This window comes from Colletotrichum destructivum, chromosome 4, assembly GCF_034447905.1.
Source record: "Colletotrichum destructivum chromosome 4, complete sequence".
Taxonomy (NCBI): Eukaryota; Fungi; Ascomycota; class Sordariomycetes; order Glomerellales; family Glomerellaceae; genus Colletotrichum; species Colletotrichum destructivum.
Window position 1 is genome coordinate 3,183,992 of NC_085899.1, and position 252,293 is coordinate 3,436,284.

At 56.1% G+C, this 252,293-nt stretch overlaps 77 protein-coding genes across 77 annotated transcripts in view; 33 read left to right on the plus strand and 44 right to left on the minus strand.

Annotated features, from left to right (window-relative positions):
• Nucleotides 1-9,838: 9,838 nt before the first annotated feature.
• CDEST_06889 (Putative Zinc finger C2H2-type) lies at nucleotides 9,839-16,193 on the plus strand. The gene is made up of 5 exons (XM_062923048.1): nucleotides 9,839-13,019; nucleotides 13,145-13,781; nucleotides 13,881-14,072; nucleotides 14,131-14,210; nucleotides 14,279-16,193. Exons 2-5 carry the CDS (start codon nucleotides 13,707-13,709, stop codon nucleotides 15,243-15,245), a joined length of 1,314 nt encoding a protein of 437 aa, XP_062779099.1. The 5' UTR covers nucleotides 9,839-13,019; nucleotides 13,145-13,706; the 3' UTR covers nucleotides 15,246-16,193.
• A 1-nt stretch (nucleotide 16,194) lies between these two features.
• Nucleotides 16,195-18,084, minus strand: CDEST_06890 (uncharacterized protein). The gene has a single exon (XM_062923049.1). It carries the CDS (start codon nucleotides 17,432-17,434, stop codon nucleotides 17,123-17,125), a length of 312 nt encoding a protein of 103 aa, XP_062779100.1. The 5' UTR covers nucleotides 17,435-18,084; the 3' UTR covers nucleotides 16,195-17,122.
• Nucleotides 18,085-18,416: 332 nt separating this feature from the next.
• Nucleotides 18,417-21,692, plus strand: CDEST_06891 (Putative peptidase M41, AAA+ ATPase domain, ATPase, AAA-type, core, AAA ATPase, AAA+ lid). Its single transcript, XM_062923050.1, has 2 exons — nucleotides 18,417-20,562; nucleotides 20,616-21,692. Exons 1-2 carry the CDS (start codon nucleotides 18,733-18,735, stop codon nucleotides 21,093-21,095), a joined length of 2,310 nt encoding a protein of 769 aa, XP_062779101.1. The 5' UTR covers nucleotides 18,417-18,732; the 3' UTR covers nucleotides 21,096-21,692.
• A 1,131-nt stretch (nucleotides 21,693-22,823) lies between these two features.
• CDEST_06892 (uncharacterized protein) lies at nucleotides 22,824-24,037 on the plus strand (the record flags this gene model as incomplete). Its single annotated transcript, XM_062923051.1, has 3 exons — nucleotides 22,824-23,037; nucleotides 23,102-23,194; nucleotides 23,274-24,037. 3 exons carry the CDS (start codon nucleotides 22,824-22,826, stop codon nucleotides 24,035-24,037), a joined length of 1,071 nt encoding a protein of 356 aa, XP_062779102.1.
• An 18-nt stretch (nucleotides 24,038-24,055) lies between these two features.
• Nucleotides 24,056-25,180, minus strand: CDEST_06893 (uncharacterized protein; the record flags this gene model as incomplete). The annotated part of the gene is made up of 2 exons (XM_062923052.1): nucleotides 24,548-25,180; nucleotides 24,056-24,475 (listed from the first exon to the last, which is right to left on the minus strand). Exons 1-2 carry the CDS (start codon nucleotides 24,872-24,874, stop codon nucleotides 24,056-24,058), a joined length of 747 nt encoding a protein of 248 aa, XP_062779103.1. The 5' UTR covers nucleotides 24,875-25,180.
• Nucleotides 25,181-25,883: 703 nt separating this feature from the next.
• Nucleotides 25,884-28,028, minus strand: CDEST_06894 (Putative NAD-dependent epimerase/dehydratase, NAD(P)-binding domain superfamily). Its single transcript, XM_062923053.1, has 2 exons — nucleotides 27,904-28,028; nucleotides 25,884-27,721 (listed from the first exon to the last, which is right to left on the minus strand). Exons 1-2 carry the CDS (start codon nucleotides 27,923-27,925, stop codon nucleotides 26,718-26,720), a joined length of 1,026 nt encoding a protein of 341 aa, XP_062779104.1. The 5' UTR covers nucleotides 27,926-28,028; the 3' UTR covers nucleotides 25,884-26,717.
• Nucleotides 28,029-29,265: 1,237 nt separating this feature from the next.
• On the minus strand, nucleotides 29,266-34,062 carry CDEST_06895 (Putative SPX domain, PLC-like phosphodiesterase, TIM beta/alpha-barrel domain superfamily). The gene is made up of 4 exons (XM_062923054.1): nucleotides 33,255-34,062; nucleotides 33,041-33,159; nucleotides 29,791-32,981; nucleotides 29,266-29,731 (listed from the first exon to the last, which is right to left on the minus strand). Exons 1-4 carry the CDS (start codon nucleotides 33,269-33,271, stop codon nucleotides 29,588-29,590), a joined length of 3,471 nt encoding a protein of 1,156 aa, XP_062779105.1. The 5' UTR covers nucleotides 33,272-34,062; the 3' UTR covers nucleotides 29,266-29,587.
• Nucleotides 34,063-36,536: 2,474 nt separating this feature from the next.
• On the minus strand, nucleotides 36,537-36,899 carry CDEST_06896 (uncharacterized protein; the record flags this gene model as incomplete). Its single annotated transcript, XM_062923055.1, has 1 exon — nucleotides 36,537-36,899. The coding sequence occupies one exon, from the start codon at nucleotides 36,897-36,899 to the stop codon at nucleotides 36,537-36,539; it is 363 nt and encodes a 120-aa protein (XP_062779106.1).
• Nucleotides 36,900-37,027: 128 nt separating this feature from the next.
• CDEST_06897 (Putative tetratricopeptide-like helical domain superfamily) lies at nucleotides 37,028-39,342 on the minus strand. Its single transcript, XM_062923056.1, has one exon. The coding sequence runs from the start codon at nucleotides 39,207-39,209 to the stop codon at nucleotides 37,188-37,190; it is 2,022 nt and encodes a 673-aa protein (XP_062779107.1). The 5' UTR covers nucleotides 39,210-39,342; the 3' UTR covers nucleotides 37,028-37,187.
• Nucleotides 39,343-39,517: 175 nt separating this feature from the next.
• CDEST_06898 (Putative CXXC motif containing zinc binding protein) lies at nucleotides 39,518-40,360 on the plus strand. Its single transcript, XM_062923057.1, has 3 exons — nucleotides 39,518-39,627; nucleotides 39,684-39,798; nucleotides 39,860-40,360. Exons 1-3 carry the CDS (start codon nucleotides 39,593-39,595, stop codon nucleotides 40,190-40,192), a joined length of 483 nt encoding a protein of 160 aa, XP_062779108.1. The 5' UTR covers nucleotides 39,518-39,592; the 3' UTR covers nucleotides 40,193-40,360.
• A 42-nt stretch (nucleotides 40,361-40,402) lies between these two features.
• Nucleotides 40,403-43,691, minus strand: CDEST_06899 (Putative serine/Threonine protein phosphatase PP2A; the record flags this gene model as incomplete). The annotated part of the gene is made up of 4 exons (XM_062923058.1): nucleotides 40,403-41,277; nucleotides 41,335-41,764; nucleotides 41,816-42,233; nucleotides 42,290-43,691. The coding sequence occupies 4 exons, from the start codon at nucleotides 43,689-43,691 to the stop codon at nucleotides 41,086-41,088; spliced, it is 2,442 nt and encodes an 813-aa protein (XP_062779109.1). The 3' UTR covers nucleotides 40,403-41,085.
• Nucleotides 43,692-43,919: 228 nt separating this feature from the next.
• Nucleotides 43,920-47,169, plus strand: CDEST_06900 (Putative nonsense-mediated mRNA decay protein). The gene is made up of 2 exons (XM_062923059.1): nucleotides 43,920-44,472; nucleotides 44,530-47,169. The coding sequence occupies exons 1-2, from the start codon at nucleotides 44,219-44,221 to the stop codon at nucleotides 46,247-46,249; spliced, it is 1,974 nt and encodes a 657-aa protein (XP_062779110.1). The 5' UTR covers nucleotides 43,920-44,218; the 3' UTR covers nucleotides 46,250-47,169.
• Nucleotide 47,170: 1 nt separating this feature from the next.
• CDEST_06901 (uncharacterized protein) lies at nucleotides 47,171-48,585 on the minus strand. The gene has a single exon (XM_062923060.1). The coding sequence runs from the start codon at nucleotides 48,034-48,036 to the stop codon at nucleotides 47,173-47,175; it is 864 nt and encodes a 287-aa protein (XP_062779111.1). The 5' UTR covers nucleotides 48,037-48,585; the 3' UTR covers nucleotides 47,171-47,172.
• Nucleotides 48,586-48,587: 2 nt separating this feature from the next.
• CDEST_06902 (uncharacterized protein) lies at nucleotides 48,588-50,190 on the minus strand. The gene has a single exon (XM_062923061.1). It carries the CDS (start codon nucleotides 49,586-49,588, stop codon nucleotides 48,653-48,655), a length of 936 nt encoding a protein of 311 aa, XP_062779112.1. The 5' UTR covers nucleotides 49,589-50,190; the 3' UTR covers nucleotides 48,588-48,652.
• Nucleotides 50,191-50,752: 562 nt separating this feature from the next.
• On the minus strand, nucleotides 50,753-52,650 carry CDEST_06903 (uncharacterized protein). The gene has a single exon (XM_062923062.1). The coding sequence runs from the start codon at nucleotides 51,142-51,144 to the stop codon at nucleotides 50,767-50,769; it is 378 nt and encodes a 125-aa protein (XP_062779113.1). The 5' UTR covers nucleotides 51,145-52,650; the 3' UTR covers nucleotides 50,753-50,766.
• On the minus strand, nucleotides 51,459-52,705 carry CDEST_06904 (uncharacterized protein; the record flags this gene model as incomplete). Its single annotated transcript, XM_062923063.1, has 3 exons — nucleotides 51,459-51,911; nucleotides 52,110-52,144; nucleotides 52,636-52,705. 3 exons carry the CDS (start codon nucleotides 52,703-52,705, stop codon nucleotides 51,459-51,461), a joined length of 558 nt encoding a protein of 185 aa, XP_062779114.1.
• Nucleotides 52,706-54,993: 2,288 nt separating this feature from the next.
• CDEST_06905 (uncharacterized protein) lies at nucleotides 54,994-56,705 on the minus strand. The gene is made up of 2 exons (XM_062923064.1): nucleotides 55,400-56,705; nucleotides 54,994-55,314 (listed from the first exon to the last, which is right to left on the minus strand). Exon 1 carries the CDS (start codon nucleotides 56,250-56,252, stop codon nucleotides 55,542-55,544), a length of 711 nt encoding a protein of 236 aa, XP_062779115.1. The 5' UTR covers nucleotides 56,253-56,705; the 3' UTR covers nucleotides 54,994-55,314; nucleotides 55,400-55,541.
• A 1-nt stretch (nucleotide 56,706) lies between these two features.
• CDEST_06906 (uncharacterized protein) lies at nucleotides 56,707-57,422 on the minus strand. Its single transcript, XM_062923065.1, has 2 exons — nucleotides 57,038-57,422; nucleotides 56,707-56,973 (listed from the first exon to the last, which is right to left on the minus strand). Exons 1-2 carry the CDS (start codon nucleotides 57,091-57,093, stop codon nucleotides 56,772-56,774), a joined length of 258 nt encoding a protein of 85 aa, XP_062779116.1. The 5' UTR covers nucleotides 57,094-57,422; the 3' UTR covers nucleotides 56,707-56,771.
• Nucleotides 57,423-57,598: 176 nt separating this feature from the next.
• On the plus strand, nucleotides 57,599-58,887 carry CDEST_06907 (uncharacterized protein). Its single transcript, XM_062923066.1, has 2 exons — nucleotides 57,599-58,361; nucleotides 58,408-58,887. The coding sequence occupies exons 1-2, from the start codon at nucleotides 58,132-58,134 to the stop codon at nucleotides 58,739-58,741; spliced, it is 564 nt and encodes a 187-aa protein (XP_062779117.1). The 5' UTR covers nucleotides 57,599-58,131; the 3' UTR covers nucleotides 58,742-58,887.
• Nucleotides 58,888-59,870: 983 nt separating this feature from the next.
• Nucleotides 59,871-62,876, minus strand: CDEST_06908 (Putative serine/threonine dehydratase, pyridoxal-phosphate-binding, threonine synthase). Its single transcript, XM_062923067.1, has 4 exons — nucleotides 62,492-62,876; nucleotides 61,986-62,358; nucleotides 61,682-61,887; nucleotides 59,871-61,615 (listed from the first exon to the last, which is right to left on the minus strand). The coding sequence occupies exons 1-4, from the start codon at nucleotides 62,621-62,623 to the stop codon at nucleotides 60,635-60,637; spliced, it is 1,692 nt and encodes a 563-aa protein (XP_062779118.1). The 5' UTR covers nucleotides 62,624-62,876; the 3' UTR covers nucleotides 59,871-60,634.
• A 786-nt stretch (nucleotides 62,877-63,662) lies between these two features.
• On the minus strand, nucleotides 63,663-64,449 carry CDEST_06909 (Putative formyl transferase; the record flags this gene model as incomplete). Its single annotated transcript, XM_062923068.1, has 3 exons — nucleotides 63,663-64,027; nucleotides 64,081-64,239; nucleotides 64,443-64,449. 3 exons carry the CDS (start codon nucleotides 64,447-64,449, stop codon nucleotides 63,663-63,665), a joined length of 531 nt encoding a protein of 176 aa, XP_062779119.1.
• Nucleotides 64,450-64,932: 483 nt separating this feature from the next.
• CDEST_06910 (Putative AT hook, DNA-binding protein) lies at nucleotides 64,933-67,283 on the minus strand. The gene has a single exon (XM_062923069.1). The coding sequence runs from the start codon at nucleotides 67,189-67,191 to the stop codon at nucleotides 65,095-65,097; it is 2,097 nt and encodes a 698-aa protein (XP_062779120.1). The 5' UTR covers nucleotides 67,192-67,283; the 3' UTR covers nucleotides 64,933-65,094.
• Nucleotides 67,284-67,515: 232 nt separating this feature from the next.
• Nucleotides 67,516-70,841, minus strand: CDEST_06911 (Putative RNA polymerase II assembly factor Rtp1 domain 2). Its single transcript, XM_062923070.1, has 3 exons — nucleotides 70,237-70,841; nucleotides 69,765-70,177; nucleotides 67,516-69,714 (listed from the first exon to the last, which is right to left on the minus strand). The coding sequence occupies exons 1-3, from the start codon at nucleotides 70,377-70,379 to the stop codon at nucleotides 67,574-67,576; spliced, it is 2,697 nt and encodes an 898-aa protein (XP_062779121.1). The 5' UTR covers nucleotides 70,380-70,841; the 3' UTR covers nucleotides 67,516-67,573.
• Nucleotides 70,842-72,893: 2,052 nt separating this feature from the next.
• CDEST_06912 (Putative phosphatidate phosphatase APP1, catalytic domain-containing protein) lies at nucleotides 72,894-75,291 on the plus strand. Its single transcript, XM_062923071.1, has 2 exons — nucleotides 72,894-73,436; nucleotides 73,496-75,291. The coding sequence occupies exons 1-2, from the start codon at nucleotides 73,126-73,128 to the stop codon at nucleotides 74,691-74,693; spliced, it is 1,509 nt and encodes a 502-aa protein (XP_062779122.1). The 5' UTR covers nucleotides 72,894-73,125; the 3' UTR covers nucleotides 74,694-75,291.
• A 3,367-nt stretch (nucleotides 75,292-78,658) lies between these two features.
• Nucleotides 78,659-79,230, minus strand: CDEST_06913 (uncharacterized protein). Its single transcript, XM_062923072.1, has 2 exons — nucleotides 79,028-79,230; nucleotides 78,659-78,964 (listed from the first exon to the last, which is right to left on the minus strand). The coding sequence occupies exons 1-2, from the start codon at nucleotides 79,113-79,115 to the stop codon at nucleotides 78,705-78,707; spliced, it is 348 nt and encodes a 115-aa protein (XP_062779123.1). The 5' UTR covers nucleotides 79,116-79,230; the 3' UTR covers nucleotides 78,659-78,704.
• Nucleotide 79,231: 1 nt separating this feature from the next.
• Nucleotides 79,232-84,247, plus strand: CDEST_06914 (uncharacterized protein). The gene is made up of 2 exons (XM_062923073.1): nucleotides 79,232-79,328; nucleotides 79,427-84,247. The coding sequence occupies exon 2, from the start codon at nucleotides 83,658-83,660 to the stop codon at nucleotides 84,240-84,242; it is 585 nt and encodes a 194-aa protein (XP_062779124.1). The 5' UTR covers nucleotides 79,232-79,328; nucleotides 79,427-83,657; the 3' UTR covers nucleotides 84,243-84,247.
• A 3,211-nt stretch (nucleotides 84,248-87,458) lies between these two features.
• On the minus strand, nucleotides 87,459-91,593 carry CDEST_06915 (Putative helicase, P-loop containing nucleoside triphosphate hydrolase). Its single transcript, XM_062923074.1, has 3 exons — nucleotides 90,964-91,593; nucleotides 89,012-90,881; nucleotides 87,459-88,806 (listed from the first exon to the last, which is right to left on the minus strand). Exons 1-3 carry the CDS (start codon nucleotides 91,578-91,580, stop codon nucleotides 88,690-88,692), a joined length of 2,604 nt encoding a protein of 867 aa, XP_062779125.1. The 5' UTR covers nucleotides 91,581-91,593; the 3' UTR covers nucleotides 87,459-88,689.
• Nucleotides 91,594-92,370: 777 nt separating this feature from the next.
• CDEST_06916 (Putative protein arginine N-methyltransferase, PRMT5 arginine-N-methyltransferase) lies at nucleotides 92,371-94,913 on the plus strand (the record flags this gene model as incomplete). Its single annotated transcript, XM_062923075.1, has 4 exons — nucleotides 92,371-92,484; nucleotides 92,553-93,135; nucleotides 93,208-94,646; nucleotides 94,734-94,913. 4 exons carry the CDS (start codon nucleotides 92,371-92,373, stop codon nucleotides 94,911-94,913), a joined length of 2,316 nt encoding a protein of 771 aa, XP_062779126.1.
• A 9-nt stretch (nucleotides 94,914-94,922) lies between these two features.
• On the minus strand, nucleotides 94,923-96,045 carry CDEST_06917 (Putative sm-like protein Lsm6/SmF). The gene is made up of 4 exons (XM_062923076.1): nucleotides 95,902-96,045; nucleotides 95,789-95,826; nucleotides 95,514-95,669; nucleotides 94,923-95,438 (listed from the first exon to the last, which is right to left on the minus strand). The coding sequence occupies exons 1-4, from the start codon at nucleotides 95,905-95,907 to the stop codon at nucleotides 95,372-95,374; spliced, it is 267 nt and encodes an 88-aa protein (XP_062779127.1). The 5' UTR covers nucleotides 95,908-96,045; the 3' UTR covers nucleotides 94,923-95,371.
• A 911-nt stretch (nucleotides 96,046-96,956) lies between these two features.
• CDEST_06918 (Putative alpha/beta hydrolase-1) lies at nucleotides 96,957-98,068 on the plus strand (the record flags this gene model as incomplete). Its single annotated transcript, XM_062923077.1, has 2 exons — nucleotides 96,957-97,462; nucleotides 97,519-98,068. The coding sequence occupies 2 exons, from the start codon at nucleotides 96,957-96,959 to the stop codon at nucleotides 98,066-98,068; spliced, it is 1,056 nt and encodes a 351-aa protein (XP_062779128.1).
• Nucleotides 98,069-98,453: 385 nt separating this feature from the next.
• CDEST_06919 (Putative calcineurin-like phosphoesterase domain, ApaH type, lariat debranching enzyme) lies at nucleotides 98,454-100,269 on the plus strand (the record flags this gene model as incomplete). Its single annotated transcript, XM_062923078.1, has 2 exons — nucleotides 98,454-98,507; nucleotides 98,569-100,269. 2 exons carry the CDS (start codon nucleotides 98,454-98,456, stop codon nucleotides 100,267-100,269), a joined length of 1,755 nt encoding a protein of 584 aa, XP_062779129.1.
• Nucleotides 100,270-100,891: 622 nt separating this feature from the next.
• On the minus strand, nucleotides 100,892-101,568 carry CDEST_06920 (Putative S-phase kinase-associated protein; the record flags this gene model as incomplete). The annotated part of the gene is made up of 3 exons (XM_062923079.1): nucleotides 100,892-100,914; nucleotides 101,003-101,142; nucleotides 101,393-101,568. 3 exons carry the CDS (start codon nucleotides 101,566-101,568, stop codon nucleotides 100,892-100,894), a joined length of 339 nt encoding a protein of 112 aa, XP_062779130.1.
• Nucleotides 101,569-102,116: 548 nt separating this feature from the next.
• Nucleotides 102,117-104,613, plus strand: CDEST_06921 (Putative small GTP-binding protein). Its single transcript, XM_062923080.1, has 3 exons — nucleotides 102,117-102,948; nucleotides 103,064-103,267; nucleotides 103,358-104,613. The coding sequence occupies exons 1-3, from the start codon at nucleotides 102,658-102,660 to the stop codon at nucleotides 103,727-103,729; spliced, it is 867 nt and encodes a 288-aa protein (XP_062779131.1). The 5' UTR covers nucleotides 102,117-102,657; the 3' UTR covers nucleotides 103,730-104,613.
• A 75-nt stretch (nucleotides 104,614-104,688) lies between these two features.
• CDEST_06922 (uncharacterized protein) lies at nucleotides 104,689-105,755 on the plus strand (the record flags this gene model as incomplete). The annotated part of the gene is made up of 1 exon (XM_062923081.1): nucleotides 104,689-105,755. The coding sequence occupies one exon, from the start codon at nucleotides 104,689-104,691 to the stop codon at nucleotides 105,751-105,753; it is 1,065 nt and encodes a 354-aa protein (XP_062779132.1). The 3' UTR covers nucleotides 105,754-105,755.
• A 203-nt stretch (nucleotides 105,756-105,958) lies between these two features.
• Nucleotides 105,959-106,409, minus strand: CDEST_06923 (Putative DASH complex subunit Dad1 protein; the record flags this gene model as incomplete). The annotated part of the gene is made up of 3 exons (XM_062923082.1): nucleotides 105,959-106,093; nucleotides 106,162-106,224; nucleotides 106,302-106,409. 3 exons carry the CDS (start codon nucleotides 106,407-106,409, stop codon nucleotides 105,959-105,961), a joined length of 306 nt encoding a protein of 101 aa, XP_062779133.1.
• A 977-nt stretch (nucleotides 106,410-107,386) lies between these two features.
• CDEST_06924 (uncharacterized protein) lies at nucleotides 107,387-110,045 on the plus strand (the record flags this gene model as incomplete). The annotated part of the gene is made up of 6 exons (XM_062923083.1): nucleotides 107,387-107,985; nucleotides 108,050-108,314; nucleotides 108,375-108,770; nucleotides 108,816-109,133; nucleotides 109,190-109,437; nucleotides 109,484-110,045. 6 exons carry the CDS (start codon nucleotides 107,387-107,389, stop codon nucleotides 110,043-110,045), a joined length of 2,388 nt encoding a protein of 795 aa, XP_062779134.1.
• Nucleotides 110,046-112,232: 2,187 nt separating this feature from the next.
• CDEST_06925 (Putative aldehyde dehydrogenase domain, aldehyde/histidinol dehydrogenase) lies at nucleotides 112,233-114,205 on the minus strand. The gene is made up of 4 exons (XM_062923084.1): nucleotides 114,033-114,205; nucleotides 113,565-113,964; nucleotides 112,562-113,450; nucleotides 112,233-112,481 (listed from the first exon to the last, which is right to left on the minus strand). The coding sequence occupies exons 1-4, from the start codon at nucleotides 114,092-114,094 to the stop codon at nucleotides 112,342-112,344; spliced, it is 1,491 nt and encodes a 496-aa protein (XP_062779135.1). The 5' UTR covers nucleotides 114,095-114,205; the 3' UTR covers nucleotides 112,233-112,341.
• Nucleotides 114,206-119,507: 5,302 nt separating this feature from the next.
• On the plus strand, nucleotides 119,508-122,441 carry CDEST_06926 (Putative SANT/Myb domain, Homeobox-like domain superfamily protein; the record flags this gene model as incomplete). Its single annotated transcript, XM_062923085.1, has 4 exons — nucleotides 119,508-119,580; nucleotides 119,709-120,097; nucleotides 120,154-120,736; nucleotides 120,793-122,441. 4 exons carry the CDS (start codon nucleotides 119,508-119,510, stop codon nucleotides 122,439-122,441), a joined length of 2,694 nt encoding a protein of 897 aa, XP_062779136.1.
• Nucleotides 122,442-122,583: 142 nt separating this feature from the next.
• On the minus strand, nucleotides 122,584-124,269 carry CDEST_06927 (uncharacterized protein; the record flags this gene model as incomplete). The annotated part of the gene is made up of 2 exons (XM_062923086.1): nucleotides 122,584-124,130; nucleotides 124,192-124,269. 2 exons carry the CDS (start codon nucleotides 124,267-124,269, stop codon nucleotides 123,387-123,389), a joined length of 822 nt encoding a protein of 273 aa, XP_062779137.1. The 3' UTR covers nucleotides 122,584-123,386.
• Nucleotides 124,270-124,748: 479 nt separating this feature from the next.
• CDEST_06928 (Putative Fido domain-containing protein) lies at nucleotides 124,749-126,184 on the minus strand. Its single transcript, XM_062923087.1, has 2 exons — nucleotides 125,817-126,184; nucleotides 124,749-125,741 (listed from the first exon to the last, which is right to left on the minus strand). The coding sequence occupies exons 1-2, from the start codon at nucleotides 126,087-126,089 to the stop codon at nucleotides 124,884-124,886; spliced, it is 1,131 nt and encodes a 376-aa protein (XP_062779138.1). The 5' UTR covers nucleotides 126,090-126,184; the 3' UTR covers nucleotides 124,749-124,883.
• A 420-nt stretch (nucleotides 126,185-126,604) lies between these two features.
• Nucleotides 126,605-131,166, minus strand: CDEST_06929 (Putative hydantoinase A/oxoprolinase, hydantoinase B/oxoprolinase, hydantoinase/oxoprolinase; the record flags this gene model as incomplete). Its single annotated transcript, XM_062923088.1, has 11 exons — nucleotides 126,605-127,614; nucleotides 127,694-127,976; nucleotides 128,039-128,145; nucleotides 128,201-128,291; nucleotides 128,380-129,391; nucleotides 129,471-129,848; nucleotides 129,914-130,385; nucleotides 130,453-130,669; nucleotides 130,729-130,820; nucleotides 130,886-131,048; nucleotides 131,098-131,166. 11 exons carry the CDS (start codon nucleotides 131,164-131,166, stop codon nucleotides 126,605-126,607), a joined length of 3,894 nt encoding a protein of 1,297 aa, XP_062779139.1.
• A 657-nt stretch (nucleotides 131,167-131,823) lies between these two features.
• Nucleotides 131,824-133,402, minus strand: CDEST_06930 (uncharacterized protein). Its single transcript, XM_062923089.1, has 3 exons — nucleotides 132,974-133,402; nucleotides 132,095-132,902; nucleotides 131,824-132,012 (listed from the first exon to the last, which is right to left on the minus strand). Exons 1-3 carry the CDS (start codon nucleotides 133,274-133,276, stop codon nucleotides 131,897-131,899), a joined length of 1,227 nt encoding a protein of 408 aa, XP_062779140.1. The 5' UTR covers nucleotides 133,277-133,402; the 3' UTR covers nucleotides 131,824-131,896.
• Nucleotides 133,403-133,836: 434 nt separating this feature from the next.
• CDEST_06931 (Putative aldolase-type TIM barrel) lies at nucleotides 133,837-134,838 on the plus strand (the record flags this gene model as incomplete). Its single annotated transcript, XM_062923090.1, has 1 exon — nucleotides 133,837-134,838. The coding sequence occupies one exon, from the start codon at nucleotides 133,837-133,839 to the stop codon at nucleotides 134,836-134,838; it is 1,002 nt and encodes a 333-aa protein (XP_062779141.1).
• Nucleotides 134,839-135,264: 426 nt separating this feature from the next.
• CDEST_06932 (Putative histidine phosphatase superfamily, clade-2) lies at nucleotides 135,265-138,279 on the plus strand. Its single transcript, XM_062923091.1, has 3 exons — nucleotides 135,265-135,292; nucleotides 135,356-136,701; nucleotides 136,778-138,279. The coding sequence occupies exons 2-3, from the start codon at nucleotides 136,184-136,186 to the stop codon at nucleotides 138,048-138,050; spliced, it is 1,791 nt and encodes a 596-aa protein (XP_062779142.1). The 5' UTR covers nucleotides 135,265-135,292; nucleotides 135,356-136,183; the 3' UTR covers nucleotides 138,051-138,279.
• Nucleotides 138,280-138,410: 131 nt separating this feature from the next.
• CDEST_06933 (Putative cytochrome P450) lies at nucleotides 138,411-140,075 on the minus strand (the record flags this gene model as incomplete). The annotated part of the gene is made up of 1 exon (XM_062923092.1): nucleotides 138,411-140,075. One exon carries the CDS (start codon nucleotides 140,073-140,075, stop codon nucleotides 138,411-138,413), a length of 1,665 nt encoding a protein of 554 aa, XP_062779143.1.
• Nucleotides 140,076-140,890: 815 nt separating this feature from the next.
• On the minus strand, nucleotides 140,891-142,776 carry CDEST_06934 (Putative berberine/berberine, FAD-binding domain, PCMH-type, FAD-binding, type PCMH, subdomain 1; the record flags this gene model as incomplete). The annotated part of the gene is made up of 5 exons (XM_062923093.1): nucleotides 140,891-141,167; nucleotides 141,249-141,646; nucleotides 141,785-142,176; nucleotides 142,298-142,565; nucleotides 142,642-142,776. 5 exons carry the CDS (start codon nucleotides 142,774-142,776, stop codon nucleotides 140,891-140,893), a joined length of 1,470 nt encoding a protein of 489 aa, XP_062779144.1.
• A 2,515-nt stretch (nucleotides 142,777-145,291) lies between these two features.
• On the plus strand, nucleotides 145,292-153,493 carry CDEST_06935 (Putative Acyl transferase domain superfamily, phosphopantetheine binding ACP domain, thiolase; the record flags this gene model as incomplete). The annotated part of the gene is made up of 8 exons (XM_062923094.1): nucleotides 145,292-145,512; nucleotides 145,579-145,712; nucleotides 145,769-145,882; nucleotides 145,951-146,105; nucleotides 146,204-146,651; nucleotides 146,749-146,842; nucleotides 146,902-152,593; nucleotides 152,681-153,493. 8 exons carry the CDS (start codon nucleotides 145,292-145,294, stop codon nucleotides 153,491-153,493), a joined length of 7,671 nt encoding a protein of 2,556 aa, XP_062779145.1.
• Nucleotides 153,494-154,505: 1,012 nt separating this feature from the next.
• CDEST_06936 (Putative glycoside hydrolase family 47, six-hairpin glycosidase-like superfamily) lies at nucleotides 154,506-156,321 on the plus strand (the record flags this gene model as incomplete). Its single annotated transcript, XM_062923095.1, has 2 exons — nucleotides 154,506-156,113; nucleotides 156,202-156,321. The coding sequence occupies 2 exons, from the start codon at nucleotides 154,506-154,508 to the stop codon at nucleotides 156,319-156,321; spliced, it is 1,728 nt and encodes a 575-aa protein (XP_062779146.1).
• A 1,444-nt stretch (nucleotides 156,322-157,765) lies between these two features.
• Nucleotides 157,766-159,820, plus strand: CDEST_06937 (Putative major facilitator superfamily, MFS transporter superfamily; the record flags this gene model as incomplete). Its single annotated transcript, XM_062923096.1, has 1 exon — nucleotides 157,766-159,820. One exon carries the CDS (start codon nucleotides 157,766-157,768, stop codon nucleotides 159,818-159,820), a length of 2,055 nt encoding a protein of 684 aa, XP_062779147.1.
• Nucleotides 159,821-162,284: 2,464 nt separating this feature from the next.
• On the plus strand, nucleotides 162,285-163,990 carry CDEST_06938 (Putative peptidase M35, deuterolysin, metallopeptidase, catalytic domain superfamily). The gene is made up of 5 exons (XM_062923097.1): nucleotides 162,285-162,558; nucleotides 162,624-162,964; nucleotides 163,121-163,455; nucleotides 163,523-163,656; nucleotides 163,721-163,990. The coding sequence occupies exons 1-5, from the start codon at nucleotides 162,333-162,335 to the stop codon at nucleotides 163,738-163,740; spliced, it is 1,056 nt and encodes a 351-aa protein (XP_062779148.1). The 5' UTR covers nucleotides 162,285-162,332; the 3' UTR covers nucleotides 163,741-163,990.
• Nucleotides 163,991-165,492: 1,502 nt separating this feature from the next.
• Nucleotides 165,493-167,474, plus strand: CDEST_06939 (Putative auxiliary Activity family 9). The gene is made up of 2 exons (XM_062923098.1): nucleotides 165,493-165,597; nucleotides 165,664-167,474. Exon 2 carries the CDS (start codon nucleotides 166,391-166,393, stop codon nucleotides 167,150-167,152), a length of 762 nt encoding a protein of 253 aa, XP_062779149.1. The 5' UTR covers nucleotides 165,493-165,597; nucleotides 165,664-166,390; the 3' UTR covers nucleotides 167,153-167,474.
• A 3,079-nt stretch (nucleotides 167,475-170,553) lies between these two features.
• Nucleotides 170,554-171,415, plus strand: CDEST_06940 (uncharacterized protein). Its single transcript, XM_062923099.1, has 3 exons — nucleotides 170,554-170,991; nucleotides 171,070-171,210; nucleotides 171,266-171,415. Exons 1-3 carry the CDS (start codon nucleotides 170,662-170,664, stop codon nucleotides 171,311-171,313), a joined length of 519 nt encoding a protein of 172 aa, XP_062779150.1. The 5' UTR covers nucleotides 170,554-170,661; the 3' UTR covers nucleotides 171,314-171,415.
• Nucleotides 171,416-177,774: 6,359 nt separating this feature from the next.
• CDEST_06941 (uncharacterized protein) lies at nucleotides 177,775-181,155 on the plus strand. Its single transcript, XM_062923100.1, has 6 exons — nucleotides 177,775-178,519; nucleotides 178,743-179,103; nucleotides 179,237-179,354; nucleotides 179,440-179,510; nucleotides 179,578-179,602; nucleotides 179,733-181,155. The coding sequence occupies exons 1-6, from the start codon at nucleotides 178,334-178,336 to the stop codon at nucleotides 180,274-180,276; spliced, it is 1,305 nt and encodes a 434-aa protein (XP_062779151.1). The 5' UTR covers nucleotides 177,775-178,333; the 3' UTR covers nucleotides 180,277-181,155.
• A 3,069-nt stretch (nucleotides 181,156-184,224) lies between these two features.
• Nucleotides 184,225-186,328, minus strand: CDEST_06942 (uncharacterized protein; the record flags this gene model as incomplete). The annotated part of the gene is made up of 5 exons (XM_062923101.1): nucleotides 185,919-186,328; nucleotides 185,792-185,871; nucleotides 185,209-185,724; nucleotides 184,855-185,135; nucleotides 184,225-184,748 (listed from the first exon to the last, which is right to left on the minus strand). The coding sequence occupies exons 1-5, from the start codon at nucleotides 186,165-186,167 to the stop codon at nucleotides 184,225-184,227; spliced, it is 1,650 nt and encodes a 549-aa protein (XP_062779152.1). The 5' UTR covers nucleotides 186,168-186,328.
• Nucleotides 186,329-187,260: 932 nt separating this feature from the next.
• On the minus strand, nucleotides 187,261-187,886 carry CDEST_06943 (uncharacterized protein; the record flags this gene model as incomplete). Its single annotated transcript, XM_062923102.1, has 2 exons — nucleotides 187,261-187,552; nucleotides 187,606-187,886. The coding sequence occupies 2 exons, from the start codon at nucleotides 187,884-187,886 to the stop codon at nucleotides 187,261-187,263; spliced, it is 573 nt and encodes a 190-aa protein (XP_062779153.1).
• A 3,180-nt stretch (nucleotides 187,887-191,066) lies between these two features.
• CDEST_06944 (Putative six-hairpin glycosidase superfamily, glycosyl hydrolase, family 88) lies at nucleotides 191,067-192,605 on the plus strand. Its single transcript, XM_062923103.1, has 2 exons — nucleotides 191,067-192,225; nucleotides 192,300-192,605. Exons 1-2 carry the CDS (start codon nucleotides 191,068-191,070, stop codon nucleotides 192,399-192,401), a joined length of 1,260 nt encoding a protein of 419 aa, XP_062779154.1. The 5' UTR covers nucleotide 191,067; the 3' UTR covers nucleotides 192,402-192,605.
• Nucleotides 192,606-193,107: 502 nt separating this feature from the next.
• On the plus strand, nucleotides 193,108-195,368 carry CDEST_06945 (Putative HNH nuclease). Its single transcript, XM_062923104.1, has 3 exons — nucleotides 193,108-193,763; nucleotides 193,832-193,980; nucleotides 194,041-195,368. Exons 1-3 carry the CDS (start codon nucleotides 193,220-193,222, stop codon nucleotides 194,893-194,895), a joined length of 1,548 nt encoding a protein of 515 aa, XP_062779155.1. The 5' UTR covers nucleotides 193,108-193,219; the 3' UTR covers nucleotides 194,896-195,368.
• Nucleotides 195,369-195,908: 540 nt separating this feature from the next.
• Nucleotides 195,909-197,657, minus strand: CDEST_06946 (Putative protein kinase). The gene is made up of 2 exons (XM_062923105.1): nucleotides 196,902-197,657; nucleotides 195,909-196,820 (listed from the first exon to the last, which is right to left on the minus strand). Exons 1-2 carry the CDS (start codon nucleotides 197,605-197,607, stop codon nucleotides 196,045-196,047), a joined length of 1,482 nt encoding a protein of 493 aa, XP_062779156.1. The 5' UTR covers nucleotides 197,608-197,657; the 3' UTR covers nucleotides 195,909-196,044.
• Nucleotides 197,658-198,023: 366 nt separating this feature from the next.
• On the plus strand, nucleotides 198,024-198,522 carry CDEST_06947 (uncharacterized protein; the record flags this gene model as incomplete). Its single annotated transcript, XM_062923106.1, has 2 exons — nucleotides 198,024-198,135; nucleotides 198,230-198,522. The coding sequence occupies 2 exons, from the start codon at nucleotides 198,024-198,026 to the stop codon at nucleotides 198,520-198,522; spliced, it is 405 nt and encodes a 134-aa protein (XP_062779157.1).
• A 759-nt stretch (nucleotides 198,523-199,281) lies between these two features.
• CDEST_06948 (Putative F-box domain-containing protein) lies at nucleotides 199,282-202,174 on the minus strand (the record flags this gene model as incomplete). The annotated part of the gene is made up of 5 exons (XM_062923107.1): nucleotides 199,282-199,335; nucleotides 199,412-199,612; nucleotides 199,713-200,276; nucleotides 200,375-200,527; nucleotides 200,582-202,174. 5 exons carry the CDS (start codon nucleotides 202,172-202,174, stop codon nucleotides 199,282-199,284), a joined length of 2,565 nt encoding a protein of 854 aa, XP_062779158.1.
• A 955-nt stretch (nucleotides 202,175-203,129) lies between these two features.
• On the minus strand, nucleotides 203,130-205,147 carry CDEST_06949 (Putative carboxylesterase, type B, alpha/Beta hydrolase). Its single transcript, XM_062923108.1, has 6 exons — nucleotides 204,973-205,147; nucleotides 204,806-204,913; nucleotides 204,518-204,734; nucleotides 204,380-204,452; nucleotides 203,587-204,313; nucleotides 203,130-203,517 (listed from the first exon to the last, which is right to left on the minus strand). Exons 1-6 carry the CDS (start codon nucleotides 205,129-205,131, stop codon nucleotides 203,242-203,244), a joined length of 1,560 nt encoding a protein of 519 aa, XP_062779159.1. The 5' UTR covers nucleotides 205,132-205,147; the 3' UTR covers nucleotides 203,130-203,241.
• A 1-nt stretch (nucleotide 205,148) lies between these two features.
• Nucleotides 205,149-205,443, minus strand: CDEST_06950 (uncharacterized protein). The gene has a single exon (XM_062923109.1). It carries the CDS (start codon nucleotides 205,375-205,377, stop codon nucleotides 205,150-205,152), a length of 228 nt encoding a protein of 75 aa, XP_062779160.1. The 5' UTR covers nucleotides 205,378-205,443; the 3' UTR covers nucleotide 205,149.
• Nucleotides 205,444-208,450: 3,007 nt separating this feature from the next.
• On the minus strand, nucleotides 208,451-209,974 carry CDEST_06951 (Putative hem oxygenase HugZ-like superfamily). The gene has a single exon (XM_062923110.1). It carries the CDS (start codon nucleotides 209,653-209,655, stop codon nucleotides 208,933-208,935), a length of 723 nt encoding a protein of 240 aa, XP_062779161.1. The 5' UTR covers nucleotides 209,656-209,974; the 3' UTR covers nucleotides 208,451-208,932.
• Nucleotides 209,975-210,144: 170 nt separating this feature from the next.
• On the plus strand, nucleotides 210,145-212,849 carry CDEST_06952 (Putative ketopantoate reductase ApbA/PanE, 6-phosphogluconate dehydrogenase-like domain superfamily). Its single transcript, XM_062923111.1, has 3 exons — nucleotides 210,145-211,255; nucleotides 211,336-212,003; nucleotides 212,079-212,849. The coding sequence occupies exons 1-3, from the start codon at nucleotides 211,063-211,065 to the stop codon at nucleotides 212,226-212,228; spliced, it is 1,011 nt and encodes a 336-aa protein (XP_062779162.1). The 5' UTR covers nucleotides 210,145-211,062; the 3' UTR covers nucleotides 212,229-212,849.
• A 1,807-nt stretch (nucleotides 212,850-214,656) lies between these two features.
• Nucleotides 214,657-216,597, minus strand: CDEST_06953 (Putative extracellular membrane protein, CFEM; the record flags this gene model as incomplete). The annotated part of the gene is made up of 5 exons (XM_062923112.1): nucleotides 214,657-215,711; nucleotides 215,782-215,849; nucleotides 215,914-216,198; nucleotides 216,267-216,405; nucleotides 216,502-216,597. 5 exons carry the CDS (start codon nucleotides 216,595-216,597, stop codon nucleotides 214,725-214,727), a joined length of 1,575 nt encoding a protein of 524 aa, XP_062779163.1. The 3' UTR covers nucleotides 214,657-214,724.
• A 3,368-nt stretch (nucleotides 216,598-219,965) lies between these two features.
• Nucleotides 219,966-221,239, minus strand: CDEST_06954 (Putative phosphoesterase, alkaline-phosphatase-like, core domain superfamily; the record flags this gene model as incomplete). The annotated part of the gene is made up of 3 exons (XM_062923113.1): nucleotides 219,966-220,686; nucleotides 220,743-221,056; nucleotides 221,132-221,239. The coding sequence occupies 3 exons, from the start codon at nucleotides 221,237-221,239 to the stop codon at nucleotides 219,966-219,968; spliced, it is 1,143 nt and encodes a 380-aa protein (XP_062779164.1).
• A 2,007-nt stretch (nucleotides 221,240-223,246) lies between these two features.
• On the plus strand, nucleotides 223,247-225,954 carry CDEST_06955 (uncharacterized protein; the record flags this gene model as incomplete). The annotated part of the gene is made up of 2 exons (XM_062923114.1): nucleotides 223,247-223,900; nucleotides 224,008-225,954. The coding sequence occupies 2 exons, from the start codon at nucleotides 223,247-223,249 to the stop codon at nucleotides 225,952-225,954; spliced, it is 2,601 nt and encodes an 866-aa protein (XP_062779165.1).
• A 762-nt stretch (nucleotides 225,955-226,716) lies between these two features.
• On the minus strand, nucleotides 226,717-226,983 carry CDEST_06956 (uncharacterized protein; the record flags this gene model as incomplete). Its single annotated transcript, XM_062923115.1, has 1 exon — nucleotides 226,717-226,983. One exon carries the CDS (start codon nucleotides 226,981-226,983, stop codon nucleotides 226,717-226,719), a length of 267 nt encoding a protein of 88 aa, XP_062779166.1.
• A 668-nt stretch (nucleotides 226,984-227,651) lies between these two features.
• On the plus strand, nucleotides 227,652-229,088 carry CDEST_06957 (Putative necrosis inducing protein). Its single transcript, XM_062923116.1, has 2 exons — nucleotides 227,652-228,277; nucleotides 228,359-229,088. Exons 1-2 carry the CDS (start codon nucleotides 228,048-228,050, stop codon nucleotides 228,846-228,848), a joined length of 720 nt encoding a protein of 239 aa, XP_062779167.1. The 5' UTR covers nucleotides 227,652-228,047; the 3' UTR covers nucleotides 228,849-229,088.
• A 1,729-nt stretch (nucleotides 229,089-230,817) lies between these two features.
• CDEST_06958 (Putative HeLo domain superfamily protein) lies at nucleotides 230,818-232,642 on the minus strand (the record flags this gene model as incomplete). Its single annotated transcript, XM_062923117.1, has 2 exons — nucleotides 230,818-232,206; nucleotides 232,256-232,642. 2 exons carry the CDS (start codon nucleotides 232,640-232,642, stop codon nucleotides 230,818-230,820), a joined length of 1,776 nt encoding a protein of 591 aa, XP_062779168.1.
• A 416-nt stretch (nucleotides 232,643-233,058) lies between these two features.
• CDEST_06959 (Putative Zinc finger C2H2-type) lies at nucleotides 233,059-235,569 on the plus strand (the record flags this gene model as incomplete). Its single annotated transcript, XM_062923118.1, has 4 exons — nucleotides 233,059-233,990; nucleotides 234,046-234,874; nucleotides 235,059-235,125; nucleotides 235,184-235,569. The coding sequence occupies 4 exons, from the start codon at nucleotides 233,059-233,061 to the stop codon at nucleotides 235,567-235,569; spliced, it is 2,214 nt and encodes a 737-aa protein (XP_062779169.1).
• Nucleotides 235,570-235,700: 131 nt separating this feature from the next.
• CDEST_06960 (Putative adaptor protein complex AP-2, alpha subunit) lies at nucleotides 235,701-240,303 on the minus strand. The gene is made up of 7 exons (XM_062923119.1): nucleotides 239,400-240,303; nucleotides 239,306-239,319; nucleotides 239,202-239,245; nucleotides 238,850-239,139; nucleotides 238,460-238,794; nucleotides 236,447-238,404; nucleotides 235,701-236,383 (listed from the first exon to the last, which is right to left on the minus strand). Exons 1-7 carry the CDS (start codon nucleotides 239,546-239,548, stop codon nucleotides 236,225-236,227), a joined length of 2,949 nt encoding a protein of 982 aa, XP_062779170.1. The 5' UTR covers nucleotides 239,549-240,303; the 3' UTR covers nucleotides 235,701-236,224.
• A 477-nt stretch (nucleotides 240,304-240,780) lies between these two features.
• On the plus strand, nucleotides 240,781-242,200 carry CDEST_06961 (Putative S-adenosyl-L-methionine-dependent methyltransferase superfamily). The gene is made up of 2 exons (XM_062923120.1): nucleotides 240,781-241,252; nucleotides 241,329-242,200. Exons 1-2 carry the CDS (start codon nucleotides 240,914-240,916, stop codon nucleotides 242,148-242,150), a joined length of 1,161 nt encoding a protein of 386 aa, XP_062779171.1. The 5' UTR covers nucleotides 240,781-240,913; the 3' UTR covers nucleotides 242,151-242,200.
• Nucleotide 242,201: 1 nt separating this feature from the next.
• Nucleotides 242,202-243,384, minus strand: CDEST_06962 (uncharacterized protein). The gene is made up of 2 exons (XM_062923121.1): nucleotides 242,866-243,384; nucleotides 242,202-242,744 (listed from the first exon to the last, which is right to left on the minus strand). Exons 1-2 carry the CDS (start codon nucleotides 243,118-243,120, stop codon nucleotides 242,391-242,393), a joined length of 609 nt encoding a protein of 202 aa, XP_062779172.1. The 5' UTR covers nucleotides 243,121-243,384; the 3' UTR covers nucleotides 242,202-242,390.
• Nucleotides 243,385-243,836: 452 nt separating this feature from the next.
• CDEST_06963 (Putative ATPase, F1/V1/A1 complex, alpha/beta subunit, nucleotide-binding domain-containing protein) lies at nucleotides 243,837-245,700 on the minus strand (the record flags this gene model as incomplete). The annotated part of the gene is made up of 7 exons (XM_062923122.1): nucleotides 243,837-244,629; nucleotides 244,686-245,011; nucleotides 245,067-245,228; nucleotides 245,283-245,318; nucleotides 245,373-245,392; nucleotides 245,451-245,535; nucleotides 245,605-245,700. 7 exons carry the CDS (start codon nucleotides 245,698-245,700, stop codon nucleotides 243,837-243,839), a joined length of 1,518 nt encoding a protein of 505 aa, XP_062779173.1.
• A 472-nt stretch (nucleotides 245,701-246,172) lies between these two features.
• Nucleotides 246,173-247,443, minus strand: CDEST_06964 (Putative pyruvate carboxyltransferase, aldolase-type TIM barrel, HMG-CoA lyase). The gene is made up of 2 exons (XM_062923123.1): nucleotides 247,126-247,443; nucleotides 246,173-247,054 (listed from the first exon to the last, which is right to left on the minus strand). Exons 1-2 carry the CDS (start codon nucleotides 247,396-247,398, stop codon nucleotides 246,227-246,229), a joined length of 1,101 nt encoding a protein of 366 aa, XP_062779174.1. The 5' UTR covers nucleotides 247,399-247,443; the 3' UTR covers nucleotides 246,173-246,226.
• A 3,527-nt stretch (nucleotides 247,444-250,970) lies between these two features.
• CDEST_06965 (Putative zn(2)Cys(6) fungal-type DNA-binding domain-containing protein) overlaps nucleotides 250,971-252,293 on the plus strand; it is a gene marked incomplete at both ends in the record, with an annotated part of 1,362 nt that continues 39 nt past the window's right edge. Inside the window, one exon of the mRNA XM_062923124.1 lies at nucleotides 250,971-252,293. This exon is cut by the window's right edge and continues 39 nt beyond it. Coding sequence (XP_062779175.1) covers nucleotides 250,971-252,293 — 1,323 coding nt within the window.

Below are 252,293 nucleotides of genomic sequence, written 5' to 3' on the forward strand. Positions count from 1 at the left end.
AACAATTGCCATGCGACGCAAAACAAGGAACTGACAGGCGGGTAACTCTAGCACCTGCAGTAACATTCATGGGATGTATGCCTTGTCGGGATACTATTGACACGCGAGAGGCACACCATCCAGGCTCAGCTGTCGGACTACTTCAAATTATGGTCTTAGACTGGCTTTCTTCAGTCTAGCCCCAGCCTGCCCCGCGAATATTTCGCTCGTTCCGACAGAAGAGGAACGCCCGCCCCTGTATCCGTATTGGGCAAGGAGCCCAATGTAGGCTGCACAGGGCGGATGATCGCTAGGGATTTAGGAGACTTTTCCCTTTCTCAGTTGTGACGAAATGACTCTGAATTACATCGACGGGCGTTGCATGCGGCCTGTCGTTTATCATATGTTTCCCTTCTCCCCGTTCATCGACAACCAAGATCCAGCTTTTGGGTACGAGTGATGACCGGGTCCAAGAGAAGTACGACCCCTACAGTGTGGTCGGCTGTGTGGGCAGAGGGAGCAATAGCGGGAGCAGCAGGGCCAGCACGAGGTTAGGTACGTCAGCCACGTCTTTTCAGCAGGATGGCGGCCGATCACGCATTACCTTATGTCGAGGTGGCCGTTCGAGTACCTGGGCCGAGAGGGCGCGACGACAACGACGCGGGTCTGTGCATGATGCAGAGGAGAGCCATCGACACGAATTCGTCGTGGCCGGGCTGGAGGCACAATCGGACTGCCCCATGACTGAATAGCCATACATGGCCTGAGGCCAAGAGAGGGGAGGAAAGCTGCCATCAGTGCGTTTGCAGATGGCGGCATCTCATCAAGTGGCTCCTCCGGCCGTGGTGGAGTTGACGAGCAGTAAGAAGCAGTGATGGGGTGATAGGCTCGGTCACGAGCCACGAGCCACGGGCACAGGACCAGGGGCAAGTGGGTAGGGAACCAAGGGGAGACACAGTCTGGTTGAGAAGCTCGACTATCTGTATCTGGACTGGAGGAAATTAGAACTTCCTAGAGGGGACGGACGATTTGACCCGACGAAGGGGGCAAAGTGTACCGACAGCCGTAAAGAGGATCGGCGTTTGGGTCGGCGCGATGAGGATGGGCTGATTCACACTCGTGCAGCAAAAGCTCAGGGACGGTCTCGGAAAAGTCATGTTGAAGAGCAAAAAAAGAAAGAGTACAAGAAATCTTTCAACACAAGCCGCATGTTTCGAACCAGATTTTGGCAGAGTATGGTTCACAGCTATGGATGTAAGTACTGTGATACAGCCAGATGGAGCTGCATAGGACTGCTGCTGCTGCACCTGAAGATGATGTGGGGTCGGGTCGCGAATGCTTATTGGCTTCGCAAGCCTTTTGGAGGTTCCGGCACCCCTCCAAGCGTTCCTGGAAGGTTAGGGTTGCGCGAGGGCGGTGAAGGAAGAAGGCAGAGAGTCCAGAGTCTCACGGGGAGGAAGGAGAGAGTGAAGAAAACTCGCAGGACATGTGGAGCATGAGGTACCGGCAGGGTGGGCACGGCTCAGTCGCAGGTCACTGCGGGGAAATGGGGTTATCACAATCCTCGCAATGCGTAAATGCAGGCAAGAACTGCGGTGCTGCTTGGACCTGCCCCGTGTCTGCGCTTCTGCAGGAGATGTGGAAGAGGGGCGGAGTGGCGGAGGAACAGAGGAAGGAGCAGTGATACGGGTAAATAGGTTGGGAAGAAGGAGGAGGAAAGTGTAGTCCCACCGACATTTCCATGCTAAAAGAAAATTCAAAAATTCAAAAAATCGTGGTGAACGTGTGCGGCTCAGATGCAGGTTCACTAGCAGCTATCTGGTACTGCCTCATCCTTCATCTGCGTTCCAGTTCCAGTTCCAGTGTGCTGAACGTTGCAAGGCCGCGCTCAACAACGTCTATGACTGACATTAAACCTGCCAAATTGGCCATATCGTGTCCTTCTCTCCCTATCCGTCTGAGCGGGGAGGGAGGGTATGGCGTGAGGAGGGAGACAGACTCTAGGACTGAAGGAGCGAAGAGCGACGGCGGTGATGCCTGCTTTTGCCTCTATTACCATGTTTTCTCTTCCCCCGACCAACACTGCCGACCACCATTCCCTGCTTTCTTGCCTGTCCGTCACAGTCACCAGCATCAGCAGATGTCCCCTCGATGTGCTGCGGGATACTGCACCTACATACTGAGATGCTCAGCACTGCAGTAGCACTGCATTTCGCTTCTTTAACTCGAAGTCGACCGGCATACTTGCTTGCCTTCGGCGATAACTTCCCCCCAAGACATAGTATCTACGCCGGGTCACCAACAAATGACAACAAGATCATCCGTTTCTGCCACCCACAAGCTGTCCGCAGCTAGGTCTGAGTGGCTTTGCCTTGGACACAAGATACAAGATACACTGCCTTGTCCTGCAAGAAGCTCTCTCGCGACGGAGCCGCCGGCATCTGTTAACGAAATTAAGCCGCTTCTCGCCTTACGTACACCTGATTTCATGGTCCATCCCATACTTGCAGCTGCGGATGCGTTCGGAAACTCACGGTACACCAGCCCTTCGTCTCTGTACGTCTATCTGTCTGTTCTGTCTGTTTTTTCCCCATCTCTTTCCCCCCTCCTCCCTCCCTCTCTCTGTCTCTCTCTCTCTCTCTTTCGCTCGCTCGCACCGTCCCTCGCCGCCGAACAGTTGGCCTACCGGATCGACTTCGACTGACGTGCATGGAAACACTCGCCGGCCTAATTTTGGTCAAGGTTCTCTCAGCTCTCTCCACCTGACGCCGTCAACATCCCCGGCTCCGAAGTGTGGTTCCCGGCATCTCGTCGTCGAATCCCGCATTGCGCTATCATCCCTGTCTGCTGGGATCTGCCTGCTTCCCGATTTCTCGATTTCACCACTTCTGGACTTGTTGGAGGACCGCTCAACAAGGAGCTGCCAATAGGCTCCATCGGAACGAGCCCTTAGCACGCCACAGGCTCCTGTCAGCAAGGACCGCCATGTACACTAGTAGCCAGGGTTGATGGAGCATGCCGCCGCTGCGGACTTCATTGGCGAATGGCTCATACCCTGCGACCAATCACGGTCTTCCGTCTCACACCGTACCTCGCAGCAAACGGACTGTCGAGAGTCATAGGCAAGCAGGCAAGCCATCCAACGCAACGAAAGGAACGAGAGGAACAGTCCCTTCTTAAAACGCTATATCTGCCAGCACAAACACCTACGTTGCCCAGCGGGTAGACGCAGTACTTCGGTTCTGTTTGGGTGGTTCTGGTACGCTTCGATGACTCCAGAGGCTTGCGCTGCCTCCATCGATCGAAAACCCGCCCAAGGCGCCATGTCCCCCCCCTCGAAAACAGCCTCCTAAAGCTATGAGATGCACTGGGGTAGTTCATAGGGCGCCGTATGTGCATGCAACCTTAATGGCGGAGGGGCGGGACAAGACCGAGCCGTGGTAGATAGTCTCTAATAGGAACAGTTTGCTCGGCAGAGGCTGGAAAAAGCAATAATAAGCTTGGGATGGCCGCAGGAAAACCTCAACTAGAAATTATCCACTAACCAACAGGACTACCCGCCCATGGACCATCGTCTCAACGAAGTCTCTGGGTGCAAGGCAATCAATTCAGTGGAAGCCGACCCTATTGCAACTGAGACAAACAGTGGCGTACCCGGACTGTTGAGTCGGCTTCAAACTCCATGCATTCTATAGAGGTAGCTTCCAAGCCCAGTAATTACGGCTTGCATTTGATCCTCCATGAGGTAAAATCCAATTACAACGAAGTGAGTAGACCGTCTTTTGTCAAGTCGTTCCAAGCGGGTCGCTAGCCAAATCACTCCATATTGACATCTTCGCAGCGTGCGAAGTGTGCGCAGCCAGCGTCCCGAATAGCAGCGTGGGTCACTGATGGCCCGTCACTAGTCAAGTCCTGTAAGAGAAACAGACGGGGAAGTTTTGGGTATCGAGCCGCTATGCTCACAACCCCTTGTTTTCGCTGCAAGTGGATAGAGGACAGGCCTACAGTGACCACCGAGAGTGATTGACAAATAACATGGTTACCCTTGCTTCAAATTGTTGAAGAATTTCCCAAGAGGGTAGACAGCTGTACTCGCTTGTGTTGTTTATCTGATCCCCGAATTCATGCTACCTTTACTGCGATTTCGCAGGTGGTGGGGAACAACGACGCTGGTTGAAAAGTCACCAGCCAGCGTCTCCTGCAGGAAAGGGAGGCCACAGCGAACCTGGGAACCAGAAACGCCACTCGGGGCTTTTGCACGAATCGAGTGGTTTTCCGGCCAGTGGTGTTAGAGGTCTATTCGAGACGGAGTGGTTGGCCAGAAAGATTCCTGAATCAACAATCACCGCACCTAACACTACCTACAAGCTACAACAACCCCACCAAGACAATCCGAAGACCTTTCTTTAGCTCCCCCTCATTAAATGAAGGATAGGGAAGGATAAGAAAGAAGGAAAAAAGTCCAATCGGAGTGTGGGCTGCAGATTCAGCGATGTGCCGATGGGGGACTGGGTCTATGATAGAGCACCGATCCCCCATATACCCATTTTTCTTGCACCCAGGACCTATCGCTGTGGAGGAACGATTACAGTTGAATTTTGGAGCGCCATTGGGAGACCGTCATCGACTTGCTGAATCGCCCAGTTCAAGACCCGGTTCGTCGCAGCCCGGCCCTTGCTTGCCCCGACCCGTTCAGAAAATTTCATTTCACGACAATGCTGCGATGACTTGCTTTGGGGAAACGGAACCTTTTCATTCCGATTCGTAAACCAGACATTGCGGGCATCATGGACAAAAGGGGGGACATTGGGTTGAGGGTGTCAACGGAAGAAGAAGGGGGGGGAGGGGTGCGCGATACATCCATCCTAAGACGGGTTTGCTGCCCTGCTAGAGGAGACAGGAACAGCCAATGAATTGGCGCTGAGTGAGAGGCAGGTTGGGTAGCAAAGATTGGGAACAACTCAAGTCATTGCACTGTTATGGACGAAGGGCAGAACCACAGGATGCAGGAACAAGACTGGCGCAGCCGAAGCTGCACTCTTGAAACAATGGGCCCTCCTAGTAGCAGGCAGACCAGCAGCATCTCCTCGGTGTTTGGTGGTGCAGTGCTAGCCGCAGTTACTTTGCGGTTGACCGTCTCGCAGTTGGTTTGACGTGCCCGAATGCGACGACCTACGGGACATGGAGGTGGCCAGCCTCCGACTATCGAGGCTGACGGCAACGGAACTTGCCAGCTCCAGACGGAGTTCATACCAAAGGGGCTCTCAAAGGGGGCGGGAATACAGAGACTCGCAAGCTGATGAGTTGCGAGCGGGGTTTTCCCTCTCGCCTTCTTGCTTCTTTCTCCTTCTCTCCCTTTATCTCTCTCTATTATTCTCTCTCTGCAACCGCAGATATATTTCAGGGACCAGGCTTCTCCATATCTGGGAATGTGGGCGCAGGCATGCCGGTCACCACCAGCAACCTGGATGCTTGTTTGCTGGATACAAGGGCTGCCAGCGCTAATTTGCACGATTTGCTCGTCCAGTTAGACTTCTATCAACGTTAAACGCCCTTTGAGTGGCATTGTCGCGCAAAAGCGGCATGGTCTTTCTCATTGTTGCTTGTTTTTGGCATGTTGCTGGCTGTAAGCTTGTTGCCGTTGCACACTGAAATACGCGCCACTTACCACCACCACCACCACCATATGCTAGACAAAATGCAAGCAGGATTCGTGTCCTTGTTCAACCGTGGTCGGTCTTCCCCGTCGAGTAGCGTTGCTTGCCCAGCCTCCAGTCACATCAGCGGGTGGTGGAGGGTTGAAGCCGTCGACGTGACGCTGCCAAACCTATGCAGGTTCCTGGTCAAAACTCTAAACACCACTACCATCGCCACCACCATCAGCGAGGGTGGGGGAGGTGGATGAGATGAGCCACCTGTGTGTGAGGTAAGCACCGGGACTGTGGCGGTTCGGGCCCGGGGCGTGTACATGACACGCAGACGACACTGGCACATCGGAAGAGCTCCAAGAGGTAGGCGTACATCGTACAGACCCATGAAGTCCATCTCATTGCTCCCTCAAAGCCAGTGTGAGTGAGTGAGGGTAAGAGGGATTTCGGGAGGGGTGTGTAGTGACTCAAAGCAAAGGATCCATCTCCTTCATGCCATTGCGTTCTCGCTTTGGAGCTTGAACCTCGCGTCATCCCACCCAACCGGGGCCGAATCTTGGTGCTACACACCGTTCTGCGACCCGAGTTTGTGCGACCGTAGTCAAGTACAGATGACATAGGACCTCTCATCTGTCTCACACGCACACTTGGTCCCGCGTCGAAATCGCGGGGAGGGGGGGGGCAAAGCGAGACACCCATTTCTCATGGACATGACTGAGGCGCACAACGTCAGTTGCGAAGCTTACAACATGTCATCCATCCATCCATCCATATATACACACATACTTCCATTACTGTAGCGCACAATGGAGCTTTCGGTCAAACTATGGCATCCGAACAAGACTGGAGCAAGATTGGGAGGATGGGCCGGAGCGGGAGAGACAGCGAGAGAGAGAGCATCGAGTCGTTTCATGCAGCATGACACAGCATCCCTCGACAGCGGCCCCCACCACCATCGCTACCTGTCACTGCGGCTTCCCATGCCGTCCCCATTCTCTGTGATACCCTACGCAATGCCTCATCCTTGACCTGGAAGGGACCGGACCGGCAGGAGGGACCGGTCGGCATCGCTGAGCAGACAATCGTCGGCAAGCCCTGATGACCAGGGCTGTGGCAGAAGGAACGGATGGGGTCTTTTTTCAGTCCTTCTCTATCCGCAGTGGGGCAGAGATACACTTCAACTGCAATGAGAGTGATGGAAGAGATGTGTGTGCCCCAGAAGCAGTCGGCTCGGACATGGTGCCAGGGGAGGGGGAACCCCCAGTGGCCACGGGGGGGCCTGTACTGCTGTAGTAGGCCTTGCATCCCCTTTTTTTTTCCCTCTCTTCCTTTTTCTTTTCTTTTTTCTTCTTCTTTTTTTCTCTCTTGCCTTCGGCTGCGGATGCTCTCCCACCCCCTGCTGGCGTTCTCCCCTTGGCAGGAGAGACCATGTCTTGCTCGATCGGGCCCCTGTCCCTGAAGGTGATGGCTTTTACTAGTAATGACCCTGCAGACAGCAGGCTCTGGTTGTTTTGGGCCTCTCTAGCCGTAGCGTACGGAGCACGGAGAAAGCTCTGTTGCCTGTATCCGCACTAGCTAGCTCGTGAAGAGAGCGTTTCTCTCTCCCCTTCTCGTCAGTGTCCGAACAGCGAGCGGACTACCTTACGTATGCCGTGGGCAGAATGATCGGGTTCGGGCAAGGTCAGGAGCAGGGAAGAGGGAGTCGGACTTGGCTCCGAGGCTGGGGAACAGCAGACCTTCTCGCTGATCTCTCTATCCATCTCTCTCGTCTCCTTTGCCGGGTTTTGGTTTCTCTCGAGCAATAGCAACAGCAAGCAACAGCCAGAGATTTGAAGCCGGCACAATGGTTTCTGCTTGGCTGGACAACCCGACAACTCGACAACCCCCCTTTGATTTACTCTCCGGTTCTCCTTTCGGATGAAGGATGGAGGAGATTGGCAATGCTTCTTGCCCTTCTCGGACTCGATTGAGGAGGGGAGGGGAGGGGAGAGGAGGGGAAACGGTCAAAGTTAGTTAGTTGACGGCCGACTCTTTCGGTATGCAATTTCACTTTCTCCCACATTTGGTGCGTTCCAATGCGCCGATGTCTATCAAGTTCTTGTCGGGCTTAACTTCGTTTTGAGGGCGAGGGAGTAGTGCATGAGTGAGTGAGTGAAAGTACTACTTTAAGAAAGTGAGAGATGCGCGGCGTTGCTGCCAATGGGAAACGACGAGTCATTGTGGATTCGATGGTGGATCAGCGAGAGAATAAGATGGGTACGTACTGCATGCGGCCCTTGATCCTGTCGAGTAGGTACGTATCCTTTCTATCTCCCCCCTTCCTCCCCCCCCCCTCTCTCCCTTTCCGCCCCTGGCCCCTGGATTCGGGACCCGCTGTTGTAGGTGGGTGTCCTGATGTACCTTTTGGACGTTGCTCACTGTACGTACCGTACCCTGTACTGTCTTGCCCAGTCGCCTACCCTTGAGAAGGGGGGGAGGGGAGGGGATGGGAGGGGGAGGCCTGGCCCTGTCGAGCAGCCGAGGGGGGAACTGACAGGACAGGACGTTACAGGAGAGGCGACGCACGCCGCGAGGGACGGATGGAGAAGTCAGAAGTGAGTTATCAGTTTCGGCCCCCATTCGGCGCAAGTCGAACGAAGATGACGGCCTTGGACAGTGAGTGTAAGCATGAGGGCAAGTGCTAGTGCCAATTGCACCTGTAACAACATCTGCTGATACTCACTCGCCGGTGGACGACTCAAAGGGCCATCGATCGAATGTAAAATCTGGTGGGAGATGTACTTACTTCGGCGGTAAGTGTAGTCCCCGAGTGCGGCGAACCAACCTCACACACACGCAACCTACATTCAATCTTGCTCTCATGTTCTACCAGACAGCCACGTCGTTCGATTAGTGCAAATGGCTGTTTTTTTTCCCCCTCCTGCTCCCGCGTGCATCTCCCCCGACGAACGGTGACCGGGGAACCACAACGGCGGACTGCATACATGACTGACGGATGGGCCGGACGACGGGGCTACTTCGTACTGTTGAAGACTCGTTCTGGTCTGGGTGTATCTTAGCAACGCGATACAAACACCACCCGACCCTGCTGCTTACTCGTCACCACTTACACCGTCGCTTCGCCTGCTTGGACCGGCCGGCTGGCTGGCCGTTGCCATTGTGATGTCTGTCCCTTTGCCGTCGCGCCCGAGATAGTCTAGCTCTTGGCTGGATCAAAGGGCGCCGGCCGTCTCCCTTTTGGTGGCCTCCTTGCTCCCACCATCTCGCCGTTGCTGTTTCTGCTGGTGCTGCTGGTTGGTGGTGGTGGTGCTGCTCCTCCACATCAGCAGAACTGCGACGACTAGTGCTCCCTCCCATCCCCCACCAATGCCACTAACTACTTACCTTACCTAGGTATCTCGGCATCAACAAAACACACCAAGACTAACATACTGATATCGACATCAACAACAATAACAACAACAACCTCAAACAAACAAAGAAGAGGAAAACTTGAAAGAAACCCCCCAAAACAGGACCGGTGGCTTCAGAGTTCCTCGCGCGACGAACCCAACCCGCTGGCTGCCCGCGCAACGGTAACGGTAACCGGTAACCGCAGCAGCCTCAACCGCCCCATCTATTACACCATAAACCGTAACTGCACGTCTCTCTCGCTCGCACTCTCACCCTTACCCTCACTCTCAGTTTCTCTCCTCTCTCAACACCCCCTGCTGCTATCGTCGTCGTCTTTTCCAACAATCCCATCACACTCGTTTTCTGGTTTTTGTGTGGTTTTGGCGGCGCTACGACTCTGCCTCTGCACTGCACCTGCAACGGTCCTTCCTGCCAGGGGCATTTCGGTCGGCCCGTCTTTCTCTCTCTCCCCATCGTTCTTGTGGTTCCTGCACTCAGCCATCACATAACACAATAACGCCCGCCGGTAGCCTTCAGACCTGTCTCCCATCCATCCCCATCGTCTGTGTGCATCGCATCTACACATACACCTGCGCACCACACCACACCACGCCACACCACACCAAACCACACCACCACCACCGCACGACAGGCAACCTTACTTCTCTATCCCCCCTCTTCCCACACGACAACCTTGTTCGGAATCTTGAACCCGGCCCTGGCTGGAGCCTCTTCTTGTGAGATCTCGGCCCCCTCCGCGATTTTATTCCACCTTAGTTTCCACAAGCCCTTTTTTTTTTTTTTACACGTACTGCCTGGTATCTTGACCTCTCTGTATTCTGTGTGTGCGCGCGCGCGTGTGTGTAAGGGTGTGGGCGTACTACTCTTCTCTTCACGAGGGGCCATCCCCGACTTGTCCATTCCCAAAAGGCTGCGTTGCGGCGTTTACCAAATAGTCGTGTACGAATACGCTGTTGTCTGTTATACCCTACATGCACCACGGCCTGGCATTAGCAGCAGAAGCAGCAAGAAACGTCGTGGAAAAAGAAACGCTCCTCACATCTCATCTTCAACGCCGCTCGTCCTTGCCTCACAGACACGCTCCCTAACCGTCACATTCAGCCCTGCTCGTTCTCCATCCAAACCAGCACATCCTTTCTCTCTCTCTCTCTCTCTCTCTCTCTCTCTCTCTCTCTCTCTCTCTCTCTCTCTCTCTCTCTCTCTCTCTCTCTCTCTCTCTCTCTCTCTCTCTCTCTCTCTCTCTCGCTCGCTCGCTCGCTTTCCATCTCTCATCCTTCGAAACTAGTCACCAACAGCAGCGCTCTTGCTTGTTTTTTCCGATTAGTCTCTTGTCTTTTTTGATCAGATCTCTGTTCCTTATTGCAACGTAAAGCAAACTCATCATCAACCCCCTCCCCTCCCAGGCATAAGCACACACTCGCACATACGAGAAAGGAGACAGAAGCCCTTGCTACCCGGCTTTTCAGAACCCGTCATCATTTTCTCTGCTGCATCTTTCGACTCGTCACATCGGGACCTTGCTTTTCTTCCGGTTGCCTGTCTTCTGAACTTTACCTTTCCCTCTCTCTTTCTCTTTCTTTCTCTTACTGCGTGAAGGGGGTGCTATTGGTCGACAGACATCACTCAAGGCTCGTCTTCCGTTCTCCCCGCCTCCTCCCTAATACGGAGCGTCCTGTCCCTGCTCTGCTCGGGTGCGTGGTTCGTGCGTGCGTCTTGCTTCCCCAACGTGCCAGCATACGACGAGCGGCCAGCCAGCAGTCACAGAGAGGCATTCGACCTGCGGGTGAGTGTTTGTGCGCTTGCAGCTTCTCTCACTCCAGTCCCTTGCCCTCTCCCCCTCATTTCCAGCTTGAAATCTGGTTCGCCCAATACAAGGCCGGTAACGACAACGGCCTGTCGTTCCCGATATCAACTCCATCCATTGACAGCTCCCACACTCGCCTTCACACTCAAGCTCCCACTTGCACTCCCAAAACATACAACATATATATTTATATCGAGGCTACTCCGTTTCGAACGCCCGGCGACCTGACGCACAGAACTGCTACACTACCTCACACCCCCGTCCTAAAGATCGCCACGCCCACCGGTCCATCCACCATCTAGGCCTGGCGTGTAGTGTAGTCTCTGCCCTCGGTTGACCTAATCAATTTCCGTAGCAAAATCCAGGCCTGCCCTTACCTGGCCTGCCAGCGCTCGAGCGTTTTCCACACCAGGGCCGCCGCCGAACGAGGACGACCGACGGTTACGGTTACGGTACATGCCAAAAGTCACTCGACAGACTAGTAAGCAATACCTTTCTCTATCTGTCTTCGTGTCCGTCCGTCTGCTTGCCTGTGTCCGTCGTTTACTCTCCCCTTTCGCGGGCTACACGTTTGCTCTTCTCTCCCGCTACCCATACCTCCTTACCTCGCTCTCTATCTCTCTCTCCCCCTCTCACACAACACACACACTCTCTTTCACTCACTCACTCTCTCTCCCTCCCACTATCCCTCCTACATATGACCCGTCTGCGCCATTGAAAATAAGAAAGGGCCCCAGCCTGTACTACCCAAGGTACCCAAGGTAGCAACTCACTCCACGCCTCCACAGCTCTCCCCTTACCCCCCTGTCCATATACCCATCCCCTGCTTCCAGGGGCCCCTGGGAAAGCTACATACCCGCTCCAGCAGAGTGAAAAGCACCACTTCTTTTCGAATACAATGCTTATTGCTTGCTGATAATATATTACCTTCAAGACGCCTCATGTTCCTCCCCCTCATATAGCAACGCCTCCACGTTAAACCAACCCAATTGGACTGGTCTGCGGTCGTCTGCTTTCCCTCGCTACCTCGCACTACTCTTTCTCACACTCTCTCTGTCTCCTGTAGTATAACACAACCCACACCACACGACACACAAACCACGCACGCAACTGCAGCTCGTCTCAACCTTCTCTCCCCTTGTTTCGTTTCCTCGGCCAACACTTGTGTTGCTTGCGTTTGGTCTCGTCTTGTCCCGGGCATATCCTCCTCGCTCTCGTTTGTCCTCTGGATAACTCGATTTTTGGCTGCACCGTCGTCATTGTCGTTGTCGTCGTCGTCGTCGTCGTCATCGCACATAAAAACCAATACACTTGAGAAATAACAACAACGAAACGTCTTCTCCGTCACGACGCGCTACTCGACCCTCACCGATCCCACACACACACACACACACACACTCTCTCTCTCTCTCTGTCTCTCTCTCTGTCTCCAAGGTTTCTCCATCTTCGGCTCACCGTCATCAACGCTGGCAACATCCTAGTATCGCCCGAAGTAGCCTTCCTCATCACGAGAATAGGACTAGAGCCTCAGACGTCCTTCCTGGTCTTCCTTCGGCCCCCCACTTGGGTGATTCTCGCGGTCCGTCTGTCTAGAGCGTCTTCTCAGTGGATCCCTCTCTTCACCTTCAGAAACCACCTGGAGCTCCGTGCACAGCTGCTTTCTGCGCGAGTCGTCGAAGAGAACGAGACGAGTAGACAAGAAAAGAACAGGAGCAAGGAAGCTACCGGTAGAAGAATCGAGTTTGTTTCCTTGTCATCGAGACACACCCCCCTCGACCAGAGGTACACACACCAAAGAAAGACGACGCCAGTCTCTCCATCCTTCCCACCCCCAAAGATCCGCTTGGTCTCCCGTACCTGAGCGCTCAGAGGTTCGACGATCGCATTGTTCCTGGTAGACCCCCCATTATGCTTCTAGTCTCGGAAACTTAACACACGCCGGCCCTCGACACTTGGACTTCGAAACAAAATACACGGCAAGCCAGCCCGAACTTGGTTCACCCTTCTTATCTCATCCGCCGCCCGAAGAAGGGATTGTCCTGCAAGCAACATCAGCACTTCCCACCAGTTTGCGCTCGACCACTCGCAACAGATCCTCCAGTCAGGTGGCCAATCTTCCACGAGAGAGACGGAGAATTTTAGTGCCTGTGCACCCAGGACCCTCTCTCCTCCTGGTACGTCCACGCTTGTGGCTGTCTTAAGAAGGCTACTTCCCACCCGCTATGAACTTCATTCTACTCCCTGGCCCTCATCAGTTCGTCGTACCTTGGGTTATCTTGAGCTGATCGTTTCCTACCAGCTTCATACTCACTTCCGTTGCTCTCCCTCATCCCCTTACCATCCCTCTTCTGCACACACACCATTCTCGCCCTCCTCACATTCACTCACCCACTTTCATCCTAGTCTGCAGCAGCCATAGAGGAGTGTTAGCCTTCCTCGTCACCGCCACCTACGCCTGATTAATACCAACACCCCCAGCAGAGCTCAGGCCCCCTCGACTACTTCTTCTTCTCACTCTCTTCTCCTTCTCTCTTCCATATCATCCTTCCATCTCCCGCTCCCCTTTTCCAACGTTCGACTTGAACGCACCGTCGTCTCCAACGCTTCGAACACTGCTCAACTTCGGCAACCTTGCGCTGGACGCCGCACCGTTCTTGTCTCATATCATCGACCTCCTGTCTATCGGGCCTAATTCTCCACCTCTGCCTGCCCTGTCCTTGCTGTCCCTACTCGTGCTTCCTTGAACGACGAATTCAGGGCAATCTCCTAGTATCCTCCGACGCGGAACTTTAAGTAGTACAGTTACTACACCGGTCTGCTTCTTGGTAATTCCAACAATACACAAAACGACACCCAGAGATATGGAACTCATGGAACTCGTCGAGAACGAGCCTACCGCTCGCCCCTTCCAGTGCGACTGGCAGTCGTGCAACAAGGTGAGCTTTCCGAGCTACGGCGTGTCACTCGACCACGGGCTGCTGCCGCCGCCGCCGCCGCAATCATCTAGGCAGATCTAACGTTGAGATTTCCTGCAGAGCTTCAACAGAAAGTCTGATTTGCAGAGACACTACCGCATCCACACCAACGAGCGCCCCTACTCTTGCACGACGCCCGGCTGTGGCAAGAGCTTCATCCAAAGGAGCGCTCTCACTGTCCACATCCGAACCCATACAGGAGAGAAGCCTCACCAATGCCAGCACATTGGCTGCGGCAAGCGATTCTCTGATGTATGACCGACCCTCTTTTTCTCTTTTGTTGTGCACTGGCACGTACTGATTGCAGCAGTCTTCGAGTCTGGCCAGGCATCGCCGCATCCACACCGGCAAACGCCCGTACAAGTGCGCCCACGATGGATGCCTCAAGAGGTAGATTTCGAGCCCACTAAGGCCCTTCTCGTCCACCGCAAAAAGCTTGATACTGACCAAGCAAACAGCTTCTGCCGCAAGACGACCATGGTCAAGCACCAAAGACGTTCTCACCAAAGGGGGCACGTCGGCGACATGTTGGACGACTGCACCTCGGATTCGGACAGCGGCGAGTCGCCCTCAACCCCGAAGCACGCCAATATGCAATGGCCTCCTCATCCCCAAGGCGTCATGGCCATGAACCACCCCCCCGGAATGGGCCACGCCATGAGCCGAGCCGCGTCTTTCAACGAATACGGCCAGCACATGAACGGATATCAGATGCAGCAGCAGCAGCAACAGCAATACGGCGCGCATCGCCACAGCCTCTCGGGCGGCCCGCACGAATTCCACGGCCAGTCTGTCCACGAGCAGCAGCACTCTGCCGTCATGCTGCAGCGAACGGCCAGCATGCCCCAGCCGCCGTACTTTGTGACGGAGCAGGGCAACCCGGGCGTCGCTACCATGAACACGAACATGTACGCGCAAGTGCCCCGGCAGCAACAGCAGCAGGTCGATATTCCGTACTCTGCACCTGGTATGAACCAGTCCATCCAAAGCAGCCCGAGCAGCTTCTCGGCAGCATCGGGTAGGAGCCCATCCACTCAGGAAGGGTTTTATACTCACCAGCCAACCCAAGCAGCAACGTATGCCCTGCATCACGCCTCCCCCGTCGTCGAGCAGCAACCGGGCATGGTCCCCTACCAGCACCAGCAGATGCAACAGCAGATTCATACCCCGCAGCCGATCCCGACGCAGGCACCGCAGCCTCCTCCCCAGCAGCAGCAGCAGGTCAGCCAGTACGCCTCACCGACGCCCCAGGGGCAGCCCGAGGAGTACTGGAACAGCGTTCCGTACCAGGCGCCGGTCGAGGTCGCCACCATCGGCCAGCTTCCCACCTACGGCTCAAGCGTCTACGATCCCTGGGGAGGCCCCAAGATCGAGTTCGAAGACCCTTCGATGCAGCTGCCTTCGGCACGGATCGAGAACCTATAGAGAGGCCCAACATGAAGAGCCACTCGACCATGGCTCGCGAAAGCGGCCCTTCCACACAGTCCCTCCGATACGTGTGTCTATCCATCAACTCTTCCATCGGTGCCCGGCTTCGGGTCATCGCCTGTACCACCAGCATCAGAAAATCATTGACGGCGATTTGATTTTCATATTCCCCCACGTTTTTTTTTTTGAGAGAAAGAGAAGGAAATACCATACGGGCTCCACAGAACCGAGCTGTCGATTGTGCTGCGAACAGAGGGAGTGCAATTCCCAAACCCGGACGCCTCCCAGAAACACCCCAAAGCCACACCAAGACATCTGTCATTCATTCTTTCCATGTTGGCAGTTGACCCGGGAGAGAGAACAAGAAAAACAGGAGACAACCGGTGCAAACTAAACCCCAAAAGTATACAATCATTGGTGGTAATTTGTCCTTTCATACGCGCGTCTGGGTTTCAAGATTTCGTACCCAGCAACCACACATAACCCACCACACATTATCCGACACATCTTCCACATTGCTGTGTCATCGTCAAATGTGTCAAGAGCTCGTCAAAAAAGAAGAAGGGCCAAATCCCAGCACATCTCGTGCCGTGTGGTCCTCCCCGGGTTCCTAGACCCTGTCGTCGCGATCATCCTCGACTTTTGCTTCGAGGCTCCCTGCCTTCAGGCACTTTTTTTTTTCTTTGTCCAGCACATATGATTACCCCCGCTTGAGGTCGAATATGCGCGTTGTTCTCGTTCTATTTTTCAGGAACGTACTATCCGGGAATGCCCACCCTCGTCCTTTTTCGAAGTTAATATTGTCCTTGTCCTCGCTCATCGGTCTGGATGTACTGCTCGTGGAACACTGTGCTTTCCTGGGAGCTTGGCTCGGCATCGACGGCGGTTTTGCTGATTTACCTAATATTCTCTTTTTTCGTATTTTACTCGCTCTTTTCCTACCTTTTATCATGACGAGCACAGGTGCCTTGAGTGTCGACCATGTCGGCACAGGGAACCTTACTCGCTGACACGATGCAACGAAAGCATAACAATCAGAGCTGGGCGGGCCGATGGGGAGCAGGGACGGGAAGAAAGGGGGATCATTTAACGATATCCCAACACTGATGGCTCCTTTTACGACCTTGGGAGGAGGGAAAGAGACGAAGGTGGCGAGAGGCGATAATGAGAGCGGTGAAAGGAACGGAACAGGAGCAAAAAGGGACCGTCAGCGACACGATGCCTGATATACGATAGGCTCGGTCGTGGATTTGTTTTGGGAGATGGAAGGGGCAAGCAGCTCATGTCTGTTTTTTCTTTTCTTTTTTCAGTATTGTTTCCCCCCCGCCATTGCCTCGCGGCGTTGGAGAAAGCCAAACAATACTTCCGTGTAACAACAGTACGATGTCGACGATTTCTCTGTCAGGAGGCGGCGTATTCCCCTAGACCGGTGTATTCCTCGGTACGGCGGATGATGATGGAGCAATAGCCAAAAAGGGAGGTAGGTGAGGAAAACAGAGGGCGAGAAAGATAGTGTGAGCGGAAGACAGAAAGGGTCCGCTGTGTATATGTAATTTTAGTGTCCCTTTTTGTCTGTATTATGCGCGGGATTTCTGCAATGGCTTATGGGATAACAGTTGGAGGGGGGATAGTTTAGGAAACCGATACCTTGTCAGTCAGAAAGGAAAATAAAGAAACTTTTTGTTAAAGATTTAAAGTCAAGGCTGAGACCAGCAACTGGGGAACTACCCAAGTTTGGGGAGAGCGAGGATAACGAATGGAACAGTGTGAGGTTCCATCAGTCCTAATGGACATGGATACCGGCTAAGACGCGGCGCGTGACGAGGAGCTGGATTTCAGCATGGGTGGCGATGAGTCGTCGGTTTGGCTGTCGATCATAGCCAAGTCTGTTTTGTAGCGTAAGCATTTGGGTTCTGCTTAATGTACGCATGGTCTGTTTGTTTCCGGCAAAGAAATGTAGGGTTTCGTGGGTGGTCGAATGAAGTTGGTGGTTGTTGTTCGCGATACCTGCATGAATTTGGCGATAGGCAAGGAATACGGGTATGGATGTTCGGGACGGCTGTATACGGTAACGCGGTGACTTGCCGCTTTCCGGTGGTCATTGTTGCCTTCAAGCTAATCGTAGAGGTTAAGCGTGTCTCGGCTGGCCCATTTGTCGACCTGTGCTGCTCACGATCTGAAGGCATCGGGGGGGGGGCCGCCGAAGTGGTGACGATGGCAGGAGAGTAGGTCAGAGGTTCGTTGTTCGCTTACGGGAACGGATGAGCCTCTCGGGCATTCAAACGTCACGAGACTTGTCGTCTAGAGGGGCTTGCGGTGAGTTTAGAGCCGGTCCTGTGAGCGTTGAAGGCCGACATTGATGTGAGTGACACGGTGGATGAGATATTTGATGGAACAGGAGGTTGAAGAATAGACTTATGCGAGGGCGTGAGAGAGAGAGAGAGAGAGAGAGAGAGAGAGAGAGAGAGAGAGAGAGAGAGAGAAAGAGAGAAAGAGAGAAAGAGAGAGAGAATAAGGCAAATGGCTGAGAGAGGGGAGGGAGCGTTGGGAACAACGTCTTCGACGCGGGCGGGTAATTAAACTGAGAGGACCCAAGTGATTTGGGTCTGTCTGAAAGCGGAGGAATGCAGCCATTTCATTCCCCTCGTCCCTTTGGTGATGCTGCAAGAGGTGTGCAGACAGGTGGAGTGGCGGATGCAATTTTGTGATTGGTTGGAATTATGGCCAATCAGACACCTCACTAACGACATCTTCGGGATATTGCCTGCGGACGTGAGAAGACTCTAGGTAAGAACTGACCAAAAGCGGAAAGCCGAAACAGAGACTGAACAGACAATTGGATTTCCAACCCGTTTTGTCCATCTTGGGTCACTCCCGTGAGCGGTTCGTCAAAACCTCGAAATGAGACTTAATCTGGGCTGACGAAAGAATATCAGCCAATGGGATGAGGCCAGACGGACACCCCCTTGTCGACAGGCCCCTGTCGTCATTCGCCGGATCGGTCTTTCCTTACAGCCGGGGGGATATTCTAGAATCAAGCTGGGCAGCGCTGGACACGTACCTTTGCCTGTCACGTGATTCCGTGCAGCGCTGCTCCTGTCTCCTTCCCGGTCGCGGCCCATTCGGAGCAGGGAAAAACTCGGAAGGCAGCACCACCTGTCGTGGGCATTTGAGTTAACGTCAACTAGCGCATTTTGCCTCAACGTAAGCCAGATCCACCCGTCGCCCCGGTTCGCCGCCTCCCAACAAGAAGACGACGAGCATCCGCCCGTGGACCATGACATCTTCATCCAAACCACAATCACGACGTCGACAGTAGCTGAAGAAGCCTCTTCTTCTTTTCTTTCGGAAGGGGATTCCCCTACACGAACTTTGTTCCCCCCCCTTCTCCCGCAATCTAATACATACAGCACCAGCCAACGGTCGAAGAAGAAGCGTCCACTCTAACGACACGCGCCCCTCGTCCGGCCACCCCAAAGGCAACATGGCCTTACGCCCGGCAGCGCTGGCGCTGAGCGCGACCAGCCCACTCCTCCGGCGGGCGGTAATGCAGCCCGCGACGATGCAATCCGTCTTCCGGCTTGCCTCTGCATCCGCCTTGTCTGCTCGCCCCGTAGCCGTCCCCTTCGCGAGAGCTCCCGGTCTGGGACTTGCGCTCCTCCAGCAACGCCAACAACGCCTCTTCGGAACGAACCACCCCATCTCGCGCAACCTCCTCGCCAGCCGTGAAGCAGCCGCGAACAGGAATCCCGGCAGCGCCACCGCCCAGAACGCCTTTTACCAGCTTCTCCTCAAGGCCAACATGCCTGCCATCGTCATCGAGCGCTACAACTCTGGTCGGTTCGCGAGGAACGAGGCTGTGGATCAGGCATACGCCCAGGCACTCGGCATGCAGAGGACCGCCGCTGTCGGAGGTCTCGGGGGGCACGACCATCTGCCCTCCGCCTTTGGCAATGTCGGCGCTGTTCCCGGTCAGGAACCAAGCCAGCAGGCTCCCGGCAACCTGTCCCAGGCGCAGCTACAGGCTGTCGGCCAGGCGCTCGCCGCGAGATCGCGCGACTCCAACATGGCCACCGCCAAGGTGCAGGGCAGCGGTCAGACCGGTCCGCTCCATGTTATTGTCGATGAGTCGTTCGGTGGCATCGTCTTCCGCTGGGTCAAGTTTCTCCTCTGGTTCTGCCTCTTCACCTATTTTAGCTTGGTTGCCGTCACGATGCTGGTCGAGGGTCTCAACCTCTTCAAGCGACCCGGCGGCAAGGTCGACAGCGAGGCCAAGGCCGAGAACCAGACCACCCGCTTTGCCGACGTTCACGGCGCCGACGAGGCCAAAGACGAACTCCAGGAGCTGGTCGATTTCCTGCGCAACCCCGAAAAGTTCTCCACGCTCGGCGGAAAGCTCCCCAAGGGTATTCTCATGGTCGGACCCCCCGGTACCGGTAAAACTCTGTTGGCCCGCGCCGTCGCAGGCGAGGCCGGCGTCCCGTTCTTCTACATGTCCGGCAGCGAGTTCGACGAGGTCTACGTCGGTGTCGGTGCCAAGCGTGTCCGCGATCTCTTTGCGTCGGCCAAGTCCAAGTCTCCCGCCATCATCTTCATTGACGAGCTTGACGCCATTGGCGGACGTCGCAATACCAGGGATGCCGCTTACCACAAGCAGACGCTGAACCAGCTGCTGACGGAACTCGACGGTTTCGAGCAGAACAGTGGCGTTGTCATCATCGCTGCGACCAACTTTCCCGAACTTCTCGACAAGGCCTTGACCCGACCCGGACGTTTCGACCGCCACGTCACGGTCCCTCTGCCCGACGTCCGCGGCCGCATCGCAATCCTCAAGTACCACGCCAAGAAGATCAAGGCTGCCCCCGGAATCAACTTCGAGGCCATCGCCTCCAGCACCGGCGGCCTTTCCGGTGCCGAGCTCGAGAACATTGTCAACCAGGCTGCCGTCCGAGCCAGTAGGCTCAAGGCCGCCGCCGTCAGCATGACGGATTTCGAGTGGGCCAAGGACAAGGTCATCATGGGAGCCGAGCGCAAGAGCATGGTCATTGGCGAGAAGGAGAAGGAGATGACGGCCTACCACGAGGCCGGCCACGCCCTTGTGTCATTCTACCACGAGAGCGGCCCTAACAAGCTCTACAAGGTCACCATTCTACCTCGTGGCCAGAGTCTGGGACACACGGCCCATCTCCCCGAGATGGATAAGTATTCTTACACGACCAGGGATATGAAGAGTCTCATTGAGACTTCGCTTGGTGGAAAGCTTGCTGAGGAGCTGGTCTACGGCACCGACAAAGTGACAACGGGTGTCTCGAGTGTAAGTTGACCCTGTTGTCTGCGGATTGTTTTCACATTTCTAACATTGCCCAGGACCTCAAAAACGCTACCAACCTGGCCTACCAGATGGTTGCTCTTTACGGCATGTCGGCCAGACTTGGCCCCGTGGAGTATGGCGAGCGTTACGACCAGCTCAGCGGAGAGACCAAGGCCATCATCGAGTCGGAGGTGCAGCGTACTCTGACCGAGTCTTATGAGAAGGTGCGCGTGCTGCTCACGGAGAAGCGCAAGGAGCTTGACCTCCTGGCCAAGGCTCTTGTCGAGTACGAGACCCTAGACAAGAACGAGGTGGAGAAGGTCATCCGCGGCGAGAAGCTCGTCGGTCGTACGCCCATGCCCAAGGGCCCGATGAAGGTACCTGCCAGTGCGGCCGCCAATATCGGCCAGACGATACCGCCTCCGTTCCCTTCGCCTCCCGGACCCAACGGAGGCTCTGCGGCGCCGCCGCCTCCTTCGCCGCCACCGCCTGCCTCGACGGAAGGCATAGTTCCTGGACCAAACCAGAAGTCATGATCTGGAGCCGCCCTGGGTGACATGGACAAGAAACCACCTCATACACATATTCCCTTTATCAGCAGCATGCAGGAGTGCGAGAGCCGAGTCGCGGCCCGGGTAGAGATTCACTCTCATACGTCTTGTATCATTTCATCGGTACAGCATGGCAGGCGTTTTCAGCGGTTCGAGGAAGGTGCAAATTTTCATCTGCTTTGGACAAAAGTAGGGCAGGCTTAGGCGGAGCAGGTTCAGTCAGGTTCAGGTGCGAGTTCTGGGCGACACTCCTTGGGCCAATCCAACAAATCAAGTAGAAGGGTTCAACAGACGACTACCCGCACACAACACTCTCCCCTCACCTAATTCAGGGGCTTTGAGACGCCCTGCGAATAGGGCGTTGACACTTGGCATATATTGGCTGGCTGTTGAGTATCTCGGTATGGAGGGTTTTTGGATACCTACGAAAGGCGAGAACCCGGACACAGCGGGCGATAGCGCTCGGTTCCCTCAGCGAGTTGACAGCGCCTGGACTCGACGACGAGTCGAAGTTAAACTCGAATGAGTGTATTATTTCGTTTGTAGGAATAAGTTACTGATGCATGCGCGCCCGTTTGTTATGTCGTGCAGTAAAGAAAGTCCTTGAAGCGGTTTGAGGGAGGGTGTCATCATGGTGAAGAACCAGTACTGAACCGAGAAAAGCATGCAAAATCGAATGAGGCTATTGAAGACGCCTAGGCATATTATGAGTAGTCCAATACGACCCATCGGTGAGCCCACCAGCTGGAAGTCGACAGTAGGCTGTTCTATATGGTTAATCCACCTACTTACCCTTCGTCGCTGTAGGAGGAGAGAGAAGAGAAGGAGAAGTGCTCGACACGACAGATGCCCGAACACGCGAGGATACCGCCGTCTTTCTTCCACCTGTTGCTGTAGCACAGTGCTCTGTTTTCTCGTGTTCCCCCCCCTCCATCCTCAGCTGTCATCGTCCTCCACCAGCCCAAGGATTTCCTGCATGTCACACCCCTCCCCCCCCCCCCCCCCCCCCCCCTCTTGTCATCTCGATACAAAGGCGAACATAGTAGTAATGTCTCATAGTTTCCCCGAACTTGCTTGGCTGTTGAAACCGGAGGCCGGGTATCGACATGCTGCATACAACCATTGTGCGCCACACCGCTCCTCAGTAGCATAGCAACATGACGAAGCACGCGTTACATCACCCAGATACCTCGTCATACCTACTCAACAGACATGCTGTTGTTGTTGTTTCTCCTCCTCCCAACCCTTTTTACGCCACGAGAGCTAATCGCCCACCGAGAGAGAGCGAGAGAGAGAGAGAGAGAGAGAGCGCCCACCCGAGTCTCGGCCGGTGCCTCCACATGAACAGTCCTTCTTCGTCCCACCTCGGAGAACTGCTCTCTCTCACGTCGCCCAGGCTTTGTGGTCTACCGTTGGTTGTCACTCACATTCTGCAAGCACAAGTCTGCTACGCAGAGCCGCCTTGGTCCGCCTTGTAGTTGTCTGCTCACCGACTCCTTTCCCTGACCCCCCGCCCACTGTACGTTCACAAAACCAGGCTTCTTCCCCCTTCCCCTCAGCGCAGTCCTTCACCTCGAACGAAGCTGGCTTCATTCACCATCATCGACTCATAGACAACCCACTCGGCTCCTTTTCTTTCTTTCTCGATCGTTTTGTTGATTGGAGCCTACCAAAATCCTACTTCGTAAACGACCGCGGAACCGGGATCCAAACATGAGCAAGAGGTATTACATGTCGCCCCAGGAGCTGGACAGCCTCTGCAGGTACACGACGCCCATGGGCCGCTGCCCCAAAAACAGAGTCACGTTGAAGAAGGGCGACGACCGTTATGAGTCTCGCTTCTGCAGTCTTCACTGTTGTAGAAGGGTGGAGGGCAACTCCGCGTGCAAGAACTTGCGAGCCACTAACAAGGGATTCTGCCATCATCGTACGCGGCCCCTGAGAAGGCCCCCCCCCCCTATCATCCTCTCTTGTTCACTTTTCGTCTCTAGATCTCCTATGCACGGGCTCGGTCAACGACCAGCGATGTACCAACTACGTCAAAAACAACGATCCGAAAGATTTCCAGTTCTGTTCGCAGTATCGTACGTTCACTTGAGCCCCCTATCTCGCACCTCGAGACATCGATGTATCCCCATCTTTCTATTGCTGACACCTCCCAAGACAACTGCCTCGAGCCGGGCTGCGCCAACGAGCGTAACCACCCCAACGGCCTCGACTACAAATACTGCCCCGGCCACCGCTGCGACCACATCGACTGCCCGAACCGCAAGGCCGACCCGTCCCCGTTCTGCGCCTCGCACACGTGCGCGTCACCGGCATGCCTCGCCCGCTGCCCCGGCGCCTCGGGCGACCCCAACGACCCGTCCCGGTACTGCGACCGCCACAGCATGTGCGCGACGGCCGGCTGCCGGCGCTTCGCCCATCTCGACGAGCAGGGGGTGCCCTCGCGCCACTGCGGCGTGCACTTCTGCCGCTTCGAGGGCGGCTGCGACGCCGAGAAGGCGCCCGGTACCGAGGAAGTCTGCGCCGCGCACGTGTGCGAGGAGGCCGGCTGCATGCGGGCCCGCACCAACCGCACCGAGCGGTCGCGGTACTGCAAGAACCACGAGTGCGACGTGCGCGACTGCTGGAACCGGAACTGGCTGGGCGAGTTCTGTCCCCGGCATCAGTGTGCGAGGCTCGGCTGCGAGCTGAAGGGCGAGTTTGAGCACTACTGCGCCAGGCACCGCGCCTGCGCGTCGCCTGGGTGCGATCGGTTTCGGGTGGTGGACGGGGAGAATGTCAAGGAGATGTGCGAGGAGCGTAAGTGTGCCCCTTTTGGAATCAGTCCGAATACACTCTTGTTCATCTCTCGACAGCCCCCTATTCTTTCGGCCCGGTATCTTCTCCTTTCCCACCTCGATCTGCTACCGAGAATACAATAATGAATCGAAAGACATTATCTAACACGGCATCCAGACCTGCAGACCCGTTGTCGCCGGCCCGACTGCGACGCCCCCGTCGTCGATGGAACCTCGCTCTGCGTGGGCCACATCTGCTCGCACCGCGCCTGCAACAATGAGCGCCACCAGTTCAGCGAGCACTGCGCGGACCACAAGTGCGCCGTCGCGGGCTGCCCGCAGCTGCGCGTGCGCATGGCGCTCTCGCAGACGATGCTGATGCTCGGCGTCCACTTGCCGCTCTCGCCGTATTGCCGGGCCCACGCCTGCGGCGAGGAGGGTTGCAGCGAGAGGTCCGCCGAGAATGCCGGGGGCTTCTGCCGTTCCCACGCCAAGTGCGGACGGCCGGGCTGCGCCGAGGGGCCCGTCGACAACTCCTCGGGCTTTTGCCGGGCCCACGCGAGGTGTCGGCGACTTGGGTGCCTCGATGGGCCCATCGACAACTCAGACTTCTGCTGGGCCCATGCGAGATGCCGACGGCCGGGCTGCCACGACGCGTCCGTCGAGAACTCGGACTTTTGTCGAAATCACGCGAGGTGCCGACGATCGGGCTGCCCCGAGAGGTCCGACCCCCGCGCCCCGGACCCGACGCGGTGCGCGCAGCATAACGTCGAGGATTTCGAAGATACCATGCCGCGGGTCCTGTGGAGACCTCGAAATTTGGCCTTGGGGTACGAGCCCCCTCGTAGTTTTGCCAGTCTCCATACTTACGATGACTACGACGATCACGGCGTCCGTGAGGGTCACGATTCTCGCCGTGGTCGCGGTGGCTACGGTAACCGCGACGGCCGTGATGGCCGTGATGGCCGCAGTGGTCGACATGATCTGGGGGCCTGGGGTTTGAATGCTGCTTTGTAGACGCACTTGACAGTGCTGGAGGCTTCCTGAATGGGGGGGAAATTTTCTTGATCATTTGGCAAGGGATTTCTATCGTGGCTGGTACGAGTCTTTGAGCTAGTTAGACCTCAATGTCTCAAGGGCAGTTAGCAAGTGGCGTTGCCGCAAAGTGGCAGCTGTCTCGCTACATTTCCAGTCCAACCAGGCTCCCCGAGGAATAAGTGTTCCGTAGTCAATAGATAGGATGTGTTGCTGCGTCGCCCTTCTTCCGGACTGTAGGAAATTCGATGGTGGTATCTTTGGCCTTTGCCCCAAGTGCTTTAGTGATCTCATATGTGTAAGTTATCTCGGCGCACCCTCTAGACCCGGCTTATAACGGCCGATGATGAACATGATGCAGCTTTGGATCTACCTCTACAGCTACAATTGTCAGAGGACGATCCATAGCTCTCCCAGCCAGTAAAGTAGACAAGGACGTTTATCATGAGGGTGTGCTACGAATCAGACCTGGCTATGCCACGTCATTTGAGGTCGTACGACTTGACTTCCCCGACGTTGCATTGGGTATATTCCAAAGAGCCAACCGATCTGCAGCTGGCCCTACTGTGTTTTCCCATGGATTACAAACACTGTAAACCAATAGTGAATCAAAAACAACATGCCGCCGGCCTAAAAGAGGGTGGTGAGAATGCAGCCATGTTCAGAGCGTGTTGTGCCCGTTGGTCCAAACCAGGCTGCCGTGATCTAGAAGACGCAGACGTTTAATGGAAGAAGTCCGTCTGGTCTGGTATCTCGGCGCAGAAGCCTAAACTCGAAGGTCTTTCACCTGCCTCTATATCCATCCCTAGGTGATATCACTCATACTTACACACCTCTCAAGTAAGCCTGCCACCAAAGTTGTGTGGATGGCACGACAACAGCAAGCTGGCCTTTCAGAGCAGAATGTGCAACAACCTCTTTCTCCTCCCCCCCCCCCCCCCCTCCCAAGTCCCCCGGAGACCACACCATAAACATCGTCAAGCACCGCCTATCCTTGTCCCGTTTACGGTCTGCACACCGCCACGACGGCCATTCTTCCAGCACTGAGCCCAGCGTCCCATGTCAACCATGACGGGAAGGACGAAATCCCATCTTTAAGTCAGAAGGGTTTACCTGTTGCTCTCGGCTTAAAATCCCTCGTTAAACGTTTGCCCGATGGTGACGTTGTCAAGATGGCCGAGTCGGTCCTCTTTGGCCTGGGTCTGACGATCCACAACATCCTGGTGGGCAGGGCTCCCTCTCTCACGAGTTCCAAAGTGAAGAAGTGGTACGGAGATACTCCAGCCACGCTTTTCTCAATCTGAACGGCGTCTTTTTTGTCGAGACAATCCAGAGATTCTGGTCCCAGGAATGTGAGGCGGTGGATGAATTGGTTGCTTTATTAGAAGCCTGAAGCGGACGGAGCGGGCTTGAGGACCGTTTCATCCTTCTCCCCCATCCCAAACAGACATAGATTTCAGAGCCGAAACAGCCAGGTGTGTCGCTGCCGTCACGGTAGAGAAGAATCGTGCGAATCGTTCAAGGGCCCTCTCGGCGGAAGTGTTCTTGCAGTCCGGTGATAGCATGGCGAGGCCAGGATAGTCGCCTTTCTTCAAAAATGTCGCACATAGGTTCCTACAGTTCGCTCCTTCGCACCGGCCACATCCAGAGGAGCCCGTCTTCGTAACAAGGGATTAATGAAGAAAAGCAAAAAAACCCCTCGTCGGCTAAGAATTGCTGGTAAGGCTTAACTCGTGCCCGAGTCATCTATCTTCACTACCACCCGGAGACCATCACTCATCCCCGCCCCTTAGATACCAAACCCCTTGATGTCCTTGACCAGGTCCGTGATGCTCTCCTCCAGCGTCCGCCACTTGATGCCCAGGATCTTGGCCGTCTCGCTGTCGTCGTACCCGTACACCTTGTCCTTGGGCGGCAGCTCGCCGCCCTTGGTCCCCTCGGCCGGCAGCCGGTCCTTCAGCTCAGGGAAGTTCTTCCTCACGACGGCCGCGATCTCGGCGTTGCTGAACCACCCGGCCGTCGTGAACAGCCTGCGGCCGCCGGCCTCGGCCTTCTCGAGCGCCAGCACGTGGGCCAGCGCAAGGTCCCGCACGTCGATCCACAGGTACGCGGCGCCCGTCGGCGCGACGGCGTCCTTCCACTTCCCCTTGACCAGGTCGACGACGCGCTCGTTGGACGTGTTGATGCTGCCGAGGTCCGCGAAGTGGTGCACGACGGGGCCCAGCACCAGCGGCGGCGTCACCGTCACGAGGTCGAAGCCCGGCTTCTCCTGCTCGACAAAGTCCCAAGCGGCCTTCTCGGCGAGCTTCTTGGACGCGCGGTACGCCGTCGCGGGGCTGCGGCCGATGTCCTCGAGGGTGACGGGGTTCCAGTGCTTCTCAGTGAAGACGGTGGCCGGGTCCTCGAGCTTGGCCTCGTCGATGATGGAGGCGAAGGACGACGTCACGACGACACGCTTGACGCCGGGGGCGTCCCTCTTGAGGGCGCGCAGGATGGCCGTCGTGCCGACGACAGCCGGGTCGACGAGCTCCTTTTTGGCGTCGGTCCAGTTGAAGTGGAAGGGGCTGGCCGTGTGCAGCACGGCCTCGAGGCCGGGCGTCTTGACGACCTCGTCGAAGGCGTCCTCGCGCGCAATGTCCGGGACGATGGCGACGGCGAGGCGCGAAGCGTCGAGGTCCTTGTGGGCGTCGCGGATCTTCTGGGCCTTGTCTTCGGAGCGAACGGTCGTGACGACCGAGTGCCCGCGCGCCAGGAGCTGCTCGAGGATGTGCGCGGCGATGAAGCCGGAGCCGCCTGTGTGCAGTGTTAGTCTTTTGTGTCTCGGGAGAGCGTGTTTAACTGTATCGTCTAGTGGATGAGATTGTTGGATTCCCATGTCTGCCACCAGCGGCACGAAGAGTTCAAAAAACTTAAATCATGGAATACAAAAAAAAAAAAAAAAAAAAAAAGAACGTTGGGTTGTAGACGACACTCACCTGTCAGCAGAATCTTGGTCATATTGACGTTCGGTGTGTGTGTCCTTGCAATGGTTCTAAGTTGAGGTAATTCCCAATGTTCGAGTCTTGGCCTGTTTCAATGGGCTTTGATAGGTGATGTGTCGTGAACGACTGAGTAGAAAGTCAAAGTCTCACCCTTTTTATCACGGCTCGACCCCTCCACGCCCTCCGCGACCCCAACACGCCGTCACTTTACCCCTCCATTGCATGATGATTAACAAGAGCTTCCCCCGCACCATTCAGAGTCGGGCCCCAATGTGGGCTGCGTGGGAGTCCCCGCCCACACCAACCAACCGGCGGCATGACGCCATTCCAGCCATTCATGTGCTATCAATCCACCTGGTGTCCATACCCATCCCTCGGCTCTTCGTCCCGCCGAGGTCGGAACCGGTTTCCGCTCCACGGCGTTGGGGGAGCCCGGGGAATCGTGCATCTATGGTGAGCCGGCGGCTGACATGGCCGGGCGGGCAACTGGAAATCGCAGGGGATATGCCGTGCAAGAACAGACTGTTGCTTCGCCGGGATGATCGATCTGCTGTCCATAGACCGTCCTTTGAATGATTTACACCGTGCCTAAGCTCGTTCGGGGATTTTACAACAGCGATGACAGTTACACGCCAATGGATCTTCATCGCCCAGTACAAGCACACTGTAGGCCAGTTCTGCTGTCGTCCTTCCTCTCCTACAAGCCAGCTCGGAGCCCCCAAGCCAATCTCGGCAACACCTGTCTCCCCCCTTCCCCGTCCTCCGTCCCCGGCACCGGGCGCCCGACCGGCCCCACCAAGATCCACCTCAAAACACCAAAACAACACAACCCCGGTCGAAATGCGCGATATAATCCTCTTTGCAGTGTACATCATCCAACGACCCACGATCTGGAAACTTGTCGAGGTCTCAAACATTAATGCCTAGCGCCGATGGTTTAGTGGTAAAATTCTCCGTTGCCATCAAGCAGCGTCGGGGAGCCGGGGGTTCGATTCCCCTCGGCGCAACTCTTTTGCTTCTGGGTAGGTCGTGCGCGCGCGTATGTGATGTGCCGTGAGCGAGGAGGCATGAAGGATTTTTTTCTTCTCTTTCTTTCTATTTTCTCTCTTTTTGTTGGTAATGGAAGGAGGAAGGAGGTCGGCAACTTTGAGAGGGTTTCTTTCACTTATCTTTCCCTTATGGAATGAGCATCACCCGCCATTCATCATAATCTACATGTCGCCATAAGGCTTCGTAATCCACCAAGCGAATAGGTGCAAGACAGCAATTGCGGATCGCGTCAGACGAACTGGTGGTTGGGCAAGGGGGCGGTAGGTGGAGCTAGCATAACGTCCACCTTCCCAGATGCATCATGCGGTCACATTCGATGGCATTTTCAACAGCACTCTAGGGGCCGGAATCATCATGTACGTGGAGTAGATGCTCATCCCAACGACCATCCAACCACAAAGTCCCCGGATCCCAGGACGGACCTCCCGGATTGAATCTGTCACTGCATCGCAGACGCGTGCTTAAGCTTCTTGCTCTCCCTCCCTGTGATACGTGTTGAAAGCCGGTCGGAAACTCTACACGACCGGTTGTATATGCCATTTCTCCCTTCCTGTTACGCTATGCCATGCAAAGTCATTTGTTCTTTTCCCCGTGCTGTGGAGCCGTAGATGGTTTCCCCCTCTTGTTTCTAAACCGAGTCGCCAGTCTCCGATCCCTCCTCCGAGGTCTCGACCTCGCCGTTGAGAACCTCAGCCTCGGTGGTCGTGAGACCCTTTCTGATGGCGAGGACGTTGTCTACGATGACCGCGTCGATACCCTCTTTCACTTGACGCTGCGAAACGGTCAGCACTGGTTGTTGTCGAGGAACGGAAAAGACGACCGGTAACTTACTTGAACCATGATGGGGTTGTTGTTCAACGTTCCATAACTGACGCAGAGGAGGCCGCTCTCCTTGACGACCTTGACCAGTCGGGGGCTGTTGATGAGAGGCTCGGCGGCGCTAACGATTCCAATCAAGTTCCAGCGACTGGCGAACCGGATGGCCTCCTGCAGCGAAGAGGCTCTGATGTCACCGACGGGGCAGGTGCCTGCATCGGTCAAGAACATGATGGGGATCGACGGCTGCTTGAAGCTCAAGCAAAGACAGATGTCGGGATTGAAGGAGCTGAAGATGATGTGTCGGTTGCCCGCCAGGTCGTACACCTTTGACAAGACCGTGTCGCAGAAGGAGTTCAGCTCGACGGCGTACGTGTCCATCTCCTGCTCCTCGCTCTCGTGGAGCATGGGGTACTTCATCTCGATGTTGAAGCCAATGTGCTCGGGGAGCTGGCGGAAAAGGTCTTCCAACGTGGCAAACGGCGCCTGGATGAAGTTGCCACGCGAGTTGGCCTTGTAGCCCTTGTTCTTGAAGTCCCGCGTGTGCTTCATGCGCTCCTCGAGGCCGCCCCCGTTGAGACTGTCGCCGGCGTAGCCCATGGACAAAGACCGTTGCCTGGGACCCGGCGCATTGTTTCGAACCTTCTCGATTCTCTCATTGACTGCGTTGACACCGTTTGTGCGGTTTGAGTCGGGGTTGATGTGCAAGAACTGCTCCAGGGTCAGGGTGTGAACCGGGGCATCAATACCAGTCTCGCTGACAAGGAAGTCATGGTAGATAACTGGCACGTGGTCCTTGGTGAGCTGCACATCGAACTCAACGTACTGGGCGCCAAGGTTGGCCGCCGCAATGAAAGAAGGCACCGTGTTCTCTCCCAGTTGGAGAGACTTGTTGCTCGTCATGTTCTTACCCATACCGCGGTGACCAATGACCATCGTCGTGGCTAGCTTCTTCCAGTACGTCTGCTGGGAGTTGATCTCCATGTTGGGATGCGAGAAGGGTGTGACGACCAAAAAGTTGAAGTTGACGGTACCAATGACATCCAAGTTGTTCGCCAAGATCGGCACACAGACATCGCCTTGGAGATTCATCCGTTTCGTGCCCAAAGTGGGCTTGATGGAGGAGAGGAGGGCCACACCGCGTCCGATCTTGTTCTTCTCATTTCCAGAGTAAGTCGGGACAATGTCGAACATCAGCTTGACCTGAGAGGGGTCGGCCGCCGTGAACACGATTGGCTCGGTGGAAACGGTCTCATGGACCGGCAAGTCAACAATGGTAGGCTCGCCTTGGGCACCGCTGGCCGAGACAACAATGGACAAAGCCGTGTCAAGCTCGGTCAGATGGGCTTCGGTCAAGGGCACGCGGTCAAGCTTGACGGCCTCGAGGTTCTTGCGCATGTCCATCGATCCAAGGCTGACAAGGACCATGCTCTTGTCGGTGAGATAGCGATGGCCAAAGGTCTTGACCGGCTCCACAGGACGGACGTAGCCGTCGGATTTGCGACCGTCGATCGACGACGTGTTCTCGGGAGACGACGAGCGGGGAGAGCTCTCGTTGGAGATTTTGAGGCTGCTCGTAGGCTGGACGATCTCGGACTCGGCTTGGTTCGCGAGGAGCCTGGCGATGTCCAGATGGCCACGCAGCGCAGCGTGTTCCTTGGCGGTCCAGCCAGAAGAATCGGCCTTGGCGACGACTGCGCCCGAGTCGACGAGCAACTGGACCACCGAGAGGTGACCGTCGACGGCAGCCACGTGAAGTGGCGTCCAGGCGTACGTGTTCTCCGCGATCTCGAGATCGGCCTTTTGCTCATCAGTGCCCTTGATCAGCGACTTGGCGATCTCATCGTGACCGAGGCGCGCGGCAAGGTGCAGTGCGGTTTCACCCGTCTTGTCCTGCCAGTTGATGTCAACCCCAGCGTCGACGAGCATCTCCACGATGACCTTGTAGTTGGATTTGGTGGCCATGGCGAGAACAGCGCCGGATTTGGACACGGTTCGTCTCATTTCTGCCTTCTTGACGCTAACACCCTGCCAGTTCTCTCCTTGGAGAAGAGCCTTGGTCGTCAGGGGGTGTCCGCCCACGACGCTCAAATGCAGCGGGGCGTAGCCGTCGTTGTCCTGCCATTCGGGGGCATCGATGCCGTTCTCGACGTTGAACTGGCCCCACTCCTGCATCTTGGCCATGATGATCTGGCAGACGACCACGAAGCCGAATCGGGCGGCGTAGTGGAGCGGCAGTCGCCCAAACGAGTCCCTCGCACTGAGTGCTTCTCTGTGCTCGGGCTTCAGATTATCGAGGAGATACATGAGAATCTGGACCGCCTCGTCGTCCTTGCCGAGCAGCTTCGCCTCGTTCTGGTTGAGCGCCCGGGGGGTGACGACTTGGGAGACTGCTGGCTGCAGGTCGTGAGAAGTAAACTGCGTGCCAATGGGGAAAGGGTACGATTTGGGCTCGTTGTCAGGGTCGGAAGACTTGGTGCGGCCGATGTGAATGACGAGTCTGTGAACACAGTTTCGCTCGTTGATATCATCGGGCTCGTGGATGGACGGCAGCTGGTCGATTAGATAGGCAATGCAAGCCTTGGACCTCGCAGCAATGGAGCGCTGCAGCATGTTCAGAAGCAGGCCCTGAGATGCCTGCTCACCGGACACGTTGCCGTCCTTCAAGCCGGTCTTCAACGACTCGACATCGTCATTGCGAATGGCCTGCTCCAGGGTGTCGAGTAGGGTTTGCGACAGCGTTAACATGGCCTTGGAGGAGACGCGGCCGAGCGACCGCACTGACCTGTCGGATCTGGCGTCGTCGACGTTGCGAGCTTCACCCAGCGCAGAGATCCATTTGTTGATTTCCGCGAGGAGGCGCGTGCCGGTGGTGTCCTTGGCAAAAGGCAGCGGGTCGACCTTGGTCGAGATGTAGCGGTGCTGAGAGACCGTGTCAGGGAGCTTCTTGTCGAGCTTCTTTGTAATCTTGACGAAGCCCCTGCGATTGATTTCAGCGAACCAGTTAAGGTTCCTCAGCATGATGCGCATCTCGTAGAGAGCGCCCATGAGCTCCTCGGTCTCATCCTCGTCGAGGTTGGAAACGAGGTCGTGGACGCGGCCATAGCGGTCGCGCAGCAGATTGAGACGGCGGACGGCCTCACTAAGCTTGCGGTTGTAGAAGCTGTCGACATCTTCGAGATTGCGGTCCAGGGCGAAGAAGAATTCTGCAGCATGCGGTCAGGGGATGGGCTACGCCCTCACGATCCGGTCCAAGTCCGCCCACCTGCAAGATCCACCTTCTCTCCATCCTTGGCCGATTGCGCAGCCGCCTTGATCAGCTTCTTCAGGCCTTTGTAGTTGATGTAGAAGGCCGCCCACTCGGGGACTTGGTTGCGGGGGAGGCTGGGATTCGAGTCAGCGTCCGTCACACAGAATAACGAGAGAATCCCGATGTGTTGAGAACTTCGAGTTTCCAAGGGGGAAGGGGGCGCGCGCACTTCCTGCCGAACTTCATGATGAAGGATGTCTTATCCTTCGGGGTATCAAAAAGGGGGGTGTGACGTTGTGGCGCTTTGCCGTGACGATAATTGTCTAGGCGATACGACTAAAATGTGTGCTGCGACAGCAAACAAGATGCTGATGAGAGAACAACGGGAGGTGGAGAGAACGAAAAGCGAGAGCTGCTGCTTTAGAGGCAGATGAGGCCGAGACCACGATCAATCATTTTCTGCTGTTCTCGTGGGTTTTTTGTTTTCTTCTGGTGGTGAGTTTGGTGAGTTCAGTGAGTTCGGTGTTGTGTGTGTGTGTGTGTGTGTTTAATGATAAGTTGTGTAGTAGGGTGTTGGGTAGTATAGGAGCGAAGCGTGAGTGAAAACAACAAGAGGTTATCGAACCGGCTCCGGGATGCAGGTCCAGGAAATTGACAGCTTTTCCCTTTGTTGCGTCAAAGTGATCCAGAATCAAGGGCGGTCGAGTCACGAGAAACCCGTCGATTTTTCCAGGACGGAGAAGCTCCACATCCAGCTGTCTACTACTGACAACTGTGGTGAATTGACCGAGAGGCGGAGTGTGAGACGATAGGCAAGAGATGAGAGGCGAGCAACTGATCACTCAATAGCCGACCTGCTTTTCCTAGTAGCCAAAGTAGGTAAACAAAAGAAGACGAGAAAAAAAAGTATCTGGGCCCCTCGAGCATCCGTCGGTGGGCTGGAGGGGGATTTTGAATGAACCAGGAAATTCAGACCAACGCAACGAGCAACCCCCAGCGGTGAATTGACAAGTGACGGAAGCATGCAACGGGAATAGAATAAAGACACACAGTGAGCGAGAGACAGACAGAGAGAGAGAGAGAGAGCAAAGCAGAGAGAGGTGTGAGCTCATCTCACATCCACACGCCGCGCGCCGCAGTGAGAGGTACAGTACAGAGTAGGCATCAAGGTATCTGGAGTCTTGGCACCATGTCTCTCAGGGCCGGTCGGCAAGTATCCCAACACGCATATTCACGCGTGGAAGGAACTCCCAGGTGCCGGGTTGACGACTCGAGACGCGGTCGCGGGGTACCTGAGACAGGACGCACCCACCCACCACCCTGAAAGTTGAACGCCAGTGCCAGCGCCAGCGCCAGTCCCTTCTGAACGTGACGGTGGGGCCGCTCAGCGCTCGCAGAGGAGGAGTGACTTCCCTCGCCAGTTTGGATGCTCGAGGGGTGCTCGAGGTGTGGCGGTATCCGGTCGATGAATCTAGCCACTCAGAAGCCTCCGTTGGCCGCCCGTGGGGCGCTGGCGACTCGTGATTCGCAGTGTCATGGGATGGCTGCCCCACCGCGGCTTCAGCTGGCCGGCCTGTCCATGGTCACCCCGCCGTTGATGTAGCACGGATTGCTAGCTATCCATCCCGTCTGTCCTTTTCTTTCTTTGCTACCTACCAACTATACCTGCCTGCGTATCTACTTTTCTGCGCGCTGTGGTTCCCTTTCACGAGCAAAGTTCGGTTCATAATTACCATCGACTGCCATCGCCATTGCCATCGCCGCGAATAACACGTGGATCCGTCCGTCCTGGTGCCAATCCGCCTGGCCGCACGCGGATTCCACAATCGCCTCGCGGTTGCCGTATCTACTGACCACCTACCGCCGACGAGGCGCCCTTGTCCTTCACTTGCAAAGCTGGGGCCGAGTCCCGGACATATCTCACAGACTCACTTACTCCAACACGCCGGGTCAGATGGGTATGCAAAAATTCCAGACCGCCTCGCCGCTTGTCAGTCACGTCGTCCTCATGACCACCCAGGGGCGGGAAGGACCCTGGAAGCCCCCCGGACAGTCGAGGCCCTTTTGCTATTGTTCACTTTGACTATTGACTATTGACTGTGATTAAATGAAGAAGTCGAGAAAAAAAAACCCACCTCCTTCCATGTTCTCCGCGTTTCGTAAGTCCGATTTCAGCAAATGCCCTACACCAGGAATGACCTATACTTAGGTGTACTGTCTAAACCCCCACTTAAGATCTGGTTCCGTGATGCATGTTCCAAGTTTTAGAGTCTTAAGGGTCCTGTCAGCTGACCAGGCCGAAAACCTCGGCATCCCGGTTCCCTTGACGAAGACACATACGATGTACTACGCAAAAATGGGGGGGCGCTTGGGGGAATGCTTCGGCATCTACGGAGAGGCTCTTTTTCTGGCTGACCAAACTGACTTGCCAATGACGCTGGCGATGAAAGGATGGCCGGTCGACGCGGTGGGCCGTGAAAACCTGGATGGAACACGAGTGACGATATCAGGGTCCAACGGCGACCCACGGCAGTGGTACACTACAACCAGCCGTTGATTGTGAACTTACGTAGGGGTATGGGGGGGGGGGGGGGGGGGGGGACAAGAGTCAGCATCTTGTCAAGCCGTTGCCGCTGTGGCCAAATGGAGACCTCACTCATCATACATCACAGTTTAGCCTTTGCAGTTCCTGAACTCTTCAAACTGGGGTATCTCCTATTAACGTTGTATGTACAGAGTGCATGTTGTGCAAAGTACAAATCAACCTTTTGCTACAGCATGACTTTTACTTGCTCAACTACTTGTGTGTGTATATGCGGATACCTGCGCAGCCATTCGGGAGCTGCCCGCCCCTGATTAAGCTCCCGGTTGATACGCAACCCCAAAGACTGATCCAATTCCCCGTTCGAATCGCAACACGCGCCCGTCCAAACCACGACCGCGTAGGTTTTTCCACTCGAGGGTTGCTTTTCCTCAGCTGTCAACTCAAGTCGCACACCATACACATACGGCCCGCGCCCTCCAAGGCATCCCCCCCTCCTCTCTCAACCCCACAGACGTCGTCACAAACGCAATGATATCACACCCAAGCTACAGGCGCGCGCGCGCAACCCAAGCAAACATGATATCCCTGCTGTTGCCGGAAACGCTTTGGGACCGCCCGGATTCCTTCTGAACTTCTCCCACAACACTGCAACTATAATGGTTGGATCGTATGCCTTGGCACTCGCCGCCTCTCTCTCATCGACGGCGTCCGTTTGAGCCAAGGGAAAAGATCGCCCCCAAACCATGGGTTCTGGGCAGTCCGTCACCCACACCTTTGCTTCCTTTCCTCTTCCTCAATCCTCTACTCCCCCCTCCATCCATTTTACCCTGCCCAAGACATGCAGCCAAGGCGGTCCCTCTTGATGTCGCACAATTACCCAACCAGACATGCAGTCTCGTCAGCTGGTATGGATGCGACCCTGCAGATGCAGACCACAGCCTAGGCCTTGGGCCTCTGCGGCGGCTGTCAACCACGCCGGATAGCAGTGCTCCCTCCCCGCGAATCGATTGTGTGCGTCTGCGTCGGCTGAGGTGACGCCGTCACTGGGTTAAGCATCGCCGGACACATTTGCCGCCTCGTCTTCTTGACGCCCTTGACGCCCTTGACTATCCTCTTGATCCGGCCCTGTAGCGCCTCCGCCAGTCGGCCCGTCGCGGCGCCGTCTGCGTTCTCGACGAGGCTCTGCCGCGCGCGGGCAACGTCAGTCTGCAGGACCTGCCGCTTGACGCTGTTCGTCACGGCGTCACCTCCTGCGGGAAGACACATCCCGCCCCAAAGCTTGGTGAGTTGGCCCAGAAAGGGAACGGCCATGTGACAAACACGGAGCATTCACTGAGGCGGGCGGGTTAAAAGCTGTCAAGATCAAACTGCGTAACGAAGCCTCGATTTCGAAGAGGCCTCGATGCGTCGCATACGCAACGCATATATTCTATAGTTTATAATGTATAATACAGGCCTTCTGACGCGGCTGGCCTTCGTGTGCTAGGGGCATGCATGGATCATTTTGAGAGCATGTGCGCATAGTTTGTGCGGCATAGAGGCCCTCGTCCCTAGCCTCCTAGATGGCAACAGGTATACTACATATGTACAATGTCCTCACCACTCAGAACACTACACTCAAAAACCTGCCGCAGCTTCCAAATTTCCATGAGCCGGTTTACTTCTCGCTGGCTCGAAATGATCTTTAAAGCCAGCCCAGGCGTCGTCGGCTTTGTCCCGGCTATCCGTCGTCTTGTCGTTGTTGGAGATAGTTACCGTCTCTCGCACCTCTTCACTCGTTTCGAGCCCTTTGGCTACTTCGATGTTGCCAAGGTTGGGCGCCGCCGCAATCGCGGCCTTGGTCAAACGTCTCCGGGGCCGCAAATGCGAGCCAGACGGTGTTGGTGATTTGTCGCCCGACTGACAATCGGCCAAAAATCTTAGTATGACGGCCAGTGAAGATCTGAAAAATTCCAACTTGATCTCCGACTCGTCAACTGCCCGAGTAATGCGGGCGATATTTAAGCCCCTTTTGTGCCTTTCGGACAGTAACATTGAAGCAGGAACAGCCTCTACGCTTGGGACCACAGTGGCCGGCGTTATTCCGAACATGCCGCAAATATACAGCAAGCTCTGAACCCGTCGTGCGATATACGCCCGATGGGATTCTTTCGAGAACCTTGCCTCGATAAGACTGGGCCTGGACGCGAATGCTTTCAGAATGACTATCGCGGGCTTGGGATCCAGCTCAAGAACGCAAGCATTGAGGACTGTCCTTATCGCCTGCATGCTGAACACAAATCCAAGATTGAAACCCAGCGCCATTGTGTCCGCGGCATACCTCAGGTAGCCAAACCTCAGCATGCCTTCGATGATGGCAGTCAAAACTCGAACGTCGAACCAAGCCCTCTCAATCACGTAGTCTCGATTGACGGCGATATCTTTCGTCATTGCCCATTTATGCAGCGAGTCGGTCGCGTGCACTTGTTCAACAAACTTTCTCCGAATGTTGATACCCCGGCGGTCTTTGCCAGTCATGCGCTCGATGATTTTGTAGAACCCTTCCCTGTCATTTGCCTCCTTGAAGTGATTCAGGAGACAAACGAGTGTGCTCTGCGTCGGCTCAACCGTGGATCTCAGAAAAGCCTTGACCACACGCGAGGCTAGGAAATGAAGGCCGGCGGAACTGAAGCCGTTTATCAGAGTGTTGTATGTGTGAATAGTAGGTGGCTGTGACGCGACGAGAAGGTTGTAGCACACCTTCAAAATCGTCGGCTGGATATCTGAAGGCTGCGCCTCCTCAAAGATGTCTCTCAAGGACCTGTTTAAATCGGCACTGCATCTGCTGACAGTATTGGGATCCAGGTCCACGTCGTAGTGCGGGTGCTCGCTCTTACACAAGTCGTCCATCACTCGTCGTAAGGCTTTCGAGTCGCACTTTTCGGACCTTGCCTCGTCGTGTGTTTTTCTAGCTTCGCCTGCACGGAGTAAACTGGTTACCAACTGCCGCATTTTTCTCTCCGCGACCTCCAGTTGCTGTGATGTTGTTGGAATGCGGTGCTGAATCCGGGTCATTATCTCCTCCGATCTGATGAAACGGGCGAGCAACTTATAGTCGGTATCCACAACAGTGTATGACCGATTCATTTGGGGTTCGAGTCGGTATTGATGCCATATATCTTTCACCTGCCTAGACCTTGGCGAGACCCGGGGCCATTTAGGCGTAGGCCCCAAAGAGTCGAAGAACTCAGCAATCTCCTCTGGCTGTTTCTTATACCTCCGCAATGCGCCTTTATATCGGTTGGTAATGCTTCCAGCAGGTGCCCGTTCGAGAAGGAGGTGGGACGGCGCAATGCATGCATCCGGCACCCGTTCGCGAGGAAGGTGGGATGGTGCATTTTCCACGAGCATCCTGAACTCTGCCCTCGCCTCCTCGAGCTGTCGGTCGAGCTCCTTCCGCCTTTCGTCTTTCTTCTGGGCGTCCAGGACCGCCGCCGTTCCCATGATGGAGGTATAGCACGCCGTGAACACCTCGCTGAATGTCGGTTTCCGCCGCGTCGCTCGTGTCGCCGACTGTCGCATCATACCTCCGGCGGCATTGAAGCAGGCTTTGCAGCCGCAATGGTGCGCCTGGCCCGCTCTGGACCAAAGTGCCTGCATCCCGACGGCATTCCGGCTGCGTTGGCAGCCCCAGTGAGTCGAATTGGTGGGCTGGGCGGGATCGATGTCGTTGGGCTGTTAGGACGTCCAGGTTTTATCACCTGGGAATTATGGTACGATGGAGCCGAAAGCGCACGTACGCGCTGGACCGAGTTGTCAAATTGCAAGGGCGTGGACTCAGTGTAGTATGCAGAATGCAATTAGACAATTATGTATCCCCAAGAAATAATGCATCTATGCAGCATATCCACTTAGGAAAGTGACGCAACTGCCCCTCCAAGGGTACCCCACGATGACTTTGATATGAGCTTTGAAAGGCACGTCGGCTACAGTGACTAGGTAGACAGAGGAAGACAAAATAATCATACCAAATACCTACGAAAATGTTCGCCCTTGCACTGACAGCCGAGCTCAACGGGTAAGCCCCCCCAATCCATGGTCTTTAGAGATATGCCACTCATCTCGCAACCTCAGGGTTACGAACCTCCGCCCCGATGACAGCGAAGGCAACCCCTTCTGGTACACGTTCAAGGTGCAGTGCACGTCATGCCGCGAAGTCCACGACAAACCCGTCGGTGTCAGCCGCTTTGTAAGCCGAGATTGCCCCGGACCTCATCACCACTGAACGTGTATTGACGCCCGGCGCCCAGGACAACAACGACATGAGCGGCAGCAGAGGCGAGGCCAACTTCGTCTGGAAGTGCAAGAACTGCAAGCGCGAGTCCTCCGCTACCATCAAGGCCGCTCCTGCATCCTACGCGCAAGGCGAGCCCGCGAAGCAGCAGAAGCTTCTCGAGTTTGACTGCCGTGGTCTCGAGTTCACCGAGTTCATCCCCGAAGGCGAATGGCTCGCCGAGGGCCTCGATTCAGGCAGCAAGTTCTCCGCCATCGACCTCACCGAAGGCGAGTGGTACGATTATGACGAGAAGGCCGGAGAGGAAGTGAGCATCAAGGATCTGAAATGGGAGATCAAGCGGGCTTGATTAGCCACTTAGGTATTATTGGGATCCCAGGAGTCAGTATCGGATGGAGTTTGGTGTGAGGTGGCGATGCAGTGTGGCGTGTTGTTGATCAAAATACCGGCCTGTTCCTTGGCGTTTCTTTGTACTTTGTGTCGTGATGATGGCATGCCACGTTCACACATCAACGTTGGAATTCACAAGTGACTATAACATCCATGGAAATGGGCTCTCGTGTCAGCATGTATGGGTATTGAACCACTCTAAAGTAACCTAATTCTACAAGAAGGTCTTCCCCGCCCTCTATTCCATGCATCAAATCGTCACATACGTCCCAGAGCCATCCAACCCATCCTTTCTCTTCCACTCTATCTCAATGAGAGAGAGAGAGAGCTAAAGTTGGGACTCCCGTCTCCAAACCCTCCGTGATCGTTCCGAGCAAACGAGCGAGTGACTCCTTTCAAAATTGACTGAACCGAGCCGGAGGGCAAGTGGCAGTCAGTGGAATCCTCAGTGCTCATGCCCAGAAATCGCGAATATGATTCAATCGAGCCCTCTCGTGGACTCGTATCAAGTCCATAATGCTGCGTGAAAACCGCAGACCGTTTAGAGCAAAAGTTTTCGGTCTGCAGCAAAAAGTAAAACCATCTCTCGTCATCATGCGTCATGCTGAGCTGCACAACATGCTGCTTCGCTCCTTTTCAGGATCTGTGGTTGTTATCATGTCGGTTCTGTATACTCAGACAAACGTGAGGCGTGCCGTCTCTATCCAGAGCTTGGCCGCTTCGTTTCAGCGGTCGATGGAAATGTGTATGGTATCACGCAAGACAAGGAGCCTCTGGACGCGAATTCCAGTGCTTCAGTGTACTACTGATTCACATTCATGTCCCCAGAATTCGGAAAAGTAAAAAGACTCTTCAGAGGAAGTAGTCACCAGGTCCCCGACGGTTGGCGGGGACATGACGCTGGTCGTCAGGAACAGCGGAGAAGATGCTGAACTTCGGGTTCATGTCCTTGTCGACTGTCATGATAGATGCGACGTTGCCGCAACGGTAGCAGTAGTTGGGAGCAGACCAAACGGTGACGACCGAGTTTTGAGGGAAGTGATACTAAACCGACGTTAGCGACAAAATAGAGGGAGAAGATTGAAGGTGTGCATCACGAACCTTGTAGCCCTCGTTGACGAGCTGATGGGCTCTGGCAATCAGCTTGAGGCCGTTAACATGGTTGAACTCGGTTGCAACCTTGTCGCCAAAGAGCCAACCGGCGCCGCGGGGGCTGATAGCCCAGGTCTCGACGTCCTCCGGGTCAGACCAAACGAGGTCGCAGAAAGCACCCTCGTGGGGAATCTCCTGGGCGCGGGCAACAACCCGAATCTGGTCAATGGTACGAATCTCGGGGCTCAAGCCGCCGTGAACGCAAAGAAGCTCGCCGTCGACAATGGCGGCGAGGACCAGAAAGTCAAAGACGTGGCAGCAAGCCTTCCAAACGGACGCGTTTCCGTACTTTTGCTGGCACTCCTCGTAGAATCCATAGACCTGGGTGATCTGACGAGACTCGTGGTTGCCGCGGACAAGAACAATTCGGTCGGGGTACCTGGGAGGCATTAGTATCGAAAATGCAGCAGCTGGCTTCACCCGTGCTTACTTGGCCTTTAAGCACATGAGAAGAGTGAATGTCTCGAGGCTGAAGTAGCCGCGGTCGACGAAGTCACCCAAGAAAACGAAGCGGGTCTCGGCAGACTGAGAGGTGGCGGAAACCTCGACGGCAGAATCGGCTCGGGAAGTAGCGCTGGTGTCGGCGGCGACAGCATCGTCCTCATCGTCCTCATCGGCAGGAGGGCTTCCGGCATTCTTGACCTTTCTCTTGAGCTTGGGGTTCGTGATCTCGGTAGGAGGCTCGATGTCTTCGGGGCTGATGACAGTGGTCGCAGTCTTGGGCGCCTCCACTCTGGTTTCGCCGGGCATTCCACCCGCGACGCGGAACAGCTCGAGGAGGTCGTAGAACTGGCCGTGGATATCGCCGCAAATCGTAACCGGGGTGCTCACCGGCTGGATGTTCGATTCTGGGGTTCGCTGGTCAGTGCATGTGAAGCTAAATCACTAGAGTCAGGTGCCTTACCCTCCATAAGAACCTCCTTGACGAGCTCGCAAAGCTCTTTCATGGCGCGCTCAGGCAAGTAATGGCACTGCTTGGCTTCCTCCAGCCACTCATCCAAACCTGCGTTTGGCGAGAGGTTGGCCGGGCCGGGCCGGGGAATGTGGCTCGCCATCTTGTTGAGAATCTGAGTGCGGACTTTGGAATTTGCCTCAACTTCGTAGGGATCGAACTCGTAAGAGACGTCTGGGTTGAACTCGTCGGTCGGCTGGTCCAGATCGTACTCAAGATCGTCGGACTCGTAGTAATCCGGGTCGAAGCCGTCGAGCTCGTCGGCAAAATCCTCGTAGTCCAAGCTCCCACCACGGAGAGAAACGTCGGATGAGTATTTGGCGGGGTCGTCGGATGGTCGAACAAGCCGGACGGTTTGTGCGGTGCGAACCTCGGGTTCCTCAGCGGGGTCGAGCTCGTCGGCTTCTGCGCACGGCTCCTCTATGATGGGTTCGGGGATGGATCGATTGCCAGTCGGTCCCGGAAAGACGAATGGAGGGGGGTTGGAGGGACTTGTCAGCGATGCAGACCGGGAACGGCGACGTGAGATCGCTGGAAAGGGCTCCTGGCGGTTGAAAGCGACCGGGTTCGACTGTAGAGGCGAAGGGTGCGGTGGAGCAGTGTCGTGCTGCTGAGTGGGGGGAGGGGCTTGAAAAGCACGGTCGTGTGCGACAGCTGCTGTGCGGGTGCTGCTACTGCTAGCAGTGGGCGGCTCGGGCAACGGTCGGGGGCTTGGGCGCTGCTGAATCGCCCGACGACGAGACTCTTCCAGGAAAGCCTCGAGTGTTAATCTGTCCGCGGTTTTACGTCGCAAGACTCTCTGGCGATGCTCTTCAAGAGGATTGTCGTAGCCTCCAACGACGATAGGTCGCGTTTGGCCGACGTTGAGAGCGTGGGGACGTTCAGTGCTTAAAGGGGGGAGAGTGGGGATGTAACCCGACCTGCCTGGAACTGAGATGCCTCGACCTCGGCCGGAATGAGGACTCGGCGCGACGGTGGCAGGGGAGCTGGTCGGCAGCGCGGTTGCGAAAGGAGCCGGCCGTTGTGCTTGGGGCTGGTGGTTGGGATGCGCAGAAGGGAGCTGGAATGATACCTCGGCGCTCCTCTGTCGGCCACCGCTTGCTCCGGGTCTGCGACGAGGTCCGTTTGTGACGGGATGGTTCTGGTACTGATTGGCGCGTCGTATCGCCGCTTGGATTTCTTCCTCACTGGGCGGCTGGTAACCTGATTTCGTCGCGACCTCGGACTTCGGGCTTCCTTCGCTTAACGCAGAGGTTGACGGTATTTTCGCCTGATTGAAATCCGGAAAAGTTTCCGGGTAGACGTCGACAGAGACGCTGTCTTTGTCCTCGGAGGACTCGACTTCCTGATCCATCTTGAGCCTCTGGTGGTGGGTGAACTTCGGCTAAAGGTGGCTTCGGACTATTGTTTAGCCGAAAGGAGGGATTGTGAGTGGTGAAGTTTTTCCGAGGTTTCTCCAGGGTGCAAAGAAGAACAAAAGCCCCCACCCCCACCCAGAGGCAGCTTCACCACCTACCTATCCAAGATAGGCTAGACTACTGTTTATCTGATAAGGCCCTACTAGAGAGCAGCCGTTTGTGCACCATTCTTTCAGGTCCAGTGTCGATGTGAACCCCAAAAGCCCCGCGTCGCTACCCTGCCATCACATCAGCCTCAACATCTCAGAACTCAGAAGCCACCCTTGTTGTCCTGGACATAGCACTTTTTCTTACCTGCTTAGCGTTTCTCACATAGGATCCCATGTTGTGCACATTCCTTGCTCTCACACCTCTAGACAGGAAACAATAACCAGATAAGGCAGCACATCTCCCTCATTGTCAAGGGAGCCAAAGGAATCTCAAAACAATTCTATTCTGCCCTTACTCGATCTTCCGTCCGGCGATGGCAACTTCCGGCGCCCAGGGGACATCGCGTAAGACGAATGGGGTCCTTCCAGTCTCTGGCCAGCAACCTGCTGCAGATGCGCCAAAGCCCAACAAGAGCCGGACTCCTGTCGAAGGCGACAAAGTAATAATTCGAAGACTCCCGCCTGGCATGACGGAACAAGAACTATGGAACAATCTCGGCGACGAGTGGAAGGCCGGAAATGGTCTTGTCAGTTGGCACAACTTCGCTCAGGGAAAGATCTCACAGGAGTACGTGTTCACTTTCCCGGCGTGGAGAACTTCGGACTGACGCTTTGGTGCGCATAGCCCTGCGAAACCCTCAAGGCCGGGGCGAGTCTATCTCCACGTCCTCAAGCGCGAGAGTCTCAACACTCTGTCAACGTTAATTCAAGCCAAATCGTGGGAGGACGCCAAGATGACCTCCAACAGCCCGTCTCTGGTTGGCCCTCCGGTTCTCGAGTTTGCGATTTACAACAAGGTCCCGGGCGGTAAGAAACGCACCGACCCTAGACAGGGAACGATCGACCAAGACCCTGAGTTTATGTCTTTCCTTCTATCCTTGACGAATCCCGAGATGGACAAGGAAAACGAGGGCAACGAGAGCAAGGATGCGGAGGAGTCGAAGCCCGAGGCCAAAGTCACGACGACGCCTCTGATCGAATACATCAAGGAGAAGAAGGCGAACAAGCAAAAGGAAGCGGCTGCCGCTAAGAGCGCCAAGCAGGCTCGGCAGGAATCGAATACGAAAGGCAAGGCGCCGGCATCGACGGCGGACGATTCGAAGAAGGGCAAGAAGGACACCAAAGGCGAGAAGTCGGCCGACAAGCCCAAAGAGACGGTCAAGATTCTCACCAAGAAGGCCAACGCCGAAGCTGTCAAGGCTGCTGAAGTTGCCGCTAGCCAGATCGCCCAGGCGTCTTCATCATCTCAGGACGCGCCCAAGAGCCGGCGAGCTGGCATCGCGGCGGCCGCTCGCATCCTGCAAAGAGATCTTGGCATCAGTCCTGGAAGTGCTCATAGGAGGGCACGACTCGACGCTGCCAAGGCTGAGGCGGAAGCGAAGACGACGACGACGGCGGCGACAGCTACGACCAAAGAACCAGCGCAACCCGCCGCTGAACCCGCAGCACCTGCTCCGACACCTGTAGCCGCACCAGCTCAACCATCTTCGGCGGCTTCTCAGGCATCGGAGCGGAGCACAACGCCCACCGCGGCCAAATCAGGTCGTTCTCGCAGAGGCGGTGGCGGCAAGAACGCGGGAGCCAGCGAGTCCAAGGGCAAGTCGACCGAGGCCAGCTCCAACGCACCAGCACCACCCGCCAAGGCTCCTGTTGTATTGCTCAAGAAGAAGGATGAGGAGAGGAACAAGGAGAAGGCTACAAAGGCCGAAAAGGCCGACAAGGCTGACAAAGATGTATCCGGTTCGGCATCACAGACCGCCGCGCCGTCAACGAACGCCAAATCCAACCCCCCGGCGGCCCCAAAGTCCTCGGGCAAGGGAGGCAACTCCAAGAAGAGCTCCGCCGCCGTTACCCCCGGTGTGACACGAGGCTTTGTCAAGCACGCGAACCCCTCGCAGGGCGTTACTGAGGCGCTCCTGAAACAGGCGATGGAGGTCTTTGGCACTGTCACGTTTGTCGAGATCGACAAGCGCAAGGGTTTCGCCTACGTCGATTTCTCCGACCACGCAAGCCTTGTCAGGGCGGTCGCCGCGAGTCCTGTGCAGGTTGCCCAGGGCACCGTTCAGGTTCTCGAGCGCAAGGAGAAGAAGGCCGCGGCGCCCAACTCGAACACGAAGGCGGAGTCTGGCGGTGCTAACGCCGAGTCTAGCGCCGCTGCGACGAGGTCCAACTCAGCCGCGCCGTCGGCGTCCGGTTCCGCCAAGAACGCGACGCCGTCGGAGAAGCCCGAGAAGCCGGAGCACCACAAGCGCACCAGACGCGGTCGCGGTGGCGGCAAGGCCGCGGCGAACGCGTCGGGCAGCAACAGCGGCAACAAGGATGCCTCAGCTGCAGGTACAGGATGATTTCAAGCCAGAGGAATTCCATCTTTTCTTTTCTGTCCTATGCATAATCGACGGCCGCTCTGCACGTACAATGGGGGTATTCCACGTGTGCATATTCCCGCGGCGGCGCATGGCAGGGGTGGAGCGGCAGAGCAGGGGGAGGGGGTTCGCAGAGAGCTGTGCGCGCTCGCATTTCTGCCCAAGGGAAACCCAACGGAGGCCCGCCACAAAGATGCGATGGCCAGGGAGGGTTTGGAAGGCATCGCTTATCCTGGTTCCCTGAGCTGTTTGCAAGCCTCTCCCACCTGTCCATTTCCCACCTTGCCTGTCGAACAGACCCAATGCGGAAGATCAGCTAGGAAACTAAGTTAGTGAGTACATTGCAGCGGTAGCGGCGGATGCATCCTGCGCAGAGGGGAGTGGTAATGGTGGTGCCTCAGATGGCGGAAGGGGGGGTTAGGCGCAGGGGCAGTCCGGATGGGAATGGCGAGCCACGACTGGATGATTTAGCAGATGAATGCCCAAAAGGGGAATCAAAGCAAGTGTTGCCATGTTGAGTCATCGATCCGGAGGTGCCAGCCACGGACATGCACGTATCACCGGTCACAAGGGGGGAGCATAGGTCAAGAGCGTTTGTCAAAATATCACTTCTGGTTGATGCCGGAGGAAAACAGAAATTTAGATCGAGAAAGTAGCAATTCCTCCATTTTTTCTATTACCAGCTCACAAGAAACACCCACACTCCCTCATCCCTTACAGCTTTTGCACTCTCGATAACTCCCGATGGGGGTGGGGGGGTCCGGAGACAAAGACAGGGCAAACATCAAAACAAATAAAAACGATCATCTGTTCAAAGAAGAAACAAAATGAACTCGGACATATCGTTGCTGTTCCCGCCTCTCCGAGCTAGCTGAGCTGGTCCGCACCAAGCATACAAACAAAAATCAATTTGGCCAAATCGGGCTCCGGGGCGCCGTCGCGCGCGCCCACCATGCCGCGCCCCAGACCGCAGCGTAGTAAACGAAAACCGTGAGAAACACGCCCAGGAGCACCCCGTTCGTCTCGCGCACCGCGCGGCCGAGGGCCGCCTTGACGTCGGCCACCCAGAGCGTCTCGCCGGCGTCCCTGCGCGCGGCCCTAAGCCCGGGAAGACCGTCGATGGAGGCCCGGTTGGTCTCGGCCTGGTACTTGTTGACCGTGTTGTTGTCGACGCGCTTCTTCCAGTAAAAGTCGAGGGTGGGACGCTCTTCAAAGACGGAGAGCTCGCCCTGTTTGTCGTCTCGTTCCTTGACCTGGGTGGCGGCGGCGGCGGCGACGGCGGCATCGCTGCCGTCTTCAGAGGCGGGCGACGCGTAAAGCTCCTTGCGGATCATCGGGACGCCGTACCCACAGCTCGTCTGCACCTCCCAGACATCACCAACGACAACGGCCCTCGCACCGTCGTACGAGATCCTGCCCGTCTCGCCCTGCGGGACGATGCGCTTCATCCACGAGTCGAAATCCGGATGGTCCCACTCGATGATCCGGCTCTTGCAGAAGAGGCGGAGAATGCGAGGCGACGGGCCAAAGGACATGAACATGAGCGTCAGGCGCCCATTCTCATAGCTGTGGGCAATGGTCTCGCAGCCGGAGCCAGTCCGGTCGATGTAGGCGACCAGGTTCGGCGAGAGGACGGCGAAGTGGGCGGAGAGGCCCTTGGGCGAGACGTTGATATGAGGAAGGTGGGTGGGTGCCGAGGCCGTGAAGAAGACGGGTTGGCGGGCAGCCCAGTCTGCGAGGTCGGGGCTGATGGAGGGATAGAGCTTCATTTTCGTTTTCTCCTTTGTTTTATTCAAAACTTTTGTTCATTTGAAATGCAGGTCTACCAACGTCGTTGACGGAGCTAGATAAATATAATAACAAACAAAAGGCCAAGGGCTAAATAAGGTATATCGTTGAAAAAACGTGACAAGAGGTATTGGGTATCGGGTATCGTATCGTTCGAAGAACAGGAAGCCGGCTGGTACAGGATTTGATACAGGGAACAGGAAACAGGAAACAGGAAAAAAGAACTACCAAAAAAATGCGGCATGCGTCTCTTGAAATAAACACATCGGCCCGGTGAACGGACAAGTTTGCCGGGCCTTCGTAACGAGGATGAGTCAATTGGATGGCGTCAACCAGTTGCGTCTCATCCTGTCACTCAAATCGGTCAGAATGCCCGCCCCCGGACGCTGCGGGGGTAGGTAAGGCCTTCTCATGCCCCGCACCGCTTAGCGGATGCGTGCCTGTAATGAAGAGTTTCTCTGTGGCTGAATGCAGAGAGCTGTAAACGTATTTTCCACAGCAACGAAGAAGAAAAAAAAAAGCCCAGCTACCTGTGGTGATGCGTCACACAGGTCTTTTTTTGGTTTCTTTTTTCTCCCTTTCTTGCTTGTCGGCTTTTTACCGGTGCGATCTCCCGCGTGGTGGGTCGACCGGCAGAGGGTGAAAGTGATAACCGCCGTCCTCTTGAACGTATTGTGAAGTAGCATCAGGATAGTAATCGGCGTCGTAGTCCTGGTATGCTGAGCTGTGTGGCAAGGCGCCGTAAGCGGGCTCGGCAATGGTGGTTGTCGTGTAGACGGCTGGCCTGATGGAGTTGTGGTGTGAGTGACGGGGACGGCCCGCCTGCTCCACGGCGGGAACGGGTCGGGAGGCAGCAGGACCCAAGGGCTCCATGTAGCCGCCGCTCTGTTTGCTGCGGCCCGAACTGGTGCTGGAGGCGACGCTCTTGTCGTCCTTGTGGTCGAAACGGCCCCGGAGACGCTCCTTGTCCTGCTTGACGCGCTTCTCGAGCTCCTTCTCTTCGGTATTCTTCCGAGGTTTGCTCTCGCTGCGGCGGTGCTTAGACTCGCTGCGGTGGTGCTTGGATTCGCTGCGGCGCGAGCTCTTGTGCTCCTTGTGCTCTTTGTGCTCCTTGGGAGAAGACGGGTGGGGTGGGAGGGCACCCGACATCATCTTAGTCGATTCCCGGGGTGGGCTTGAGCGAGACTTGCGGATGTCATCGCGAAGGGCCTCGACCTCTGTGCGCAGGTTGCGCTTCTCGCGATCCAGGGCCTTGTTGTCGTTCTCCAAGACCTCGACGGTATTCTCCATGGCGCTTAACCGGGCATTAGCCTCCTGGAGCTGGGCTTCGGCTTCTTTGAGCTTGTTCCTCGTTGCCAGGAATTCCTCCTTCAGCTTGATGTGGTTCCTCTCGAGGTCGAAGTACTCCTGGGGCGTGGGGCTCGAGCTGAAGTCGGATCCCACGCTCGAGTCGCTCGTCTGGTGACGGTGGCTCTTGGAGGCTGGGATGGTCTGGAAGGAGACGCGCTGCTCCTTTCTGTTGGCCGAAGACATGATAGCTGGCTGTTGGCGCCTGGGCGCGCGAGGGTTGCCGATCAAAGTGTAAGTCGATTCGGTGAAGCAGTTCGAGGCGCAGATGCCTTTTCGCCTTGTACAGGCACAAAAATGAAGGTGTCTATCGTATTGTATGCGCAGTGTCCTGTTCGGTCTTTGTAAAGATGAAATTTAATTTTCAAAATTCGATGTGGGTGGTGTGGTGTGGTGTGGTAGGCGCGCGCGCGGGTTAATACAAGTCGTGGCCTTGTCAAGATGAGTCAAGTCGGGTATATAAGGGGGTGAATGCTGCCCAAGATGGGGACAGAGTTCTTTTTTTGGCTTGGGAGAAGGGATAGGACAGCGGCGAGTGTGATGAAAGAAGAGAGCAGATGTGAGTTGGATGGAACGGGAGAGAACGAAGAAGACGCGACGCATCGGGACATTTTATTTATTCAGACACAGCCCATTGCAGCCTTCGCGGAGGTGTGTGAGATAGCAAGCAAGTCGCAGTCGGAGGGAGAGAAAATGTGTGTGTGTGTGTGTGCGCGCATGTGTGAGTGTGTGTGTGCGTGTGTGTGTGAGTGAGTGGGCGAGTGAGTGGGCGAATGAGTGAGAAGTGGTGGTGTGGATAGTGGATTGCTGCCTCCGGCGCAACTTTGCTCTGCAATGTAGCGATGCGAAGGGAGAGCGGATGCAGCACAGGGGAGCACCGGACGACAACGAAAAGGGTACCTGGAACACGCTCCGAGTCCCAAGGAAATTAACAACATTCCAGAAGTATCGCATCGGTAGTGGCCATGTAGGGCTGGGCTGTTGAAGCCGGCTGCCTCTTGGCGCAGTTGAGCAGTGGATGGTGGATAGAGTCATCGCTCGTCTTCGTGAGTATGTACTCCGTACTGTAGGTACTAAGTCCAGGCAGGAAACATTATTCACATGAACTTGCATGCGGTTCGTTAGGCAGGACGGGCGGCGGAATCGGGGGTTCGTCCTTGACCAGGGATGGGATGGGTGGAGTGGATGGAAGTCCCATGGCTCCATGATGGCCCATGGGATGACGGGATGGAGGGGATAGGGTGCTGCTCCTGCTGCTCCTTGATGCCGTGGACAAGGGTGGAAGCGGGACGGGAGGACTCCGTACGCAAAGGGGGGAAGGCAGAATGCCAGAAGGGAAAGTGGAAAAAGGCCATTGCCAGGAATCAACTCCCATATCTGCTGACTGATCCGAATCTTGCCGCATCCAGCCATCCAGCCATACGTACAGAAGGGAGAGGAGGCACTGCTTCACTCGATTTGGATTTCTCGGTGGCAGGCCATGTCCCCATTGGCGCAGTGCTCCGAGTCGCCGAGGCGGTGCAGGGCCAGCGAAGCCAACAAGGCAGAAACAAACTCGTTTCCTGTCCGGTTGCCTTAATCCGAATTTTCAGCCTGGACGCCTTAATTCGATTGGTGTGCTGCGTGTACTGTCGCGTGTGTGTGTCTGAGAAAATGGTTCGCCGAAGTGGTTTGAGTACCCGAGAGACTGGTTCGCCCAACTCTGGCTCACAAGTAGATTGACACTGCGCGCGCTTTTGCATCTGCCACTATGCGTATTCGCAAACGGAGGAGGGGGGAAGACGAAGAGGAGCAGGAGGGGCGAAGCGCTCAATTGCGTGCGTGGCTGTCTGCTCGCTCCTCCAGAGGCTGTCTGCAGAGGATGTCTGCAGAGGACGAATCGCGAGTCGCGATCTGATCGAGACTCGAGAGACGGTATTTGGAGAGTCCGACGAGACTCGACGGGGTTCTGCTTGGCGCTGTGCGGTCCTTTCCTGCAGCCCCTTCCTCTCTGCCTCACTCGATGCGTTGCCTCAAACCTGTTCTTGCAAGTTGCACCTGCCCACGATCTCAGGGATCATCGCAAAATGCGTCGCATGGGTGGTTCTGCGGTCCGGAGCCAATGGCCTGCGACGATGCCGGCCGAGATGGTCTTGCAGCCTAGCAGAGGCCGCCGCAGGACGAGACCACCCACCCACCCCCTCTTCGACGGCGGAGGTCTTGGCCCCTCGTCGTGAGTCACTCCCCAGTACGTGTCTGGACCCCGCGACAGAACGCGCTTTGTTCGTGACGACGACGATGGTGATGGTGATGGGCGCTGGAGACCAAGGGCGTCGTGGTCCAGATCCCGATTCATGCTCTCTCTCAATGCAGGGTCCGGGGACGTCGTTTTCTGGCCGTTGGTAGGCGTGATCGCGCCCCTTGTATTGCGTTCCCCCGACACCGCCAATGAAGGAACCGCACTTGGATCGGTCACTTTTCCGACTCGGATGGGAGGAGCGTCGCGAGCCGCATTGCCATGGCGATCAGGCTACGAGTGGTGGTGATGGTGATGATGGTGACGGTGGATTGGATGTCATTGCGGATTGAGAGCTGCTGCGGACTAAACTACATACATACCTACATAGATACCTAGGTACCTCGGTACCTCCCCAATGTACGGTACCTACTTACCTTAGGAATAGGTGTGGGCACAGACTAAAAGACTCCGCCCCACAGGCCAACGCACCAGGCAGTCTCCCTGCAAGGTGAGTCTTGACAGGCCTGTCAAGTCCGACTTCCCGTCTACTCCAACTCAGGTTCGGACGATAACCACTGAGCGCCTTGCCATCTGCCTCGGACTATCTCGCTACCCAGGTACTTTGAAGTAAGGAAGGAGAAAAAAAAAAAGGTCTGCATGAGTCCAGGGCCTCATTCAACACTCCCTCCGTCCACATCTGCGAGGGCCAGACACCACGCGCACCTAACTCACTGGAGGCGGCCGGCATATATCCGTAATCCGAGCACGAGAAAGAAAGAAAAAGAAAAGGAGAAAAGAAAGAAAAAAAACATAAAAAGCAACGAAAAAATGGATTACACAACGCAGTTGTTCCCTTTCCGCTGGAGACTCAGGCATTCATCATAGTCTCCAATTCTTTAGGGCTGGCAGGGTCCATTTCCCATGCTTGCAGAATCGAGACAGAGTACTTGCATTCCTCAGCTCGAAACCCGCAAGGCCATTCGGAGCGCATCGTGACTAAACCTCTCTCGCGTACACTCCGCACCCTTGGCGTTGCCGCCGCTGACCAGGGGAAGGAAGGATGAAAGCTGCATGGGCATGGGCATTATGGCGTAATTTATACACTTTGGACTTTGGCAAGAAAAAAAACCCACCACCCATACCCCGTCCGCACATCCAAGAAGGCAGGTGCCAGCCATGGTTCGTCTCACGATGGCTACTACACCTATAGATCCGCGAACCGCGTCTGGATGGAAGACAAACCTTGGCCAGTCATCGTCTCCCAGGTATCGAAAGTGGGTCGGCCCTGGCTATCTATGTCGCCGGCGAGCAAGCGTGCCCTCAGACTGCAGCCCTGAGTTGACGCAGACACCCCCGGCCCCAAGCCAGCGGCCGACCATCTCCGGTCCAAGCCCGCGAAGGATCCTCCGCGTCCGTCGGCGCACGCCCTATAGCGCGCGGACGTCCCTTCCGCCATTAATTTGCACCACAGTCGCCTCTAGAAGCTGCCAGAAGCATCAATGAAGAAGAGGGAAACCCTCCTCCCGCTACGGAAAGTGTACACTAGATACCCGTGGGACAGCATGTGCCAGCAAGTCCGAAGAGCTAGGGCCCGGGCGCAGCTCCACTTCCGCCGGCTCGGCATTCGCCCACCCATCTTGTCCATCACCCAGGAACTTCCTCACCAGTGATATCACTTCCAGTCTGGACTTGATCCATCTTGATTGTAGCGGCGGTCCCTGAAAACCCTCAGGCCTAGGATGGAAATCCCACACCCAGTCCTTGGGTGTTTAGCCTCTTTTGCGAGCCTGGTTTACCGCAACTTTGCACCTGGCACTCGCGTGGGCGCAGTGGGGTGCAATGCAAACAGAGGGGCGAGAAAAGGTGTAAGTTGATTTGTTAGAAGGGGAAAGAAAGAACGGCCCTCTGACGGACCACCCTGACAGTGCTTGTCCGCCTCTACCTAGGTACCTTAGGTACAGAAGCACGAGGATGGTGGGTACGTACCACAGACACCGCCGCCCCCAGTGGGAAAACTGTTGGATGGTCTGCAACAGCGTTTGTTGCATTCCTATTCATTGTTCCAAACCACATAAGAATGTAGAATAATAATAGAACTAAAACTAGGAGACAGGTGACGGGAAAAGGGTTCGTTACAAAGCCAACCCCAATCGAGCCACGACATCGCCATCCCGAGAGGCAACCAAGCCTGACCCAGACCACGTCGCCGCGCGGCAACAGTGTAATGCACCCAATAACGGTAGGTAGGTAAAGGGGGAGGGGGGCCTAGATCGCGAGCCATATCGGTGAAGACAAGACGTCGAGATGCCGCAGTCCTCAGCCGCGGACCGTTTTGGATGCTCGTCTCACGCACTTTCAATAATAGTCTACCTCCTCCTTTCGACATGCATAACAACCTCTCGAAATCCGGTTCTGAGGTGCGGCTGAGTCTGCATCTGTTTGTCCGGTGCCTTGATCCTTCGCCAGGGGTTGAAGAGGGCAGGAGAGGGTCGCTCACCTCGGTGTCAGCACTCTGGTCGAGGTGTGAGACTGAGATACCTCTTTCGACGCTGCAGGTTCGCATTGAGGGTCCCGAGGGGAGGATTGTGAAATCGTCACCTGACGAGCTGCATCTCCCGCCCCTGCTGGTTTTCTCCCCCCCCCCCCCCCCCCCCCCCCCCCCCCTTTTTTTTAAAAAAAAAAAAACCCAAATCCTTCCTTAGATACCGGTATTGCGCCGACGTGAGTTCGCGCAAACGATAGCATGAACATGAGGGAGGGGGAAAAGTATTGCGCGTTCGCGCGCTCGCGCACTAGCGCGCCTGCGAGGGTTGCCTCTGGTTCTGGGCCAAGGAGCTGCCCGCATGCAGCCTTATGCTGCACACCATCACGGCGGGGCTTGGCTGTGGTGTCAGGGGTGCTCGAATATTTGCTAGGGAAGTCTCTCTCGAAGAGAACATAATAGACGCGCCAGCGCTCGTCTTATCATATTTGGCAATTTGTCAATCTGGGATCATCGGTCTGCCAGTAAGTGGAGAGTACATTGAAGGGGGGAAGGGGATCAACAGCGGGATGGCGTCATGGGGTTGTTCATGTCTCGGTTCGGGAACACCTGACTACGACGTCCGGTGCCGACCTCGAGTCGCTTTCCCAACAGCATTAACCCGGCAAAGTTGTTCTGTTCCATTGGCAATGTATTCGCCGCCACCCTCACTCGATGCCAGGTATCCCCAATACCAATATCCATTTAGTCGCTTGAATCCTGAGGCAGGTTACTAGGGATAAATAGACAAAAGTATCGGAAGCTTGGCTGACACCACTTCGAGCACTTGGTGAGCCAATACAATATGTATGAAGTGAAATAAAAGCAGGTTTGCAACGTTGAAACTGCTGCAGTCGGCGATATATCTAGAATTGTTCTACAGGAAAGGACGAGCGGCGTAAACATCCTTCGTCTTCGAGCCCTGCCATCAAAGACACATGCACCATCGTATAGAGTTCGTGTTACGCAGAAGGAGCCGAAGCAATGGCGGTAATGTACAAAAGAAAGAAAGGCCGTCGCAGGCGAAGGGCAGACGTTGATGCCTCATCCGACGACTCATCAGAGGACCTGCGCGCCCTTGCCGATAAGCCTCCGATGAAGCCCAGTAAGCCAAAGTCTATCTGCAAATTCGAAAGCGAATGAAAACGAAGCCTGCAAATTTCCAACCAATACCTATAACAAACCGGACTGTCAGAAATGTGCTCTATTCACATAAGCAGGGGAGACGAAACAAGAATAGACAAGAATATAAACTTACCCAAGGAACTTGGTCAAACAAATGCCCAGCCAGACATCCTTCCTGTCAAAGACAGCAGTAGCCCCTCAACGGTGTCTTCAGCCAATGCGCCCAGGTCTGTAATATAAACAACGAAACGTATATCCTCCCTTACCTCGCCCCATCAGTCGCATCGGATGAAGCCGTGACGACGGAGAACCCGCTCGTACAGCCGGATCTTCACCTCCTGGTCCGCAATGAAGCACCTCTGCGCCTCGAGGTCCCGCCGTAGCCTCTTGTTGTGATCGTCCACAGCGTCAAACTTCCGCTCCCACGCGAGCGCCAGCCGCTTCAGCTCCTCGATGCGCTCCAACAGGCCGTGCTGCGCGTGGCGCGAGAGCTCCCTCACGCGCGCCAACAGCCCGTCCCGTTCCTTCTCGACCTTGGACAGCTTGTGTTTCAGCCGCTCGTTTTCGCGAAGGTACTTGGCCGCGTTGTCGCTCGAGCTGTCGATGGAGCAGCGCAATGATGCAATCTCTTCGCGCAGGAGCTGGTTCTCGGCCTGCAGTGCCGTGACGAGGCCGCTGAGGCGCTGACCCTCGTTGTTGGAGGCTTGGAGGTTGCACTTGAGCGAGTAGTTCTCGCGGGCGAGACCGTCGTTGACCTCGCGGAGCTTGCGCTCGCGCTCGACAAGGTCATTCCACTCCTCTCGGGTAACGTGTGCGCAGTCATCACGGCAGCAGCGGTGAGGTGGCGGCGGCGACGGAGACGGCGGCTGAGGGTCATGGTGGTGGTGGTGGCGACGGTCGTAGTGATGAGAGCGGGAGCGCTTCAGCGAGACGAACTGGTATCGGCCGTCCGGAGAGGTCTCGAGGTACCACCGGCGGGTGGCCATGCGATCGTTGCCGCGACGATGCGGAGGGGGCTTGCTCAACGGGATGCCCAGCGTGGTCTCGGGGGTGACAAGACTGCGAGTTGCGGTCTAATACACGTTGGCTAAAGGGCCCTTGGATGCGGATCAAGAGCTTTCGGAAATGAGTGCTCAACCTAAGTCTGACGGCAATAGGAAAGACGGCAGGCGGTAGGCAGAGGACGAAGAGGAATCAGCGCCTTGATATGGGTATCTGGAGCAAAGGCAGCAGCAGACCACACGGAACAGTGTGATATGCAGGTGATCAGGGCAGGAGACTGAGGGTCTGAGAACGGACGAGGATTGGTGAGACGACTGCATGACGGAACGGGAACGGGTAAGGCTTGATCTTTTAAGGGTCCTCCTGTCAGAGAAAGGCAGTGCCCTGACATAGGACTGGAACCAGAGTTCTGGAAAGCTATCGTCACTAGACTGGACCTCCTAAGGACGGCGTACAGAAGGGCTGCAAGTCATCGGAGGTGGTGTGCAAGGAGGAAGAGGCAACTAGACCACGAGGCACAAGCGCGTGGGCGGGAGAGGCATGGGCGCCGGTTCGGTGGCTGATGCGCCCGTCGAGGGGTGGAACTGGGCGGGAAGAAGGTTGGATGCGAACTGGTCTCCAAAGAAGAGGAAGGGTTTGCGTTGGATGAAGACGCCGTTCTCCAGGCGAGACCACCCGACGATGAGGTTGTCGGGTGCCAGGTCGCTGACCTAGGTGAGACTGAGCCGGGCTCAGGAGGTGATGGCGGCAGTCATGTAGACGGCCTCACAAGTTGTGCGTGGTGAGACTCGGGTGGTCGGTTGGTCGGGGGCGCATGAGTGGCATGTCTCACGCGCGAAGGGGGGGTCATTCGGGGCCGGTTCCTGGGATGAGCCTCGACGAGCCATGACCGGTTTTGGCCCGCCAAAGGGGACGAACGTCTCTAGGCAGGCATGAAACGGAAGAATGGCGAAATAGTCAGGGCTTCGTGCGATTTAGCAAGCGTTTACCGGAGCGTCCGCATCCATGGTTCGAAAACGCAAGCGCGTTCTTCATGGGCCATGGCGCAAGCCAAGTTTTGGTGGATGATGGTTAGCGGAGAGATGCGATGCGATGCATTGCTGTAGTTGGAGAATTGGAGACCCTACCTTACCTACCTGCATAGACGGCGGACGCCCTCAACACGTGGCGGCGCTTTGCGATAAGAACTAAGGTACGCGATAAGGACGGGATAAAAGGGTGGGGTCCCATAGAGCAAAGCACAGTGCCCCGACACACCTTTATTGCGTGTAACTTGGCGACTGTCCAACTGTACGGCCCCTGTCAATCATCGCGGCTGCGCTTGGGCTGCCTCTACGATGTACATCCACATCCACATCCACATCCCACGCCTGTCAGCTGTCAAATGCGGTACGTACCTGTGCTTCTCATTTCAACCGTCAACCACTTCACTCACTTTGATTCCACGCTCCTCTGCACCTCCACCATCGTCACCCTGCATCAACTACGAGTAACCGTCAGCACAGCCCCGATGAGGCTGCCACGCAGAAACTGCCCGTGGGGTCAGGCACACCCGAATCCAGACATAGCCTGGCCCTTAACTCCTCTAGAATTGTACACTTTGCAATCCGGCCCTGCCCTCTTTCACCGCGTCTTTCGGTCGTCCCGCGTTGCCTGATCTAAACAGGATGTCGTTTCTACGACGAGGAAGCCTCCCTGGGCTTGGAGGTCACCGCCGCCGCTTGACGAAGTGGTCAGGTGCCGGCGCCGTTGTCCACGACGCCAGGCCTCGAGAGTAGCCTCTCTCTCTCCGTCGAACTCTGCTGCCTGACGACGAGGATCTGCTATTTTGGTGGTAAGTATGTGGTGGCAAACTCACCTGGGATGGGAAGCCGTTCGTGGGGGCCGTTGAAGGCTGAAGACGGTCGACCTGAGCACGGCCACGTCTGGAACCCTGCGCAGACGAAGCTGTTGTCTTTGCTGCCTTTCCAAGGGCCAACAACACTGGAGCCGACCCGAGCCCCCGCCGTACAGGAGGCCAGAGGACTTGTCGTTCATTTCACACTTATTTACGCTGGTTTTCAACCGGAGCCCGAGACCTACGTTTGTGCTGTGTAAGCGGCCTCAGTCTGGCGCACGATGGCCTTGGCCACATGTAAGTCGAATAATACCTATCCCCAATTTCTTCTACATTGGACTCTGGGTGTCGAGACGACAGGCGTGGGACATTTTCGGTCAATTACCGCTGCTCAACCAACTGGCCTTCGAGGTTGCGCGGACCCAGTTAGCTCCAGTCCCTTTGGAGCAAAGCGTTTCTACACATGGAGGTTTCCCAAACGCTGGCACGAGTGGTCCTTCCGTAGCACGATCTAGGAGTGTACTTGTGCATCACGGAGAAAGCATGCGTCGTGGCAATGTCAGTATCTTACCAGAGAAGCTGCCCCGTTGTAGCGACTTGTTGCAGTATCGGCTCTGTCTGGATCCGGTGCCGTAACATTGCCGCCCCTGGATAACTTGTCGCGGAGGCTGAAATGGCCGAATCTTGTTCCAAATCACATGCACATGCCTCCGCGGCGTTTGGTTCTTGGCGAAAGAGCGTATATTAGCCATGTCAGACTCCTAGTCCATTTGGCTTCTTCCCGAAAAACGACGAAGCTGATGGACACTTGTTGATTACAATACCTGCATCGTTGCTCGTGCTAGGTGTTCACTGCTCAATCTCAATTTCACTTGGAGGTCACTTGCCCTCTCCCAAGAGTCCCCCTTGTTCAAGATTGAAGTCTCATCTGCCTCGGCTTGACCCCCCCCCCCTCTAGACAGCATCATCACACAGAGAAGGCGCGAGAAACCCAAAAAGCTCGAGCCGAAAGCCGCAACCTCCATTGTTATTCACCCAAACGATCTCCATTTCTCTGATCTAGGTAGGCCTACCCAAGATTAAACGAGTGACACGAAAGCAAGAACAACCTCCCCGTCCCCCCTGGCGACGACGACTCCGTCTACTCTCCTCTATCTCTGCCGACTGGTACTTGTGCTAGTAGCCTACTTCCTCTGGCCGCCCTGTCCATCCTGCTGCTGCTGTCCGCCGGCGTTGGCGTTGCGGTCGGCCGCGCCCTGGGCTCTGGCCGCGAAGCCGCCGGACGACATGTCCTTGCCGCCCTGGGCCTGGTTGTTTGAGGTTTCATGTTAGCTAACCATCTTCCCAAGGCTTTAGGGACAGGAGGGGGACGGGAGGGGGCGGTAATGGACGAACCTGGGTGCTCTGGATGCGAGACTTGTCGGCCTGAGTCATCTTTCCGGACATCTTGACGGTTTGCCGGGTGGGTGGATGTTTTCTAAGGTCGGTTGTTGGTAGAAGGATTGGTTTCTTGCAGTGTTGAGTGATCTGAAGCTTGAGGGTTGGCTGAGTGTCCGCGTGTGTATGTGTGATGAAGGGGATCAGACCGATGGGGGAGGGGGAAAGAAGCCGGCTTTATATCATCATCTCGACTGCCTCAATCACACCCCATCACACACGACCATACACACAGGAACCCTCCCCCCTATCCCAGGCCACAACACTACGAAGGTTCGCGGCCCCTCACCGCGTGCGGCCGGCATATTCATCTCACCCGTCCTCCCGCATAAGCTTCCCGCCCAAGCAATACCTACCCACATGGATGCTTTCCCACCAAAACCTGTGAGGGGGGGAAACCCAACAATGTCTGCGGCAACACGCCATGCCCGTCCCCGCCAAACGGTGTCAATGGCACATGCGTACGTATGTCCGCGTCTCCCTCTTGCCAAACCGGCGGCTGTCGACATCTTGGGACCGCAGCTTCATTCCTCTCCACGCACTCTATCTGACATCATCCGTCACAAGCACGCAGTCGGTGAGGAGAGTTGTGTTTCCCAGGCTTCGAAATCGTGTATCATTCGCGTGGTCTTCCGCTCTGCATGAAGCGCCTGCTTGTTTGTTTGCGTGTGTATGTGTGTGTGTTTGTGTGTGCTGGGTAATAAGAGAATTTCAATAGCACACACTGGCCAAAGACCGCGACCCCTTCCCCATGCAATGCAAATGCGCCCACCAAGACCTATCCTCCCATCATTTTGGCGCCCCCTCTCTTTGTCCTCCGCTGGCACAATCTTGTTGGTTTGGTGATCTATTGGGCATGATCAAATGGGTAAACCAAACACGTTTGATGCAGTGCTGGTATGCCAATTGCAGCCAGACTACCCGCAGTGGAAACGCGCCCAACCAAACGACATGTGCCTCTTGTTCTTTGTCTTTGTTTTTCTCCTCTCTGCTCCGTTGCGCTTCTGGGGGAATAAAACAAAGCGAAACTAAACTCCGCGGCAGGTGGCTTGTATGTTTTCATGCTCCTTATGTGTTATGACGACCCAAAACTCAGCTCTCGGCGGCAGCCTTGAGCTCCTCGTCGACCTGAGCCCTGACAGCCTCACGAACCTTCTGCCAGTCGTTGGCGATCTCGGTTACCCTCCTCTCCTTCTCCTCCAGGCCGACGAACTCGGAGGGCAGGACCTTCTCCTGGAAGTTGAATCCGGGCTCTTCCTTGAGAGCCAGGTCGACCGCACCAGCAAATTTGGCCGGGTGAGCCGTCGAGAGCGAGATGTGCGGCACGTCGGCTCCGGCGCGGCTGATGGATCGCTCTGAGGCGGACACACCAATGGCAGAGTGGGGGTCCAGGACGTATCCGATCTTGTTGTAGTAACCCTTGATGGTCTCAACGGTCTGAGAGTCGCTGACGCGCTCGCTCTCGAAATCACGACGAGCAGAGTTGAGAACGTCCTGGTAGACCGGGCCAAAGCCGCCCTTGGTCTTGAGGTCCTTGAGCCAAGCTGAGACCTCCTGGCCGGCCTGCCTCTTGTTCCACTCATCGTCCATGCCAGCGCTGGAGGCGAATTCGTAGGCCAGGAACCACAGCAGACGCTCAAAGTTACTTGAGACGAGAATGTCCATGGCCGGGCTGAGTGTTTCCTTGACACCGTCCTCGTGCGCCTTGACACCATCCTGGGCGAGGCCACCGGTGGCCTCAGAGGGAGGAGCGGGCTGTTTCTCGTACTTGCCCGTCGTCCAGAAGCGGTGCAGGATATCGTTCTCGTTGGTCGCGATGACGAGCTTGTCGACGGGGAGACCCATGCGGAAGGCGAAGTAGCCGGCGAGGATGTCGCCAAAGTTACCCGTTGGCACGACGAAGCGGACCTTGTCGCCAAGCTTGAAGGAATCAGAGGACTTGGCGAGGGAGAAGTAGGAGTGGAAGTAGTAAACGATCTGGGCAAGGATGCGGGCCCAGTTGATGGAGTTGACCGCGCCGAGGTTGTGGGTCGAGTTGATATCGGGGTCGGCGAACAGGGCCTTGACGATGTCCTAGATGGTGATTGGGGTTAGGAGACGACGTTGAGAAATGCATTTCTGTCTCGGCGCGCGGCTTACTTGGCAATCGTCAAAGGTGCCGGTAACGGCAAGGTTGTGGACATTGTTGTCCAGGACGGTAGTCATTTGGGCCTCCTGGATGGGGCTCACGCGGCCCTTGGGGTGGAGGATGAAGACGGAGACATCCTTCTTGCCTCGCAGGCCGTAGATGGCGGCGGAGCCGGTGTCGCCGCTCGTGGCACCGACGACGGTCAAATGATGCCTGTCTGCAAGACGGGTTAGTTCGACACGATGAGTAGGGAGGGGCCAGAACCCTCGCAGGTGCGGGCTGGGTTGGCTTGCTCGCGGCATAGTGCATACATACCCGTTCCAGTCTTGCCCTCGTTCTTGCGCACGAGGAAGTATTCAAACAGGTTGCCGAGGAACTGCAGGGCGACGTCCTTGAAGGCAAAGGTTGGGCCGTGGAATAGCTCGAGGAGGTGGAGATTGTCGTGGAGGTGACGAAGCGGGGTGGTCTCGGGAGCTCTGAAGGTGGAGTAACTTCGGTCGATGATGCCCTTGAGGTCGGCGGAGGGGATCTCAGAGGGGGAGATGTACAGAGACAGGATCTTGTGGGCCAAGTCAGGGAAGGACAGGTCCTTCCAGGACTGCCAATCGTCGACTTGGGGGATGTGCTCGGGGATGAACAGGCCGCCGTCAGTAGCGAGGCCCTTGAGAACGACCTCCTCGAAGGAGAACTGGGGATGCGATCAGCATTTGCGGCTCAAAGATTCGAGGATATCCATCTGTCTGGTGGCACCACGTGCGGAGGAGGCGGCGACGACGGGATAGGATGAAAGATAGACACATTCGGGAGGGGGGGAATCATACGCCGCTGTCTTCTCCGCGAGTGCTCAGATAGCGCTGCGACGGGGTATGGGTGGTGTCGACGGGTGCCGGGGCGGCGGCGGCGGCGGCAGCATTTGCGCCGGTTTCGCCATTGGTGGTACCGTTGGTGGCCATGATGATGTCTCTTGCGCAATTAGGGGAGGGGAAGAGGGGGCCAAAAAAGAGGCAAGGAGGGGGGCGAATGAAGCAAAGAACGGAGCAACGAGGAGCGAGGAAGATGCGCGAGACCTCGTCTCTTTTTGCAAAGGTGCAAGAGGAAGGAAGGTCGTAGCAAAAAGAGGAAGGCGGCGGGTTTGTGAGTAACACACGATCGATCGGAATGGGAAGGGGAAAAGAAGAAGGAGAAAATAAAATAAAAACAAAAAACCCAAACCGAGTCACACCAAAAAGCACGTCAAGAGGCCGAAAGTCGGTCTTGTTGAGATGGGTCGGGGTTTGAGTAGTAGGTAGGTAGGTACCTTACAACAGGTACTGCCCCCGCCAATCACCCCTCCAATTGTCCCAGTTAACCCCTCAGACGATGCAAAATTTGCCCCGCACTCAGGACACTCGCTGATCACCTTGGATAACTACTGGCGGCGGTACCTACCCAGGTAGTCGGCCACACCCACTTTGCCGAACAGAGTATCCCAACTGGGTTAGTCGGCACCGCCGCTCTTGCTCACCGTCCTCGCCAGTGTCCACTGTGGTTTACCTACATACCTAAGACTTACACCACCTCCGCCCCCTTCGACAGGACGCACACCAACTGTCCTTGAAGTCAGCGTAAAGAGGGAATTGCTAATTCCACTGCCCGTAAGACGTCCACAGATAAGGTGCCACAAAATTACCAATGTACTTTGCGTTTCTGCAACGACGTTGATCCTCGCATCAACACGGATGTACAGAGCAACATCTCAGACTGTGCTTTCCTTCAAGCAAAATGATTTCTGAACGAAGGTTGTCGCAGCAGACATTCACCTATAGCTCAAGAGTGTTGGGACGTCTCGGGGCTTGCGCTCCTCTGCCCTCAACTATCTCCTGCATCACCTTTGCCGCTGCCTCCATGATCAGCTGGTGCTCATGGACGAGCATCCTCTGCTTCAACTCTTCCAGCTCCTCCCCCTTCCACTCAATCTCCTTGACCACGATAGGAGATCCCCTATCCGCCTCATTAATCACCTAGTGGGCCATGACACCCATTCGCGTTATACGGCCAGCCTTGAGCTCTCTTCGAAAGCTCACTCGATCGCCATAGCTCCATCAAACTCCCCTGTGCAGGTTGTGTTGTAGTGCGGGGTGGAAGTTGATTATCCGCACCCCTGCCCTTTCGATAGATGCATTCTAGGAAAGCACTCGAGAAGGCATACATCCAACCAGCGAGAATAATCAACTCAGGTTTTTCCTTTCCTGCTGATAGAACTCTCGCGGCCCATGCAGAGTCATACTTGTGACGGCTTTCTGCCACTTTGTATTCGTCTGTTTTCCCATTCCGCAAAAACCCGTTACTGATTGAGTTGAGGTAGTCCCAAGGAATGCCTGGCCGTGAATTTAGTTACATGCTGTATACTTGCACAGGGGATAGCCCCTACAAGCTTCATCCGCTCCAACGATTGCGTGTGCATTTCTCCGATTCGTGATGAGGGAGATGATGCGACTATTTGGAAGCCGACTCGTAGATATAGCAACTGTGAGAGCTTGGAAGTTGGAGCTGAAGCCAGAGACCTTGACCAGGATCCGGCATGGCGAGTCTTCCAACCCGGTCGTTTTGGAGAATGTGACGATGAAATGGGATGCAGTTCAAACAGGTACGTATACATGAGTCACTGCTTCAGGTGCAACAGCTTCCATCTCTTGGAAGGTTTTCCCACCCCCAGAGAGCGTCACGTGTCATGCGATGGATGGATTTCATATAGATTAAATAGAGAAAAAAAAGTCAGGTTAGAGCGGCTACACCTCATGCCCGCACACATAAGGGGTTGAGGGGCCATCCGTCATGAGAAGTACTCCCTTTCTTGAAAGAGATGGAATTGCTCTTGGGAGCTGTGTTACATCGATTTTCTCCCAACCACGTGCTGCGACCCCAATCCTCATTTTTCAGCTCGTCATGTCTTCAGTATAGACCACGGTGCTCCCAAGTATCCAATGCCATCAGGGACACACCACACTTGTCCACACTCCATGCAGCATACAACAGGCAACATGCATTAGCGCTCCGCTGACAGCGAATGTCTACCCCTCCATTTACCCCTCCATCACCCTCTCGCCCTCGTTGGAATCAATATCGACACGATGCACCTGACCTGACTCTATTCGGAGGCTACTGCATGTGGCTGATGCTGCCTTCAGCTGCCCTGGACCGTTGCACCATGTTGTCAAATTTCACTCAACTAAGCATCGGCGCTAGCTGCTACTGCATGTCAAATCCGTAGCCAATGATTATCACGCTATCCATCTTCATTTGTTATTGTCGTGCTGGGTATCTTGAAATAGAAAGAAAACAAGAAAGAAAACAAGAAAAAAAAGACGGGAAAAGCAAAGCATTTCGTCTCCGGTATCTGCTCCAGAAACTCCAACGCTTATGCCGCTCCAATCATCGAGATCTGTCACTTTCTGAGCGACTTCAGAAGCGGCGCGATCCTCGATTTCTTGCTGAGCCCAACTCGGTATATCGGTTTTCCTGCCGAAGACGCGGGCGCCATCGAGCTCTTCTTTCCATCAGCTTTCCCCAACACCTGCTCCGTCTTGCTCTCGCCTTTGCCGATGAGCGCACAATTAGCCGCCGCTTTCTGCTCTGTTGCCGCGCTTTGTGGATCCGGTCCGCCGGAACCGGGCTTGGAATCTACATTGGGTGTCACGGGCTGCAGCACTAGATCCTCGCCCCTCACTTGGGAGCCATCGGTCGTTGGCGACGTCCCTGCCACACCTGCTGTCGTGGAACCTGGCTTTTGGCCGCCTTTTTTGCCCCTGCCGCGTTTGACTGGCTCGCGTGCCTGCATGCCCTTCGTGGGCGTCTCGTCCATTTCGGCGTCCATGTGCTTGCTAGTGTGGGAGCTTTCCACCTCTGCTGGGGACTGTTCATCCGCTCCCTGCCTCCCGCTTGCTATCGCGCTCTTATCCGCCTTTCTTGGTCGACCACGCTTCTTCTTGGTATGCAGTGTAGCTGCTCCTGCAGCTCCCGCTTCCACCCCTGCAGATTCCTTAGCGATATCATCGGATTCAGTGGCTTGTGGCGGGACCGGTGCCTCGATGGCGACGGTGGAGGCGACCGCGGCCACCTCTGATTTCCTCGGACGTCCCCTCTTCTTCGCCTTCGGCGGGCTGGCCAACGCGGACTCCCCGGTGGGACTCTGCGCGGCTGCGCCCATGTCAGGCGCGGGAACATTGGTCTCTTCTCGGTGCTCCGTCTGATCCTGCCAGCAACCATCGCCAGCCCCTTTTCGGCTGGTGCGAGGCCTATATGTTTCGCAATGGAATCCAGTGCCGTCTGAATCCCAGCTGGCATTAGCCTGATGGGTTTCTACCGTTTTGTACGCTTTGTCGTCCACTCTGCCCCTCTTCCGGCGAGCTGGGGCTGCAGCTATAATATCGGGGGATGACGGAATCTCCACGGTCGCCCCTAGATCCAGTGCTACTTTGGAAGTCTCTTGTGTCCGTTCCGGAACTGTATCTAGGGCCGTGTGGTCCGCAAAAGTCGCCAGTGGCCGACCAACCACACGTGTCTGGCTCGGCGTAGAATATGCTATTGTTGTCGCCCCACTCGAACGAGCCGTAGCTGGCAGGGCAGGAAATGGCTGAGTCGGTACAGGGGCTTGATCCTCCTGAGACGGGTCAACCGAGTGGTACTTGTACTCCTGTCGTTGACTTGCGCTCAGGGTCTGGGGGGGCTCGATGCACAGAGAGATGGGCTTCTGGCCTGATACTAGGTCTCTGAACGAGGGCACATCGGCAACATCGAGGGGCACCACCATGTCGACGTCATCTTCGGCCGGTAACGACGATTCGGGGTTCCCAAGCCTCCATCGTTTGGTTTCGTGGACGGAGCCAGCATTCGTCCTTGTGGCCGGTGTGGCATCAAAAGGCTGCGTCGAGCCCTGAGAAGGCATTACAGTGGCCAACGGTGAAGTAGCCTCCATCTTGTCTCCTCGTTTCCTCTTCTTGTTGCTGCAGGGGGTCCTGACTTTTGAAGAAGTAGGAAAAACAGATGCCGCTTGGTCGCTCGCAGGGCTGCTGGGAACATCCCACATATCTCTCGGCGTCGCATTGTTACTCCTGCCCGGTGTAATAACCTGCGTAAGATCTACGACCACTCTGGTCTTCTCGGCCTTCTTTGCACGGTGGGAGCCCATCACAGGATCGGGAATAGAGGGGAGCGACGACGACGACGTCGTCGTCGTCGTCGTCGTTGTCGTCGAGTCTTTTTTTGTCTGTGGCTTCGCGGGAGCTGCAAGGGAACTGGGGTCGTCGGACGTGGATGATCGATCGTGATTCGATAGTGCCTCGTTAGCAGCCGCGCGCTGTTGTTCCGCGTAAATCGCTTGGAAGAACTTGGGGTCGGTTGAACCGGTTGCGACACTCGTGGAGTCAGAGGAATGATCCCCACTGGGTATCTTGGAAGTAGGAGGTTTCATCGGACTATCGTCTCCCAGATCAAAGTCGTCGTCCGAGTCATCCGAGTCAGCTATGACCCGGGGCGGCGCCATTGTCGCGAGGTGGCGAAGGAACCGCGAGGTGGAGTGGTTCGAGGCATGCAAACCTGGCTTGGGGGGCGAATCGATACGTAACGGCACGTATTACTAGGTAGTAAACATCCATACTACAGGTGGCTTTGACGCGACTCGGGATTGATTATTTACGCGCTGTCACATGTACCATCACGTGACTCCGATGCAAATTGCTTAGGTAGGCGAGATCCTTTGTTTATAATCCCACTTATCCTGTTGAGTCGGAGCCGGCACAGCAGGTTAGTCGCCGAACGATCGGCTCCGGATCGAGCGCCGTCAATGTCTTTTATTTTACACAACTCTGTTTCAGGATGATTGGCTTTGAAGTACCATCTGGGACGATTCCACCTATCCATTCGAATTACTCGATCTCTTCTATCCTAGGTCGTTTGGTGTTGACAGACGAGAATGACCGATCTTGGTCGATGGTCAAGCCCTCTAATCTGCCGATGCCTGGCTCCATGGCTGAACTTCCCAAAGACATCATCGATGAAAGCTGCCAGGCCTCCAAGCTTTCAATAACATCTCGGGCATGCTGCTGCACCAAGCCGTCATTGTCTGTAACGGCAACGTATTTTAGGGTCCTCGTGATGTCCTCCCGACTCTGATCTGTCAATCCAAAACCGAGCCTCCGTCCTGACTGTTTCGCGGCATCGAGCGCCTTGACGAATCCCAGAACAACCAAGATGGCTGCGCGACGAATGATACCCTTCTCGATTTCCCGTTCCAACGCAAGAACATTGATGCAGAGATCCACGGCGATTGAGACTAGATCAGGCCCAATACCGGCGATGTTTGTCTCGAGGCCAGTAGAGAAAACGGATAAGGCGGATGCTCGCATGCGGACGTCCTCGCTGCCCCTTTTGCTTTCCCAGCCTTCGACGATTTGAGTCAGTATTTCATTCTTGGCTTGCTCCTCCTCGGTCAGGTCGTCACCGAGGTCAGGAACGTCTCCTCCCCACGCATCTTCTGCCTGTTTCTTCTTCATGTCCTGGAGCCGTTGCTCACGAGCCTGTCTGGCTTCTGTTTTTGGTCGGTGCCCCCGCCTTCCAGCAATTGACAACAACGTCTCGGAGATACGCTTTGCGACATCGCCGGCGAATGTCTCCCCGAGGCGCTCGATCACTTGAACTAAAGCCTCTCCAAACCGTAAGCGCACGTCCGTCGATGATGTCTCCTTCGCATCCAAATAGTGTTCGAGAAGTTCTTGCGTGGTTGCTTTGGGATGTTTGTTGGCCAGTTGTGTGAAGAGCTTCACGACGCGAAGATTAATGAAATCTTCGCCGTCTTGAAGCAGAGACGAAAGGAGAACTAGGGTAGCCTGCACATCCAAAACAGTGCTGTTGGAGGCCACTAGGCCAGAAATCAGGTTGAGGCCTTCCGAGCGGATAGGTGGAGGATTGTCTGCCTGCGTAATATATTCCAAGGCAAGTTTGTACGTCCTCCTTTCCTCGATCTGCCTATTGGTCGGCACAAAGGCATCTTCTTCTGCAGGATCGATCGCTTCGCGATATCGAAGTAGGAGCTGAAGATTCTTTGCTGTTGGAGACACCTCTGGTCGCCCTGCTTGGCTAAGAAACTTTAGCGACGCTTCAAGATTTTGCAAAACCTCAGCTTTGAGGTTGGACCTTTTGAAATTCGGGGCCGTGATGACCAGGTTGAGCAAGCTCAAGGCCACCGCGATGATGTCATCCGGCTGGTCCCGGAGGCCGCTGGGGTCTAGAATTTGACAAGCAAGCTCATAGACTTGCGTGACGCGGCTGACTAACTTGTCTGGAATCTGTTCCAGCATTTTCTGCAGTACTGCAATCTCCAAAAGTTGTGTGATTTCATTGCCAGATTGGTCGTCTTCTGGCCGAAGTAGTACCTCCGTCTTTCCTGCCGAGGTGGTCGACTGAAGCCACCGGGCAAGGAGTTCCAAGAAGAAGGAAGATATCTCCTCTGGCGTGCAGCTAGCTGTCATGAGTCGTATGAGAGCCTCGGAGCGAATCTGTATTTCGTTCCAGTCCAATTCTGGTAACTGAGGCCCTTGGCCGAGGGGGGTGGCAGATATTTGGAGGCAACCGTCGGAAGTTGTCTGGTACCGCCATCGGGGCGTTGCCATCAACTCCCCTTCGTAAAGTAGGTTCTCGATAACCAAGTGTAGCTTAGACACCGAGACGCTCAATTTGAGAAAGGTGTGCAGCAATGACCTTGCTGGTTTTGAGTAGCGCTCCTCAGTTTTCTGGTCCCCCCTGCTCTGACATGATATCGCCCACAACTGAGGAAGGACCGGGTCGAGCATTCTTTTTGTTTGTGCTGGGTAAGGTGTGGAGTTGATCAACGAAGACATGCGCCGAAGCGTTGCGAAGAGGTCGTCCGCCGTGGTGAGGACAGCCTTGTCACTCAGGTCCACAACGTCGTGTTCCCCTGGGCCATCGCGGGCTGTAACACCGGTGCCTTTTCGGGAAGGGTTCAGACTGTGCAATAAAGGCTCGACGAAAACGTTCCAGCCGGGGGATCCTAATCTCACATTAGCATGGCGACTAGTACAACAGGGGCGGTATTGTTACCAGGTGCGCCGAACTGTCTTCTCCCCAACACCCCAAACATGATTATCTGTGCCGCAGCTATACTAAGCTCAGCACCTTCGTTCCCATCCAACAGCACGATCAGCTGGGGCGCAACTTTGGAGAACCAGTCTTCAGGCGATATGGACGCAGGGGGTGAGGTGAGGATGCGAGTAACCACGGCCATGGCTTCCTGAGTGATGTTGGCGCCCCTTTTCTGGGGAGTGGCTGCCTCGGATGCTTTCAGAGTGCTGCTTGGATGCACAGAGAATATGAACTCCATGGTCCCTCGAACACCGTCAGGCCGAAGAGGAATCAGGGTCAAGATCTTCATCAACTCGGGCCGCAGCCATGTCGGTGCAACATTTGGCTTGACCAATGCATTCAAGACAGGAAGCAAGTTCCAGGATCCGTTCCTAGATTCCTTGTTGTCAGAATGTTCTGCGTGCCATCTCTCCAAGTCGCATCTACATACTCGTTGATGAGATGCTGGAACTCTCTTTGAGCGGCTTCTCTTGAGGCAACGTCGGTCGCAGGATCGAATGCCCTTTTTCCAGCGTCAAGAACATCACCCGCTAGCTTTGACTGGCGGTCTCTTCCAGGTGTATCCGTTTCCATTGCAGCGACAATGTGATGTTCAACTCATGAAGAACCACATCAATCTTAGTAATTGAATCCTAAGATGACGGAGACATAGAGTGCGGGCGGGTGCGGGACACAGTGTTAGAAGCAGATTTAAACACGTTGCACACCACATTGGTCAGCTAGCACGTGCCAACGCGCCCTACCGCCTCACAGTCCCGTCTCGGGGCGCCGCAACGCGTCTCATTCCTTCCTGCTCTTTCCAGCGCGCGGCGCGCGCCGAGACCAGACCTCTCTCCTCACCACACCTTGTTTTACTCCAGGTGCTCTCACCAGCACCTCCGTTGAGTGTGCCAGCTTGACGCATTTTCGACCGCCGGAATCATCGCTTGATACCCAACACTTTCCAGAAGCCATTTCGAGATACGACGTCGAAGACCAGCTGTGGATGCCCATGTCGCAATCGAAAGGAAGCTCTCTCGCCAACGCCGGCTCAACCGCGCACGACACCTCCCCTTCAGTTCTCCGACTCTCGTTTTCCGCAAGGAATGTCTATCGCAGACCTCTCGGCATGGACTGACAATCCACGATACGTCGCATCCGAGCCTGTATCAGGACCTCGTGCTTGCCGCGGTTGGAGTTATCGTGGTCCATGGTTGTCTATTCCAGACAATGCAGTCCAGCTGAGAGAACGGGTTTCGGAACTTAACCCTAAGCAGCCCTTTGGTTCAAGTTTTGCGTCCGCAGTCGTCGAACCTGTCTTTTAAACCCGCCCGGTCAACCGGTGACAAGATCGCCGCTGAAAAGTGGCCAGCCTCTCCGGGGGGCCGCGGTGGGTGGACTGGCAGGAAAGACATTCCAGTCACCGTTTGGTGCGCGAAAGGGGGTTTCTATGAGTCGTTTGGGTAAGAGCCTCTGGTCTGAGGCCGCTCGTCAGGACCTATCCGCTGGAACTAGTACTCTGGCCAAGAGTAGGTCGCTTGGAGAAGACGGCAGATGTGGCTTGCAGGGTCGAGCTGGCAATGAACCTGCTTTCAGGGTTTTCGCCGTGCCCGCTTCTTGGGATCGGCTCCGTGTCGATTGGTGTGGTGGGATGAGCTCAGCGTTGGCCACAAACAGTCAGAATCGAAGTTTCAGTACGCAATTCGCCTCGGACCCGCCTTGCTAGTCGCACCACGGTGTTGCGAGGATTCCCAGGCCTACAGACAGAAACTTATCGATCTGACAACTCCAGCTACGCTCAGCTCTTGGTTCTCACCTCCCTAATGCACAACCCCGGACTTGCCCAGCATGCCCAGCAAACAAGAGTTGCCAGCATCGGATTCTGCAGCCAGTCGGCTCTTCTCCAAGCCACACCGCGGCACCTGCCACCGGTGTGACATGCCCGCATGTGATCTGGTCAGGCGCATCAACCTCCACTCGTGGGTCCTGTCCCACGATACAGGAAGACGCCAAATCCTTGTTGTTCTCCTTGGGGATCAACTTCTGCCCGATGGTCTTCCGGAAACGGGGCCAGGATGACAGCGCGGTTTTTTATGGATGTCTTTTGTCCGCGCGGAATGCCCTCCATTGCGAATCGTCGCCGGAGAGAGGAAACAAAAACCAGTTCATGGAGGTCGTGCGACACAGACAGAGAGAGCTTCCCCGATTGCCTCGGACTACACGGACTGGGATTCCCGTCGCCGAACTTGGGAAGGCTGTGTATATGATGGCTGTGGCTCGTGAGCAGAGGCATGCGCGGCGACCGCGCAAAGCCTCGAGTTGGTGGCTTCTGGATGGCTGATCAGGTCCCAAGCGATACCGGGACCCATCTCGTGTTGGAGTCAAAGTTTTGTGCTTGTCCGGGATCGCCGAGGGCATGGGCTGCTAGCCTGTCTCCGCCGCTCGAGGTTCGCGCGCTTGTTGGATCAAAAGGACAGGCCTTGGGAAGGTAGTCCTGGTTGCCGTCTCTCCAGCAATGGCGAGATGGCAACCCCCTGCGGTTGGGGATAAGTCACGCCTGATTCCCGACCATGTATGATGCAGGTGCTAACTCGTTTTTTAGGACCATGAAAACATTTCGATTGGTGTTTTTGGAGGCGAAATGAAAAAAAAAGACATCCCACGCAATGTCCATACAGTAGTTTAATGAATCCACAGAACCTCGGCACAGTCGCACGGCACTCAAACGTCAGGTGGCGTAAGCCCCGGTCTAGAACACGGCGCAGGATGTCTGTTTTCCAGAATATGCTTTGGTGCTCACGGACAATCCTTGAAACTGTCACACTTCGTAAAATAGCGTGGAAGAACTACATAGTAAAGTTACTTGGAGCATCCCACCACTTCTTAGAAAAATGCTCGGGAACAGGGGCAGAGGGGGGGAGGGGAGGTGGTCGGGCCCCCACTCAGAGAAGCTTGATTTGCTTTCCCACTGCCGATCTGAAACCCACCAATGCTTGAATCCCTGTCTTAGCTCCCAGCCCCTTGACGTCACTCAATTTGGGTACTTTGGTGTCTGGAGCGGTCGCCCAGAACAGGGTTACTCACGGCAACACAACAGTCAGCAAACAAATAAGGAGAGACAACGCTTTTTTCTACTTCCCTCTTTCTCCCGCACGTTGAGAGCCCGTCAGGCGTGAATTCTGTAGTCCCGGATTCCCTTTTGATCAAATCTGGCTTGGTGCCTCGACTGTCGCAAGTCTCACGTCACGTTTGCCGACGGCCATTGTCGTATCGATCATCCTCCGTCTTGCTGGTATTCTTCTTACGACTTCGCCGAGGGAAATCTACAGCTCGAATCGCCATGGCCTTGCTCCGCGCCTCCCTACTGCCACTGGCACTTCTGCAGGCTGTTCTGGCTGCTCCAGCCGACCCTGCCCACCCCATGATCACGCATGCGCCTACGCCCGTGAAGCGATCCCCAGATATCACTGATGACATCGGCAGCTATGTCAACAGCGTCATTGGAGGGCTCGGAAGCGGCGTATCCTCCTTCGTCGCATCCGGTATCCCCCAGTACTTTCAGGGCTTCCCGACCGGCACACAGGTACTTCAATCTCTCGGTATCAACGACGGCGACCTTGCTGCACAACCCACTCAGGTCTTGAACATTCCGTGAGTGTGAAAATGATAACCCTCCATGGCGAATGGCTCTTCTGACTTGCGCTGCGCAGGGCTTACGGTAACTGGACCGACGAGGGCTGGAACGTCCGCGTTCACGGTAACGTTTTCAAGCAGCCCAACATTAGCCAGTCCAAGGTCGACGACTTAGCCAATGTCTTCCTCATCGACGTCGACGTTGCAGATTTGCCCGCCGACCAACAAGCCCAGGCACGCAATGTGACCAAATCCATTTTCGTCGTTCAACAAGATGAGCAGAACGTTACCATGAACTTCGTCAACGATGTTTCGGTACGGCCTGGTGCAAGCGGAGGAGCCATCAATGCGCGTGGTGGAGCCCAGACAATCAACATGCCTTACTTGACCACAGATCAGGGCGACTTCGACGCGTTTGTAAAGCTGAGAAACACAACGGGGTCAAACGGGGGGCACTTGCTGCCGGGAAACGCCACGGAATCGATCCAAACCCTCAACATGTACGCGAACGGCACTAAGACGGGCAACGCGACCGCATACCTCGTGCCTCCGCAAGGCCTGACGATCTTGTCCGACATCGACGACATCCTGCGTGTGACGAAGATCTACATACCCAAGGAAGGTCTTCTCAACTCCTTCGCTCGTCCGTTCACGCCGTGGATGAATATGCCCGAGATTTACGCCAACTGGTCTGCATCCATCCCGGACTTCCACTTCCACTACTTGACCACCACGCCTGAACAAGTTACCCGGAATTACATGGAGTTCATCTACAAGACGTACCCCCTAGGCAGCTTCGACACACGCCCGCTTAACTTCTCTGATGTCCAGGCGACGCTGTCAATCCGAAGGTTCCTGCTCGACAAAATTTTCCAGACCTTCCCCCAGCGCAAGTTCATTCTTGTGGCTGATACCACGAACTCGGACGTCATGAAGGCATATCCCGCGATGTACAAAGACTACCCGGGCCAAGTACAGTGCATTCTGCTGCGCAACACCAGTGCTACCGACTCGGGCAATCTGTTCCCCTACAATACAGAGGGGTTCAAGGATATCCCCCAGAGCAACTACATGTTTTTCACTGTACCGGACGACCTGACCAACCTGGACATTGCCGGCGGTCAATGCTACAACGCTACCATCCCGCAGAATGTTACTTTCAAGACGCAGGGGTTGCCATTTGGATGGGGCAACGCAGCCGGGTCACTTTCGCCGCCCGCCACGTGGGCAATGGCCGTTGGTCTGTTTGCCATGGGAATGGTGGCTTCGCTGTAATGCAGACAGGACTTTAGTGAGGACTTTAGTGATGTGCTATGGATTTGGCGGTAGCAGCAATTAGTTTTTTTTTTTCACGATCATGGAAATAGCCTTACATGCACACGAACTTCCTTTACGGCAAGGGCAGACATGGTATGGGGGGGGGTTCTGGCATGAACCCTTTACAGTGCAGGGTATCTCGCGATGTGGCCACGGGCCAAACCGTTATCGAGCTTACCTACCCTTGATGAGTTGTGACCACATGTATGGCCGTTTTGATTGGATGACTACGTGCGCCTCTTTTCAGTTTTGATGTTCATTGGGGTTTGGGTTTCATTGCCAAGCGTGGAGGATTCATCTGGGGTACTCTAGTAAAACATAATACCGGCCCGATGAAAACCGACTCGGAGGCCGGGTAGGGAAGAGAGCGGGGTCGTACTTTCGGAGCACCTTTTCCGAGCGCCAGCGCCAGCGCCGCCGCCCGCGCCACGACGTCAGACTGCAGATATTAGCGGCCTTGTCTGAGTCAGCCACGAGGAATACGAATGTGGATTGGTTGTAGAGGAGTGAGTGGGAGCATAATGTGTAGCTGTGCAGCTTTGAAAGGGATGGCCTTGGCTACGTATCTAGGCGGGGGAAGGGGAGGCTGGCTCTTCAACGACAAAACGACTGAATTTTGTTTATTATGTTTATTTTTTCCCAAACTTTTCTTTTCTTATAGGACAGGCATCCGGAAGGGGTTGGCCCGTCGCCTGGGTACCATACGATGTATGCATCGGCCGGATAGATCCCCGCCAGCATTCATTCTAGCGGTCGGACGATCCAGACTCGACTGTTGCGCATGGGAAGCTCTGACTGATGTGGCGATTTCCTGGTTACGAGCCAACCGGGGGTGGGGGTGGCAGCCGAGCGAATGAACACCAAGAGACCGCACAACCGAGACGCGCGGGCCCGGGGTCCGGTCCCAACCCAGCCGTGTGTGGGTCCCAGTGCTCATACCGCCACTGTACACATATGTTCGCCCCCGGTCCACCACGTGGTCCCCATCGGCCCTGGAGCAAGTTTCCGTGGAGCAGACTACGTGAGCATGTGTGCTCCGGAAGCATCAGCCTGGCATACTTTCATCGATCGCCAGTTGGCCACGTACCTCAGTCACCGTAAGAGCAATCAATCTCCCTCTTCCGCTCTCAAAGCGACCCCAAACCAAAATGTTGATTTCATCGGCGATTCGAATCCCTGCCAGAAATTGAATCCCTGCAGAACGCCTCCTCCCGGCCCTTTGGCGTAGACTCGTAGCCGATACTCGCTTGTTTAGCCTCTTTTTGTGCCGAAGCGATGGACGCCCTGTGGGGGACATGAACAACGACCGAGGGAATCTACTGTTTGCGAAAACACGCCCATCTAGTGGGACGTCGCGTACCAAAACCTGCCCACCCGCGAATCCTACCGGGCTGTCATAGCCGGCATGTTCCTGTGGTACACGACATACGTCTGATGTGTTGAACATGGCTCTCTCGCTGGGTACATTGGCCGGTTCGGTATCGAACGTAGCAAGACCCTGCAAGATATCAAAATCGAGATCGAGCGTGGAGTAGCAATGCTAGAATTTGAGAGGCGTGGCGGTGCGAGGCACGTACCACTTGAATGACGGACCTGGGGTAGCGTCACTATGAGATTCCTATTGGCTGTCATGAAAGCGATGAAATGTAACCAGCGGGTCGGATGAAAATAATCAATCGACCGTGGCCCGATACTGCTGCTGTATTAGGCTGCATCTCAGGGACTAACTGTTGTATGCACCCCTTTCGCCATTATTCTCGTTCATATCGCAACACGGTCTCGACCTCGCCTTCCTCGGTGTAGTGTCCGCCACGTCCATTGCCTGCGCGCGGCGCAGAGATGTCCGCTACAGCAATGCCGTGTGACTGTTGTTGGCGACAGCCTGGTTCGGTGCTGTGATACGCAGGCGCCTTGACCAAACAGTTTTGTTTTCCCCGAGTGGCAAACGGTGGAAGAGCACCCCCGAGACAAGTGACCAGAATGCCTGCCTTGCCTCAGCCCGTCTCACTCGTCGTTTAGATACGGGGTAGTTTGGGTCACCCATCGCCACATGCACCTTGGGCAAGCCAAAGTCCGATATCATGATATCGGCCCGCCCTTGTGCGGATATGAGAGGGGGTACAGGGGCTGAAAGAAAGACAGAGATAGGAAATGAAGAGTAACATACGGTTACATTACTCCATGCAGATGGTCGTTCATATGTCGTATCTGAGTAGGTAGCTAAGTACCTCAGCCCACAGGCAGGAGGGAGGCAAAGAACGCCGTGAAATCCACAGGACACTTTTCTTACCTTGCAGAAAGGGCCGCTGCTTATGGCTTCATGGCTCCTTCCTGAGTGTCTTGATATGCGGTATGTAAGCTGATGCATACGGTAACGACGGCTTCTGGTATGGCCTGAGGCCCAAAGTTCGCATACGGCAGGCGATTTGCTTTTCCGGGACATCCCTGCCATGCATCCCCTTGCCTTCCGCCTTCTTTCCATCACCAACATCACCACCATTGGTACCGGCCGACGACGGCGGAGACTATCTTCAACTCCGATACGCCGCAAATCACCGTCAGATGCGGCCGCTCTAGCCGAGATGGGCGTCTGTTGGACGACACCGCTTTCTTATTTCAAGCCCTTCTTGGTCTTGGGGGCGCTTCCTTGTCTCTCCCTACTACCTCCCGTTCTTTTTCTCTGCTGCTCTCAACAGCAGTTAAGTGACCTGTCACACTCATTGAGTTGTCAGTCACACCGACGACCGAGACGCCGGCCGCCGCGCCTACCCCGGGTTAACAGGCTACCCTGCAATCGTAACCGGACAGCCACATGCTCACAGCCACATGCTCGAGGCAGGCTCGGATGTTGGCGAAGGCGAGGGCGTAATCGCTAGGAGGAGGAGACAATGACATGGCTGTCCTAAACCCTAGACCGCCAGTTGTGTCGTCTCAAAGATTGTGTGTGGCCAGGGTATCCTGGCTCACCCGATGCGCCCATCTGTCTATCTTCCGGCCACGAGGTATCTTCTGGCCCCTTCTTTGCAGATCGTTGATGAGTTAACTTCCACCAGCTAGGCACTCGGTGGTACAGACCTGTCAGAGCCAGCGCCATCAGCCTGCAGGACCATGGTGGCGCCTGGCAACCGCTCCCTACTACAGACTCTTTGGTGACGGCCTTCGCGCTCTTGTCATTCGCGCTCTTGTCAGGCAGGCGTTGTCGTCACGCGTTCGAATCCCTTTTTCAATTTGCTCTTCCGAGAGAACGGGTTGATGCTTACTGATACACACTCCTTGCTTCGACGAAGTGTTTACCGTCATCATCTCGCCTTCTTCGACCAGCCTTCTCTGCTATCCACAGGCCACATTTGCCCGCTAAGCTTTTCGTTCACCCGACCAGCCACATGCGCGCCGCCGACAACCCACCGGCCCTGCTGACAACTCCGACGATCTCCGACTTGTTGGACGACACCCGATTCCATGCCCCCGTTGAACCACGCGTTTGGTATCCGCGTCACTCTTGGTCAACTCGACTGCAATGTCCACTCGTCGAACCAATCAGCCACTTTCATCCTACGATCTCTGACCAGCACCCAGATGATAATCGCGGCGCCATTATGCAAGCCCACGCGCTTCCCTGGTGATATTTTCCTGGCCTGGTGGTGGCGAGTCTCTTTGTCTTTCTGTTGGGCGTTGCTTTAGAGCCAGGTAAACGTCTGGACACACCGTTTGCATACTCTGTTGGTTCTACTGTCTTTTATGTGGAATCCGCGAGTGTCGTGCTCCGGGATCGGTGGGGGCGCTGCGATCAAGGACAACCCGAGGCGCCACACAATGTTGCTCATTTTGGCTTCAATAACACTGTGTCTCATGGCTGGACATATGGTCAGCCAGACATGCACGTACGCAGCGCTTTTCATATGCCTGTGAGTCGGAGAAACGAAGGAGAACGTGCGTCTTTGGCTACCGATTAACACCTATTATGCCACCTTAGAGGACGATGTGTACAGGCTGACCCAAGTTCTGCCGGTCCAACCCTTCACTGCGCAATCCGCCTGCCCATTCCTTGAGCATCGAGGCAGGCTGGAGGCTAATCCTGTGCGGGTGGTAGCCTTTTTTCCTCTCGATCTCAGCGGATGCATGCCCCCTCGCAGCACTCTCCAGGGCAGGTTTCCGCGGCGTCGTAGCAGACACGGCTTGCCTTTTGAAACCTTTGTTCGCCGTTAAGATCTCGAAGATTGTCGGTTGTACTGCACTCTTCGTTAGCCTTGATCTGCGCATATGTCGACGTCTGGCTTTGCGTACCACGACACAGTCTTCACAACGGGCATTATGGACGTTGACCCAACCGGGGCAGTCAACGCCGTGCTTATACCTGTTGACGCAGGGGTATCGATCCATGGTGATGATGAGGACTATGGTTGAGGGAGAATGAAGGGGTCCGGCAAGTTTCGGCTGTTGGCCTAAAAATTCGCCGAGGAGGCTTGGGGGCTATGGGGGTTTGTTGGTTGGATGTGTTGCGAAGAAGTCGAAGCACAGTCAAGACCGAGTTGCACAGGGCCTTCTTTATACTTTCACCATGGGCCGTGGCTGCTCTGCTGACCGCAATCAGAGGTGAGATAAACACCTCCGGTTATGCTCTGCATGCTTGTGGGATCACCGTCTTGACCACCACGAAATGGTTGCAAGATTGCATGCTGACTGCTCGCAAGAGGCTGCTAATTGCGGCAGAAAGCTCAAAGAGCGAGATGTTTTTCCACCATCAACCACCATATTACCCACTCGAACACTACAAATCTGCACGAAGCATACCTTCGACGGTGACCCAGGGGTCTGGTGCAGACAACAGACCATTGCGGATTGGCCCTTTCAAGCAAGGTGGCTTGCATCAACAGAAACGAGAAAATGAAATCTGACACCAGAGTTGCAACCATAGCAAAGCAAGTCTTCTTACCCGGCTTTCCCGGTGAAGGGTAGTTCTACCCTCGCCCCCCTTCTCGGCGACTTGCTGGTCCTTGGAGTGGATACGCCACGTACGGTTACAGCACAGGTTGGGCTTGGTCTAACACTTGCAGCATATGCTAGTTTTAGAAGACACCTGGAAGATGGATTTCGCTGTTTTCAGCCGGCTGCATAGTGCCGTCCTGAGCTGACCTCTACAGATAGTGCAACGCGAGGCGCATTCGGGCGCCTGTGAGGCTCAAAGAGTGCAGGGTGTACATGGCGATCTGCAGGAGCCCGCGTCCTGACAAGCGGGGAATGGCGGATGAGAAACCGTTGGCATGTATGTACCAACGAAGCCTCGGGTCTTGGTGTACCGTACGGATATGAACAGTCAAGACAGGTTTCGACTCGACCAACCGAGACGGATGAACTGGAGCAAAAGCAGACAAGGATTCTTCCACCGCGTCCCGAACAAACCGCCAGCCAAGTATTCTTTTGCAATGCAATATGGCACTTTGACGAAGCGGCGGCATAGTGGGTGAGGGGGGGGGGGGGGGGTGGTCACCGGCGACTTGGTGTACATCAAAGTACCTTCTCCATGGCACCATAAATCCTGCATGATGGCCTTTGCAGCCTCGCTGACCTCTCAGGGTTTCTCGACTAATGCAACATCTTCCCAAAAGAGGTGAAGTCTCGAGGATCCGTCGCAGGAGGACCACGCGCCATGTTGGATTGCACAAGGCGACTTTGAAGACACTCCCTCCCCCCCACTCCACCTAATCTTGAACGACGCAATTACACTCGTCGTTGGCCACCACTCGAGCAGAATGCACGACGGAATAAAAGGCCGAGACTGCTAAAATTAAACATCTTCTCTAACTACCCTCTGAGCCGTCATTCAAGTTCAAACTGGCAAGGCCGGTATCATCCATCACCCAAAGCCAACAGTGGCCTAGGGACTTTTAACTGCACTCCAAGCTGTCATGGGGATCACAGACCGCATCGACGAGACGAACATCTCTAATGAGACAACATCCGCTTGGAACGTCCATATCCACCTCTTCTCTCGAGAAAGGCAGCTACGAACAGCACTCCCCGGCTTCTCTGGGTCGGTCTGCATTATCGTCTGCATTCGACACGACTTAGACAGGATCTTGGCGAAGAATGACGACGCAAGATCATGACCATCGATCAGCCAGTAACGATTGGCGGGTTGCTGAGGGGGGGGAGAAAGCTGTCAGTCACATCGATGCCCAAACATGTTCTGGCTCGAAATTTATCCGACGGGTAACTCGATGAGATGGCATTTACCATGGCTTCCATCCGGAACACGAAGAAGAGAGGGATCCGCTTTAGCCTGGCTTTCCTTCAGTGTCGAATGAGTTCGGCAACACACCCCTCCCCCCTGGCCCACGTACGGCATCGCAGGCTAACTTTAACTTACACGTACTCGCGACGGGAGCCAGAAGGCAATGGGTCTAAGCTGGCCCTGTCCTGCGTCCGCTTCAGCCAGCCCAGCATCTCGAGCATCTACATGCGCGGAGAATTCAGTGAGGTCAGGACAGAACAATACCCCCGCCCTATGAGATCAGAAAGCGATATTTTCTCTCCTGGGAAAAAGAGATTGCGACCTACGACTCATAGCATCGTTCGGACATGGCGCACAGCCAGCAACTTGTCTAGCATGTACTCAGGCCGACTTTCGGGTCTCTCGATGAAAGAAGCGAGAGCAGCAGTTCTGCCGTATCTTGCCAATCTCGCTAAAAAGGAGCGTGGCATGGACGGGCGCGACAATCCACCATCCAGTTGCACGTAACATAACGCCAACCCCTCCTTACTGCGGTTAGGATGTCTGAGGTCTCTTGCGTCTGACCAGCGGGCCAATCTGGCCCGCGTAACCTTTCGGCTGTTCTGATAAACTTTGGGCTGGCGCGTTCTCGAATTGGTTGAAGCGGGGCTTCATATCTACACCACAAGCGCAGTCCTCTACACACGGCAATACCCTTGTCAAACAAGGTCGCGGACTGGGTGGATTCGCAGCGTAACCTGGCCGGCGGTTTCCCAAGTCAAGATGTGACAAAGACAAAGCTGCAGACGGCCGTACCCGCAGCGCGTGCGAGGGTCTCGTTACAACAGGGTTACACGTTGTGGCTCTGTTGAGAATGACGGGTCCCGTCTCCGGAGTTTGTTCGGGGAGAGCCTCTACCTTGGCTGAGATGTGTTCATGGCAAAGACATCGTTCATCAGTCCCTGAGTCCAGCGTCTCAACGTGAGCAGCCTTAGAACCCGACACACGTAGGTGGAACAGGGAGACGATGGGACGTCGAGTCAACAGACCCAACATGAGTGTTTTATCACTCGACGAAGGGAACACGAACGGCACCAATGTGCTCGCGCGCGTGTGTGTTTCTGTTCTCTGGATTTCGAGCTTTCTGAACACTATGCTGCCCATAACCGGAAACATGTCCGTCCTACGTCCCGGCTTCGTCTAGGATAAGTATCTTTACGTCTGATCAACCCCATGAGAATGCTTTGTTTCCCTCCCATCGGCAACATCGCCACGTGGCAGTGGACGAGACACGGTGCAGGGCCAGACCCCAAATGACCCCCCGGGAACCCTCTGGAGAGTCATCTTGGGTGTAGATCTATTACCGAAAGTCATGCAGAATTCGGGCGAAGAACAGCATTTGTCACATTGCCGTGATCATAGTAGACTGTGAATCTGCCATGAGGGATTACAAGCATGGCTAAGCAGTGATCGCCGCTGGTACAGCCCTTTTCCGTGGGTTCTCAAGCCCAGAGACCCTGTTACTGCATGGCGGTAGCGTCAGGTAAGTTAGTGTTCCCTAGCTTGATTCGATCATCTTCCGCTGCATGAGGAACAACGGGGAATGGCGTCAAAGACCGCCATGATTCTCTTGTAAGATCCAACCTATCAGAAGGCACTCGGACGAATGAGCTTGAGCCTCTGAAGAGGCAATAAACACACAGGAGACAACAGACTAGTGTCTGTATCATGGGATATGTTTCCACAATCCAAGTAGGTAGGATGCAGCGGCCGCTAAGGTGGGAAGTTTGTGGTCCCGTCAGGCATGGCTGCACCACAGGGCATAGCCCCCCCCCCCCCCCCCCCCCCCCGGATACCAGGGTCACCGACTGACAAGCCTTCTGTGCTGCCTCTGTCCTTTGTCTCTTTCCCATGTGCTATTCCTTTATCTTAAGCCAGACAAGTGGTTGGGCTTCCCGGGATCCCGAAATCATAGGGTTCCCCGCTGGTGAGAAGTTATGTCGCTCCGGTTGCTTCCCAGTCGGGGGTTCTGGTACAACTGAGCAACCGTTCGGATCCGAAGGGTAATACTGCACTGAATCCTCGTGGTTGAGAAGACCTCAAAACCAGAACGGAGTTGAAGGAAACGCGCGAGAATATAACGGCTTGGATTGTCCAAGGTGTGGTGGCACTGTTCTCATGTTTCACACTTCATGAGTGTCGAGGCTTGAGAGATTGACTCATCCTTCCGATCTGCAACAATTCGACGCAGTCTACTCATCTCCGAAGAAGAAAGCATCTTTCTCTCACTCTTGCTGACTGGCGTCCAAGTGCCATCCTACTCTGGCTCGGTTCCGGCGCCTTTGTAGTGTCGGTGTGGCACTTTGGAAGCAAGCCTAGCAACCACATGACGGGCACCTCTCAGACGCTTACATCAAGTGGAAGCGAAAGCAGCATGGATGTTGCGGCTTGGACATCTCGTCGCCTGCAGGGCTCGTTCGGCCGAGGAAGGGGAGGGAGGTAAACCGATCTGCAATGAAGCAAACGATGCAGGCGACGAGATCATGTGTCTGCCTAGCACTGAAGCGTGCTTCCTTCATCCCCCACCCCTCCTCCTACTTGTGATTTTTTTTCCGCACTGTTAGACCCGGCCGGTGGATGTGATCCCACCGGTCCGCTGCAGGTGTGGCTCAACCTGGCGCTCAGCCTGGCGCTGGCTGCGCTACTCCGGCATGGCTCATGTCGCACCCACGCCGACAAGTTGGCTGGTTCTCGAGGCGAGACATCAACTGGGCCCACAGACTTGTTATCTGTCGTCCAAGGTTATCGAGAGGAAGGTTCGCGAGTTGGCGTGGGCGATATATGTCGCGCGAGACGGACTTGAGGGGAGTTTCGGCATCATGTCCGCAGTAGCCAACAGCCCTTTTGCCAGCAAAAGGCCAGAAGTCCGGGAGAGCAAGCACTATGGGCTGCGTCAAGGCGACCAAAGGCTGCTCGTTCCCGCCACTGAACCTGAGATATTTGCTTCTGGCAAGCTGGGCATACAAACCGGCTATCTCCTCAGCCGTTGGCGGAGTGGTGGACCGACATATCCCGCACCCTGTTCTGGACCCCCTCCCTCTCTTGTCCTGCCTGCCGGTCGACACTTTGGACGAGTTCTTGCTGTCCCACAGCCACCAAGGGACCACGGCCGCACAAACCCGATTCGCCGAACTCGACTGAAAAAGACATGTGTGTGCCAGTGCGCCACCGAGCCCTGCCCACGGAGGGCTTCGGAAACGAGGTGCAGACGCCAGACAGGATTCGGGGTGAGTTAGTTGCTGGGCGGTGGACGAGCTTGACGTGGACGGGACGACGGACGGTGGCTGATGACTGCTGTGGGAACCGGAACCAACATCTGCCCCCTTTTACAGAAGGGGGAACAAACCGCCCAGGGACAAGCCCATAGCCATGTGGGAATTGGTCCTCCGGGATCGAAATATCAGGAAGTCCGCCCCTCTTCAGCAGCACAAGGGCAAGGCAACCAGGGCGGGACTCTCTGCTTGGTGGCATTACACATGTCCAATACCAAAACAAAAAAAAGAAAACGTCTTTGGGTCTGGGGACAACCCAGCCGATTTCCTGTCGAGACGCAAACGTACGTACGTATACTTACAGCTACGGTGTTGGAAAGTAGTCGTCGTCGTCGTCGTCGTCGTCGTTGTTGTCGACTCACCAAGTCAAAGTTTCGGATGTTGGAGGTTGCATGCGGAAGGCAACGCGGCACCAAAGGCCCGGCGCGCTTCGCCGGAGTCTTGAATCTTGGTTCAACCATTGTCAGCCCAGTTCTGGGCTGGGAGACGATTGTCTCCCGCCAGTTCGGTTGGCCACCCACCCCTCTCCGGCGAGTCATTAACCGCGGGCCCCCCTCCCTCTCTCGCCCCCTTGCAATTTTTCGTCAACGGCGTGCGTATACAAGGTGGACACAGCAAGCGAGCAAGAGACTCTTGGGATGGATCACGGATGCCGTGTTTGTCCAAGCCGATGGCAGGTGAGGTTTGTCGGGCGCGGTCCGTCCGAGTGCGGCCTAGTTCGAGGACGGGGGACGGGGTCCGCCAATCGGCTAACCGACGGACAGACGGTCTGACAAGGACGTCACTGGCTGGGCTGGCCTTCCAGCTCTTTCTTCGTTTTTCTTCACTCTCTCTCACTCACTCACTCTCACTCACACTCACTCATTCTCGCTCACACACACTATGACACACACACACACACACACACACACACACTCTCTCTCTCTCTCTCTCTCTCTCCCTCTCTCGCACACGCAGGCCAATTGTACATGCCATAGGGGGTCGTCAGGAGATGGCACGGCAAATGAGCGTTGAGGTTACAGGGGGTGGGGGGGGGCATCGACCATCCTCCTTTCGAGGCTCGAGACAACTTTTCCCCTCCTTCATCCATCATCATCGCTTTCGCTACTGACTTGCATTGTCGCCAAGCTCAGCCCGGCCTTAGCCTCCTCTCCTGAGTCCTGCCGGGGGCTTATTCCAAGCTCCAGTATACCCGTTATAGAGGTCCAAAATTCAGGACACAATCAGGAAAGATGGAAAGGGGGAGACCACCATTTAGAGGCAGCCCGGGGATTAGGTTCGAACCGGTCTGGACCCTTCAATTTGGGCCACGTGCTGCATACGCCACCGCGGAACTCGGGAGGAACATGGCAAAGGACGCTTTCGTTCGTGCTCTCTTCTTCTTATTCTCCTTCTGGCAAGCTGAAGCCGCATCGGTGATCGTACCGCTCACGTGCGATTCTAATGACCTTGACGTCTGACGGCCCCCCCGCCGATGGTTGGCCCCCTTGCCACCCTTGACTTACCTCGATTCTCGCTTTTTTGGGGGTTCGATCCACGTTTGTGAAGATCGGGCAGACTCTGGAACAGCCAAGGAAATGGCGTACGGGCAACACCAGTATCACGATCGAGGCCACGATTTTGCTCAATGATTTTTATATGTGGGTGCCACCACCAAGACTAGGTTCTTGATCCTGACCATTGAGCAGCAGGTGGAGATGCGGAGTGTGTGCGGCCGGTGCAAGCGAGTTGAGCTGGAGCCGGCTTGGATTGGCTTGACTGATATCGATGCTTACACGGCGTCGTCACTTGCTGGCAGTTGCTGCTGCTGCACCCTATGCCTGTCTCCTCCCTCATGCCTGTCAACGACGCTGCGGTTACCGGTGCGCTGTCGATAACACCATTTGCCTCGATGGTGGCTTTCTGCCGATGTTACTTCCCCGCGGCCATGGATAGGCAAACTGTCGCCACGCACTTTCACTTACACTTTCTTTTCCTTGGCACTTGACTTACACAGACAGACGGACAGTCCAGGCATCCACTTGCCACTGGCTGCTGCTGCTGCTGCTGCTGCTGTTATGCACACGCTCATCACCTAGATGCTACCTAGGTACTATAATATGTTAGTTCGATGCAATCACACCGCCACCCGGCATAGGTAGGTAGGTCTGCGCGGCTACACGCCGAACATTTTAGCAACCCAGGGTTGACTGCCTCCATTCTGTATCCGTACCTGTACCTGTACCTGTACCTGTGCTTGTATCTGTACCTGTACCTATATCTGTATCGTACCTTACCGTACCGACCCGGAGAGCGCTGTTTCCCAGCGGGAGTCACCACCGCGACCTCGCGTGCGGCACGTGTGGTGTGGGCTGGGGTCGGAGAAGGTGAGAGCCCGTTATAGTTTCCCGGGGGGGGCGGGAACGGTACAAGCCCGTACATGTACAGCCACACCCCATCCCTTCCCGGGGCTTTCCCCGTTCCCCCTTCTGCCGCCCGTCAACGGATGCGGGCGGATGTAACGCGGTTTTCATCCGTACCGACAAACCACAATTTGGAGAAGACACCACACACCACATACCACATACCACATACCACATACCACATACCACATACCACATACCACATACCACATACCACATTCCAAGCGCACACATACCCGGGATAACCGACATGGGCCTACCGCAGACACCTGAGCTCGGTGTTCCCACCCGGGCCTGGCCATCGAGACTCTCATTACCAAACCGGCGTCCCAGGAACTTTTGTCCCAAACTAGCTAGTCCTTTCTTCTTTTTCGTGTTAGCCATCGGCAGCGTCCGGCCGGGCATGTTTGAGGAAACCACCAACAGCCACCGGCGCAGTCATCTCGATCCCTCTCGCCAAAGGGGCGTGTGAGCGGAGGCGGAGGAACTAGGACTGTGAAGATGCGGACGATTAGAAGACCGCTCCGAGCACCACCGCAGCCCGTCTCCCCCCCCGTAAATGAAAATCCATAAGCGCTATCTAACATGTTCTGCTGTCAAGCGTAACGAGCCGCCGTGTCTTGGAAAAAAACAAGGCCCGCTTCCCGGATTGAGCTTTCTGCGTCTCTGGTTATCCACTCCTCCCCCCGCCCATACTGGCATGGTACAATGCTCGTGGAACCGTGAATGGCATGCCTTGATTCAGGGGCACACGCCCGCCCCCCCCAGCATCCCGCCGAGCCATTGCATGGGGCCCGAGGGGGGGGAAGGGGATCACGATCACGATCACAATCACAATCACAATCACACATGCATTTTCAGCATGCGCCCGCTTGCTGCAGTGGGAGAGAGAGAGAAGGGGGGGGGGGGCTTCAGACAAAGAGAGGAAGAGAGGAAACAGACCCGACATCCCCACCCCCCCTTTCAAAGGGCCCGCCTTCGTACAGGCAGGCTACCTACCTATCGCACGACGGCCAAATACCTCTGTCGCGTTCTGCATCTGCGTCCAAGATCCACAGTGGGATGAGTGCCTGAGGGACCTCGGGGATCCATATCCAGGGGGGGCAGATGCCGAAAATAGGAGATGAAAGGAAACGAAACAAAACTTGGTGATTCATCGTATTCTACATCTGCCAGAGGGTGGCTTGTCTCCGAGCGGATAGGAAAGGGGAAGAAGAAGGCAGGGGGTGAGTTGGGGATGGGGGGGATGAAGGCCAATAGAGGGAAAAAGAAAGAGAGAGACAGAGAGCGTATAGGCATGTATGTGTGTGTGAAAAATAATATATTCCGGATGCCACCTGTGTCCATTGATGCTAAAATGCCTTTAAGACGCCGAAAATCTACTTCTGTAAGGTAGTTCGAATGAAATCAGGGCCTCTCCCGACCCTGCCAAGCTTCATCCCCTCCCCCCGACCCTTTATCTGTCTGATGCTATTCGGGTTGACGATGGCCGTTGACGAGAATCTTTTCTTCTACGAAAGTCCCGGTTACCCGCTTCGATGTTATTGTGTGTGCCCAGCCAGGCGCGTGAGCAAACGTGTTACCGAAGGGCGGGAAAAAGGTAAAAAAGAGGGAAAAAAACAAAACAAAATTGAGATCCGTTGCTAGAAGGAGATTTTCTCCCTTCAACCACTTTAATGGAGAGGGGGACTGACTGGTCTCGAACAGTCCAAGCGTTTCCCCCCCCTGCCCGGCGATGGAAGCAACCCTCGTAAGCACCCCGCGATCGCGAGGTCTCTTTTCTTCTATCGTTTCGACCCCCCCCTTGGTCGTCGTGGCCATGGTTTTAGCCCTTCTGATTGCCCGCGCGGGTCCGTCCTGGTTCTAGCTTTGGCACTTCGTTGCTCCTGCTGCTGGGGGACCGATTTTTAAAAACCATAGGAGTGGGTATCGGACTGCACTTCTCTCTCTCTCTCATGGGGTGATTGCTGGAGATTGCAGGCGGGCGTACGTGCGTGCGTGCGCACCGCTCACCGGCCGTTCTTCATGGCCTCCTTGCGGCGCTTCTTCTCGGCGGCCCGCATGAGGGCCGTCTTGACATCGCCCTTCTCGAAAGAGTCAAGGTCGTAGTAGACCGGAGCGATTTCCTGCGTTTCTCGCGTTAGCCAAGGTAGGGGGGCTCCGAGACGGTGGGTAGGACGAGGTAAGTGCCGAAGGGTGCCGAGACAAGGGGGTTTGAGAAGAAGGAGGGGAGTAGGGGAGAATTGTGAGGTGAGTCTTGCGATTTCAGACATGGAGTGGGCCGTGAACCAGGATAACAACAGGGAAGGGGGAAGGATCCGGACGACTTACCAACAGCCATTCTGGCCTGATTCCGGTGCAGGTACGGATGTACTGCTTCGAGGTCAGGACGAACTCATTGTAGAGCACCCACTCGTAGTCCGTCTTGAGCACCGTCGACGGGTGCATCATGACGGCCTGGTCGTCCTTGATGGTCCGGTACACCTTGCCGGAGCTCTCCTTCATGGCGACCTGCATGAAGAAACCCGAGAGGAGGGCGCGGCGGATGTTTGTGTAGTAGTTCTTGTCCTCAAAGGGCGTGGAGATGAGCTCGAGGCCGTGCGTCTCCATGATGCGCTTCAGCTGGGCGCGGACGTTGTCGGCGCTGCTGAGGTGGCGGAACGACAAGAAATGCTCGTGACACCACTTCTTGGGGTCCACGCCGGGCTGGCTGGCCGTGCCCTTGAAGGCGTGGTAGGCGTTGAGGAGCGTGAGGTGGTCGCCCTCGGGGTGGGAGAACTGCGCCTTCATCTCGTCGGCGCGCTTGCGCTGCGCCGCCGGGCGGACCCAGATCTGGGGGATGGACAGGAGCGACGTGATGGAGAGGATCTCGTTGGAGCAGTAGAACTCGGGCGACGAGATGAGCATGACGGCCAGGGCCGGGTCGAGGGGGAACTCGGACGCCAGGCTGCCGAGCGTCGTCAGCTCACCATCGTCGTCGAGGCAGGCGAGGTAGTTGAGCTCCTCGAGCGCGCGCATCATGGTCTCGGGGGCCGGAGGGTCCATGAGATCGAAGTGGACGAGGTCCTCGACGCCGAGCTTCTTCAGCTCCAGCACCGTGTTGGCGAGGTTGGACCGCAAGATCTCGGGGTGCGTCTGCTCGATGAGCTCCTTCTTGAAGGCATTTTCCGTGTACAGACGGAAGCACTTTCCGGGCTTTGTACGACCGGCACGACCAGCACGCTGCTGAGCCGAGGCCTTAGAGATGGGCGACACGAGGAGCGACTCGACACGGATACGGGGGTTGTAGATCTTCTGCTTGCTGAAGCCGGGGTCGACGACGTAGACGATACCATCGATCGTCAGCGACGTCTCGGCAATGTTGGTCGCCACAATGACCTTGCGACCGGGCCGGCCGCCCTTCTTGTAAGGGGCCGGGGGCTTGTCGAAAATCTTTTGCTGCTGGTGCGGCGGCAGTGTGCCGTACAGCGGGTAGACGGCCAGCGGACCGGCATCGATTTCCCTCGTCATCTCGTCGGCCTCTAGGTTGATTTTCCTGCAAGCGTCTTCAATCTCCTCCTCACCCGTCAGGAAGAGAAGGACGTCGCCCTCACCCTCGGAGGCGTGGATCTGCAGCACCGTCCTGATGGCCGCCTCGACGTAGTCTCGCTCGGGCTCGGGGGTGTAGAAGATCTCGACGGGATGCGTACGACCGGGGACGGCGAGGAGGGGCGCGTCGTTGAAGTAGCGCTGGAACTTTTGCGCATCGAGCGTGGCGGACATGACAATAATCTTGAGGTCGGGACGACGAGCGGCGATCTGCTTGAGCAGGGCCATGAGGATATCAGTGGCGAGGGTGCGCTCGTGGGCCTCGTCGAGAATGATGCAGCTGTAGCGCGACATCTCGTGGTCGTGTATGGCTTCACGGAGAAGCATACCATCCGTCATGTACTTCAGGATTGTGTTGGGGCCTGTCCTGTCCTCGAAACGGATGCTGTATCCGACCTCCTCGCCGAGCTCAACGTCCATCTCATCGGCGACACGCTGGGCGACGGACATGGCGGCGACACGACGGGGCTGGGTACAGGCGATCATCTTGCGGTTGAGCTGGGGGAGCTCGTCGTAGACGACATATTGGGGGATCTGGGTCGTCTTTCCAGAACCCGTCTCACCAACGAAGACGAGGATCTGGGTGGAGTGGTACTTGTCGAGAAACTCTTGTCTATCACGGCGGGTGTCAGCAAAGCCAGGAGGCTCAAAGGGGAGAAAGAAGAGAGGTGCGATATGCAAGCACACGAACGTACCTTTGCTTCTGTACGGGCAGATCGCGACGTGACTGCATAATCTGGAAGTACTTTTGCGAATGGGGCCGGCCGGTGAAGGCGTTGGTGTCGAGGTCTTCGACCTTCTCGGCCTGCTTGGCCGTGGTCGCGCGCGGCTTGAAACCGGCAAAGGGTGAGCTCGCATCGATGACACCGTCCTCGGCCTTGACGCCATTTTCCTCCTTCATGTGTGCCAGGTAGGGGTTGTACTTGGGCTCTTCCGAGTCTGCCTCCTCCTCCTTCTTGGCCTTCTTCCTCAAGCTCCCGTCTCTGTCGGCGCCGGAACGCTTGAAGCCCTTGGGATCGGCGTCGGCCATTGTCGTAGGTGGTTCTTTTCGTCGCAAAGGTGAAAGGAGGTTGGGTAATGGGAGACGGGCGAAATATACGAAGAAAGTTTGGCTGAAGTTGTTGCAACTTGGCCCGGGGATTCGACAGCAATGATGACGACGAACAACAGCAAAACTCGGGAGGCGATTCGATTCCAAGCGAAGCGAGGCAAGGCTGCTGGGAAACTTTTTGATGTCGCGCGGGAAAAATTTGGGTGGGTTCAGCACGGACCAATGGGATGGTGGGATGATAAGATAAGGCGTAGCGGCCATGCAGAATACGTACCGCTTTACTGTATAAGGACGCCATCGCACTGTCAGAGAGACTTTGCAAATGTCTTTGAAGATTGAGACTGAAGGGGGACTGGATGAAACCTTGACAACTCTTCAAAACATATAGACACTAGTAACAAGCTGTTGGATTACACTGCAAAGACTCAATCGAGGCTCAACACAACTCTGTGAGAAACAACAGGCGGCCACGATGCTCATACTCGCAACCAACAACACCAACAACGCATCAGTGGCTGCAGGGTACCCTTCAGTGACAGCGGGCACTGTTTCCCCCCCTCGCTCGTCTTTCTCTCTCTTCCAGGGTCCAGTGGCTCGCCGAGCCCACTATACGATGGGGATGCAGCCAATGACACAGCGTCGCAACTCACAAAACCCGGTGCATTTTTGCCTTTTGCAGTGGGAGCCAACAGTCTGACTTCCCAGATCGCACAACATCCATCCCGCGCTTAAGTGAGGGAAGTGGACGTCTTTTTTTTGGTCTCTCGTTTCGAAAATACAAACTTCGAAATCTTCGAAATCCCCCCAATATATAGGCTAGCCGCTCAAGCATGAATTGCTGACCACGTCCTCGTCCCGTCTCTCATATCCCACCCCCCCGGTCCTGCCTTGTTGCTGAAAGCACCGGGCTTCTGAGCAGCAGCTTTTTACACAACGACCACCCCCTCGTTGTGATTTGTGCGCCAAGCATTGACGACCACCACCGCCGCTCACAAACCCAATCCAACCTCTCTCGCACCAGACGGCGCGCATCGAGTCCAAGTCCACCATCATGGACGGCAGTAACTTCAACCAGATCAGGCCTGTTTTCAGCATCGGCCAGCACGACTCCGACAGGGACCAGCCCCTGGACGACCTCCAGTACGGCCAGCTTCTGAATGCCGGTGTAAGTGAGGTCGTGCGCTCCCGAGTTACCCCCCCTCCTCTCACTGAACAACCAACCCCCACCATCAGGTCAACTTCGTGACAGCACCCATCACCAACAAGCACTTCCATGCGCGTGTGGAGGACCTCGTCTCCCAGCACCTCGCAAAGGCGAAGCAGAATGCCGTCTCTTTGGCAGATGCCGTTGTCCCTCCTCTGACCCCCAAGGACACCTCTCTCTTCCCCAGTCACGCAGTCACCACTTACATCGCCTACGCCAGCCCCTGGATTGACCTGGCCTCGACCGACCCCGTCATCGCCAGTGTCTCGAGGCAGGTTCTCAACCTCGAGATTGCCTATGCCAACTTCTGCGGAGTCCGGAGCATCATCGTCCCTGGCCCGAGGAGAGACGCCTCCAGGGATGGCGGAAACCAGGGCATCGCCCAGTACGGCCGCGCGGTGCTGGAGGCCATGAACATTGCTTCGCGCCTCAACTTCATCATCCACGTTCCCATGTACCGCGAGCCCGGCCTCGAAGAGACGGTCGAGCTCTTGTCAACCTTGTCTGAGGAGCCTCACCCCGAGGGGAGCAGGGAGATTGACATTTACAGCGCCTGGGACTCTTGGCACTCGGTCCGCACTATTTGCGAATACAACATGCGTCTCTTTGTTGGTAAAATCTCCCCTCTCTCTCTCTCTCTCTCTCTCTATGCCACTCCTTAAACGCCAATACTGACTCCAACAGCCATCCGAATCCCCAGAGCTCTGCCCGAGAAGGCGCTCCAGGACAAGTGGTTCGCCGAGCCCCTGCACTTCCTGTCCGTCAGTGGAAACGCCTTCCAGAAGAACAAGGCTGGCCACCCTGCTCTCACCAGAGCCCACCAGGACATGATCTTCAACTACATGCGCCTGAAGAATGCCCCCTGGCTGCTGCTCAGCGACGTTGGTCCGGACCCCGCCTCCCTGACGGCCGAGGCTCAGCTCCAGGCCGTCAGCTTGGCAAACCAGGTCCCCACGGCCGCGGACTTCCCTCCCCTGGGCGACTCGTCCGCCCAGCTGACGACCGACTCCCTCAAGTCTTTCCGCACTTACGTCGTCTACCTCAAGTGGCTCGAGATGCAGCAGCGCCCGCTGTCGTACGTGGAGCAGACCACGCTCACCAGCTTCCAGGACTGGCTCCAATCGCCCCTGCAGCCCCTGTCGGACAACCTCGAGTCGGCGACGTACGAGGTCTTTGAGGGCGACCCGGTCAAGTACAACCAGTACGAAGCCGCTTGTACGGAGGCGCTGGCCGAGTGGCACCAGTTGGGCAGGGCCACCTCTTCGGCGAACGGCGCCGTCGTCATCGCAGTCGTCGGCTCTGGCCGTGGCCCCCTCGTGACGAGAGCGCTCAAGGCCAGCGAGGCGACGGGCGTCCCCGTCCAGGTCTGGGCCGTGGAGAAAAACCCCAACGCCTACGTCTATCTCCTGAGACAAAACGAGATGATCTGGGGCGGCAAGGTCACGGTAGTCAAGACGGACATGCGCTCGTGGAAGGGCCCCCTCGTCTCGGGCACGCCTGACGACAACCCCGTCTACGGCAAGGTCGATATCCTGGTGTCGGAGCTTCTCGGCTCCTTCGCCGACAACGAGCTCTCCCCCGAGTGCCTGGACGGCGTTCAGCACGTGCTGGCGCCCGGCGGCATCTCGATCCCGGAGTCGTACACGGCACACATGAGCCCCATCGCGACGCCGCGCATCCACGCCGACCTCCTCACCAGGGTGCCGACGGAGCCCAATGCCTTCGACACGCCTTGGGTCGTACGCCTCTTCGCGCTTGACTTCGCCGCCGTCCGCGTGCCGGACCACCCGCGCTTCCAGCAGGCGTGGGAGTTCTCCCACCCGGTGCCCGAGGCGACGCTGAGGCAGATCGAGACGAGGCGCGCGGGCGGCGTCATGGGCGGCGGCGGCGGAAGCATGGGCGGCGCCGTCGGCGCCAACGACCATAACTCGCGCTTCTGTCACCTCACATTCGTCTGCCGCACGCGCGGCGTCATCCACGGCCTGGCCGGCTACTTCGAGTCGGTCCTCTACGCCCCGCAGACGGGCGGCAAGGAGAAGGTGGAAATCAGCACGCACCCCGAGTTGATCGACCGCAAGAGCAAGGACATGATTTCGTGGTTCCCCATCTTCTTCCCCATCAAGGCAAGCCCCCTCTCGTCCGTGTTCTAGTTGGGGACTCGTGAAACACGCATGGTGTGTATGAGTTGGCTAATTTTGGACATTTTACAGCAACCTATCTACTACCCTGCCGACACGGAGCTGGAGGTCACTATGTGGCGACAGACGGACGATTCGCGCGTGTGGTACGAGTGGCTCATCGAGGCATACGCGTGGGTGAGCGAAACACAGCGCATCAAGGTGGCGTCATCGGATCTCTGCAGCAGTCGCAAGGTTGCTTGTCTCATGTAAACATCGGTCAAAGGAAGGAGAAAAATAGTGATGGGTGACACTGAAGAGCGCCCGACATGTTGCGCCTTATTTTTTTCTCTCTCTATGGTTTGCCGCAGAGGGGAGACACGTATGATTTTCCTTGATGCCGGCCGCAGCGCAAACTGGGGATGCGTTTGGATGGATGGGTATTTCAACCTGGAACTGGAACTGCGAATCCATCGTCGCCGGGCTCTTTTTCTATGCGGTCCTTTTGCTTTGTGTATACTTGTTGGTTTGTTGTCCATGCTCCCCTCCTCCCAAGATGTCATCGTGAAAATCGTATCCTTCTCTCGGCCCTCTTCCCGTTTTCCTGATCACCATAGTACAAGTGGTGGGTATGTATGTGTGTATGGGTGGGTGGTTGTGCACGTGTGTCTGTCTGCGAGAGAGATCCAGGCTGCGTTGATGCTTCCGCTCGTTTGTTCGGCCGTCGCGGCTCAACCCTCCATCTTGACGTCGTTCTCGCCCTGTTTCGCGCCGCGGATCCAGAGGACGTTGTTGCACCTGTGGCGCGTCAGCTAGCTGTTCCCGTTTGGCAAAGAAACAAACGCGATTGGGGATATGCGGATATCGCCGTACCGGATCAGGACTTGGCCGAGAGCTCCCGTCAGCTTCTGGTCGATGTACTCCTCGGCGCCGCTGAGTTGGATGTTCATGTAGCTGTCAATGCTGACCAGCTTGCCCTTGTACTCGGTCTCGCCCCACTTGAGTCTAACGACGATGTCCTGGTTGACGCTGGAAAGAGGAGAAGTGGTTAATAAGCGTGTACGTAGGTCCGCCGCGATGGAGGTGGGGAGCAAGAGGGAGTTTCAGTTCGGGGTGGTGATGCCCTGACACGAGGAGAGGAAACGTACAGGTCTTGCAGCATAGGCCGCGGGTTAATGGGCACGAACTGCGGGAGCACGTTAATTGTCAGCTTCTATCGAGATGAACGAGGAATGGAGAACTCGAGGGAGATGAAACATACGCTCATGGTGGGCGATTCGAGGGAGAGAAACAGCCCATGTAATGTGTGGTGTGGATTGGGGGAAGGAAGATGGAGTTTGCGCTGGTCGAGGCTGCGATCGCGAGGCTCTCTTCTCCTTTGGGTTTCTACTGGGTCCCGGAATGACTTTGACAATTTTTAGGCGGGCACAGTGCACAGTGGCACCATCCCTGGAGGCTGGCTACAGTGGGTGTGAGGCTGTCGGAAAATCATCGGGATCCACTGCAAGGTACGAATACAGCTGGGCGATGTAGCCCAAGTCCGGGGGGCACTGGGAGCTTTGCCTACTAGGTACCTACCTACCTACCGACTTGCCTACCTTAGGTAAGGTAGGTAAGGTAAGCTTGAGGGTTTACTGTCGATTTCCTCGACCGGCATCTTCTTGGCTGCTTCCTGTCTACAAACATTCGAGATACGTCGTAGCCAAGGCAGTACCTTACTGACCACACATCATCATATTGCACTCGGCTGTGCTTGACATGCGCTCGCTACGTTACCTGGTGGTGTTGGTCTTCGGCTCTGCGAAAACGGGTAGCATAACCGCCGTGGAGGTCATGAGTAGCGAAATATCGCCGACACCCTCGTCTTTCCGTCTTTCTGCGTCGCCTTCGTCCACTAACAATAGCTCACACCTCAGCTCGTCTGGCTAGCAAGCTCTGTGGTGCAACCTTGTCAGCCACAAGTGCCGCGATTGTCCAATTAGCGACGACGGGGGGGCGCCGCCGCGACATGGACCAGGCGGCCGTGCCGTCCCTGAAAGTCCCGCGATGAGTCTTTACACTCGAAAACGTCTCGGGAGAAACACACCGCATTGCCTCCACGATGCCTCTTTTTTCAGCTTGTGGCTTACACGTAACATGTGTTGCTGTCTCAAAGGCCCGGCTTTTGGGACTTTTTCCTTTCTTAAAAGGGCACGAAGCTCCCCGGCCGCAAGTGCGCCACCATTGACACGCTCGAATAATTCTCACTGGCAACACACAACGTCTTGACTCACATTTTCGCGTCTTACTACGATTGATAGAATTGAAGCCTCAGACATGGGCTTGTTCGACTTCAAGCTGACTTATCAGTGGCTCTACTGGACGGCGCCCACTGGTGAACCACCCGCCGCCCCGGAGGGCCTCACCCGACACTGGGTAGAGACGCCGTCGGGTAAGATTGAAGTACTGTCCAACCAGGGCGCCGACCCGACGACGACAAAAACGCCCATCTTCTTCGTCCATGGCGGCATGGGCAGTGCGTGGGTGTGGACGGAGTACATGCAGTACTTTACCAAGCACGGCATCCCTTGTTACGCTGTCTCTCTGAGAGGACATGGCAACAGCTGGCACCCGTCGTACATGAGGATGGTGTACTTGACCACTAGGCAGAACCTGGCCGACGATGCGATTGCGGCTATCAAATGGGTTCAGGAGCGCCAGGGGAGTGAGGTCTTGCTCGTGGGGCACTCGAGCGGCGGCGGATTGGCCCAGGGCATTCTCTCTGCAAAGCAAGCCCATGTGAGAGGCCTTGCGTTGCTTGGAGCCGTGCCGGGCTTCGGATCGTAAGCATCAAGCAGATAAGCGAGGCTGGATTTCGTCCCAACTGACACTTCTCTAGGTATGGAGTCTATGCCAACTGGGCCATGTTTGACCCGTGGTTCGCTATTCGCATGTTATTCCACGGCTGGCATCCCAACTCACCTCTCTCCCACCCCTTCTTGGTCAAGCAAGCTTTCTTTGGCGACCAGATGCCGGACTCTGCCGTCCTCAAATTCCAGAAGCACGTGAGCCGTTACGAGTCCTTCCTTTGGCCCATCAGCATGATGAGGCCCTTTACCACGGCTGCCAGCATCGTCAACTCGATTAGCGGTTGGGGCAGCAGTGAGCGCATCATGGTTATGGCCGGCACCCAAGACAAGATGATGACGCACGGCGTTATGTCGAAACTGGCTGTTTTTTACCGGACGGCATTCACGGAGCTTGTGAGAAGTAAGAGGCTGGATGCAAAGGTCGATGACGTCGAGCCCCCAAGTGGTGAGGGCGGCAACGACGACAAGGGCAGTGGGGTGAGACTTGCTTGGGTACCGGGGGCTGGACACCACTTGCAGAACGATATGATGTGGGAAGTCGGTGCGAAGAAGCTTCTTGGGTTTTACGAGCAATTGTAGTGTCTGAAGATAGATAACAACTCTACTCAATGGTTTCTCTCACATTTGTTAGCCATCATCAGGGTGAGTAATGCTTTGGATGAGGGCGCGCGTTGTTGAATCTATACCCGGCTATGGACAGAATCTCAGAATCTAAAAACAAAGAACTTTAAGACCCCCATGTAAAGAGTCTTACACTAATAGCAAATTCGAACCCAAATTCTGTGTTTGTTTTTTAATATTGTCAAGCGTCTGTAAAGTTCATTTTGGTGGCTCACATACTCACGCAGGCGGCATCTCACACGCCTCCCAATCCTGCCCTGAAAATTTCGCGGGCGCAATTGGAACCTCACTCAACCTCCGCCTTACAACAACAGCAGAACAGACCCAAGCGATCACCGACAAAATGGCCACGCAAACATTCGAGACCAACGGTGTTCGCATTGCTGTCGAGGGCTGTGTGAGTTTCAAGACGCCCACCAATGAACCCATATTGATTTCATTTACTAACGTTCTGCCAGGGCCATGGCACCCTCAATGCTATATACGCCGCCGTCGCGGCCTCCTGCGAGGCGCGCGGCTGGGACGGCGTCGACTTGCTCATCATCGGCGGCGACTTCCAGGCCGCACGAAACGCTGCCGACCTTACCGTCATGTCCGTCCCCGCCAAGTACCGCGAGCTGGGCGACTTCTGGGAGTACTATGCCGGACAACGCACGGCGCCCTACCTGACCGTCTTCGCTGGTGGCAACCACGAGGCGGCGAGCCACATGTGGGAGCTGTTCTACGGGGGCTGGGCCGCGCCCAACATCTACTACCTCGGCGCCGCCAACGTGTTGCGCCTGGGCCCGCTGCGCATCGCCGGCATGAGCGGCATCTGGAAGGGCTTCGACTACCGCAAGGCCCACCACGAGCGGCTGCCCATGGGGCCCGACGAGATCAAGAGCTTCTACCACGTCCGCGAGGTGGATGTGCGGAAGCTGCTGCTGCTGAGGGAGCAGGTCGACGTCGGCATTAGCCACGACTGGCCGCGCGCCATCGAGAGGTGGGGCGACGAGAAGGCGTTGTGGAGGATGAAGCCCGACTTCGAGCGGGAGTCCAAGGATGGCACGCTGGGCAACGTCGCCGCCGAGTACGTATGCGACCGTCTGCGGCCGCCGTACTGGTTCTCGGCGCATTTGCACTGCAAGTTCGCCGCGTTGAAGATTTACAAGGACGAGTCTGCGGCGGCTACCACGACCAAGGACGAGGCTCCTCCAGCTCAGACTGCGGCGGCAGCGTCCGTTCCTCCGGCAAGAGAACCGGTGATAGCGCCTGATAACCCCGACGAAATTGACCTGGACGGCGATGAGGAGGTCACGGATGCTCCCGCTCCGGCAGCATCTGCGAACCCAGACGAGATCGGTCTCGACGATGACGACGACGACGACGATGGCGACGGCGAGAATAAGAACGGCCAGACTGCCACTTCTGAAAAGACAACAAGCAAAGAAGAATCCACAGTCAAGACCTCCGTCCCCAAGGAGCTCCGGGCTCAACTCCCGGCCTCGTTCACGCGTCCCCCGCCACAGCCCAAGAGGACGCCAGGCCAGCCCGTACCTCCGACGATCACAAACAAGCAGGTCAACTTCCTCGCGCTCGATAAGTGCCTGCCCCGCCGCCACTTCCTCCAACTCCTCGAGGTCCGCCCGCACAACGTCCCGCCAGTGAACCAGCCGTCGCCGACGCGCCCCTTTCGTCTACAGTACGACCCGGAGTGGCTGGCTATCACGCGCGTCTTCCACTCGTCCCTGACGATCGGCGACCCGTCGGCACAGCCGAGTCCGGACCTGGGCGAGGAGCACTACGCGCCTCTTATCGACGCGGAGCGCCGGTGGGTCGAGGAGAACGTCGTCGCAGGCAAGGACGGCGGGCTGGACGTGCCGCTCAACTTTGCGGTCACGGCGCCGCCGCACGCCGAGGGCGAGCCCGAGTCGGTGCCGCACCAGCCGTTCGAGTACACGAGCCCGCAGACGGCGGCGTTCTGTGCCATGCTGGGGCTCGAGAACCTCTGGGACGCCGGCGACGAGGAGAGGATGGAGAGGAGGGCCCGGGGCCCACCGGCCGGGGAGTTTAGGGGACACCGTGGCGGCGGTAGAGGGTTTCATCGGGGAGGTGGACGGGGCGGCCGGGGACGGGGGAGGGGAAGGGGCGGCGGAGGTCGAGGCAGAGGTTGGCATTGATTTTACGTGGCTGTTGGTGATGGATGGACCTTGATCCGACTTTTTTTTTGATTATTTTTTGAGCCTGACCGGTCCCGTGTTTACTATTGTTGGAATGCAGGCGTAGACTCATCAGACACCGAAAACACATCATCACAGCAGCAGGGTCCATATCCGAGGTTCACTACGGGGGCATTCTAGGTGTGGCCAAAAAGACTGAGATTGTATTTGTTCATGTACCAAGATGTTCTAACGGTCATGCATGTATCCCAACAGAAAAAGCGTAGATCTCAATGGTAGAAAGTTGAGTCGAGCAGAGTGAGTGGAATAGAGTCAATCTTCCATCTTTAATAGACGTTCAACCCACGGATGAGTGAAAGAGAGGAACGCATATGCTAAGATGGGGGGTGTTTTTTGTTCTCGTTTTTCAATGGGGGAGAGAGAATTGAAGATGGAGGAATCACCTAGGCAAAGGGAGAGAATAAACAAACAAAAAAGAGCAAGAATCATGCCTGCTTGGGGCATGGCATTTCGTCATAAAGAGCAGTGGTATCTCGCCCGTTCCTCCAGGCCATGATGCTCAAAACACCCGAACTCCGTCATATAATAACAATAAAGCCAAAGAGTCATGTGCTCATCGTCATCAGATGGTGCCGGTGTTTTGCTCTGGGAGGAGAACGTGTCAGAAATGTCTCGTGCCAGAGACAAACCCCGTCACTCTGGGGCAGAGAGGGAGGCTGGGGAGTTGTCTTACTGTCCAGACCCAGGTAGTCGGCTGCGACCAGCAGTTCCAGACACAGCTCGACTGGAATGTCCATGTCAGGGACATCCTCTCGCTCCCGGTAGCGGTACCAGTATTGGAAGTACTCGCATACTTTTTCGAGTACGACGCCACTGCCGAGGGAGAACGGTCAGATGCTTCCAGAACTTTCGGAATAAGGAAGGAGGGAGGGGTGGCTGGGTAGAGAGACAGAGAGGATTGGAAGAAGAAATGTTGCTTGCTTCAGATCAAGTGTAGTTGGGCAATCAAGCAGACCAGCCGTTGCAGCGGCGGTCTGTCAGTAAGAACACAGCGAAATAATTCTAGTTCATCATAGCAACCAGCCAGTGAATGCAAAAACGGGTGAGAGAACGTTAAGCTTACCTGATCTCTTCGAAGACGCAACGGCCCAACGCGGCCTCGCGGAAGTTGTTCCTCGTGTCCAACATTCCCTTGATGGCCGGGCTGATCAAGGCAGCCTCGCGCAAGACGACAAACTCGTAGCCATCACTGGAGACTAGAGTCACGTACTTGCTCTCGGTCGCGCCGTTGGGGTCCATTGTGGCGAGCAGGGAGCAGCTGAGGCAGATCCGAACTCTTGAGGGAATGAAATCCTGCTTGCGTAGTACCGGTGTATCCGTGTCTCTGCGCCTAGGTGGTTCCCCAGGAATCACAATCACAAAGTATATTGTGCGTGTTTTTTTGTTTTCGCTTCTGGAGCTTGCTCGTGGCGGAATGGAAAAGCCCTCCTTCGATTGAAGGTTGACGCGTTCGATCGAAATATCCAAGAACGAAAAATTCACGCGCCGGTTTTGAAGGAAGCGCAAGTGGAGCTCGGACCACATCATCCCACTCGGCGTCCCGGAAGCGAGGGGCTAGACACCGGAAAAACCCTCAGCTTCCTGTTTTCAGACGGCAGGGGGGGAAGGGTAGAGCCAGGTCAGCCGTCAGGGGTGCAGTTGATCCGCGTTAGCGCGCCCCGGTTTTGCGTTGTCGCTGTGGCTCCCCCTGCTGCTCTGGCGCCTGCCGTCATCACCCTAGCAAGAAGTGGCTGGTTGCCCCGTCGACTTGTTTACACTTGGTCTTCCTTGCTCCCGTCCCTTCTCCTCAAGAACACAGCACAACCCGCCCATCCACCCTCACCACACAAACCCACCCCCATACAATACACACTCCCAAGCCAGACCAAGCTCTTCTCCAACATTCCTCTATTCAAAACCGCCGCAACGTCTCTCACCCGCCTCGCGTGCCTCTCCCAAACCCCAAACCGTATCCCAACGGCATCCGACTGAAAGCGGTAGTTTTGCAAGAAACGAGGAACTTGCTTCCTCTTGGTCGAGGAGAGGCGCCCAATATCAGCACCAGCATCCCCATCGACCCATCGCGAAACAACAAACACCAGCATCTACCTACCTACACAAACGGGGGGCGCAATATCGCATAAAAGCACAAACCACTCAAGTCTCCCCAACAACAACAACCCCATTTACCCTCCCCATACGAGCGCACGCACCGGCATTCGCCCCGGTATACATCAACACATCCCCCCCCATCTTGCAAACACGCGCGAGGGACGGCGCAGCGAAACGACCCTCATCGTCATCGCGCCAAAAACACACCATACTCACCCGTCTTGAGCCTGTCGCACTATGGCGTCCTCATACCAGTACCGCAACTCATACCACAACTCCTCGTCCCAGAACATCAGCGAAAAGTACGACGAAGGCCTGGGACGCCCGGCCACATCCCGCCGCAACACGCGTCTGAGAAGCAGCGACGGTACCGTCAGCACCACAATGAGCTCATCCACAGGGCGCGAGAGCGCAGCAACCCACGTCACCGAGGGTCCTGCCTACTCGAAGAAGATTGTCGTCGTCGGCGACGGCGGATGTGGCAAGACGTGTCTACTGATCAGCTACAGCCAAGGTTACTTCCCAGAGGTGAGATTCATTTTCATTGTTTTCGTCCCAAGGCCTCGAGGCATCGCGCGCCAATTGCAACTCCCCCAGAAGCGAAATGAAGAGTCAAAACAATGCTGACTCTGACAATCAAAAGAAATACGTCCCCACTGTCTTCGAAAACTACATCACGTACCCGACGCACCCGCCGTCCGGTAAGACCGTAGAGCTCGCGCTGTGGGACACGGCCGGCCAAGAGGAGTACGACCGGTTGCGACCGCTCTCGTACCCCGAGACCGACCTGATATTCGTCTGTTTTGCGATTGACTGCCCGAACTCGCTAGAAAACGTCATGGACAAGGTAATCCAATCACAGTCACGGCCCCGATAACAAGCCCCTCCTTTTTTTCGGGCCCCCTTTGCCACTAATGCTAATTTCTCTTGTCGCCAGTGGTATCCCGAAGTCCTCCACTTCTGCCCCTATACCCCTCTGGTCCTCGTGGGCCTCAAGTCCGACCTCCGCTTCAAGAAGACGTGCATCGACATGCTCAAGACGCAAGGCCTCACTCCCGTGACTCAGGAACAGGGCCGCGCTGTTGCACGCAAGATGGGCGCCCAGTACGCGGAGTGCAGCAGCAAGGAGATGACGGGTGTGGACGAGATATTTGAGCAGGCCATCCTGACCGTCGTGGCCAACGACCGGAAAAACGTGGAGGCTCAAGCCGCCGTTTCGTCAACATCCGGCGGTCCTCCCGGGAGCAGCGCAGGCATCCCCAGCGTCGCTCTTAAGAAGAAGAAGAAGAGGAATTGCAAGATCCTGTAAGATTCTCGCCGAGAATCGAGGGGTTGCGACGGACAAGCATCGGGCACTGGCGGAGGGCGTAATGAATGACTTTGTTTTATCTGCATGATCTCGTTACGACCTGCTACTATTACGATCTGGAGAAAGCATGCGCCACCATTAGCGAGGGGCGTCTCCTGCTCTGGGGCTGGATGTACTCTAGACCAGGGACAAATCTTTTTTTCCCCTTTGACACCAGGGACGCGGGAAGTTTTTTCTTCTTTCCGACGGAGAAGAATTGGTATATGAGGGGTAGGATCAATGAAGGGGCTGGGAGGGAAAGTGAGTTGTATTCTCATCGGAGTCTCGAGACTCGTCCATACCCTTTTCTTTTTGACGCAAAACACACACACACAAACAAACATACACACGCAAACGGAGCGGGTACAGAGGAGACTTTGATCAGTTTCTGTATCCATTAGGTACTTTTGACCCCGTGGGGCACATTTTTCTTTTATTTTCCTAACCTTTTTCCTCCCCTCTTCTTTTACCCTCTCCTGTAGCAGCATCGGGTTTTTTGTCTTGATAGGGCATTCCGGAGGGGATAGGAAACATGAATTGTCAAAAGCATCAAAACCGGAAGTGTTCAAGCTCGCAGCAGTGACAGTGAAATGTGAGAGAACCCGTGCGGGAGGCGTTAGTAGCTCAACCGTTGTTAGCCTATTTGAGTGACCCGATGCCGTGGTTCGACGTGTGGTGGTACCGAGAGGCACGATATCCAAAAACGGCCTCTAGTAGGTGAGGGAAAGTCAATATCGAACTGTGTACATCGGAGAAAGGTCCGGGAAGGGGTTCATTAAGATGGGATTCCGCAGAATGGGACTCTGGATTCAGTACTGGAAACCCTACATTCCGAAATCCCCCCCCCCCCCCAAGAACTCAAGAATCCCATCCCGCCGCGTCTTGTTTAAAGTAAAGTTACCGGCCGATCCTTGCGAATCATGGAATCTTCTCGCCGGGTTCGCATCGCCGATCTCCCGCAACGCGATCTCACGGATGGCTACCGTGACAGCCGACCCACCACACCAGTCCCGTCTAAGAGCAACCCTCCCTCCGGCCCATCCGTCACCGCCCTCGATCTCCAGATGCAGGGCCTGGAGAGTACTCTAGATGCGTTGAATAGAGCGCGCAAGGGACTTGATAGAATCGCAGTCGAGGGGTGGCGCGCGGATCTGAGAGTGGCCGACGGGCTCATCGTGGCGATTGCCCAACGTGGTACTAAGAGTACGATTTGGCAGATCTGCCACCCGTCCAAGTACCCCAAGAAACAGGATTTGTTACGAAGGCATGTCGGAGTCGCCCAGGACGCGTACGAAACTGCCGGCAGGCGGTACCGGGATGTCGTCCGGCCCCTGGCTGAACTCTGCGAGAAGACCAAGAGTCTCGGCGATGGTGCCAAGCAGGTGGGCGATTTGATCCGCGAGTTAAGCAATTGCAAGAAGACGGTTTTCAACGTAGAAATCAGAATAGCATCGGAAATGTGGTCACGCAAGGCGTCGAAACTTGCGGCCATGCGCAAGCGGGAGCAACAGATGAAGATGAAGCCGAAGTTTGTGAGGATTCAGCAGACTACCATGGCGGGCCGGTATAAGACCGGGAGTGAGGGTCGTAGCCCTTGCATTTCCGGGTCGACGTCACGCAAACACACCGTGGGAATGGACGTTTCGCTCAAGCACAACGACGAGATGCTTTCGTCCCTGGTGGTATTGACCGGAGAGATCCGGAGGGTTGCGTCCGAGGCAGAAATGCTGAAGCGTAACCTCGAGTCGCTCCAACAGGTCCGTGACGCGAAGAATCAAGCTGAGCGGGTGCTCGTCGCCAAGATGGTGGTCCGCTGGGAGCTTTTCCAGGCGCAGCTTGCGAGGCTCAGCAGCGAGTTGCACAAGGAGGAGGAGCCGTTGACGGCGGCGTGTGAAAGATGTCTCTACGTCGCGGCGAGGTTGGATGCGCTCAACGAGTCCAATTTTTGGAGACCTGATGTTTGGGTTGGAAGATCTGGCGAATAGCGTAGAGGGGCAGAAGGACAGGAAGCGGTGCGCGAAGGCGGCCAAGATGTCGAAGGTGGCCAAGAGGTCCTATGCGTCCAGCGCTGGCCGTCTGGTGTGGTGGTAGCGAGCTTCGACACGGGGCGGGGAGTGATAGACAGGGCTGGCTTGGTGCTCAATAAAAAGAACCTATCGTTTCGCATTCATTCGTGGTGTTTTGTGGGTATCATGATCTCTCCTCGTTCCTCGCCTCGCCTTCGCCGCCGCTGCCGTCGCCCTCCTTGTTCTGCTCGGGCTCCTTGGCCATGACGTTCTCGAACTGCGACCACAGCGCCTCGACGGAGGAGAATTCGTTTCCGACCTGCAGCGTGAAGATCCATTAGCGCGCGTTTCCTGGGGGTTTCAGGTTGAGTGTGTTGGGGTTGGTACCGTGATGACGGCCTCGAGCGACCGGTTCAGCTTGTTGATGTTGGCGAGGACATGCTCGAAGCTCTGTTTTTGTTTTGTTTGTTAGCGTCCCCGTGTGTGTGTTTTTGTCGATTGTTCGTTGGGGTAATGGAAAGCCTTGCCATGGCGATCTCGCCGAGGAGCTCTTCACGTTGTTGCTCGAAGTAGGTCTTTTCCCTCGTCCCGGCCTGGGACTGGGAGCGGGAGAACGAGCGCTGATGTGACGACATGTTGGGTTGAGGATGAGTGTTGAAATGGACATTGCGCGCCGTGGGGTAATTAATGCGCGTTGATGGTATCCGTAGTGGGGTGAGGGATGCACAGTGTTTATTTCGCCAGTCTCGGGATTTTGCACAGTACAAAACATCTTAGTTCTTGACCACTGATTATTTATTCTTGCGCATTTCCCCTTCCTTGCTGCCCATTCAGCTCAATTGCTTTCGATTTTACATACATATTATAGAGTTTTAAGATAATTAGGTAGCAAGCATGTTATTTTTAAGTGTTGATTGCTAATGCTTCTATTTGATTATAAGACAGCGGGGCCTGAGCATATAATAGAGGCTGCCCGGCTGACGGTTCCTAGCTTGCACCAGTCAAATAGGACCCAGGTTTTTTACATTTACCCATATTACATAGTAAGGAACTGAATTATAGTGCTGGAGAGCCTTTGGTTAGGTGACTGGAGGGGAAGGTCCGAACTCTATGTAGTTTTCAGTCAAAAACAGGCTGTTTTCTAGCATGCTAGAGACGTAAAGCATAGGGACGACGACAGCACTATCTAACTGCATACAACAAGAAACACAAACCATTTTATCGACTGTAAAGTTACTTTTTCCAATAATCCTTTTCTTAATGTAGATAGCTACGAGGTTTAGTATAGGTACTTTAGCGGCACACGAACCTCTTGGTTACCTTGCTGGTTATGCCTTCCTAGGAAAGAAGGCCTCCTCAGAATTGCAACGCTCCTTCCTTAGAGAATCATCAGCCACCTGCTTCTTCTCTCTTTCATTCTAACTAGTTTCAACGCCGCTCCTTCTACAATCTTTATTCAAGCGCGAGATTCAGACCCGGAATCTCAAGTTACTCGGTCCTCACCAGCGCACTCATTTCGCATACAGTCTTTTCAAACCGCACCTCTCTGACTGAACATTGCTACTTACATACATTCGAAATCTCACCTACTCACATAATCAGACGTGGCGAAATGCCTCTCCCACTTTTGAACGACACGCAGCCATGCGCAATCGTGAGTCCCGATGCCACCTTCTTCATCGGCGGTCAGACTCTCGGCCTTGAGAATCAGCTGCGGACAGAAATCGTTATATACGTGGGAGGCAACCATGAAGCATACATTGGTGCGATAGTTCGGTTTCCTAGAGCCAGAGGCACGGAAGCTTCTTTCTTCAAAAGCAATCTGTCAGAGTCAGAGGACCTCGCCATCACCATCAGATGGCGGTTGAATACTCTCGACAACTCTGGGGGCAGTTTAGACTACGCCCCTCAGGTCAAGATGCTTCTTCCAGAACAATGCCAACCGGATGATTTTGGAATTCTGCAGATAAACCTGCGCCCTGGCGAGAGAAGTCTCATCAGCGGTATGGGTTTTCCTTTCCAGGGGAAAAACGTGGCTATTGACGGCTACGTCAACTCCGGTTGCAACATACAAGGAGGATGGAACCTTGAAACCATCTTTGGCCAGACAAGCTTCATGATTCTTGTGAAGAACACCATCAAACCCTCGTTGGACAGCTTCATCGACCTTGCACCGAAGCAAATCGCCGCAAAAAGCCTTTACGGAAACGTGTGAGCTATTTACACTTAGTCTTTCTGGTAACAACCGAAACAAGCTGACCTAGTTCATAATCAGACATCACTGGGATATCAACAGATACAGGGATCAGATGGCGTTTGAGAACCGAGTAGCACATCAAGATCCAGTCAGGTATTTGTTCAACAGTCTCAAAGATGCGGCGACTGTTATCACACAGTCAATCGCGCAAGACAACTGGTGGTATGCCATGGATGTACAAGATGTCAGAAAGGTGAAGCCTCCATTGTTTCTCAAGGATGGCGACAAGCCATCAGCCGAGACGGACCGCTTCTGGGCCATTACACGCCCAAGCCCAGAATTCGTGCGTTTTCTCCTTCATCCAAGCTCTTGGGGAATCTTCTTCTCACTTTGGATATCTTAGGTGACCCGATTCAGGCGATCTATCGGCAGTTTGACGAAACCTAACACTGAGCTGAGCACCGCATTGGGACCGCCTCCCTCGTCGAGTACTTTCAGAAACGACGGAAATCCAGACAGGGATGACCTCGGTTGGTCAGCCAAAGTCGTTCCCATCAAAGATGTGTGGTCTGAGGAGTATCGGGGCGATCGACCATACGAAGACGGCGGCTACTTCGTACTTGAGGTACATCGTCCCCAAGATCCAACTTCTCCAGCGTACAGTATTCGCAATCATCCAATCCGAGCTTTTTCGCGGATCAAAAAGCAAAATCATGAAGAACCAGTCATTCAAACATTCTTGAGGCTTGAGAAAGAAGCCGAAAGAGAGAACATTCATCTTGATTTCTTTGACGGCCGAGTCCTTTCACGCAGATGAGTCAATGCAACGGCCAACTTGTTTGAGACAAACGGCGTTACGAGAAACGTTCTGCCCTACCACAGCAGCGGCCCTGAGACAGATCATAGCGATAGTCGCAATGCTCTCAAGATAAACCTGCAGGAGTTCTCTATCGGCCATGGATATAGTCACCCCATCTTTCACTTGCCCCCGGTTGCCAACGGCGATGATGATGACGTTGGGCTCATTCGAATGGCGCGGAATGTCTCCCTTGACGGTAACATTTCTTCGGAAGCTGCAGAACCAACGGTTCAGTTCGATGCTGCCTACGCAGACATGGTGATGTTGGAGCATTCCTCCTCCTTTCGACGATACATCAAAACGGTTGCTCTCCAAATCATCGGCGTTCAGGGGACTTGGCGAACCCTGGCACAAACAAGGTACATGCCTCGGCCTCTTCTCACAATGCGGTACTCGACTTTGCCTTGATGCTTTATGAGAAAGGAACCGAAGTTGTGAAAGCTCTTCAGAAGCAAGACACGCGCGGCATGCCTCGCCACATCCCTCTCGTTGTCCGTGGATACAACATCAAGAAAGAAGTTGGCTCGTTTATTCGGCTGGTGATCAGAGGCGAGATGGAATGGGAGATGTCGACATGGTCCCAGCCTCTGTCTCCATGCGAGTGGCTGTTGAAGCTGGTCGACTGACGAATTTGAGATCGACCCATTGGACAGTCTGAAGCTATTCGACCTGCGCCAGAGTTTTTGCCACGACAGGAGGTTCGCGGGTCTCCGGGCTTTTGTCACCCGAGACATACCGCTGCACGAGGTGAGGGACTTCGTCGTTTTCAGCGGAGCCTCACACGGGGCGCTCGATAATACTCGGAAAGAAAAGAACATGACGGCGCAGCAGGAGAGAGACGAACGCCTGCGAGCCGAACACTGGGCAAGGAAGCTCATCCAATATCTCCTGGTGGACATAGTGAAGAGTGCCGACGTATTGTGCACCACGACTCACAAGTCCCGAGATACCCACTACGGTGCCTTCCGGGAATCGGCCAAAGCCGTTGTGCTTACGGACGCCGGATCCATGCCCAAGGCGGAGGCCATCGTGGTATGGGGTCCCTTTTTCAAGCCTTGCGCGATTGGGGGCGACGTAGGCAGGAAGACCCGCACGTTTATCGACCCCAACCATGTGTCGGATGGCAAGTATGCGAACCACTACGGACCGGAATCCCAGGTCTCCGTCCTCAGACATATGATGAGCAGCGGCAATGCCATGTTTGAAGCGAAGTAATTGGAATCGAAGAGGTAATGGCTTTGTGACCCGGTATTAGCGAGCTGTGACACACGAGGCTGGGTAAAAGCTTGGGCAACAAGGACGGAATGTTGTGTCCTGATTTTGTGGTAGTTAGCGTCAGATGCGAGCAGAAGAATCATGCTGTTGAAATCTGGTACGGATTGTTCTCATCGCAATGCTGTGAAAGCGTGACCGGTCCCGGCCTCCAAAGCTTTTGCAATTCGACAATCATATCCCCTCCAAGACTCTGCACGCCGTACGAGACGCTGGCCACCAGTGTCGGTCGCAATATTGAACCCATCCCAAGAAAGGACTAGATTCACGATTCGAAGATACGTCGTGCCCAGTGCACCGGCCCTCAGACCGGTCGGCCAATTATCGGAAGAAGAGGGACCTTCCGGAAGCGCACTGGCCATCTGGATCCGCTCCGGATGTTATCCACAGTGGGCATCTTGCACAACCTTACTTATATGCCGAATGTTTTTAAGCTTCCATCAACATCCGATATGGTGTAGTGGCCAACATGATGCCCTCTCATCTCTTTGAGCGATTAGGCATAGCCCCGAGTTCGATTCTCGGTTTCGGAACTTTTGCCCTTGCGAGCAAGCTGTATTTTTGGAGCTACATTGTCTTGCGCCCTTTCTGTCGTGCCGACCACGGTTACAAATTGTGTGCATGCACGCACGCACATACATACATATATATATATATACATAGCCTTTTTGGCATCTTTAAAAAATGGGTTGGTAGGGTTTACTAACGTGTAGGCGAGCGCCTGGAAAGCCAATCAAACCTGTGCCGAACACAATCGATGGTCAATGTCTCTTTCGCTCGTGTTGTCCTTCGTTATGTTGTCCAGTGATGAGTGGCTTTGGGACCAAAAGTTGCTCGACGCCGTTGTCGCGATAAGAGGGGCGAACGCGCCTGATGTCAGGCGTTGTTGCATCATGTGTTCGGTCTTGGGCGTGATACGACCAATGCATTGCGATGCAGCAATTGGCGTCCGGTCCAAGTTTCGAAAGATATCCGGATGTTCCCTCTTCACTGAACGCGACAAGACGCTTCGCCAGCTTCTGTCTGTGCCTTCTTTTTCAAAGGGGAGGGAGGGGAGGACGGGGTGCTTCCCCAGCCGGCCTCACAGCCCATTTCCCACCAAGAATTTTATCACGACAGACGTTTGCAGACGGCAGAACATCAGAAAGACCTTGTCCATACTCTCATTTCGTGCTACCTCCTCAGCTACGGCTTCAGACCATACATCGGACTATATATACACCAGCCCCTCTTTGCATCAGTGGCCAGAGCTCATGGAAAAGCTCATGACTTGGATCTGAGCCCCCCAGTCTCCTTGTCACGTCCTGTGGTCTCCGGATATGTTGAAACCTTGACTCGACCGCTCTTGGGCTTGAAGGCGACCCGTTTCTTGTTACAGAGCCGTTCCGTGAGGGTTTCGAGGTTGGTCAGGTTCAACGATGCTCGTGGTGCCCGTACATCGTTGACAGTCGTCCTCAGCAACCACGGACTTAGGGGCGGTGCTCGAGAGAGGATTCAACGCGTCAATGTTGGGCCCACTGATAGGGTCGAGTTTCCCAGATGTTGCGCCGTCAACAGAGGCAGAGAGCAAAATCTTGTTCAAGACCGGGATGACCCAGGGAGGTGGCGTTGACAAAGAGTCGAAATGAAGTGAGTCTTCCCCGATCCACCGAATCCTGCGATACTCAGAATCCCGCAAGGAACATTCTGGAGGCAGACTTTTCAATGCTGACGCAACTCTAGGTAAACAGAAAGGGGAGGGGGAGGGGGGGTTTAAAGATGAGTCTTGGGGCAGAAAAGTCTCTCGGAAAACAATAGTCTGTCCGCTTGTACCTGGCTGCCTACCTACCTACCTACCTAGAGAAATGGAAGAAAAGGGCGTGGCGGATCGTGGAAGGATGCAAGACGTCCTGTGCTTCCAAGACGCGTCAGTGCAAGATGAATACGTTCGTTCTTTTCGTGTCATTGGGTGGTGAGATATATGCGATGCATGATGTTGAATTTAAGTTGAGCCCCTGCGCCCCTTTCTACCGCCTATGCTTGTCAGCACAGGGACCGCGGGGACTGATGCCGTGGTGCCCAAGGTAGGCCGCCACACATACTGAGAGACGAGAACATTATCCACAGGCTGGCGAGTGAACTAAGTTGGCCATCGTTATTTGGTATCATTCAACGTGGTATTGAAAAAGTTTACATCGAGGTCGTGTACACATTGCGCCAATAAGTCCTACTTTTCATTACCCCTTTCCGGCCGAATCCCTTAATACAGAGCACCACCCAGACGGATCGCAACCGACTTGTTCTGGGTGTAGTTTGCGAGGGCGGCCTCGCCGAGCTCTCTGCCGATTCCGGACTCCTTGAAACCACCAAAGGGAACCTGGTACGAGAGCATGTTGTAGCCTAGAGAGATGACATGTTAGTCGTGCTTGTACAGAGAGCGGAAGCTATGAAAGCAAAGAGGGGGAGGAGGGGGGACTCACAGTTGACCCAGACGGTACCGGCCTTGATGGCGTTGCTCACGCGGATGGCGGTGTTAAGGTTGGTGGTGTGGACAGCGGCGGCGAGGCCGTAGGTGGTGTCGTTTCCGAGCTTGATAACCTCGTCCTCGTCCTTGAACTTGGAGATGGCGCAGACGGGGCCGAAGATCTCCTCCTGCATGATCTTCATGTCGGGGCGGACGTTGCTGAAGATGGTGGGCTGGATGAAGTAGCCCTTGTCGCCGTGCCTCTCGCCGCCCGTCTCGAGGGTGGCGCCCTCCTCCTTGCCGGCCTGGATGTAGCCCATGATGCGGTCGAACTGCAGCTGGCTGACCTGGGGACCCTGGAAGGTCTCGGGGTGGAAGGGGTCGCCGACCTTGTTCTGCTCGGCGCGCTTCTTGAAGGCGGCGAGGAACTTGTCGTAGATGCCTTCCTGGACGAAGATGCGGGTGCCGGCGCAGCAGCACTGGCCGTGGTTGTAGTAGATACCGAAGTTGACCCACGAGATGGCCTGCTCAATGTCGGCGTCGTTGAAGACGATGTTGGGGGACTTACCGCCGAGCTCGAGGGTGACCTTCTTGAGGTTGGAGCTGGCGGCGGCCTTCATGATCTGGCGACCGACGAGGGTGGAGCCGGTGAAGGCGATCTTGTCGACGTCCATGTGGGCGGAGAGGGCGGCGCCGGCGACCTTGCCGAAGCCGTTGATGAGGTTGAAGACACCGGGGGGGAAGCCGGCCTCCTTGACGAGGTTGGCGAAGACGAGGGCGGACAGCGGGGTCTGCTCGGCGGTCTTCATGACAATGGTGTTACCGGTGGCCAAGGCCGGGGCGATCTTCCAGGAAAGCATCAGGAGGGGGAAGTTCCAGGGGATGATCTGGGCGCAGACACCAATCTAAGAAGGTTGTTAGTTTAGGGGTCCAGGGACTCGCAAGATGGTTGGCCTTGGGGTTGGAGGTCGGAGGGGGTCCTCCAGATCTTTTTCTTTCTCTCTTTTTTCTCAACTTACAGGCTCGGAGCGGGTGTAGTGGAACATGTCGTGGGCGACGTCGATGGTCTTGCCCTCGATCTTGTCGGCCCAGCCGCCGTAGTATCTCAGGCAGCCGACAACGGCGGCAACGTCGCCCTTGGCCATGGAGATGGACTTTCCATTGTCGAGGGACTCGACAGCGGCGAGAAGGTCGGTGTTCTTCTCGGCCAGTTCGGCGAGCTTGTTCAGGAGGACGCCACGCTGGCTGGGGGCGACCTTCCTCCAGTCACCCTCGAAGGCCTTGCGGGCGGCGGCGACGGCGATGTCGACATCCTTCTCGGTAGCCTCGTGAACGGAGGTGATGACCTCCTCAGTGGAGGGGTTGATGACCTCGAAGGTTTGCTTGTCAACTCCCTCGACCCACTCGTTGTTGATGAAGCTGCGGGAGGGGGGAAGGCAGTGTCAGCTGTGAGATCTTCGGAGACTGCGGGACAAAAGGGTACGCACAGTCCGGTAGGCTGGGTGTAGGTGCCCGTCACCGGGGTCTTGAGCTCAACGGACAAACCCATTGTGTATTGTGTGTGCGTGGTGTGTGTATGTGGTTAGAACAGACGAAACAGAGCAATGGTATCAAGGTATCACGGAGAAAGAAAAGGCGTCAGTGTGAGGGTTGGGTTTGGTGAGTTGAGAGTAAGTAAGGAAGAGGGAGAGGGAGAGATGCAACTCGACCAGAGCTGGGCGGGGGACAGCAGACTGTATATAAAGCGGGGGGCCTGGGGGGGCAACCCAGAGCTTGGGGGGAAGGAGAGAAGCCCGAAAGTGATACCGTGAAGAGGCAGATAGAATTGTTAGAGGCGAGGGGCAGTGTGGGTTTAGCGCGGGCAGCATCGCGGCGGGGGGGAGGGGGCGGATGGGGGATGGGATGAGAATCTAGGACGGGGGAGGGTGTACGGATGGAGGGCAGGAGGAGAGCCAGAGGGCCAGAGGGCCAAATCAGCATCCGGTGAGCGGACCGGAGCGTCGTCAAACACGGTCACTCAGTGGGCCGCAACTGGGACATGAGCTCTGTCAGTGGAATAAGTGAAGTGGGATGGATGCTGGGGGGGGGGCGGTTGTGAGGAGGTTAGTGCTGAGCCGTGGGAGCAGAGCAGCACAGACATGGGGCTAGAGGACCGGGATGGTGGAGGGGCGGAGTGACACGGACGCAACAGACACCACCCACACACTCAGGTACCGACTGTACCTACTGTACCTATTGTCCCTACCTACTACCTCGGGCCAACCGCCTGTTTCCCTCCTTCGTCGTCACCTCGAGACGAGTCCCATTGGCAGCTCCCCAAGGCGGTGCTCACCAGGTGATGCCTGCTGGACTCGGCTCGAGTTCACCAGAAATACCATCTCTCATATTACCTAGTGTTCGTGAATAGGTACCTAGCACACAGAGCAGGTAAGAGCTTAAAAAATGAGTGTAAGGGGTACAGTAAGCAAATGCTTAGTGATGATCAGACAGAATGGATGCAATGTGCATTGAGTTTCGCTCTCGCCTCCGTTTGCTGTCTTGTTTTGCCATGGTGACAAAAACACTTTGCCACAGCGCACGCAGTATCTCCAGAACCCCCTCCCCCCAATCCAGGAATCCAGAAACATCCCCCTTCCCCCTCTCCTCACCCCCCTCTCCAGACGGTTCTTGACCCCGCATTTTCTCCATCGCGAGCTTGCGTCTTCCATGGAGGAGCTGACCAATCAGATGGCGGCAAATTGCTGGTTTGTCTGGATGCAGCAGCCACACCCGCTTCAAAGCGGCTCACCACCCCAAACACAACAACCACTGGAAGTCCGAGTTCGAGTCCAACGGCTAGCTACTAGCTCTTCCTCTCCGTTCATTACACAAACAAACCCGTTGTGTGACAAATGCGAGCAACAGCCAATTCCGAACCGAGGTCGGAGCGTCTCAAAGTCGCCCATGCATGCATCTGCCACCCTTCACTAATCGCTAATGCCAGACCGACCGTGTTTACCCCGGACTCTCCATTACTGAAGGCCATGCCGTCGCCCCTCGATGGGCTGATCTCGATTCCAGCATTCCCCAGCTACATCATGGATGGGCGGAAGTGCACCGCGCGGGCGCTTGACAAGCTGCAGCATTGTCGCATTATCGAGTCAGAATCATCTAGCTCGTCTCTCCGTCTCTCCCTTCCCCAACAACAACCCAAACTTCGCCGGAATCCTCACGAGTCTTCCGGGGCGCCAGAAAGAAAGCTTTGCGTAATAGGTAGCGCATTAGCCCCAGAGTTAGCCCCAGAGTTAGCCCTCTCGACGACACAGGCACGTCTGCGTCTCGTGGTCCCCGACCCACACTACCTAACCGTACAGCGTACCTAGAGTGTGTTGTAGCGTGCACATGGTTCTTGGCACCCCCCGGCTTAACTCCTACGTCTCCAGGGTCTCGACGTCCGGCGTTAAGCAGGAGAAAGAAAATAAAAATCGAAACGATAGAGTCGAGACCACAGATACGGTGCTTTATGCCACGAGCTCGACGTTGGACCTCCTCGTAGGTCGCGCTCTTCGGGGTGTCTTTGCTACTGGTTCGCCGGACTTTGTATCTCGGGCCAAAGCCCAGCGAGCTTTCTCAACAGCCCCCTCTGCTCGAGATCCCCCGCACCGAAAACCCAAAAGGGTGCACGAGGGGCGTGTTGATTGGCTTTCGGGGGATGTCAGTATATCATACTGCAAACGCCGCCCCGTCATTTTCCAATCCCCCCCCCCCCCCTGCCTCGTCGTCCTTGTCCCCGACATCATTCGACAGCAACGAACCCTCTTGGCCGAAGCTGCGGGTGGGGGAGGGGGAACGGCTTGGTGGAGAAAACTTCGGTCTGATGGCAGTTTCACGGCGACACGGAGCTCACAGCTCACACACAAATACACACACACACTTTCTCGGTCTCTCTCTTCCCCAGTTGCTACTCAGCTCTTAGCCTTCGGCCGGGAATGACAAACCGACCCCGAACGCAAATAGGTCAGGTTCGACTTTGAAACTCTGCTCGACTGTATCGTGTCGGTCCATCACGGTCTCGACCTGGCTGGAGGGGGGGGATCCCCATCGGGTTTCTGTTTGGCGATGCTAACCGCCTCCAGCCCTGCACGCCGCCAACGCCCGCCCACGGCCGGTTCCGACTTTTGTTACTTCACTGTTCCGGCCTTCAGAAGTTCCGAAGAAGGCTGCCAGAAGTGTGCACTACCCCACCCCATCACCTTCAACGGGCTGGTGCGCGGAACCCGACTGGATCTGCGTCCGAACATGCCGGGGAGCACAAGAGCCGGGACGCCATCGACAGTTCATCGATGCGGATCCGCACACTTGTCTTACGCCGTTACTACCTAGTTTGGTGGCCATTTCTCGGCGTTAAGGCGGCCAAGTGCGGCGTCTCTAGTAATGCAGTCACTGCTTCTGGTTACCACGACGCCGTCGTGGCCCAATGGGGAGGTCGCGATCAAGGGGACGGGGGGAGCGCAATCGGTCACTTTTGACGAGGGGATTTTACTTACCGTTTGTCCACTTCTGCTCCGGCCTGGACGCCACACCCGGCCATCCATGGATCCCCGCAACCTTCGGCTTGTTGGAACAGACCCTTCCTTAAATACGTGCCGTCCATGTGTTCTGTGTCGGCTTCGAATCGAGGGGTGCATCAGATGATGGGACCTTTGATTCCTCATGCACTGCTCGAGAATCTGGGTAAGTCAAACCATGGCGTGTAAGCCACAGGCAGCGAGCTGTACTGCAGCCGTCTAGAGAGCCGTTGGCCCGGAGCCCTGCAGATGCCAGCATGCCGTGTCTCTAGCTGTGCCAGGCCGCTCGCCGACTCGACTTCGGCTCGACATTCTGTTAGGCATCCGTGTGGTGACGGGCCATTTTGAGAGATGCCGCAGAGCTAGACACCAAACAAGACGAACCATGGATACCTATGTAGACGCACTTACAAGCTGAGCGGCATGCAATGACCAGCCTGCTGTGTGAGGGGTCGTCTCCTCAACCCTCGGCGAATCGGATGGTGGAGATCTGACAGCTTTACACGCCCCCCTGCTGAAGAAGAAGCTTGTCGCCTCTGGGCATAATGGCTCAGCATCTTGAGCCTTTCCTTCTTGAGAGTTCACACATTGCGTGATAGGCCGCCGGCGTCATAGCCATTCGATCTCCTGGGGATCCGTGTTGGGCAACGCGAAGATTGACGTGCCTAGAGAATCTTGGACTCAACTCTTAACTTTAAAAAAAAAAAAAAACCTTGAGCCCATCCTCGTAAATGCTATGCTGTCGCTACTCCTTCTCGCCGCAGCCAACATTGTACAATAGTGTTGCCAAGGGAAGCAGGTGGCGAAGCTTCGGCGGTCCAAAAACGCGGCAAAGAATGAAAATATGCATGCCATCCGCTACAGCGGCCCTTTGGCCTCTGCTTCCGTCAAATTTCAGACTCAACAGCGTGGACTATCAGCAACAGACGTCAAGGGGGCTACCTACGTAGATGACCAGAAACGACGGCCGGAGGTTTGCAACGAGAACGGCACTCTCGACTTGGACATTCTTATAAACTCTCAAAGTGGCCGGCTGGCAAGTCGAAGCGCCGTCTTCGGGGTTATTTAACCATTTCCCCGGCCAGTATACAATTTCCTTTGACACAAGTGAGCGTGCTCGGTTGGCGCAACCTTGAATGGACGCTCACGACAGGGTTGCTGGCCGTTGGGAAAGTCTTTCGATGTACCTTGTAAATTGGACCAGCAACCGGAAGATTTATAGATACTGGGTGCCAAAGTGCCCGCTAGCTGTGACCATAATGCCAATAAGGCGGCCGATTAGGTGGCCAGCCGCAGCACTGCCAAGAAGAAGGATCAAACGGGTTTAAGGCGAGGACGGCAAATCCAGCTCGACAGGTATCAAGGCCAACGGCTCGGCTGTGAGAGTCTGGCAACACGGCGGTCAAAACATCCCCAGACATGCCTACGTCCATGAAGACATCGTTATTTGGCTCTCCCTCTTCTACTGACGAGCTTCACACCTAAGGGGGGAACTATCACGAGAGCCGAAGTGCGAGGATCTTGAGAGCAGTAACACCTCACTCAGCCTCTCCAGCAAGCGTCAGCCACCTCGAGTTGTCTTCTGCCACCTTCAATCGCGTCACACATCGATGTGGCCTCTGGCGGTCTCGACTGGCAGAATGAAGAACCGGCCAGTGACATCTCATTTTGATTCCCCCGGCTGTTTACCTCCCAAGACCACCGACTAGGATCTGCCGAGTCCCCAGAGTTAAATGATGAATCCGGGGAATGACGTCACTCCGGACGACAGTGACATCCGATGGATCTCGGATGGAGCTTTGAACTGCCGCGTTTTCTAAATCTGATAATGGGCATCCCACTAGTCAAGAAATCTTTGGGACATCAAGGTGGTCATGCCATATCGAGCGATAAGAAAAAGGAACATCGTTGTCGGTGGCTGTCCTCAGGCAGAAAATGCCTTTCTTGTCGTGAAAAAACCGCGCCCCCAAGGATGGAAGGAAGTATAATCACGGAAAAACCGAAGGGGGTTGGGATGGCAATCTGCATCGGCTCCTAGGCGACCTCTGCGGCGGCTAAGCTCAGAGGGGTAGGCAGGACGACCCCAGGGGAAAGTGAGGAAGAAAAAAATTGATGCGATAAAGTGGCAGAAGCGGGGACAGACGCATTGACCATGTTGCATTGGGATGAAACTGGCCAATGACAGGTCATTCTTTACTGGAAAGCGGCGGTGAATTTTTTGCAGAAGTCTCTCCTTCCTGTGTATCGGGAGTGACATCTTCTTTGGGGCAGATTATAAGGGCATCGGCGCTCGGATTTTCTTTCCAAAAAGTTTTTCCGCCTCAGTCCAAGAAACGGCAAAGATCACGGTACCCCCCCGCCATTGAGCTGCACGCCGACCAGTCTGACCCGAAACCGCTGTCGACGTGCTTCTCGATGCTCATGGAGGGCATTGAAGCTATTGCAGAGTCGGCCCAGGCCGCAAAGGCCGAGGCGCACTCCCCGACAGGTACGGCCTTGGCTCCCCAGCCATCCCACCTCGTGAAAGGATCTTCACACGCCGCCCTCGAGTGTCGGAGACCATGCCGGGCGGAGGACGCCTCCGGAAGCGTCGCAAAGCAAGCTGACTTTCCCTAGAAGGCGTAGAAGGACCGGAGATGAAGCAGGAGTCGCCCACCGCCGTGGCCGACCTTGGCGAAACCCCCCAATTCCCACTGAAGCGACCCCGCGATCCGAGCCCGGACGACCCCGATGCCGAGTCCAAGAGATTAAAGGTCGACGAGGAGGCCCCGTCACTCGACCTCGGCTTCGATATGGACGCCATGATCCAGGGCGTCATGATGGACATCAGTAACGAAATGGGCAAGGTCGACGGCCTAGACGCCGTCACGGACGTGGACATGACGGCGGAGGCTTTGGCCTCCGTGTCGCAAGACTCCAGCCACTCCGCCGAGCCGCACGCCGTTGTTCTCTCGGAGCCGCTGGCCTTGATGAGGCGCATAACCACCTCATGTTTGTCAAACTTTGTACGTGGCGGTCTCGTCAGTGCCGGAGGCGCCGCTAACCGTCTCCCCTTCTCCAGGCTATGCAGCTTCTGGTCATCATGTCGCAACATGTTTACGACGACGTGTACCGCCAGTTGCAAGACAAGGACACGGACATTTACAAGTCCTACAGCACTCTCAAGACGCTGTTTTGCAAAACACGATCCATGTACTCGACGACCGACCTTATCCTAGACCCCGCCGTCCTCGATCTGACGGCCCCAGACAACCTGACCGATATTCAAGTCGCCAACCTCGCAAGTTTCTGCTGCGAACTCTTCACGTTTGACGGCAACCACGAGCTGGCCTCGCAGCAGCTTCTCGCGCTCAGAGATCACTTTTTCTCCATCTTTCTGTCCGGTGGCGAGAGCATCTCGCACGAGATCTCGGAGTTGTTTGTCGCAGTCAAGACACAGTTGGTCATCGAGTCTGTGACAACAGCAGACCAGTCAGCGCCGGTTGACCAGCTGATTGCCGAGGCCTTCTTCTCGGACCTCGAGGACAAGCTGCGCGCGAGACATGATGGGACTGAACTTACCCCGGAGGAGAGAGCACTAGTCACGACCGTGGAGGAGCGCAAATCGGGCCTGATTGCTTATGCCTCAGGCCTTCCAGATACCGGTACGGTGCCAACAAATGCTCGTGTTTCGGGGCAACAGCTGACATTCTGGGTACAGTGCTGTTGAAGATTGGCTACCCGGAGGAAGATCTCTTTCGCCTGTTGAACGCGCACCTTCGACAAAAGCTGCAGTCCTTTTCTGGACTCGCGTCAAGGCACGGCATTGACCTGCCACCCATCATGACGAACGGGGACTTGGACACTTCGATGCCTCCCGATCTGGACGACCTGGGTATATCATCCCTATTGGAGGCCACGGATGGCCTGGTTGCGCAGTATCTTCCGAGCGATCCCGTCGAGAGCCTGCCCTCGGAACAGCCGCCAGTCCCGACCACCGAGACCAGCTTGCCCCCTGCAGAGCCCACCACGACCGCCGCCCCCGAATCGACACCCTCCGCCGCGCCAGCTACGAACGGGACCACGAACGAAACCCAAGACACAAACGACATTCTCGCCCTCGTCGCCCAGAGCACGCAGGAATATGTACGCACTACTCTCAACAACCTCTCGCCGGCGCCGTATCAACCGACCGTGCCCACGCCGACAGGGGCTGCTCCAGTCACACAGACGACATATCTGTCACACCTACAGCAGACTCAGCAACAGTCTCCATACTACGGATACCCTCCGCCAGTCGAGCAACCGCCGCCGCCTGCGTCACATGACAGCAACGAGAAGTTGCCGCCCAGCCAAAGTTTGCCCAGTGCCGTATTGTACGACCGAGCTCGCCAAGCGGCATTGAGCAAGACCAACAACCAACAGAGACGGGAGGGTACTACTTCAACAAGACGACCTTGGACGCAAGAGGAAGAGAAGGCGCTGATGACTGGGCTGGATATGGTGCAGGGACCGCATTGGAGCCAGATCTTGTCGCTATTTGGCGCCGAAGGCACGCTTTCCAACATACTCAAGGACCGGACCCAAGTGCAACTGAAAGACAAGGCGCGGAACCTGAAACTGTTCTTCCTGAAGACGAACTCGGAGATGCCTTATTACCTGCAGGCTGTGACTGGCGAACTCAAGACGCGAGCGCCGACGCAAGCAGCTCGTAAGGAAGCTGAAGAGCGAGCACGCATGAACTCGGAGGAGGAGCAGGCTCGTGTGCAGGGAATCATGACTCTTGCCGGCGGTCTCCAACACCCGCAGCAGAGCCGCCCGAGTGTGGTGCCGCCGACGGCACCCAGCACGCCGTTGCAGTCCGCTGCCCAGATGTCGCATCACATGGCGGCCCACGCCACGACGCCGACGCACGCTGCTGCGCCGGGACCGCCGGGGACACCGGTCGCGGCCACGCCTACCCACGCCCGGGTTCCGCATGCCTCTTCGCCGTACGCCGCAACGGCTGCTCAGCTATCCCAGACCCCACACCACGCCCTCTCACAAGCACAATCCCAGCCGCAGACGCCGACGCACTCTCACATCCACCAGCATCACTCACACCCGGGAACGCCACAACCGCAACAGCATCAGCACCAGAATCAGCATCAACATCAGCATCAACATCAACACCAGCAGCCACCCCAGCAACCCCAGCCCGAGCATGTACAGCCGCAGGTCTCTCAGGCTGCCGAGCCTGCGCCGCAGTACTCGACCGACTCGTCTGCGCCGGTGTACAGTCAAGAGAACGAAGATCTGAAGGAGGCGGCGCTTATGCAGAGTTTGCGCGAGCTCGAGGCATACAGCGGCGGCAGTGCTAGCTTGTCATAGAATGACAATCGCCTCTACGCTTCATATATTCACCAACCCGCCATCACGGACGACTACCAGCGCATGCTGGGCAACTCCACCACAGGGGCCCATCAACCGGAGCAGGACGACTGGGATGTGACCCCCATCCCGCATGGTCTCTAGGCGTTCGAGCCAATGACAGGATCGACTCTGGAAAGGGGCTACCTTGTGGATGCGGAACAACCCCGAGCGAACGAAGATTTTACGCAGGATGTTGATATTCTGCATAATGTGACATGATTGAATAGACGGTGTTCGAGGTTGTCGAATCAAGCGAAACGATGAGAGCATCCTCAAGGATGCGACACCTTTCTAAAGACACAGTATTCTTTCCCGGGGGGGATATTACCACTTTCTATATATTGGAAGGAATGTTTTATGGTGTGGGGGGGCAACAATGGCGCGAGAAGAAAATGAAGAAGAAGACGAAGAAGAAAACCAAAGACAGAAACTGGAGCCAAAAAAAATATATGAGAGAAGGGGGGAGGGGCGGCACCAAAAAGCGATTTTTTGTTTGCTCATGATACCACGAATGACAGAGTCCGGGAGGGGAGGGAGGGAGGGAGGAGAGGATAAGGCGATTACGGCGATAATCCCGCCTTCTTTTTTGGCGCGAAGGGAACAGAGAACAGAAGACCACCTCAGTACTGCATAGCGACATGGGATGAATTGAGAGCAGGATTACTGCAATGCCATGTCGGATCTAGTGCCACACTCTTGGTGACTTGTTGAGTTGAGAGCTACTAATCTGGTTTGATACCGACTGTCCCTTTCCGTCTGACTTTCGAAGTTTACGTAGAAAAGGATACAGATAGACACGCGAAAGTAACACAATCCCCTCCATTGGAACCATCGTCGATCTGCCATACGCGTCCTGTGCCGCGTCACTAGACATCCGCCGCCTACTGACGATTCCATCATTCCCTAACGCCAGCCACCGGTTACCAGATACTTCTTGCTATCCTCGCGGACTTTGGCCGGTACCACGGGCAACCCCAGGAAGCTGTTGACCTTCAGGCCCTGACCTTGACGGGGTACACTGACGCCCCTAAATTCCACCCAAAGGATCTTGGCGTTGCGGCGATCGCCGGCGGCGTCGACCACGGGGTCCCCGTTCTTGAAGACGATGCCCATTACCACGTTCTTGTTCCTGCGCTTCCGGAACCAGAGGCGCGTGGCGACGGCGAGCTGGTCGGCGGTGTGGAGGCCCGGCTGTGAGGGGCCGCGGACGCCGCCGAGCTCCTTGGTGAGCTCCGGGTCGAGAAGGTCGCGCAGGGCGTGCGTGGCGGGGCGGGGGTCGCCAGGAAATTGGTGCGCGATGCTCTCCTGCAGAGCACTGATGCCGTTCTTCCCCTCGATCGCGGGTAGGTCGTCAAAGTCGTTGCTGTCAGGGTCCCCCTCGCTGCCAGGGTCCTCATTGTCCGCATCTTCAAGGTTGACAGTGTCCGCCTCGGAGGTGGGAGATGAGATGTGCGCGGCAGGGGCGGGCGGGTCAGGGAAGCCCTCCCACTCGCTCTCGGAATCGGGGTCCGTGATGGGAAGTGTATTGGTAGGGCTATCGAGCTGCTCCTTCTTGACATCAGGGTTGACGTCGGAGGCTGTTTGGGGCGGTGGACCGGCCTGCTCGGCGCACTTTTTGCTATTTTGCAACTGCCGTTTGTTCCGTTTCTGTGGCATGTTAGATAGGGGCAGAGGAAGTGGGAGGGTCATGAGGATGAATGATTCTGACCTTGGCGGCCTTGCGCTCCTTTCGACGAGCGGCTTTCTCCTTGCAGGGAGAATCTTGAGTGCCGGAAGCGGTCTGCATTGTGTCGAGGTTGGCTGCTGATAGGTATAAGGTGGATGACAACGGGCAAAGCTTGCGAGATGTTGATCCTCGAAGAAGCAAAAGGTTCGTGATGGATGATGGGCGAAACGGCCTTGAGCAAGAATGGTTTACAAGGAGCAAGTGTGTGAATAGCGAGGCACTCGGACTTGGTGGTGCGAGGATGGAGATGGAGATTGAGGAGGTTTTGGAGAAGAGGAAAGAGGCCTATTCCTGGATAGAGAAGAAGGCATTCGGGCTTTGTCCCCGACTGACGTGGAAGGAACGGGAACGCAGGCAAGGAATGAAGACATTTGACAGTGGAAGGCACGAATAGATGCGGGACATGTGTAGAAAGAGTAGGCTGAACGTAGACGGGGATAGACCAAGACTACCTTCTCAAAGTTGGAGATCTTTTCGTCGTCGGTTCCTGTCAAGCGCACTTCATTTTGGGCGAGGTATCACGTACAACAAATGTAATGCAGAGCTTTCCATATTATTCATCCCCTTGCTACAATGAGTCTGGCTCTAGGTGTACGGTGATCACTATCCTCTGCAGTCGTTGTTTGGGCTCTCCTCGACGCGGTGACGGCCACAATTCCAAATGTCTAAGTTGGTCAAGCTCCATCGCCCATCCGCTGTCGCCAGTAAAACGTGTGCAGCTGGTCCAGCTGGGTCGAGAGGACTGTCGTGATAAACTCTCGGGGATTGCCATTGCAGGCACCGTCAATCATTCGGAGATAGTCCTTGCGGTCGAGGTCTTGCATGACAACTGGCAAGTAGCCTTGGCGCACCATGTAGTCGTGCATGATCATTCGACTGACCCGGCCGTTACCATCTGGAAAGGGATGGATATGGACGAAATACGCGGTCATGTGGCATGCGAGGATAAGCGGGTGTGTTTCCTTGCTGCGATGCTGCGAATCGCGCCAGCTGAAGAATCGATTGACACAGACCGGAACTTCCGCATGATACGGAAAGATTTGAAGTGGATTGCTTCTGACTGCAATGGGCAGTTTGCGGTATCCTCCAAGAGGAACGCTTCCACCCCAGGCCATGGCGTAGATAGCCTCGGATTCAGTACCTTTGATGGTCATTGCCGCGAGTTGTCTCATTTCGGCTTCGTTCATTCCAGATGTTCCAGGTTGAGCAGCGGCTGTTTCGGCAATCCATTGAGATGCAACAATGTGGTTTTTCAGCTCGTTCACGACGGATCCGTCTGCATCAGGGTGGAGCTGCGGAAGGACAAGCTGGGTGAGATCTTCAGCAGCGAAGGAAGCAATATCGATGTGGGCGAAGAGCTTCTTGTTGAGGAGGTCGAAGATTGCGATGGTGTCTCCGATCTTCAGAGGGTTGTTTTCGATCGACACAGACTGATGCGCATACTCGGCCACTAAGGTCTTTGCAAGTTCGGAAACCCGGGGCTTCATAAGCTCCCTAAGTTTGTCGATCTCGACCAGCATATCTTCATGCTCCTGGGTTGATCGTTAGCAACACGAGAGCATAGAAATGGCCAAAAAGTGCTGGGGAATTGCCGACAATCCACCCACCTGCTGAAGAGTCTTGTAGCCCATGCGCTGGCTGTCATAGGGCTGGAAATGATCTTCCCAGACCTTGCCAGATCTGGCAAGCTCATCATACTCCGGGGAACCCTTGTCGAGCTTGGAAAAGGGCTCGTAAATTTTGCGGAGAAGGGCAAGTCGAGCCTCTTTGGAATCTGCCGAGAACAGGCGTTTGCCGCAGGTATCGTAGGCTAGCTGTTTGATGGGGGAAAATGATGTGCGGCCGTGCAGCCCAGATGCTCTTTTGAAAACGCTCAGCATCTTGAGCTCGATGATCGCCTATCCGGCTGGGTTTGGCGATTCAATTTTGGCCCGCAGACGCGAGACATGCACCTCGGGGAGAGCAGGGATGCATGGATTTTAGTTAGCTCCGCCCAACCGGAACTAAACTAGGTGGGTAGAAAGTGGCCAGGCTCCGTTTTGTGGGGTGTGTGTAAGCGAGCGCATAGGCGAGATCACGCTCCATCACGTGAGTGGTAGGAGCTAGTCGTGACGAACTAAAAGAGTGCGGGCGCCGAGGCGGCACCTGGGGGAAGGTATGATACTAAGATACGTGGCCAAGGCGGTCCCTCTTGAGGTCGCACAGGTACACAATAATATGTAGAAAAAAACAGTAGGAAACACAGCATAAGTGCTATACCCAGCACTGAAGGTAGGTATGGTACGACGTACGCAAGAAAGGAAAGAGAAACCATAAAGGTGGGGGGGGGGGGGGGGGGGGGGGGGCGAGAATGAAGAGAAAGGCACCCAGAAAGTATTTCTTAAATAATGGAAACCTATGCGGACTCTCCCATGCTCTGGATCATATCAACCGTACCGTTCGCAACGCCCACAAACCCGTCCGGCCGCCTCGTCCCCCCCTCGACCCTGTCCTCGGGCCTGCCGTAACCGCCGCCGCCGGGCGACATGATGACGATGCGGTCGCCCGCCTCCATCCTCGCCGTGTTCTTGCCGCCGAGGTTGACGACCCGGCCGCTCTTCTTGACCCACACATTGCGGCCCCGTTCGCCGTCCGCGCCGCCGGCCATGCCGTACGGCGCGAACGCCCGCCTCTCGCTGAGGATGCTGACCTTGATCGGGATGCTGAATTCGATGTCCCTGACGATGCCGTCGCCGCCGTTGTGCGCCCCTTTCCCGCCGCTGCCCTGCCGCAGGCAGAACTGCCGGAGGACGACGGGGTACCGCCGCTCGAGGGACTCCGGGTCCGTGATGCGCGTGTTGGTCATGTTGGTGTGCACGCCGCTGACGCCGTCCCACGTCGGCCCGGCGCCGGCGCCGCCGCAGATGGTCTCGTAGTAGCCGAACCCGGACTCCGGATCGTCGGTGCCGAAGGTCAGGTTGTTCATGCACCCCTGGCTGGCGGCGGCGGCGCCAAAGGCCCGGAAGATGACGTCGACGACGCGCTGCGACGTCAGCACGTTGCCCGCGCACACGGCGGCGTGCTCCGTCGGCCGCAGCAGCGAGGCCTCGGGCACGCGCACGTCGATGGGCCGGATGGCGCCCTGGTTGAGCGGGATCTCGGCGTCCACCATGCACCGCAGCGCGAAGATGATGGACGAGTTGCAGATGGCGATGGGCGCGTTCCAGTTGCCGTACGCCTCGGGGCCCGTGCCGTCAAAGTCGAACACGGCGCCGCCCGTTACCGGGTCGATCGTCACCTTGAGCTGGATCGGCGTGCCGTCGTCCATGTAGTCGATGGCCGAGAGCGGCTCGCCCGCTGTGCGCTTGTGGATCGTCTTGAGCATGTCGCGGACCGCGCGCTCGGCGGCGCCCTGAATCTCTTCCACTGTTGGTGATGTAAGTCATAGTACAGGCAATTTGGGCATTTTTGTTTTGCTTTGGGCGGACCAGAGCGGTGGACGTACTGTAAAACTGGACGACGTCGAGACCGTAGTCCTCGATCAGGCCGTGGATGAGCTGGCTCCCGCGATGGTTGGCCGCCGCCTGCGCCTTGATGTCCGAGATGTTGTCCCGCAGACATCTCGTGCCGGAGCAGCCCGGGAACTTTGAGGGCGCCATCAGGAGATCCGTCAGCTCTTTTTCCTTGAAGACGCCCCCCTCGATGACCTTGAAGGCCTTGATGATGGCGCCCTCCTCCCAGAGCTCCTTGGAGTTGGGCGGCATGGAGCCGGGCAGAATGCCGCCGACCTGAAGAGGTATTAGTATTAGTCTTTGATGAGGGCCTCGCTAGGATGAGGCACAAAACTCACATCAGCGTGGTGACCTCTCGAAGCGGTCCAGAAGATGATCTTCTTGCCCTCGGCATCGAAGACCGGGGTGATGACGGTGAGGTCAGGAAGATGGGTGCCGCCGCAGACTATACCTCCGTTAGCGAACTCGTCTCCCAAGATATCGGATTCGGATGCACTCACCAGGCGCGTTGGACAGGATGACGTCGCCGGGCTTGAGGTCGTCGCCCCAATGGTCGATCTGCCACTTGACGGCAAACGCCATGCTTCCGATCTGCTCCCAAGTCAGCTCCTCGCTTCAAATAACACACCGAACAACTCATAAGGAAAGGAAAAAAGCTCCACGAAGGCTCAAGACTCACCATTGCAGGGACATGCGGCGCGTTCGCCACCAGCCCGCCCTCGGGCGAGAACACGGTGCACGAGAAGTCGAGACGCTCCTTGATGTTGGTGCTCACGCTCGTCTTCTGCAGCGCGCGCCCGGCCTGCTCGGCGACGCCCATGAAGCGGTGCCCAAAGATGGACAGCTGGATCGGGTCGATGGTGGTTGTCGAGATGGTCTCCTTGGTGCCGACGGCGACGTCGACGACGACCGTCTCCGAGAGCACCGTCGCCGCCGCGTCGGGGATCACGACGATGGTCTGCTTGTCGTCCATGATGAGCGCCGGGCCGGCGATCCTCGTGTGCGGCGTCAGGGTGGCGAGGCCGTACACGGGCGTCTCGGACCAGCCGAGACCCTTGAAGTAGACCTGCTTCGTGGTCTTGGCCGGCGGCGCCGCGGCGGCCTCGGCGGAGGCGAGCTCCTTGGGCCAAGGGGTCGGGAGCTGCACCGTCGTCTTGCCGATGGCGCGCACGCGGTAGTCGTCGATGATGACGTCGCGGCCGACGGGCAGGAAGCCGAACTGCTTCTGGTGCGCGTCCTTGAAGGCGGCGAGGTACCCACCGTCCTGCGCCGCCGCCGTCTCCTGGATCATGAGCGGCGTGTCGCTGCCCTGGAAGCGCATGTTGAGGTAGCGCTCCGAGACAATGCGCTCCTGGGGGATGCGCTGCATCAGCAGCACGTCGCCGGCTTTCGCCACGAGCTTGTCGAGCTCGGCCGCGAAGATGGCGAGGTTGGCCTCGGTGTAGGTCAGCGCGCAGGGGCTGCGCTCCTCGCTGACGACGTCGGCGAGGGCCATGCCGTAGGCGGAGAGGACGGAGGAGTACTTGTGGACAAGGACGCGCGATATTCCCAGCGTCTTTGCGATGTCGCAGGCGTGCTGGCCGCCGGCGCCGCCGAAGGAGGCGAGGTTGTGCAGGCCAGCGTCGTAGCCCTTGGCCTCGGTGAGGGTGCGGATGGGACGGCACATGGACTCGTTGGCGACATCGAGGAAGCTGGGGGAAGGGGGGGGGGGCATGTTAGTTACAGGGGGCTATCATAAGATGGGGTATCCTCTATGGAGACGCCGCTTACCCTGCCGCAACCTCCTCCACGCTGAGGCTCGTGTTCTCGTCCTTGTTGATGCTCGCTGTGAGCTCCTCAAACAGGCGTCTGCTGGCGTCGACGTCCAGGGGCAGGTCCTCGTTGGGGCCGAAGATCTTGGGGAAGAACTCGGGGCGCACGCGGCCGAGGACGACGTTGGCGTCGGTGACGGTCAGGGGGCCTCCCTTCCTGTAGCAAGCCGGACCGGGATGGGCCGAGGCGCTCTCAGGACCGACCTTGAACATGCCGCTCTGCCAGCTCAGGATGCTGCCACCGCCGGCGGCGACGGTGTTGATGTCCAGCTGGGGAGTCTGGACCATGACACCGGCTGTTGTCGTCTCAAAGACCTGCTCGAGCTCGCCGGCATATCTGAGACATGGGCAGTCAGTATCAACGCTGGGGGGACCATCGTCATCCAGGTTTTATAAACGCACCTCGAGACGTCGGTGCTTGTGCCGCCCATGTCAAACCCGATCACGGGGGTCTTCTCCGCCTCGTCATAGCACGTCCTCGCGTAGCCCACGACGCCGCCGGCGGGACCCGAGAGGATGGCTCTCAAGCCGGACAGGCCCGAGAACTCGACGAGGCCGCCGTCGCTCTGCATGAACTCGCAGCGGCAGCCGCTGGTGGCGAGGTCCGCGAAGCCGGACTCGAAACCGGCGATGTAGCGCTTGATCTCGGGCGTGAGGTACGCGTCCGCCGTGGACGAGTTGCCGCGCGGCACGATCTTGACGACGGGCGAGAGCTCCGCGCTAGGTGAGATGTGGGTGAAGCCGATTTCGGCGGCGAGCTCCGCGACGGCCGCCTCGTGGTCGCGGAAGGTGTAGCTGTGCATGAGGCAGACGGCGATGGAGCGGTAGCCTTCGTCATAGGCCTCTTGTAGTGCCTTTCTTGAGGCGTCCAGGTCTGGGTTGCGCGTTTGTGGTTAGTCTTGTCGCTCACGAAAACTGACGAGGAGAGGGGATTTACTTACCCAGGGGCTCCAGTACCCTGACGACTTCGCCGGTGACACCCGTCACCAGGGCGGAATCTGAGGAGGCGTCGATGGCTTCGGGTTTGTTGTTTTCTGACCATGCCTCCAATGTCACTCGCTCTGGGATCTCAATGACTTTGGAGTACAGCACGTCGGGCTTGCGGATGGCGAGGTCGAAGAGCTTCGGCCTGGACTGGTTTCCGATATGAAGGAGGTCCTAGAACCACGCGTGTAAGCTTACGAGTCATCATAGCCTCCACGAGCATTCAGACCTACCTTGAGACCCTTGGTGACGGCAAAGACTGTCCGCTCTCCTTTCCTCTCGAGGAGAGCGTTTGTGGCGACTGTGGTTCCCATCTTGATGGACTCTGGCATAAATGGGTCAGCACGAGCCGTACCCCTCTCGCAACCAGAGACTCGGTGCTCAACTCACCAACTCCTCTCAGTGAGATCTTCTTTCCCTTGGGGTACTCCTTCCCCGTCGCCTTCTCCAATACTCTTCGGATCGCTTCGACGGGTGCATCGGGGTAATTGCTGGGGTCGACGGAGAGCAGCTTGACGAGAATGTCATCTTGGCCGGGGACGGATGCCACGCACTGGAACGTCAGCTTAGAGATGCTAAGCTAAGGGATACTCAATACTCACGTCTGTGAACGTGCCACCACGGTCGATGGATATTCTGATACCCTCGACAGGACCGGGAAGGGAACCCATGACGGCGAGGATTTTGCGGCGAGATTGGCGTATTAGTGAGTGGGCGTATGAGATGATGAGTTTTAGGGCCCTCGGCGTAAAGATCTCAGAGATGTTGAATGCGATTAAAAGTGAATTGTATCGAACCGAACAAGAGCCAGACTGAAGCTGGAATCGCAATCATTATACAGGTTTCTTCAAGTTGCGTGCGTGAGCCTAGAGAAGGCCGAAAGCGGTAATCATCCGAAACTTCCCCCCCACAGATCATCCTCGGAGCTCCTTCGGCAGACTTCACGGAGGTCATGAGGTACCGATAGACCGTGATGATGCTCCACTACCTGGCCAGCTCGATAGAGGGGGTGGAGGCGGAGTGAGGAGAGCTCTTGCTGGGTTATATTGCAGCATTCGAGCAACCGATAAGCAATGCGATGATGGAGGGACACCTTCCCCTCAGCGTCCCCGTCCCCGCGGAGAGAGATTGGTGGTGGTGGTGGTGGCGGGGTCTTCCGGCTTATCAGTCTCGGGAGGGGTGGCCGAAGGTGGAGCTCCGCTCGGTGGATGGTGCTGGCATCATCCCGGCATCCTCTATTGTGCTGAGAGATGAAGACTATCAGTCCGTCACTGTGATTTTACCACTACGGTTCCAGTCACGCCAGAGCTTTGAGCATCAAATTGTGCTGCATGGCAATTGTAAATGGGATTTGATACTGATGAGCTACGCTATTGACTTGCAAACCGAGACGAAATAACCTCATTTCACACTCCGGACCGTGTCGTCGAGCGCCTTTGCAAAGTACTCGACGTTCTTCTCGTTGAGCCCGGCAATGGAGATTCGTGATGTGTCGGCCATGTAAACGTGGTATTTTTCTGTAGCAAAAACACAAAGCAAAAAGAGAATTAGCAGACTGTGGCAGGGACTTCCGGGCTATTGATGAGGGGGCTAGCAAACCTTCGAGATGCTGGACCTGGGCCTTGCTGATACCCGTGTAGCCAAACATGCCGCTCTGCTTGACAATGTGCGACCAGTCGCCCGGCGTCCCCAGCCGGACCAGCTCGTCGTAGAGCTTCTTCCTCATGGCCCGGATGCGCCCGGACATGGTGACGAGGTCCCTAGCCCACTGCTCCCTGATCGCCGGGGTGCCCAGCACGGCGGCGGCGATGCGCGCGCCGTACGCGGGCGGGTTCGACACGGTCGCCCTCTGCACGTTCTCCAGGATCGAACCGACCGTCCGGGCCCTGTCCGCCGAGTCGGCGACGAAGGTCACGGCGCCGACGCGCTCGCCGTAGAGGCCCATGTTCTTGGCGAACGACAGGCACACGGCCGCCTCGAGGCCCAGCTCGTCGACGAAGTACCGGATCGCCCAGGCGTCGTCGTCGACGGAGCCCGAGTTGAAGCCGAGGTAAGCCGAGTCGAAGACGGGGAAGACGCCGCGCTCGACGATGACGGCGGCGATCTGCTTCCACTGGTCCTGCGAGGGGTCGCAGCCCGTCGGATTGTGCGCGCAGGCGTGCAGGATGACAGCGGAGGACGAGTCGGCGGACCGGAGGGTCGCCATGTAGCCGTCAAAGTCGAAGGCGCGGTCCTTGTAGTAGGGGAGCTGCTTGACCTCGAAGCCGAGCGAGGCGAAGAGGAGTTCGTGGTTGGACCAGGTCGGGTCGGTGATGTAGATTGTCTTGATGCCCGTGGCGGCCTTCTTCAGGGCGAGGCCGGCGAGGAGGAGGGCGCCGGTCCCCGAGAGCGACTGACATGATGCGACCTGGAAGGAGTCGTCAGAAAGATGAGGGAAGAAGAACGCCATCGCAGACCTGTTCGCGGCCACGCGCTTACCCGGTTCTCCGCCAACGCCTTGGTGGTGCCAAAGACGAGCTTGACGGCCTCATCGCGGAAGGGCTTCAGACCGGCGATGGGGAGATACTCGTGCCCCGGCTCCCCGAGCGACTCTTCGGCCAGCCGCACTGACGGCAGGATCCACGGTTGGCCGTTCTCGTCGCGATACGTGCCCTGGCCCAGGTTGACCTTGTTGGGGTCGGCGTCTGCGACGTAGCGCCTTGTGACATCGAAGATGGCGTCGGGCGGGATGAATTCGGATCGCTCAAAGGCGGAGGAGGCCTGCTGCTTAGTCGAGGCCATTGTGTGATTCTAACCCCTATGAATGGATGCGCGTTGCGTGCGGTGTGATGGGGATACGGTGCGATGGTATGCGATGATGCCGTGCTATACTGCTCCCTTCAAAACATGAGGTATTCGTGATGGCGCCATAAGGAGGACCAGGGAGATAATATCGGAACCCTAGCCGATTCGGAGGCAATCCCGGCCGAAGGCCCCCCCCACCTACCCCGTCAAGGGTCCGGCACCGGCGTGCACTGAGCTGAGCTGAGCTGAGTTCGGATGAGGGGCCCGCGGGGTTACAACCCACTTCTTAAGTACTTGGCAGAGGGAGCTCCACGAACTAACTGATTACCCAATGCTCCGAGGATGGCAGTACACGAGGGCCGAAACCAGTCATTTCGGGGATGGATGTAGGGGCCAAATAAGAGTAGGTGACACATCGTCTCCGGCGGTGGTGCAATCTCATTTGGCTTCTGACTTCCTACCTGTATTCTCCCTCTCCCTTTCCCTCCCTCTCTCTCTGTTTTTCTTTCTCTCTTACAAACTTCACGGTCAATAGACAATAGACAAGACACAATACAATGGCTCCTCGCGCACCCCCTCGCGGCATCTACGCCCCCGTCGTGGCCTTCTTCCACGAAGACGAGACGCTGGACCTCGCGGCCCTCAAAACCCATGTCGAGCGGCTCGCAAAGTCAGGCGTGGCCGGACTCGTGATCCAGGGGTCCAACGGGGAGGCGCCGCATCTGCTCCACTCAGAGAGGCAACAGGTCATCGCGACGGCGGCCGAGGTGCTGAAGCAGCACGGCAAGTCCGACGCCGTCATCATCGCCGGCTGTGGCGCGCAGAGCACGCGCGAGACGGTCCAGCTCTGCACCGAAGCCAAGGAATCGGGAGCGGACTACGCCCTCGTGCTGTCGCCGAGTTACTGGAGTACGTACTACGGGCCCCTTTCTTTCGTCTTTCCGCAGCAGAACGAAAATACTAATCGGTTCACAGCCGGGGCGATGCAGAAACCCGTGATCCAGCAGTTCTTCGATGACGTCGCGACGGCCTCGCCCATCCCCATCCTCCTGTACAACTTCCCCGCCGTGACGTCGGGCATCGACCTCGACTCAGACCTCATCGCGGGGCTCGCGGCGTCCAACGCCAACATCGTGGGCTGCAAGCTGACGTGCGGAAACCTGGGCAAGCTGCACCGCGTGGCACACGACGAGCGGATCCCGAAACCCTTTGCGGCGTTCGCGGGCAAGTCGGACTTCTTCCTGCACGGCCTCGTGGCGGGCTCGCACGGCGTCATCGCGGCGGCGGCCAACTTCACGCCAAAAGTGCACGTCAAGCTGCTGCAGCTCTACGACGAGGGCAAGCTCGCCGAGGCGCAGGAGCTGCAGACGAAGCTGAGCCAGGCGGACTGGGTGCTGGTGCAGCTGGGTGTCGCCGGGTTGAAGGCCGCGCTGGACAGGTATTTCGGGTACGGAGGCGGCCGGAGCAGACGGCCTCTCGGCTTGGTTGCCAGCGCAAAGTTTGAGGGAGAGAAGGATGCGGTGCTCAAGAGTCTGGTGGACTTGGAGAGTTCGCTGTGAGGGAAGACAAAGAAGATAAGATTAGATAAGATAAAAATTACCGTTGATAAGATAGTCTATCTCCACCCATAAAAGCACGTGACGATCAGCTTGATACGTACCTGCCTCACCATGTTGATGATGATGATGTACCTAAGTATACCCATCGATCTCAACCTTTGCTCTGCTCAACATCCAAAAAACAACACTTGCAAATGCACAAAAGACAAACGCCAACGCAGATCTCAGCTCGATCCGTTCTCATCGCTGCCTTTGATCATACCCAGCCCAGAACGCCCGGCTACATAATGAGAATCAAGCTTACTGGACAACAGCATAGTGTCCCTTATCCGTCCCCTGTCGCAAGGGGACATGTGAGCACTTTGGTGTAAGCCTATTGGTCAAAGGACGAACGAAGAGGGTGGGATGGGGTGGATTGGCAGACCAAAACTACCAAAACCACCAAACTACAGCAGTCGGTCTTCCGCTCCCAGCCTCTCGCCTCCTTCTTTGCTTCTCCATCTGACCCTATGAATAGATATACTCAAGCCATACGTCGATTTAGCCACTGCTGGCTAACATCCCATGTCTCACTGCTTCGATCGCGGCGATTTCTCCGCGGTTGATCGACACTCTCGCGCGTTAAAACGGCCGGTGGCACGGCCTCTTCCGGAAAAGAAATCTGATTGCGGCATCTGCCACCTTTCACCCTCGACTCGACCGCCATTGTGGCTGGATGGCTTGCTCGCCCGTGTGTCATTGGCCAGAGCTATCGAGGGGATTCGCTAGCCTGGCTGCATGATAACCAAGCTTGGAGCTTTATCGCGCCATGCAGTCAGTCATCCCCGCGCCGAGCCTTAATCGCCTCCGACTCGGCCCGTCCATGATCTCCTTGTGGATGAACATCCAGCCAGGCTCGACTGTTCCAACGGTGGCTGCCCGATCCTCGTCGTCTTCGCCATGCCCGGCTTGTACCATGACTCGCTCTGTTGCTTTGGCTCCCTGTCACGTCATTGTACTGCTACATACCTCATAACCTCCTAGGCAAGCCTCCTTGCGGAAGGATTTACTTACCACTGCGGTGCGGTGAGGGCTGTCTGTCACCTTTCCTGGAATGTGACAGCCAGCTTGGTGACCAAGAAGCTAACTCCCCGTTGCGTTGCTAGTGTGCATCCTCTACTTCCTCTACACCTTCCGGCCCTGCTCTCTACTTGTCCCATGCCGTCTTTCTGTTCATTTAAGCCGAGCTCACCCCGCCATCTCTCTCTCTGCCTTGGCCCTTCTGTCCGTCTCCTGTCAAGCTGATCACCGCCAGCAAAGCTCCTCACCGCCGCCGCGAACCTGTCTGTTGCGACCAGTTTTCAATATGGGCGCCTTATCGTTGGTCCTGTTAATGGGCGCTCTGCTCTCGACGTCGTCAGCCCAGTCATCCAACCCTTCGGTATGGGCATCCGTCGCCATGATCATGCACGGCGAGCGCACGCCTCTGCGCAGTGAGCTTCAGAACACCCTGACGCCCCGGGGCGCGCAGCAGATGTATGCCCAGGGCAGTGCCTTCAGAGCGCGATACCTGGCCAGCGGGACGCCGACGAACATCTCCGAGGGCCGGATTACTTCCCGTGCGGCCATCAGGGATGTCGCGCGCAACGTCATCGAGCACGAGCAGCTCTCCATCTTTTCGGTTCCCGATGCTCATGTCGTTGCTGGCGCGACCGCCTTCATGCAAGGCCTGTATCCGCCCATCACGCAAGCTTTTGCCCCGGAAACCGGCGGGACCAACATTTCCTTGTCGACCTTGTCAGGTAACTTGACGCAGTACCCGTTGGGCGGCTATCAATATCCTGTGATTGAGACCCTGGGGGTCTTGGACGAGAGGTCTGTTTAGTAAGTCTAGCAGCTCTACATCCATGCCCATAGACGCAGAAACAACCGCAGAAAACTTACAAGCTCCCTCCTCCAGCATCCGAGGCAACACGGAGTGCCCGCAATGGAGGATCTCGACAACAACCGTCATGCAGCTGGACCCCTACATGCGAAAGCTTTACGAAGCCTCCCTTCCGGGGTACCATTTGTTGTTTAGCACCCCACCTCTAAATGACGGCACGATCTCTCTCTCCAACGCGAATTTTTGGGATGCCTATAACCTCTACGAATACGTCCGCTACCGCTACACGCACGAGCAGGCCATTTACGACGCCATGAAAGACGACTACGCACAGCAAAGCCAGTTCCTGATGATGTACGCCAGGCAGCAGCAGCTCAACATGACGTCCAACAAGGTGGTATCTGGCTTGAAGAAGGGCGACATGATCAGAACCATCGCCGGCAGGACCTTTGCTCGGAAGGTCGTCGATGCCCTCGAGGCCAACGGCAACTACGGCGGCTACTCCAACAAGATGACTATCATGTTCAGCTCCCACGAGCCCTTCATGGCCTTCTTCGCCCTCGCCCAGCTCCAACAACAGTACCAGACTCTGCTGACACCCTTCTGGGATATCCCCGAGAACGGCGCTGCCATGGTGTTTGAGCTCATTGGCGACCAGCCCAACGAGCCGAATACATACCCGACAGAGGACAACCTCTACGTCCGCTTCCTCTACAGGGAAAACGCCAACCCTAACACGTCATTCGAGGAGTACTCGCTCTTCGGGCTCTCCGACGCCGACACCCGCATGACATACAGCTACTTCAAACAGGAGATGCTCAAGTTCGGCGTCGACGTCTCGACGTGGTGCAGCATCTGCGGCTCGGTGGAGTCGTTCTGCGACTGGGAGAGCCACACCACCACTACGACCAGGCCCACCGTCGGCGAGGCCATCCGCTCGGACGCGCAGAAGCCCGTCGTCGCGGGCATCATCGGCGCCGTTATCGTCCTAGCCGCTCTCGGCGTCCTCTTCGTCATGGCGGCCGTTCTTGGAGGTTTCCGTATTCATCGAAAGAGGTCGGTGACCGAGCCCGAGCCTAGAGACAAAGACGGCCGCGTCGCCGGGTTCGGCGGGTTCAAGGCTGCCGAGAAGATGGCCAGCGACCCGGACTTGACGGTGTCGAAGCGCGGGGTACACCATGAGCGCCAGGGCAGCTGGGAGCTGCATAGCGGGCGGGATGTTACCGCTAGCCAGGCCGGCATCGTCGTGGGCAAAGCTTCGTCGACTTTCCGAGGCAGATCGATGGACGATGATGATGCTGTTAGTGTGATTGGGGCTTCTCCGGTGAAGCCCAGGGAAGGGGTTTGAGTGGAAGCATGGGCGGGATTATGGTTGTAAATGGGTTGGATATTTTCGACTTCTGGCCCTCTTTTATGATACCCTTTGATATTTTATACGCCTTCCGTTCGCTTTCTTTTCTTTATGGACTTTGAGATGGAGGGACCGATGGAACCGGGAAAGTTACTGGCGACTAAGACATTTCATCATAAGCCCATTTTACTTGGCAAATAAGTAGTCTATATGGAAAGAATTCCACTGAACAACTTTCTTACTCTCGTGTCATTTAACCCTGAGCATGGACTGTTTTGTTCTGTTTTTTTTCCCCTTGAGACTTCTCCACCCAAAACCTATCTCATCTCGTCTCCCATCTCTCATCTTTTCAGCGCCTCATCTCGCAGCAATCCTCAGCCGACACAGGACCGCCTCGTTGCGGTCAACCGGACTCCCGGGACTGCACACGACAGTAAAGTTGTGCCAGTCCCGGCTCGCATCGACATCCAGCCCCTCCACGGCGTCGTACCGCTGGAGCATCCTCACGAGAACGTATCCGGCCTCGGTCAGGGCCAGCTGCTGCCCGATGCAGATCCTCGGCCCGCCGTTGAACGGCACGTAATGCCACGCGGCGCCGGCGGCGCCCCGCTTGGTCTCCCATCGCTCAGGCACGAAGTCGTCGGCGTCATCGCCCCAGAGATCTCGCCGCCGGTGCAGCACGTGCGTGCTGAAGTTGACCTCGGTCCCCGCGGACACGTAGACGGGGCTCCGGCCGTCGGGCCCTCCGCCCGTCGGCAGCGTCGTGTCGACCAGCGCGCGGCGGGAGTTGAAGGGCACCACCGAGTGCAGGCGCAGCGTCTCGGAGAGGACGTGCTGGAGGTAAGCGCACTGCTTGAGGGACGCGAAGGAGACGGCGGCCGGGTCCGACGAGCCGAAGGCGGCGAGGACCTCGGCGCGCAGCTTGGCGAAGACGCGGCGGTCGCGGAGGAGGCAGTACCACGCCCAGGCCATGAGCGAGGCGGTCGTGTCGCGGCCGGCGGCGAGGAGGCCGAGGACCTGCTCCCTGACCTCGCCGTCGCCGCCGGCGCAGCGCTCCCGCAGGACGTCGAGGAAGTCGTAGGGCGCCAGGGACGAGCCGCGGGACCTGGCGCGGTCTGAGGCGGTGATGGCGTCGTCGACGAAGGCGTGGAGGGTCCGGACGCAGGACCGCAGCTCGGCGGTGCCGTAGAGCCAGTAGAGGCTGCGGAGGCGCATGCGGGTGCCGAGGATGGCGAGCATCCGCTCGAAGGCGTGGTTGAAGGCCGTCCCCGGGTGGGAGTCGTCGCCTCGCAGGCGCGCCTCGAGGGTGTGTGTGCTCTGGCCCAGGAACAGCTCCGTCGCGGAGTCGAGCGTCAGGGACGGGAACAGCGAGGCGAGGCTCACGGCGCCGGACCAGCGGCCTTCTGGTGTTGTCGTCGTCGCCGCCGTCGTCGTCATCGTAGTCATATCCTTCTCGATACAGCGGAACAGCGTCTGGACGTGGACCTCCAAGAGATCCAGCCTCGAGACGTTGTCCCGGCTGAACAACGGCCTCATCATCTCCCTCGCGGCGCGCCAGGCGGGGCCGTCGGCGGCGAAGATGCTCCGGCCCAGCACGGCCTTGAGGTTCGTGCTGCGGGCGGCGCCCATGCCAAAGTCGGTGAACTGAGTGGCCAACATGGCCTGGACGTTGCGCGGGTCGGCGGTGACGAGGTTCGTCGTGCCGAGGAGGGAGAGACGGAAGGTGTGGGCGCTGAGGGCGGCGAAGCGCGCGGCGACATGGTCCGGCGTGCGCTGCTCGCGGTCGGCGCGCAGGGAGGCGAGAACTATGTCGATGCCGAGCGGGAGGGACGAGGGTTCAAGGGGTGGCGGGCGGCAGCCGAGCTTGCGGGCTAGGCGGGCTCGAGAGATTGTGCCGTAGAGGCTTCGTGAGACGGCGATGGTGATGAGGAGGAGCGGGAGGAGAATCAGGATAGAGGATGAGAGGCCATAGTGAGCTCTTGAGACTGACAACCCCAACCATGAACCGAACGGCAGAGTCATTACTGGCATCGCGAAGGAAGTGAGTCTTCTTGCTCGGTTAGTTGTTGATGTTCCGGAAACAGGTGCAAGTGGGCTCTGAAGGGGCATAAGGAGACATCGCCATACGCTCCCGATAAGAAAGTCGAGCTGTTGTTCTACGCGCGCTTGACACACACACACACACACACACACAACTTGGACTTACACCGAGTCGCTCCACACAAATTTTCGAGCTGCGCCGCCGCCGGCCAACAAACCGTACATACGTCACCGCCATGAACCCGAGCCGCACCAACGTGCTGAAGCGGGAGCTTGGCATTGGCTCGAAAGCTTACCCCTCGGGAACAAACATGGGCATCTAACGAGGTTCCATCGCGCGGTGGGGTAAAAAGTTGTCAGGGTCCTGGAGGGTGAGGGGGGTCTGGGTTCGAGACAGGGGATGGGAAGGGATGGGATATCCCTGGGAATCGGGTTCACTGACTCGGCCCGCCATTGTCGGGGGTACGAGACAGGCCAGGGGTCGGTATCCCGGTTTTTGTTTGTTGACTCGTGGTTGAACGGGAACAGTGACGAGGTTTTTGTTCATTTGCGTTGCTGTGGGAGTCAGATATCGAGGAAGTTGTTGCGAAAGAGAGAAAGAGACGTCGTTCAGGTGTTAAATCATCCTTCATTACTCAACTTACACAGTTTGTTATTTTGAAAGAGCCCATGCGTTCTGAGCATGATAGCTATGCGTACATATTCACGCGCAACAGTGGTGATAATCATAGAGTCAAATCTACATGTTGATATCTCGAAACTAAACTAAGTCCTAGAAAACAAACAAAATGCCCGTCCTATCGTTCACCCTCCTCTATCAACGGCTGATACCACCGAAACACATTCTCAGGGTCATACTGTCTCTTCAGGGCGCGTAGCTTCTCCAACCTCCATGGCTCGTAGCCGTACAGCGCCTCGGGAGGATCCCGCATCGACGAGGTGGTGTTGCCGTAGTTGACGTACTGCTGCAGCCGGCCGTACCCCGACGTCGCGATGAACTCCCTCTTCCAGCGGTCGAGGTGCGCCTCGAACGCCGGCTGGTGTTTCACATCGAGCGGCGTGGCCATGAGCATCCTGTTGTGAACATGGATGACCAGATCAGTACACGAAATTTACGCAAATGGGGGGGGGGCTCGCTCTTATGATCCCACTTACAAGAAATGGTTCGACCCCCAGCGCCAGGGGAACGCCGTCGCCTCGTCGGACAGCTCCCTGACCTTCTGGTGCGGCAGACACTCGAACATGGCGCCGAAGAAGCCCTTGCCGGCCCACGCCTCGTTCATGTCCCGGACGCTCTCGAGGAAGGCCCGTGTCGTGGCGAGGTCGAACCGCTCGACGCACGCGGCGCCCATCATCTTGTTGGGCGCCAGCGTCCACACCTCGGGCCGGCTGAGCATCTTGTTCATGCCCTTGTACGTCGTCCACGGCAGATCGGCCCAGCTGGTCGTGACCTTGCCGCTGTCGAGGACGGGATCGAGGCGCCTGAACCGGTCGACCCAGGCGTCCGCGTCGGCCTCGGGGCCGGACCATACGACGTTGACGAGGATGTGGTGCTGAGACGCGTCTCTTTGTTAGCCTTCGCGACTCACACACACACAGAGTCTGCATTCAACTTTGAGAGAGAGAGAGAGAGAGAGAGAGAGAGAGAGAGAGAGAGAGAGAGACAGAGAGAAGAAAGAAGACGCACGCACCTTTCTGCCTCCGTCGCTCTGACGGATCCAAAGCACAAAGATGGCCAGCTCGGGCGGCATGCTCTCGTGGACGCTGTTGAGCGTGCCAAAGACGTCATCGCACTGGTCCAGGGTGTACTCCAGGTCCCAGGTGTAGTGTATGCCCCCGTTCGCCTGGGGATACACGCGGAATGTTGCCTCGAGCGCGACGCCAAAGTTGTGCCCGGCGCCCCGGAGGGCCCAGAACAGGTCCGGGTTCGATTCCTCCGACACGTTCAACACGCGGCCGTCGGCGAGGACCAGCTTGCAGGACACCATGTTGTCGTGCAGGAAGCCGTATTTGCCCTGGAGGCGGCCGAGCCCGGCCCCGAAGGCGACGCCGATGACGCCCGTTGTCGGGCACGATCCGACGTCTGCGGCGCGTCAGTCAGATTTGAGCATTGGGGGTGTTTGATTACATGTTGTCGAGGCGGAGAGCGAGAGCGACAGTGGGAGAGAGAGAGAAAGAAGAAGAAGAAGCTTCGCGTCACTTACTGACTTCCATTCCCACCGACTGGAGAAACTTGACAAAGTCGTCCGTTATCACGCCCCCTCCGACCGTCACCTGCTGCTTCTCGGCGTCGAAGCTCAGCTTGTTGAGGGATCTCATATCGATGAGGATGCCGCCCTTCAAGTGGCGCATCGTCGTCGTCACGGCATGGTGGCCCGACCGAGGCGCGAAAGGGACGCCCTTCTCCCTCGCATATCTCATCACCTGGATGACATCTTCTTCGCAGCCCGGCTCGACGGCGGCCAGATATGTCTGTGAGGGTTTGTTGGTCTCAGCTCTTGCTCCCCCCTCCCCCGAGTACTGACTGACTGCTCCGAGTTCAACTCACCGGCCTCTCGTACTGTGTGAAGCGCAGATTCGACTTATCGAAGCCCGCCGAGTTGGGCAAATGCAGTCGGGCCTCGGCTGATAGCCTGGGACGGAGCTCTTGCTCGATCGTCTCGGAACTGATGGTCGCTGACATTCTGACTTGATGCTTGGCCGCTTTCTTGGACTATAGTGAGAGATAGGTCCTGTGTGAACACACAACACAGGTAACGGAGCTTTGAAAACAACAGACAGACTCTCACCACAAATCATCCAAGAGACCGGTTTCGGAGGAGACAAGGAAGGCGTTCGTGTTCGGATGGCAGTACCTCGGAATCCACGGGGTTTGGCCGCGCAAAGGGTCTTGTTCTAAGTGGAACTCAAATGACATTGTCTCTGGCTTCTATTGCATGGCTGTGTCGACCCAACCCCACGCCCAAGAACAAGAAAAGAACCGTGGGCTATGTTTGGCGAGGTGGTCGGGTTGGAGCAGCCCACTACCGTATCTTCCGTGCCAGCAGACACGATGTCTGTGACTTTGTTCGATTGTTCATCCACGTGGGATCAACGAAAGCCAATTGGATTACAACGAAGGCACCTAGTGTACTGATGGCGACCCTGCCCCATGACTTGCTGCGGCACTTGGGATAGCCAAGACCGGGGTAGTGAACTCCTCCTGTTCAAACAAACATTGACTCGTGCTCAATTATGGAGCAACACTGCAGAATAAGCTTTTCTCCTGCAGCCGGGCTTATCTTGGCTCTTTGGAGGTTCCCACGTCTTCCCTCTCCTCTCTCCCCAATGAGCATTTCTTCAGAGGATTTCCGGTCCCGGCTCTCGGGGCCGAGGTTGACAGCCAGGGTCTACCCGGCATCATGACCCGCTCGTCCATGGGTCCGGGATCCGGGTCCGAGGCGAGTATCCACGATGTTTCTTATCACTAACGAGTACGGTCGTCTACTTGCGTAAGCCAGGGGTGGGCTCACCCCAGAAACGTGCTTCGATATCTTCACGTCATTGGCAGATGTCAGGGGTGGAGGGGCACTCGACTCGACGCACCCCGACCGCTTCAGTTCAGCATCGTTTCCTATCAGAGTCCTGGACAACATGTTTGGACTGCTCTGGAGATTTTTTCCCCCGAATAGGTTACACTTACGATGGCAAGCGGAGAAGCAGGCTTGAGTGGTGATGGGCCAGAGAGCATCCCGATCCAATCCGGGTTTTTCACGCGGAACTGTTGCACTCATCAAAGCAATACTTACGTCGATCCCGAAACGTCGAAAGAGTTTTATATTAACTGGGCTCGCATTGGATCTACGATGTTGTAACAAGGATGAAGAAAAGGCTTTAGCCTGTCATCAGCTTAGCGTCTTTCGACGCTTGAAGCAAGTTTGATATGCTCTGTGTTCTATTAGGCTTTACATTGGTGCATCTCTTTACTTGAAAACACGGACTTTTGTGTGTTAGCAACGGCATCTAAGACCACGTCAGTTGTAATAATTGACTTGATGCTCTTCGGCCTTGCGGCTCATGTTGATTTGAGTGCCTCTAGAGATTAAGCGGGAACATCACTGTACTACAAGCAGCTTAATTAAGAGTACACCGCTATGTACAGGTTCAATGTACTTCTAGTTTCATCGATTGCCGAGAGTCTCGTCTATGTAGCCCCGGAAATGACATTACTCCTGTAGATCTCGTTCAGATCGGAAAACACCCAAGAGGGTCAGGTCACATGTGATTGCAGCAACGACGCCCGTTCAAGATACGAGATACGAAGAAGCATGAGCCGACCAACTAACGAAAGCTCCAGTTTAATAGTGTGGCCTTCTCGCAACGTCGAACAACATCCAAGGAAGAGCCGAGGGTCTGGCGCAGCAATGCCGTCGGCAACTCAGTCTCTGGGCCCTCACTCTCCGCCAGCAACTGGCAATGCCCACGTGCTCAACATCGCCGTAGAAGCCAGCTTGATGATTGTTCCAGCAATAGTTTTGACTTTGCCGGGATCATCGTCTCTCAAGACCCGAGTCAGTGGTTTTCTACCCTGCCCCCACAAGACAATATAGAATGGGAGACGTATCCCGCCGGGGATCCATCCCAACCATCTCCGTTCTGGAGATGGAGATGATCCACAATGAGCCGAGGAGAGTCCCAATATCCCCCCGGATTGCTCCCGTACTTGGCAAGCCCCTTGGCAGTCGGCTTGTGGGACGCCTTTAGCAGGGAGTGGCATGAAGTCGTCTCTGGCATGTCGGACTGTCACCGCTCCTCGAGCAACCGAGTTGTCGACCAGACCAGAAGCTGAGAAGCCAACAACGTGTCTGGGACTTCTCATCACATTGGCCCAGTCACTCAGCCCTTGGATGGAGATGTTCGGGAAGTTGAGTATCGTCGGTATGGGCCGGTTGTTTGAGTAACTATGGAGCTCAGCGACATGACTGACCTTCGGAGCCCGCTCCGGTCAGAGTCGTTCAAGAACATGAACAGAAATATCACCTCCAGATCCCCCCTCAGGTTTCCAAGCGTTCCCCTCTTGACACTGGCTTAACCTCACGTCCACTACTCTCACGTCTATTACACAAACTGCGCTTCACCATACCTTCAAGATACCCGTTAGCTATCCATCCCCTTCGTAATTCCGCTTCTCCTACCCATCCGTTTACGCAAACCACAACATGCCTTTCATCGACGAGCCCGCCCGTGCTGCAAGCACAAATCAACCCATTGCCATCATCGGCATTGGCCTAAGAGCCCCCGGGGACGCCTCCGACCCGGAGAAGTTCTGGCAGATGCTCCAGGATGCTCGCTCTGCGCGCTCCGAGATCCCCAAGGATCGCTACAACGTCGATGGATTCTACCATCCCGACCCTGAACGGCTGGGCAGCATCCAGCAGAGGTAGGGACCGACGCACGATGCAAAGGCAGTCTGGACACGAGTGACACTAGCTTACCATGCTACTAGACACGCTCACTTCCTGAAGCAAGACTTCAAGGTCTTTGACGCACCCTTTTTCTCCGTCACGCCCAAAGAAGCAAAGGCTATGGACCCGACGCAGCGAATGCTCCTCGAGGCGGCGTACGAAGGTTTCGAGAATGGTACGTGACCGGCAATACATTTAGCTTTGATACCACATGGGCTGACTTAATGGTAGCTGGCCTGAGACTGGAAGACGTCTCAGGGACGCAGACGTCGTGTTACATCGGAACCTTTACCAACGACTTTGTCAACCTGCAAGCCCAAAGCAACGAGGCGCCCTCTATCTACCGTCAGTACACAGATCCTCCGAGACATTCACATACACGAAGTACACCCCTTTTCTAACACGGATGCCAGATGCTACCGGCCTGTCCTCCTCCCTGGCGTCAAATCGGCTGTCATGGTTCTACAACCTCAAAGGACCGTCGATAACCATCGACACGGCGTGCTCGTCCAGTCTGACGGCCTTCCACCTGGCTTGCCAGAGTATCCGTAGCGGAGAATCAGAGATGGTGAGAACCAATGCCTGTGCCTGAACACACACCGGAAGCAAAATTGTGAAGAAAAAAACAAATCGCTGACCCCCCGGCTCGTTGCTCGACGACGACAGAGCGTTGTAGCGGGTGCCAACCTCATGTTCGGGCCCGACATGTCGATCCTCCTCGGCGCGGCCAAGATCCTGTCGCCCGAGGGCAAGTCCAAGATGTGGGACGCCAACGCCAACGGGTTCGCGCGCGGAGAAGGGTTCGGCGTCACGATCCTCAAGCCCCTCGACGCCGCTCTCCGCGACGGCGACACCGTCCGGGCCGTCGTGCTGGCCTCGGCGGCGAATGAGGACGGCAGAACCCCCGGCATTTCCCTGCCCAACAGCGAGGCCCAGCAGGCCCTCATACGCACGGCGTACGAAAGCGCCGGCGTCGATCCCGCCGAGACGGGTTACGTCGAGGCCCACGGCACCGGGACGCAGGCCGGCGACCCGTTGGAAGCCCGGGCCATCTTGAAGACGATCGGCGATCTGCCGGGCCGCAAGTCTGAACTCTACGTCGGTTCAGTGAAGAGTACGTTGTCTTATCTTAACCTTTTTTACATTTTGGCACCCTGGGATGACCCTGCATGGAGAGAACTAACACACATCTTTTTCTTCTTTTTCTATAGCCAACATCGGACACTTGGAGGGCGCAGCTGGTGTTGCCGGTATCATCAAGGCTGCTTTGGCCGTCGAAAGAGGCTTGATTCCCCAGAACCTGTGGTAAGTTCTCAGTAATGAACAACAGAAGCCTTTTTTGACTAAAATCAACACTTCACCAGGTTCGAAGAGCTCAACCCCCAGATCGAGCTCCCGGATAACGTCAAGATCCCCACGACTCTCACGGTCTGGCCTCACGGCGGCCCACGACGCGCCAGCATTAACTCGTTCGGTTTCGGAGGCGCCAACGCCCACGTCATCATCGAAGACGCCGCATCGTACCTCTTCCGCCACGGCCTTCCGGGACGCCACTTCACGACTCCCAACCCGAGGCTCCCTGCTCTCTCCAGCGCCGCCAGCGAAAACGGCTCCGACGCGGAGACGACGACGAGCAGCAGCAGCGTCAGCACGGAGGAGCCGCCTGCTTCCAAGCTCATTGTGCTGTCGTCCAACGACCAGGACGGCGTCAAGCGCAACGTCGAGAGGCTGACGGCCTACCTGGACGAGAAGACGTCGTCGTCGTCGTGTAAGTCCTCGTTCCTGACGGACCTGGCGTACACGCTCTTCTCCAAGAGGACCACGCTGCCCTGGAAGTCGTTCGCCATCGCCTCCAGCCCCGCGGGTCTCCGCCAGGGCCTCGAGGAGATCCCCGCCGTGGTCCGGTCCTCCAACTCGTCGGTGCCGAGGGTGGCCTTCGTCTTCACCGGCCAGGGCGCCCAGTACTTCCGGATGGGCAAGGGGCTCTCGGCCTACAAGCCCTTCCGGGACAGCGTGCTGCGCTCCGAGCTCGTCCTCAAGTCCCTGGGCTGCCCGTGGACCCTGACCGAGGAGCTGGAGCGCGGCGAGGCGGACTGCAACCTGCGCCGGACCGACTACAGCCAGCCCGCCTGCACCGCCTTGCAGGTCGCCCTCGTCGACCTCATGAAGGCGTGGGGCGTCAAGCCGGTGGCCGTCGTGGGCCACTCGAGCGGTGAGATCGCGGCCGCCTACTGCGCCGGCTTCATCGACCACGAGGCCGCGGTCAAGATCGCTTGGTTGAGAGGCCAAGTCTCCCAGACCGTCTCCAGGAACGGCGGAATGCTGGCCGTCTCCGCGAGCGCCGAGAGCGTCGGCGCGCACCTCCAGTCTCTCAAGCTCGGCAAGGCCGTCGTGGGTTGCCTCAACAGCCCCAAGGCCTGCACCGTCTCTGGCGACAACATGGCCATCGAGGAGCTCCAGGAGATTCTGGCCGAGGCGCAGATTGCTTGCACGCGTCTGCCCATGGACGTTGCTTATCACTCTTTCCACATGGAGGCCGCGAGAGAGAGGTACGAAGCGGCTCTGAAGGGCATCGTACACGGCTCCTCGGACATTCCCATGTTCTCCTCCGTGTCCGGCAAGCTGGTCACCGCCGGGCAGATGACGCCCTCGTACTGGGTCGACAACCTCGTTTCCCCGGTCAACTTTGTCGGTGCCGTCCGCTCTCTGCTACACCACACCGAGGGCAAGGCCCGTTCCCACGACAGAACGGCCTTCGCCAGCGTCTTTGTCGAGCTGGGCCCTCACTCGGCTCTCCGGAGCTACCTCCTCGACACCTTCGCCACCGAGGACCGGTTCTCGGACCTCTCGTACGCCACGGCGCTCCGACGCAAGTTCGACGGCGTGCAGACCGCCCTGGAGGCCATGGGTCAGCTCTGGGCCAAGGGGTGCGAGGTCGACGTCAACCGCGTCAACGAGGTCTCGGACAGCACCAGCATGCTGGTCGACCTGCCGCCGTACGCGTGGAACCACACGCGCGAGTTCTGGGACGAGTCATACCTCAGCCGCGAGTACCGGCTCCGAGAAAAGCCCCGGACGGACCTGCTCGGGTACCGCATGTCGGGCACGCCGGACCCGACGTGGCGCTGCCATCTCCGGTGCGCCGAGAGCCCCTGGATCCGGGAGCACAAGGTCCAGGGCGACATCCTGTACCCCGGAGCCGGCATCGTCGTCATGGCTATCGAGGCGGCTCGCCAGCTTGCCGAGGAGCACGACACGGAGGAGATCCACGGATACGAGCTCCGCGACGTGGCCATCGACACCGCGCTGAGAGTGCCCGACACGGAGAAGGGCATCGAGGTCATGATCCAGCTCCACGCCCGCCGGACCGGGACCAAGGCCGCGCCGTCCGCCACCCTGAACGAGTTCTCCGTCTCGTCGTGGTCCGAGGAAATCAAGGAGTGGACCGTCCACGCCCGGGGCCTCGTGTCCGTCACCTTCAAGTCGTCCCTCTCCCCCTCCATGCAGCGCGAGCTGGCCCTCGAGAACGAGCGGTACGCGCAGTCGTTCGCCGACGCAAGAAAGACCTGCCAGAAGCCCGCGCGCAGCTTCCTCTACGACACCGTCGAGACCATCGGGATGCAGTACGGCCCGACCTTCCGCAACATGACGGAGCTGTTTGCTGGGCCCAACGCGAGCTACGGCGTCATCAGCGTGCCGGACACCAAGTCGGTCATGCCCAAGGGCTTCGAGTACCCCAACGTTGTCCACCCTGCCACGCTGGACTCGGTGCTCCACCTCCTGTTCCCGTCCATCAGCGGCGAGGACCAGTCTCTCAGCGAGGCCGTCGTACCCTTCTCCTTCGACCGCATCTTCGTCTCGGCCAGGCTCTCAGGCGTGCCGGGCACCAAGCTCCACGGATGCTCCACGGCCCAGAAGACCAGCTACACCACGTGGAAGTCCTCCATCACCATCTCGGAGGACCTCTCGGAGCCCATGATTGTCATGGAGGGCGTCTCCCTGGCCTCCGTCGGCGAAGGCGACGCCCAGAAGACCCAGGAGACCAGGGCCTCCTGCTTCGGCCAGACCTGGCACGAGGACGCCGACCTGCTCGAGCCGTCCCAGATCAAGGAGCTGGTGTACAAGCGCACGCTCAAGAGCAAGGATGACGAGTCCGTCCTCGACAAGCTCGAGTACGTCTGCCTCGTCCACATTTACCGGTGCCTCGCCTGGCTCGAGAGCGACGAGGGCCGGGCGTTCGTGCCCCAGGACGGCTTCTGGAAGCTGTACGTCGAGTGGATGCGCGACACCATCAAGCAGTTCCCTCCCCTCGCCGGCAGCGAGGCCGAGGTCGAGGCCGAGCTGGACGCCGCGCGCAAGAGGATCGTGCTGTCCGAGAGCGGCGACATCACGGTCCAGATGGTCGACCGCATCGGCGAGAACCTCAGGAGGATCTTCTCGCGCGAAGTCGAGCCGCTGCAGGTCATGACGGAAGGCGACCTGCTGTACTCGTTCTACCGCGGCGCCTTCGGCACGAGCTTCAACACCAACGTCGCCGAGTACGTCGGCATGGTCGCCGACAAGAGCCCCGGCGTCAAGATCCTCGAGATCGGCGCCGGCACCGGCGGCACCACGTACCACGTCCTCGAGCGCCTGCGCAACGCCGACGGCAGCTCCAAGGCGGCCAAGTACTGCTTCACCGACATCTCGCCCGGCTTCCTCGCCAAGGCCGCCGATCGCTTCTCCGAGGACGCGTCCATCATGGAGTTCACGACGCTCAACATCGAAAACGAGCCGGCCGAGCAGGGCTTCGAGCCCGAGAGCTACGACCTCATCGTGTGCGCCAACGTCCTCCACGCCACCAAGAGCATCCAGGAGACCCTGGCCCACTGCAGGTCGCTGCTCAAGCCCGGCGGCCGCCTCGTGCTCTCCGAGGTCACCATCAAGCGCATCTTCTCCGGCTTCATCATGGGTCCGCTGCCCGGTTGGTGGCTCGGTGAAGACGACGGCCGCAAGGGCGGCCCCCTGCTGGACGTCGACGAATGGAACACCGCGCTGGTCCAGGCTGGCTTCTCGGGTGTTGATGTCGACATCCGCGGTGATCGGGAGGTTTCGAGAGAGCCCGTCTCCTTAATTCTCTCGACCAAGCCAGAGGCACAAACCCCCGGCCCGTCCCAGTTCGTCATCGTCAGCACGGGATCCGAAGCCTCCGAGAAGCTCTCCCACTCCATCCAGAAGCAGCTCGTCTCTGCATCTCAGGACGTCGCCGTCCTTCAATGGAACAACCTCGACAATGCCTCCAGCAGCCAAGTGGAAGGCAAGTACTGCCTCTGCCTTGCGGAATGGGAGAACCCGGTGCTCTCCAACCTCACGGATGCCGACTGGGAGAGGCTTCGCCATGTCATCCTCCGCTCCGCCGGCACTCTCTGGATCACGGGCGGTGCCGCCATGGACTGCCCGGAGCCGATGAAGTCCCTGATGGTTGGTCTTTCGAGAGCCATCCGCAACGAGAACGCCGGAGTCCGCCTTGCCACCCTCGATCTAGAGACGCCCAGCACCATCGACTTTGACGACGCTGCCAAGAATGTCCTCAAGGTGGCCTTGAGCCACAGCCGCGGCGATGGATTCGACGGGGAGTACGCCGCCCGCGGCTCCGTCGTCTACGTCCCCCGCGTGGAGAGGACGCTTGACGTGGACGCCTCCCTCCGCAAGTACGAGGCCAAGGGCCAGCCGGAGCTCGTCTCCTTCAAGGGCTGCGGCCGGCCCCTAAAGCTCACCATCAAGACCCCGGGTCTCCTCGACACGTTCCGATGGGAGGAGGACGAGGTCTACTACGAGCCCCTGCCCGAGGACTGGATCGAGGTCGAGGTCAAGGCCGTCGGCCTCAACTTCAAGGACGTCCTCGTCGCCCTGGGCAACCTCGCCGAGAACAAGCTGGGTGTCGATGCCTCCGGCGTCGTCACGCGCGTCGGAGCGGCCGTGTCCGACTTCAAGCCCGGCGACCGCGTCATGACCGCCTCGTGCGACACCTTCGCCACCTACGTCCGCTTCCCCGCCAAGGGCGCCATCGCCGTCCCCGAGACCATGACCTTTGAGGAGGCGGCCTCCATGCCCCTCATCTTCCTGACGGCCCAGTACTCCCTGGTCACGGCCGGAAACCTCGTCAGGGGCGAGAAGATCCTGATCCACGCCGCCGCCGGAGGTGTCGGCCAGGCCGCCATCATGATCGCCCAGCGCAAGGGGGCCGAGATCTTCGCCACGGTCGGCTCGGACGAGAAGAAGCAGCTCATCATGGACCAGTACGGCATCCCCGAGGACCACATCTTCAGCAGCCGAGACGCCAGCTTCGCCAAGGCCGTCATGCGGGCCACCGACGGCCGCGGCGTCGACGTCGTGCTCAACTCCCTCGCCGGCGAGCTCCTCCGCGTGTCGTGGCACTGCCTGGCCAAGTTCGGCCGGTTCCTCGAGATCGGCAAGGCCGACCTCTTCGCCAACACGGGCCTGGACATGAAGCCCTTCCTCGACAACAAGGCCTACATCGGCGTCAACCTGCTCGACTTTGAGAACAACCCGACGCCCCGCGCCGTCGCCCTCTGGGAGGACACGGCCAGGCTCATCCACGACGGCTCCGTCAAGCCCATCGCGCCCCTCCAGCTCTTCTCCATGGCCGAGGTCGAGAAGGCCTTCCGGTACATGCAGGCCGGCAAGCACATGGGCAAGGTCGTCGTGCGCGTCGACGACGCCGACATGGTCCCCGCCGTGCCCCGGATCCCGCGCGTCGACATCCACGCCGACGCCACTTATGTCATTGCCGGCGTCGGCGGCATCTGCAAGGAGATTGGCCGCTGGCTGGCCGAGAAGGGCGCCAGGCATCTCGTCCTGCTGTCCCGCTCTGCTGCCAGCGGCGAGGAGAACAAGGCCTTCGCCGCCGAGTTGCAAAAGACTTTCGGTGCCGCCACGTACGCGTACGACTGCGACGTCGGAAACAAGACGGCACTCGGTCAGGTTCTGGACGACCTCAAGTCCAAGAACGTTCCCGAGATCAAGGGATGCGTCACTGGCGCTATGGTTCTCCGGGTAAGTAGTTCTGTTCTGCGTCGCTGAGTGATCCCCTCCCCCCTCCTTTCTGCCCCAAACGAGTTTGCTAACCATGTATTTGGACAGGACACCCTGTTTGACGCCATGACCGCCGACCACGTCCGGACCACCGTCGGTCCCAAGGTCCACGGCACCTGGAACCTGCACGAGCTCCTCCCCAAGGAGCTCGACTTCTTCGTCATGCTCAGCTCCCTCGCGGGCGTCATGGGCCACCGCGGCCAGGGCAACTACGGCTGTGGCAACATCTTCCAGGACTACTTCGCCGCGTACCGTCGTGCCCTCGGCCTGCGCGCCATGACGGTCGACATCGGCTACCTCCTCAGCGTCGGCTTCGTCGCCGAGCACGACGAGTACGTCGACCACGTCAAGGCTATGGGTCTCAAGGTCATGCACAAGAGCGACCTCCACGGCCTCATGGCCACCGCCCTCGAGGGCTCCGCCGCCCACCCGGCCCAGGTCATGTGCGGCCTGCCGTACAACGAGCACGACGACGCCTGGTACTGGATCCAGGACCAGCGCTTCGCGGGCCTCAGGAAGAAGGCGTCCGGGGCCGGGGCTGGCGGCTCCGCCAGCGTCTCGTTGCGCGACGAGCTCGTCCGCTGCGGCAAGGCCGACGGCGAGGCGGTGGACCTGATCACCTCGGCTCTCGTGCAGCGCCTGGCGAAGCTGATGATGATGCCCGAGGACGACGTCGACGCCGGCAAGCCGCTGAGCGCGTACGGTGTCGACAGCTTGGTTGCCGTCGAGGTGCGAAACTGGATCGCCAAGGAGGTCGCGGTCGAGGTCAGCGTCTTCGACATCATGGCCAACATTCCGATGAGGCAGCTTGCGGCGGACTTGGCCGGCAAGAGCAAGCTCCTCGTGCAGGAGGCGTCATAAATACAAGGTTATGGATAGGATCAGGGGGTGATGGGCATGGCGTGATGGCGTTTTCTAGGGTTTGTTTTGGATAAATCATGTGCATCTTCTTACTACCAGCATAGTGTGACTGGTCTTTCTGTATTTTTTCATGGGCTGGGTAGGCTTTGATTAGAGTTTGGCGGGGTACAATACCAATTTTCTTAAAAGATTGTGACTCGGAATAATTCGGCTGATGACAGGAAACGGAAATCTAGAGTCACTCCGCGAGACAGCCAACCAGGTGAACAATGCTTCCGGCAACCGGGACCGAGGCCGATGGGTCCACTTTCCCGGCCCCGCTCCGGTACCGTTTCGGCTCGGCCCGGGTGTCGATTCCGTCCAGAAAACACGCCGCACCACAGCTTGAAATGAACTATTGGGGTGGCCAGAAAGACACCATAATGCTCCGGATGACAAAAGGAGCGTTGAAAACCCCGAGGACTCTGCATTACAATGACCTTCTTCTCGTGCCCTACTCCAGGACTTTAATCGCTTGGGGGCAGGCGACTCGGCCGTTGGAGTCACGCTTCGACTCTTGGACTCATCGTCCTCGTCCTATGTCCGAACCAAACCGGCCCAAAAAGATGAGAGAACAAATTGCAATGATTGCATTCAGTATGCCGTGGGAACTGAACCGCTGTCGGGGACCCTCGTCTTAACAGATCTTCGCGTAAAGTCGTCCCACTTCTGTTAGCCTCAGCACTAAGCTGATACCCAGTCCGAACACCATCCGTTTGTGTGAGCGCACGCTCTTGTTCCGAAACCGACGGAACTGCAAACCAATGAAACCAGGAGTTCTTCGTCCATGCTCTCGATCCGAGAGTTCGAACAAGCTTTTGGGTACCTTTGATCTGTGACAGATTCGGCAACTCTGACCAAATTGCTTTTGTATCCCTTGTCCCCCCCCCCCTCCTTCGGTCCCAACAGCAGCGGGAGAGAAGATGGACATGCCATCTCGACGAACCTCCTCTGTGGCAAGGCATCCGAAACCATGATTTTACCCCGACGGCCTCCGCGCCTCACCTTGATCGTCGCCCTCGCCTTCGTCGCTATCCTCCTGCTCTACAACCCGTACTGGCTGTCCGCGTCGTCCGTCGCGGGCCCAAGGGCGCCCGAGTCGCCACCAGTCAGCGTCCGATTCCGTCCGAGTTCCTTCAACTGGTCGACCGCCCGCCAGTTTCATGCCGTTTCCGACCCTCTCACGCCTCTCCCGACGGGCAAGCCCCTCAGGCTCCCGCGCGTCCAACACGACTTCAGCACCGCGGACCCGCACCCTGAAGCTCAGAAGCGCCAGAAAGCCGTCCGGGACGTCTTCAAAAAGGGCTACGATAGCTATAAACGTCATGCGTGGACCCGGGACGAGCTCACGCCCGTGAGTGGCGGGGGAAAGGACACCTTTGGAGGATGGGCCGCCTCGTTGGTCGACTCGCTGGATACGCTGTGGATCATGGACTTCCGTACCGAGTTCTATGCTGCCGCCGAGGTCGCTGCCCGGCTCGATTGGGCCAACACAACAGAGGCCAGTGCCAACATGTTTGAGACGACGATTCGGCACTTGGGCGGCCTTCTCAGCGCGTATGATCTCAGTGGTGAGGCGGCTCTCCTGGAGAAGGCGAAGGAGCTCGGAGATATGCTCTACATGGGTTTTGATACGCCCAATAGGATCCCCGGGTTCTGGTTGAATTTCGAAGACGCAAAGGAGGGATCACAGCTGGCCGGGACACACGACCCGTCGGCATCTCCCGGCTCACTATCCCTCGAGTTCACACACCTCTCGCAGCTCACCGGTGATATCAAGTATTTCGACGCCGTCAACCGCATCACCCGCTTCTTCGAACGCACCCAGTACCGGTCCAAGCTCCCCGGAATGTGGCCTAAGATGATCAACTTTCGGGACGAGAGGGTCGACACCGATAACGGCTTCACGCTGGGCGCGCTCGCGGATTCGCTGTACGAGTACCTGCCCAAGATGTACACTCTCCTCGGCGGCCTGGACAAGACATACGAGAAGATGTACGTCGGCGCCATGGCGATCGTGGAGCAGCATCTGCTGTTCCGGCCGATGACGGAGGACAACGCCGACATCCTCTTCGCCGGCGACGCCTACGTCAACATCGACCGGGTCGACCACGTCGCCGAGGGCCAGCACCTCTCCTGCTTCGTGGGAGGCATGCTGGGTCTGGGCGGCAAGCTGTTCGCCATCGACAACCACGTCGACCTCGGCGACCGCGTCGCCCGCGGCTGCGCCTGGGCCTACGAAGCCATGCCTTCGGGCATCATGCCCGAGATATTCAACCTCATCGGCTGCTTCTCGACGACGGAGAAGTGCCAGTGGGAGGAGAAGAGATGGCAGGACGAGGGCGACAAGGGCCTGCACAAGGGCTTCAAGAACACGCGCGATCCCAAGTACATCCTCCGTCCCGAGGCCATTGAGAGCATATTCTTGCTCTACAGGATGACCGGGCGGCAGGACCTGCAGGAGACGGCCTGGAAAATGTTTCAGTCGGTCGTCAAAGCCACGGGGACGGAGTTGGCCAACTCTGCCATTGCCGACGTCACGGTTCCTCCTGACAAGACCCGGAAGACGGACTCGATGGAGGTATATTCCCACTACTACTCCTCCTCCTCCTCCTCCTCATCTCACTCCCAATCTCAAGAGGGCCTTGCTAACAAAACCTCACTCTCAGAGCTTCTGGTTCTCGGAGACACTAAAGTACTACTATTTGATCTTCTCCCCTCCTGAGCTTCTAAGCTTGGACGAGTATGTTTTCAACACCGAGGCACATCCTTTTAGGCTTCCGACATGATAGGTATTACCCACTCTTGCTTTTGCTCCCTACATACAATCTCACTATTTAAAAGTTCTTTTTACTAGCGTCACTGCCAGCGTTAAGGAAATCCTACACACACACAGTCAAGGGAGGGGGGTAGTAGACTTTATTCGGATCAATGGACGGACTCTTGAGAATTATTTCGGCGCAGAGCAACCATCATCCTCATCACGACAAGCACGGTGCATACCGTAATTGACAATGACAGGAGGGAGCCCGCACTCTCAGAACGCCGCAACGCTCCCTCCTAGAACTGGTGTTGCAAAAACCGTGTTCATTTATCAGCTTAGACTTCTCACAAATGCAAGACGAAGCCGCGTCGTTAATTTCCAGATCTTTTGAGTCCGTGCTTGGAAGTCAACGTGTTGAGAACACAGAGAGGAATAATATCTGTTGTTTCCTAGCAGTGCTCACGGGGTCCAAGAGCTTTCGCCGTAGGGAACATAAGCACTCGTGCCGTGGTCCTCTCTTTGTCCCGCGGGAGCAATGCTCGTGTGACCCCTGCGAGTTGGAAACAAACTTTCGTATATATTATGTTCCCATTGACGATGACACCTCAAGTCTCTGACTGACTATTCCCGTGCAGGGATGGGTACTATGCAGTTGGTCGAAATCTCGCTGCGGAGACTTGTCGCCCTTGCTGTTCTCTCCTTTTTTCTGGACGGAAAGCTCCCGAGGTACAGATACATGGAGACCATCTTGACGCCCGTGTAGATGCAAAGTGGGCAGCTTGATCACTGTGTCATCCACTTCGCGGCCGGATTGCATGTAATACTCGCGGATATGCCCCGTGGCAATGTCACTGAAGCCGGAGCAGACGACGATGCCAAACTCGAGCCTGGGGGAGCCAAGGCATCAGCTCGACTTGCTGCTCCCAAACGGAGATGCTTGCAACAAGTGAGACGGCTCAACGGATTGAGTGAGCGAGAATCTGATAAACTGTTAGTCTTCTCCACTATTCAACGTTACAGCCGATACCGGCAAGCGTTGGAAAATTCATTTTTAACGTTATCAGATCATTCCAAGTGCTCCACTATCTGGGTTGGGTCGGGTAAATCATCCTTGCACACCTATGTGTCGATTCCACTGCTTTTTGAATCCACGAAGCTGTCAGATTGGACCGTCTCACGCGTGGGGAGTGGGCCGGCGGACTACTCCTGTTCCCTGGCCCGTAGGATTCAATAAGGATTAATATCTACCAGGTAGATGATTCGATAGAGCTGAGGAGTGGACAAGAGGACGGAGGCAACCGGGAGAGGGCAACAAGTGCCGCGCTTCTGGGACGTGTACATGTGCGGAAAAGTGTCCTTGTGTAAAAAAAATATTTCTTCTATTGACATTTTCTCTTCGCGCTTCTCGACCCATCTCTGACCTCTGCAACCGTCAGTACGCAAGTCGATCCCTTCAGGCCGAGGACAAGATGTCAACGCCAGCTGGAGCCTCGGGCACACAGCCCAACAATGGCAAAGACGGAGACGTTATGGTCTCGAGCTCGCAAAAGGCATTTCTCGACCGGGTAGACGTTGAACGACGCGGCACTGCTGCTGACGAGGAGGATCTCACAGCGTTGGACTCGCGACGAAACTCGGCCAAGGCTGTGTCCGGCGCCGACGAAGGGCAAGGCCACGATGCTATCGGCGTCAGCAGGGTCGAGGCCTTCAACAAGATCCTCTACCAGTCGGGCAAGTCTGGCCGGACCTTGCTCTGGCTGCTCGGCATCTCCATCGGCCTGACCATGTTCGCCTACGCCCTCGACCAGGGCATCACCTCGACCATCTTCACCACCATGGCCAGTTCCACCTTTGGACAGCACAGCTCGCTCGCGGCCGTCAGTACCGCCAGCCAGATCATCCGGGCCATCAGCAAGCCCTTCATCGGCAAGCTGGCCGACATCACCTCGCGCCCCACCACCTACACCGTCATCCTCGTCTTCTACGTCGTCGGCTTCGCCGTCGCCGCCAGCTCGAGCTCCTTTGCCGCCTACACCGTCGGCATCTGCTTCACCTCCGTCGGCAAGTCCGGCCTCGACCTGCTGAGCGACATCATCGTCGGCGACCTGACCCCGCTGCAGTGGCGAGGCTTCTTCGGCGCCGCCCTCTCGATCCCCTTCGTCGTCACCGTGCCCGTCAACGGCTTCATCGCCGAGGGCTTCGTCGACAACTGGCGCTGGGGCCTGGGCATGTTCGCCATACTCGTGCCCGTCTTGCTCTTGCCGGCCATCGTCACGCTCTACTCGATGCAGCGGCGCGGAGAAAAGCTGGGCATGGTCACCATGGCCGCTTCGAAGCGCCTTCGGACTGAGGCTGCTGCCGCCACCGCCGCCGGTGGTGACTCTGGCGAAGAAGCCGTTTACAAATCAAGGGGTTTCGCCTACTGGGTAAAGCTCTTGTACGAAGGACTGATCGACATCGACATCATTGGCTTGGCGATCCTCGGAGCATCCTTCTCGCTCATTTTGCTGCCCTTCACGCTTGCCAAGGAAGCCGACGGGGGCTGGGGCAACGCTGGCATCATCGCCATGCTCGTCGTCGGCTTCGTCCTGCTCGTTGCCTTTATCCTCTACGAGATGTACCTCTCCCCGAAGCCGCTCATGACGAAGCGCATCATCCAAAACCGCACGTTCCTCGCCGCCGTCACCATCTACACCTTCAACCAGATGGCCTCGGCCGTTCGCAACACCTACTTCTCCTCTTACATCTACATCATCAAGGAGTGGTCGACGTACGAGTGGACAATCTTCTTGGGCATCACAACTATGGGACTCAGCCTCCTGGGGCCCATCGTCGGGCTCATCCAGAGACGCACCCATCGGTACAAGTCCATGATGGTCTTTGGCGCCGTGGCAAGACTCATCGCCTACGGCCTCCTGGTCCAGCCCGATGGCCGGATGATCCAGGACACGGCCCGCCTCGTCATCGCCCAGCTCACCTTCTGCCTAGGCTCCTTCAACGTCGTCGGCGCCCGCGTGGGAAGTCAGGCCTCCGTGCCGCACGAGGACATGGCCTCCATCATCGCCCTTCTCACGCTTTGGTCCACGTTGGGCTCGTCTGTCGGCAGCGCCGTCTCGTCGGCCATCTGGACCAGTGAGATGCTCGACCGCATGCACATGGAGATGCCCGGGGTCGACGACGCCACGGTGGCGAAGCTCTACGGGAACATAAAGAAGCTGCGGACCACGTACGACTTTGATCACCCCGTCAGGCAGGGCGCCATCCGTGCCTATGCCTTTGTCAACGGCCACATTGCCGTTACCGCCCTTCTCTTGTCTGCGGTTCCCTTGTTCGCGACCTTCTTCATGCCCGACTTCTACCTGGGCAAGCAGCAGAACGCCGTCACAAACAGGGGCCTCGATGGCGAGGTTGTTGACGTACCGCAGAGGCAGTCTAGTAATGATGGCGGTGAGGCTGCGCAAGCTAACGAAGAGCCAAAGCCGCTCTACCGGAGGTGGCTTGCCGCCTACCGCAGGGACGTGTAGATTCTCTGACAGGACAGTTGTGTCAGGTCCAACGTAGCATTGAACACGACTAAATAGTCACAACATAGTGCGCTACCATTGCGTCATCAACTATGGATGCTGTTGGCTATATAGTTCAGCCAAATTCAACAAGATTATGTTTTGAAACTTCAATGTGATTCTGTCTTGAAAGAGAACACTCGCTAACATTTGTTGTTTCCTAACACCACTGCAAACTATGTAGATAACATCAAGTGCAAGCCGCTGGCTCTTCATAGTCATCGTGCTCAACTGCGAATTGGATTGTCATCTGTTTGTGGATTTAACCGAGGAGAGATAACTCACCAAAGTTTCACCAAATCTTATGAAGCCAGGCGTTCGAGTCAGAGACGATAGAGCAGCAAGTGTCATCCAAAATCATAGCTGAGAGCAGTCGAGTTGAGCGGCCAAGCACCCACACGCTTTACATTTTTCCGCTTTCGTTAACTCAATTTTTACACAGTATCGTATTCGTGCCTAACATCGAATCGAAAGGCGTTTCTCCCAACGGTTAACTCAGCTCGCAAAACCAAGTCTCAACAACGAGTTCGTGTCGATCCATCGGACTTGACAACTCCGATCGGTCTAAAGAGGGAGTTCAATCGGCCATCTCACCGTTACCAAACGTTACCTGCATCCCCGAAATGCTTAGCATACCATGGCCTATCGGACTGGTTTCCCGCCTTCTTATCAGAGTTAGTTGTTCGTCAAACCGCAGTAGGCCGCTCAAGACAATCAGGTCATGCTACCGGCAAGATCCCAGACCTGAATCAGCCACGAAGGGTCCACGACTTGACGTCTCTTTGAGACCTGCTTCTTTCGACAGTCGTCCCCGATGCACGGATGCAAGCCTCAGCGTCACAGGTTGGGCGGCAGCACAGGGCCATGAGTCGAGCAGGACAATAAGCATCTACGAGCTCTTGGCGTCGTTGAGCTTGGCGTGCTGGGCAACGAGATGGGTCGCGGGGAGAGTGACGGAAATCGGTGTTGGGCAGCTGGAAGAGGCGGGAGGTACCTATTTATCGCCAAGGGAGCGCCAAGAAACAACAAGGAATGAGCTGCAGTCTCAACTCCAGACGGCTCCGGCTGTTGTGCCACTCGCACCGTAACAGCCGGGCCCAAGAGGGAAGGTCTGTGAGGACTCCCGGTCTCCGTACAAACCACGTGGTTGTGAGGCAGAAGTTGTTGAGGTTGTTCGGACTCGCTATCAAGATGGTCTGCACGTCATTGATTCTTCGGCAGCGATACCACATCGCCTTCAAGGTTCCTGGGCAACCTGTTTGCAAATTCACAGCTCCCTCTTTAGGTTAACAGTTCATAAGTTTATTACAAAGCCACGGAGATGACTCGAAAGTGTGCACTCCACAATTTAGTCTCGTCTATTGATATGTCATACGCTTGCATAGACGGCTTATCGACCGACCCGGCTAGAGATCGACGAGTCTTGAATCAGTCAAAAGCTCCCGCCTCAGCTTGTCAAGTTGAGACGTATTCAGAGTTGGCAAAAGCAACAGTAGCTTCACCCTTATTTTTACCTCCTTCCTTCCTCGAGCTAGTCTCCGGTTTGAGCACTTGGCATTGACTTGGCGCACGATGTTTGGCAACATCTCATTGGCGAGCCCGCGCTTGAGGGTTTATTTGGGCGTGGACGATCGCCGACTTCGGTTATACGTTTGCCTGAACCACATTGGCCGCTTGCTTGCTTGTCCTGGACTGGACTACCGAATGTAACGAGACCGTTCCCCTTGCCTCCGCGGACTTGATGGCCGGCGGCGGCTGGGCCCATGACCGTCCGGGGTCCCGACCAGTGCCGCCCGTCGACCCCAAATCGTAGCGAATGGTTGGCGAGATGGCAGATTCATGCTGGTGCTAACAGAAGGGAAGCAATATTAGGGTTCCTTTCTCGGGGAAGTCTATGAGATATCCACATGTTCGATATCCTTGAACGGAGCTGTTTGTAGCACCTGTCAACTGATCATGTCACGGTGCTCCAAAGTAGATTCCAAGCGAAGCACCTGTTCCCACTCATTCGACCCCTTCGGCACCGGTTCGGAGTGTGAGGCCCAGTCCTGTGCGGGGCTACGATCGGCAGACTCGCTTCAAGCGCTTGTGACTTCTACAGTAGATGCTGCCATCCTCCTATCCGGATGACAGCTGCAGCAGGCCTTGCCGACCATCCGTGTTGATAGTAGCTACCTTGGCATCGTTGGGCTCCCGCGTTCCACCTTCCATGCTGTTATCCCAAGTCCGTCTAGGCAGCCTGGGCGACATTGCATCTTCCTTTTTTGATTTAGTTCAGTATTCATGGATCTATGGCCTGGGGCTTGACAGGCCATCGCGAGGGAGGCATCTAGGAGAAGGAGGAGATACGAAAGCAACATCTATATAAAGAGACGATGTGAGGCCCTTCAGTTTTGGATTGCTTCTCTAGCCTCACCACCCGCAGCAACATCTCCCTCATCAGTATCAGGTCCTGCCTCCCGGTCAACTCACAATGAAGTTCTCCATCGGTGTCTCCCTGCTGGCCACCTTGGCCAGCGCCGTCAACGTTGACATGGCCAAGCGCGACACGTCCCCTCTCGATGTCAAGCTTGAGGCCGTTGGCAACTCCGGTGTCAAGGCCGTCCTCACCAACACCGGCGACTCCGACATCAAGCTCTTCAAGACCGGTACCTTCCTCGACAGCGCCCCCGTCGAGAAGGTTGAGGTTTTCGCTGCCGGTAACTAATACTTACTTCCGCATGTTCCGTCTACGGATGTGATAGACATGTTGACCCGCGAACAGGCAACAAGATCGACTTTGACGGCGTCCGTCTCCAGATCGCCACCTCGGGCCTGAGCGAGGACGCTTTCCAGATCGTCGCCGCCGGCCAGAGCCTCGAGGTCGAGTTCGACGCCGCTGAGCTCCACGACCTCAGCAAGGGCGGCGCTGTTGACATCGTCACCCAGGGCTCGTTCCTGTACGCCGACGCCGACTCCACCGAGATCGCCGGCACCGTCCCCTTCTCCAGCAACAGCGTCCACACCGAGATCAACGGCGACGAGGCCGCCTCCGCCCGCGCCGCTTTCCTGGCCAAGCGCACCATTGTCCAGTCTGACTGCACCGGCACCCGCCGCACCGCGACTGTGGGTTCACCTGTCTTCGTCCTTTTTTTTTCTTTTTCGGTCCGGCAACCGCCAGCACCCATTTCCGGCTCCGGAGTGGGTCCCGGGCCGCGTCCCGACCTGTCAGCCTCCTGGCTATCGCATCCTGGACAGTTGCACTAACACTTCTCCAAACAGGTCAACGCCATCAGCCGCTGCCGTTCTCTTGCTGTCGCTGCCTCCCAGGCCGCCGCCTCCGGCCCCGCCGCTCGCATGACCGAGTACTTCAAGTCCTCGACCACGGCCACCCGCAACTCCGTTGCCACCGTCTTCCGCAACATCGTCTCCGAGTGCGGCAGCACCACCTCCGGCGTCTCCCGCCAGTACTGCACTGACGTCTACGGCGCCTGCTCCGGCGGTGTCATCGCCTACACCGTGCCGGCCCAGAACTACATGGTCAACTGCCCCTACTTCTTCAACAACATGGCCGCCGCCTCTTCGACCTGCCACGCCCAGGACCAGCAGACCACCATGTGAGTAAAGTTATCAGTCATGCCTGAGGTATCGGAAGCCCGTATGATGACTAACTGTTCGTGACAGCCTCCACGAGATGACCCACCTTCGCCAGATCAAGGGCACTTCCGACTACGGCGGATACGGATACAACTTTGTCCGCAGCCTGTCCGCGGCTCAGAACCTGAACCACGCCGACACCTACACCCTTTTCGCTCAATGTAAGTTCTATCGCGCTGCCTTGCATGATGGGTTGGGGGCGAACTCGCTGACACTTTTATCCAGCCATCTACGCCGGTTGCTAAGCGACTCGCTGCTGTCGGTGACACGAGATGCCTCCCGGGCTTCAATAACGGTCGTATAGAGAGGGATGGATTTTGCAATTGTGGTTTTTGACTGGGTACGTGTTTCCTTGGGCGTTGCCCCTAATGCGCGGGAAATGTCTTGCCGGTCTTTACTATATTGGATAAGTATTCCATCTAGTGCGGATGTAGGGGTTACGAATCACATGATCTTCTAAGCCAACATGCTCTCGTGACAAGCAGTGTCCACCGAGCCGGGTAGGAAATTTGTTTGCCAAAATTCCAAAGTAGTCATCGGTCATACGCCAAGCTCCTGATTTGTAAAACTGGCTGCTACTGTGATTGTGGTGATCAGTCCTGCTATTATCGCGGCGGTGCCATTTCCGCAAAAGGTTCTAGGCTTTTCAATGACCCGCTAGCTTGACAATTTGAAAATGGCTAGGAGGAGTATGGTGACTTGCAGCAAACAACGGGAAGGATGCTATACCATACGAAGCTGTTGTGCATCCCAGTTAGAGTTTGATTGGTATCAAGTCATGCTCAGTTCAATTGTGCTAGCGGTTCTACGCCGCAGGCGAGTTCGCTTCGTCCCACAAGTGATAATTCGTCGTTGGCCAAATGCAGAGTTGGGAGTCTTGATCAAGAACTCACATGATGCCGACTAGCGAATGGGGACTCCGAAGCTATTCAGCTGGGCCTAGCACCGGAACCTCATCTGCAGACACAGCAAATCGGCTAGTATACCGGGGATATCCGTGTGCTTTGAACAGGGCCTGGGCAAGGAGATTCGAAAAATCAGTAATTATACGTTCGCACAGTCCTCCTGGCAGTTGTTCTAGTCTAAATGTTGAATTGGGCTACACGATAGCTGGCCCAGAGGAAATAGAAGGATCACTGATCCACAAGTCTAGAAGGTGTAGGAAGCAAGCAGCAAGCAAAGAAAAGGAAAGAACCAGTACTAGAAGCAAGGGCAGATGAACTAGTAGGTCTCCAATTGATTAATCTTCTTCAGGAGAAGGTTCACTAAGAGTAGAAAATATCCTCTGTGGACACGTATAACCACATTTAAAGGCAATTGATTAGCTTTTGTTACACGCAACTTGTGATAAATATTGTGGCATTCTAAACAGTTCTATGCGCAAGGGAAACATAGATAGTCTGCCTCTTAGGAGGTGGAAGCTATAATTAAGGGATCTATGATGGGGCATTGCAAAGTACAAGTCTAGGTCTCCTAGTCTATACACACTAGTGAGCTCACAGTATACTTCCTTACTGCTTTGGTTTTGTCTTGATTGCTGAGGTAGATACACTGAGTCAGGCAGCAAAGCTAGGACCTATAGAGGCTCGACTATGAACATCGTAAATTAAAGTTCTGTCTTCCTACTCCCTCGGATGGGCTTTAATAAGCAAGGGGCAGTCTGTCTTTGCTGTGTTTCAGTATCCGGAAGCACCAAATTGGGTTGGTTTGTTAACGAAAACGAGGCCCCTGATCAACATGACGGCGAAATGGAGTCGCGGGCTGGTAACGCAGTTGTCTGTAAGGCTGAGATCCCCATGGCGTCTTTCAAACCTGTTCCTCAACTTGTTTTTACGAACTACCATAAAGGGTTACGGCCAAGTAATACTCCGTAAAGGGATAGCCACCTTCGTCACTGAGCCCCCTCCCCGGCTAATCCCGTACGTCATCCACTGACAAGCGACGATCGGCTCGGCCGCCCCCGGATCTTTTGTGATGTCCTTACTCTACACACAAATATCGAATCACCCAACGAGGGGCCGTTTTGGCATCGCTCGATGTAAGACTTGTCGCCTATATGTTAAACTGCTTAAAGAACAGTCCTAAAAGCACATGTCCGAAACGTAAGACCTATGATGCAGGGCGACAACATCAAGCTGGTTGGCCTAGGATTTCTGACAGAAACATAGGTCCGGCATCCCCCTTAGGTTTTGATTGTCGATTTCCGCGGCCACCGCTAGCACGAAACGCTAGCAAGCGTTCAACATGAAGCATCGAGGGGCTGCTTGACGAGGCGGACTGCGGATAGGCCATCTCGGCTGCTGCCGCCGCCACCACTCCAGACCCATCCAGAGCCGACAGACGGGATCAGACAGACACAGACTACGACTTTGGAGTCTGTGAGACGTTCATGCTCCCGCGAAAGCGGCTGTTTGCTCGCGAGTCCGATGGCTTGCCCAGCCACATAGCCCTGGCTCACTCCTCGACGCCAGCGCCAATCCCGCCAAGACTTTTTCTGCTCCACAGACTCGGTGCGAAATATATTGGGTTATAGTATCTTTGGCCGGCCCTTAGCGCTGTGTACCTCGTGGCTCGCTTATTGCGTTTGCTTTTGATCCCGCCATGACTTTACGGAGTGAACTAAGTGGACTTTCCACCGTCTGAACTATTTATTATCTGGGTAGTGAAGGGGTTTGGAAACGAGTATAAGAAACGCCCTACAACCAGCAACAGTTTGATTCTCTCTTCTCTAAGCTTCTCACTTTGTCCTTCACTTCACTTTCGTTACCCTCCAGCTACCTGCCCTTCGTTTGGTCTCGATTCATTCTTTCTCTCTGTCATCTGTTCATCCCGTTCTCTTCGCTTTCGCCAATACTCCAACTGTTCCAAACACACCCTTTCCGATAGCTCTTCAAGATGTACACCAAGGTCCTCATTTCCGCTTTGGCCGGTGCCACAGCCGTCTCTGCCCACGGTTACGTTGAAAGCGTTACCGCCGGCGGCGAGACCATCAACACTTTCTACCCCCAGCCGGCCCCGGGAGGACCACCGGCGCCGGATACCCCTGGTTGGAGGACCGTCGACCTGGAGAACCTCGGCTACGTGGCCATCGGCGCCGTCGGCGATGCCGACATCATCTGCCACCAGTCCGCCACCCCCGCAAAGCTCAGCATCAAGGTCGCCGCCGGCGACAAGCTAACCCTCGCCTGGAGCACATGGCCCATAACACACAGGGGCCCCATCATCGACTATCTCGCCAAGTGCGCCGGCGACTGCTCCAGCGCCACCAAGGCCGACCTCAAGTTCTTCAAGATCGCCGAGAAGGGCCTCACCGGCGGCTCCTGGGCCACCGACGAGCTCGCCAGCAACGGCAACAAGTGGGAGGTCACCATCCCCAGCGATATCGCCCCCGGCAGCTACGTCTTACGCGAAGAGATCATCGCCCTCCACAGCGCCGACGGCGCCCAGTTCCACCCCCAGTGTATCAACCTCGAAGTCTCGGGCAGCGGCTCCGCCAACCCCGAGGGCGTTGCTGGCACAAGCTTGTACACCGCCCAAGACGAGGGTCTCCTTTTTGACGTCTGGAGCGACGCCACCAGCTACCCGATCCCCGGCCCTGCTCTGTTCAGCTCCAAGAAGCGCCGTGACCACCCCCGCAGCCTCTTCATTGCCGACTAAGCGGTTTCTTCTTCCGCAAGAACACAATGTGAGAATGTAACGTCACTGCAATGGTTGACGGCAGCCTTGACTAGTCTTAATTGATCAAGGTGATGGGTCTGTTTTCTAGGGGGGATTTTCATCACGCCGGTCTGCAATCTGCGCTTCCATGATCGCTTTGGTTTCTTACTCAGCGTATCTATATGCTGATCTCACCGATTCCCCATGACACCTTGTGTCCTGGAGATGAACTTTGAGCCTTTGATTGGAGACAACTTGTTCCAAGAAAGCATCTTCAGCGTACAGACTCGTCTTAGACACATCGAATAAACATATTCCGAGGCAATCGTGCATTTCTCTGATTTGTCTCTGAGTGAAATCGCGGGGCACTTTTTGTCAACATACTCTCGGCCCCGAGGCCTACGTTTCCCATCAGAGGTAACGACAAACATGTTCCCTCTCAACATGCTTAAAACTACTTGAGAGAAAAAGAAAAAGAAACCAGCGGGCGTCCGATGCTCTCGTACTTGTCGCACAAAAGAACCTTCGTCAGCCATTGTCCAATAAGAGATCTGGAAGCGGTAACTCCAGCCTTGGCATGCTGATTCACATCTGACTTTCGGGACGGAAGCAGGCAATTGAGCCTATCTAGAATGAGTCGAGGGGGGCACGGGGCAACAAGTGCCGCGGACTCGATCGAGGCCCATGCTGCCACGCGTGCGAATCCAGCATTTGACTTTCATGCGTGGGCCGGCATTAGCTTTGATGCAGGTACTTTAAGTCTAAAGGTCGGAAACTAGATTAACGAAAATGGGGCAAGCTAATTGAATCTGGCTAGAGAGTATCATGGATTTTGGAAAATGCCTAGCAGAAAGACCAAGAGTTAGAGACAATCAAAGAAAGTGACTAGGAGCACTTGAAGTCTTGACGTTGTTTTTCTTTTCTCCATTTCCATCGGAAAATACATGTCAAGGCCGTTGCTACAGGATCGGGTCAGCCCTTTACACCAGTACTCTAACTACAAAGCCTTCAACTCTAAGGGAAACGAACGCTTATAATAGGCGAGATAGGTGCAAGTCCTATTCGGTGAAGAGGAAGAAGAAGTAAAGATCTATTTCTTCGGACTGTCGCATAGTGAACGGCATACTTTAACTATCACGCTGTCAACCTTTTATTGCCTCAATGCTGCAAAACGAACAGTTAATGTCAGTCTAGGCAGTTGAAGACACAGTCATTGTCTGAACAATGTACTAGATCGAATGTCCACAGCTATATTAGGAGTCATACTGCAGTGAACAATCACAGTTGTGGGATTGCAAGTAAACTAAGGCAATCATTTTTATTTCCATCTTGGATAATGGGATGGATCCATCCGTGTTAGCAGGCACCGAAAAGGCCAGACAATCAGCTGATGAAGCAAGCTAGTCTTGGGGCATGATCTTGGAACAATGCATTAAAACGTGTTATTGAACATGGCGGCGACTACTTGAAGCTAATATGATGATTGTATTGAAGAATGCAACGCTGGCAGCTGCTTGGCCACCGACGTCTTGGCGGGATTGAGTGGACGAGAAAGGTCTTGTGGGAGACTGCCTGCGAACACATTCTTTAGACCTTGGCTATTGGGTTAACTAGGATACCCCTCCAGTAAAGCCATGAGGAACCCAACTCCAGTTTTTACGCTTCTTCCAATTACCCCTTCATGAGAATACCGAGTGAGATATGCGTCCCGGAACCTTGATCCTCCAACATGGCTAAAACAATGATGAATTCCTGGCTTAGGGCATTCGGCTCGAGCAAACCATGTTTCCTCCACCTACCGCGGGTACAGCGGCAACGCGGAATAGAGGCAACTGCCGGCCCCACGCCTAACGGGGCGGAGGGAGCCGTGATCACCGTGCTGACAGGCTGTCAGGTACCAGATTAGCCTACGTTCTTGCAGTACAACTGTGGGGTCTCCTCTCTGGGCTATAGTGCAACGACGTCTTCCCCAAAGACGCGCACAAGTTACGCAGGCAGTCTGACTGAAAATGAGAGATGCGCCTTTTTGCCTTCATCGCCAAAACACGTAACGTTCGTCCCAGTTCACAAATCGGTAAAACCGGCGAACTTGAGACGCGGCGGCTTGGATATCCGAGTTGGATCAGCTCTAGCCCATGGCATCCTTTTCCTTTTGATGCAAAGGTTCTGACTTTATCAACTGTTCCGAGGATGGCCACTGCGTGTGTTGGTGGGCTCGGGTGGTTAGAGTTTTGTGAGTCAGGCGCTGTCAAGGTAAGGGGATAGAGCATGGCATCCTCGGGTTTTCCATCTTGAGAGGCACAGTCAATCGTCCGTGTTGCTTGTCGCCGTCATCTTTATTCTAATCCATGTCTGTTCTCTCGTGTCTCGTCTCGTCTAGACATAAGCAGGTTCACGTCAAACGAATGGTAGAGAACGTGTCCGATGAGCCATGGCGACTTGGCTGATCTTGTCAAGCCACGCAGACACGATGTCTTGAAATGGATTATGGTGGCTTAAGGCTATCGGCAGATAAACCAGAGCAGCAATGATAACCTGTCCACAAGACGGGCAGGTGTATCCGACAGTGAGGCGCCATTCTGGCGAGCCAGGGACCCGTGGTCAAGAAATGGCGTGAGACCAACGGTGCGGAACAGTCGAATTCGTATTGACGATTTTGAGGCACACTGAACTCTGCAAAATGTATAGCGGAACCTGGTACCTTTGGGAAAGATCGACCGGAATTCAGACGAGGAAGTCAAAATTTACAAGCCAAACCCAGGCCGAGGGGTCACGACCGTGTGATCCTGACAAGGGGCAATCGTTCTCGCCAAGGGATCGTGACCGGCGCCCGCGGGGAGGAATGTTCGAGGCTTGACATCATCAAACCTAATGCCGTTGCCCATGATCCATGCTCAGCACAAAGTTGAGGCACCCAGAGTGTGCGGGGAACGGAAGTTAATTGGTCGGTATGCGTTGAGAAAAAGACAGCTGTACTACATAGTACAGGTAGACAGCCCCCCCTCCCCCAGAAAGGAGGTGAAACGTAACGGCAGAAGCCCAGTCTAAAACACGGATGCGGCTGAACTTTCTTCGTCTCGATTCCACCCAAAAAGCTTGTCACTTGTTCGCCAATCCTTGACTTCAGACGAGACTCGGCGATGGCCGTGGCATGGCCGTCGATCAAAAAGCTTCTTTTCTCCGGACGGCAACACTACCCGTGACAGCATCACGGTTTAGGATTGAGGAGCAATCCGGGTTGCGCGGTTGTCGGGTTCTTCGACGTGCCCGCGGGCGGATTGCATGTGCCTAACCGTTTGAGATGATGACTCGCAAGTGAACCATTTTCTGTACCAAGTCGAGAAAAATAGCTATATAAATATGCGCCGTAGACACCCACTCCTCAATGCTCATCAGGCCATCTTCTCTTCAAATCATCAAGTCGCAGTTCTAGCAGCTCTAGCAGTTCTTTACTATTTCACACTTTGTTCAAAGTCTTTTTTTACACTAATACCACTAAATCTTTCAAGATGCATTATTCTCAGCTCATCCTCTCGCTCTTTTGCGTCTTCACCTTCGTCAACGCTCTGCCTGTGCCGGCACAGGGAGAAGCGGTCGTCGCGCGAGCCACCAAAAAGGGGAACACAAAGGCTGAGACCGCTGGTATCAAGCAGAACATAAATATTCAAAAGGAAGAGAAGAAGGACGCCAAGGGTGTGGCCAAGGCTAAAAACCCTAATGAATTCAAGAAGGCCAAGGGCGAGCTCGTCAACACCATTGAGGACGGAAAGAAAGTCCGCGAGAAGAACCAAAAGAACGCTGATCCGAAAAACAAAAAGCTCAATGATGGTCTGAAAAAGGTAAGTCGACCCTTGAGAGCTACCGTAAAAGAAACAGAGGAGTAAGATTGGATATTGACTATTTTTTTTCACTTCCAGGTCCAAGGCGCGCAGGCCGTAGAGGAAAAGCAAGCCAAGGGCCTGAAGGGGAACACCTCTAAGGCTGATAAAGCTACCCTCAAGACTCTTCAGGGCGAGTTTAGCAAGGGTATTGATGTGAACAAGGGCAACTTGAAGGCTGTAAGTGTCGTCAGTAATCCACCGGCGAAATCAAAATACTGATAGATGATTACAGGCAAAGGAGGGTAGCAAGAAGACGAACACGGGCAAGAAGGGCAACTAAATGTGCAAGGGCCATAATGTGACAAGTCTTACATGGAATCTTTGTATTGAATGATGATAGTTCCGACAATATCGAATCAAGACCCGTAGAACTGATTGCCACGAGGGGAGAAAAATATGTAGTGAGACATGTGATGAGGGATGATAGACTCTGTCACGTGCGCAAAATACCAATCCTTATAGGTGAAAGCAAGTCGAATGTAATCTGGCTATAAAAGTTCCACAAGCTGGACTTCAAGGAGCAAAAACAACACTATAGAGGCTTGGTTTGTCATGCTTGTATCAAATTCTCGATATGAAAAGTTTTTTAAACAAATTTGTATGTGTTTAAATAGCATTGCGTTGTCTAGTAAGCATCTGAATGTGCCAATACGCATTGCGTTACGTGCTGGTTTGTCTCAGGTTGTTATATTGTCACAATCCTGGAATGCAACTTGGATTATTGTGAGCTACGATAGAAAGCTCCCCGTACCCAGACCGAATATCTTTTGAATAGGCTTTTGCTATCTCAAAAAATGGTGGACTGAATTCTTGGGGGCCATCTCAAGGACAGGCGTAACTATCCTATAGCCACTACGTAGGGGTGTGCAGGGAGTAATTTATAGGTTGCTGTGAGACATCCCCACAGATGATCCCCTTGGCTGTGAATGAGGATAGCAAAACATGTAGGCAAAGTGGTCAAGAGATCTCATCCCTACAACTTTGGGCGGTCGAGGAGTACGTTTCAGGCTTTCAAACCAGAGCTCGACGACACCGAGCGAGGAACAATACGGCCAGAGGGAGCCAAGCTCAAGTAGTTTTGAGTAGGCGCAGCAAGCCCCGGGTTGTATCCGGCGTATCAACGTATCAGCAGTTGTGTTCCGTTCGTGTAGCCGGAAGACTCATAACTGACACTGCCAGTATGGCAACATTGGGATGTTCAAAGTTTGTGTCTTCCGAGCCACGTCGGAACATGAGGAGTAGGCAGCAAAGATGGATTTGTGCCATTGTCTTGGAGATTGATTTGCAGTCCTTGGGGCAGATTCACCTTCCGTTCAAGGTTGCAGATTCTCACGACATGAAGCTTCTGTTCACACGGACACCAGCCAAATCAGTCTTCTGAGTCTGTTTCCGCAATGACGGCAATACCAGCAAGATCACTTTAACCATATTCCAAAGGATTTGCAAGTGATGTAGGGGTTGTCGACCAAGAGAGTCGGAAACGCTTGTGTCCTTGATGATGCTGTCGCCAAGTTTTATGCAGGTTGAAACCCGATTCTGCCCCATAAACGCGTACTGATTGGATAATTCTTCTTGTGAGCATATCCAAAATGTCCCGTCTAGCAGTCTGCTTGGCCTTTGACGGAAATTATCAACTCCAGAAACTTCACCAAGTGATCAGTCGGACAGGATTGCTCCCCTCAACTTCATGGGCCAGCAGCTACACACCATCAGTCCCTCTCGCCCTCTCTACGTTCAGGCAAAGCTCGCGAATCTACATCCGAATCATCGCGAACACCTCGGACGCCATGGTCTCGTGAGCATTTTAGCAACAGCTAGTTGTTGCCACGGCTATCTGCATTCGAACTCGCCTCCATCTTGATCGGCTTGAGCAACCCCGCTTCGCGGGCATCTCCGCTCCGCCACACCACCATGACCACCACTACCACCACCCACCCTTCGGCGTAGAGATTCCCAGAAAAGCCTCACCGACCGAACTAGGTCCTGCAGGTCGTCCAGCAGCCTCCGTTCCATTGGCGGAACACGTTGAACCGCGAGGCGGTTTCCCCAACCCGCAGCTTGGCTTGCAGTGATGTGGTGGCACACCTAATTGCAGACACACCAGCACACACACATACGCATTTTCCCCAATGCGCGCCTCCGTCCGCGTGACGATGAACTTACAAAGCTCGCAAGTGCATATCGGCAGTCATTCACACCGTAGTCAACCACCAACTCCTCACAAAGTTCTGCATATGTCGGCAGTGGACTGCACCACGTCTTTGATTGAAGAAAATAGGGCCCCCCATCTTCTCCCGGCAAACCGGTGGCTGCTTGATCCAAATTACTCTACGCTAATTCTTCAGCTCGCCTATTCCTACATCTCCGCAAGACAGGGTCTCTGGCTAACGATGGATGGTTATATAGAGAGAGAAAAAAAAAAGGCGTGAAGACTAGCCCCCGCATGATGCATCACGAGGTTCCAGATGAGGCGCGCCATCAAAATGCCCAAGCCAGATGACCATCTATCTGTCTATCTAGGCGGCAGGGGAGGCAGCCTCGGATGTGATCTTCTTCGGAACCCTCTTTCTCTCCCTCCCCCCCCCGTCACTCGGTGAAGGCCGCTGTCAGCGAGGAAGCCACTTGTGGCTTTCTGGCACGGCGGACTTTACCTCAACCGGACATGGACTCCGTCCCGGTCCCCGGGAAAGAGAAGTTAGGAAGCCAAGGGCGCGCACTAGAGAGCATAAGCTCTTTCTCCAAGTCGGGAAGAACAGTTTTACTGCGGTGGTGGTGTGGCTTACCCGTTGGGAGCCAAGGCGCCAGTGTTCGCCGTGCCTGGGTGGTGTGTTTCTTCCCCGTTCCCCCGTCCGCCCTCCTAATTGCGCATCTCCGGCGATGACAGGGCCGTTTGGGAAACCATCTCCGGCACTTGCAAAGTCCGCGTCCCGGTGTCGTCACAGGGTGGAAGAGCCACCTCTCGTCTATCGCCCAGGCACTTTCGCGTGGGCTCGCTACCAGAACGGACGTCGACCCCCCCCTCCCTCGACCGAGAGGCTGTGTTATTACTACGTAATTTGCGTGAAAGGGGTCCCCGACTCTTGCTCCCCTTCCACGATGTGGCGTCAGTACCATCACAGGATGAAGACTCTGGTCCGCCTTGGAACGGCCCCGGGAGTCCCGCGATGCTGCCCCATCATCTCCGACCAGGAAGCCTACCCGTACTCCTGGAATCTCGCGTGAAAGGGGCCAACGAGTCTTCCGGACTGACATCCCCGCGGGTCCAACCGGTTACAAAACATCCCCAAGCGGGCCCCACAACGAATTCCGCTTAGGTCTGGGCCTTCACACGTGGAGCTTTGGAGGGATTAGGGGGGGGGGGGGGTCCCAGGGAGGATGTTTCGGCCGCCTCTGGACGTTTGTTTTCTTTCGTTCTTGGTTGCCCGAACCTCGACTCGACTCGACTCGACTCGAGCTCCCCGATTTGGGGTTTGCTTACTTTACTTCGCGTCTATTGTGACACAAAAGCATCCGTATGGTTCTTGGCTCGCCGCCTCGCGGCGTCTGTTGTTGAGTGCGTGACTCCATAGATGCTGCAACCAAAGACGCGCTCGTGCCCCGGTTTCTCTGCAACGCTGAGTCTTTTGCCCTTTCTGCCTCTCTCTCCCTCTCTTTCTCTCATATGATATCTTGTGATATATCATGAATCAGTTAGACAGCGGCCAAGCCCCCCCTTGGAACGGCCGAGCCTTTCGCGTCCGAGGCATGGCCCGCTTCGGATGGGCAAGTTGGCGGGTTTGACTGGCGATATTGTCCCAATTAGGACGATTGCAGCCGCGCGGGCTCTCTATTCAGGCCTCCGAAAGGAAGCGGGAGTGTAACCTTTCCCCTCCTCGTCGTCACTCGTCATGCGCATGTTGCCGAGAAGGGCCAGAAAGGCCCGTCCAGCACAGCGGAAAAAACAAGGACGCAGGAAACAGACGAAAAAACCCCCCGGAGAAAAAGAAAAGAAAATTACAAGTGACACCACACCACCACCATCACAAACCCCGCGAGGGAGAAAGAACAAAGAAGAAAAAAAGACCCGATGCCCTTATCCCCTTTTCCTCAAAGTCTCCTCTTTTCCTGAGACGTCCGTTCCCACAAATCCACCATTGACACATGTCACTGCTGCCGTTGTGAAAAATGTCCGACCCCGCCACCCATTGGAGGCACTTTTCCTGTTTCTCTCTCTCCCATTTTCTCTCTCTCTCTCTCGCGGTGTAATGTGTGTCTCTCTCATCCTCTCTATTTGCGCATCGCACGTCTACTGTGTTTTTCCTCCATCGTTTCTTCTTCTTCATACTGTGTATCTGTGCGACTTCAAGAGGCATCATTGCCTTGGCCACGTTATCTAGGTCTGTCCCACTGTTATTCCGTCGATTCATGAGCCTTAAATGCGTCACACCAAGGGAGTAAGGAGTCGGCCGGAAACATGATCGACTTTGCTTTTTCGGGATCACCGCCCGTCGTCACTCCGTCACCAACGGGCCAGAGCGGACATGGTCCTCTGATCCAGTATAGATCGTCCGAAACCGAAAGAGAAAGAGGGACAGGGAGAGAGGGAGAGAGGAATAGAGAGAGAGAGAGAGAGAGGAGAGGCGGGAGGTTTTTCTGGCCCTGATTGGTCTACCGCCGCCGCGGGTTCTGGAAACCCCCTCCCGGTTCTGAGTTTGGTCACATCAAAAGTGTCAAAAGATGGGATGGGACAACGGAACGGGTGACCAAGGTGACAGACAGCCCTGGGCGGGTGCAACGCTTGCGACGCCGTTACCTTACTCGTCAGTCTGGATGGAGTTTCTGAAGACGAACAGGTTCCATTTCTGGAACGCAAGAACAGATGGAGCTTGGTCGAGGAGAGTTTCCCCATCTCGATTCAGAACTCGCCTTTGGGAGTCGCGCAACCGGAGTCGCAACGAGTTCCACGTGGGCGCACGGATTGTGTCCCATGTAGTAGTTGTATGTAGAACCGGGATGTGGGAAAAGGTTGTACCACGGATGATGGCCAAACGTCAATCAAGTATTGGAGGAAGAAGTCGCCAACCAACCCCCCTTCTCTTCTTCTTCTTTCGTAAACCAGGACTCGACCAGGATGAACGAGGCCCAGAGTCACCAGAGTGCAACCCGAGGTGGGAAGATTACGCCACACTGGCCCCCCCCCCCCGTCCCTTGTCCCCGAAATCGCGCTCAGGCCTATCCATGCTTGTGATATCTCGTTGTGCCCGGGGTTCTCAAATGCACTTACGTGCATCCGGGAACACCAGAATGTGATGTGTTCGCAGCGCACCGCACCGCATACCTGGTCGAGGAGGACCGCTTCGCTGGAATTTTGGGTGTTTATTGGTTATGAGCATGAAAATCGGCCCAATCCCCAGTCAGGGCTCTTTCTTTCTCGCCCTCTCTCTCACTCTTCTCTGAGGGGCGGGCCCCTCCCAGTGGACACGAGAAACGATCTGCCGGGATGCAAAAGGTTGGTGGAGAGGGAGGAGGGGGTTAGCGGTAGGGGCAGGGGGTTGCATGTCTCATCTAAATCGCCCAACATGAGTCGGCAGCCAGCCTTCGGGGAAGAGCCTGGGAGGGTAGGGGGAAGGGGGAGATCCCATCCCAGGGCCGTCGTCGAAGCGGGGAGTCGGTGGTCTGGTATCGCCGGGCGGACTAGAAATTCCCAGGTTCTGTGACCGCCAAGGCTAAAGATGGTCGAAACCACAGGTCAAACATTTCTCTCCCCTCTTCGTACGCCGTTCCCTCCTCGGCCTCAAAAGAGGGTTGACATCGTGGGTGACACCTCTCGTCTTGTCTTGTCTTGTCTTGTCTTGTCTTGGTTTGCACAGCCCGTTTCCCCCGGTTTGAGGGGAGGAGAGGAGATCGATCTTGACTCGGGCGAGGTTGTAGTCTGCAACTAGTCATGAAGATGATGAACCTGAGAAAGGACCAAGAGAGTCAAGCTCATCGACAATCCTCTGATCTTGTAACAGGCCGGTTTCAGTGAGTTGCACCGCTGCCTCTATCCGTCTAGCACATCGCCGTTAAACTCAACTCTCTCCGGCTTCTCTGTCTGTCGTACTTCCGTACTTCTCCACCAACAAGGCTGCTGGCTGGCTCTCTTCCCATCGTTTCCCGGGAACAGTTGCACAGCATCCCAACCTTACCGTAGTTGTGTGTGTGTATATATGTGTGTGTGTGTGTGTGTGTGTGTGTGTGTGTGTGTGTGTCACACCTGGTGACCTGCCTGTCTGGCTCCTCACCCTCCGAGAGTGAGAGAGAGAGAGAGAAGGGGATACTTGCATTCATATGCGTGGACGAAAGACCGCATAAGCCTCCTTGGCAGCACTCCAGCCTGCTGCGCTGCGTGTGATGGATGATATATGTATCTTTTGGCGAGATTTACGCGGAGCCGAGTACATGAGGAGGGAAACACCTCCATCGGCATGGGGTCCAATCAGCCGATGGTGCTCGAGAGTCTCGGTGGAGCAGGACCGCCCTCCCACCCCGGTCGTTCATATATTTCCAGGAGTTCCAGGAGTCGTTCGGCTTCGCGCAGAGGGGGTGGGGGGTGGGTGTCGTCGTCTAGAATCTCGCATGTTGGTGGGAGGGACTGCGGATTACCGTAAAGAAGACCGGAGAAAGAACAGGCCACACGGGCTGGGGCTGGGCAGCAAGCAAGCAAGCAAGCCGGATCTCCCTTCGCTTCCCATTTTTTCCTTCTCTCAAACCCCCATCCATCCTTGAGTCCCCCCCCTCCCCCTTGTCTTCCCGATCCTCCTCATCCTTGTCCGTTGTTGCTGTGTGTGTGTGTGTGCGAGTTGCTTATGCCTGGATATTGCCTGTGCCTGATCCTGCGCCGCCCTCCCACCCGTTCTCCTCATCTCTTCATTTCTGCACAGCTAACACTTTTTTGATTAGCCCGTCCGCCATTCTACACACTCTCTCTTTTCCCATTATTACCTTTTTTTGACTTTCCGTTCCCGCGCCTGGTCGCATCTTGCCTTCATTTGGTTCGTCTTTTGTTTCGACTTACATTCACCACACCGACCCCGACCCCGTCCCTCCCCGTCTTCGCCCTCATATACTTTCCGGCCTCCCGCCCCCCCTCCCATCCCTTCATATTCTACGTGCCGTGTGTCTGTGTGAGAGAGAGTTTATTGTTGTTCGCCTATCCGCCCCATCCCTACGACGAAAGACGACAACGACGACCGACTCTTCCAGGACCAACCGAGAGACCTTTTTTCACCCCCCCCAAAAAAAGGCTTGCGGCTCTCACGCCCGGCCCAGAATGTAAACGATGAACACCGAAGCGCGGAACCACGACGACTCTGTACACACTTTTGTGAACCCTTTCGTGCAGCTGAACGTCGGGCTATGGTGCCTTTTTACCGGTGCGACCGTTTTCCTCGCACTGCGCCTATGGTGTAAAATCACAAGACGACACGGGCTGTGGTACGATGATTACATTCTTATGGTGACTTGGGTGAGTTTTTCTGCGCGTACACCAACCTCCCTTGGCCCGTTCCCGGCCCCCAAACGCAATGGATGAACGACGGGCAACACGGCTCTTTTTTTGAGTTGTTGGGCTGTATAAGTTCCTGCAGCAAAGACGGGACGGGACAAGAACAGGCAAACACGGGGTTTTTGTTGCTGTCATTGTTGTCCGACCACACCCCCATTTGGGCTGACCAAGTTTCCCGCCCTAGATCATTCTTTTAGCGAACAACACATTGATTGTTTACGAATTCGCGACCGGCTATGTGCTCGAAGACTCGACGAAGCAGTGGGACGACCGCATGCACATCCTCATCAACATCTCGTCCTGCGGCACGCTGATCGGCCAGGCGTGGACCAAGACGGCCTTCGGGGTGACGCTCCTGCGCATGAGCAACCAGTGGCAGCGATGGGTCCTGTACTTCTGCATCGCCACGATGAACATGTACATGGTCGCCAAGGTCATCATCCAGTGGGGGAAGGTCTGCGGCAGCAAGACCTACGAGGGCGACTACCGGCTCCAGTTCTGTCTCGAGAAGCAGTTCCGCAACGACTTCAAGGAGGGCGGCAATGGTGAGGAGTTCTCCCCTTTGATCGCGCGGGCACAGAATCGCGGTTCCCCTCCGCGTCAAAATTGTTATTGTTGTTGTTGTTGTTGTTGTTGTTGTTGTTAATGTTGTTCACCGGCTGACTCGACTTTCCCCAGTTTACAACATCATCATGGACTTCGTCTTTGCCTGCTTCCCATGGTTGATCACCCGCACACTGGAGATGAAGCGCGCCGAGAAAGTCGGCCTCTGCATCACGATGAGTTTGGGAATGATGTGAGTCGTCGAAACCCCGACCGAGTCAAGAGTCATTCAACCCGTTGGTTGAACAAAGGGACTGACTTTTTCTTCTCTCTCACAGCGTCGCCATTGTCTCGGCCATCAGAGTCGGCTGGAAAGACGAGGGCAACGACCGTGACCCTTGGTACATCTGTAAGTTTGAATACCATCAACCAACCCATCCAGAGTTACACGCATACTAACCACTCCTTATCATCAGACCGCAACGGCATGTCCCAAATTTGGTGAGTATTTTTTTTTTTTTTTTTAGTTAGGAGTTCCCGAGTCTCTCTCATTCTCTTCTCTCATATGAGACTGAATTTGGACTCCATCCACAACTCCACCCGGTGGACGCGTCCGCTAAGATTGCATCAGGTACTCGTCGGAAATTACCGGCACCATCATCGTCCAGTGCATCCCCATCCTGCGCCCGATCCTTCGCGAAATCCACACGTCGCTGACGTCCAAGCGGCTCGAGTCCACGGCGGACGGCCGGAGCACGACGTTTGGCAGCAAGCTCAGCAGCGGCAAGCGGATATCGACCGGCGCCGTCCAGAACGACAAGCTCGGCAACGAGCGCATCGCCCTGCGCGAGATTCCCGAGGAGTCCTCGGACGAGACGCCGCCGCACTGGAAGTCCTCCTACCCGCGCGAGTCCGACTCGACGACGACGTCGCCCTCCGAGGCCGACTTCAAGCCGCGCCCGCCCACCGCGCCGCTGCCCGACATGTGGCCGTTGTCCGGGAGCGAGGCCCCGAACCTCAACCTCAACCTCAACGGCTCCTCCAACTCGGGCAAGAGCCTGGACTTCGAGTTCGAGCCCCATTCGAACTCGAATTCGAATTCGCATCTGGATCTGGAACAGGGACACGTCCAGCAGGGACTATCGCCGCCGCCGCCGCCTCGCAGGTTTCCCTAGAATCATGAGACGAACAAACAAATGGGACGACAAAAATGTCGACACTTGTTTTTCTTTCTCGAAGCAAAGTAAAACAGGAACCTTGGACTTCCGCCCGCGGCCTCCCCCCCCCCCCCCCTCCTCCCCATCCCGAAAAGCCTGTTGTTGGATAATTGCACCTCAGCAATGGACCGAATAATTGGTTTCTGGATCCACGAAAAGAAAAAAAGGGGTTCGTGCACCAAAATAAAAGACACTCATTAAAAAACGCCCTGTAATCCTTATACCGACCGACCCTCACTTCACCCTCCAACCCCGCGCCAGCAACGAAAGGGCGTCCCAGACGTCGCAACGAGGCGGTTCAGTTGGCACAAGGGCCGCACGCAACACACTCCCTCGACTTGGCCGCCGTTACTGCGCATACCACACACACACACACACACACTCTCTCTCTCTCTCTCTCTCACTCGCTCACACAACCCTCCCCAACGATCGTCGAGACCGGTACCGTATCACTCATCACAAAACGCACGCCGCTGGGGGAGGAGGGGAGGAGACTATGGGACCGCCGCCCATCAGGGAAAGACCCTGATTGAGATGACAAAAAAAGACTGGAGTTCATTGACGGATGGGGACAGATGGATGAATGGGATCAATGGACAAGACGGATGGGGCAGGCGATGATCACTGAGGGCATGTGGGGGAACGCTGAATCCGGCACACAGATAAGCCCCTTGTATATTACTCGCGTTATTTGGATTGGTTGAGCGACATTTTGTGTATTTACTTTCGGACGATTGGGCTCTCTCAAGAGAGAACAGAGAAAAGAACAAAGAAGAGGGTAGAAAGCCTAGTCAGTACATAACTTCAAAGAACCCATCAAATCAACTACATACAGACAACTCGTGGTCGATCCTCACTCAATTAAATCCCACCCCGTCCTCGGCCGCCCCGACTCGAGCCATCTACGATGTAGTGTACTGTACTGTGTCTATCGTATCGGCCCCCCTCCCCCATTCCCCGAATTTTTGAGGCTGAGCACGACATTGAAACGGCGGTCCGGGGGGGATGATCTCTGGAGTCCTTGGGAAAGAAAGGGAGTTTTGTGTTGTGATCTGTCCAAGAGCGACAACAGTCCATCCCGGCGGGGAGGTTGGAGGCGTTCAGGGTTGGATCCTGTTCGCTCTTTCGTGGCAGAAAATAGAACAAACACACGGCCGAATCCCTCAGTCGTGGTCGCGGGGGGTCGGCGGCGCCCTGCAACCACTCCGGGCACACTTGTCGAAATTCGGACGGGCGACCGGGGGACAAGAACAATGTAAGTACAGGTGCTAATAACTCAGAACGTGAATGTCTCTCTGTGACGGCTCAGTGTAACTGTGCAGTCAAATCACACACACACACACACACACACACACACAACAAAACACCAGTCGGCGATTTTGCAACCCCTACATGTTACCTCGGAGCCCGGCTAACACGACTCTATCGAACATCCGGCGTCTGAATGCATGAGCTCCGGCTCCTTGCGCGTGTCGCTGTCAGACTTGTCTGGCAGGTCTCGGGGGGAGGGGGTTGTCCAAGTGTCATGTTGCAACTGTCTCCAACGCCCGCGCCCAGTCATGTCAACGATAAAGGAGAGAGACAGTGACGATCGCTGTCTACTTAGAAGCCTGCCTTGCTTCCGGTGCCCGTTGGACCCGAGACATGGCGACTGACTCTTTGGTGGGAATAGGCCGGGTGCCACGAGACCCTGAGGTCTGACTCAAGCCTCGGACGTCATGGAGCCGCACGAACTCGGCACAGGAGACTCGCGTGTTCAAACGAGCGAGCACCTCACTTCCCCTCAAAGGGATTTCCATAAGATGCGCGCTCCTATCGCCCACGCCCACGCCCACGCCCACGCGCGTGCAACGCCCACTCGAGGGGGGAGGGAGGGGGGGGGCGATGTCCCGGTCGCCCGTGTTTGATCGTCCGTACAAGCCCGTCGGGACACCGCGTGCGCGGTCATATGTGACACGCCTAATGCCTCTCTCTCGGGAGAGCAAGGGTTCTTCGACCAAGATGAGTGCACGATCTGGTACCGCGCGAATGGGTGCAGACGATGAATTAGACACCATGGCTGGACCGGCTTCCTGATGGGTGTGTGTGCGTGTGTGTGGGTGGGTGGGTGGATGTCTGGGACGACGATGGAACTGTCAGATGCACGTAACACACCAAAGACCACAGACCAGATGCTGTCCACTGTCCACCCCCCCCCTCTAGAGGCTCAGCTACCACACGCTGGTTTCAGGGGATGGGGGCGGCGAGTTGAAAAATGAAGGCGATGGGCGAGCCAACGGTTTCGTCAGTGGTTGGATCGTGCGAAAACAAGGCCAAGCAAGTGTGTGACGCAACTCTCCCGGGCGGAGCATATCCTCCCTCTCTTGTGAGTTGGTTTGCTGTGTCTGGACCGTGGTGCGGCGGCGCCTTAGCAAGGGTCGCCCGCCTGTTGTTGCCCAGAAAGCCGTTCCCCGTCAACTCCAAATGCCGCATTTGCACTTGTCAGAAGGTTTCGATGTCTGTCTGGCCCCCGCGAGTTGCTGGTGCGCTAAGTACACTGCTACAACGACTAACTAGCCAACTACTGTAGGTAGACGAAGAGTCTGCGCTCCAAATCCCACGTCCAATCATTTGAAACTTCGGAAGAGAAATGAATTGTCTTCACCCCTTCGGCTAACAGCTTCGGCCAATCTGAATTCCAACCACGTCATAAACCCTACACTAACCAACCTTCAACTCATTCTCTCGGCGGCCGTGTCCTGGGAGTGGACAAAGTCGACGGCCGGGCAGGCATCACATTCGACTCCAGTGCCCGGGTGGTGGTGGGTGGGTGGCCAAGGGTAAGAAAAAATAGCTTCAAGCGGCTTCTTCTTGGCGAGCGGACCAATAACGCAAACGAACCCCCCGAAGCAAATCACGCAAACATCCATGGGAAGAACACACGATTCAAGCAATCAATAGCGCGGTGTACAAACCACTTTAATTCACCCAGATACCGAGTCGCCGGATGGCGCTAAACATGGACGATCTCAATAAACGTACGTATTCTGACCCGAACCCATGGCTCGAGTCCCGCAAACTACATTACACCCCCCAAAAGTTTAAAAAAAGACTGATCCGCCCCGGCATCGCGGTCAGCAAATCGGCAATCTCTGATTACTCTGTACGCTGGAATCTCTGTTCCTACCGGACCGGCATGGACCTCTCACATACGTAAACTCCATCACTCCATCTATCCTATGCCGGTTCTGCTGGATCACCCCCTTTCGGTCGCCCCGACAGGGCCGTCTGGTTCTTATCTGGGCGTCCGTGACCCATATCACTGACTCAGACAGCTTACAGGTCACGATCGACATGGGCGGCTGTCGCTGTCACGGGGTAGGATGCGTTAAGTTGCTGCCCGCAATTAACGGCGTCATTCTTGCAACAGCAGTCAAGTCTTACGCGCTGAATGCAGTGAGTTGGACGCAGGCACTCTGGGAATTTGTGCCAAGCCGAAAGACGACTACCATTAAAAAGGCGATGATGGAGGGGAAATTTAATGAATACATATCCGCATTGACCTGTTACAGGGAGTTGTGTTAAAAGAAAGTAGGTGACTCCAGGAAGTGACAATTCAGCGTACAACACAGAAGCCTTGTTGAAACTGCCCGGCAGTCTTCGTCTCGTTTGCTTCCTTCCCCTCACCGTTGCTTGAATCCAAGGAAACGACAGTGTGGTACAACAAAAGAGAGAACAAAAATAGAATACAAACGGAGTAGGGAAGAAGTGTTATGAACGAACGGAGCAACACTCTAAAGGCTGTCTGTCTGGTGTCCTTCGAGCGCTTTAAAAACGTATGGGATTCGTTGCGTGAAACGAGGGAACCACGCCAAACAGGGTGCGAGATCTGTGCGTCATATTACCAGACCTCGTCTTCTGTCTGGACTATCCCCTCCAAACCCGGGAGGAACCACCCATGCTGCCAGACTCGTAAGCGGAGTCCAGGGTCGGGTGCATGCACTGCTCGAACGCCGGGTAGTCTTGCCCGGGCATCTCGAAGGAGAGGTCGAAATCCGCCAGAGAAGGGAAGCCGTACGGCCACGGGACGAGCGCGGGCTCGCCGTCCGCGAAGGAACTGGCGCCGACGAGGCCGATGGGGCCGGAGACCGGCGAGCCCTCGCGCGACTTGGACGGCGCCGCGTCCGGGTCGCCCTGGGCCGCCGCCTCGGTTGGGGACGGGATGTACTCGAAGATCTTGGCGCACCGCGCCGCCGAGTCGCGGATCCAGGTCGACAGCCGGCTCTGCATCGCGGACCCGACGTCGTTGAACGACTTGGCGACCTCGGCCTCGAGCTCCTCGCGGATCATGGACGGGATCCGGCGCCGCAAAAAGTGCTGGTACTGCGTCTTGAGGTCGTCCGAGTCGGAGAGCGTGTTGTTGCCGTTCGAGCCGGCCGGGTCGTCGTACCCTAGTAGGTTCCCGGGGTGTTAACCGTTTGGGTCAAGAAGAGGAAGAAGAGAAGAAAAAATACAACTTGTTCGTGGGAAAAGTTCATGGTATTATTGGATACTCACAAGGGCTTGGAAGACTCTCAATGTCGACCTCGTCCGGGAAGAGAATGCTGTAGATCTCGTACCACCTGCTGACGTTACTCTGCTTGCCCGGCTTGCGGGACCTGATCTTCTTCTCCGTCTCCCGGTCCATCCCCGCCCCCGGGTCCGCCTCGTGGGCGCTCTCGTCCTGGAGAACGCAAGCTTTCCTGGCCCTCACGTGCTTCTGGAGACCCTCGTCCTCGCCGAACTGCTCAAAGCAGCGGCTGCACGTGAAGACGCGATGGTGACGGAAGAGATGCTCCCTGGAGATCCACGTGTCGTTAGTCACAGTTGTAGAAAGAAAACCCACACCCATTGCTCAACATAGGATCTTACTTCAACCGATGTAGTTCGGTCCATCCCGGGCCAAAACAGCTTCGATGGTGCTTGTATCTCTTGGGGTCGTACTTGTAAAAGGGGCACGCGAATCGCTTTCGGTCGTCGTGGACGTCCGTCTTTGCGCGCTTCTTGTTGCGGTCCTGGCGACTTCCGTCCTCGCCTCCCTGGCGGTCTTCGTCTTGGTCGTCCCCTCTCAGCTGCCTCTTGCTCCCAGCCGGAGGCTTGCTTCGGTTGCCGCTGCTCTTTTTCCCCGTACTGCCTGATGATTTGGAGCTGCTCGAAGACCCCTCTTCGTAGTCGCATGCCTCTTCAAGGGGACAGACGTTCTCGTCAAGCCATTCGTCGACCTTCTCCATAAAGATCTTGATGAACAGCCTCTTGCGATATTCCACGTAGGTGTCGATGTACGCGCTGGGCCCGAGGTTGGGCTTGCTTGGGTTGTTATCAGAGTCGGAGCGCCTGGCCGGACCCTGCGACGGCTCCGAGGCCTGGGTTGTTGATGGAGAGTGTGATCTGAGGGCACATTGTTAATTACTTCAATCCACGCCGGCCGGTTTTCATTCTTGATATGGCGACGAACCTGCGAGAGACGTTGTCCGCCTCGCTTCCTCCCCCGCTGTTTTCGGCCCGAGATGGCGCGGACCTGTGGCTTTTGGTTCCCTGTTCTTGTCAGAACCCATACAGCCCAATGAGGTTTGATAACTCACTGGTGCTTGTCTCACTGCAAGGTTCGGACTGGCCCGAGTGTTGGAGGACTTGTGTGGCTTGGGGGAGCGGTTTTCGTGTGTCTTAGGCATATCCGTTGAACGGTTGCCGGACCAGTTGTAAGAGGAAGCCTTGAACCTGGCGATCAATGGGCTGAAGTCGATTAAGATCGAAGGCTTCCCGATGACTCTGCAATGGATGGAGTTGCGCCAAGGAGTAGTAGGATGCACAGGTACCAGCGTTGCGTGCATTCTAGAGCAGTGCACGCCTACGCTGAGATCAGAACATAGTGGTTCGCTCCTTGGTCTTGGAAGGTGGTGGAGGAAGCAAAACGTTGAAGCCAGAAGAGATGGGAATCGAAGTGTCGCGTTTGAATACTGAGGAGGAGCCACACAGCCCAGAACCGACTCGATCCCTCGTCATTTTATCTTCCAGCGTTTGCTGCTATTGCCTACATCATCCACGCCCGCGCTCGCGCACGCATTTGCGAACAATCGTTTTGAAAAAACGCCATGAGAGGGGAACCTGTATGAGAAATTCCGCCTCATTCTGGAGTCCAATGACATGTGCAGGTGTTGGGAGGAAAATACGATGACCTGATAAGCCCATTGGACGCCCCGGATCCAGAAAGACCCTCGCGAAGATCTGGTGATCCGGGGGACAGCTGTCCGTCATGCCCAGCTCCAACGGTGGAGTGCGCAATGTCGCGCATCTGTACCCGCATACGATCCCGGAGCGGCATCCATGTGTTTAGGACTGCTCGTTTGCGCAGGTCCGAGAATCGCTTCAATCGGGGTCGTGGTAGGTTATAGCTACGTCGGTTGATGAGCACCCACGTAGCCTACCATAACCTAAGATTTGGCCCGATTGAGTTATCAGGATCAAGAGACAAAGAATTCGCAGACGTGAGTAAATAGTTGCGATGGCTTGATCAAGTACTCCAACTGATTCGACTAGAGCTGACTCTCTTGTGCGCAACCACGTACGCCAGCTTGATCGGGAAACCACCAGACTACGCCATCAACCACGGCTTGCCGGCTGTTTTGCCTATCTCGCCAACCCTCTCTCTGATTAGGGATGATTTCGATAATGGTCTCCGGTGAAAGGTATGGCCCCTGGCCTGCCACGTCGAGAAAGGAGGGGCGAGGTCCTCGGCAGGATGCGGGAGGCGGATACTGCTAACCCCATTCTAGACATTTAGTGCTGTTTTTGGGTTGGAGGGTATATTGCATGCAAATGATAGTGCATGCAAAGGGCACTTTGGAAGCCCTTGGAGATAGGCCTTGTTAGCTGGCTTAGCTGGCTGCTTGAAAGTAATGTGCGTTATACCTTCCAATCAGCAGCTCAAAACACCTGAACCACCTTGTCACCCCTGCCCTGGTCGTCATCTCCCCATCGGTCCTGCCACAGATCTGCTGTCAGGTAGCGCCATCCCATGGGCGCCCCGCCCATCCCCCAGTGGCTCTTTAGCTCCGCTACTGTGACGGGGCGTATCAGCTCGTAGAGTTCAAGCAGAGGGTAGTCGTATTTTGACTGTTTGCGCCCAGCATTGAAGTCGTCATTGCCGATGCCGAAGGGCTCGGTCGGCACGGTGCCAGGGGTGTGACGCACGGAGACTGGGATGACTGCGATGTGCCTAGAATCATCTCAGTATTCGAAAGGCTGAGTAGGGGACAGAAAGTGACATACGTAATAGACGAGCGGCCCTCGCCGCCCTCGCGCGTCTCGTACAGCCACAGCCGCGTTACCTCGTCACGCAGTCGGTATTTACGATACTCATGGTTCTTCTGCCGGGTGACGATGTTGGCGAGGTGGACGGGCTTGATAGCGAGGAGCACGTCGGTTGTCACCCGGTCGTTGGAGGTCACCGACTTGGATTTGGACTTGGTTGCTGGCGGCGGCGGATTCTTGGATATCCGGTGTGTATTATGGCTTGAGGCTTTGGTGGGTTCCATGCTGGCTTGTTGCATGAAACCGGTCAGAGTGGACTGTGTGAGCGTAATATGAAATGGTTGGGGATCGGGTGTTGTTGTCGAGTGTTGTTAATTGCAGAGTGGATAGGATGTTGTGGAGGTACAATAGGTGTGTCTGAGAGAGGCAAGAACGAAGAGAGGCACGCGTCGTGCTTCATGACAAAGCTTGTCTTATCGATAATCGAACCGTCGACCACACCACATTGATGCTTGGCTAGCTACCCTTATGGCTGCGCAGAAATGTGCTAAATGCAGGCATCATCAACCCGCCAGGGGGTTTTGATATTAAGTACATTTGGCCTCTGAATATTATGACTATCTATAGTCACATGACCCAACGACACAGACATCACCAACCAACCCATCGTCGTTTCGTTGCCCTGCTGGCTCAACTCCCCCGTTTACCTCCCTCTATCACAACACACTGCAGATAATCGACCGAGTACGTCCTGAACAGGCTTCCTCGAATCCCTCCACCTCGTCCCAGATCCGCCTCAATCCCGTGGCGCCGCCGTCGCTGCCAAAGCAGCGTTTCAACTAAGCAAAGCTGCAAAGCCCATCTGTGCCGAGCAGCCCGGGTAGCCAGCGTTCCCTATTTGGGAGAAAGAAAGTTGGTATCCCAGGAGCTCGTGGTGGCGGATGATGTAGCCGAGGATGGATGGAATGGTCGCGTGTGAGAACAAGTTAGCCTGAAAGGTGACAGTGAAGGGGATGCTGGACCAGGCAGATATGAGATGCAGAACCTCTTTCTAGCCGGTCACACTCGTTTCGAGGGCTAGGGGAATATCCCTATACGACCGCTGGTACTGGACGTCGCCCAGCTCGACACCTTGGTCCTCGACCGGCGCGGTATCGATGAAGGTAGTCTGAACAGAGACCGCCGCCGCCGCCTTAACCCGATCTCGCATCCCCCGGGCGATAGCGAAAGCATAACAGAAGATGAATATTGTGCCACCATGATGGGAGTCGTTCGGCTGCAACCCGGCGTGGATAAATATGGGACAAGTCGGAAGCCGAGCACGAGCCGACGCACCTGTGCTGGATCCTCCATCTTTGGACGTACTGTTCTCGCCGTTGTCGTTGCCCTGCCGCTCGAGAGACACTCTCTTGGAGTGAAGCTGTCCCATCATTCATCACAGTGCGTCTCCGCGTCCAAGTTTACCACCAACCTTAATTCGACATTTCATAACCGATTTTTCCTCGCTTGGAGATTGGCAGTCGCCATCCATTCAATTTTTATTTTTTTTGCTGGCAAGACAGAGACAGACACAAGACTCAGCACGTCGACGAGATAATGAAGCGCAGTACTAAATGTGTTGTCAGTCCCAGACAAATCCGAGCTCGTCTTGATCAATAGGCCACAAGCATGGTTCTGCATCTGGACTCAAGGGGCCTTTGCTGCACGGGATCTGTGTCTCACGAGCTCCGCCACTTAAACGAAGGAAAATACACTCGGCTCTAAGATGGATTCCCCTGACACCATGTTTTGGGGTTGTTGAACGTTGAGTAGGCTTGTATTCCTTGATCAGTTCATCAGATCATCATTCGATTACGGTTCGATTACGGGTTCGAGAAATGAGTTTCAACACCTATTAAAGACGTCACATGCTGAGTAGCCACGCAAGAACGGATATCAATCCACTGGAAGCTTCAGTTGTCACAGGATATGAGTTGGTTGAAGCGGTATCTGGCAGCTCCAGCGGTGATTTTTCAAGTGCGTACCAAGAGTCTACATTCATCAGATTGTCGAATCCAGGCAGAACCTCGTCGTAGCCTCAACCCACGCAGCTGCCGCCGCCGAGGGAGTACCTAGGTAGGAATGACAGGTGTTTCCGTACCTGCATATGTGCGTGATGTTCTGCGCCTCTTACTCGCCTAGGGCTCAACTCATGCCCCGTGACATCAGCGATCCGAGGCTGTACTATGAGAACAGCTCCCTGGCTGCTGCAGGACTGTTTGATTGATGCCTTTCATAAGCCCACTGGCTCACAAACAACAGTTGACGTACAGCCAGTGAGAGCTGGGACGTGAAAATAGGTAGCTATCCGTCCGGTTGCCCAAGACCAAATAAAGCACATGGCCTCGTCTACCGAAGCAAGACGATAATCAAGACGACATTTGCATTCGTAGTCTAGAATCTTACAACCTGCGAACGCGTTATGAGAAATTGCCAATGCTTCGGCAGGTTTCCCATCAGACCCATGACGGGGTTTCCTGCAAATAGTCGGCAATGCAACCCTGGGTTGCACCGCCACGGAGCCGATAAAGTTCAATATACTTGGCTCTGGCCGGGGGGTTGCTCCTCATTGCCATTATATGCTGGTTGCCTCCAAGCTCCTACTGCACGCCAAGTCGCCCAACACTCCCTCGAGGAGAAATGATTGTCCGTCTTGAGGCGAAGATCCGGCATCTTGCCTGACGAGGTCGGTGGGTAGTAATCGAACCATGCCAAGCCTCGTCCCTGACATCCCGACTCCTTCGTTCTCGCGCAGTCAACGCTCCGCTCAGTACCCAAACGCGTCTGGCTGGTAGTTGAGATTCCATGTGGGCTTCCGTCCCCACGATGCCCAGGGAAGGCCAAGTCGAGGTCTCCGCGCTATTGACCGGACGAGATTCCTCAATGGCCGCGTCGAGTCGCCCCAACCCCCTTTCCCCTCCATGCGCCAAGGCCAAGCCAAGCTCGCTGAGCGGGGAGAGCCTCACAGCTCATCTTATCCCGGACGATAATTTTCCACGTCTCTCTCATCGCCGTCGCTGCGTCTTTCAGTTGCACGTTACCCTGATAGGCAGGACCCTCGTAACGACACCGCGTCGCCAACGATGAAAAGGTTCCTGGGCAACGGATAAACCCCTTGACGTCGTACATGCCCAAGACAACACTACTGCTGATTGGAAGTTGGTTGATCCAGGAAGAGCCGAGATCGTAACGGATACCTCACCGAGGCCATCCGTCCCGCTTGCGACCTCGCCTGCTTCTGTCTCTAGCTTGGCAGGACCTCTGCATCTGTACGCTCATCTTGGAGAGCTGCCCCTGGCACCTACATGCGTCTGCAGCAGCTCCTCCCAGGCACCATGACTCGAAGCAATGTCTGACGAGATGAACCTGGGGAAAGAAGGCGACACGAGTGGGCGGCTGCTGCGCGATTGTGTGTATAAAGGACGGCGTGCGCAACACCCGATGAATCCAGTGCCGCCGCTCTTCCTTCTTCGAGATCCCGCCCACGAGACCCAGCCCCAGCAGCCGAAATCCGTCACGATGAAGCCAGTCTCTGCTCTCCTCTTCGCCACGGGCGCCGCCGCGGCCGTGCTCAAGAGGAACGTCGACGTCAACGAGCCCCTCGCGGCCCGCACCATCGACTCGTGGATCCTCAACAACAACGAGCCCCAGCGCGACTACTGGTACGGCCGCGCGGCGCTCTACACGGGCGTCGAGGCCGTCTACGAGCTCACCAAGAACGAGACGCTGCTCGCGTGGTACCGCTCCCGCATCGACGGCCTCGTCGTCACGGAGAACGGCACGATCCCCGGCTTCCGCACCGACCACTACTCCCTGGACGACTACCGCATCGGCCGCAACATCCTCTACTGGTACCAGCGCACCGGCGAGGAGAAGTACAAGATCGCCGCCACCACGATCCGCGGCATGCTCAACAACCACCCCCGTACCCCCACCGGTGGTTTCTGGCACCGTTCCCCCATCTACAAGAACCAGATGTGGCTGGACGGCATCTACATGGCCGACACCTTTTACGCGCACTACACGTCCCTCTTCGACGCGGCCAACACGACGGCCTGGGACGATATCGTCCTGCAATGGGACAAGATCGAGGAGGCGATCCGCGACCCCGTGACGGGCCTGCTCTTCCACGGGTTCGACGAGGGCAAGGAGGCCGTCTGGGCGGACGACGTGACGGGCGCGTCGCCGCTCATCTGGAACCGTGCCGTCGGGTGGTACTTCATGTCCCTGATCGAGGTGCTCGACCTCTTCCCCAAGGAGCACCCCGGGTACGAGCGTCTCCTTGGCTACTACACGTCCCTCGCGGCGGCACTCAAGCAGGCGCAGGACCCGACGTCCAACGGCTGGTGGCTCGTCATGAACGAGCCGTACCCGGGCAAGGAGGGCAACTACTTTGAGAGCTCGTCGGCGGCCATGTTTACGTGGGGCTGGCTCGCCGGGCTGCGGCTCGGCTACATCGACGAGGCGACGTACCTCGAGCCCGCCACCAAGGCGTACACGCACCTCGTGGCCGACTTCATCACCATGAACTGCAACGGCACCGTCACCTGGACGGACACGGTGCAGGTCGGCTCCCTGAACAGCGATGCTTCGTTTGAGGTAAGAAGAACCCCTTTGCGCCTGTGGTCGTGTGTCGAGAGAGTTGGGTACATCATGCTGACTTGAATCCGTAGTACTATGTCGGCATTCCCGTCGTCGACAACGACACCCGTGGTGTCGGCCCGTACCTGCTCGCTGCCTACGAGTGGGAGCTCCGCAACAACATCTCGGCATAGATGCGTCTGTCTTGTGCAAACGAAGCCCAGCATCCTGCCTGAAAGGATACGCAGAAGAGTGGGGGAGATGGAGAAAGACCCAGCGGAATCCTCTCCCAACGGAGAAAACAAGGCCAGGCATCTAAGATTGTATTGGTTCGCTTTGTGTATGATTAGACCTTTGAGGCAACAAGCACAGGGCCAAAGAGGATAACAAACAAACATGGAACAACTAGTACGAGACCAGGCTGCAAGATCAGGCTGCTAATCTGCAATACCCTCCAGGCAGTAAAGAAATATAGAATTCGATCCCAATCTCAATCGATTACCTCCTATTCAATGCCAGCAATACGCTATATCTCTTGGTAACACTGATATGCTTGATTGGCGCCATTGGAGTTGATTGAGAGAAAAACGAACACGCCTGCCTGTTCATCCGAGCTGAAAAAGGTCAAAGCAAGGTACCTTGATGTAACGCGTTTTGTTTCTTCCGTTACCTACCTACCTACTCAGGTAGGTAGGTACCTACACAACTTAAGAGCCTACCCAGGTACCTCAGGCAATCGGCTAGGCACCTTGGTAGGTAGGAGGCAAGCACCTGAGCTAGGCCCTTCAGGTAGGTTCCTTCCCGCCCTGTTCCTGCAGGCTGCCATAGTGGGGCAATAGACCTTCCTTCACCTTTAGGAGATAGATAAGTCTGCCTCCTTTTGATCTCTCCTCCATACTCACCCGAGAACCTGCCCTTCGACAACTCATCCAACCGTCTCTCTCATCAGAGTTCTTCCACCATTCTCATACTTCCATCATTATCATTCGTCTCATCAGAGCCAGACATCGCCATGAGTACCCCAGCGCAGTCAGACGACGGTTCACATCAGTCGGACGGTTCACACCAGTCGGACGATTCGCATTCGGACTCGGAGCTCTCCTTCGACGAGATGAGAGACAAGATCGCTGCCAAGGCCGCTCTTCTCTTTGGTCCGGAGGCTCGCGAAGGACCGATCCCAAAGCTCAAGGCCAGAGTCATGTTGCGAAATCTTCAGTTCCTCGATGACAAGGCAGTGCAGCAAGACGACCTCCACGACATGTTGCGTCATCTCAACTATCAGGAGAAGCCTTCAGTCGTTTCGCCCTACTTGGACGAAGATCCTGACAGCGCAGAGCGCAAGGAGATCTTGACTTGGCTCAAGACGACCAAGTTTGCTTTTCGTCGCAACGGGCCATTGAAGTTGCTCAACCCAACAATGTTCACGCCTTTGGTGTGGTCGGCATTCGCAATCGCTCCTATTGAACAACTCAGAGAGCTCCGCCTACACGAGGCCCGTACTATCCCCACCTTGATGTCAAGTCTCCAAGGTTGCCTGCCAACTCTCATGAACATTTGTAGAAACCCCCGCCCCTTCTCCGTCTCAGTCTTTTCATCCGATGATGTGCTAACGCCAGCTTGATAGTTCTTGCCAGAAGCCCAGGCGCAGCTTCAGGAAATGAAGATGAGGGTGATGGATCTGTCTCCACTCCCGCCAACAAGAAAAAACGGAAGGCCGAGGATGAGGCGAAGGGTAAAAGCAAGAACACACGCGACCAGAAGAATAGAAAGCTTGTGAGTCCATACTTCTCTTAGTACAGACAACAAAGACATTACGCTAACCATTCTTTTCAGGCATACGAAAGGGATAAGGGTACCTGTGTGTTGACCGCGGCGCCTTTCCCTCAGGTTTGCCACATCATTCCGCACAGCGCTCGGCAGTACAAGGACAAGGTAGATCAGGCGCTCCAGCAGCTTTCAACTATTTGGGGACCTCAGGTTGAGAATCCCCATAATCTCCTTGATGACGAGGGCTACGATCATCCTCGCAACATGGTCTCGCTGAACTGTGCATTCCACAACTTCTGGGGCAAGGCAATGGTGGCGCTGGAGCCAATCGAGGTCGCGAAAGACGGAACCTGGATCATCGTCCAGGTGCGTTGGATGCACAATTCCAAGCTCGGAAGCCGTTTCGATAAGAAATATCCCACTGTCGAGCAGGTTGACATCGACATGCCCGTCAAGGATATCCTCCAGCCTCTCGCCAATGAGCACAACGTGCCTATCCGGATCATCAACCTCGAGACCCAGAGATACATCAAAGATGGGCACAAATTCAAGATCACTTCAGAAGACCCCCAGTTTCTCCCCAGCGAGGACCTCCTTCGCCTGCAATACAACCTATGCCGGATGGCATCATTGACTGGTGCGGCCGGGCCCGACGATGATGCGCACTCGGATTCCGACTCCGAGGTGGCAACAGAAATCGAGATCGAGGAACCTCTCGATTGGGAAGCTTGGAACAGAAAGGTTGAGGCGTACAGAGAGGCTGAGAAGGCCAGAGAGGCTGAGAGGGCGAGAGAGGCTGAGAGGGCCAGAGAGGCCAGAGAGGCTGAGAGGGCCAGAGACACCGAGGAAGCTAGAGTTCCGACCGAGGGAGATCGGGACGAAGAACAGGAGACCGGACCGAAGACGAAAGATGAGATGTAGGAGTCCCATCGCGCCAGGATCGAGCTTCCTTTCCGCCCCCGCCAGCGACCGCGCCCCAAGAGTATCCATGTCAGCTCTCTGAAGGGCATGCATTTCGATCAGTCAACTTCTCCCAAGCGCCTCCCATGGGCCTCTCCGACGAGCCCCAGGACGCCCCGACCTTTGGGAGAACTTGGTGAAGGCCAAATGAATGTTCTGACTGGCTCTCCGGATGAGAAGGGCAAGAGCCGGACCGGCTCACCCTCAGTCGCCCGCAACAGACAGGGTGGCGAATCCTCTACGATGCAGGGCTGATGAAGTCAATGGGATGCCGTCGTTTTCGCGGCACCATCGGAATTCTTGGAAGCATGTTGTATGATTAGATCAGAATCCGTCCTTTCTCCTGTCATGTCCTTTTTTCCACAGTCCAAACGCAAGGAACCAGGAACTGGATTAAAGTTGACTAAAAGGGGGAGGAATACAGACTATTGCATGTTGCGAAGAAACTTTAGATTAGCGGCAGTTATACTTCTCGCTGCTACTAATGCTGATAATGCTGCCATCGCCGTGTCGTGTGTGCTAGGGCAGACGTGTTGAAACATGAATAGACTGACATTAAAATCTAACATAAAGGATGGGCACAGGTTCAAGATCACCTCAGACGACCCCAATTTGCTTCCCAGAAAGGCTCTTCTCCGCCTGCAATACAACCTGTGCCGGATAGCAGCATTGACTGGTGCGGCCTGTCGCAATGAGGACCCGGATTTCGACACGGACTTTGCGAGCAAGCAGCCCCCCCCCCCCCCCCCCCCCCCCAGTGTGGATGGAGGCTTGGATTGAAGCAGTCGAGAAGGCCAAGAAATCGGGCGAAATGTTGGATGAAGAATTGGGATACCGGATCATAAAGGAACGATGAAAACGGGAAAGGTCTCATCGTACTTAGGTGTGGACTCCGTCCGACCTCTTGTTTTTTCAGACGCGAGAAAATCAGGAACCGAATCAAGACGACTGATGGAAGGGAAGGATACACAGAACATGGTGTTATTATGATGTACTACTAGACAAAACGGCAGCCATAATTCTCGCTGCTACTGATGCCGATGCTGCCATCCACGCGTCGTGTGTGCCAGGGTAGACGCGTTGAAGCATGAATAGACAGACATCAAAAACTCAACCGCCCACCAACTGTGGCATCGCCCACTTGACCATCCACTCGGACCCCAGGACCTCATGTATCGTCAGCCGGAACTCGGGCCGGAACTCAAGCATGCCCCGCATCAGGCCAAGCACCGCCTGTGTTTCCTCCTCTCCAAAAACCCCAGCTGTCCCGCGTCTCCTCCTGTACTTCTGCACGAACGATTCAAACGCCTCGTCGAGAGGGGGCCACGTCTCTCGGTCATCCGTCGCCGGCCGGCGAGGCATCCCTTCTTCCCCACCATGCGGCGGCCCATCCCACTCCCGAGCCCAGACCGGCGAAAACCCCCGCGAGCCCAAGACGTCGATCTGCTGGGCCACGACCTCGTCCCGCGTTTCAGACTCGCCGAAGAGGGCTTTCATGCCAAGGATCTCCCACATCGCGAGCCCTAGGCTCCAGATGTCCGACGGGTACGACACGGGCGCGTCGGGCTCGAAGAGGGTCTCGGGCGCCCTCTTCGCCACGGGCGTGTTGCAGTGCTTCCCGAAACGCCGCTCCGTGGCCGGGGCGAACGCCTCGCCGAAGTCGCCGAGGATCAGGCCCCGTGCGTCGTCCAGGGTGAAGTCCTGGGCCTTTTTCCCGAGATACAAAGGCATCACGGCGTGCGTCGGGACGTTGGAGGAGAGCGGTTTCCCGTCGACGCGGCGAATGGGCGCCGTCTCGGGCTCGCCGAACTTGCGCCTGAACTGATCAACCGAGAGGTCGTCGAACGACGATGGGAGTTTCACCAAGACGTTTCGGAGATGAATATCTAAACCATCGTTGTTTCTATCGTCAGCAACTGTTTGCCCCCTTCAAAAAGAGGCGGGTTCTGTGGCCAGGAGAAACAAACCGCCGTGGACGATGCCCTGCGAGTGAACAAATAAGACAGCAAGCGCCAACTTTGCCGCGAGCGCCCTGGCGACGTCGATGGGGAACAGGCGACTAAACGAGGCTTCTCTAAGATTGCCCTGCGCGGGAGCTACGGTATAACACGCATGGGTGCCATTGGGGCCTTGGACCTCGAACTCGTCCAAAATACACGGGATGGCGTCGCAGGCCTCGATGACCGCCGTGTCGACAGTCGATGGGATTGGCGTCGCGGCAGCTGCGGACAGGGCGCGGAGAATGGCGGGCTCGCGTCGAGGAAGCGAAGGTCCGGAGATGTTCACTTTGACAGCGACGTAGCGTTGTAGCTGGACATCGTGGGCGAGCCAGATGGTCGAGTAGCCGCCGAATCCCAACTTGTCCACGATCCGGTAGCGGCCGTGTAGGAGGGTGTCAATCATCACGGGATGGTAGCCATCGGGCTCGTACAATTCCAGACACTCAACTCCATCAATCCAGTCATACTCGATTGGTTCCTCGGGCGGCATTGTTGAGAACCGCAAAGGATAACGCATGCGAGTACAATCGCTGCCTCTAAAGGAACTCAGGAATGGAGAAACAGATTGGTGTCGTAGATTCGGGCCTGCCAAAAGGCCATGCTGAGCATGGAAAAGACGACGAAAAGGAAGTGGCGGCAAACGAAACGTTGTCGTGGTTCTTGAACGGAACATGGCCGGGGCCAGTCAGATCGGCTGTGTGTGCTACATGCAGGATGAACAAATGTTGCTTCTTTTGTTCTCACCCAAGAGAACAGAAGTGGTCGCTGCGTACGTTAAGCGCTCACGATTGCTGACAAAGCTGGCGATAAGTGCCCCCACCCAACCTTTTCTTGGGGGGTGGGGGTGGGTTTGCGTTCGCGCGCGGCAGTTCACCAGCCTACTATTTATGACTTTTCACAACTGCCTGGCCGCAGTAGTGGGTTGTGCATTGATAGCCAATTATTAGAACAAGTCTGGTTGCTTCCGAATCCGCTTGTTTCTCCTAAGCTGGGGTATGGCGCGCTTAACGGAGGGTATGAAAGGCGGTTGATGACCCTGTTTTTGGTGTTTGAGACTTGCGCCTTGTCTACCTCATACCACTCGGAAACATGTCTTCTTCCACCAGCGGAGCGAACCTTGTTAGGTACTTCTTCTATGTCGGTAACACCATTTCGAAGCAAAGAAAGCAGTCTCTCGTTGCGTTGGCATATGCAACGGCACGTGACCAACAGTTGGCACCTAGAGAAATCTTGATTCGGCAAGGCTCCTTCGACTGGCTAACGGCTCTTGATTAAGTACCTGTTGTTAATGACAGTCGACAGGGCCGACATCCATGACACGACCACACTCAACGGCAGGCGTGTGAAGGACCCGAACGGTTGGCACGGTACTTTCGCTTTCAAAGACAACGACCAAGTTCATCGAGAGTTCCACGTAGCCACCCATGGTTACACGAACGGAAAAGAGGATTTCACTCTCAAAGGGGCGTCGCATTCTTCTGAAAAGAAAGACTCGAGCATGAGGCGGGGAGGCAAGGTCGTCTGGCCGGAGGAAGACGAATTGGAAGAGTACGAGGACAGCCCGATTGCATATTCTCACTTGCCGTGAATTCTCTTCCTTCCATCCAACGTTCAGCTTTACCCCCCCACACACACAACAATACAGCAGCTGGGCAGCAGCATCAAGAAAACTTGTAGAAAAGTCATACTTTTGGTCTCTAGTGTCTGTGGTGACCGATACCAAAGCTGTACTTTTCACCTGTGACCCACGCGCATCTCAGCCTTAGTAGACACCGTTCTGGCCACTGTCCTGCACTCCGAAAATTGTGGGATAGAACACCTCCGATCCGGCCGTGACATCATAACCAGGTACCCCATAGGATCATGATCTGGATGAAGGCAGTGTTTGAGAGCTTGTGAAAGAGGACGGTGAGTAAGCCAGCAGGGAAGGCGGGCGTTCGTGAGGAAAATGCAATGCTATGTGATCAAATCTCTAATGACAAATGAACAGGATCTTCCTCTTCTAACGTTGCCGAAGAGCTCACTGGTTGCTCGAAACCAGCTCCCTCGACGCAAGCGAGTCTTTTTCCCCTTTCATGCACTCTAGTCTATATCTAGATGCACCCTTCAAATGCTATGTCTAGAAGTCGCTCCAGCAAGTCTAAAACGCAAAATCTATACTTTCGCCTGCCCATTGGGATCTTGAAACATCCATACGCCAAGAACCAGTCTGCAAGCGTGCCGTTAACCATACAAAAGTGGTATAAAGTAAGAGAGAACAGAGACAACAAATCAATGCCGAATCGTTCGTCCAATCCGTTCCCCTCTCTAGTTTGAGCGCCGTCAGGGTCGATCCACGTCGCTCGCTCTATGGGGGCAATGTGCAAGACAGAGCGGCAGCATACGACATTGCACCATGCCTCTTGTGGATTTCCAAATTGTCAGCGGTGAGGGGGACAGGATAGGGGTTGGCCGTCAGATTCACTCACGGCTCGTACTTCACTATCGAGAGGATGGCCTTCATCCTCCTCCTCGTCGTCCTCGGTGTCCACATCCCACCCGCCAGGCCGCCCGAAAGCCAGAACAACCCCGACGACGCTGCTCCCGGCCGGACTGATTCTGACGCGCCGGCAGGATGCTGCTTCCCGGGCACTCGACGGTCTTGCAAACACCACCTCGCGGCCGCGGTTCGTCCGCATCTGTTGCGAGTAAAGGTCAGCTGTTGAATCCTTTTGTTGTTTATTGGGCTTGCAGATGCCCACGGGCCCCCGTGGCGCCAACGCAGGTCTCGCTCCTTACATAGAGTGAGCTCGGCTCGCCGAACGCGGAAGCCACACCGATCTCGCTGACGCACTCTCCGCCGCCGCCGTCGATCTCGAAGTGGACGAGCTCGTCCTCCGGCCACGACCGTCCGTCGATCTCGGCCATTCCGATAACTTCCGTCGCCCTGGAGGACCTGTATTCCGCGCGAAGCCCGCAGAGCTCGTAAATGTCGGCGTACATGTCTCCAACGTGTCGGAGGACGAGCCATCCAGACAGCCTCTTCAGGTCGTGGACGGGGACCTCGCTGGGGGTGCGAGCCCAGAGAAGCATCTCTTTCGGAATGGTATCGGAGTGAGAGCAGGGAAATCCCATCCTCGGCAAATCGCTTCGTGGCAGTGTGTTCAGAGTGAGCCAATTATCATGCTCCCAGACCCAATCGCCAAGCACCGTAGCTGAGGTGTCCTTCCACAGATGGGCTGCGAGTGGATTGTGATGTGCAGTCCAGGATTCTCCATCGCTCTCATCAAGCGAGGCTTCACGACTCGGCCTCGATGCGTATAGCAATGCGAGGCTGGCCAACATTTCTTCCCTAATTTCACCCTGCGTGGTTTATCAGCCGCCTCGGTCGCGAAAAGAAGTCATGTTTTGTCCACAAATCTGCTAGTCAGGGGCAAAAAGTAACACATATGCGGGCTTACGATGGTCTGGCCCATCATACCAACGAGCTCGAAGTACATCGTAGATGATGGGCTTGCTTCTGGGACCATGAGAGGTCGATGGCAGAGATTGCCTAGTGCCTGTGGATCACCAGCGCTGCCTAAAAGAACCGTTTCTCCATCGAGATAAACAATCTGTAGTCCCGATTCAGCAAGGGAAAATCGAGGCTGCGTTAACAAAGAACTCACTGTGAGGCCACAGATGTATGTCGGGATAGCGCCAATCGTCCTGGATGGCGGTTGCACCGTCCATGATACCCTGTACGTCTGGGCGTTTGTCCCCTGCACATGCAAGATCAGACCTTTGATGGCCTGGCCCGGCGCGATGTCAGCCGTGTGCTTCCAGAAACGACGCGTTTCATTCACGGAGTCAGATGGACGGGTGTAAACCGCATCCTTCGCGCTCCCGCACCCCCGGGCTTGGACCTCTTCCAGGTCTACATCCAAAGCATCGATGCCTTGTCGTCCGATGTACCTGCGTTGCCCAACGGGGGCAAGCGACAGGCCTACCAGTCCATTCTCGGCGTCAAAGAAGGCTTCAAAGACTCGAGGGTGCCGATGATCCTCGACTGATCTGACCCAATACACGTCCGCGAGGTCTAGTCTCGCACCGGCCGGCCGGGGCTGCACCACGGCAGGCTGGCTGCAACGAACAGGTCCTATGATACCACTGGGCGCGGGAACCTTTGCCGAGTCGCGTTGCTGCAACCGGTGTCGTGACAGATAACGCCGGGCAAGCTGGTCGCAGACCCCCCATATGCGCCGTCGGTTTGTCATGATCATGTCTGAAACGAGATCCGATTCTCCTGGCCGGTCGAGGCTGAAGGCGACCTGCATCAGATCGGCTTGCTTGAGGAAAGGATCCGTGTCTTTGAGCAAAATTGCCTGCCATTCAAAGTACCATCGGTACCAGGCCTGGAGGTGACGTTTCCAGAAACACCGGTTCCGCACGACGGCTGAGAACACCGTCGGCGAGGTCTTGATGAGCTGAAAGACGGATCTCGTGTCGAGAAACGAGGCGATTAGAGTCAAGACCTCGAGTGGTAGCTTGGCGAGAGCATCGGGGCCCGCAGGTGGAACATCCCCCACAACGGAAGAGTACTCTTGAACATTGAAGGGCCTCATAGCGGCGTATGGACTTAGATCGTAGAACGTACCCGCAGCAGGGGCACCGATCAGCGGAACAACGGTGACGGGGTCCCTGTGACCAGGTTTGGGATCGAATGCTCTGTCTATATCCACGCCGTAGTCGAGATCCAAGAAAAGCGTGTCCTCCACCGACGGCGTCATCAGCTCAAACATGACATTGTATAGCAAATCTTTGTCCAGCTGCGCGGCCTGGACGCCGTGCTGTTCGGAGAAGTTCAGAAGGAGCAACTCATAACAGCATGGGTGGAACGGAAAGGCCGGCCCATGTTGACACGTGTCGGAGTAGCAAGAATATTCCATTAGGGGATAATCAGGCGCGGACGGGTCGTCGCCTCTGTCACCGATCGCGACGTGCCCGAACCTCGGTCCGATGTCACCAACGCCCGAAACGAAGGCTCTAGTTGTGCTGACTCCAGCGGTCGAGTTGAAAGCAAGGATGCGGGCTTTCTCCAGCCATTCAACATCTTCTCGGTGGTAGTAGGAAGGGTCAAATCCGTCATATTGCCATTCCTGCGGCAAATCATCCCCCAGCCCCTCTGGATGTTCCTCGTCTCGCGACCTCGAACGGAGGGCGATGTTGGATCGAAAGGGGCCACCGCATATCGCACACCGATAGTCACGCTTGCCCGACATTCGTGTCGAGGGTGAAGGTAAAAGTATATGATGTTGACGGTCTTGTTGGAGGGAAAGAAATTAGCGAATAAAGCGAGAGATGTGACCGAATTGGGGTGTGGAAAGAGGCGAGTAAGTGGGTTGAATCAGAAACCGTGTCCACTCAAAAGGTGTCCATCGGCCAGGCAAGTGGTTTTTTCTTTTTCTTTTTTCTTTTCTTTTTCGGAGCGGTTCCGATGGCCCCGCTCTCTTCCCGCCCGCCGAGAGATAGATAGCTTTCCGTAGCCAATCGGGAGAGCAGAGCGTTCCATAACCGGGTTGAGGTGGTTGACACGTTTGGGGTCGACCGTCCTGCATGACTTGGTGAACAGCGTAATGGATTTTCCTGGGAGCTCCCATGGTCCTGAATCGCCGCATTCACCCATCACCTGAGTGTGTGTGTACCTACAAACAGGCTTCCTCATGTCCCCCAGCTTATACTCGGAAAATTGCAGGAAACAGCAGTGATACATACAATACATTGTCGTCCATGCCGAAGAGACCCGCCGGGGGTGTATTTTGGGTGTTTGCAGGTGGGGCCGTGTTCCTCTCCTTGTTGATGAATCAGTGAGGGGTCCTTTGGGTGCGTGGAGGTTTGCCCCTTCGAGCCGTCATGTTAGACGCTTTAGCAATAGAATCAGCAAACTGATCAACACTCTCAAGTGTTGATCATGGGTGGGAATGGTACAATCAACCTATCGAAGGTGTTCAATCGTAGTCGGGTTCCAAACTTGATAGCCAGCGAACGCCGTGTTGTATGGGTTGTATGAAAGAACAAGAGAGAACAAGAGAGACTGAGCTTCCCGTAAGTGATTGCGATACCAAATCTGCGATTTCGACATGCCGGCGGTTCGTGTCACATCTTTCTTGCTTCGTACTCAACCAGGATCTCAACTCTTCTCGAGATTGCATCGCAATGAGAAGGTGGGTGGGTGTGTGGCAAAATTCTAAAAGATATCATATAGTATATGTCATGTATCGTATGTCTTGTTGTAAAATATGTACAGTGGAATTGAAAAAGACGTCCTCGCGGACGCTCGACGTGCAGCTTAAGCGATGGGAATCCCCACCTGCGCGCATAACCCGTCGTAGGTGTTATCGGGCGCCAAGTTCGCGCCCGTTTGGTTCTGGAACGAAATCCGGTTCAGGGTGTCGCCATCCGCCTGGTAGTTCGGCCACGTGCCGTGGCAATCGTAATTGAGGAGACCAGAAGTCGTATCCTTGGCGAAGGCCGCCCACGCCCCGCGCATGTACTTGCCGACGGCGATCTGCTGCGCCGTACTATTGATTACGTCCTGCGGCACCGTGCCGAAGAGGACAGGGACCTAAGCGACGTCAGTTGGGATGTCTCAGGCCAAGAATATTGATTGGGAAAAAAAGAAAGCGGTGCGGACCTCGGATGTGTGCCATGCCCCGCTAGGCGGCGTCGTGGTGATGGCCATGTTGGGAAAGTCGCCGAAATAGCGATATCGCCATGTCGGGTGGCCGGCAGACACTGCCCGTGCCGCCCTTCGTGCGGCGGGGCACGTGTAAACAACGAGGTTGAACCCGAACCAGTAGGTTTCGTTGGCGGCAGGGGCCGCGATCTTAAAGTAGCCAGCCTCGTTGTCAGTGTTGCCGATGAGGTATCCCGCCTTGGCCGAGTCACGGATGCTGTAGTCGCCGAAGATGAGACGATCGTCTACGACAGGAGCAAAAGTGAGCCCACCCGCCACCGAACCGGTCGTGTTGGCGACAATGGCGACGAGCTCCGTTGCGTTCTTCTTCGACATGCAGTCAAAGACGGCCTTGTGGTCTGTCAAGTTGTTGCCGCAGCCAAGTTTTGACGACACCTGGAACCATTTCTCGTTCACGGTCGCATTGGTATAGACACCAAACCCATTGGCAACACCGCTCATGGGGATGAAACCGTTGGCGATGGGGTCGGACGCATATGCGTACGAGTAGTAGTCGACCAAAGAGCCGCCGGCAGACTGGCCGAACATGGTGATTCTGTTGACGTCGCCGCCAAACTTTTCAACATTGTCCCGAACCCATTCCATGGCCATGCGGATGTCGAGAAATCCAAGATTGGGGGCGGCGACGGGGTTTCCCGGAAAGCCGAAGATGTTGAGGCGGTAGCTTTCAGGGTTGAACCGCGTTAGCACCGGCATTCTTGAATGAGACCGAAATCCGGCGGAAACTCACTTCATCGACACCACCACCACGTCGTTCTCGTCAGCAATGACCTTTCCGGCGTAAGCTGGGACTCGGGCGCTCCCTAGAGTCCGGGTCAGTCAGTACGCTCTCCAGACTTTCTTCAACCTCAGACGGTCGCAGATTTACCGATGATGAAGGCGCCGCCGTGAACCCAAACCAGCACAGCTTTTTTCGCATCGCCGGTTTGCGGCTTGGTCCACACGTTCAAGGTCAAGCAGTCCTCGCTCTGAGAGCCCGTGTCCCCGAGGGTTCTGGACACGGCAGCGGCAGAAGCAGGAATCCCATACTGCTTGATGGCCTCGATTGAGGCAGGCGCGCTGGACTGCTGCATGCACTGGTATCCCTGTGAAAGATGACGGTTAGTTTCCAACAGAAACAGCGTGTATGAAGTAGTCAGGGAAGCAAGCGACTTACAAATGCCGAGCCCTTGATTGGAGAGGAGCCGTTGTACTTGACGGGCGGCTGAAAGCGCAAGGCCCCAACGGGCGGTTGAGCGTAAGGAATGCCCAAGTACTCGGACACCTGGTGATAGTATTAGTTGGTGAACGCCGTTGCTGCAATGAGGATTTCTGCCTGCGTACCTGGTCTGCGCCGGGGGCGGCGTGACCCTCAACGGAACCACTGGTGGTCGTGACCGGCTGGCCAACAGTCCACCGAGGTGAAATGGGGTTGGCGGTAACAAGGCATGAGGTGGCGACCACAACCCTCAGGAGGCCTTGGAGGCTACTTTGGGCTCTCATGGCGATGTTGATGCCGCTCTACTGGCGGGAGACCAAAAACCTGAGGAGGCGGGTGTGGTAGAACCGAAAGAGATCGGGGACGGGGACGGGGATGGGGACGGGGAACGGGGACCGGCTGGCCTTAAAGCTTGCGGGTGGACGAGACTGAAGAAAGAGGCCGTGATGTGTTCGGGCTCGCAACTTCGGGCCAGGCCTCGACTCTGTCTTTATCTGCCAGCGAAGTTTGCTGATGCCACCGTGGACCATGCTTTGTTTGCTCCCGCGAGAACGATCCCTCAACCCATGAGAATGGACGCTATCCCCGGTCACTCATCCCATTGTCACGATGGGTACCCCGGATAGCTAGCCCGCATCGGGGTGGGCTCTCCTGACCGCTGGGCCGGTCTTGCGTTGCCCACCCACCTGTATGTTGCAGGGAGCCTTGCCGTCGGCGTCGGCATTGGTGGGCGACAAGCGGATGGCAGAGGGGTTCGTGGAACTCTGCAATGGTACGGATAGAGCCTCAGGGTTTGGCCAAGAATAAGTTACAATGTCTAAGGAGGCCAGGGTCGATCGAGCTAGTGGGTACTTTCGCAAAAGTGTCCGGATCGGGGAGTCTTGTTTGCCCCTCTAAAAGTCTTAGCAATAACTTATATACAGAGCCCACAGTGGAGAGTCTTCTGTTTTCTTCTTTCTTCCCCAGCCACGTGCGGCTATTGAATGCAGAGTGACGGCTGCATATGCGCCCCGAAAGCCACTTGGAACTTCCATCGCTCAACCGCGTTGCAGTGAACCCCTCACAAGACGCACACGACTCCCCGTCGTTTGTGTGGAGGGACCACAACAGCGGTGAACCTGGGTGAACGGGAAACCATCTCGAGCGGGGTTGATGACCCGACGCAATTTGGCAGTGTCATAACTTGCTGTGCTGTCGTATCGGTACGGGACCATCCCATAAGTCAGCGCGACTTGCTATGTACTCAGCCACATCTCTTTTACAATCTCCCAGGAAGAGCCTCCACACTATTCCCGAGAAGGGTTGCGTCGCGAAGAGACAAGGCCGCCGATTATTGAATCTCGGCAACAAGAACAACATCAACAAGTGTTTGTAGCTTGTAAGCGGCAGAGCGGCGGAGCGTTTGCAGGGGACAATGGTACTAGGCTCCGAATAAGACCGCCGATTCTGGATCGAGGTGAGGGAGGAGGGCCAAGGGAGCCGGTGCCTCTTAGTTTGGCTGGCAAAGTTGGCCGAATAATCAATATTGTTTGACTTTTTACATTTTCATGCTGCCATTGGACGTCAAAGATACGCGGTAAAAACGTTGAGTAAAACCGGTATTGGACCAAGCTTAACTCTGTGTGCGGTCTCTACCCGAATCTGCGCGTTGTTGTCCTGGCTCTTCCGGCAACGGCCACAACTGCCGCTACAGTCCACTCTGGGAACTGAGTTCAGCCGGGCAGGACTGGACGAAGCGTTGCGAAGAGCAGAACAGGGCTGAGAAGAGAACCGATGGGATGAAAGCAAGTCATTGAACGATAACGCCGGTGAGCATATTGTGTGTTTAAAAGAGCCGCCACGCAGTCGTTTGCAAGGCAGGGAACCCCCAGCTCTGGGCCCACGCAATCGGAACAGCTAACAAATCAGTGTCCTACACAGACATTGGCGACGGCCGGAGGAACCCTCTATTGATCCAGGTAGACAAACTGGCGCCAGGGCCATCCTGTCGTCAGAGAGCAGAGATCGAGTCGCGCAATCCCGACTGCAGACCATGTACCTGTGTACTTGGACAGGGCCCGAACTCCGCAGTTCAAGGTTCCGGTCCCTCTTTTTGAGGCGAGCGGGAACCCCGCTCGGCGCATAATAAGCGTGAACGCAGGGTTCCTCCTTCATCCTTGACGATGATGCCACCCCGCAGTTGATGAAGGAGGGGTTCAACTGGATAGCATAGTCTAACAATCAAGCCGACCACCCCCCTCGGCAAGGTAATCATTGGCGTCACAAGGCACAACGTAGGAACGGGCGGCTGGCTGAATGCCCAGTCCACCGTGACATGGTAGGTTGCGGCCGTGGTGAAAGTCTAGCGTCTCGGTAACGCATGGGGGGTATCGGTTTTTCATCCTGAGCTTATACGCTGTGACTTGGACTTGCTGCGATTCGGCACAGCGCCACTTGGATCCGAGGTTGCGTCGGAGCGGTCTAGTCAATTCACCCCATGGTATTGTCAAGAACGACAACAATGGCACCAGAGTAGGGGGTGTGACGGCCCTTGGGATCATTTTGTCCTCGGATTTGTTTGCGTGGCCACCATCGACCATGTTGCCGAGCCGGCGGCGGAGCGAAAACAACAAAATAGTGTGGGTGATTGCTATCGATGTGACGGCATGCGTAGTGTTCCGATCCCATCCTAGGGTGGCGGATCATTCGGCGTTCTGATGTTGTCCTGAACAAGATGATACCGGCGAAACCTAGGCCATTGGGCTCCGGAGGCAGGATCGACACCGAGGAGGGATCGGAGGCAAGCCGATTGCATAGCTTTTGTTTGTTGGATCGGCGCTCATAAGGATCTTGGATCGCTTTGTGGCCTCGAGCAAACAATGGTGCGCCTTGCCACCTTAGCTGTTGGCTGGACATGCTTGTCGTTGTTCTGGTTCGAACACGGCTGGAACTGCATCATCCAATAGCATCGCTTAACTTTTTAAGTGAAGAGGATAGCAAGGATGCGGGCGTCGCTATTGTTGATTCGAGAGGTGTCTGTCCGGGGGGGCATTTCGCAGAACAATTGTCAAAAGGCTTTTTAGGCTGGCTGTCTCTCTTGATTCGAGGAAATGAAGCGGCGACTTGTCAGTGGCTTTTCAACGAGGCGTACGTACCGCCATTGCATCGAGAGAACTGTGAGGCCTTGACTGTACGAGTGATGGTGGTGGTGTAGGTTGGAGCTTCCGTTGTCGAGGGCTGAGATTGTTGGAGCAATGGGAGAGTGGCCAAAAGTTGTTTGGAAGGTGAGGAGAGAAAGGCAGGTACGCTGGGCTTTCTTTGGCTCTTTCCCTTCTCCCTAAGCGAAGCACAGCGAAGACAATCGTCACGTGGCTGCCGCAGCGGCGTGGCAGGAGCAGCCAGCGTCCCGAAATTCCAGGCATTCTTGTTTTCCTTCCCAGCTTCTTCTTCGTCTTCTCTTTGCACCATCACACGATACGTGAAGTGTGCAGTCAGTGAGTGTTGTCTTGCTGCTTCGCCGTTCACTCTCACGAGACCGCTCTGCAACTGACTGACTGTAAAGCAGGGCGGCGGTGTAATGCACCACACAGGAGCAGCATTCGGTAGGCACTCGAAACAGCACTCGATTGTGGAAAAGAAGGACACTCGCTGCTGATGCAACCAACTCCTTTTTGCTGATGAGGTACGTGCTTTTGGCCTCACTAAACACCGACCTCAATTAACATTACACTCGTAGCCGTGGCCCTCGACTGTCTTTCAGAAAGTTCGGTGACACTGACCAACGAAAGTCTCGAGCCTCCCCCGCCGGTTTGTCTTCTTGGCTGGCAGTCAGATGCTCGACTCCGCCCCTTCCCTCGGCCAAAAGCTTGGTTTGCGAGCCTCCGAGGAGATGGACACCAAACAACCCAGGGTTTTTGCACGGGGCTAGTACCTCCGAGACACACTCGTAGTGATTGCGAAGGGTAGCTGCCGCTGGATCACCACCCGAATCGATTCCGGTTGTCGACGACAGTGTCTCTCGTCTTAATGTGTCGTCCGTGGGCGGCTGAATGGTCCTGCTCGCCTTCAGGGGAAGCCTCGATTCCTCCTCTCCCAGCGCTAAAGACCTAGTGGCTCTTCCCCTCGTTCTCCTTCTTCTTGGCGGCGACAATGGCGTCGAACCTCATAAAGCCGCACACCCCCTCGAAGAACAAGCTCCCGATCCACGTCCACCAGAGACCCGTGCCGGCCTCGATGCCATGCCTCTGGAGCCTCGTCCGGTGGAACCAGTAGCACTCGGTCAGATGAATGGCCAGCACGGGCAGGAAGATGGCCTTGACCAGCCATCGGTAGCACCTAGGCCCACCAGGGAACACGGCCTGGAGGAAGGACCAGATGGGGGTGCCGGGCAGCACGAACCCCAGCGTGAGCCAGCAGACAAAGTAAAAGGCAACGGAGCCGAAGACGACGACGTCAAAGCCTTGCGGCGGCGCAAAGTGGGTAACGGCAACGTCGCTGAGCCCCAGCGCCCGGCGCGAGACGCGCGCCATCTCGACAACGGCGGGGCGCACGTCGGCCCAGGAGTCAAGGGCCGGGTCGAAGGCGACGTGGTACTCCTTGCCGCCGAGCCCGCCGGCGGCGATGTTCATGCCCTCGAGAGTCACGTCCTTGAGCCACGGCGTGGCGGCGGCGGAGTGGCCGAGACCGGCGTAATGGCGCAGGTAGAGGGAGAGCTCCCGCTGGTGGTCGCTGTTCATGTGCGCTATGATGCGGTCGCGAGGAGACGGGGATGGGGACTGAGCCGTGGTGGCGGGAGGGGCCGCGGCGGCGACGTCGGCCTGTTGTGTCATTGTGTACCTCCAATCACCTTGACCTAAGTATCGTGTCGGGATGCGGGATATGGGATTTGAGAGACTTGAGTAAAAATGCAGTGATAAGAGTTCCGATCGGGATTGCGCTTCTCTCCCGGCAGTGGTTCCTGAGTCGTTCTAGACCCGATGGCTAGGTTCGAGCAAGCTCAAAAGAGAGGGGTCGAGGAAAAGAAGCTTTGCGACGGCGTTTTTGTGTGTGTGCGCGTGTGCAGGAGTGCGGGAGAGATCGGGGGGGAAGGGGAAGAATAAGGGGAAAAGATGAGTGAGAGAGAGAGAGAGGTAGGTTGGTTGGTTTGAATTGAGTTGGTTGAGACATTTGAGAGGAAGAAACATTGACACACGAACCAACGAAATGGCCCAAGTGGCTCGTGCAATCCTTGTCCGCCGGACTGCGCCGCTGGTTCCGTGTCCTTTTTCCTCTTCTCGTCTCCTGAGGATCTCCTCCCTCTTCTCCTCCAACACCCTCGTCGCGTCTCGTCTTGTGCCGCTTCCGCAAACCAGTCCGCCGGGACATCGTTTCGCGTCAGCCAATGAATAGTCCACAAGAACGCTGCCTCTCTGTTGTTTTTTCTCGATGCGGCAGCAGTTCCGTCAGATCATCGTCGTGTGCGGCATGGAGGTGAAAGGGGAGATGGGACAATGGTGCTCGTTGTGACTTTCAAGCAGCTTCCCAAAAATCAGCCACTTCCGGCGCCGACAAACGCAATGGCGGTTTTTTCTCAGGCCATGTCCAATGTGCAAGTTCGCCCTCCCCCCCTCCCCCCCTGGCTTCCGAGGCCGTCGGGCGAAGTCGACTTTTTACTTCAAGGCTCTCACTATGCCGATTTTCTTTACTTGTCTGGGACGAAGGTTCACAATGGAAGAGGCTCGGAAATTCAAATCTGGATTGAATGACACGCTCCTCGCGAATCAATCAATGATTTTGACTCAGCGGAGCAGGCGAAGCTTGCCCCTCCAAGACACTTGTGCACGCCACACCACACACACCACACCCTCTCCGATACCATTTCGTCTCAACAATCTCCTCCCAGGAGGCCTTGCGAGGTGACGTATCACAGATAGCTTAGGCGAGAGGCATCTCCGGCACTGGCCAAGCCGCATCTCGACCATGTCTTGGCCGTGTCTTGTTCATCAGGTCCGATCCGGACCCGTGGGGCGGGCGAGGAATGACCGGGCCGGGGGTTTCGGGCTCAGTTGGCGGAGGTGCGGGGTAACCGGCTGCCAAGCGCCGGTCCGGTTCCGGCGGCCACTCACCTACCTTTTTATGTACGAATACAGCAGACTATCAGTCCGGCCTAGGTCCTCCCTTCTCACTCCTTGGCTATATTTGGCGACCTCTCATCCCATCAGATATTATCCTTACCAACACAGCCAGTGAAGCAGGCCATGCCACACAAGGCACGCGTGCTCCTCGTCGGCGGCGGCGGCATTGGCACCATAGCCGCCCTCAATCTCGAACACGGGGGCCTGGCCGAAGTCACAGCCGTGCTCCGTTCCAACTTCGACATCGTCAGCCGCAAAGGCTTCTCCATCATCTCATGCGACCACGGCACCTTGGAGAATTGGCGTCCCGCCCGAGGTCAGTCTGCTGTCTGCCGCCGCCGTCTTTTCCGCGACGGCCGGCGATCAGGTTTATGCCCGACGCTGACATCTCTGCAGTCTTGAGCTCCGTCCCGAACACATCAGAAGCAATCTCCGAGGAACGGTATGACTACCTCGTTTGCTGCACCAAGAACGTCCCCGACGCCGGCTCGCCGCTCCCTGACATCGTCGCCCCCGCCGTCACCCTCGGCCACACCGTCATTGTTCTCATCCAAAACGGGCTCAACATCCAGCGGCCCTTCTTCGACCGCTTCCCATCCAACATCGTCCTCTCGGGTGTGAGCCGCGTCGACGCCCACGAGGTGTCTCCCGGCGTCGTTGAGCAGAAACAGCACGACCTGCTGCACATCGGCGCCTTCCGGAACCCCCGCCTTGACGACGACGAGGAGCAGCAGGCCCGCGCTGTGCGGCGCTTCGTGGCGCTCTACGCCGCCGGAGGGGCGGCCACGTGTCTACACGAGCCGGACGTCGACCTCGACCGTTGGCGCAAGCTCGTGTACAACGCCTCGTTCAACCCGATCTGCGCCCTCACGGGCCTGAACGCCAGCGAGCTGCAGATGACAGGCAAGACGATGGACGCGATGGTCATCCCGGCCATGAGGGAGGTCCTCGCGGTGGCGGCGGCGGCGGGCCACGAGATTCCTGGGGACATCGTGGAGAAGACCATCCAGCTCAACCCCGTCGAGGAAAACATCAAGCCCAGCATGCAAGTCGACTTTGAAAAGGTGAGCTCTCTTACGTCGACCTTAACACGGCATCTTCGAGATTGGAAGGGTTCGGGGTGCTTACACGTTTTGCAGGGCAACCTGATTGAGCACGAAAACATCCTCGGCGAAGTGGTCCGGGAAGCGCAGAGGCACAACGTCGCCACGCCCATCTTGACCGTCCTGTACGAACTATGCTGCGCCCATCAGTGGAGGTTCAAGAAGGACAAGGGCCTTGGATGTTGAGACGACGAGAAGCGTGTCAATTGGCGTATTGTCTTCAGCAGAAGAGCGTCTACGGATTCGCCTGGACTGCCTTTTCGAGAAGGCGGGTCTCGTCTTTGACTGTCGAAAAGACCACCAGATATACGATGGCGACGAGGAGGCGATCAGAGCTCTTGGGGCTATGTTAGAAAGGCAGCGTTCTCTACTACCGACTCAGAGATACTGACAATCACAGAAAAGGTCTGAATCAACGAGACGGATTGAAGTCCGCCAATACATTATTCAGAGCCACAGGTTGGCCGCCTTGTCGCCCGCGTCTCAAAAAAAAGGCCCAGCTCAACCTTTGTTCCTCGGTATCGAATCATCTCCCGTGCCCTACGGCTGTTCTGAGAGATCCGGCGGCGTCTATCAAGAATTTCGCTGTTAGCTGTGTATTCCCAAGGCGTGGTCGGGTTTCGACCATGGCTCTCGTCCAAAGTGCTCTGACTCTAACAAGACAACTGGACCGACTGCCGTGCCTTTTGACTGGCTTGGCAAACACTTTCAACTCTGGCTTCGGCACTGTTCGATGCTGACGGACGGCTTATTTTCTGTATCTAGCACATCAATTTCATCGACACACCGTTTCTCCTAATATATCGTGGTGGATTACTCAGTATGACGGGAAACTCCCTCGCTGCTGCCGACAACAAGAGCAGAGGTGAGCCGGCAAACCCTGGCCCCTACCCTCGGCCATCTGATTCCGGACCAAGAGGTTGAACAGACGACACCCTTTGCATTTTTTCAACTCTTTGATCCTCTCAGCTGTCGTTTGAAGCACAGACTCAGCGTGTTCGGGCTCGTAGTCGTTCTCGTGATCGTTATTGCCATCATCCTCATCCCGCGCACGTGGTCTTGGGGAAAAGTTCGCATCCGAAAACGGCCGTTGGAATAAGCAGCACAACCTGCTGAGAGCCCGTCGAGTTCGTCCAGTTGCTCCTCCGTGATGTCTCCACTCACCAGGAGCCGGGTCTACTCCCAGTCATGTGGTATTGTGGGCATACGCTCTCCAAGCCAGTCCCCGTTTCTCAGTACTTGGATCGATACTGGACCGGAGGGATGGAAGAAAATAAACAGGAGATTTTACGGCCTTTCCTGGGGCTACACTTGACCGCGTCCAAGCAGCAGAAGTGCCTTTCTGGTCGATGCCATCAGTGGGTGCCCAGACACTGTCGACTCCCTCGCTCGAAGTGGCTCCCAACCGTCTACTCTCGTATGGAAAAACTCACGGCCCCGGAACGAATATTTTGAAGCTTCATCCAGGCGGTCGCGAAGATTCACCCGCCAGCCATTCCGATAACGCCTCAAAACACACGGCATACACACTTCCATCTGCCGTCGGGACACAACACTTACGTCAGGGGGTCTGGGGGTTTCCACCCACACACGCGGCGAAGACGTACGCACGAGGCGTGTGTGCCAGATATGCTTCTGGCCGAGGTTCGAAAGCGCAGGCTTTATGGAAAGGGAACTCTAACAAACAGACTTCTTCTCTGCGTGCTTCCCCGCCTTCTCTCTCTCTCTCTCTCTCTCTCTCCGCCCGCTCTCCGCCCTCTTGCCGAGGTCGCAAGATCCTGCTCCTTCCCACGGGAGAGTGGGCGAAAGTTCCTACAGGTATATATCTGTCTGTCCGAGCAAAGGAAGGTTTCCTCTTTTTGTGGAAAATCAGGTCATTGTTGGGACGATTTTTCTTGCCGATTGGGCGGCTGAGCCATCCCACGGACTCCGTTGACCTCCCGATGTATCGGGCTAATTACTCACGCGATAGTCGACACTTGAACCGCTCCGTGGCCCTAGGGGTCGGCGATGGGCATCCCGATTTGGAGGACCCCGGGGGGAAGACCCTGGAACTTATTGATCTATCTGGGGCCGAGGCCGTCAATGCCGGGGCTCCTGCGGCTCAGCGGGCGCGACCGAGTTTGTTAGCTTATCGACATACGGCCATGTTCCCGAACGATAACTTTTCTTCTCGAAGGGCGGGAGCGGTCGGCATCGATTCTCCAGACCTCATCGACCAGTTCCATCAGGTACATCTCTATCAATATCAGGTTTCGAAAGACCTCGGTCGAGTGGCACAGTTTAATTGTCCCCAGCACGAAAAGAGGAGAGAGAGCTCAGTATTACTTTGTGTTGCATTTCCCTGTCGTCTCTCTTTTTTCCCCCCAAATACAAACAAACATGAGCCCGATGCTATGCCAACGCCGTCCGATGCAGTGGTATCACCATTCCTTCGATTCCCAGTCCCTCCCTGTGTCCGTGTCCGCGTCCGTAATCGTGTGTTCCCATAAGTTCTCTCTCGCGGTGCTGTGACCCTGTGTCGATGCCGCTGCCGTCGTGGAGAATCGCCCGTCTTCGTTCTGCGGGAAGCCGGCCCTCAGTCCAGCTTCCGCAGATCTTCTTCGATATCGTGGGGCCGGTCTGAACCCGCAAAGGGAAAAAAAGAAGAAGAGTTTAGTCACAACAACGTCCTGATCAATCTCATGGCAAAAAGAAAGGCTTTCCGCGGGCCTCACCCGTCAAGTCTTCAAACGTGGTCGTCGTGCGCACGTGGATGCCCGACTCGATAGAGCCCCGGCGTCTCGAGGAGGAGGAGGGGGCTGGTTCCGCATCCCCGTACCTGATCTGCGTCCGCACCTCGCCCCGGACCTTGTCCCCCAGCTCCAGCTCGCTCTCGCTCGGCTCGACGTTGGTGGACCGGAACGAGAAGAATTGTTTCCTCCTCTCGGCAATCCTCCGCGCCGCGGCGGCGGCGGCCGCCTTTCGGTCGAACGACGACGACTGCTCGTTGCTCCGGTGGTGGTCGCCGCCGCCGCCGTTCGACTTGGAGTACTGCGCGACCCGCGACGACGTGCTCGACTCCCTCTTGGGCGGCGAGAACTCGAGGGTCGCGATGGAGCTGAAGCACCTGGGCAGGCTGCGCTTCCAGAGGACCCGCGTCGCGGGGAGGCACACGACGATCATCGACACCGACACCTCGATACCCGACCAGATGAGCGGATCCGTAAAGTCCCACGTCGGGTTCAGCGACCGCGTGAACAGGGCGATGTACTGCAGGCGCACGCACGACGTGATTAGGATGAAGATACCCAGGCTGAACATGATGAAGATTCCAATCTTGGAGCGCAGGCCCATGTTGAGGTGCCACAGCAGCGGCACGGGGAGGAAGAGGATGATGATGTCGTGGCTGATGCTGAGCCCGCCGGCGACGAAGGCCAGCACGTTGATGTTGAGGCAGTGGTGCGGGCCAAAGTCGCCCTTCCACCCGTCCCAGTTGAACGAGAAGGGGATGCACTGGAAGATCTGCATGAAGAGCATGATGGTGGTCGACAGCCCGATGTAGGTCATGGCCGCGTAGGTGGCGCGCCGGAACGATTTGTTGGGGAATATCCGCAGGTAGAAGAAGAGCACTGATATCTTGGTGAGCCCCAGGCAGGCGAGGTAGAAGCTCTCATCGATGAAGAAGATCTGGGGGAGATGTAACGGTCAGCGTCCCGTGAAAAGGGGAAGGGGGTGGGAGGATTCTGTCTGTTCCAACCTTGAGTCCGAAAGTGAGCTCTTCCGGCTCCACCATCCATATGTCTTCTCCGAATGCGACTGAGCCGGCTTGGGGTTCTTGTCAGCGACGAGCGAGCGGAGGAAGATGATGGATAACGGGGCTATGACATACCCAGCTGACCGAGGGTGACGAACACAATGAAAAGGAGCTGTCCGTTTGTCAGATCATGGGCCAATACCCCCTTCCTCCCCCGTACGTCTACACGCTTTGTACATACCCCGCAAAAGATCATGATCAGGTCGTCGGACTCAAATCGGTGCATGGTTGTCCAGCGGGCATATAACCGCAACGGGACCGCCAATGCCCCAAGAGCCTGGATGACGATGGGCGCGATGATGTCGACTTTCCGGTTGCGGACCGGTCTCTTGCACGCTTCGGCCTCTATCCTCGCGACATCTGGGGATGGGCGTCAGTCCGTCCGATCACATGCCACGAAGAACAAAGTGCAACGAAGAGGGCCTTACCTATGGCCTCCAGCCTCTTGCACCGCTCGAGGAGGCACGTCTGCACGCTTGCCCTCAGCTTTTCATCGCTGCATATGCAGGTATCGTTCGACACGACCTTGCACGCCGAGAGCGGTATTTGTTCCAGGGTACATGTCAGCTATAGAGGTAAAGGCAGGATGATTTTTGTTAGCCGAGTGTGCTTCCTCTCATGTCCTTCCTCCACGCATCTCTCTCCGCGACGGAGGCGACTCACACCGCACTCTGGAAGCTTTCCTGCGTAGTCTAGCAGGGAAGCTTGTGAGGCTCGGAAGAAGGCGACCATGAGGCCGATTAGCATGGACTGCCTCATGGCGCCGAGCAGCTGTCAGTCTGCGGTGGTGATGTCTGACAGGGACAAAACAGAGTCAGAAATAGGGGAGGGGGGGTGGAGGCGGCGGTGGAGGAGGAAGAAGAAGAAGGCAAATCAAGGTTCGCCGTAGCCAGAACGAATCCCCTTCGTGTTTGACAGATAACCACAGACACCCGCAGCAGCACGCCGGGGCGGCGGGTGGGAAAGCGGCTTCGATATAAGCTGCGGGCTGTCCTCCAAGCAGAGGCCTTCAGGGGAACCGCACGGGAAACCATGACAAGATCAAACTCTAGTTGGCCATCCCGTTCGTTCTACCTACGAAGTAGTCTGAGGGTCTCCGACGGATGGTGCATATCAAGCAGACTGGGTGACTAATTAGTGGCAAGCGCTGGTGGCTCGAGAGCGCGTACAACAGCACCAAGTCGCGGGGAGGGGGGGGCATCACCAGCTCGGTTTACGAAACCAAAGTTACCCAATTTGTGCCACACGCATGGCGGAGAGGGCACACTGAAAGCACATGCTGTCCCTTGGAGATCAACGGGTCGTTCCCGTTGAGGGTGTACGCAAAAACGACGCCCGTGATATTGTCGGGTGTGACTTGGCCAACGATGAGTCTACGGCCATGGTCCAATTGTCATCGGAACAGACATTCGAACCTCGTGGCAGTGGATCAGTGGATCCTCTGCCGGTGCTGCATGAATCGGTGAGCCCCCCCCTTTGGCACGACGGCTTCGAGCATATCCCTTTGGCACCGAAACAAAGGAAGCCGAACTGAGTGAGTGACTCCTAGGACTCAACCATTGTCGATACTCGAATGCCAACGCTTGAGGGCACGAGTTGTCGCCAAAGATTACATGTAAAGAGCTGAGGGGGCAACAATGGGGATTCCCAATACTGCTGTTGACTCCGAACAAGGACCAGGTCGTTATGCATCGAAGCTTGACTGAATCATGTTTGCCTTTTTTTACCCAGGTTGTGCAAGCTTGGATTCCTAAGTTTCATCTAATTTCCGGGGAAATAAGCAAAAGTAACATACAGGTAGGTAGGTACAAAGTAAAATGCAGTATTCCAACAGTCGCTCGCCCCCCACATTCTTTCGCGGAGAATTTCACGGACACTATACTGTTTATGTCTCCCGCGCGCCAAGGATCAACAACAGTAACAACGCCTGGAGTACCTTGTGGATGATGCCCGTGCCGTGCCTATCGATATCGTCGCAATACAAATCTCGATCTATGCAGGCCATTCGTCTCAGCCAGAAGGATGAAGCTCCCGGGCCAGGCCAGGCCAGGCCAGGCCAGGTGAAGCGGCGCAAATGAGATCGATCCCCGTGGGACGACCACGCTGCCGCCGCCAACAACCCTTCCCTAGGTAGCTCGCCAGGTCAGCGGCGACTAGCGCGTTCTAGTGTCGATGCAAAACGGCGTTACAACTTCATGGTCTTCGCTGGCGGCGAGGGCGGGCGGGACGGGAGGGGAGGCTTTGGTTCCACGACGAGGGGGGGAAGGGGATAGTTATGAGCCAATGCTACAAGGCCGGACGACATCCAACAGTTTCGGAACACTCTCTCACCTGTCCCCCTTGTTTGGTGCTGGCAGCTCTGCCTGCATGTCCCTCTCCCCTCAGTCTCTCGCGCTTTAAAGGTCCACTGAAGCCGCGTCCTCGTCACACGTCGTCGCCGCTTGCGAAAAGGTTACACGGGAGAGAAACGGTTCTGGCCACTGAAAGTTTGGCCCAGAACATGAACGTCTTTGCAAGGGAACAAGGGGCCCCATGAAAGGGTATGTGCGTAGTTTGGCAATTGGGCTTCCCAGCATCCCAAGAAATGCCGGATTTGGCGTCGTGTGCCTCCCCTTTCGGTTGTGTCTACTTAGCGCAGGGCTCCGACGAGATATTATACCACTAAATCTCAAGTGCGACGACGGATTGCATTTGCACTCTTATAGCTGCCCCGATGTGGATCAACCTCGGCTCGCGATGGGTGGCTTGCAAATAGTCTCCCTTCGCGTCGCAACACATCGGCTGTGGATGGCTTGCTTGCTGCTTCATTCCCCCCTATGTGTACAAGTAGAGTACAAAATAAACAGCGCTGCTTTCTTCCCCTCAGCTCGCGACTCGAGTCATGTCGAAGCCCACAGACTGGCCGGACTGAACAAGGACAGTGTTTCTGCTTTGACAATGGCCGCTTGGACAGCGCGACGGTCATAGTCAAAGTTCTTCGGGTGAATCAATGGCATGCAGGCCATCCCGAATCAATCAGACGGACGGTGTTGTAAATAGAGAGTGTACCCAATCGGCCGAGGACACCATATTCAAGTTGAAGCCTTTCTGTCTGTCTCTCTCCTCCCTCCCTCCCTCTTGGCTTGTTTGAAACGGCCAGAAGTCGACGTCTGACCTTCGAAATAACATTGCAGATATCGGTCTTTCGGACCGCATTTGACGTCGTGAGTGTGTCGTGCTGGCAACTCTGGATCTCGATGTCAGAGAGCTGCTGCAAAGTATGCGTACCATCATTTCAAGCTTCGCACGATGCCCGTCTTGGGTTTAAGCTTCTTCAAAACTCAGTACTGGCAAGTTGTATGTATTTCTCCTGTGAGCAACGACCAGCTTGGCCTGCGATTGACGTTCCCCTCTTCGTAAGTCCGGTAACTCCGTCCTGTCAGTGCTTTGAGAGATTCACCTTGTGATCTCAGAGACAAAAGGGAGGTCTCTTTCTTGATATCTTGTGGCAGAATTCCCTGAGGCAATCATTCGCGACCAAGCCTCCCAGGTGATGACACTTCTGGAAGCCTGCGGCTAGCGCCCTAGGAGGTCACCCGTGGGCCAAGAGAGGCTTCTCGAAGTTGCGGCAGAGGCTTGGAGTAATCAAACTGTTGCTAGCTCTTCACCCTGGCTAGACAGCCACGTTCTGAGCGAATCGGGGGGGCATGCTTCCCCAGTAAGGACGCCGGCCAATGCCAACATGACTAGGTTGCATCCACTATGATTGACTCGCTACGAAGAACCTGCTGAATAACAGATCCTACTAGACGCATGTTCCACATTCGTAGTGATCTGTGTCACTAAAGATCTTCTACTGAACCGTGAGAAATCGTCTCCTAGCGTATAGAAACACAGCACCTAGGAGGCCTGTTTTCGCAGTCTATCTTCTTAGAAAGTCCGGCAACGGGGTTCCTCGTTACGGCGTAGGGCTGCAGTTCCGCAAGTATGTGAGAGAGCCATTGCCCGCAAAACGATTCTGTGTTTCTCGTTTCGGAGAGGGGGCGTCGCCTAGGCGGTAATGTCGAGGGTGACGTCGAGGGCCAGGTGTTCGTCGCCGAACAAGCCTTGGAGAGGTCAGGGCGTCAACTCTCATGCATTAAAGATTACTATACGGGTTGTGGAATGTACTGAGGCTGGAAGTTGGCGTCGTAGAGAGTGCCGCTCCCATCATACGGGGTCGGCTGGTTGTGGTAGACCCATTGCAGGCGGACGTGCTCCAGGATGGGCAACCCGCTGGACCCGTTGAGGGCGAGATTCGGGGGTGGGTAGGGGCGGAAACGGCTGGCGTCGCCGTTGAGAGGCCCGAAATAAGACTCCGTGTTTTGAACAGAAGCCATGTTGGGCGGGTCCTTGTTCGGGACGATGACTTTGCTGCCGAGGTCCTGTGCGAACTTGAAGATGTTGGCGCCCACGTCATACCGTCCCAGGTTCGGCGTCTCCCAGTTGTACTCGACTGTTGATAGCATCGAATAGTGGGTGTAGAAGGTCTTGTCCTCGGTCCCCTTGGAGAAAGCAGGTATCGCGCTCCCTAGCAATAGTGAGACTATCTGGTTCGGCTTCCCATGGTCTTCGGATTCGTCGTACGTCAGCTGAATCAGCGTACGCTCTTTGAAGGCGTGTTTCGCCAGCATGGGTTTCAAGAAGTCGTGCGCCCACTTCGTGGCATACTCCATGGATGTATTGTGGCCATCGTTCATCATGTTGGGGGACATGAAGGCCCACTGAGGCACTTGCTTCTTCTCAAAGTCAATCTTCCAGTCGTCGAAGCCTACTATGTTGAGCAGCCGGCTCCCGTTGAGGTTAATGGAGTCGAAAGACACAAAAGGGCTTATGTGGGAATCAGCATCCACAGACCTCAGCGGCATTCGATGGGCGAGACAAACTTGTGTTTCCGGACGTAGTCCCACTTGCCATGGCCAGTTTGACCGTCACTGGCTGCGGCCAAGTAGCCCGGACCGGGGATGTCTTCCATGTAGGCTTTCCATGGCAGTCCCCGCCATTCGAGCAGATCGACGATGGTGGACACGTTGATTGGCAGTCGCACGGGTTCGTCATGGTTCATGCCAAAGTAATCTCCGGCGAGAGCTGCAATGTAGTTGGCCTGGCTGGGGTGGGTATGCGCATAGTAGTTCGATAGGAGAATCCCCTCTTTCTTCAGGTCGGCAATGTGGGAATCCTTGACGACTTTGGAAAAGTCCTTGTTGGGGCAGCCAATGTCAGCGAGGGAACGGAGCGTTGCCCGCAGGGAGACGATGTGGGTTCGTTAACGAACCTGGTTTCCCAGCCAGATGGAGATGAACCGATCAAAGGCTCTGCCGCCAATGTGGCTGGCTCCGACGGTCGCCAGCAACCCAGCCAGAGGAAAGAAAGAGAAGCGCATCGTAGCCTGATAAAGGCGTTATGGCATCACAGTCGCAAGTTCGGCGACTTCAAGAAGCAAGAGAACAATGGTTGGTTTGTCTATTCCGGATCTCCGGCGTAGAAGCCGCGATTCCTCGCGGCAGGAAACGTTGCAAAACATGACTACACCACAGACTCGCATCTGCCCCAGTTGTTGTCTCAGCATACAATAGTACACTGGGCCCCTTGGTGGCCATGTACTAGACGCGCAGTCGAGCAAGCATCCCGTGCAGTGTTTGACGTCGATCCCCTTGAAACGCTCCGACGCGCCTCAATGTGGCACTCCGCACGCCGTACAATGGCTCGACGCCGGCCCTTGCACCGATCTCGGAGAGATGATCCGTGGTGGCAGGGATGTCTTCATCTGATAAGAAAAATGCCGGTGGGCTGAAGAAATGCCGCCGGGAGGGTTAAAGGTTGCGTAGCCGCTGCGCAGCGTGGATGATCACGCGAGGTTGAGTGCTCATTCGTCTGGCGTCTACCACAAAGCATTTTGGGTCTGGTGTGGGGGGTTCGTGTCGACTGGAGCTCCAGCGATGGGGTGATCCATTTGCAAGGGAACATCAAAAGCCTCAGATTGATGCAGCTAAGAAGGTTAGTGTCCACAGGCATCTGATTACTGGCTTGCACGGCTGGGCCTAGTCCCATTGTCTTATGCTGAAGAAACTTGGCAACACAGCCCGAGTCTTAGAGACATCTCACCATGCAGTCGGTTCCTCAGGACCGGAGGGGATCGTGGCCGGGCAAAGCTGGCGTCTCTCTTACGATATATGAGTGCGCACGACTGAGGATTTAATCGGTCGGGGTCGTTCAACTTTTTCGCTGCCAAGTCCAGAGCCGTCGTGACGACGGGTGGCGGTGCGTTGCTGCTGTGAAAACGAAGTGTTCCATCTTTTCGACCCAAATGAAGAGGCGGACACACGCCAAGCGGTCTGCGTGATTTGAATGACAAACAAGATCCATTGATGGAGACGGCCCATTGCGATGGCCGGCTTGGCCGGCATGACTAGTCATAGTCGGTGGCACAGCCCTCGACGAGCTGTATTGGTCCGCCGGGACGGATCAAGCAGGTAGGCGTTTCTAGTGTCGAGAAACGGTCTCGTGTGGCTGCAAAAGGGGTCTCTTACCGCTCAATGGTCAAAAGGATGGTCTCTACGCACGTCATAGGCCGCCCAACCCCAGCAAGGTCGAGAGTCCTCATTGTTTCTTCGCATGTCCGTCATCGTCGTCCCGGTGTGTGGTGCGCGGTGTACGGTGCAGGCAGTGGTCGTAAGGGTGTAACTCGACGTGGATCATCGCAGGCGGAGGGGACGGGCTTGCTGAGTTAACTACCTAGGAAGGTAAAGATGGTGGAAACGACGCGTCTTCTGTCGGCTTATGCCATGCCCTGAGCTCAGAGTGCCAGGCTCCTTTGGGATCGCGGCTTGTGGGTTGCAAAGCGGATGAAAAATTATCTGATCGAAATCCCTGCAGTGTGAGTCAAGAATGGAGAACTTTGAGAGGGGAAGGGCCGATCTAATCTTATCAGATGCCCCACATTCATTGGACATCGAAGTGGATCATATACGCTCGGAGGTGCTCGGCTATAGAGTCTCGGCGCTCGGGATTGTCAGTCTTACATAATCATTCCCAGCATCTCTTAACACACTTTGTGCATTGCGCAGCGTGCAGTCTGTTAGAGCAGTTGGCCACTCGCCCTCGGCGGTAAATGGCGCTGACTGACAGGGGGAAGTTTCTTCCCTTGATTTTCGAGGCACATCTTGACAGCAAACGGCAGGTGCAAAGTCAAAGTACCCTCTCTTGCCTCTCCGCCTTCCTGCCTCTCCGGTCCGGAGGCTTATCGTTTCTTGCCCGTCTGTCCTGCCTTGTCTTGTCTTGTCACTCGGTACATTTGTGATATAACCATGCCCGTGGCCTGCCCCTGCGCGCGGTAAATCTCTTTCCTCGTTTTCTTCGATCATTTCCGCCTCGCTCCCGTAACGCCTCAATGAATCTGGACAACAGCAACACAATGTCACCCTCCGTGGACGACGCCGGGAGTCTGTCTCCCACCAACTCTCGCGATGACGATGAAAACTCACAGCATCCTCGCAAGCGCCAGCGTGTTCGCCTGAGCTGCCTCGAGTGCCGCCGGAGGAAGCTGTCCTGCGACAGAGGCTACCCGTGCCAGCGATGCCTGAAGAGCGGCACGCCGGACCGTTGCACGTACGAGACCAAGTCGGGCGTTGTTTTGAACGCGAGCTCCGGCGTCCCGCCCGCTTTCGCTCAGCTCGACTCGCGGAGGAACGGCGATCTCGTCATGCCCAGCAAGGAGGCCGACATGACCGTCATCCGCGAGGCGGCCAAGGACCACGACCGCATCCGCCGCCTCGAGCTGGAGGTTTCCCAGCTCAAGACCCAACTCACGCGACAGGCCATGTCTTCCTTCGACGGCAGCACCGTGGCCGGCACGAACTCGCCGCTCACTCAAAAGGATGAGACCAGTGACCCGCCCGCGGACCCCTGCGCCAACAACTCGGAATTGCAATCCTGCTGGCATCAGTACAGTGACGGTGACAAGTCAGAGATCCGCTTTTTCAGGGGCAAGGAGTTCAGGACGCGGTATTTCGGCCCTCACAACGCCACCATGGCCTTTATCGAGGTACGTGTTTTCACTTAATTGTTCCCCTGAGATGAGAGGCATTGATTTGCCTTTTTTTTCTCTTTTTTTCCTTTTTTGGGATGTGAATTCATCTGATCCTCGCACAGTTGACTGGCCTGTGTCCCTTTATGAAGGAGACGGCAGATGAGTGGCTGAAGCCCGTCAAGGCTCATGACCGCAAGGACCGCAAGAAGCGCAAGGAGGACCGGGACAAGTTTTTCCTCCAGCCTGATGCTCAGCTCGAGTCTCTGCTGCCGCCCAAGGATCACTGTGACGCCCTGGTGGAGGTCTACATTGACCAGTTCGAGCAAATGCACCGCATCATCCACATTCCCACGTTCCGCAGGGAATACTCGCAGTTCTGGGAGAACCCGACTGAATCCCGCTACGCCGCACTCACCGCCCTCGTCTTGGCAATCTGCGCTGTAGCGAACTGCATTCACACCCACGAGTCTCTAAGGTTCACCGGCATGATCTCCAACGCCCACAGCACCGCCGAGAAGTGGATCAAGGCCGTCGAGGAGTGGCAGACCGGCCAGAGCATGAAGCATCGGAAGCTCATTCACTACCAGATTGCCTGTCTGCTGTATCTCAGCAAGCGGGTCAACACGGTGAAGAAGAAGCGTTTCTGGACGAACTCGGGCGCCCTCATCCAGGATGGCATCTCGGTCGGCCTGCACAGGGAGCCCAGCCACATGTCGGGTAAGATCTCGGTATACAACCAGGAGATGCGGCGCAGGATATGGGCGACGGTGCAAGAGTTCGACATGCAGGCCTCGTTCGACCACGGCCTGCCCACGCTGGTGAGCCAGCTGCACTACGACGTGCAGCCGCCGAGGAATCTGGACGACGAGGACTTTGACGAGGACACGACCCAGCTGCCCCCGTCCAAGCACGGAAAGGAGTACACGTACTCCTCCTACCAGAACCTCGCCCGCCAGAGCCTGCCTCTGCGCATGGAGCTGAGCCGGCTTCTCTGCGGTCCGCCGGGGGAGGTCGACTACGACCAGGTCATCCGATATACGAACGACATCACGCACGAGATCGACTCGCTGCCGTCGTGGGAGCACAACAACAACAACACGCACGGCGGCAAGAGGCCGCTCCTCGCCTACACGCTGCTTCACATCCAGCTCCGCCAGTACATCATCCCGCTCCACCAGCCCTTCCTCAAGCTCCGCAAGTCCAACGCCAAGTATCAGTACTCGGAGATCATCTACTACAATGCCGCGCGAGACATTGTCCTCCTGCACGATAAGCTCTACGAGCAGGGCATCCGGTGCCTCAACTTCTTGCGCGAGGACGCCCTCACGACGGCCGTCAACCTCTGCAGCGTAACGATGCTGCAGCCGCGCGGCTCGACCAACATGATCATGATTAACTCGCAACACACGGTCAAGCTGCTGGAGAAGTGCCTCTCCATGAAGGAGGACCGGCTCCTGCGGTGCGGCAACACCGAGCCGTGGGGCTACTCCATCATGTGCTCGGCGCTTGGCCTGCTCGAGGCGCACCTGGGCACCAAGACTACGGAGCAGGCCAAGGCGTCGTCGGCGGAACGGTTCGTCAACCTGCACTACAAGCTGCTGGCGAACCAGGAGCCTCCCGTGTCAAGTCAGCAGTCGGAGCTGTCTAGGATCCCCGGCTTGGAGGTTCCCGAGAGAGCCAAGGTGAGCATCATCCCCGGCTTTGTCCCGGCGACGGCGACGGCGGCTGTGGCTGCGTTGTCTTCGTCGTCTCCGTCGTTGTCGTTGTCATCGTCGAGCATCGAGCAGCTACTGACTCACCTATCAAAGTCGATCACGCCCTTCTCGTTCCAGGGCTACCCAGCGTCGTCGGCATCGCAGAACACGGTCGACAGCCTCCTGCCTCAGCCGCTGCCGTGGATGCCCACGTCCATCGACCCGCAGGTGAGTCTTCACGGCGACTTCTCCCCCCCACTCGTCGCTGACAGTGTCTTGGCAAAGGCGGCGCAATCGTTCAATCCCGACTTTAGTCTTGAAGCTTTGGGATTGAACTTGAACGAGTTGTGGGGAGAATCGTGGGACTTTAGCTGAAAGCGGTGTCTTTTCTTCTTCGTCTTTGCCGGCGCTTCTCTTTCGGGGTTTTAATGGTTATCATGACATGAAGGGGTAAAAACGGTTCATCATTTACGGGACTCTTCTACGGGGAGGGATGTGCCTTGAGTCTTGAAGGAGGGTAAAAGTCTGTCACGGGCTGCGGTTGCGATGTTCGGAACGCTTTGTGATACCCATCTCGATTCCTCTCTCTATCTCTCTTGTCTCTCTCACTCATCAGACTCAAAAGATGTGTAACACAAATACAATCGTATCGGTCTTGACTCGCGGGGACACGCCATCTGTGGTCACGGGGGGGCTCCACGCACAGCACTTTTGCAAAGACATGACATGAAGTCTGGAAACATTTTCCTACTTTGTTTCCCGCAACTCATTCAACTCATCCATCTCATCTTCGTATTCTCTCACCTTCCTCTCACGATGGCTTTTATCTGGGCCGGAACCCGCTTCGCAATCTATCCATGTATCCGTGCTATCCGCATCGGGCTTGCGAGGGTCCTCCTCCTCTCTCGGGGTCGGTTGGTACCGATGCCTGACTCGAGCAAATTGAAATATTGGCTGCCAACCCCTCTGGGTCTCTCTGCCCACCGGCAACTCTTTCCACATTTTTATTCTTGAAGGCTGTCTTTTGGGTCCGTGACCAGTGATCGGTAGTCACGTCCGGCTCCGAGTTCCGTCCGATGCGGGAAGTTAATGCTTAATATCCAAGAGCGCTCATCAACGAAGCTGCATGCCCGCCTACTATATGCTCTTGGTCACACGTACCCTGCAAGTCGCCACGAGGAGACTGCCATGAGTCGGTCGCCGCCAGCCAGGAGCTACGATATCGGCAAGCGTCCGGCCGTCGACACGGTAGCAGTCTGTGTCAAAACCGTTGTAAAACTGCCAATCACAAGCAGGAAGCGGCGACAACCCCGTCACCTCCTCTACGTCAACCGCGCAAGGCGTGTTCGGGCGTGTCGCGACTGAGGCGTCACGGAGCAAGCGGACCTTCATGCCATTCGTCATCGTCGATATGCTCAAGTTTCCGACATCCCGACCCAGCAGCCCGCCTGACCGAGCCAAATCGTCGGGCGAAGAAACGTGGGCTCACCTATCTCCACAGCCCAACTCGCGCCATTGTGCGGATTCCCGTCACCGCTCAATAAACAATTAAGAATGACAAGAGGCCACTTAGACTTAACGAGCGGGGAGGGGAAGGGGAGGGGGGGGCCGGAAAAGAGGAGGGGAATTATCGAGGTTACATGGCCTCCCACTGGCGGCGGACGAGATGCCAGATCCAGGAATCACGACAGGGATCAGCTCAGCACCACCGTCCATTGTCCCTCCCAGGGTGACTGATGCCTCTCCCCCCCGCCCCTGCTTCATGCAACTTTCCTCCAACCACGTCCTGCTCCCGCCGTGAGTGCGTGGCCCCCAAAGCGGAAGCTGCTGAAGCTTGCTACTCCACGATGGCGGACATCGACCGCTCCTCCAAGGGTTCTCGACAGCAAAAGAGGGGGCGTTCGCGATACTAGCACCGGCACGCGGCACTCGTGCCCTGCCCTCACCGGCCCAATTGCGTCGCAGTGCCTGATGCCGTGCCACGGGCGGGGGGTTCGAGAGGACTCAGAGGCCGCTCGAGTAGTTGGATCTAGGCCCGGAAATGGTGGATGCTGTTGTGGGATATTGGTTTTCCTGAACTGGCCCCCTTTGGAGGACCCCTTGCCGGTACCCTCCTCGCCCGTGGGTAGATGGCCATGGTAGCAAAGGAGGGCGAGCGAGGAGGAAGAGATACATTTGACGACTATAAGATGCAGGACGATGCTGGCCGGATGCAGGAACAAGTCTGGTTCATCAACCACACACCCTTTCAAAGCTCATCTTCCCTCCCTCCCTCCCGAGTCAGACTTCTCACGTCACTCTTGCCACCCTTTCAGCCGTGACGGTTTCAGAACATCGGACACACACCTCACTTGGAAGAGACGATCTACCGGTTCATCTGACAAGATCCCATATCTACCATCCAAAAACCGCCTCGTCCTCACACTCCCGAGATCATAACCAGACCGCATCCTCCTCCTAATCTAACAATGGCCCCCTCGCTCTTCCGTCTCGCCTCGTGGCTCGCTGCCGCGGCCGGCACCGTCCTCGCCGCCCCCGTCGAGCGCCGCGGCGTCATCGGCCACGATGCCGTCGTCGGCTTCAAGGAGACCGTCCCCTCGGGCACCGTCGGCAACCTGTACCTCAAGTACAAGCCCTACCTCAAGGTCGTGAACGGATGCGTTCCCTTCCCTGCCGTCGACGCCGCCGGAAACACTGGGTATGTTGTGCTTGTTCCCTGTCTTCCCCCTTTTCTCTCATCGTCCCAAGGAACACGTCCGACTAACACCACCCTTTTCAGTGGCGGCCTCAAACCCACGGGCAGCTCCAACGGCGGCTGCTCCTCCAGCACCGGCCAGGTCTACGCCCGCGGCGCCTCCTACAACGGCGCCTACGCCATCATGTACTCGTACTACATGCCCAAGGACTCGCCCGCGACCGGCCTGGGCCACACCCACGACTGGGAGAACATCGTCGTCTGGCTCTCGGCCGCGTCCGAGTCCGCCACGGTCCTCGGCGTCTCCGTCTCGGCCCACGGCGACTACGACAAGAAGACGTCCGGCATCAGCTACACCAGCACGACGCACCCGCGCGTCGGCTACCGCAGCATCTTCCCCGTCAACCACCAGATGATCTTCACCAGCGACCAGGGCGGCCAGCAGCCCGTCATCGCGTGGGAGTCGCTGCCCGCGGCCGCGCGCACCGCCCTGGAGAACACCGACTTTGGCAGCGCCAACGTGCCCATGAAGGAGGGCAACTTTGTCAACAACCTCGGCAAGGCCGCGTTGTAATCGCACGGCGGCTTCATGAACTGGGCTCGGTTGCTCGGATGAGATGACACAAGAGACGGGAGGGGAGGGTTTTGATTGATGATTTACTACTTTAATCGGGCGGGAGGCTGGCCAATTAATTGGCTGGTGTCGCTGACGACTTCATGCACATACTTATATATATAATTAGCGGGGGCGAGAGGTTCAATGCTCTCTGACGATGGCTCCCTAGTACATAATCGAATGCGCTTTTACTCGTTATTTTTTTGAACTGTCAATTCTGGTTATTAGTGAATGTCGTGGCAGCAATTAAGGCGATGGGATCCAGTCGCTCGCTGTAAGTGATGGCACGGGCGACGGCGAGTTCCCCCACGTAGATAAGATCGAGTCAGGGCGGTTGGTGAAAGGACGCTGTTTGGTCTCAAAGTTGGCCAAGCCGGGCCAAAGCAGAAACGAGTTCGTCGAACCGGACATTTGGCGGCCAGTCCCGCCCACCATTGAAAGTATAATTGACCAGCAAACCGTCACACCGTGACCAGACCAGGATGGCTGACCGACCTCTCGCGCGCGCGAGAGAGAGATCCTGCAAGGGAAAAAGCTCTTGTCGCCTGCCAAAGACGGGCAAACGAGCGCCGATCCAGGCAGCTCAACCCGCAGGGCCACCAGGCATATCACAATCAGGTGACGGCGAACTAGCTCACTAAGCGCCTGGATCAGCATCAGGACGTACGTAACTGTTCTGCGTTGATCACCCGCCGACAGGGCAAGGGGGGGATCAGCAGCTGGACCACCATTTGTGCCCAGGAAAGAGAAAATGCGGACTTGTCTGACGCGGCAGGCGGGTTTGTGCAGTCTCCGGGAACTCTCTCCATCTCTCTCTCTCTCGGTCTCGGGGCAAACAAACCTGTGGAGACACGGGTAGGAACAGCACTGACCATGAAGAAGCTCTGTCCGTCACTCCTCCCTGCTCGTGTCGCCCGTGCAATCCCGTCCCTCGCCGCCGTATCCAACTCTTTCGGCGCCGAGTCGTTGCGCCCACGTGGGGGGGGGGTTAAGGTTATGGCTGGACTGGGTCAACGCCCTGCTGCTGTTTTTCCTGCTGGTGGGGTCGACCCCGCAGTTTTCACGTTCGTCCATTCGGCCGAGAGACAGAAACCCATCTTATGCGCTATTTTTGCCGTCCATTTCAACAACCAGTAAACAGGCCCTCTGGCGCAACGGTAGCGCGTTCGACTCCAGCTCTGGAATGTCATCGAAAGGTTATCCGTTCAAATCGGGTGGGGGTCAACTCTTTTGCCGTCCTAGCGAGTTCGCTGTGGATTTTCTTTTATGATGGATGTAGTTGTTGTGTTGATGTTATTTATTGATGGCATGGTTTGTGGTCGATTGGTGATGAGTGAGATTTGATCGAGTTGCGCACGTTGCTGGAAAATCCGAGAGAGTATGAGTCGAGGTTTCTTGACACCCGCAATTTCTGTTAGGTGTCATAGCTAGTACTCGCAAGCATGAAAGAGTCGAAACCCAACGATCAGGGATGTGGCGGTGGTTGGGGTTCAAGTGGTTGGCATTCACTTGGGTGTGTGGGAGGCCAAGACAGTTAGTTGCAAACTCTAGCAGCGTCGACGATGTCGGTGAGACTCAAGTGCCCTGTCACTCACCACGCCCGGCATGGGGCGCGGGCGGCCCCACCTACCGCCGGAAGTCGGACTGTCACCGGCCCGGCATCAATGTACTTAAGCATCGAATGCATTCAGTCCTCTCCTACTACTTACTATCTGCCCTTTTCTTCTGTTTATACAGAATTTTGGATGCCCCCGCAGTGCTTTCGAAGATCGGAAGCCACCGGTCGCAAGTCCGCAAGGAGGACGTCCTGTTTCTCTGTTCGGTCATACCCGGTTCAGTCCGAAATACTACTTACTGTTCAGCTGCATTGTTCATCTCTAATTGCTTGCCCGTTCAATCTTCCATCATTCATGATGTCCCCGAAGGCTTAGCTAGCGACGCTATAAGATCCGATTGCATTCTTAAAATCGTCCTCTAGTAACACAACGACCTGCTCGTAAACCTCCTGCCTGAAATCATCATTGCTCAGATCGAGGATCGGCCGATAAAACTCTCCCCACAAGCACCTCTTCACGGCGCTGGAGTACCTCTGACTCCCAATCTGCCGCCGCTCCAAGAGCCGCTGTGCCGTCCGAAACTCGGACAGGAGGAGCGGCGAGCCACCTGGTGGAACCTCGTCCTGGGTGCGGAATGACTCGATCGTGCCGCCGAGGCCGAGCTCCAGGAGTACGATCCCAAGTGATAGCAGGGCGGGACAGCGGCCTCTCGCTACCGACTTATCGGCATATGCTTTCGGGGCCCTCTCGGGGAGGCTCCTTGCAATGAATATGTCCGTGTACATGACCTCCGCATCCGGGCCTTTCTGCAGGAAGACAATGTCTCGGCTTGTCAGGACGTCCGGGACCCAGGGCGTCTGTTGTAGTTGAAGCAAGCTCGAAGATACGACTTGTGCCAGGTGTAGTCTATGCGGAGTAGACATCGGGGGGAACTTGGACGGGTTCGCCAAAACGTCTTTGAGCGACACGACGGACCAAGGGTCCGGGCTCTCCGTGCTGGGCTGCGGGTAAACCCCAAACATCCGGACCTTGTTTCCGGTCTGGTCCGAAACCGTGCCGTAGCAATCGACGGCGACCTGTTTCTGGTTTCGGCGGATCTCGGCGCACAGGTCGATTCCCTGGATCGGCTTGACTCCAGACGGACCCACGTTGAGAGACGAAAAAGTGCCGAGGATGGCCGTCGCCGTCGTGGTTTGCTGGACGCAGGTGGTCGTGACCGTGGCCGTATATGATCCAGTTGCAGTGATCCCAGAGTTCTTCTGTTGCGAAATTGTGACCTGAGGAACAACTTCCAGCTGTTTGGGCGTTGGGGCCAGGTTGAATGCGGCTCCAGGTGGGAGCGTTCTGAGGCATACTTCTTTCCACAGCACCGGCTTTCCATGGTTGTCATAGTCGGCTTTATACGTCAACGCGAGCTCGAATTTTAGTTTCTGGAGAACCATATCGTCATCAGAATCCCGTCCCGCCCGAGGAGAAGGCGATGAGAGGCCAAGGTGAAGATCATGGTTGCAGGTGCAAGACAGACCGGAGCGCAGGGCACGATAAACGCTGCTTGAAACGTCGCGAATCAGCCCTATCAGTCTCCCCTGGGATCTCTGTTGTCGCTGCGGCTCCATTTTGATGTTTTGCTCCAGCATCGATTCGAGTCCCGTGATGCATTCTTTCATGGTCTCGAGTGAGCTCCTGTGATCGGACGACTTGAGAGCAAACCCGACGCGTTTAAGCTGCCGGGCCATGCTCGATACATCCTTTTCCTTCGCCTACGTCAACCGTCAGCCGGATGTAACAACGTTAGAGAGCCCAGCTCACCGCTTCATCAGGCTCCAGACCGAAGCGTCGCATCATATCCTGGATCGCAGCGTCCAAATCCCTCAAAATCTCCTCAAACACCCCGGAAGATGTCCACAGGCGGGTTTTAATCTTCCTCTGGACGTCTTCATGATGCCATGTTGGGCCAAATGGCTCGGCAATCATGCGCTCAATCTGGTTTGAAGGCACAAGACCGATGAGAAGCCTCTCCAAGACGTTCTGCAACCGGACCTGCTCTATCTTGAGGTTTCGTATGAGGCTCTTCAGCTCCCGATCGTGGTTTCGCCAAATCCTGATTATCAACTCGCCTTGCTTGTAGTGCTCGAGGACCGAGGTAATGAGGGGGATGCTGCCCAGGACGATGCCGGCTACCTCAAACCCAGACATTGCTTTCTTCCGAACCCTTTTGACGGCTGTTCATCTTGTAAAGTTACAAGACAGTAGAGGGGAGTCCAGGGCGCTTTATCATCCTCGACTTCTATCTTCTGGCCCATAAGCTGAGTGTCTTGATTGCTTTACCATTGGTCAGCCTGCAATGCACTCCAGGGAAAATCATCAATTGCTGCATGGTGCGGGGTCGTCTGGTATCTGCTGACGACGTATCACGGGCTGGACATGGTCTTTCACAATCAATCTGCGCGGGGCGTTGGAGCAATAGGAAACTAGAGTGTTATCTGCTACATGTCGCTTAACATCACCACCCAGACTCACTGGCATCAACTGTCGTGGTCTAATAAGACTGCAGGCTTCCAAGTATCAATGTCGTTTCCGTTTTTTTGTTGTTGCTCATCCTCTTTGCTGTCATGGCCAAAAGCTTCGCAGACCTGGCCGCAGACATCAACACGTCCTTTGACTGCCTTGTGGGCACCGTGGAAGATGCCGATGGCTTCGCCGTTCAGTCATCACTCCAGTACAAGTTTCGGGATCAGCTTGCTAGATTCAGGGTATGGTCTGGCGACACTGGTGCTCTCGACAAGGATCAGGACTCCTTAGAGTCAAGGCTTCGCGACGCTTCGCACATTCGCACGCAAATCCTGGAGCTCCTCGATGACTTGGACCAGTCTCTGAAAGATGCGAGACACATCATCTCTTCCTTCGATCCGTCATGGATTGGCCTGAAAGATGGAGAAGAAGATTTGAGTGATGTTGATGCCGAGACAGAAGTCACAGAGATAGCAGCAGACATCACCGACCTGATCGACTGTCTCTCAAGGCTCTCCTTTTCCATTCACAACCCGGCACCCCACGACCATATCGTGGCTCCGGTAATGGCCAACGCTGCAAACATTGAGCAGCAGGATATCCAGCACGTACGCAACGAGTTTCCCGGGATTAAAGACTACCTCGCACGGCGTTTGGGAAATTCCATATCCCGCAGACGAGAGTTTCTTCAGTATCTCAAGACCGCCCGCCCCAGTTGCCGCAGTCGTATAAGCACAAAAGAAACTGAATTCGTACAAAACGCAAACACCATCTTGATTCGGGAGAAAGCAAAGCGCATGATTTCAGCTGGTGACTTGAGCGATGGCTTGAGCGACGACTCCGGCTGTGTCTCCGGAGGCTCTCAAAGTGCGTACCAAACACCAGAGATGACCCCGGGCAGAAACAATGATCCAACAGTTACCCGGGAGCACTCGAATTTCGGAATTCCTTTGACGAAAGAGGGAGCCGACATAACCGTGGATTGCCCTTACTGTCACATGGAAGTTTCTGTGAAGACCGCATCCTCGTTGAAGTAAGGCTGGCCCCGTGAGCAGCCTCTCTCATTCTCGCTGACTCGCATTCTGCAGAAAGCATCTGTTGGAGGATATCAAGCCATTCAATTGTCTTGCCAAGGTCTGCACAATCTCCGAGAACAGTTTCTCGACGCTCGACGAGTGGATGCAGCATATGGTACAGAACCACCTGCGAACATATCGCTGTCCGATGCTTTGCGAGAAGACGTTCACATCCCGATCTGATTCCGCGAAACACTTGACTCAGGACCATCCTAATTCGGTATCAGAACGACACGTTGATGCACTGATCAGGCTAAGTTCAGAACCCCTAGACCCAGACACATCCGTTTCTTGTCCTTTGTGCCTGAAAAGTCTACCGTCACTGAGGAAGTACAAGAAGCATGTTGGCAACCACCTGGTGAAGCTGGCGCTGTTTGCGCTGCCCGAAACTGGTAGCCCGAAACAACACCACGGTCAGGACAACGTTGGAATCGAAGAAGTGACTTTGGACGCAGGCGCCTTCGTCAAGCGCCCCGTCTCTCCCGGTGATGGACCCAGTCCCCATGTCTCCGCCAATGATGATGGAACGAAGCCGTCGAATGATAGCAAAGGCCTTGATACCCTCATAGGGGACACGGAACAACCCCCGCGTGGCCACTCTCAACAGCCATCGGCTGGGGAGAAGCCTACGGGCATGGAACCTACGACACAACGACCAACATCCCCTCCAGGTGGTGATCAGCAACCACCGAATAATGAACTGTCGCAAACTACCTCAGTATCAAAAGCTAGGCCAAAGAAGTATTTTGTCTCGAGAGACGGCATAGACCACGATGTCATTAAGGCCGATATCTGTCTATATCTTGGACCCGACGCCACGGTACAGCCAAGTGTTCACCAGGTGGGACCGAACCAAAATCCCGTCGTTGACCACGCTTACTGACTGCTCGTCTCATAGAACCCTACCACGGGACAAATCGTTCACGGTTACCATGTAACAAGTTGGAGAATCTTGATGACGGCGAGCAAAACTTACCCTCCTTCCCTGTCCTTGAGATGCTGCACAGACTAACCTGATTCTCAAGGCCATGCTCGACGACCTCAAGACCGACTCCGCACATTGGAAAGTCGAAAGAGTATGGATCAAACCAGGTGATCATCCCTTCCGGATCCTTGCGACTGCGGCTGTGGAAGCTAACATGCTTGAAAGCTGGCTATGGCGAGTCGTTAACCCACGCTTCGCGTCGACGTTACCTTCAGACAAACCCCACCATCTACGCAGGCAATGGCACAAGATCGCAAAACAGTGCCTCTATGTATCGATCCCGGATGACGTCGGATCCCGAGCCTGTCAACAGATATGGCAAGGACCTCGGATACGATAAGACTGCAGCTGAAATATATAATAAGCGTCCAGGGGGAGGCTATCCCTCCGCCTTCTATCCAAACCCGACCCCAGCCCTGCTTCCAATCCTCTACAAAAACAAACCGATGCTCTCAGGTATACAGGGTTGGGACGATTTCGATCCACAAGCCGATATCCCGATTGCCGAGATGTACAAGCCGATAGGCTACTTCAACCAGGCGGATGGATGACAGGAGGCGGATAGACCAAGCAAGAATGATACGGAGGGGAGACCTATGCCTATGAATTCAGCAGCCACAACTAAAACAAAACCTTGTAGCGCTTTTGTCTTATTGGACGTAATTGCTGTTAGGGCGCCTGTGTGACGTGTAAACTGCATTGTCTGGGTCCTCTAAGTGAAAGTCAAAACTTCCTCTACTCTGAAGTCGTCAAAGACATAACAGGCGCGCTCACTGGTGAGTAGTCTGCTGACAAGAGGGCAATAGGACCTATAGTTGCTCCAAGGTGTCTCTGAACAAAGGGAGAAAGAACAGTAGGCAGCCAAACATCACGCTGGATAGAGACCAAGGCAGACAAACCTAAGCAGAAGCAGCATGTCACCGCTCAGAGCACAGCACAACCAGGTTCATACTCCCTCCCATCATAAGGCATTTCATTACAACCCCCACTAGACGATGTTCACTGTCCCTGTCCTATTGAGCTAGAGGGAATGACTGCCACCACAATGCCACCAGACGCCCACGCCAGCAGCTTGCCATGCATCAAAAAATAAAACACAAGTATCAACAACAAGAAAACAGAACCAGATGTTGGGTATTTCATTTCGAAAGTACCTTAGGTAGGTGTGTGTGCGTGTGTGTATTAGAACAAGATAGCGTTGCTGCGCTACGTAACCAGAATATTGCTAAACGCGTCCGATATGTCGGTTGGGGTTGGGGCTTGGAACTTTTCAGGTGTGTAGCCTGCTGCAAGGCGCTCCTGCATGATCTTCAGGAGGACGGCAGGGACGCTCTCGTCTGTGGCACGGATGGTGAGGCGGATCATCTAAGAATGGATATCAGCAAACGAACGTGGGGTTGATGAACATTGTCAAGGAGGCAAACTTACCTTTGTCCCGTAGTTTGGCTCCAGACGCATCAAACAACCAAACTTGCCAGCCTCAGAGGTGTGGAGGACGCTTGCTCCAACAAAGTTCTTTGCGTTCGGGTCCACGCCATCAAGGACACGCCATCTGAAACCCTCGACCGTCTGCCGGACAAAGAACTCGTTCATCTCCCTATCCGACTTGCCAGGGGACAGCCCAAAAATATGCTGAGCCTCGCGAGGGGCACCGCCGATTTGCTTCCATCGCCTGAAGAAGTCCTCCGCAGAGAGGTCTGCAGGGTCCATGAACTTGTGGGCGGTGATGGGTAGCTTGAGGGTGACAGCCTGGAGGGCGCCAGCAAGATAGCTGATGCGTATTGTCGGGCTCTTGTCAAACACCCTCTTGCACTCAAACATGACAACCTGCTGGGACTGCCCAGCCTGGTAAATTGTGCTGTCTGGCAGGTTCTTCACGTCCCACGTGAGCTTGCCCTTTTCGTTTTCGTCCAGATCCAGCGTCGTGGTAAACGAGCCTAGTGCTGTCGGCGTCTTGTTCTTGAAGTAGAGAATCAAGCATGCCATTTGGCCTCTGTACTCTGATCGTACACCAACCTGGATCTGCCCGTCCTCGTACAACACGCCTTCAGCCTTGAGTAGCAACTTGTTGTATCCAGCCTCCCAGTTAGGGGACAAGTGAGCGGCACTGGCGAGATTCGGCGCCTTCGTCTTGGGTTCGGCGGGTCCAATGTTGTTCATGTCCAGACCAGCCAAATCGTTGACGCCGTTGCCGTGGCCATTCGTGCCGTTCGAGCCTCCATTGGCAACGGGGGGGTTGCCATTTGTGCTGAATGTTCGCCTGAGACCGCCCTCTTTGGCTATCTTCAGCTCAGCCACATCAGCGTTGGCATCCTTGCCACCGACAATCCATGTTCTCTTATCGCTAGTGTTGGCATGCTTCTGGTGCACTCTGGCAAGCAGCGCAGACTGGCGTTCCGAGAACGGAGGCATCTCATCGCATACGGTTCGCAGGAGGTCATCTGTCGGCATAGTTGCTAACGTCAAGTACTCGCATGCCCTCTGCTGAAGCTCCGAATCGAGCGTGTGGCTAAAGACCTGGAAGGCCTTCAGGAGCTGGGGCTTGATTTCGGGGAAAAGGTTGACGAATTTGACGTAGCAAGAAAGGATCATGGCCCTTGTACTTGATGAACAAGCGGCAACCTTGCTCTGGAGGGCCAGGAACTGCTCGATGGGACTGCACTTGGGCTGGTCGGCAATGAGGTGACCGAACTCGCCCAGAATGTACGCTCCGATCTTGACCAGCGTCTCGTGGCAGTGGTCCGACTTGACGTACTGTAATGAGTGCTGCGCGGCGTAGACCTGCAGTTCCTCGTTGTTTGTCACGATCTGGATGACACGCTGCCAGACCTCATCGCTAACGTGGTCACCGGCCATTGCGATGAGACGCAACGAGATGTCCACGTACCACTGCACATCAGTAGCATACCTTTCGGTCAGAATGGCAATCTTGAGCACCATCTCCTCTCGGATGGCAAAGTCGGCATTCTGGAGGTAGTGAAGTAGCTCGCCCACGATGACCTGGGCATTTGATGAGTCGCACATGCTGTAAAGAAGGTCAAGACCCTTTCTCCGCACGCTAATATCTCTGTCCTTGAGAGATCCCAGAATAACATCCTGGTGCTGCTTGATCGGCTCCAGAGTGTCGATCCGAGCTGCGAGATGCGTCATAGCCTCCAATCCCAGGTACCGAACATTGGTTTCCCTAGAAGTCAAGAAACGGCCCAACCGAGATGAGATTTGTTTCAGCAAGGCATTCTCGTTGTCGAGGTGAATGATGAGATTGATGGCTTCGAAGAGAACAGCGTTCTGTGCGTTGTTCTGCTGGACGTTCTTGGTCTGCTCCATCGCGAGATTAAGAATCTTCTGCAGAGACTCACGGATCATATCGCGGACATGGGTGTCATCTGGAACAGTCAGCTGCTATCAACCGACGTCGGGGCACACCACTCATTGACTCACCCGAAGGAGGGAAGTACTGCAGCAGGCGCAAAAGCTTGACCTGGAGCCAAGGACACGGGACCTTGTAGTAAAGGTAGTCCGGAGTGTACTCTCCATCAATGACTATCCTCTTCATCCTTGCCGTGGCCTTGGCGTACGCCCCCTTGTACGCGTTCAGATTGTCCTGAGCAAGGGCCATGACGAGGGATGTAACAGACAGAGCGACGCCGACATCCACGTCGTCCATCAACGAGATGATGCGCTCGGCCCATTGTGGTTGAACGATATCGGGGTTCTTGCGGTACAGACGAAGGAGGGTGAGCGATGCCTTCTTCTTCACGAACGCCTTGGATGTCCTGCAACCCCATTTGTTAGCTTCTACTAAAGGACCCAAAGTCGAATTGGACATACGGCGAGATAAGAAGCCTGTGGACCTCTCCGCTAAGGGCCTCTCCCATTTCCCTGCCACCGACATTGGCAATCGCGTGGAGAGCTAGGCAGTTGAACAGCTCGTTGTGGTCCAGCAAGTCCTTCCGTATGCTATTGACGACGAGGTGCAGCAGCTCGTGCTTCTCGTGGAGGAAGAGGGTCATGGCGAGGTAGCCAATCTGCTTCTCCGAATACTTATTCGCCGAGATGAGGTTGACGGCTTCGAGGTGGCCGAAATCGACGTCCCATCCGAGGATGTAGATGTATAGGAGCTTCGCGGACCGTCAGTTTCATTTCATTGCCCCAGCCCTTGGCAGCAGCGGAGCTCCCGTACCTTGCACACATATTTCTTCTTGTGATAGCCGCTGAGGTTTCCGTCTGGGAAAGAGGGTTAGCACCGCTGCATCGAACCGTCGGACCATCGCAGTCGATCCTTACCCTTGAACTTTTGCCTGCACGCAAGAACCTCAGTCAGTACACCATCGCGAAACGTCACAGGCCGGCGCGGTCGGGCGAAGGGTGGCCTGCTCACCGGATGTTGGCCAACTCCTTGTTGATTCTCTTCTCCTCCAACTCCCTAGCTCTCGCGTTTCTCAAGTCGGCGATGAACTGCACCAGTCCTCGCATATTCGAGTTGTTGCTGCTCGAGCGGCCCAGGAAACCAGACGCCGCGGACGACATTTCTGCGGTGATGGTCGAACCCGACAGGTAGCTTTCCTAACGGTATCTTGCCTCTCTTTCTCTTTCCAACAAATCTCCCCCCTCCACGTCGCGGAACGGGGCAGACGGATTCGACGGATTGGCGGGCGTCGGTGGGTTCACGCCCGAGGTGTGTTTCGTGGAAGCGGTGCGATGCGGTCTCGGTTCAATGCTCGGAAACGCGAAAATGGTTCGAGTGTTGTATGTTTGTATGTTGTACAATGTTGGATGCGCTAGGCGAGCGTCGGGCGATTACTCCATGCGCGCCGGAGGTCTTGGTTGGATGTGCTATTCGGTTGCCCCAGCTGCTGCGTGGAGTTCTTGGGGGAGGTGGGCGGTCCAATGGTCGGGTTCGGAATGGTCGGGTTCGGAGGTCAGTGAACGGTGGACGGTGAACGGTGAACGGTGGACTCGGCGACTCGAACTCGAAACTGGCCGGCAAGTCCCGCTGCAGGTGCGACTTGATAATGCGTCTCGGGGGGGGCAGCGGCGAATATTGACGGAATGTAGGCCCGTGGTTTTTTTGACGCGCACGCGAGTAACAGCGTGGCAGTAGATGGAGTTCGTCGCGGAAATAGGGGAGTTTGTCGATTCGCGATGTTGCACCGGAGGGGGGCTGCAAAGGGAAAGTGGGCGAGAAGGGAAACAAAACTCCAAGGAAAGGGGGTCGAGAGAGAGAAAGGGACACAGAGAGAAGACGACACTTTAGAGAAGACAGTGGAGGCTCAGGCTCTGGCTAAGGCCCGGAAGGCTTGGGAATGCAGCCAATGTGTGGAGATGGCGCCGGCGCACAATTGGCTTACGGACGGGGGGGGGGGGGGGGGACAGAGTGCGAGGGTGCAGTACAGTCGGTGCAGTTGGAACGGGCCTGTCAAACCGCCGTCAGCTTCCCCAGTAAATCACAATGCACCAATGCGCGCTTGACACAGTCCAGTCAGCCGCTGCAAGTCCAACGTCAAGGGACTTCTGACCACAATGTCGTCTTCGGGGGAGAGCATTGAGCAGTGGAAGAGTGAAGATGCTCCCCAATCCTGAGTGCTGAGTCATCATGGTGACCTGTGCTTGGACTTAGACTTGGACCGGGGTGTTCCTCAACTCGCACAATGACCGGGTCCGTGCATTGAGCCCCGTCGGCCCGCCATAGATGGCGATACGTACCTCGCCAACTGGAGCTGTGCGGATGTGCTGCATCATCAATTCCCAAATCCCATTGAAGCTTTGCTTGGCTTCCCCCAGCTGTCAGTCCGAAAATAAGAAAACCTTCTTGGAACAAACGAACACCCACCCCCCTCCCGCCCTCTCCCTCTCCCTCCCACAACAATCCCGGATCGAGGTCCGACCTTCCCCATGTCCGTCTCCGCCCGGTCCAGACATGTAATGCCAGCAATGAACCGCGCCGCCAAACGCCTGTGCCTCGCCGCGCCGTCTGCGCCGGGCTACTCCCGCCCCTTCCTCCTCCCCGTCGCCGGCCTCGGCTCCGATTCCGGCTTCGGCCTCGGTCCTGTCAGCATACCCCGCCGCTCCTACGCCTTCGCCTCCGGCGGCGGCGGCGCCCAGGCCTTCCAGGTCTTCAACCGCCGCACAAAATGGCTGCAAAAGGAGCGCGCCGCCTCGAACCCCGAGGCCAGCCGCCAGGCAGATTACCTCAAGGACGAGGTCGCGAACCGCCTGTGTGAGAGGCTACTTGTAAGGAAGCGTACGGAAACCTTGCCTGCCCACCCAGGTTCGCTAACGTTGGCGTGACCTTTCCCCCGAACGACAGGACATCAAGCGCAACTTCCCCCGCGTCCTCGACCTCGGCGCAAACTCGTGCAACATCGCCCGCGCCCTCACCCGCGAGAACCCCGACCAGGACCCCGCGATGCCCATCACCCCGCCCCTCTCGACCCGCATCGACGAGCTCGTCGCCGCCGAGTCCTCCCACGCCCTCCTCCACCGCGACGCCGATCTCCCCTTCAACGCCGACATTAACGTCACCCGCCAGGTCCTCGTCGACGAGGAGCACATCCCCTTCCCCCCGGCCACCTTCGACCTCGTACTGAGCTCCCTGAGCATGCACTGGATCAACGACCTCCCGGGCGTCCTGACCCAGATCAACAACGTCCTGAAGCCAGATAGCCCCTTCATCGGTGCCATGCTCGGCGGCGACAGCCTGTTCGAGCTGCGCACATCACTGCAGCTTGCCGAGCAGGAGCGCCGCGGCGGCATGTCCCCCCACGTCTCCCCGCTGGCTGACGTCCGCGACGTCGGCGGCCTGATGCAGCGAGCCGGCTTCAAGATGCTGACCGTCGACATCGACGACATCGTCGTCGACTACCCGGACACCTTTGCCCTCATGCAGGACCTGCAGGCCATGGGTGAGGGCAACGCCATCCTCGGCAGGGAGATGGGCGCCATCAGGAGGGACGTGCTCCTGGCGAACGAGGGCATCTACAGGGAGCTCCACGGCAACGAGGACGGGAGCATTCCCGCGACCTTCCGCATCATCTACATGATCGGCTGGCACGAGGGCGGCGACCAGCCCAAGCCGTTACCTAGAGGATCCGGAGACGTGAACCTCAAGGACATCCTCGAGTCCAACTAGATGACGCTGTGGCACTTTGTAACAATACCCTTCCCCCTTCACAATCTGTAAAACAAGAAGGAACAGACTTGAACAAAAAGAAATCTATGGCTTTCCATTGTCGGCACGCCAAATAAGTCTACGTTGGAAATCGTAGAAGGACAAGCTATGTATCTGCCTACACCGAGCATGCCCACGCTCGTCATGAACTTCATTATCAGCCACCCCTCCCCTCTCCTTACTTTCCGCAAAACCCCACTCTTAAACCCTTCTCCAGTCGGTCATGACACGGCCAATGGTTCCCAGACCGGCCACGTCGACGACCTTCTCATGCCAGCTCAGCAGCACGCTCATGGCGCTGCCGACGTTCTCGTTCGTGCCTCCCGGCCGTCCGCCGATTTGGCTGAACCCGCCGGGCGCGGCCTGCTGCGGCGGCGGCGACCTCAGACCGCCGGAGCTGGCCGCGGATCCCGCCATGCCCTTGTAGATGTACTTCATGAGGACGTCGAGCAGCTCGGGGCCGCCGGCCGAGCCGTAAATGGACTTGAGGAGGGGCGTCATCTCCGAAGCCTTGATGGACTGGAGGACCTCGGTGATGGTCTGGAGGTGGGCGTCCTGTCGCCAGCACACACGTTAGCTCACTCTTTGTTGGATTCCCGCCTGTCGTCGCTAGTATAACTCGGTGATGGCCTGGAAAAAAAGGAGAAGGCTAGATCCACACGAGGAGTAAACGCACCTTGGCGGCATCGGGGCCGTTGTAGACGGGAAACTCCAAGCATCCCCTCAGCGCACCCTCGGCATCTCCGCCACGGAGGAGCTGCCGCACCTGGCCGGCGAGCTGTCGCACTTCGTCCTCACCGATCTCGGGCTGCGGCGGGTGCAGCGTCGACGTGTCAAAGTTACACGCCGAATCCTCCTGCAGAGCGTCGATGTTGATGGTCCGCCAGGCGTCGCTGAGCGAGGCGGACGTGTGCTGCTGGATAATGGACATCGTGTCGGCAGTGGTCTGTAGTTTGTCGAGGGCCGGCGGAATTGCTAATCGGTCCGAAATGTGTATTGTTTCGTGTAGGATGAACGGGGTGCAGATTCGTGGGTGGTCGGTTTGCAGTCCAATGGCACGGGGTTCGTCGTGAGCGTAGCGTAACTCCAAGGAACTCTCTTACCTTGCGTCAGGTAAGGTCGGAGGGAGGTGAGGTAAGGCAGGCAATGGTGGGGAGTTGGCCCGTTGTGGAGGATGTGGGGTTCGAGGAGGCGGTGCGTGCTTGGTTGACGACGCTGGTCCGTGCGGCTTCTATTCCTCAATGTGAACCCGCTGCAGACTGGGGCTCACGTTCACTGAGCCAGTGCATCAACAGCTTCCACATCACTTTGTCATTGACATTTTGGTCGACGATGTCTCACATCACTGCCGTCATCTGCTTTATTGAGACACACACACACACACACACAGAGAGAGAGAGAGAGAGAGAGAGTTTACAACCTAGAAGAGTAGATATTGTGGCGTATACTCTATAAGCAGAAACAAATCACTGAGACAAGGCGTGGTTAAGAACGAATAATTGCATGCCATTGTCTAGGTCCAAAAGTTGCCCATCACCTACTCTCGGGCCCCCACATACGTATACACAAACAAACGTCGACCGGTTGTCATTCCACGCTGCCGGCCTCTCGAGGATATCAAACCCCGGCACAAAGCGTCTTCGGCTCTCATGCGTCAATCAGGTTCTCCTCGTTTTGCTGCACCTGTGCCCTCTGCTTGCCCTTGTCCTTGGCCTCCTTTGCCGCGCGCTGGTAGAACTCGTTGAGAATCTTACCGGGGATACGGTTGAGGAGCTCCTTGGGGTACAGGCGGAGCAAGCTCCACGCGAGGTCCAGAGACTCGTAAATGGTGCGAGCCTCGTACTGGCCCTGGTTGATGAACTGGCGCTCGAACTTCTCGAGGAACTCCAGTGACAGCTTGTCTTCGGCAGACAGAGCCTCCTCACCGACGACGGCCTTCATGGCAGCGGCGTCACGACCGATGGCGTACTTGGCGTAAAGCTGGTTGGAAACATCGCCGTGGTCCTTGCGAGTCATACCCTCACCAATGGCAGACTTCATGAGACGAGACAGGGACGGCAGAACGTTGATGGGCGGGTAGATACCACGGTTGTACAGGCCTCTGTCGACGAAGATCTGTCCCTCCGTAATGTAACCCGTCAAGTCGGGAATGGGGTGAGTGATATCCTCGTTGGGCATGGTCAAAATGGGCACCTGCGTGATGGAACCGTTGCGTCCAGAGACACGGCCGGCACGCTCGTAAATGGTGGACAAATCAGTGTACATGTAACCGGGGTAACCGCGACGACCGGGGACTTCCTCACGGGCGGCCGAAACCTCACGGAGGGCATCGCAGTAGGCGGACAGATCCGTAAGGATAACGAGGACGTGCTTCTCGAGCTGGTAAGCGTAGTATTCGGCGGTCGTGAGAGCGAGACGAGGAGTGATGATACGCTCGATACTACAGCACGGTCAGTCCATTCTTCTTTCGTCTATGCCTCGAGAAGGAATACTCACGTAGGGTCGTTGGCAAGGTTAAGGAAGAGGGTGACACGCTCCAGACTGCCGTTCTCCTCGAAGTCGCGCGTGAAGAATCTGGCCGTCTCCAAGTTGACACCCATGGCACCGAAAACGATGGAGAAGTTCTCCTCGTGACCGTCGTGGACGCCCTTGTTGGTGATTCCCTGCTTCTGTACCAAGCTGGCTTGTCTGCAGATCTGGGCGGCGATTTCGTTGTGCGGCAGACCGGACGAGGAGAAAATGGGGATCTTTTGGCCACGGGCGATGGAGTTCATGGTGTCGATGGCGGAGATACCGGTCGAGATCATCTCCTCAGGGTATTCCTGTAATACGTTAGAGTCCGTGGCAGACGCCATGGGGACAAAGGGGTGAGCATACACGGGAGAAGGGGTTGATGGGACTGCCGTTGATGTCGAGGTAGTCCTCGGCCAGGACCTTGGGGCCCTTGTCAATAGCTCGTCCAGAACCATCAAAGATACGACCAAGCATGTCCTCCGACACGCCGAGCTTCAAGCTCTGGCCGGTAAACTCGACTTTCGTCTGGTGGAAATTTAGCGCACGCATCCTTTTGTCGAAATAGCCGTGGTCTCATACCTTCTGGACATCGATGCCTGATGTGCCCTCGAAGACCTATTTTCCATCGTCAATCCATGTTTTTTTCGCATGATCGCTCGGCTCGCATACCTGGACGACGGCTCGGTCACCTGTAGATGGATTGTCAGCACGCAAGTCATTGCAGGTCAAAGTCGCAAGGGTAAATACCTCGGGCCTCAAGGACCTGACCCTGTCTGTTGGTTCCATCGGGCAGGGTCAAAGAGACGATCTCGTTGTATCTGGGGAATTTGACCTAGACACCAAGTCAGCGCCAGAACCCGAACATGAGTCTGCCACGTCCAGCGCGGCGGGCGACACGCACATTCTCAAGGATGACGAGGGGTCCGTTGACACCGCCGACGGTGTTGTACCGAATTCTCGGCACGATCGAGTAGGAGGGCTCTCGGGGGTCACTCATTGCTTCTGACTTCAATGAGACAGCGCCCGAGTAGAAGACAATGCGTGTTGGGTCGAGGGCGTCGATTAGGAAGGGTGTGGGCGGGCGGATGAATGGAGACGTTGCAAGGCGACGGACGTAGCTGGAGGAGGTTGGCAGGTCGGTGCAGTCAGTGTCGTCGAATGCACAGCACTGGAGCTTGCTTCGTCTTTGGTGGAGCCCACTCCTCGGTAAGCTGGGTCACAGGTGGCGCTGATAAGATCAGTGGTCACCTCACAGTTCGCTCGTTCACTTTTGGGGGGGGCGCGGGCCTGGGAGCTTCCCAGTCAGCCACCAGTGTCGGTGTCAGTGTCAGCTTGGCTGGGCCTTAGCGTCAGTGTGGCTTGCAGTGACATCACATGACTGTGTCTCTTCGCTCTATCGCTCCCCCGCAGCATCTTGGAATTCATGTGGCTTGCAACATTCATAGGAGAAGGACATGTAATATAGGTTCAACAAGCAAATTGATTGTTTCGACGCAAATTCGATATCATGGATTGAATCTCCGTTATGCCGCGGCTTCACGCGTTCTGGCCCCCAGCACCGCCTTACCGACAGTGCTGTCGTTGGCCTTGCCCAGCTCGCCCGTGATCCACGCACCAATGTCCGACATGGCATCCAGATCGATGCCGGTATCCATGCCCAGACTTTCGATAAAGTAGATCATATTCTCCGTGGACACGTTCCCAGTAGCGCCGGGGCTGTACGGGCATCCCCCGAGCCCGCCAACACTGCTGTCAAACGTGCGGATGCCGTGCTCCAAGGAGACAGCCGTGTTCACCAGCGCCTGGCCGTACGTGTCGTGGAAGTGCATGGCGATGTCCTCGTTCCTGATGCCCGCAGCCCTCATGCAGTTCAGCAACTCCTTCGTCCGGGGCGCCGTGCCCATGCCCGTGGTGTCGCCGAGGGAAACCTCGTCAGCGCCCGACTCCAACAGCTCCGTCGAGATCTCGGCTACCTTGTGCGGGTCGACGTTGTAACCCTCAAAGGGACAGCCGAGGACGACAGAGACATACGCGCGGACGCGAAGGCCAGCGCCCTTTGCATCTCGGATGACGTCACGGAAACGTTCGAGTGATGTCGCAATGTCGCAGTTGAGGTTCTTTTTGGAAAAAGACTCGGTCGCGGCCGCAAATACGGCGACTTCGATGGCGGGCTTCGACTCGTCCGTCGACGGTTGGAGCTGCGATGCGAAAGCGCCGGGATACTTGCCCAGCAGCGCTTGGGCGTTCTGCAGTCCTTTGATATTCGGGGCGAGGAACGAGTACGATGTTTGCGACGGGGAGGAGATGTTTCGTGTGAGGATATGCTCGAGAATGTCGCTCGAATTGGCCATCTGCAGGGACCCAACGTCAATAACGACAGCTCCTCAAAATCGTCAGACCACTGTCTCTTTCTTCGACTTACCTGAGGCACCCATTTGGGCGAGACGAAAGAGCCGCCTTCAATCGTGGAAACGCCCGTCTTGGCGAGCCTCTCAATCAGTTCGATCTTCGTGCTGAGGGGTATCGTCTTTTTCTCGTTCTGCAGTCCATCGCGGGGGCCGACCTCGACGAGCTTGACGTAGTTGTCGCGGGGCGGTTGCTGGATTGGGCCGCTGGCGGTCGCAAAACCCCTCGCAGGGCGAATTTGCGCCCTTCTGCAGGCCCTACAGATTGCTGGACGGATGGTGGCAAGCATTTTGAAGTTGAATTGTTCAAAGATTGTCAACGAGGGGTTGGTCGGCAAGCTTGTAAGGCAACTGAATGAGAGCTGGGGCGGAGAGAGCTTGGCCGCATATCATCGGCTTCTACGATGCCTCGGTCATGGGACGGACGCCCGGCACCATCTGCTGCCAGCTGGGAATCTTTCCAAGCCAAAATGCCGTCCCCCGATTTCTGCAACACCAACATCCTGCATCATGGCAAGTCGCATCTTCTTGCCCCCTTGGGTTGCTTGCACTTCTGTGTAAGGCCTCATCTGATTGGCTCCTTTATTCTGCCTCGGTGGTTGGCATGAGACTATTTTTCATACGAGACCACATCCAGTACTGTTGCAGTTCAGACTGCTGCGCCCTCCCTATGGGTGCTACTCTGTTATGCAGCCAGGCCTCACAGCAGGCGGACTTGACGACGAGTTGAACCAAGCGCGCTTTCTCCTGAAAATGCGTTTTAACTTTGGTCTCATGCGTCTAAGGCTTCTAGCGAAGCGTCCTCGGTGGTGCAGGTGCTGCTGTTTTCTTGGGAGTGAAGGTACTGAGTGACTGTTTGTCTTGTAACTAAGATGCTGCTCTTGTTCAATCATCCTGTTTGTGCTGTCCCCTGATCCTTGAACCTTTTCACTACGACTGATACTAAGAAATACAATGCTAAACACTCGGTATGGGAAATGGGGGGCTTGCTGCCCCTCGTCGCCCTGAGTGACATATTCATGCCTCAGCTCGCAGCGGCTCAGGCACCGACGCAACCATCAATACCGGCCATCATGCCCACGCTGGCCGGCCCGTCAAGGCCCAGAACGATGCATTGGGATGAGATTTTCTCGAAAAAAAGGCCTTTTATTTTCGTGGTTATACGTGTATTCACTCTGAGCCCTAGGCCTTGCTGAGTGACCACAAAGATCCCGGGCAGAATGCACAAACTCCGCTATGCTGGGACAATTGTCGAAAAGCGCGTGCTCGTCGTTGCTACCAGGACGCTCGACGGCACAGGCACGACGGCCACCGCCGGCGTCATGACCGGCTGCTTCTGTTTAGCCCACGAGGCCATCAGAAAATGAGTGCCTCCGCCCCGGTTCTTCGGCAACCGGTGTTCAACTGACACGCCTCATCATGCACTGCCTCCGGATCGTTTGCCCGACTGAGGCAGCAAACTTGTTCACAAAACAGCTTCTCGAGGGCTTCCGCCAGCAGCCATGGCGGCCGACAATGGCGGCTTCCCTCTCCAGACCGGAACAGCGATCACGTTGGAGAGCGTCGAGGCGATGGCGGCGGAGACATCGAAGAAGAGTGGGCCTGACGGCGCTGCCGGCGTGTCATCCATTCTCCTAAGCCTATCTACTGTGGCCACTGCAGTGGGAATCTTGTCATTGTTGTTGTGAGTAGATGTCCAGTTACGTCTGATACGATATTGAGAGTTCGGAAGCTGCTCTTTGACGGTGATCACTCGTTCGGTTTTCAGACGATCTAGCTCATAACAAGCCAATACATACATTTCATCTTCATGACCAAGCCACATTCCAGCTGGCTGTTCCAAAGTTTTTTCTTATGTTCTTCGATCATACCTCTAGTCTACTTCCACGTAGAATCGCTAATGTGACAACTGGGCTCATAGGAAGACTACTCGTCCACTCAATCTGTCAGGCCAGGTTGCTTGCTTGCTCATCTCTCCTGGGTCTCACCACCACGAGGCACCCATGTTTACCTGCGCTGCACGCTCTACGTACACACACCATAGTCGACGCCAATGTCACACACTTCCCTATAACCACGTCGTGGGCATACAAGAGAGCCTGACCAGAAGATTCAAATCAAATAGAGACTCCCAAGAAGAACAGAGCTGTCTTTCGAAAACTTGGCACACACCCCCCCCACCCTCCGGGCATACAGGGTTCAGACACCCAGTGAGAAGGGTGTTTGTTTACTTTCCCGGGTCCTTGCGGAGATACCTGACCAAGAACTGCCCCAGAACAGATTTTCCAGGACGAAAAGGTTCGACAATTTTTGTACTGACAGGTTATTTATAGCAGTTGGAGGTCCCACGTTGAAGATGCCACTCCCTAGATTGGGAATATGCACGGGATGATAGATATCGATCAGATGGGTGTTCTCGTGCAGGAGGCGGACAAACACAACGCCCCCCCTCTTGTCTTGTTGGGGGGGGGAGGGGAGAGTGGCAGCCGAAAATAAGGTTTGGGATTGGATGCAGGAACCCAATGGATCAATTAGTGCGTGCAACGCAACTGACGACCGTACCTCGACACTGGAAAAGACTGGGTCTAGCGCCCGTTGCAGCACATCCATTGGTCAGCTTGCTAAGCGTGGCATCCCCGTCTGTCAAACGGCGCGCAGATGCGTTTAAACCAACTACACACATATCAAGCATTTGACATATCCATCGTATCGAAGAGGAGGTAGAGAGGGGATAGAGAAGGAGCGAGAGAAAGACAGAAGTAGAGAGTCTGCACATATAAAAAGAATACTGGGTAAAAAAAAACATTCGCTCGTCGGGTTGAAAACCATGGGTGTAGGACGTGAAGACACATGTACGGCCCGGCCAGGATGAAGGACTCCTGGCAGCTGCCAGACTGTGTGAAAAACATGACTCCCAAACTTTGATACGGAACCAAAGATCGCAAATTCTGGGAACATAGCCTGGAGGACGTAGGTCTTCCAATTGGAAGTATAATGGAGCACAGTGCGCCTGTCCATACATGTTGACGGGGGTCAGTCGCCCACTACCATGGCAAGACGAGCCGGTCTTGGGCGTGTGGCAGAAGGCGGCAGAAGAACGAGGATGCCCATTTTATCCCCAAAGTCTTATCATCTAGTCTAATTGTATAATAAGCTCTTGCGGTCTGAATTGAATAAATATGTACTCATTTGATGGAATCTGACTTAGTCTTGCTGATAAACTAACATCCACGTTTTCCATCTGTGCAGCATTCTCATCGGCGCCCTGGAAGACAGAGTACCAAACTATGCCACCCGCAGCCCACGTCCACCTGCCAATGCCCAGTTGAAACCCAGGAGGAACACTGTAAACTATGATCCAAGCGGTTCTCGTGTGCTCATCGGGGTTTCGACAACATGTTCGGAAGAGGGACACACCCCCTTACCCGTGACTGTGCTCGTGTACTCTCAAGCTAAGTCCCGGAGAAAGGTAAGGTTTGATCAGAACCAAGGACCAAGAACCAAGAACCAAGAATCGTCGTGAGTCTCTTTTGGACCGGAGTTGGGCTTCTGGACCCGGCTCTCTCTGGACTGAATACACCACATATTAAATGCTGCCAAGACCTCTCCTGCTCTTTCTCTTGCTTCTATCTCCATCGCAAACAACACACTCTTCACTTCTTCACCTATACACTTTTTCGATTCAAACTGCAACCGTTTGATACGTCCCATCCTCTTCAAGTCTATCAAGCGTCCTTTCGGTCGTCCCTCTTACATTCATCACTCGTTAATTCGTCTTTTCCACAACCACTCATCCTCAATTCATCCTGACATCCATTACTTCCCCATCTATCGATCCGATCACATCATCACATTCTTCAAAATGGATAACATGGGTAACGAGTTCGGCTTGACTGAACCCGAAATGGAGGCAATGACACAGATCCCTTTCAGCATGGAATTCACCGTCCCAAACACAGGGTACGATGATAGCTCCCTCTATCTCGGCTTCGGCAGTCCGGTAGACGGGTCCTCGTATGTTCCTGGTATGAGATTCTACCAGCAGGAGCAGGAGCAGGAGCAGTACGTGGACCCTCGGGCGCTGGAGCAGCATGAGCCCGCCTTCTGGAATCCTGATTTCGAGGGCAAGACGTTCCAGCAGCCCGAGGTCGCTATTTTCAGCCATGAACAGGGGCTTGAGGAGGCCGCCTTCAGTCACGCTCAGGGGCCTGAGGGTCCCATGACGATCGAACAAGCCATCTCTCACTACCTCCCTCTTGCCGATGACCTGAGGGCGGAACAAACACCCGTCTTCGTCGCCGACCAGTCCCAAGAACCTGAATACTACGTGGTGGATCCCAAGGACAACGTCGAGGAAGGCACCGGGGAGGCCAGCGGGGCGGCCAGAAACGACGTTGAGGAGGTCTTCGAGAAGGTCGTCGAGCAGGTCATCGAAGAAGAGGTCCCCAGAGAAGCCAGCGCGGCAGCCCTCACGGATAGGGTCCTCGCTCCCAAAACCAAGGGCAACCGGGTGGCCAAGAAGGCCCGCAAGACTCCTCTCCGCACGGTCAAGGCCAACTCGTGCGAGCGCTGCCGCAGTAGCAAGACCAAGTGCGTGCGGGAAGACGGCGCCGCCTCCTGCGGGTCCTGCCTGAAGAAGGGCTTCCTGTGTCACGTCCTGGGCACCGACGGTCGCACTAACAAGACCAACAAGGACCGTCTGGAGGCCGCGAGCCTGGCCGTTGAGGAATTCTTCAGGGACGGTATCCTCCTCTGCAACGACGTCGCCCAGCGTCGCCTTGCCGACTTTGGGGACGAAAAGGTGACCTTCATCGGTCCAATGGTTCGGTCTACGAGCGACTATCAGTCGATCCGAAACGGCCTCTCCGGACAGATCGGACAGCAGCCGACGGTCGAATTCGGCGCCAGCCTCTTCCGCCCGCTCATCAACTACCATGATGCCAAGCTGTCGGAAACCCGCACTGTGCATCTTCCAAAGCTCAAGCAGTTGGCCCTGGATCAGGGCGAGATTCTCGCTGGCCTGATTAACATGGTCGTTTTCGGCAGCCGCTATCACGTCACAGCGGGGGCCGAGCTCATCTCTCAGCTGCTCTACTACAAGAGCGACTTGGGGTCGTTCCAAGCCCGCGTCCAGAAGTACTTCCCCGCCCCTGGCGAACCTCGCGACGTTTTCGAGCAGGTTCGT

What these genes read in the sequence shown, in the direction of transcription:
- CDEST_06915 (XM_062923074.1), bottom strand. Translation starts at nt 91,580, where the DNA reads ATGGCCGCTACGCCTTATCTTATCATCCCACCATCCCATTGGTCCGTG. An exon ending in CTGCCCGTACAGAAGCAAAG is followed by an intron (nt 90,882 to 90,963) that starts GTACGTTCGTGT and finishes CCGCCGTGATAG; the next exon opens with ACAAGAGTTTCTCGACAAGT. An exon ending in TCAGGCCAGAATGGCTGTTG is followed by an intron (nt 88,807 to 89,011) that starts GTAAGTCGTCCG and finishes CGAGAAACGCAG; the next exon opens with GAAATCGCTCCGGTCTACTA.
- CDEST_06945 (XM_062923104.1), top strand. Translation starts at nt 193,220, where the DNA reads ATGAGTACCCCAGCGCAGTCAGACGACGGTTCACATCAGTCGGACGGT. An exon ending in GCCAACTCTCATGAACATTT is followed by an intron (nt 193,764 to 193,831) that starts GTAGAAACCCCC and finishes CCAGCTTGATAG; the next exon opens with TTCTTGCCAGAAGCCCAGGC. An exon ending in ACCAGAAGAATAGAAAGCTT is followed by an intron (nt 193,981 to 194,040) that starts GTGAGTCCATAC and finishes CATTCTTTTCAG; the next exon opens with GCATACGAAAGGGATAAGGG.
- CDEST_06939 (XM_062923098.1), top strand. Translation starts at nt 166,391, where the DNA reads ATGTACACCAAGGTCCTCATTTCCGCTTTGGCCGGTGCCACAGCCGTC.
- CDEST_06908 (XM_062923067.1), bottom strand. Translation starts at nt 62,623, where the DNA reads ATGGCCACCAACGGTACCACCAATGGCGAAACCGGCGCAAATGCTGCC. An exon ending in CGAGGGCAAGACTGGAACGG is followed by an intron (nt 61,888 to 61,985) that starts GTATGTATGCAC and finishes CCCGTCTTGCAG; the next exon opens with ACAGGCATCATTTGACCGTC. An exon ending in GCACCTTTGACGATTGCCAA is followed by an intron (nt 61,616 to 61,681) that starts GTAAGCCGCGCG and finishes ATCACCATCTAG; the next exon opens with GACATCGTCAAGGCCCTGTT.
- CDEST_06932 (XM_062923091.1), top strand. Translation starts at nt 136,184, where the DNA reads ATGGGCGCCTTATCGTTGGTCCTGTTAATGGGCGCTCTGCTCTCGACG. An exon ending in TTGGACGAGAGGTCTGTTTA is followed by an intron (nt 136,702 to 136,777) that starts GTAAGTCTAGCA and finishes TCCCTCCTCCAG; the next exon opens with CATCCGAGGCAACACGGAGT.
- CDEST_06964 (XM_062923123.1), bottom strand. Translation starts at nt 247,398, where the DNA reads ATGCTTGCCACCATCCGTCCAGCAATCTGTAGGGCCTGCAGAAGGGCG. An exon ending in CGCCCAAATGGGTGCCTCAG is followed by an intron (nt 247,055 to 247,125) that starts GTAAGTCGAAGA and finishes GGGTCCCTGCAG; the next exon opens with ATGGCCAATTCGAGCGACAT.
- CDEST_06962 (XM_062923121.1), bottom strand. Translation starts at nt 243,120, where the DNA reads ATGTCCATTATCCAGCAGCACACGTCCGCCTCGCTCAGCGACGCCTGG. An exon ending in ACGGCCCCGATGCCGCCAAG is followed by an intron (nt 242,745 to 242,865) that starts GTGCGTTTACTC and finishes TGCTGGCGACAG; the next exon opens with GACGCCCACCTCCAGACCAT.
- CDEST_06891 (XM_062923050.1), top strand. Translation starts at nt 18,733, where the DNA reads ATGGCCTTACGCCCGGCAGCGCTGGCGCTGAGCGCGACCAGCCCACTC. An exon ending in TGACAACGGGTGTCTCGAGT is followed by an intron (nt 20,563 to 20,615) that starts GTAAGTTGACCC and finishes AACATTGCCCAG; the next exon opens with GACCTCAAAAACGCTACCAA.
- CDEST_06951 (XM_062923110.1), bottom strand. Translation starts at nt 209,655, where the DNA reads ATGACACAACAGGCCGACGTCGCCGCCGCGGCCCCTCCCGCCACCACG.
- CDEST_06961 (XM_062923120.1), top strand. Translation starts at nt 240,914, where the DNA reads ATGTCCGTCTCCGCCCGGTCCAGACATGTAATGCCAGCAATGAACCGC. An exon ending in GCCTGTGTGAGAGGCTACTT is followed by an intron (nt 241,253 to 241,328) that starts GTAAGGAAGCGT and finishes CCCGAACGACAG; the next exon opens with GACATCAAGCGCAACTTCCC.
- CDEST_06944 (XM_062923103.1), top strand. Translation starts at nt 191,068, where the DNA reads ATGAATCCAGTGCCGCCGCTCTTCCTTCTTCGAGATCCCGCCCACGAG. An exon ending in ACAGCGATGCTTCGTTTGAG is followed by an intron (nt 192,226 to 192,299) that starts GTAAGAAGAACC and finishes TTGAATCCGTAG; the next exon opens with TACTATGTCGGCATTCCCGT.
- CDEST_06925 (XM_062923084.1), bottom strand. Translation starts at nt 114,094, where the DNA reads ATGGGTTTGTCCGTTGAGCTCAAGACCCCGGTGACGGGCACCTACACC. An exon ending in TACACCCAGCCTACCGGACT is followed by an intron (nt 113,965 to 114,032) that starts GTGCGTACCCTT and finishes CCCCTCCCGCAG; the next exon opens with CTTCATCAACAACGAGTGGG. An exon ending in ACTACACCCGCTCCGAGCCT is followed by an intron (nt 113,451 to 113,564) that starts GTAAGTTGAGAA and finishes CAACCTTCTTAG; the next exon opens with ATTGGTGTCTGCGCCCAGAT.
- CDEST_06902 (XM_062923061.1), bottom strand. Translation starts at nt 49,588, where the DNA reads ATGTCTTCGGCCAACAGAAAGGAGCAGCGCGTCTCCTTCCAGACCATC.
- CDEST_06940 (XM_062923099.1), top strand. Translation starts at nt 170,662, where the DNA reads ATGCATTATTCTCAGCTCATCCTCTCGCTCTTTTGCGTCTTCACCTTC. An exon ending in TCAATGATGGTCTGAAAAAG is followed by an intron (nt 170,992 to 171,069) that starts GTAAGTCGACCC and finishes TTTCACTTCCAG; the next exon opens with GTCCAAGGCGCGCAGGCCGT. An exon ending in ACAAGGGCAACTTGAAGGCT is followed by an intron (nt 171,211 to 171,265) that starts GTAAGTGTCGTC and finishes AGATGATTACAG; the next exon opens with GCAAAGGAGGGTAGCAAGAA.
- CDEST_06901 (XM_062923060.1), bottom strand. Translation starts at nt 48,036, where the DNA reads ATGAAGCTCTATCCCTCCATCAGCCCCGACCTCGCAGACTGGGCTGCC.
- CDEST_06941 (XM_062923100.1), top strand. Translation starts at nt 178,334, where the DNA reads ATGAACACCGAAGCGCGGAACCACGACGACTCTGTACACACTTTTGTG. An exon ending in CTTCAAGGAGGGCGGCAATG is followed by an intron (nt 179,104 to 179,236) that starts GTGAGGAGTTCT and finishes GACTTTCCCCAG; the next exon opens with TTTACAACATCATCATGGAC. An exon ending in CCGTGACCCTTGGTACATCT is followed by an intron (nt 179,511 to 179,577) that starts GTAAGTTTGAAT and finishes CCTTATCATCAG; the next exon opens with ACCGCAACGGCATGTCCCAA.
- CDEST_06889 (XM_062923048.1), top strand. Translation starts at nt 13,707, where the DNA reads ATGGAACTCATGGAACTCGTCGAGAACGAGCCTACCGCTCGCCCCTTC. An exon ending in GCGGCAAGCGATTCTCTGAT is followed by an intron (nt 14,073 to 14,130) that starts GTATGACCGACC and finishes TGATTGCAGCAG; the next exon opens with TCTTCGAGTCTGGCCAGGCA. An exon ending in CACGATGGATGCCTCAAGAG is followed by an intron (nt 14,211 to 14,278) that starts GTAGATTTCGAG and finishes CCAAGCAAACAG; the next exon opens with CTTCTGCCGCAAGACGACCA.
- CDEST_06960 (XM_062923119.1), bottom strand. Translation starts at nt 239,548, where the DNA reads ATGTCGTCCGCGGCGTCTGGTTTCCTGGGCCGCTCGAGCAGCAACAAC. An exon ending in CACAGGCTTCTTATCTCGCC is followed by an intron (nt 238,795 to 238,849) that starts GTATGTCCAATT and finishes ATGGGGTTGCAG; the next exon opens with GACATCCAAGGCGTTCGTGA. An exon ending in GCAGTACTTCCCTCCTTCGG is followed by an intron (nt 238,405 to 238,459) that starts GTGAGTCAATGA and finishes TGACTGTTCCAG; the next exon opens with ATGACACCCATGTCCGCGAT.
- CDEST_06949 (XM_062923108.1), bottom strand. Translation starts at nt 205,131, where the DNA reads ATGAGAGCCCAAAGTAGCCTCCAAGGCCTCCTGAGGGTTGTGGTCGCC. An exon ending in CCGCCCCCGGCGCAGACCAG is followed by an intron (nt 204,914 to 204,972) that starts GTACGCAGGCAG and finishes TACTATCACCAG; the next exon opens with GTGTCCGAGTACTTGGGCAT. An exon ending in GTGGTGGTGGTGTCGATGAA is followed by an intron (nt 204,314 to 204,379) that starts GTGAGTTTCCGC and finishes CAACCCTGAAAG; the next exon opens with CTACCGCCTCAACATCTTCG.
- CDEST_06895 (XM_062923054.1), bottom strand. An exon ending in AGAGAAGGTGGATCTTGCAG is followed by an intron (nt 32,982 to 33,040) that starts GTGGGCGGACTT and finishes CGCATGCTGCAG; the next exon opens with AATTCTTCTTCGCCCTGGAC. An exon ending in ACAACCCCATCATGGTTCAA is followed by an intron (nt 29,732 to 29,790) that starts GTAAGTTACCGG and finishes ACCGTTTCGCAG; the next exon opens with CGTCAAGTGAAAGAGGGTAT.
- CDEST_06917 (XM_062923076.1), bottom strand. An exon ending in CGGCCTATGCTGCAAGACCT is followed by an intron (nt 95,670 to 95,788) that starts GTACGTTTCCTC and finishes TCCTCTTTCCAG; the next exon opens with CGTCAACCAGGACATCGTCG. An exon ending in CTCGGCCAAGTCCTGATCCG is followed by an intron (nt 95,439 to 95,513) that starts GTACGGCGATAT and finishes GACGCGCCACAG; the next exon opens with GTGCAACAACGTCCTCTGGA.
- CDEST_06930 (XM_062923089.1), bottom strand. Translation starts at nt 133,276, where the DNA reads ATGGCCTCGACTAAGCAGCAGGCCTCCTCCGCCTTTGAGCGATCCGAA. An exon ending in AGGCGTTGGCGGAGAACCGG is followed by an intron (nt 132,903 to 132,973) that starts GTAAGCGCGTGG and finishes GACTCCTTCCAG; the next exon opens with GTCGCATCATGTCAGTCGCT. An exon ending in CCAGGTCCAGCATCTCGAAG is followed by an intron (nt 132,013 to 132,094) that starts GTTTGCTAGCCC and finishes TTTTTGCTACAG; the next exon opens with AAAAATACCACGTTTACATG.
- CDEST_06914 (XM_062923073.1), top strand. Translation starts at nt 83,658, where the DNA reads ATGGCTCATGTCGCACCCACGCCGACAAGTTGGCTGGTTCTCGAGGCG.
- CDEST_06906 (XM_062923065.1), bottom strand. Translation starts at nt 57,093, where the DNA reads ATGCCACTCATGCGCCCCCGACCAACCGACCACCCGAGTCTCACCACG. An exon ending in AGTCTCACCACGCACAACTT is followed by an intron (nt 56,974 to 57,037) that starts GTGAGGCCGTCT and finishes CACCTAGGTCAG; the next exon opens with CGACCTGGCACCCGACAACC.
- CDEST_06897 (XM_062923056.1), bottom strand. Translation starts at nt 39,209, where the DNA reads ATGCAGGCACTTTGGTCCAGAGCGGGCCAGGCGCACCATTGCGGCTGC.
- CDEST_06913 (XM_062923072.1), bottom strand. Translation starts at nt 79,115, where the DNA reads ATGGATCGATACCCCTGCGTCAACAGGTATAAGCACGGCGTTGACTGC. An exon ending in TAATGCCCGTTGTGAAGACT is followed by an intron (nt 78,965 to 79,027) that starts GTGTCGTGGTAC and finishes CGAAGAGTGCAG; the next exon opens with TACAACCGACAATCTTCGAG.
- CDEST_06898 (XM_062923057.1), top strand. Translation starts at nt 39,593, where the DNA reads ATGTTCGCCCTTGCACTGACAGCCGAGCTCAACGG. An exon ending in CTGACAGCCGAGCTCAACGG is followed by an intron (nt 39,628 to 39,683) that starts GTAAGCCCCCCC and finishes TCGCAACCTCAG; the next exon opens with GGTTACGAACCTCCGCCCCG. An exon ending in CCGTCGGTGTCAGCCGCTTT is followed by an intron (nt 39,799 to 39,859) that starts GTAAGCCGAGAT and finishes CCCGGCGCCCAG; the next exon opens with GACAACAACGACATGAGCGG.
- CDEST_06938 (XM_062923097.1), top strand. Translation starts at nt 162,333, where the DNA reads ATGAAGTTCTCCATCGGTGTCTCCCTGCTGGCCACCTTGGCCAGCGCC. An exon ending in GGTTGAGGTTTTCGCTGCCG is followed by an intron (nt 162,559 to 162,623) that starts GTAACTAATACT and finishes ACCCGCGAACAG; the next exon opens with GCAACAAGATCGACTTTGAC. An exon ending in CTACACCCTTTTCGCTCAAT is followed by an intron (nt 163,657 to 163,720) that starts GTAAGTTCTATC and finishes ACTTTTATCCAG; the next exon opens with CCATCTACGCCGGTTGCTAA.
- CDEST_06910 (XM_062923069.1), bottom strand. Translation starts at nt 67,191, where the DNA reads ATGGCGCCGCCCCGGGTCATAGCTGACTCGGATGACTCGGACGACGAC.
- CDEST_06952 (XM_062923111.1), top strand. Translation starts at nt 211,063, where the DNA reads ATGCCACACAAGGCACGCGTGCTCCTCGTCGGCGGCGGCGGCATTGGC. An exon ending in GAATTGGCGTCCCGCCCGAG is followed by an intron (nt 211,256 to 211,335) that starts GTCAGTCTGCTG and finishes ACATCTCTGCAG; the next exon opens with TCTTGAGCTCCGTCCCGAAC. An exon ending in TGCAAGTCGACTTTGAAAAG is followed by an intron (nt 212,004 to 212,078) that starts GTGAGCTCTCTT and finishes CACGTTTTGCAG; the next exon opens with GGCAACCTGATTGAGCACGA.
- CDEST_06921 (XM_062923080.1), top strand. Translation starts at nt 102,658, where the DNA reads ATGGCGTCCTCATACCAGTACCGCAACTCATACCACAACTCCTCGTCC. An exon ending in GCCAAGGTTACTTCCCAGAG is followed by an intron (nt 102,949 to 103,063) that starts GTGAGATTCATT and finishes GACAATCAAAAG; the next exon opens with AAATACGTCCCCACTGTCTT. An exon ending in TAGAAAACGTCATGGACAAG is followed by an intron (nt 103,268 to 103,357) that starts GTAATCCAATCA and finishes TCTTGTCGCCAG; the next exon opens with TGGTATCCCGAAGTCCTCCA.
- CDEST_06903 (XM_062923062.1), bottom strand. Translation starts at nt 51,144, where the DNA reads ATGCAAAAGCGCGCGCAGTGTCAATCTACTTGTGAGCCAGAGTTGGGC.
- CDEST_06911 (XM_062923070.1), bottom strand. Translation starts at nt 70,379, where the DNA reads ATGGAAACGGATACACCTGGAAGAGACCGCCAGTCAAAGCTAGCGGGT. An exon ending in TTCCAGCATCTCATCAACGA is followed by an intron (nt 70,178 to 70,236) that starts GTATGTAGATGC and finishes CAAGGAATCTAG; the next exon opens with GAACGGATCCTGGAACTTGC. An exon ending in AAGACAGTTCGGCGCACCTG is followed by an intron (nt 69,715 to 69,764) that starts GTAACAATACCG and finishes ATGTGAGATTAG; the next exon opens with GATCCCCCGGCTGGAACGTT.
- CDEST_06905 (XM_062923064.1), bottom strand. Translation starts at nt 56,252, where the DNA reads ATGGCCACCCGCCGGTGGTACCTCGAGACCTCTCCGGACGGCCGATAC.
- CDEST_06957 (XM_062923116.1), top strand. Translation starts at nt 228,048, where the DNA reads ATGGCCCCCTCGCTCTTCCGTCTCGCCTCGTGGCTCGCTGCCGCGGCC. An exon ending in GACGCCGCCGGAAACACTGG is followed by an intron (nt 228,278 to 228,358) that starts GTATGTTGTGCT and finishes CACCCTTTTCAG; the next exon opens with TGGCGGCCTCAAACCCACGG.
- CDEST_06894 (XM_062923053.1), bottom strand. Translation starts at nt 27,925, where the DNA reads ATGACCAAGATTCTGCTGACAG. An exon ending in GACCAAGATTCTGCTGACAG is followed by an intron (nt 27,722 to 27,903) that starts GTGAGTGTCGTC and finishes CACTGCACACAG; the next exon opens with GCGGCTCCGGCTTCATCGCC.
- CDEST_06946 (XM_062923105.1), bottom strand. Translation starts at nt 197,607, where the DNA reads ATGTTCCGTTCAAGAACCACGACAACGTTTCGTTTGCCGCCACTTCCT. An exon ending in GCAGGGCATCGTCCACGGCG is followed by an intron (nt 196,821 to 196,901) that starts GTTTGTTTCTCC and finishes ACGATGGTTTAG; the next exon opens with ATATTCATCTCCGAAACGTC.
- CDEST_06890 (XM_062923049.1), bottom strand. Translation starts at nt 17,434, where the DNA reads ATGCCTTCAGATCGTGAGCAGCACAGGTCGACAAATGGGCCAGCCGAG.
- CDEST_06912 (XM_062923071.1), top strand. Translation starts at nt 73,126, where the DNA reads ATGGCCTTGCTCCGCGCCTCCCTACTGCCACTGGCACTTCTGCAGGCT. An exon ending in ACTCAGGTCTTGAACATTCC is followed by an intron (nt 73,437 to 73,495) that starts GTGAGTGTGAAA and finishes TGCGCTGCGCAG; the next exon opens with GGCTTACGGTAACTGGACCG.
- CDEST_06950 (XM_062923109.1), bottom strand. Translation starts at nt 205,377, where the DNA reads ATGGTCCACGGTGGCATCAGCAAACTTCGCTGGCAGATAAAGACAGAG.
- CDEST_06900 (XM_062923059.1), top strand. Translation starts at nt 44,219, where the DNA reads ATGGCAACTTCCGGCGCCCAGGGGACATCGCGTAAGACGAATGGGGTC. An exon ending in CAGGGAAAGATCTCACAGGA is followed by an intron (nt 44,473 to 44,529) that starts GTACGTGTTCAC and finishes TGGTGCGCATAG; the next exon opens with CCCTGCGAAACCCTCAAGGC.
- CDEST_06928 (XM_062923087.1), bottom strand. Translation starts at nt 126,089, where the DNA reads ATGCTGAGCGTTTTCAAAAGAGCATCTGGGCTGCACGGCCGCACATCA. An exon ending in GCTACAAGACTCTTCAGCAG is followed by an intron (nt 125,742 to 125,816) that starts GTGGGTGGATTG and finishes CGATCAACCCAG; the next exon opens with GAGCATGAAGATATGCTGGT.
- CDEST_06907 (XM_062923066.1), top strand. Translation starts at nt 58,132, where the DNA reads ATGGGAAGCCGTTCGTGGGGGCCGTTGAAGGCTGAAGACGGTCGACCT. An exon ending in GAGACCTACGTTTGTGCTGT is followed by an intron (nt 58,362 to 58,407) that starts GTAAGCGGCCTC and finishes GCCACATGTAAG; the next exon opens with TCGAATAATACCTATCCCCA.